Raw genomic sequence first — 216,896 nt, 5'->3', positions numbered from 1 at the left:
TCATTGCTGATGATATAAAGAAAATAATTTTGATTTGATATGTAGTTTGACTGTATTCATTCTGCTTTTAGTTGGATGTATCTCCATGCTATTAAGAACTCAAAACAACTTTAGTGCTGATTTCAGAAAAAAGTTTTATTTCCGTTTCACCGAAGTAAAGCATGAAACGAAGTTGCCTTGTGATACACATGTTATAAATAATATAAAACAAAAAACTGTCTACAGTTTCTGGAGATGTGGCAGATTCAGAATTCATCAAAAGCTGATAAGTTTTGTTTTTTAAGTAAAATAGAAAAATAGGCCTTATTTTGATGGGGTTGTAGCTGTTTCACAGGTATCATTTCTGTTACTTGCACATACATTTTTCCAATGCTTTTCAAAATTTAAGTGACAGATACTTGTTTTTACATTATCAAGTTGAAGCTTAGTTTATTTATTTTTATTTTTTTGACTGCGCTAGGTCTTCGTTGCAGCATGCAGACTTAGCCCCATGGTATGCGGGATCTTAGTTCCCCAACAAGGGATCAGACCTATGTGCCCTGCATTGGAACGCAGATTCTCAATCATTGAACCACCAGGGAAGTCCCAAGAATAGTTTATTTTTACACAGGCCCTCCACTGGGCAGTTCCACCATTTCTTGGTTTTTGTGATTAAACTAATACTTATAGTTCAGTAAGCTTATAAAGTCCTTGGAATATGTTTTCTGATGGGATGGGTAATAGGTTGTTTGGTTGTTGGGTGATTTTTTAAACAAAGTGGGTAACTCATGTGCTGGGATATCTTGTAATTAAGTATAGGTAAAAATAGTTACAAACTGCCTTTTTCTGCTTTCCTAGAGTACCCTTCCTTCCCTGGTAATTCAAAATCATCATTATGATTAATTAGATAAATTATTATGATATAGCTCTAAGTATATTTGAAGATATGTTGCATATCTTTCTTTTGCAAAAGCCCAAGGGAAAAATTAAGATATCTAGAAGGCACATCTTTAAAATACGTATAGTACACACACCATTCTGTTGTTTGTTTTTTTTTTTTAATGTTGACTAGAGTAATTGTAACTGCGCTTAGTAGTTTTTTGTTTTTTTTTTTTAATTGCAGGATTGTTTTCTTGGGGGGCAGGGGGAAGAGTAGTAAGGAGAAATAGTATTTCAGAAATGTCTCCCTTGTATGTACTACTGTATTTGAGTTGAATGATGCTATATTTAGAACAAATTTTATTGGCTGGTAATGCACCTTTGACTGCTGCTGCTGCTGCTAAGTCGCTTCAGTCGTGTCCGACTCTGTGTGACCCCATAGACGGCAGCCCATCAGGCTCCACCGTCCCTGGGATTCTCCAGGCAAGAACACTGGAGTGGGTTGCCATTTCCTTCTCCAACGCATGAAAGTGAAAGGTGAAAGTGAAGTCGTTCAGTCGTGTCCGACTCTTAGCGACCCCATGGACTGCAGCCTACCAGGCTCCTCCGTCCATGGGATTTTCCAGGCAAGAGTACTGGAGTGGGGTGCCATTACCTTTGACTGAGTTGCCCCTTAATCAACTTGGCAAACATACATTTCAAAAGGTTAAGGGTAGTAATTCTGAATATTTTGTTCTGTTAAACAGGAGATGTTTTTCATCATTAACCACAACATAATAACAGCAAACATTATGGAGCATGACAGTTCTCTCTCAGTGACTTTCATTTAGTCCTAACAGTGTGTGAAGTACTATTATTATTTTACCCATTTTACAGATCAGGAAAAGGACATTTAGAGAAATTAACTTGCCTTACGTCACACAGCTGATAAGTTACTAAGCCAGGAATTAGACTTCAGTACAGTCACCACACTTTTAACACTGGCCTCCTATCTTTAAGAAGGATGTACCCTTCAGAGGACTACTTACTGGACTTGTTAGTCCACTTATTGGCAGTATGTGTATAGCAGAGTTTTAAATTTCATCTAGAAAACAACCTCCTCCATTCTTACACCACCTGGCAATTAATGTTTGTGTTTTGCTTCCCAGACTGAGTCCATTAGATCCACCTGTGGCTTCTAGCCATCCATCAAGCAAACCCAGCCTATCAGTTTATACTCCTCTGTCTGCCAGACTTAGCCGGTAAGTGCAAAAGCTCTCAACCAGCACAAGGCTTTGGAAGCTGGGTCTGGGCCAGGACTTGGCTGAGTAGCCTTTTCTGAACCTTGCTTTCCCCATCTGTAAGATGAGCAATTTCCTAAAACTCTATAAAGGAGACCACACTGACAAGCTTGGTGCAAGTGTGCATGTGGCCAGCATGTCATTGGCTTCTCACCAAGGATGTGGGAGCTAAGGCCCAGCATGCCGTCAGTCTAGAGTTTAAGTCCTTATTGTCATCAATGACTAAAATATTGACAGTTGGATTACATCATATAATGCAACCTAGCTTGTGCAGAACTAAGAATTCTAACCAACTTCTTTGAGTACAAGTCTCAGAAGGGCACAAGAATTTTATTTTTGGAGGAGGCAAACTCGGGAAAACAGGACAGACTACACAGTGCAGTAGAATATCAGAATTTGTTGAGCTGGGCTTTAATCGTTCCTCTACCATTAATTGGCTTGTGATTTTATCATCTTTATCTTCATGTCTCTGAACTTGTTATCATAGGACACATGGGTGGAATTAGATGACCTCTGAAATCTCTGCCAGCTCTGATGCCATAGGAATCAAATTTCCCTCACCCCTCTTCCCTCCCTGGATGGCTCCCTTGCTTTCCATTCCATTGTCAGTGTCCGTAGGCTTACCAGCACCATTCAGAAGGGTCAATACCAAATCAGACCCTATGTGCCTTCCTACCATGTTTCTTCTGTTAATCTGAAAGGGGAATTGTTTCTTATTTCTGCTGTGGTGGTGGTTTAGTTGCTAAGTTGTGTCCAGCTCTTTGTGACCCCATAAACTCTTGACCACCAAGCTCCTATGTCCAGGAGATTTCCCAGGAGAGAATACTGGAGTTGGGTTGCCATTTCCTTCTGCAGGGGATCTTTCCAACCTGGAGATCAAACCTGTGTGTCCTGCATTACAGGTGGATTCTTTACCAACTGAGCCACTAAGGAAGCTAATACTGCAAAGCTTGACATTTTAACAGGGAAGAGGAAAGTAACACTGAGCCACATACATCTTTAGCAGTAATTTACCTGACATAGGATTTTAGGCATGGGCTGCCTCAAAATGGGATCTTGTATCAAGATTAAGAGTTCTGTGTGTAATTAAAGATGTGTTTTTATTCTCATGAAACTTCTCTGGTAATATCATATATTTGAGCAAAACTGCTTCTTCCCTGGCTGACTGAGTACAATAACATTGCAGGTCGAGATGATAAAATATCTCTGAACACTGACTCTGCTGTGGAGTGGACACCTGTTATCCTCAGGAAAGCCTAGAATTCTGAACTTACCTTCCACTGCTAGAACAAGAGAACTTGACTCCAATCACAAAAAAATTATTTCACCTGCAGTGTATCTGCAGCTCTGTTGATCTGATGAACAGCACGTTCTAAACCAATGACATTTGCCATTGTTGAAGACCTTTAACCATTCGCACATAGAAGAACACTGTGCTCTTCCTCTGCTCAGTCCCAGGGCCGCTGCTGGTCATGGGCACACACAGCTCCCAAGTCTCACTTTGTAAGTAAATCTTAGTGGCCAAGTAAGCCCACATTAGGAATAGCCAAGATACAAGGTTTCAGCTTTTAACATGAGATGTCTGTATTGTCTACTGCTGAGTGGTAAGTAATATGAACATCACACATGTCACATTGTGGGGTGGGAGTCCACAAAGCTGAAATCAAGGTGGCAGCTGCTCTTGTGTTCTCTGGAGGCTTAAATAGGGGAGGATCTACTTTGTCAGGTCCCTCAGGTTGTAGACAGAATTCACTTGCCTGTGGCTATAGCATGCTAATGATTTGCTTCTTCAAAGCTAGCTATGGAAGAGTTTCTGCTGCACGACAAGTCTTGCTTCAGGGAAGACCTAGGCTTTCGTGAAAGACGGGTCTATAATCAGATTCTTGCTGTCTGGTCTGCTTTGATTAGCTTAGTCAGCTGATTAAAGACCTTAGTCCCATCCATAAAATCCCATACTCTATATCTTAGAAGTAAGTCACATGCCTTGCCCATACTCAGTGGATGGGGATTGGACAAAGGCATAAGTTAAGTACTAGGGGATAGGAATTACAGGGCCACCCGAAGTGTGTATGTGCACATCTATATCATTGGTTGAATTGCATCCCACTGCTACTCATCACAGTGTCCCCATCTCAGTATACCTTGGATTAACATGAAGAAAACTACATATCTTTGTAGGTAAACAATTTAACACTAATGCAAACATTTTGTTATTTTGTAAGTAAGTCATAAATCCCACAGGCCTGGCTATTGGGCAGGGGATCAGATCCAGGCTGGAGATAAACTGGCCAGCATCAGTACGAAGGCCTTGTGGAAACTGGGTGGATGAAACCAGCTAGAGAAAGAGTAGTGGAATGAAGTGTGAATAGCAAAACTATGAGGCCGGTGGGAAAGTTGAGGTAGGAGGAGGCAGAGAAAGAGATTGGTAGCTATCTAGGAGGAAGATCTGGATCCAGGGGGCTCTAGTTTCCTTCAGAAGAACTGCAGAGATAGAGGGCAGGTCGGTAGGGATGGGTGGTTTGGGTTGGTAAAGAGGAGGTAAAGGTAATGAGCTATGGATCAGAAAGCCTAGGCTCAAGCCCTGTATAGTCCTTCTAGCCATCAGAAGCTCCCAGGAGAGCTTTTAAAAGCACAGATGTGTGGATCTTACCCAGACTGACAGAATTTCCAAGTGGTTTGGGATACCATATCTTGTTTGCTTGCTTATATGATTGGTTGGTCAGTGATTTTTTGTAAATTGACCAAATGGTGTTTGCTGATTGCAGCTAAGGTTGGGAATGACTACTCTAATCTTTCTGTTCATTAGTTGTGACCATGGATAAGTAACTTTATAGAAAAGCTCAAAATTTATTTCCTTAGCTGTTACAATAAGGGAGAGTTAAGTTATTTGCTCAGTCCCATTAGCTCCAAGAGCGTACAGAGAATGCCTCTCACTAAGTGAGCTCCATGGCTACTAGAAATATAGAAGCTTAAAACATGCTTCCTTTAAAATTTTGAGATCATATGCTTTAAAAAATAATTCTGCATTGCAGGTTATCACAGATGAAAATTGTGGCTGTTTAAATTCTCTGTAGCAATTCAGAAGTGTACCTCACATCATACTATCTCAAGCACTCTTAAGTTCTCAGATCACCCTCAGAACATCAGCATGCCCAGAGAGAGAATGGTATCCCCACATACCCACACACACACACTCCCCACTCCCCACCCCCCACCCCCCATGATGGTCTAATCAGCACTTTTCAAATGCTCAGTTGCCACCAGTGTTAGGTACTTTCAGGTTGTTTGGATCAGCAGTCCCCAACCTTTTTGGCACCGGAGACCAATTTTGTGGAAGACAATTTTTCCAGGTACTGGGGGGGTCGGGGCAAGGTTTCGGAATGATTCAAATGCATAATATTTATTCTGCACTTTATTTCTAATCTAATGCTGTCACTGATCTGACAAAGAGGTACTGGTCCTTGGCCCAAAAGTTGGGGATCCCTGGTTTAGACCATGGGTTGTCAGTCTGTGCTTTCTAGTTGTATATTACTGTGGTATTCGACCACATGGACAAAGCTACTGTTCTTAAGAAACCGTCTTAGGAGAATTTTGCTTGCCTAGTATTTGCACAGCATTTGGGACTTCTCTTTTTCTCTCTACTCTTTCCTACCATGGATTTGTATGCTGTCTTTATCCCAGAACTGTGCTCTGAATTCCATTCTTTTATATCCAGTGCTTTGTTGATGCCAACACCTGAAAGTCACAGACATGCCCAAACTTACCATGTGCTTTTGCCTGCATGTTCCCACCACCAGTCGCCCCAGTCTTTGCCATCTCAGTTACGACATCAAGGAGTCATCTCGATTCCTCCCTTCCTCACCCCTACCCCTAGTACATTCCATTCACAAGTCTTTGGACCTGAGCTCCAAAATGTATATTGAGTTCATCTGTTTCTTGCTGCACTGCAGCAGCACTTCTTCCCACATCTATTCTTGCCTATTTCCAGTCAATTCATTTAGTAGCCAGTGTTATCCTTCAGAAATCAGATTATCTTAGTTGTCTCCTAAAACCCTCCCATAGCCTCTCATTGCATTTAAAATTTAAGATCCTGCCATGACTGTAAGATCCCTCGTGTCTTGTGCTGCCTTCTTCAAACTCATCCATATTGCTTTCTCATCTCACAACACTTGAGCCCACTGAGGATCTGGTCCAGACTTTAACAAGTTATTTCCTGCCTCAGTGCCTTTGCACATGGGCATTCCTTCTGCCTAGAGTACTCCTCTCTGCATATTAGCCAGCTCCTTCTCATCTTTTAGCCCTCAAGGATCCCCTCTTCAGAGAGGTGCTCTCTGGCTGTCCTCTGTTATTTTCTATCCTAGTCCCTTATCTGTGAGTGATATAAAGAAATATTTTACATTATATTTGTCCTTTCATCTGCTCATGTGCCTCATGATGTCAAGCATCGGATATCTGTTGTATTTCCTGCACTCAGTATAGAGCCTGGCACATGGTAGTTGTTGAAATATTCGTTGAATAAATAAGTGAATGAGTAACAATTATTTTTCAGAATAAAAAAATTTACTTTTTACTTTTTATTCTTTTTATTGTTATTTTAAACCAAAATGTGACCACTAAACTTAGTTTTATTTCTCTTGGACTTATTAAACAAACATTTGCAGTCTAAAGTAGTTTAACTATGCTTAAAATGATTGACCCATAACTTCAGAAACTGCTTTTCCCCCTGAAACTTCCTTAGGATGTTGCTGTCATCTTTAATCCAGAGCCTGACAGATGGTTGTGGGTGGATAGTGGCATAAAATAGGCTTTGTTTTAAGGTTTCCAAAAGCTATTTTTCTGCTTATATTTATACAAAATTAGCAGTTGTGCTCAAGTATAAGAAAACCAGGGAGCAGATTGGGCAGCTGCTAGTTTTGTCATTGTGAGCTAGAAATATTTATTCATCAATAATCACTGTAAGTCTCATACCTGGGGTGTGTGACTAATCACTGTTTCTTTATACACTGTGTTTTCCAGGTGTATTTTTGTCCAAAAACAACAAAAAAAATCAGGTTTCAACACACCAGGAATGTTGTGCGTTATCAGAGCTTTTCATTTAAGCTATTTTGGAGAGAGAATTCTTGCTCAAACCAAAGCCACATCAGATGTTTGCCAAAAAATAGAAGTAACATTTGTACCCAGCTATTGATGTTTGACATTGTTTCTCTTCCAGATGTGGCTTGACTTGGGGCTAATTTTTCATCTGTAAATCATCCTCTCCTGGCTGCTTTAGAAAGCACTATTTTCTCCAACCTCCATCACTAGTGGGTGAGATTTGTTTTGGTGTTTATGAAAAGTAGCCCTTTAACAAAGACTTTTCACCTTTTTATACTCTGTTTTGGAGAACAGATTACATAGACTTTTTATATTAGTAACTAAAAAAAAAAATTAACAGCCTACTGATAATCTTGTCCAACCTTCTCTTTTAAAGAAAGGTTTAACTTCTTATTTAAAGAAACAAAGGCAGCCAGCTGAAGAAGCTTACCCAGAACTACATGGTGCCCAATCTGGGACTTACCCCAGAAGGCGGGACTAATCCTGTGTGCTTTCCGAACATTCATAACCTTGATCCAACAAATGCTTGTTTAAGTGATTTTCAGCTCTTAGTTATAAGTTCTGTTCAAAAATTTCAGATGGCCATGTTACTAATGAACATTCAGAACATTTCATAGATTAGAGACCCTTAAAACTGCGTGGCTTGAAATTAGTAATATTTTAGATGTCTAAATTCTACCCCACCTGATAGTAAGGCACAGACCCCTTCCTACTTTATGTTTGAATTCTACGATTTTTTTTTTCCTGAGATGACATTCACATCTTAAACTTAACCATTTTAAAGGAACAGTTCAGTGGTATTTAGTATACAATTCAGTATTGTGTCACTGCCATGTCCATCTAGTTCCAGACATTGCAGCACCCCAAAAGGAAACCCTGTAGCCATCAAGCAGTTACTCACAATTCCCTCTTTCTCTAGCCCCGGCAACCATCAATCTGTTTTCTGTCTCTATGGATATTCAAGATATTTTACATAATTGGAACCATATGTGACCTTTGTGTCTGGCTTCTTTCACTTAGCATAATGCTTTTAAGGTATATATACATCGTAGTATATACCAGTAGTTCATACCTTTCTATGGCTGCATAATATTGTGTAAGTATATACAACAATTTGTTTATACACTCCTTTGTTGATATATTCATTAAGTGCTTCATTTCAGTGCTTTTGAGTACATAACTAAGAATGGAATTGCTAGGTCATACGATAATTCTATGTTTAACTTTTTGAGGAAGCAACACACTGCTTTCCACAGCAGCTAAACCATTTTACATTCCCTCCAGCAATGTACAGCATTCCAATTTCTCCACACCCTCACAAACACTTAATATTTTCCTTTAAAGAAATAAACCTAGTGTTTGTGAAATTGTATCTCATTGTTTTGAGTTGCATTTTCCTAATGACTAGTGACATTGAGCATCTTTGTTTTTTATCTATTTGTCTATCTTCTCTGGACAAATGTATATTCATTCAAGTCCTTTACTCATTTTTAAATTGAGTTGTTTCCCTTTTCATGTTGAATTGTGAGACTTCTTTATGTATTCTGGATATGAGACCCTTACAACACATATGTTTGCAAAGATTTTCTCTCATTTTGTAGTTTACCTTTTTACTTTCTTAATGTCTTGTGATGCACAAAGAGTTTTTAATTTTGATAAAGTTCAGTTTATCTGTTTTTTCTTTTGTTACTTGTGCTTTTAGTATATTACCTAAAAATTCATTGCCAATCCAGGGTCATGAAGATTTACTCCAATGTATTTTGATAAGATTTTAATGACTGTGAATTCTTATATTTAGATCATTGATATATTTTGAGTTCATTTTTTAAAATAATTTTATTTATTTTTGGTTATGCTGGTTTTTATTGGGCTTCCTTTGTGGCTCAGCTGGGAAAGAATCTGCCTGCAGTGTGAAAGATCTGGGTTCGATCCCTGGGTTGGGAAGATCCTCTGTAGAAGGGAAAGGCTACCCACTCAAGTATTCTGGCCTGGAGAATTCCATGGACTGTATGTAATATGGGGTCGCAAAGAGTCAGACGTGACTGAGCAACTTTCACTTTCACTTGGTTTTCATTGCTTCTGCTTTTCTCTAGTTGTGCTGAGCAGGGGCTGCTCTCTAGTTGCTGTGCACAGGCTTCTCATTGAGGTAGCTTCTCTTCTTGCAGAGCACAGGCTCTAGGGCATGTGGGCTTCAGTAGTTGTGGCTCGTGGGCTCAGTAGTTGCAGTGTGTGGGCTTCAGAATGCTGGCTCAGTAGTTGTGGTACACTGGCTTAGTTACCCCGAGGCACGTGGGATATTCCCAGACCAGAGATTGAACCCACGTCTCCTGCATTGGCAGGTGGATTCTTTACCACTGAGCCACCAGGGAAGCCCCTATTTTGAGTTAATTTTTTAAGAGGTATGAGTTAGGGGAACAACTTTATTATTTTGCATGTGATACCCCAGTCCCAGCTGCGTTTGTTGAACTCTGCTTTCCCTGTTGAGTGGTCTTGAGACTTACAGAAAATCATCTGGCCATAGATGTATGGGTCAATCTCTGGACTCCTAATTCTATTAGATTGATCTGTATTTATGTCTATCCTTTACCAAACTGTTTACCATTGCTTTAACATAAGTTTTGTTTTATGGTTTTGGTTTTTGGGTTTTAGGGTCATTTATTTGTTTATTGTAATAAGTTTTGAATCAGGAAGTGTGAGTTGTCCACACTTTTTTTTTTTTTTTTTAATCTTTTTCAAGGTTGTTTTCACTATCTGAGGCCTTTACAATTCCACATGAATTTGACTGAGGATTGGCTTTTCCAAATCTGCACTGATGGAATTTTTAAAAATTTCTATTGGACTGTGATGGGATTTTATAGGAACTTCATTGAACCTGTATGTTTCTTGGGTGTATTGCAGTTGTAACAATGTTAAATTTTATAGTCCAGTGGGCATGGGTTGTCTTTCTATTTATTGCTCTTTAATTTCTCTCAGCAATGTTTTGTAGTTTTTCACATACAAGTCTTTCACTTCTTTGGTTAAATTTATTTTATTCTTTTGGGTACTGTTTTAAGTGGGATTTTCTTAACAGATTGTTCGTTTCTGGTATACGGAAATACAAGTAATTTTGCACATTGATTTTAGGCCCTGTAACTCTGTTGAATTTGTTTATTAGCTCTAGTACTTATTTTTGTGGAATCTTTGAGATTTTCTATATATATAGGAGCTTAACATCTGTGACTAGATACAATTTTACTTCTCTCTTTCCAATTGAGATGTCTTCTGTTTCTTTTCCTTGCCTAATTACTCTGGCTGCAACTCCTAGTACAATGTTAAATGTGTGTATGTGTACTCAGTTATGTCCAATTCATTGCCACCCCATGGACAGTAGCCCGCCACACTCCTCTGTTCATGGAATTTTCCAGGCAAGAATACTGAATTGGGTTTCCATTTTCCTCCTCCAGGGGATCTTCCGGACCCACGGTTCAAACACACCTGCATCTCCTATATCTCCTGAACTGGCAGGCAGATTCTTTACCACTGTGCCAACAGGGATGCCCCACAATATTGAACAGCAGTGGTAAAAGTGGTGAAAAATCATAGCTTCAACTAAATGGACCTTTGTTGGCAAAGTGCTGTCTCTACTTTTTAATATGCTGTCTAGGTTTGTCATACATTTCCTTCCAAGGAGCAAGCATCTTTGAATTTCATGGCTGCAATCACCATTTGCAGTGATTTTGAAGCCCAAGAAAATAAAATCTGTCACTGTGTCCAATTTTTCCCCTTCTGTTTTAAATGAAGTGATGGGACCCAATGCCATGATCTTCGTTTTTTGAATGATGAGTTTTAAGTCAGCTTTTTAAAAAATTAATTAATTTATTTTAATTGGAGGGTAATTACTTTACAATATTATAGTGGTTTTTGCCATACATTGACATGAATCAGCCATAGGTGTACATGTTTCCCCCATCCTGACGCCCATCCCATCCCCCAGGGCTTTCCCAGTGCACCGGCTTTGAGTCCCTGTTTCATGCATGGGACTTGGATTGTGATCTGTTTCACATCTCTTTCTCCCTCATTGAAAGGATTCTTTACTTCCTCTTCAGTTTCTGCCATTAGAATGGTGTCATCTGCATATCTGAGGTTGTTGATATTTCTCCTGGCAATCTTGATTGGAGCTTGTGATTCATCCAACCTGGCATTTCACACGATGTACTCTGCACATAAATTAAATAAGTAGGGTGACAAATAACAGCCTTGTTGTACTCATTTCCCAAATTTGAACCAGTCCATTGTTCCAAGTCCAGTTCTAACTGTTCCTTCTTGGTCCAAATATAGGTTTCTCAGGAGACAGGTAAGGTGGTCTGATACTCCTGTTTCTTTAAGAATTTTCCACAGTTTGTTGTGATCCACACAGTCAAAGGCTTTAATGTAGTCAGTGAAACAGAAGTAAATATTTTTCTGGAACTCCCTTACTTTCTCCATGATCCAATGAATGTTGGCAATTTGATCTCTGGTTCCTCTACCTCTTCAAAACCTGGCTTGTACATCTGGAAGTTCTTGGTACACGTACTGCTGAAACCTAGGTTGAAGGATTTTGAGCATAACCTTGCTAGCATGTGAAATGAGCACAATTGTACAGTAATTTGAACATTCTTTGGTATTGCCTTTCCTTAGGATTAGAATGAAAACTAACCTTTTCAGTCCTGTGGCCACTGCTTAGTTTTCCAAATTTGCTGACATATAGAGTGCAGCACTTTAACAGCATAATCTTTTAGGATTTTTAAACAGCTCATCTGGAATTCTGTTACCTTCACCAGCTTTGTTTGTAGCAATGCTTCCTAAGGCTCCTTTTTCACAGTCCAGGATGTAGTGAGTGAGCTCTTAGGTGAGTGAGCACACCATCATGGTTATCTAGGTCATTAAGACCTTTTTTTGTATAATTCTTCTGTGTATTCTTGCCTCTTCTTAATCTCTTCTGCTTCTGTTAGGTCCTTAACATTTCTGTCCTTTATCCTGCCATCTTTGCATGAAATGTTCCCTTGGTATCTCTAATTTTCTTAAAGAGATCTCTAATCTTTTCCATTCTGTTGTTTTCCTCTATTTCTTTGCATTGTTCATTTGAGAAGGCCTTCTTATCTCTCCTTGCTGTTCTTCGGAGCTCTTCGTTCAGTTGGGTATATCTTTCCCTTTCTCGCTTGACTTTCACTTTTCTTCTTTCCTTGGCTATTTGTAAAGCCTCCTTAGACAGCCACTTTGCCTTCTTGCATTTGTTTTTATTTGGAATGATTTTGGTCACAACCCCTGTACATTGTTACTAACTTCCGTCCATAGTTCTTCAGGCACTCAGTCTACCAGATCTAATCCCTTGAATCTATTTGTCATCCTTACCGTATAATCATAAGGGGTTTGATTTAGGTCATACCTGAATGGAAGGAAAGTTATGACCAACCTAGACAGCATATTAAAAAGCAGAGACATTACTTTGCCAGCAAAGGTCCGTCTAGTCAAGGCTGTGGTTTTTCCAGTGGTCATGTATGGATGTGAGAGTTGGACTGTAAAGAAAGCTGAGTGCCTAAGAATTGATGCTTTTGAACTATGGTGTTAGAGAAGACTGTTGAGAGCTCCTTGGCCTGCAAGGAGATCCAACCAGTCTATCCTAAAGGAGATCAGTCCTGAGTGTTCATTGAAAGGACTTATGTTGAAGCTGAAACTCCAATACTTTGGTCACCTGATGCAAAGAACTGACTCATCTGAAAAGACCCTGATGCTGGGAAAGATTGAAGACGGGAGGAGAAGGGGATGACAGAGGATGAGATGGTTGGATGGCATCACCAATTTGATGGACATGGGTTTGGGTGAACTCCGGGAGTTGGTGATGGACAGGGAGGCCTGGCGTGCTGTGGTTCATGGGGTCGCAAAGAGTCGGACACAACTGAGTGACTGAACTGCACTGAACTGAATGACCAAAAAGTAGTGGTTTTCCCTACTTTCTTCAATTTAAGCCTGAAATTTGCAATAAGGAGTTCATGATATGAGCCACAGTCAGCTCCTCATCTTGTTTTTGCTAATTATATGGAGCTTCTCCATCTTCAGCTGCAAAAAATATAATCAGTCATTTCAGTACTAACTATCTGGTGATATCCATGTGTAGAGTCATCTATTGTGTTGTTGGCAAAGGGTGTTTGCTATGACCAGCATGTTCTCTTGACAAACCTCTTTGTTAGCCTTTGCCCTGCTTCTTTGTCTAGTAAGTCCAGTGTCTGTGCCTCTTCGGGGGTAGTTTGTGTTAATTTCTTCTGGGAATGAATAATATTTTCTTGTCCCTTTACATGCTTCATCATTTTTGTTGCAGTCTGGACATTTTGAATATTATAATGTGGTAACTCTGGAAGTCAGAGTTTTCCCTCGCCTCAGGTTAATTTTTCTTGCTTGTTTGCAGCTGTACCTGTTTATTCAGTGACTTTTTAAACTATATTTATAAAGTCAGTATTCTTTGTCATGTATAGTCCCTGGTGTCTGTTTTTATATGAGTTCAGCTAGTATTTTAATAAAGATTTCCTTTAGTTATCCCCTTCCCTGGTGAAGGATGGGGAAAGTTTGAAAAAGAGTGAAGAGAGAAAAAAAAATTTTTAAACACAAATATTTCCCAATCTTTGCAAATTACTTTGTGTTGGAGCACTCCTTCAATGTCTAGGCTATTTATAACACTTCTTTAGCCGTCACTGCCTCTTTAGTCAGCCTGGAGATCAGCCAGAGGAGAAAGCTGAAGGTCTTCTTAGGTGTTTTTTGTGCATGTATTCTGCCTTGGGCATGCTTGTGGCATTCTAAATTTTCCCTGTATGGAGGGGCCTCTTTGAATTCCCTGATTTCCCAAAGCCCTCTCCCCAGCTTTTCCACCCAAGCTTTGGGCCCTTTATGCTTTCGTTGTAATCTTTTGCTCCAAGTAGCTGCAGACAATTTTCTGCAATATTTTCAGGAATGTCCACCACTTTTCTACCCTGAGCGAGGTCCAGATCAGGCAAAACAAAAACAGAACATCTGCGTCAGCCCTTAACCTAACTCCTAGACAGGCTAGGGTAGAGAAACGTAACTTCTGCGGATAAGGGTTGTTCTGCTCCTTTGGGAACCAGAGTCCTACCTTGGGAACATGGACCATGGTCTTCAAGACCATTGATGTGCCACAGGGGTTGGTGGGACAAGGGCACATAAAAATACCATAAAGCCTTTCTACCATGTTTAGGCTGCCTTTTCCTTGATATAGGGTTCACTCACCCGATGTTTTCCAGAGTTGACAAAGTTGGTTCTAAAAATTTTTGCTTAATTTTTTTTGCTGTTGCTGTGGTGAGATGGGTCCTTGGAGCTCTACCATTTTCACTGCTATCTGGCAGATATAGTGTTGCCAGTCACTTTATTTGTAATCTCTCATTAAAATTGTTTTTGGTTCATCCCTCAACACAGCATTTGGCTATGCAGTGCGACATGTGGTATCTTAGTTCCCTGACCAGGGATTGAGCCCACGCTCCCTGCAAAGGGAGTACATGACCATTGGATTACCACAAAAGTCCTGTATTGCTTTTAATAGATCATTTAAGCTCATTTACATGCTTTTATATAAAAGAGATGTTTTGTCTCAGTTCTTTCATATTTTATGTTCAATATTTGTGTGTGTGCATGCATTTCATCATGTGATTGGCTTTCTATGTTCATTTTTGTTGTTGCAGCCTTCTTTGTGTTAAGGAAGGCTTCTATTTTTTTGTTTTGTTTTAGTGGTTTGCGTCTACATGTTAATCTTTGTATAATTAATATTCTTAGTTCCTTCTTTCTTTAAACTACCTGTTGGTTGTTTAAACCGATTGGTTCCCTGCCATGAATAACAATTCCATTAGCTTGTATCTTCCTTTGCCTACTGCCCCTCTCTTCTGCGACATTCAATTTTAGTCAATAATAACTTTCTTTGTTTTCCCTTTGTATGCTAAAAGCACTTAAGCTAGCTTATATTACACCATAAATGATATCCTTTGATTGTCAGCTATTTCACAAGAGATTATCATTATTCCAGTTTTCTCTCCCAGTTTTGTTAGTTTTATTATTTCATCATTGTTAGAACACATACTATTAACCATCTGTCCCCACCTCTGTTTTAATTACTATAGTTTTAGTAATTCTTAATATGTAGTAATTTAAAGTTGCTACTTTCTAACTAACTTTGGTTATTCTTGCAACTTTTCTTTCATATGATTTTCAAAAAATTTTATTTTATATGGGAGTATAGTTCATTAACAATGTTGTGTTAGTTTCAGGAGTACAGCAAAGTGATTCAGTTATAGATGTACCTATTCTTTTTCAAATTCTTTTTCCACTTATTATAGAGTATTGAGCAGAGTTCCCTGTGCTATACAGTAGGTCCTTCATTGGTTATCGATTTTAAATATAGCAGTGTAAACATGTCAATCCCAAATTCCCTAACTATTCTTCTCCCCCATCCTTCCCCATGGTAAACATGTTTGTTTTCTAGGTCAGTGAGGCAGCGTTTTGTAAATAAGTTCATTTGTATCATTTTTTTTATATTCCACATATAAGAGATATCATCCATATGAATTGTAGAATTAATTTCCTAGATTCTAAGAAAAACTATATAGGCAGTTTGCTTGGATCAGTATTGAATGGAATTTACCCATAGTTTTGCATATTTGTTGTTAGCCTTACCCCAGGCATAGTTTTTGTTGCTCTTGTAAATTACCTGAAAAACCATGATTTCTTCATGAACCTATTGCTTGTCTTTTCCATAACACCAACGGATACCCTGACCTTTACTCCCTCTCTTTGCTCATGCATATACCTCCAAGGGGCTGCCTATTCCCTGCTCCTCCAGTGCACCTCAACATAGCTAATGGCCACAGACATCATCCGTCTCATCACACTGACCACCCGTCCTTCAATGCTGGCCAGTGAGCACAGTAACCAGTCTGTCGTCAGGGCCAAGGTTGTTATACTTCTCAGGCTTTTCCAATTCTTGTGTCTTAATAAACTCTACTCTTTTTAACAAGGAGGCTGTGGTTTTAATCTAGGAACCCTGAGCTGGCAGTGGGAGATGGAATCAAGACATGAGACCGTATGGAATTAGGACTTCCAGGACTTGTAAGTGGTGGTAAGTGGTGACATGTGGCAAACAAGGAAGAAAGAGGGTCTGTGACCTTCCTTCTCTTTCAGACTCTCAGGGTTGTGGGCCAGGGCCCTTTTACTTTCCACTCATACGCTCAAGGAAGGAGGACACAGACTCAGAAGTGAATACCCTCTCCCCCAATTCCTGTCCTTCCCACAGTTCTTTCTCTTCTTCATTCTGCATCTACCATCCTGACATCCCGTGGGCTTTCTGACTGTTGCTGCCTTCTAACAACGAAGTCCCGCGCTTGATACATTGCCGATGCCCCATGATTCTATGTGAATAAATGAGTGGGAGCTCTTGCCTAGGTTGTTATCTTTGTAACCTGTGGGGCCGGTCAGGATGGTAGGATCATGCCCTAAACATACTTGGCACTAGTGTAACTAACAAATCCACATATCAGAGATGAATGTGTTGAATCCATGGCAGGCCAGGCGCTTTCTTGCCTCTGGGACTTTGTGTACTCAAGTCCCTCAGCTAGAAATACTGTCTTCAACCCATACCTCCTCTCGGGTTGCTGACATTTGCATTTCCACCAGGAAGCCTTCTCTTCTGCGGAGGCAGACTTCTCTTTACTTCTCTTTTACAACGCTTGCGCTTGAATTCATTACATGGTGAGCTCATCTGTCTCTGAGCTATTTAAGGGCAGGGGGGACCTCAGGTGCCTTCTGCAGCAGCACTTGGCACCTATTAGGCACCAGAATATTACCCATTGGACTGAACCGAATTGGGTTGCTTGTACCATTGCGAACGAGAAGGTCGTTCCCTTTTTCAGGATAGTCCCTCTTGTGGAGTACATGGCATGTTCTCTTTCCCATCTTAAGAGAACTCACTCTTAAGGGGCCCCACCCCCAGTTCACCAGAGGATGTGACTCAGGATTTCAGGTGATGTTCACACGGAGGCTGGTGCTCCTCACTCCGCTGAGCAAAGTGTGTGTGTACACAGATGGCCGCCGCCTGGGGTACCTCAGCCCCTGGACCTCTGCCAGGTCCCCTTCCCTGCATGGCCCCCATCCCTGCCCTAGCCAGGCTGCCAGTGTTCCCGGTAGTGAGCCTCTGTCCTTGGCACAGGAGCCCTGGCCCCTTACCCCTCATCCCCATTAGCTGAGATGTGTTCCCGCAACTGACATAGGGCCAGGGCTCTTGGATCCCGTGCCAAGAAACCTTTTGTACTAATTTATAACCACAGTGCCCAAAAGTCTAACCTTGAGGGTATCTCTGAGTCACACACACTTCCTAGGGCTGGCAGCCTCACAGGAACATGCGGCCAGAGGGCTGCCCGGGAGTGGGCACTCGGCACTGAAATCCTTGTCTGTCCGCCACGTGCTTCTTTGTTGTCCCTTGTCTCTGCCACACCAGGCTGTCCAGGGAACAGTGTCTGGGGCGGGAAAGATGAGCCCAGGGTCTTGGGTGAGCATTGACCCTCATGGTCTACAGCTTCTGGGAAATGCAGATTGCTTCTGGGCCTCATGGCTGTTGCTGGGGTGCAGGAAATAAGGTAGATTTCTCTCTTGCTCACTCAAGAAATTGCTTGAGTGTAAGTTTTTTTCATCTATGTTAACATCTACCCACCTACCTCACCACTCTTTCCCAGATGCCGTGGAGCACATGCCGACCCGCAGTAGGATGCATGTCACCCTCCAAGAAGAGGAAGGCGAGTACTGTGTGTGTTTTCTTAGCACCGCCTCTCAGGGCATCCCGCTTTTGACGCAGGTTTTAAGATTTCACTTCCAACCACTGTTAAGTATATAGGCCATCCCTGTCCAGTAAAAATATGATGCAAGCCACGTCTGTAATTTTATTTATTTGGCTGCACCTGGTCTTAGTTGTGGCATACAGGATCTTCAGCCTTTGTTTAGGCATGCAGGATCTTTATTTGGGGCATGTAATTTTAAATTACACTAAAAATATGAAAGACAGGTGGAATGAATTTTAATAGTATATTTTATTCAAACCAATATATCCAAAATGTTAGAGTGTCAATATGTAATCAATATTTTTTTGACGCAATCTGTTTAATGAAGGATGTTGTTATACTTTTTGTTGTTGAATTGAGTCTTCCTTGCTGCCTGTGTCACTCATTCCTCTATGTTGTTCAGTTGCTAAGTCATGTCTGACTCTTTGCGACCCCACGGACTGCAGCATGCCAGACTTCCCTGTCCTTCAGTGTCTCCCAGACTTTGTTCAACCTTGTGTCCATTGAGTTGATACTGCCATCCAACAATCTCATCCTCTGTCTCCCTCTTCTCCTACTGCCTTCAGTCTCTCCCAGCATCAGGGTTTTTTCCAATGAGTTGGCTCTTCACATCAGGTAGCCAAAGTATTGGAACTTCAGCTTCAGCATCAGTCCTTCCAATGATTATTCAGGGTTGTTTTCCTTTAGGACTGAGTGCTTTAATCTCATTGCTCTCCAAGGGACTCACAGGAGTCTTCTCCAGCACCACAGTTTGAAAGCATCAATTCTTTGGCTCTCAGCCTTCTTTATGGTCCAACTCTCACATCCGTACATGACTACTGGAAAAACCATAGCTTTGACTGTATGGACTTTTGTCTGCAGAGTGATGTCTCTGCTCTCTAATATGCTGTCTAGGTTTGTCATAGCTTTTCTTCCAAGGGGCAAGCATCTTTTAAATTAAAATTCGGTGATTAAAAATCACCATCCACAGTGATTTTGGAGCCCAAGAAAATAAAATCTTCCACTGGTTCCATTTTTTCTCCCATCTATTTGCCATGAAGTAATGGGACTAGATGCCATGATCTTAGTTTTTTGAATGTTGAGTTTGAGAAACCACAATAAAGACTCTTGCCCATGTTTTCTCCCTGTTCCCTCTGCTTCCTGACTCAACCCAGTGCTTGTGAATGGCCTCCCTGCATGTTGTAGCCTGGCTCCTCTTTCTAGGAAACTGTGAGTTTAATAAACCTCTTCTTTCATGACTTGCAGCCCAGCTGTCTATGTGTCTTATCTCAAGTACCCTTACACCACCCTCTTCTCGGGCTTATCTTCCTTTTCATCCACCACCTCCTCCTCCCCGGTCCTGGCATCCTCCTCTTTATCTCTTTGTTCTGAGCATGATGCTCCTTTCTGGTGAAGCTCCTGTTTCCTGAGCGGGCCCACCGTGTACAGTTGTGCAGGTTGTGTACAGCAACCAGTGAGGGCTGACAACCCAGCCTGTGCTGGGTCGGCCTGAGCAGGCTCCTCTTTCTGTGGGCTGGTGAGTCTATTCCTGGAAACCTCCTTCTACGCTCCTACCTCCCTAAATCCAACCCATCGTGGAGCCCTTCCAGCTCTTTGCAGACCTTGTGCTCCTGAAATAGAAGACGGGATCCTTCTCATGTAGCTGCTCTGTTACCGCATGGGAATGTAGCTTCCTCCCACGGGAAGTTCTGCAGGAAGGTGACCGAGCTGCCTGTGAAGCCTCATTGCAAGGTCAGGAAAGATGCTCTTTTGCCTCCTCAGCGGCTCTGCTTTTGCTGCTTTGTGGACTTTTCCTCATCGCCCACCCCCTTCCCCCCCACTTACACCTGGGAGAAAATGCCTGAAAACAGTTTGAGACAGGGCTGTCACCCCTTGCCTCCTGCCTATAATTCAGTAGGGCTCGAGTTTTCCATGATTGGCTCTTGAGGGTCTAGACTAGATCAGTGCATCTCAAACTTTGAGGTGCATCAGACTCACTGGAGGGCTCCTTAAGACACAGATGACTGGTCCTCACCCCCAGAGTTTCAGACTCTAGGATAGACCCTGAATCTGCATCTCTACCATGACCCACATTAGGCTGGTGCCCTTGGCCCTGGGATCACACTTGGAAAACCACAGCTCCAGATGTGGTGTTCAGGCATCAGCCCTCATCTTCACTCCCCAAGCTCAGATCTCCTTGTTTTGTGAAACACGGTGCCTGAGCTTTCTGGGGAAAGAGTCTGTTCTAACATGGATCATTTGTTTCCCTTCAGCATGTCTTGCATATCCTCCCTGTGAAAGCTTATTGGCCAGAAACAAATATCTAATATTGTTCTGCAGACTCTGTGTTTGACACCCAAGTGATGATGGGAAAGCTCCACATAAGTATTACATGGAACTCATCCATTCCCTTATCCTCAACTGAGTGACATCAGAGATCTGATTCCAGAACAAGAAAGGATTTTCTGGACTCATTAGTATGGGCTGTGAACATAACAGGGAGAAAAATCAGAAAGGGTCTTATTCTCAAGAAACTTCTCCCTCCCTGCCTTGCTCTCTTTTGCTATTTCATAAAAATGTTGGCTTTTCAGGAACCCCAGCTCAGCCTCTGAAAGCCACAGGCAGCATCAAATCAGTGGAATACTAAAAAGAAGAGTCCTCCCACCCACTTGGTACCCACTTTCCTTGGAGAGCGAGTGAGGAAGCCTCACTAAATGACAGCAAATTGAAAACTGTCGGCAAGAGAGGCATTGTGCATGCAACACTGAAACCACTCTGCAGTCGTCACTTCAAGCTGTGATGGGCTGTCTGCAAGGACACCTTGGATGCATCCCCAGCCTGCTGCAGCCTCCAAAATTGGACCTGGTTTTATAAGCTGACATCTGGATATGCTGTCTCCTGGGGAGGTGGGGGTGGAAGAGAGAGCAGGTTTTAAAGAGCTCCTTAAATTAAAACCCAAATTATCTCCAGTCTGCACAGTGAGAACTGCCTCCACCAGGCACGCGCTGTCTTCGCATAGTTAGTAAATGACACACAGAGATGGCCCCTGGGAAGCCTGTCACTTAACTCTTTCTGCTATGGTGGGCAAGGCAATCTCTTTAGAGCCAAACTCAGCAGCAGTGAAAAGCACAGAGCTCATTTAAAATCAGATGGTCTGAATGTTAGCATCACTTGGAGAGTTTTTTTAAAAAATACCCATGCCCGAGCTCCTCCTCAGACCAATTAAATCAGAACTGCTGTGGTTGGAGCCTGGACATCAGTAGTTTTCACCCCATCTCCACCCAGGAAACTGGAATGTGCAGCTAGCATTGAACAGCATTGCTTTCGAGCCACTTCCTGGCTGGGTGATACTGGAAGGCTTTTCAACTTTGGTTTCCCCAGTGATTCAATATGGTGGATGTGATTTGCCTCCCAGAATTATAGTGAGGAGCAGGGGAGGTAAATGGGCTTGGTACAGTGGAGGGACCACAGTAAGTGCTCGATAAATGATATCTTCTATTTTAAGCTGAGCGATTGAAGGCTAGCAACTGTTGTAAGATCCTGGAGTGTGGAGATGGAACGAGAAATAAAATTCAAAACAAAATCCAAGGAAATGAAATGGCAAGCCATGAAATACTGTAAATATTTTATCCTGATTTTATTTGATGAAGGACTAGTGCCAGGATATAGAAAGAATCTCTGCAGAGTAGTGATTTAAAAAAAAAAAACAACCCACTAACAAAGGATCAAAAGACTTCAACAGACACCTCACAAAAAGAAGTGTAAGAATAGCCAATAAATGCATGAAAACGTGTTCAGTGTCATCAGTCATTATAGGGAAAATGCAGATTAAAATCACAAGAGATCACATCATACCCACTGCAACAGCTGGAATTCAAAAGATTAATAATACCAAGTGTTGGTAAGGATGTGAAGCAATTAGAATGCCCATACATTGTGGATAGAAGTGTACTACGATTTGATCACTTCACAAGTCTATTTAGTAGTTTCTCATAAAGTTAAGCATATATTTACAATACATCTCCAATCCTAACCAAAGAGAGTTAAAAATATATGTCTACAAGAACATTTACAGTTGCTTCATTTATAGGCAAATACTAGAAACAACCCAAAAGGCCATCAGTTGGTGAAAGGATTGACAAATTAATTGGAGCATGCTACTAAGCATTGAAAATTAAAAATAGCACATATGAATCTCAAAGCATTATGTTATTGTGAGAAAGAAATGAAACACTGAAGCGTTAGTTCTGTATGATTCCCTTCATGTGAAGTCTAAAACAAGCAAACCTAATTTTCATGACAGAGAACAAATCAGTAGGTATGTCTGAGTGGCTGGATGGGATTGCCTACAGAGAGGCATGAAAAACATTTTGGGGGATGGAAATGTTCAATTTCTTGTTGGAGGTGACAGATGCATGAAATTTCCATTGTCAAAACCCATCAACTTGCAAAAATTAAACCTGTGCATTTTATTTTATGTAAATTATATGTTAATTAGAGTTTGTGGCGACAATAAAATCTCATACCAGAGACTCTTAAGTGTTTGGGTGCAAAGGATGAAAACTGGAAGACAGATGAATGTGTGGCTGCCAAGTTCACCACCAACTGTTTTTGGCCAAATAAGAGGGAGTTCAGTTCAGTTCAGTTCAATCACTCAGTCATGTCCAACTCTGTGCGACCCCATGAATTGCAGCATGCCAGGCCTCCCTGTCCATCACCAACTCCTGGAGTTCACTCAGACTCACGTCCATCGAGTCAGTGATGCCATCCAGCCATCTCATCCTCTGTCATCCCCTTCTCCTCCTGCCCCCAATCCCTCCCAGCATCAGGATCTTTTCCAATGAGTCAACTCTTCACATGAGGTGGCCAAAGTACTGGAGTTTCAGCTTCAGCATCATTCCTTCCAAAGAACACCAAGGACTGATCTCCTTTAGAATGATCTGGTTGGATCTCCTTGCAGTCCAAGGGACTCTCAATAGTCTTCTCCAACACCACAGTTCAAAAGCATCAATTCTTTGGCGCTCAGCTTTCTTCACAGTCCAACTCTCACATCCATACATGACTACTGGAAAAACCATAGCCTTGAATAGACGGACCTTTGTTGGCAAAGAAATGTCTCTGCTTTTCAATATGCTATCTAGGTTGGTCATAACTTTCCTTCCAAGGAGTAAGTATCTTTTAATTTCATGGCTGCAATCACCATCTGCAGTTATTTTGGAGCCAAAAAAAAACAAAGTCTGACACTGTTTCCCCATCTACTTCCCATGAAGTGATGGGACCAGATGCCATGATCTTTGTTTTCTGAATGTTGAGCTTTAAGCCAACTTTTTCACTCTCCACTTTGACTTTCATCAAGAAGCTTTTTAGTTCCTCTTCACTTTCTGCCATAAGGGTGGTGTCATCTGCATATCTGAGGTTATTGATATTTCTCCCAGAAATCTGGATTCCAGCTTGTGCTTCTTCCAGCCCAGTGTTTCTCATGATGTACTCTGCATATAAGTTAAATAAGCAGGGTGACAATATACAGCCTTGATGTACTCCTTTTCCTAAGAGGGAGTACCTGTCCCTAAAAGGAGGTATAAATCCTATTTACATGTAATATTAATCAAGGACATATACCCTCCATGAAGAAGTATGATATGCTCTCTACTCACATAGTCCTCTTGTCCAGTTGAGAAGATTTCCATTCTCCAAGATTTGTACAAATGAAATCTTTTGACAGGGCAAAATCATACCATGTGGATTTTCAACTTCAGTATTTCAACAGACTGGTTCCAAATAGGAAAAGGAGTACTGTATATTGTCACCCTGCTTATTTAGCTTATATGCAGAGTACATCATGAGAAACGCTGGGCTGGAAGAAACACAAGCTGGAATCAAGATTTCTGGGAGAAATATCAATAACCTCAGATATGCAGATGACACCACCCTTATGGCAGAAAGTGAAGAGGAACTAAAAAGCCTCTTGATGAAAGTGAAAGAGGAGAGTGAAAAGTTGGCTTAAAGCTCAACATTCAGAAAACGAAGATCATGGCATCTGGTCCCATCACTTCATGGGAAATAGATGGGGAAACAGTGGAAACAGTGTCAGACTTTGTTTTTTGGGGCTCCAAAATAACTGCAGATGGTGATTGCAGCCATGAAATTAAAAGACACTTACTCCTTGGAAGAAAAGTTATGACCAACCTAGATAGCATATTGAAAAGCAGAGACATTTCTTTGCCAACAAATGTCCATCTAGTCAAGGCTATGGTTTTTCCAGTGGTCATGTATGGATGTGAGAGTTGGACTGTGAAGAAAGCTGAGCGCCGAAGAATTGATGCTTTTGAACTGTGGTGTTGGAGAAGACTCTTGAGAGTCCCTTGGACTGCAAGGAGATCCAACCAGATCATTCTAAAGGAGATCAGTCCTTGGTGTTCTTTGGAAGGAATGATGCTGAAGCTGAAACTCCAATACTTTGGCCACCTCATGTGAAGAGTTGACTCATTGGAAAAGACTCTGATGCTGGGAGGGATTGGGGGCAGGAGGAGAAGGGGATGACAGAGGATGAGATGGCTGGATGGCATCACTGACTCAATGGACATGAGTCTGAGTGAACTCCAGGAATTGGTGATGGACAGGGAGGCCTGGCATGCTGTGATTCATGGGGTTGCAAAGAGTTGGACATGACTGAGCGACCGAACTGAACTGAACCTCAAAATATTATGTTGTGATAGCTTGTCTTAACCCAGCCAATACTCTGGAGCAAATTTGAAGAGGTTCCAACTAGCCAAAGGTGGACAATGTGAACATCACTAAGGATGATGACTGCAGTGGATCAAAGAATATCACATGTGTGTAAATGCATGAGTGTATAATAGTATTAATATTAACAACCTGAGATATGCAGATGATACCACTCTAATGGCAGAAACTGGAGAGGAACTAAAGAGCCTTTTGATGAGGTGAAAGAGGAGAGTTAAAAGCTGGCTTGAAACTCAACATTCAAAAAAACTAAGTTCATGGCATCTGATCCCATCACTTCATGGCGGATAGAAGGGGATAAAGTGGAAGAGGAGACAGATTTGATTTTCTTGGTCTCCAGAATCACTGCAGATGGTGACTGTAGCCATGAAATTAAAAGATGCTTGCTCCTTGGAAGGAAAGCTATGACAAGCCTAGACTGTGTATTATTTTGCCAACAAAGGTACATTTAGTCAAAGCTATGGTTTTCCCAGTAGTCATGTGTGGATGTGAGAGTTGGACCAAAAAGAAGTCTAAGCACTGAAGAAGTGATGCTTTTGAATTGTGGTGCTGGAGAAGACTCTTGAGAGTCCCTTGGACTGCTAGGAGATCAAACCCATCAATCCTAAAGGAAATCAACCCTGAATATTCATCTGAAGGACTGATGCTGAAGCTGAAGTTCCAATACTTTGGCTACCTGCTGTGAAGAGCCAACTCACTGGAAAAGAACCTAATACTGGGAAAGATTGAAGACAGAAAGAGAAGGGGAAGACAGAGGATGAGATTGTTGGACAGCATCACTGACTGAAAGAACATGAATTTGAGCAAATTCCAGGAGATAGTGGAGGGCAGAGGAGCCTGGCATGCTGCAGTCCATGGGGTCGCAGAGTCAAACACGACTTAACGACTCAACGACAACATAATAGTATTAAACCAGCAAGGACAACAAAGGTAAACCTAATTGGTCACTATTGGAGGATGCTAGGGAACCAAGCCTTTATTGTGAAAACAGTAAATAAAAGGAAAGAACTAAGTATTTATTAATATCTTGACTTCCCTTTACTAACTGTGCAGGTGGAGCAATGGTACATAAGGTGGCGTTTATTTTAATGGAAGTATTCCAGCTAATAAACAGTAGATTTTGAATATCCTAATTTTGGATCTTGGAGTGTTATTAGCTGTTAACATCCCGCAAAACAGTGACACATTGTGTGAATCCTGACGGAAGCACACACCACCGTCCAGCAAGTATTCTTGTCAAAAGAATCCAGCATGAATCTGTTCAAGCCTGTATCTGACTACCCATGCAGAGAACAGAGGACTTGTTCAACGCCCCATGAGATGTAGTCAGCAAAATCCCAAGTCAGGAAACTGTAGGATAAACTATCCTTTTTCCCCCCATCAAATTAATTGGAAGAAAAGGGAAAAAAAAAAAAAAAAGGAAAGGAAACCTATTGAGTAAAGAAAATGCAGACACATTTCAACCAATTACCATGTGTGGACTTCATTTGGATTCCAGTTCAAACAATGTGTTAAAAAAAAAGAGAGAAAAGAAAGGAACAGTGAATGATGTTTATGAAACAGAATTCTGGATACTTACTAGATAATTGATATTATTGGTTGATTTTTAGGTGTGATACTGTTATTATAGTTATATATTAAAAAGGAGTCCTTATATTCTTTTGAGACATATTTAAAAATTTACAGGTGAAATAATATGATATCTGGGATATGCTTCAAAATCATATGGGAGGAGGAAGTGGATGAGATACAGATGAAATTCGCCCTGAATTAGAACATAGTCCTCATGTGGAAGCTGCTGAGAGGTATAGAGGAATTCACTGTATTCTTTGGTCTATTCTTGCCTGTATTTGAAATTATCCATAGTGGATACTTTTAAAAAGCAGAAATTTTGGTAATAGCATTACAGTGTTTGAGTATGGATATTATGGATGCTGATTAATTTTCAACAGTGACAGAAGATATATGCTTAAAAATCTTTTGTCAAAATGTAAATGTAATATCAGATAAATAGAAATAGAATAAATAATTTTCGAATAACTAAGGTAGGGAAAATAGATCCTTGAAAGTCCAGTGAAAGTCAGAGGGAAATAAACAACACAGTGCTTGGTTAATTCCCCAGTGATTCCATTTGTGTAAAGAAGGCCCTCTGTGTTTATAAATGCAAGAGGAATGGGAATAAAGGCAGACTTTCATCTTATTTACTTGATATTATTTGAATTTTTAATTTAAGTGTATGCATTTTGAGAACTTCACTGAAAGCTCAAAAGGTGATGACAAGTTTCTGCCACACACAGGACTGGCTGGCCTTGAATTTCTGACTCAGTTTTCTGGGGCAGGGCCCATACACCACCTGCTTGCCTCCACTCCAGGTGATTCTGTGGCACAGGCCACCCTCTGATGTTTTTCCATGGTGAAAAACACAATTACTGTTCAGAATTCCTGTTATGTATGGTGGGCCTGCCACGCTCACCCCAATAAAAGCAATTCAAACCTTAAAAAACAAAAAGGGATTTACTGTTATAGTGTATCAGACATGCAGTACCCAGTGTTTATCGGTTCATTTATTTCATTATAATGAACTATTTTACAATAATTTTAGATTTACAGAAAACATAAGACAATACAGAGAGTTCCTGGATCCCCTATCGTTAACACCTCAGGTTATATGGTATGTTCCTCACAATAAGGGAACCAATGTTGATACATGATTATTAACTAAAGTCAATACTTTATTCAGATTGTCTTGGTTTGTACCTAATGTTCTTTTTCTGTTTTCAGGATCCCACCCACGATACTGCTCTGTCATGGGTGGGATCCTTGTGTCCCCTCAGAGTCCTCTTGGCTATGACAATTCCTCAGAGTTGTTTTGTTTTTGTTGACCCTGACAGTTTTGAGAAATATTAATCAAGTACTTTGTGATATGTCCCTCAATTTGAGATTGTTTGATTTTTTTTTTTTTCATGATAAGTTTGGGCTGATGAGTCTTTGATGTTTTTGAACTGTGGTGTTGGAGAAGACTCTTGAGAGTCCCTTGGACTGCAAGGAGATCCAACCAGTCCATTCTAAAGGAGATCAGCCCTGGGATTTCTTTGGAAGGACTGATGCTAAAGCTGAAACTCCAGTACTTTGGCCACCTCATGCGAAGAGTTGACTCATTGGAAAAGACTCTGATGCTGGGAGGGATTGGGGGCAGGAGGAGAAGGGGACGACAGAGGATGAGATGGCTGGATGGCATCACCGACTCGATGGACATGAGTCTGAGTGAACTCCGGGAGTTGGTGATGGACAGGGAGGCCTGGCGTGCTGTGATTCATGGGGTCGCAAAGAGTCGGACACGACTGAGCGACTGATCTGATCTGATGAGTTTTTGAGAGGCAGACCCCAGAGGTGAAGTGCCATTCCTACCTGGTCTTATTAGGGCTGTAAACTACCACCATGACTTATCAATGATGATGTTAAACTTTGTCTTCAGAGCAGTCTCATACCATAGAAAATAATTGTCCAGGATAAAGTTCCAGAAGAGATTCTTCAATATGTTTACTAGTAGGGTATAATGTCTTTAAAAAAATAAAAAATAAAAAAAACAAGATAAAGTAAATAACAAATATTCCATTATGCCTGGTAGTTACAAAGATCTGTGGGAGGGAGCGAGGCATTGGGTGCTCTGTGGTTTGCACGGGGATAGTATTCTTTTCTCACTTCTTCACAACATCAGCACGCCAGTGTCTGATGGTGGTGTTCTCTGAGATCATTTATGTCCAGCAGGGGAGCACCTGGCCTGGCTGTGAGAATCAGAAGAGTTTATAAGAACACTGAGAACAGCCCTGAGCCTCAGACCAGATCTCAGGTATCAGGGGCCCCTCTCTTTCTAGATCACTCAGAGGCTGTTTTTTTTTTTTTTTTTTTTCTAAGAACTTTACATGAATTTTCTCTTTTAGTACTTACAGCCACCTCACAAGGAAGGCATTTGTCTTGGGGGTGCTCCCTGCATGCAGGGCCTGAGACCAGGATGTGACTGAGCTTGCCTAGGGAAAAGTGATCCCAGGAGGCAGGAGGGAGGGAGAAGAGAGAGAGGGGTGGAGACAGGGAGACTCACTCCAGAGGATGTGAAGGAAGTCACTGCTGTGGTTGGACTCCCCAGAATATCTAAGGAGCACACAGAATGCCCCCAGATCTTCTGTCTCAAGCAGGGGAGGTTAACTTGCCCCCTTGCTAGGCCACTGGCCCACTGGCTCCATTCTGCTTTTGGTTGAGAATCACGCTATGGGTGTGTGCTCTCAGTTGTGTCTGACCCTCTGTGATCTCAAGGATTATAGCCTGCCAGGCTCGTCTGTCCACAGAATTTTCCAGGCAAGAATACTAGAGTGGGTTGCCATTTCCTATTCCACTGAGAGTTTCTAATGGAGGCTTAAACTTCCCTGCATTTCCAAAGCAAGGCCAGCAGGCTGAGAATGACTAGGTGGACTCCTCAACAGCAAACCTCTGAGCTGGAGAGGGAATCCCACAGAACCGGCCCCCACCAGCCCCGCCCCAGCTACACCTGGACCCAGAGCTGCGGCTGGGACCAGACAGTGAGAGCCTGTATAGATTTCAGTATCATCCCGAATTTACCCGTGATGGAACTGAGACTGAGAGAGGTGAATTAACACATCCAAGGTCATGCAGCTAGTAAGTTACAGAGCCAAGATTGTCACTCAGGTTCTTGGGAATTCATCTCACATCTTTTAACCATTAAGCTTCTCTGTCCACTGTTTTGACTGCACTTAAAGCAGTGCTGTGTCGTGCTCATGGATCCCATTCAATATCCTCATCTTGATGCACTTTCTTCTGGCCCTGTGCCCTCACCCTCCGTTTCTTACCTGGCTAGGCCCTCTGGGTTCCTGGGTTTCCCGGGTTTCCCTTTCCTTCCTTCCTCTATGCCTCCTCATGGCAGGACCATGGGCCCAAGGCTCCTTATCCACCATTCTCCTCAGCCAGTCCTGTCTCCTATCTAGTCAGCAATTTCCAATAGTCTCACCTGAGCTGTGAGGTGTGCCTGGACTTGGGGAGGGGTGGTGGTGGGGGTTTATTGAGTAGGTGTTCAAGAGGAGCTCTCGACTTTCCTTCACCTGAGCCAGGCTGCACGCAGAGCTCACAGGGCCTGACTTGTCGATGGCCCAGAGACGGCTCACATGGTCCCTGCCCCCTCCCCCACACTTGCTGACCTGTCTGTGGTATCAGTCTTCCTCACTTGGCTTTAGTCTGATGGTTTTTATCCAACTCACCTTCATTCATCTTTCTGTGTTGGTGCTAAATTCCTGGAGGTCATGGACCATCTCTGTGAGTCTGTTCTGAGTCACGGGAAAGGACCTTGCTGACTGCTCCTGTCACCAAGTCAGGTTTCCCAGGTTGGGTCAGAACTGTATGGACAGAGGTGCAGGCGAGGGGGCTGCGGCATCAGTGTGCACCCTGGCTGTGCCTTGTTGGGGTTTCCAAGGTGTCCACTTCATCAGTTCCTCAAGCCGAATGACCAGGTATCTGTTCTTTCCTTTCTGTCCCCCGAGGTATGACTGCCACTAGGAGGTGAGTCCACGTGGATCCGGGACGTGCGGCAGCCTCCTGTGCCCCAGTCACTGGCCAGAAAGGTGAGCAGGGATGGGTTCTGCCCACCACTGGGCTTGGACTCAGGCAGGTAGTTGGTAACCTGAACAATAAGGAGCTGCTGTCAGAAAGACCAGAAGCTTAGAGAATGATGTAGAAGCTCTGTTAATCTCAGGACCTGAGTCCAGAATCTCAGATCAGGAAGGAGGCAACAGAAAATTACCAAGGGTTGGAGCCGAAAGCTGGATTCAGAATCCAGGAGTGGTCTAGGGACCGCCAGCGCAAGCAGCATAAAGGAATGGGGCTGGGTGCACAGACAAGGCCCTCACTAGGCTCCCTCCTCTGCAGGGGTGGGGTCAGGCTGGCCAGCATGGGTCTGTGACCGGGGGATGTTCCTGACTCAGGTAGAGTGGAGGGTGGGCTGGGTCTGAGGTTCTGTAGGCCTGTTTGTCCTCTTGGCTTCTTCATCTCCTTGGTCACTTGGTCTGACCTTCCCTCTGCAGTCGAAAGGAACTCCCTGGATGCTCACCTCACTGTTGTCCAGAGGAGGGTAGAGTCTGAAAGGAGGCAGTAGGTAAGTGCAAGTGGCCAGTGGAAGCAGAGCCTGGGGGTCAGGAGACGGAAAGAACTGGGCACAGATGCCTGGCTGTGGCCAAAAAGAGAGTTTTTGCTGATCCTTTAGGGCTCAGATGTGCAATGTCCATTAGCGCTCAAAGCCAAAAACTCTTTGGCAGTTTCAGCAGGAATAATGGTATTGAAGAGGAAATGGGGTCAATGCAAGAAAGTAAAGTGCTGGCACACTTACCAGCACTCCAGTTAAAGAATTTGGAAAAGCCCAGGAGTTGCTGAAGCAGCATAAGACTTTGTAATAAATATTAAAGGAGGTGAATGGGAGAGGGAAGCCTGGCACGGCTGCCCCAGGCAAATGTGCAGGTTTTGTCTGCAGCTTACCCATTCTCGTTGGGGCCTCATTCGCTGTGCAAATCTCCTATCCACTGTTGTCAGTGACGTCAGCAGCTGTGAACTGTGTGCCCACTGTGTGCACAGCATATAGGCAAGCCCTGAAGAGGCAAAGAAAGAAGTGAGAACGTCCAGGGGCTCACACCAAGGCTGGGGAAGCATCTCTGCGGCTCTTACAGGGGTGGTGGACCCTGGGAGACTGCTCTCTCTTGTTCTCCTGTGACAGATGGGATGGTGTTTTTTCCTGAATTTTAGTGTCATTCTTGACTGACAGCTCCCATGATGTGACTGCCTTTTCTGGCCTCAGCAGCACACGGGCCAGAGTCCACAGTATGGTCTCCATTGTTTTTAGAGACATCGAGTTAGGAATACTGGGCACTTTACTAGCCCTCTCTTACCCTCAGTTTCATCATCTGTAAAGTGAGGCAGTTGGACTTTGGAGCGGACACTTGTCAAAGTCTTTTAAAGACTAGATAGAGCAGTGCCTCTTATATTCTAAATGCATTTGACTTCCCAGTAGATCTTGTTAAAATGCAGGTTCTGCATTCAGCACATCTGAGTGAAGCCTGAGAGTCTGCTTTTGAGCAAACTCTGAGGTGATGCTGATGCTGCCGGTCCATGGACTACACCTTATGTATCAAGAAAAGAGATCACATCATATGATATGATCCAAGACCTTCCACCAAATAGCCCTGGGTTTGAAGTCCAGTGCTGCTATTGTGTGATCTTGAACAGGTTCCTTAGTTTCTCTGAGCCTCAGTTTCCTCATCTGTAAATTGGGACAATACCAGTAGTAATAACCGCCTCTTTCATTTATGATTTTAGTACTTTGAGCCTTCTCTTTGTTTTTCTTGGTCAGTCTAGGTAAAGGTTCGTTGATTTTATCTTTTTGAAGAATCAACTATTGGTTGATTACATTGATTCTGCTTTTCTGTTCTCAATTTTTAAAAAATCTCTATTCTAATCCTTATTACTTTTATCCTTCTGCCAAACTGAAGTTTAATTTCTCTATCTCTCTCTTTTTACCCACTGTTGGAATATTAGGTTATCAGTAGACTCCAGAACTTCAAAATTGCTTTATTGGGCAATTTCTGCTAGATAGTCATTGTCCAGGTGGGGAGACAGATTTTTGGAGCTTCCTATTCTGCCATGACACAGTTTTTTTATGCAAGACTAGTTTTTTAAGGCAATCTTTGAGGTTTGTTTAGACCCCCAGTTGGGCTATTTCTATCAGCGTCTTTCCATAGTTCTGTCTGGTGAACTAGTTAGCCTATGTTTAAGCTTATTGTTCTTAATTAAAAGGACCCATTATTTTCTATAGGGGGCTTCCCTGGTAGCTCAACTGGTTAAGAATCTGCCTGCAATGCAGGAGACCCCAGTTTGATTCCTGGGTTGGGAAGATCCTCTGAAGAAGAGATAGGCTACCCGTTCCAGTATTCTTGAGCTTCTCTGGTGGCTCAGCTGATAAAGAATCTGCCTGCAATGTGCGACACCTGGGTTTGATCCCTAGGTTGGGGAGATCTCTGGGGAAGGGAAAGGCTACCCACTCCAGTATTCTGGCCTGGAGAATTCCATGGACTGTATATGGTCGCAAAGAGTTGGACACGACTGAGCAACTTTCACTTTCAATGTTTTCTACAGCACTCTTAGGCTTGAACTACTGCACACTCTGTTTTAAATAAAGTTCTTTGGTGAGAGCTTTGAAAGAAAGAAAGTGAAGTCGCCGACTCTGCTACCCCCATGGACTGTAGCCCACCAGGCTCCTCCATCCATGCAATTTTCCAGGCGAGAGTACTGGAGTGGGTTGCCATTTCCTTCTCCAGGGGATCTTCCTGACCAAGGGATGGAACCTGGGTCTCCCGCATTGCAAGCAGACGCTTTACCATCTGAGCCACCACTAAAGCCCTGATGAGAGCTTTGAGCTCTCTTTTCTTATGGACTGCCTTTCCTTTGGGCAAACTTCTGAGCCACAACTCAGCAATGGCTGGTATGGTAGTCCCTAGTCTTCTTGGCTTGCTGCTACCCTACAAGTGAGCACTGGGATGGGGGTGACTGAGGCCCCTGTGTTTTTGGTTTGTCAAGCCTGAGATAGAACCTCCATACTAAGTGTTAAAGCTGGATAGTAGGAAAGCTTTCAATAGAATCTAGCACCTGTACCTGGAGTTGAATGGAATGAGAAATGTGGGAGAGTGGCTTGCCTCTCCCAGTGAAATGCAACAGCCGTTGATTGGGAGATGAGGGGAAAGAAGTCCTGTCTTCTTGATCACACCTCTTTTGAGAAGAGCTTCCATCAAGCTGAGATGGGATAAGGAGAGCGAGGACATAGGTCATGGCTCATATGCCTTGGACATATCTTATCAAGTTTAATATATTTTCTTGAATAAATATTTATCCTATTGTTCTTATCAAGGTTAATATATTTTCTTGAATAAATGTTTCTTCATTTGTTGTATGCCCTTAGGACAATTTCCAAAGATTTCAAATGATTGTTTTAGAAATGATTTTCATCAGCTTTGCTTGTTTTACTGGGGACTGGATCTGCTAGCTCCTCGTGATACCATCCTGGAAGTGAAATTCCCACCAACCCGTTTTATACCCCATTGATAAAGTATTTTCTTTCGGGCATTTTGATCGATATCATTACTTTGTTTAGATACGTTCAGAATTCCTGTGCCAGAGACCACGAGTTGGTCTCTGATTTAATAGCCATTTTCTCCTTCTTCCTCAAGCACATAATTTCAGTGTTATTTTAGGCAGCAATGTACCCAGATAAAAGACTATATAGCAGTTAGGTGTGGCCAAGTGAGTTCTGATCTATGAGTTGTAAGTAGATGTATTGCCTGTGTCTTGAAGAAAACTGCCTAAAGGGGGTTGTTCAGTCGGGCTGTGAGCCTTCATCTTTCTTATTGACTAGAATACGGTCTTGATGGCTGGAGTGCTAGCTGTCATCTTGGACAGTGAGGCAGTTCTAGGGGTGGAGGTCACACGGTGAGGATGGCAGAGTAGAAACATAGGGAACGTTTCACTCTCATTACTGAGTCCTTTGTCATTTCCCAGAGCCGCCATATCAGTCCTAGGTTGCTTTCTTACAGTGAGTATGAATCCTTGTGTGTTGAAGCCACTGTTTTCAAATATCTCTCAAATGTCACCTCCTCTAAGAAATTGTACTTGACCCCTCAACATCTAGAAATGGTCTCTCTTTCCTTTAAATTCTCATTAACACTTACCTCTAACTCCCTGAGCCCTGATACCTAATATAAATTCCTCCCTGGATCAATACTACTTAGTTTTAGACTGAAAGGAATTAGATGGCTAGCCTAATAAAATCTAGTCCAGATCATCTAAGGCCAACTATAGTGGATGAACCAACAAGTGAGGAGTGCTAACTGGACCTTGAAGCCCTCATCCCCTCTCTGAGATTCACTTCTCTCCTGCAGCTTTCTCACTATTACCTATGGGCTGACTTTGGGGACCACTGCTTTACTTTTGAGGGTTCAACCCAAGTATGAGGCCATACAGCGTTCAACTATTCCCTTAATTCCATCTGGCACAGCTGAGAAGAGGCTAGAAGATATTCTTTGAAGATAATTGAAAGCTCAGAGTAACAAAGGAGAAATAAACAAAGACAGTAAAACAACACAGCTGCTGCTGCTGCTAAGTCGCTTCAGTCGTGTCTGACTCTGTGCGACCCCATGGACGGCAGCCCACCAGGCTCCCCCGTCCCTGGGATTCTCCAGGCACTAGGTAATCTCTTTTACTCATCTTTAGCTTGGAGGCCCTGCTGCATACTTTGCGGCCTCCAGGTAGCAGATAACTTTGGTTCCTTGTCATCTTGATGTTCCAGTGGCCAAACTATCCAGATGCAGCCATTACAGTATCTTAAAACCTTTGGAATGTGAAGGTAATGGACGTCTGTATCTGGCATGCCCAAGCTGAGACCTGGATCCTAATAGTTTTTGGAACTTGATAATGAAAAGGATAAAAACAAACAACTTTTGTCATTCAAAATCTCCCTTGTAGAGGTAATTATTTTGGACCTAGAATTACATTCAAATGGAAATTTTATAAATGCAAATATACAGCAAAGATCCTCTTCTAAATGAAGGTGTTTGAGACTAGTTCCCAGGAGCTAAACTTAGAACGGAATACAGTAAAATGTCATCCTCGCTGGCTGCTGAGTGGCATCTATCACTGCAAATTTGGTCGCTTTGGGAGAAAATACCCTTAACTAAAAAGGGGCCAATAATGATAGGAGAGCTGGCATGGTGCCTGAGTCTTGGACTTGCACTGAGCCCCTGTTTTAATCAAGAGGTGGAGGTTAGGAGATCACAGGACTGTTTTCAAGGAAGGATTTGTGAGACTCAGGGCTTACGGCAAAATTTCAGGGCAGGTGACAGCTGGCTAAGAGCTAATAATAAAAAATTAAAATAACAGCAAACACTTCTATACAGCTTATTCTGCTACACATTGCTCTAACACATAATACTTGATGTGTATTATTTTATTAATCCTCATAGGTAGTATGATTATCATAGGTAGTATGAGGTAGTATGATTATCACCCCCATTTTATGGATGAGTAAATTGAGGCACAGGAGGTTCACTGACCTGTGATAAAGTGGAGTTGGAATTGAAACCCATGCAGTGCAGCTCCAGAGCTTGGGCCCTTCTCGATTGTTTTTTTTCTTTTTTTTTTTAATTTAATTTTATTTTTTAACTTTACAATATTGTATTTGTTTTGGCGTATATCAACATGAATCCGCCACAGGTATACATGTGTTCCCCATCCTGAACCCTCCTGCCTCCTCCCTCCCCATACCATCTCTCTGGGTCGTCCCAGTGCACCAGCCCCAAGCATCCAGTATCGTGCATCGAACCTGGACTGGTGACTTGTTTCATATATGATATTATACATGTTTCAATGCCATTCTCCTAAATCATCCCACCCTCTCCCTCTCCCACAGAACTCAAAAGACTGTTCTATACATCAGTGTCTCTTTTGCTGTCTCACATACAGGGTTATTGTTACCATCTTTCTAAATTCTATATATATGTGTTAGTATACTGTATTGGTGCTTTTCTTTCTGGCTTACTTCACTCTGTATAATAGGCTCCAGTTTCATCCACCTCATTAGAACTGATTCAAATGTATTCATTTTAATGGCTGAGTAATACTCCATTGTGTATATGTACCACAGCTTTCTTATCCAATCATCTGCTGATGGACATCTAGGTTGCTTCCATGTCCTGGCTATTATAAACAGTGCTGCGATGAACATTGGGGTACACGTGTCTCTTTCAATTCTGGTTTCCTCTGTGTGTATGCCCAGCAGTGGGATTGCTGGATCATAAGGCAGTTCTATTTCCAGTTTTTTAAGGAATCTCCACACTGTTCTCCATAGTGGCTGTACTAGTTTGCATTCCCACCAACAGTATAAGAGGGTTCCCTTTTCTCCACACCCTCTTCAGCATTTATTGCTTGTAGACTTTTGGATCGCAGCCCCTTCTCTATTGTTTACATAAGGCAAGTGTCTATTTCTTTCCACCTTTACATGAAACCCTGAGCTCTTGTTAATGACATTTCATCTTCCTTATGAAGCTGAATATTCCTGATGGGCAGAAAAAAATGAGTGATTTCATCTACTTATTCTTCATCTGACCACTTTATTGAACTTGCATATTTGGTCTATTAGCTTTGTAGCTAACTCATTATTTGAAGGTGGTGTTGGTAGTAATCATTTTTCCTGCAATTGTGTATAACTTTGCTTTCCCTTTCTCTATAGTTGTGCCTCTCATTTTTGTATGTTGCCTTATGTATGTGTAATTTATGGAATAGTGAAAATGGAATTAAGTTTCAGAGTGGCCATTGGACAGATAAATGTGAGATCAGAGTATATGGTGCAGAGTAAGCAGTTAAGCTCCTGCAGTAATTTAGGTGGGATGTCAAGAGAGCTTAGTCTAGGATAATTGCTAGGCATGTATAAGGAGGGACACACAGGAACAATATTTAATTATTTATTGCTTCTATACTTCATTTTATTTTTTTAGCTTTTTATTTTATATTGGGGTATAGCTGATTAACCATGCTGTGACAGTTTCAGGTGAACAGTGAAGGGACTTAGCCAGATATTTACATGTTCTCCCACAAATTCCCTTGCCATCCAGGCTGGCACATAACACTGAGCAGAGTTCTCTGTCCTATATAGTTGGACCTTTTTGGTTATCCATTTTAAATACAGCAATGTGTATATGTCCATCCCGAACTCCCTAACTATCCCTTCCTACCACCCTTTCCCCTGGCAACCATAAGATTGTCAGGAGCGATGTTTTGCACAAAAATGTGCTGGGCTTAGTGATGTGGGTGAACAATTAAAAACATCCTACCTGAAATCTGAAATCTAGTACTCTGCCTGATGGTGATGATTTGTAACAAATGTTAGTATCAACTGAAAACATATGTCTGGTCATCTAAAAGGGAGTAAGAGGAGAAAAATGAATCCCAATTTTCAGTTTATGACAGCATTAGCAGATATAATAAATTCTATTAGATAGATTACAGATCAATAATCAGATATATTTATATACAGATAGATTCTATCTATTCTATCTTTATCCATCCACCCATTTATCCATGGATCTATCCACTTAACAATCTATTTAGTCAAATCTTCATGGTTCAGTCTTTGATCCCTGAACTATCCAGCCCCATTGCTTATCTACCTGCTCCAAAACCACAAGCTTCTCTTTTTTTACTCAAAACCACTGGCATCCTTTCCCCTGTCACATCTACCTCAAACTCTATCCCCATCCTTCCTCCCATCTTAGTTTAAATGGCACTTGCTCCAGCCACCACCACCACACACTCTGCACTTTTCTTTCCAGAGTATTGATACTTGCCAGAGTTGCAGTTCAATAGGTATTTGTGGAACTGTGGTGTCCATTGCCCTCACTAGACCATAAGCTCCATGACAGCATATTTGTCTTTGCTGAATCCCTAATGCCCAGCACAGTGCTTGGAATGTACTTCCTAATCCACAGTCCTTCTCGCATGGATTTATGACTGTCAAAAACAAATCTTAAATTATTAGCCCCTGGGTATAGCTCTTCTAGTTTCTAGAGTAACATGTTTTCTCCTGCATCATCTCATTCCATGCTCACTTACAGCCTTATCGTTTACACACCAGCACTGTGCTCTGAACACAGCATACTCACAGGTCCCTCTCTCTGAGGAGCATGTGCCTCCGTTGTGGACGCCCCGATGCCCCACACATACCCCCTTACCAGCTTGTGCTCCCCTCCCCTGGTGCTGGGAGCTCTCTAGAGCTCCTCTGTAGAGAGCTGACCTGCTCTTAACCTGAGAGAGGACTCCACACATCCAGTGACTGACCAATACCGGGATACAAAAGACTACCCCCTTCCTCATGGGGGTGTAATTATATGTCAGAGTTTCCTCTTGGGACCATTCCAGAGCCAGTCTCCTGTGGCCTCACCACACCTCACTCATCTGTTCCCTTCACTCTTCAAGAAACCCCTGCCGTGGCAGTGCCCACCCTGGGCTCTGCTTCTGGGAAACTCTTCATCCTACTAAGCTTTTCCACCAGAGACAACCTTCTGCCTGGAGGTGGTAAGACTAGTGAGTACAGGCAGCCTGGTCCTCAGAGAAGTGGCACCCAAGGGTTGGGTGGTCTCTGCTGGCGGGTGTGGTGGGGTCTTTACAGAGTTGGCATTTCTAGATGATGACGAGTCAAAATGACAGAGGATGTTTCTTCTTATCTCTCAAATCTACCAGAGATAACACTAGTTACAGTTTTTTGTTAACCCTCATCATCCCCCACTTTTTAATTCTACCACTGCTGGAGACTCTTCTCAGTGTCTATTTCTGATGTTGATCCTTCCCCCATTTCAGTCTCCAATCCCCAATCATATTTCCATCTAGATGCATCATTTTTGCTCCCAATATGGTGTAGAGGTATTGGGATGAAGCAGCCAGGAGTGACCTTCCCTGGGTGACTGAGGCACCTCCCTCCCTTCCTTGGTGAGCTGACCCCCCTCCCCCAGAGGAAGAGAAGCAATACTCGCTCCTCAGCCTCCATTCTCTCACTCCTGACATGTGAACACAGACGGGGAGCTGTGGTTACACACAGGAGTTTGCCTTCATGCAGCCTGGCTGTCTCAGGTCCCAGCACTACTGGCTCCCCTTGAGGTCGAGGATTCCAAACAGGGAGCCCTGAGAGAAGCTGGCGCCTTCTCCTACCTGCCTGAGGCCTGCCACGCTCTTCCGGGGTCTGGCAGTGGAGACCCCCCCCTCTTCCACAAGGACATGGCCTTACTCTGTGACCATGACAGGTCAACTCCTCTGAAACCCCAGATTCAGTTATTTTCCAGGTCTCTGTTTCTCCCCTGGACGGTAAATTCTAGGAAGGCAGGCGCCATGCCTTGCTTATCTTAGTAGCTCCTGTGGTAGCAAGAATATACATATTATTTTTGAGTTGAAAATTCTTAAAGCTGTGCGGTACAGTTTCCTATGGTGGAGTCTTACAATCAGTATAAATATTTTCCTTTGATTTGGATCTTCCAATAACTCAACCAGAAGTATATTAAAGTAGAATTTCCCTGGTGGTCCAATAATTAAGACTCCTCGCTTACACTGCAGGGGCTGCAGGATTCCCTGGTAGGGAAAGTGCCACATGCATTGGTGGTGTGGCCAAAAAAAAAAATATATATATATATATATGTGTGTGTGTGTGTGTGTGTGTGTGTGTATGTAGATTTGCTCATTAGAGCCATTTTTTAATATTTATATTTTAGGGCAGGGAGGCCTGTAGGTATCCTCAAACTTTTTTTAAATAGGAAGACACCTTTTGCTTTTTAAGACTCCTCAGGCTTACCTGACATTTAGAAGATAGGCAAAGAGTGGGCCGTGATGAGAGGCCTCCAGGCAGAATAGGAACCTTTCACACAATTTATTTTGTCCCATGCATGGAAAATCCCCAAACCATTTCAGTGTCTTTTTGAAATAAATCGAGTCAGTCTCAAGACCCTTCTTGCTCCCTGATCCTGATCCTCTAACCTTCTGACCGCATCCTGCTCGCAGATGGAGACTGCAGATGGGCGCAGGGCACATGGCCCACTTTCAGATGAGAGAGGATGGAGTGTATTCATTTTTCCAACTTTACACATGCTTTTTAACTGGTGTACAGTTGCTTTACAATGTTGTGTTAGTTTCTGCTCTACAGCAAATGCATATATATAGCTCTACAGCTATGCATATGTATTTCCTCTTATTTTGGATTTCCTTCCCATTTAGGTCACCACAGAGAATTGAGTAGAGTTCCCTGTGCCATACAGTAGGTTCTCATTAGTTATCTGTTTTATGCATCGTAGTATGTATATGTCAGTCCCAAACACCTAATTCATACCACCCCTGCCTACACATATTTAAGAATAAGTATCCCTCCCTCCTCCCCTCCCTTCCTCCCTGCTTCCTGTTTCCTTCCGCCCTCCTCATGGTAGTAAACGGCCTCTGTGTGTCCACGCCGTAGTCGGCTTGGGCTGCCATAACCAAATGCCATAGACTGGGGGGTTTAAACAACCGAAAATTATTTCCTCACAGTTCTGGAGGTGGGGGGGTCTAAAATCAAGGTTCCGTCAGGGTCAGGTTGTGGTGAGCGCTCTCTGGCTACAGATGGTCACCTTCTCACTGTGCCTTCACATGGTAGAGAGACAGGAGGGTATTTCTGTCTTCCACTTCATTTTTTTGTTTTTGTTTTTGTTTTCACTTTCAGTTTTGTATTGGAGTATTTCTGATTAACAATGTTGTGATAGTTTCAGATGGACAGCAAAGGGACCCAGCCATACATACACATGTGCCCATTCTCCCCCAAACTCCTCTCCCATCCAGGCTGCCACATAACATTGAGCAGAGTTCCATATGCTATACAGTAGGTCCTTGTTGGTTATCCATTTTAAATAGACCAGTGTCTACATGTCCATCCCAAACTCCCTAACTGTCTCTTCCTCCCATCCCCTCTTCCAACAACTATAAGTTTGTTTTCCAAGTCTGTGAGTCTCTTTCTGCTTTGTAAATAAGTTCATTTGTATAATTTCTTTTTAGATTCCACATATAACGGATGTCATACAATATTTCTTCTTCTCTGTCTGACTTACTTCACTCAGTATGACAATCTCTAGGTCCATCCATGTTGCTACAAATGGCATTATTTCATTCTTTTTCATGGCTGAGTAATATTCTGTTGATATATGTACTATATCTTCTTTATCCGTTCCTCTGTCTATGGACATTTAGGTTGCTGGTAGAACTCATGAATGAATTTGATAAAGTTTCAGGTTACAAAATTAATACACAGAAATCTGTTGCATTTCTATATACTAACAATGAAAGATCAGAAAGAGAAATTCAAGAAACAATTCCATTTACAATTGCATCTTCCTCTTCTTCTAAGGCCACAATCTATCAGATTAAGACCTTACTCTTATGACCTCATTTAACCTTAATTTCCAAAGACCCCATCTCCAGAGATGGTCACATTAGGATTTCAACATATGAATTTGAGGGGGACAGTGTTCAATTCACATTTACAGCCTTGCCCTGGGATTTTGCCATTCTCTCTCACTCTGTCTTGGCCAATGTTAGCAAATATGAGGCTAGTAGAGGCTTGAAAAGTACATGCACATTTGTACCTAATCTTTTACATAGTTGGGCTTGCTCACTCTACCTCACTGTGAAAACGTGCCTAGGCTTGTTTCCTGGGGTGGTGGAGAGACGTGGAGAGGAGACCGGACCATTTTAGACTAACTGACAGCCAGCTGATCCTCTGAAATGTGAGAGAGTCCAGCCAGGTCAGCAGAAATGTGCAGTGAGTCATAGATTGGCAAGAAATAATACATAGTTGTTGTTTCAGGCCTCTGTGAGTGAGACCAAAAGGCTGAAGCTATCCATCTGATCCCCATTCAGTAAGAAGGGCTATCTCTTTGGCTCTGCTGTACAGTGAAGCCAAAGTGGATCCGTGGGATGAGAGAGTGATGAGTCTTTCCAGTTCTTTCCCTGGATTTGTATCTCATTGGTGTCGCTAACTGGACTTGGAACTCTTTTCTCACCTGGTCACTCCTCTCCTTAAAAACCTCCAGTGATTTCCCACTGTCAGCTGAATGCCACCCAGACATCACCACCTGTGGCCCAAGGCTCTCAGTAATTTGGCATAAATGCACTTTTCCAATTTTAGTTCTCAGATGTCTCCTTTCAAGTTTGTACTTCTTGTTCCCTGAAGGTACAAATGCTTGCTTGCCTGGTATTTCTGTCACTTTCAGTAGGAAGTCTGCATCTGTACACATTTCAGGGTTTGATTTATGTTGCCCTCCCAGAAGAATTGTACATATCTCCCCTCCTATCAATAGGGTAAGAGAAAGTTGCCTTCTTTGCGTTACAACATTGGGTGTTGTTACTCTTCATAATCTTTGCCGATTTAATAGGCATTCCTTTGGTTAGTACTGAATAGTTTTTCATGCATTTAATTCTTTTGTTTCTTGAGTGTTTATGCTCTTGGCTATTTTTTTTTCTGTTGTACATTACCACTGTCATATTGATTAGTAAGCATCCTTTATTAATGATATCGACTCTTTGTCATGTATGTTGCAACACCTTCCTTAGCTGATTATTTACTTGTTTGTTTGTTTATGGCTGTCCTGGGTCTTCATTGCCCTGAGTGTACTTTAGTTGTGGTGCGTGGACTTCTTATTGCAGTGGCCTCTCTTGTTACAGGGCAGGGGCTCTAGAGTGCAGGCTCAGTAGCTGTGGTGCAGTTGCCCCAAGGCATGTGGGATCTAGTTCCCTGACCAAGGATTGAACCTGTGTACCCTGTATTGGCAGGTGGATTCTTAACCACTGGACCACCAGGAAAGTCCCTGTGTATGATTTTTGATATATAGGATTTTATATTTTTATGAAGTTTAGTATATTTTTTCCTTTGATAGGAGCCATCTTAAGTTTTTTGTTGTTTAGAATGGCAGTTTCTCTTTTAATCTCTGTATATCTTGTCTCCCGATTAGACTGAAGCTCTTTGAGTAAAGGGTCTGTTTCCAAAGTGGTACTCCTTAGGTCTACTCTCTGCCCTATTTCAATGTAAATGACAGGTAAGTGACAGCTAATTCATTTATTGGTTGTTGTGATAGGCAGCCTTCTAAGATTGCCCTCAATGAGCCATGCCTCCTGATAATCACACCAAAGTGTAATCTCCTCCTTTTGGAAGTGAGCTAGACCTAGTGATTTACATCTAATCAGGGAAGTATGGAAACATCACTGGATGAGATTAAGCTATGAAAGACTGTGATTTTGGTCTTGTTTTCTCTCTCTCACTTGCTCTGATGATATCTACAGCTCTTGAGAGGCTCACTGGACAAAAAACAAAGGGTAGCCTCTGGCCAACAACCAGAAAGGAATGGAATCCTGCCCCAAACCACAAGACTGAGCAGGGAATGGATCCTTCCCCAGTTTGAGCCTAGAGATGGTTGCCACCATGGCTGCATGAAAGATGAAACCTGGGCCACAGGACTCAGCTAAGGGATGCCCAATTCCTGACCCACTGTGAATGTTGTTCGCTAGCTGTTGGGGTAATTTGTTATGCAGCAGTAGGTAACTAATATCAGTGTTGAAGAAAAGGCTTCTCATCTTTGGGTACTTTCTCTGACTTCTGTTGAAGAAAACTATCTCACTGTTTCAAAAGGTAAAGGAGAACCTCCATAGGAACCACATCCCTCTTGGAATTCTTGGTCTTTATTTAACATATTTACAACGAGTTGATTTGCTGAGGATGCTGCTATGTTTCTCCATTGTTGGTGATAGGAGATGTGTTTATATTTATTCCTCTTTCTGATGGTGTCTGAGGAGGATGGGGCTGCTGACTAGAGAAGCCCCATGTATTTGCTGAGCACACTGATGAGTTAGAGGCTGCAAGGCTGGAATGGAGCTGGGACACCACGGACTAGCTCTGCATCAGGGAAAAGCGATGCAGTAAAAGTTGGGACCTGGAGAGAGGAGTCGCATGGGTGCTGGGATGAAAAGAGACCCTCCCTGGTGCACGATGGAGATGGAACTTTGGAGACATGAGTCTGATTTTTAAATAGTTCTCTGTGGAGTGTGCAATAGAAATCCCTAATCTGTGATTCCTGTTACATTTTCAGTAAAGTTGAATTACTTCTAATGCTTTCCTGAGAGTGGATTTTTAGAGGAACTAGCAATGTTGAGGAGAAGGAAATGGCAACCCACTTCAGTGTTCTTGCCTGGAGAATCCCAGGGACGGGGGAGCCTGATGGGCTGCCGTCTATGGGGTCACACAGAGTTGGACACGACTGAAGCGACTTAGCAGCAGCAGCAGCAGCAGCAATGTTGAACTCTGTCTCCAAGTAGGGACTGAATGAAGTTAGATACAATTGCTAAAAAATGAGGGAATCGCTGACATTCAGGTCACACTAGGATTGTGCTGCCAGCCCGGAGAAGGGCAGGGGCCCCCATGCCCCTCACCTCCTGTATCTTGACTCCTAACTAGGCCTGGTGCCTGGTAGCCAGAGTCCTGCCCAGGTGGGTCCCTACCTCCACCCCTAGGACATAAAAGAGTTTGGCTTTTCTCTCTCCTCTCCCTCTTTAGAGTCAATAGTTATCCATCTTATTCATCCAGTGCCCTGGATTTTCTCTCTCTCTCTTTTTTTTTTTTTTTTTTCTGCAGGAATTAATAGTAAAGGTTTAATCTAGTAAAATAAATCTCAGTTGATATGTCAGCTCCTCTCCAAGGAAACAGGCAAGAAAACATGCTTTCTCTTTCAGATCAGCTAATGTCATGATAAAAGGAAGTGAGTCTTTGCTTCTTCCCCGCAGAGCTGGGTTATCTGGACATCTTGAGGTGCTATAGTGTAAAAGATATCCTGATTTTCCATTCCGTGGAAATAGACTTATTTTTTTGCAAGTTTTAAAGGGATTTTAAACACTAAAAAACATTTCCACCTGTTCATTTGTTTTTAATCTTCACTAGGGCCAGATATTTTTTGTACTTACAGGAATGGAGCTGGGTGCAGGCCATCAGAAATGATTAAACCCACATCAGAACCTGCAGACCCCAGGGTTTAAGTTAAATGACAATCCCAGTGACTGCCTAAGATGGGGAGCTGATGTGAAAATTGAAGCAATTACCTAAATCACTCAGGCAGAAGGATTTCTGAGGCTTTTTTTTCCTTGAACAATCCAGATAATTGCTTCAATTTGCACTTCTCACTGGCAGTGGAGACTGGGATAGAAACTGTAATCTAGGACTGAGCTGAAAGAGAAGCAGAGTGTTCAGAAAATGACTCTGATCACTCCAGAGACAAGGGGGATGGGGTGGGATTCACATGCCTTGCTTTCTATCAGGCTAAAGTCAGTCAAAGGGAGACTGTTCACTTTTTCCCGAATGATTCAGATAATTCCTTATTTATTTTCTGTCTCATCTCAACACTGAAGTTTTAGGGTCAAGCAGGTGTTACTTGTGGAGGTGTTGGAAGAAATAGTGGCTGGGGAACTTGGAATCTGTTTGAGGCCCTTTCCTTGTGCCTTTACCCGTAATTCCTCAGTTCATTAACGGCCCTCAAAGGGCCTTTACATTCCAGCTTCAAGAAGGCTTTGCTGGGTCAGGAAGGATAGCAGTGGAGTAGGTGCTGTCCTGAAAGCATATTGTACCTCTTAACTTTATTTTGGCTGTACTGGGTCTTAGTTGTGGCGCTCTAATCTTCAATCTTCAAATTGCAGCATGTGAACTCTTAATTGTGGCATGTGGGATCTAGTTCCCCGACTAGTGACTGAACCCGGGGCCCCCAGCACTGGGAAGGCAGACTCTTAGCTACTGGACCACCAGGAAAGTCCCCATACCTCTTCACATAACCATGAGCAAAATTCAGGACAGCAGGACTAGACCCAGCCCTGAAGCAGATGATGCCTTTACCAGGACCCTCAGGGATTCATTGCTGCAATGGGAAATTCACGTTTGTTGAATAAATGAGTAAATAATGCATGAATGCATGAAAGACATTTATTGAGTTGCCATTTTGAGCCTATTCTTATGCTGGGCCTTGGAATAATTCCCTTTGTACTAATACATACTTTTCTTTCTTCTTCTCATGTTTTCTTAGAAGCAGTGATTCTCTCAATCTCTTCACAACTTCTCCTGGACTTTATTTCCAAGCATTTGGGCACATACTTCTCTTTCAATTCTCACTTATCCAGAAGAGATGATATTTTCAGCACCATTTCAACAGATGGTATAAAAAATCATTCAGTGAAGCTGAATATCGTTCCCAAAGTCACAGAACTTGTTAGCAGCAGAATGAATGGAAATGCAGGTCCAAGAGCTTACCTGGTAGTCTAGTGGTAGGTCTCTGTGTGTTCAGTGCAGGGGACTTGGGTTCAATCTCTGGTTGGATAACAGATCCCACATGTTGTGGGGCCTGGCCAAAATAAGTACTTAAAAGAAAGAAAAGAAGAGAAAATGAGCTTCAAAATTCTATTTAAAAATTGTAGGTCCTAAGCCCAAAGCTCCACCTACAAGGCAAGATCATTATTTCCAGGTTCATGTATTCATTCATTTGTCCTTGCCATTATTGTGATCACGTTGGGCATGGACTGATGATCCAGAAAATGTTTTTATAAAGCACATAAATACTGCATGATCTCCACAACATAGATAAGGCAGCAAGACATATTTAGCAGAAAGAAAAATGCTATGTAGACAAAGGAACTAGAGGACAGAACCAGACCACAGTAGGAATGTCACTGAAAGATAGTAGAGCTCAGGTACAAAATCAAAGGGACTGACAGCCTGAAAGAGCAGAGACTTCTGTGGGCTAGAGTGGTTCAAGAAATTTTTCTAAAAATCAGTTTCTTTTTCCTTCACTGTTAAAATAGTTTTAAAAATTGAGATATAATTGACATATAGCATTGTATTCATATATGTATGTATTGTGAAACCATAAATTTATTTAACATCCATCCCCATACATAGTTACAAATTCTTTTCATGATGAGAATTTTTGAGATTTACTCTTAGCAACCTTCAAACATGCAATGCAGTATTGTTAACTATAGTCACCATGCTGTACATTATATCTCTAGGACTTATTTATCTTAAAAAGGTTTTTTTAATTGGAGTATAGTTGCTTTACAATGTTGTATTAGTTTCTGCTGCACAGCAAAGTGGATCAGGTATTCGTAAACATATATCCCCTGTGTTTTAGATACCCTTCCGACTTAGGTCACTGCTAGTGGTAAAGAACTTGCCTCCCAGTGCAGGAGACATAAGAAACACAGGTTTGATCCCTGGATTGAGAAGATTCCCTGGAGGAGGAAATGGCAACCCACTTCAGTATTCTTGCCTGGAAAATCTCATTGGCAGAGGAGCTTGGTGGGCCACGGTCCGAAGGGTTGCCGAGTCAGATACAACTGAAATGACTTAGCATGCGCATAGGCACAGAGCATTGAGTAGAGTTCCCTGTGCTGAACAGCAGGTTCTCATTAGTGATCTATTTCATACATAGTATCAGTAGTGTATATATATAGGTCAATCCCAGCCTCCCAATTCATCCCACCCTTCCCTCCCCCTTTGATATACCCATAAATTTTTTCCTAGGATTTATTTATCTCATAGCTAGAAGTTTGCACCTTTAAAAAAATACATTTATTTACTTATTTGACTGTACTGGGTCTTTGTTGTGTCATGTGGGATCTTTAGTTATCACAAGTGGGATCTAGTTCCCTGACCAGGGATCAAACCCCAGGCCCTCTGCATTGGGAGCTTGGAGTCTTAGCCACTGGACCACCAGGGAAGTCCCAGAAGTTTGTACCTTTTGACTTCCTGCACCCATTTCATCCCCCACTTTGGCAACCTACCAATCTGGTTTCGGTATCTATATGTTTGGTTTGTTTTTCTTAGATTCCGCATGTAAGTGAGATCATACAGTATTTCTTTCTCTGGCTTGTTTCACTTAGCCTCTGATGTAACTGCTCATGAATTTCACTCTGGTCACATGGGTTTTTTCACTGTCCTGGGCATGTAAATTTAATCTGGCCTTCAGACTGTCCCTTGCTCACCTCTTCCCTGCATATCTTCCAGTATCAGATAATACCCTTTTGCTGTGATTCACAGAAAGCTGACTTGAACAGGCAAATTTACTGGCTCAAGAAAGAAGTCTAGAGAAGGGTGTGCTTTGGGTTGTTCAGTCTCAGTAGCTTGATCATATAATCAAAGACCCAGGAGTTTTGGTCTATTAGCTCTGTTGTCCAGAGCTTGGCTTCATCCTAAGCTTTGTTCTCCACACAGTCACAAAATGTTTCAGCAGCAATTGAATGTGGAATGTTATCCTCCAGACAGGGAGAGAAATTTTAGGAAATAGAATGTCTTTCCAAAAATTTAGCAAACTTTTCCTCTATCTCCTTGGCTTCATCCTGCCCATCCCTGAGTATGGGATTTTGATGAGACTAACCAAAGCCATGCCCAGAGGTGGGGACATTTGTCCACAGTGTGTTCTAGCTTCTCAGTAGGGAGGGGTGGGATGGATGTCAGCGAATTAACCAGGGACCTCAATGCCTCCCCCTACCTTTTACTCCTTCCCCTGGGGAAATCTATTACTAATTTGTTTGTTTCTTTATTGCAACATAATTGACTTATAATGTTGTGTAAGTTTAAGGTATCTGCTGCTGTTGCTTAGCACTTCAGTCTTGTCCAACTCTGTGTGACCCTATGGACTGTAGCCCTCCAGGTTCCTCTGTCCATGGAATTCTCCAGGCAAGACTACTGGAGTGGGTTGCCATTCCCTCCTCACGGAGATCTTCCCAACCCAGGAATTGAACCCGGATCTCCTGCACTGTAGACAGATTCTTTACCACTGAGCCACCAGGGAAGCTCGAGTTTAAGGTATACAGCTTGTTAATTTGATACACTTATAATTTGCAAGAGGATTATCACTATAGTGATCTAAAGCCTACATTGTCTGTGTGTGCTCAGTTGCTAAGTCTCTCCCAACTCTTTTCTACTCCAAGGACATAGCCCGCCAGGCTTCTCTGTCCATGGTATTCTCCAGGCAAGAACATTAGAGTGGGTTGCTGTTCCCTTCTCCAGGGGATCTTCCTGACCCAGGGATCATGCCCTCTGCAGGGGAAGCACTGAATCTTAACCAATGGACCAGGGAAGTCCCAAGTTCTCCTTTAGACTCAGTGGCTCTGGGTGGATTTCTATCACCTTCCATGGTAAGAGCCCTAGTATACATACTTACTAATAGGCATGAATGCTTGACTTCAGGAGAGTAAATGCTTAAACAAAGTACAAGAAGCAAGCAGAGCAAGAGGTAAATTTAAATAGAAGAAGCCACAAGTAGTTTGGTGTTTGTCAGAGTGTAAATGTCAAGACAAGAAGCAGTAAGAGATGAGGCTAATTAAGTAGACAGAAATCTGATCGTGGGACCTGGATGTAGTTTGCAAAGAACTTTGGACTTGATAATGTATCTGTTCATTCTACAGGATTATAAATAGGTGTTAGGGAGAGGGTGTGTAAACTATACAACTGTTGCTTAGTTGTGTCCGACTCTTTGCGAGCCCATGAACTGGAGCCTGCCAAGCTCCTGTGTCCATGGGATTCTCCAGGCAAGAATACTGGAGTGGGTTGCCATTTCCTTCTCCAAAACTATACAATAAATACTAGTAATTAAGAGTTTCTTAACCTGGGTGTTAAAGGCAGGGTTCGATTGTCCCTGCTGCTGCTAAGTCGCTTCAGTTGTGTCCGACTCTGTGCCACCCCATAGACGGCCGCCCACCAGGCTCCCCCGTCCCTGAGATTCTCCAGGCAAAAACACTGGAGTGGGTTGCCATTTCCTTCTTCAATGCATTAAAGTGAAAAGTGAAAGTGAAGACGCTCAGTCGTATCCGACTCTTAGCGACCCCATGGACTGCAGCCTACCAGGCTCCTCCGTTCATGGGATTTTCCAGGCAAGGGTGACCCTCTAAAATAGCATGAAAAAAATCTGTGGGTGTGTACAGGTTTATTTGTCTTTGCTTCCGTTATGGGAAAGGTCCCTAACTTTCATCACATATTAACGGAGTTCCTGACCCCAAAAAAATGTATGAACAAGCTTTTTCAGGAATTACTGGCTTCAAATATCCATGCAAATCTCAATTCCCTTCTAATTTCCTCACAACGCTTAAAAACTGTTGAGCACAAAGAAAATGCTCCATAACTGTTTGGTTGGGCACGGTCTTAAGAGGGGACTTTCCTGTGGGATCATGAAAAGATGTAAGGAGATAATATAGACCTTGTTATAGAGATTTTGACCGGGACTATTGCATGTGACATCCATCGTTTTATCGACTTGGGCAGCCACCCAAGATCTGCAGGTTCTCGGAAGCGTCACCCTAGGCACCGCCGCTATCCCCTAAAGCCAACTCCAAACATCCAAGTCTTCTCACCCGCAGGTGAAGCGACTACAAGTCCCAGGATGCTTCGCTCTCGGAGCCTGAGCGAGGGCGGGGCGGATCCCCGCAGTGACGTAACCGACCAGGGCTGTGCCCAGGCAGGGCGGGGCGAAGGGGCGGGTCGGGGAGGCGACCGAGCGCGCTGGTGCTGATGCAGGATGGCTGAGCTCGCAGGAGCCCGGGAGGTCTGAGTAGGGAGAGGCTGGCTCCCTGCGCATCGCCTCGTCCGCCCGCCGCGTGGTCGTGGGCAGGTGGGCCTGGGGCGCAGCGCAGGGCCAGGAAAGGCAGGTCTGCAGCCGGCTGGGCCAAAGGTTAATAGGCTGCCCACTACAAGGTGTCGGAGCGGCCGGAGCTGCCCAGCCAGCCGAGTTCGCGATGACCTGCTGAGAAGCGTCGTCTAGGCTGCGGGAGGCGGCCTTGTTGCGGGCGGTGCGGTTCTCAACCACTTTCCCTCGTTGTGCCAAACCGCGGCCCCCCACCCATCCCTGCGCCCCCTCCCTGCCGCCGGCCGAGATGGCGGATCCAGCCGAATGCAGCATCAAAGTGATGTGCCGGTTCCGGCCACTAAACGAAGCAGAGATCCTCCGCGGGGACAAATTCATCCCCAAATTTAAAGGCGAGGAGACCGTGGTGATCGGGGTAAGTGGCTGTGAAGTCTGGCCTCCCTGATGCTTCGCGCCCCAGCCTGGTGCCCCGATGCCCCAGGCCGGGCAGAGATGCTCGGGCAGCCCCTTTGGACATCCCTTGGGAGCTGCCCTCTAGGGTGGACTTGAAGAGAATCCCCCACCCTGTAGTTCCCTCCTGGGCGAGTTGAGGGTCGACTGGAGGCCCCGGGGCGGCCCCAGGTGGCGGCGGTGGGGGTAGGGGGCGAGCAAGGGTTCGGCGCCGCCATTGTTATTGGGGTGGGGGCCCGAGTGGGTCTATTGTTCCCCGCCCTGGCCAAGTCGCGTAGGTAGTGTGTTCGCGTTACCTTCAAGCTCAGACTCCCCTTAAAGTATGAGCTCTGTAACCCACAAATGATTCCAGGTATCGTTTTGATTTATCGAGCACTTTGCCTCTTCTCACAGTTTTGGTAAAAGAAGGAAAAAAGCTACTGGAAAAATCCTAGCCTCTGCACCGAGCTCCCACAGCCCTGTCGAATTGGCTCCCCGCGGCGTTTCACCTTGCTCTGCACGCGGAAGGCGGGGGCTGGGGGAACACTGGTGGCCTCTCCCGGAGGCTTCGTATGTCTCCTCTTGCTTCCTCTCAACCCGGGCTGTCCTGACTTGGACCTCGAGTCTCACTCTTCCCCGGTGGGGCGACCCCCACCTGGTGTCCGCAGATCCTCGGGTGTGTTTCATGTTGGGCAGTGAGGAGGCTGTACGCCCGCCCGCATCTGTGGGACCGGGGTTCCAAAGGGAGCCAAATAGCCTCTGTACCCAAAGAACAAGTTACTTTGTGTGGCTGGGGCCCCCTCGCTTTTGATCTCCCTTCCCAAGTTTCCCTTCCCCAGACTTGGCTCCATTTCTGCAGCGCGGCTGCTGGTGCGGGGAGGGAATACCGTTGGGTTTTAGTTCTTAAAGGAATATGTCAAATGAAATAAGCCAGCTTTCCCTGCCCCCACCCCCACCCTTCCCCCTCCTCTGTTCCCAGCGTGTGTAGCTGACGGTACCCTCTTTGTATGCGAGTCCCGTGGGGAGGGACTGAGTTAATGGGAGCCTCCCGATCCCCGCTGACACGTTCCTGGCAGCCTGCTCGAGGCTGCTGATGCAGCCTTCCCGGCCTCAGCATTGATTAAATGATGTCATCCCGATTACTGAGCATGCTCAGACTATCCCCTCCCTCCTATTTTCCCCCAGTGGCTGGGGTATTTAGGTCAAGTGATTGACAGGTGACAATTTACTTAGGGTCTCTGCTGGAGTCAGGTCGACTCTTCTTAAGCACCAGAGGCAGACATTTGCCTGCCCAAACAGTCCCAGCATCTTTGCCAAGGTTGTGCCGCAGTCCTTGTGAAGGGCCCCAGGGACTAGCAGGTGCTGGTCGAAGCGGAAGGCAGGCTTTCTCTGCGGAAGGAGACCAGAGGCAAGGCTCCGGCATTGCCAAAGGGCTTCATCGTGTACCTGCCTTAGAAAGGCATCTCCTCTTGAAGACCTCCTCTCCTTCTCATTTTCACAGTCATCAGAAAACCGTGACCTCCAAATGCTATGGGGGTGGTCGTTCATTCTGAGAGCTGGCCTGAGGGGCCAGGAAGGAGGGGTTTTCTATCTGCTTTGTGTTAAATTGAAGGAAAGATGTATGCTACAATTATTGATGAGGAAGAAAATTCTATACTTGATGGCTGACATTGGATAGTGACATATCTATGGCCAGGACATGGGACGGATAGTAGCTTGTTGGTTACACATCTAAGCTGGGGTCAGCCTACAGGGCGATATGCAGTTTCCTGAGCCAGCTTGTGGTTTGGATAGAGTGGGAGTTACTGGGGACATCTAGCCCTGCCCCTTGTCTGGTAACGGTTTTTTAACCAATAATTGTTCAGTCCTAGAACATGTTCTGGTGACCCTATGTTTTCAGAGGTTTTAAAGAGAGGCTCAAGCTGTTTCTTTTCTTTCTCCTCCTTCTCTCCCTCCTACTCCACCTTCTTCCTTTCCATGCTCTTCTCTTTCTCCGTCTTCTAAGGGTTACATACCAGAACTAGTGAAGTGGAGTAATAAATCATCCCTTTGATCTGTGTGCAAGGCAGAGATCCTTAATTTTATGGTTATCCTTCCTTAATTTTATGACACTACTAAAGTATATTAAACAAATGGTTGTGGATGCGAATACACATGTAGCTCTTCAACTGTAAATCTGGGGTAAATTGAAAATTTTTTATCTTACTATAATCCTTTAGTACAACACTTTTCAGTTTTCTTTAAGATAAATTCTTCTTTGAAATAAAGCATTCATATAGAAAATAAGTGTATATAGCTTTTCTTTTTTTATATAAAGTAAACACTCCCGTAACCACCTCTTAGGCTAGGAACCAGACATTTTCAGGACCCCCGAAGTCCCTCCCAGTCACTAACTCCCTCTGCCTCAGAATAACTGCTATTTTGACTTTTAGTTTTTTTTTTTTTTAAGCTTTAGATCCATAAAACCACACAGTATGTTCACCTCTTTGTGTGAGTTCTTGTGTTCAACATGATGGTTGTCAAATTGGTCCACGTTGTGATGTGTGGCTGCAGTTGGTTCATCCTTATTGATCTGTAGTATCTTATTATATGAATATACCACAATTTATTTATCCAGTAACTGTTGGTAGTAACTGTTTGGGTAGTTTACACTTGGAGGCTAATATAGATGGAGTGGCTATGAACATTCTTTTATGCATCTTTCAGTGAGTTTGGTACAGAACTGAAGACTGCCAGAGGCTGAAGGGTGTTGGGACTTGAGTTGGCATGTGCTAGGACCCTTCCCATTCCTAATTAGAAATGTGTAACTAAAGGGAGTGACAGTTCTCGCAGCCTGTATCACCCTTTGTCGACTGAGTAGAAGGCTCCCAGGTCAATTCAGTTGGAACCCGCCCACCTGGCTCGGGTGCCGGTGGAGGCTCTCTTAGGTGGGCTCTCCACTCCTTCTTGCAGGGGCATAGATTGTGGGGATGACCAAAGAAGCCCAGAACCCAACAGAGATGAATGAAGAATGAATTTCTGTGCAGTTAACTGTGAGTCCAAATTCAGAATCTCAGAAGTTCTTTTTTTGTTTTTGAAACTGGGGTGATTGTTTTTCCTTTAAAGTCTTGTTCATTTCCTGTGGAGATGTATGCTGAGAGGAAGATTTTGCAGATGGGGTTCCTAGATTTCTCTTTTTTTAAGAAATGTCATCTTGAAGTACGTGCTTAGTCACTCAGTCGTGTCTGACTCTCTGTGACGCCATGGGTTGTAGCCCGCCAGGCTCCTCTGTCCATGGGATTCTCCAGGCAAGAGAACTGGAATGGGTTGCCATACCCTTCTCCAGGGGATCTTCCTGACTCAGAGCTCGAACCCAGGTCTCCTGCATTGCAGGCTGATGTTTTACCGCCTGAGCCACCAGGAGTAAAGCTTGAAGAGATTCTCTCATTCTTGCTTTTCTCCCCCAGCTCCTGTGCAGAACTTTCTTTCCCTCACTGCCCCAGCCACAGTTTCTTCCACTGCGAACTCTTGTAGCATTCATTTTGTATGTGATCTCATAATTTTTTGCCTTAGATTATCATTTTTTAATTTTTAAGAGATTCTTATTTATTTTACAAATTTTTGTTTATTTTTGGCTGTGCAGGGTCTTTGTAGCTGTGTGTGGGTTTTCTCTGGTTGCAGAGAGTGGTAGCTTCTCTTGTTGAGTACAAGCTCTAGCGCAGGTGCTCAGTAGTTGTGGTGCATGGGCTTAGTTGCTCTGAGGCATGTGGAGCCTTCCCTGACCAGGGATTGAACACTTGTCCCCTGCATTCGCAGGCAGATCCTTATCCACTACGCCACCAGAAGTCCCTTAGATTATTATTAATTTTGATCCTGTGTCTAATGACATTGTAAAGCAGGTGTAGAGCCAAGACCCATTCATGTTTTGCTTCTTGTACTTCTCAGGGTGTTACCCACAGAAGGCACTTAATAAATATTTATTGATCTCTTTGTTGAATCTAGAAATCTTTACCTTGGTGTATTTTAATGACTTTATGGACTTTTCATTGACTGTAGGCTATGGGGAGTAGTTAAAAATAATTTTAAAGAGATGTGCTATGTGCTATCTCTTAAATGTCTTGGTAAAGAACTGTATTCAACCTTGTTAAAAATTAGGTCTGCTAATGACACTTGTGATGAGCTAGAAGTGGAGGGTGGGGTGAGGGGCACCGCATTAATTCTTTCAGGGAAAAATATTGGATTTAGAGCATTTCTCAGAACACTTCTTCATTAACTGCTAAAAATCCTAGTGAGTCATCCATTACTTTGAGTTCTGCCTGTTGGTTTTGATGTATCTGCATTGATGGAACTCTGTCTTGAGAGAGTTCTCAGTAGGTTTCTTTGAAATGGACCTTCACATGTCAGTTTTGGGCTTTCCTCTTGTTTGCACTCCTGGGAAAGCAGGTCTTGTTAACCAAGGGTGCCTCCCCTGAGGCGGTGTAAGTTTTGACTTGTTTGAAAGCCAAAGCAAAATATTAGCCACAAACCCTGAGCTGGCCTTTGGCGTGGAAAGTGGCCTTAGGCTCCAGGAGATTCGATTAGTTCTGGTCAGTGGATGGGTAGGGAAGTCAGGGGTGGGGACAGAAACCAAATCCCAAGGCTGAGTTACTGTTGTGGAGATTATGGGCTGAAGATGTCAAGAAATATGGCCCGAACTTTTCTTTTTGTCTGTAGTCATGATTTTTAAAGGCAAGAATATTTTAAAATTTATACAGAGTAAAATGACTCTTTTGGGTTTATAGTTCTATTGTAGGGGATGTGAAAAATACATAGAATTGTGTAGCAATGCTGTATTAGTTTTCTGTTGCTGCTATAACAAATTATCACAAATTTGAAGGCTTAAAATGATACAAATGTATTATCACACAGTTTCCATACGTCATGTGGACAAAGAATGTCGCCTGCAGTTGGTGGTGCACCCTGAGGGAAATTCAGGACAGAGAAAAAAGGATACTGGTTCTGGATAGTTAAGATTCATATCAAAGGAATGTTTTCAATTAGTCCAGACTCTTTCATCTTCCCATACACAGAAAAGCACTAAAATCATTAACTTGAGATGTCTGTTTTTTGTGATTAGCAGTAATCTTTTGAAGTTCCACTACTTATTTTCTTTTTTCCTTTAAACCCCTTCAAAACCTCCTGTATATCCTGGCTCCTTTCTTACTCTTTAGAACAGTCCCTCAGAGCTATCTGACAGGCTGCCATCTCCTGCTCTAATCCTCAGTAAATGCCTTAAATAAAACATAATTCTCAACTTTTAGGTTGTGCTTTTTTTTTTTTTTTTTTTCAGTCGACCGAAGTCCATCGAGTCAGCTGGTTTCTCTGCTTAGAGTCTTACAAGGTCAAGACCAAGGTGTTGACAGGACCATGTTCTTTTCTGGAGGATCTGGAAGAAAATCCATTTCTTTGCTCATTCAGGTTTTGGCAGAATTTGGTCCTTGTGGTTGTAGGATTGAGGTCCCATCCCCTTGCTGGCTGTCAGCCTAGGGCTGTTCCTAGCTGCTAGAGGCCACTCTCAGGTCCTGGCCGTATGGCCCCCTTCCTGTACCTTAAGAGCCAAGGGTGGGTTGATCCCCTCTCATGCTTCAAATCTCTTCTGTCTCTTCTTCCATGGCATATCTTTCTCACTGACTCCTCTGCCTCCCTATTCCACTTTTCAGGGCCCATCTGGTTACAATGAGCCCAGCCAGATAATATGGGATGATGTCCCTATTATAAGGTCATCTGATTAGCGATCAGTTCAATTTGCAAATTTCCTTTCATCCTGTAACTTTCGTATATTCACAAGTTTAGTGTAGACATCTTTTGAACCATTATTCTACCTACCATATACCACCATACTCAAGATACACAACAGTTTCATCACTCAAAAAAACAAAACCAAACCCCAAAAATCTCTCATGTCATCCCTCTGTAATCAAACCTTCTCCCCTCTCTTAACCTCTGGCAACCACTTATCTCTTCTTCTTCTACATAATTTTGCCTTTTCCAGATTGTCATAAAAATGGAATCATAAATTTAAGTATCTTTCTGAGATGGAGTCCATTGAGGTTTAGGTTGTTGTTCTATGTATCAATAGTTTATTCCTTAAAAAAAAAAAGTTCATTACTTTTTATTGCTTAGTGGTATTCCTTTATACAAGTATATCACAATTTGTTTATCCATTCACCTGTTGAAGGACATTTGGGTTGTTTCCAGTCTGAGATAATTATGAATAAAGCTGCTATAAACCTTTACGTATGGGTTCTTATGTGAGTATACATTTTTATTTCTCTTGGGTAATCAGCCGGGAGTGGGATTACTAGATCATACCATAACTGTATGTTTAACTCTAAGAAATGGCCAGTTTTCCAATGTGGCTTAAACTAAAAAGTGGTAATATTTTATGCCAGACTTTTTAAAGAGGATATTCATCACTGTGTCTAAGTGAATATTAACAGTTGTGTTTAATAGTGTGGAGATATGTTCTTCCTAAATTCGGAAGTGTTTACATCACCTGAAAATGAATTCGTGGTTTCCTGTAAACCTGCCCTCTGAAATTCTGGAATGAGTGAACACAAGAGAGTAATTATAATCTGGCTTGTGTCACTGGAGGCTCCTCCTGTTTATGGTGAGCACGCAGTTGGTGCTACAATAAAGGATTGGGGTTGGTAGAGGCATTGGGGAGAGTCAGATGGAATTGCCTGTGAATTTACTAGCTCACTGTGGGGCTTTTTTCAGGTTGCTTAACTTTCCTGGGGCTCAGTTTGGTCATATTTCAAGTGGAGATAATTACTTAACTCACAGGATTGTTGGAATGAAATGAAATGAGGTGGTCAAAACAGGGTCTGGCACAGAGAAAATGCTCAGCATATGCTAATTATCTCTCACGTTCCTCTTCCTCTTGTAGGTCTCCTCATTTTCAGAATTAGCCTTGCCCCCCCCAAATTACCACCCTTAATTCTGGCTAGCCCCTGAAAACGCTTCTTGCATCCTTGTTCCCTAGTCACTAGTTCGCACCATTCTTATCTGTGGAATTCCTAACCTTCAGAAGGCAGAGCTCAGGTTCCATTACTTACTGTATCAGCTGTTCCTGTTGTCTGCAGTGATCACATATTGGTGTGTGCACTTGCATGTGCACTTGTGTGAATATCCTCCTCGTGTAAATTACAAGCTTCTTAGAAGCAGAAGCTGTTTTTTTTTTTTTTTTTTTAACATCTCTGTGCTTTTTACTGTCGTTGTCAAGTTGCTTAGTAAGTGTATCTTGATTGACAGTTCTGTCTTCCCCTGTTTCCTTGCCTAGAATCAAGTCTCGCTAAATGCCAATTTCCGCATTTCCTTAAATAACTTGGGCATCACTGGGGATTTCCCTCTGCCTCCACCTGTGCTTCCCTGGCCCGACTCCCTGGTTTAATGACAGGGTTTTGCCTCCATGACTTTTCTCCTCCCTTTAGAATAGGAAACTTCCCCCACCTTTGGGCTCCCTTTAGTGCCTGTCTCAGATTTCTCACCTGTGTCTCCTTATTAAACAAGCGAAAACAAAACTACCTACTCCCTAATGATTTCTCTTGAGTTAAAAAAGAATAGCTCCTTGACAGATCCAATTTCACCTGATTTCTCTCAGGTTTTCCATAAAGTCCTATCTTGGTGGCCGAGAAAGCTCCTCCCTTAACCTATTTACTGCATATCCACCAAGGTCCTTTTACAAGGAAGAAAGCTCTTGAGTGTGTGGTTATTTGAAAATACTGCAGAACTTGAGAGAAAATAGAGTTGTAAATTCATTCTACCATCCCCAACACCAAACTTGGACGCAAGGCAGACAGCTCAGGACCAACTCCCAGCTCTGTGACTTCTTCACTTTCTGTACTTAGACACATGGCCACACCACACTAAGTTCCAGTTTCCTGGCCTGTGAAGTATGGATGATAACACTCTCCACCTTGTAGGATCCTTGTGATGGTTACATGAGCTGATGCGTATAAATTGCTGAGGATGGTGCCAGGTTCAGAAAATGTATGCTGTGAGAAGACCCACAGTGGTTATTTCTCTGCACGTTTGTCAGATTAACTAGGCTTTAGAAAGCTTAAGACCCTTCATAGGTTCCCTGGTATCTTCAGGTTGTGTTAAAGAAAAAATTATTCTCACATTTGTAAATACAGTAAGGAAGACTATTATAGTACGGGTTGATACTGTTCCAATAGGGGAGAGAAATCAGGGTCAATTTCAAGTACAAGGGGAGCAGGTTGGTGGGCTGCATAGGTGGAAGGACAGTCACTAAGAGAGATATGAAAAGTATGGGGGATTCTTGGTACAGGCAGGCCAGATATAAAGCTTTTAAGGTACAAGCATTGAAGTATCTAGGGTGATGAGGTATTGATAGTGAATGGGGCGGATTCTCTCTAAACTGCTTTAGGAGGAGTCTTGCTCAAACTGGACTCTGCAAGGACAGACATGGAAGTCCAAGTTCAAGGCCCAGTTGAGAAGAAGGCTCAGAGGAGCCTGATTAATATATGGTCAAGGAGAGAGTCTTGGTTATTTGGAACCCAGATGAAGAATCTGGGCACATCCGTAGACCTTCCATACTTTGGGCCCAAGTACATTCCTAGCCTCACCCTTTATCTTGTGTTCATCTGTGCTTCTATTCCCCTAGGTTTCTCAATGCCCTTCTCTACCACAGCTGACCACACCCCACACACCTAGGATAACCATCCCTAAATTGTACCTGCACGGCATTAGACTAAACCCCTTGCAGGGCAGGAAGACTTACTGCCATTTCAGTTCCTGGACTAGCACTTGGCACAGAGTAGTTGCTCAGTATAAGATGTCTTTTGAACAAAGTGAAAGAATGCTGACCTTCCTAGACTGTCTGATGTCCAAGCCTAGGGTATTTTTCTTGGATTTTTATCTTTGACCTCTGTCCAGCTCTGGTGACTTTTTCCCTACTTTGACCATCTTCATCATTTTGTTGTTATTGTCTTGAAAGAATAGTTTTCTCTGGGGTCCTGATATATGCTCATTGAAAAAAGACTCAGACCATACAGAAAAATATGAAGGAGAAGGTAAAAAGCACTTTTAATTTTATGAACTAGAAAACATCATTGTTAACATCTTATTGTTTATTCCAGCTCTTTTCTACTTTATAGAAAACACACTTTGTTTTAAAATGAAGATACAGTTTTATAAAGTCTGCTTTAAAAGCCACCATTTTACACAATGGTATACCTCAGACATCACCATTTATAAAAGATTATATATAATTTCATTATGTGTCTAAAGTGAAAGTGAAAGTCTCTCAGTCGTGTCCGACTCTTTGCAATCCCATGGACTATAGCCTGCCAGGCTCTTCTGTCCATAAAATTCTCCAGGTAAGAATACTGGAGTGGGTTGCCATGCCTTCCTCCAGGAAATATTCCCAACCCAGAAATTGAACCCAGGTCTCCTAAGTAATACTTTATTTTCCACTGATAGTCATTTGATTTTATGTTTTCTTTTTCTATTATAAACAAAGGTGTGATAAACATCAGTTTATCAGTACATATCTCTTTGTATCCTTGCCCAGTTTTTTGTTAGAATACATTCCTAGGTTTGAGATTTCTGGCTAAAAGGATATAGCTGATTTTAAGGTATCCACAGGTTTTCAGAGGGAGCAACTTAGAGATGGTGAATTGTCTTCTATTTTATATCCTCACTTCTTTGCCCACCCCATGGAGTTGGTGCCAGTTTGTTTCATAAGGCATCCCTTCATACCGGAGCTAAATTAAATTCTCACCAAGAGCGTGTACTTTGTCATGCACTGTTAACCCACAAATCCAGGACATGACAATGCCTTCAGACTTCTAATGTAAACCATAGGTTTTTGTAGGCTGTCTCTTGTCAGGTTCAGTATCCTAAAGGATGTTGTTTCTTGGAGGTGATCAAAAGCTAACTCTTGAGACAGAGAGAGATAGAGGTCAAGATTGTAGTCTTAAAACTAGGATGGATGTGTGCTTTCTTCTTGGAGCTAACAGTGAATGGCCTGTCATACCTTCGGGCAACAGTAAGTTGAGAAGGGATATAATAGCCCTCCCAAAAAAGCCCCGGAAAGAGCTTTTTACCCCCTTCTCCTTTGATTACTAGGTACTCAGAAAAAATATAAAATTTCAAGCACACACCAAAGTGGAAAGAATATCAAAATGTACCCCCATGAGTCTATCAACCAGTTTCAGCTATCATCAACAAATGAGCTCATCTTATTTTGCTATACACCTCTAACCTTTTCTCCCCAAATCACTCAATTATTTTAAAGTGAAATCTCACATCACATTATTTTATCCCTGAACTTTAGTATTTGTGCTGCCTAAGCGAGTACTATTTTATCCCTAAACTTTTGATATCTCTAGAAGATCAGGACTCTTAAAACCACAATAACATTATCTCAACTAAAATGTGCACAATTCCGTAATGTCTGATACCCAGACAGATTCTCCCCATTGCCTCTTAAGTTTCTTCTACAGTTGTGTTTGCTCAAATCAGAGTACTAGGTACCATTGACTACAAGTGTGGAGAAAAAGAAAAGCTTGTCCATACCGACCCTGAAAGAAGAGGGAGGGAGGCTTCTGCTCTAGAATCACGTGTGGCCGTGGAGACACACACTGAGCAGTCAGGGCTAATCAAGATTTCCAGCCTGTCTTCCTTAACAGTGGTCACGCCCACTTATGCTTTTTAATAAAGCAACTCCAGCATTGTAGTGTCACCCAGAAAAGCTGTTTAAAGGGCTGCGTGCCTTATAGCTCTCCCTCACCCCGAGTCTCCCATTGCTTTAATTGACTTGTATAAATGTCAAGAAAGCAGGCAGATGTGTTACTCATTTGTCTTCCAAGCTCAGTACTCACCCTTATAAAATTGGTGTGTGTGTGTGTGTTCAGTCTCGACTGACTCTTTGCGACCCCGTGGACTGTAGCCTGCCAGGCTTCTCTGTCCATGGGATTTTCCAGGCAAGAATACTGGAGTGAGTTGCCATTTCCTCCTCCAGGGGATCTTCCTGACCCAGGCATCACACCTGAGTCTCTTCTATCTCTTGCACTGGCAGGCGGATTCCTTACCAGTTGGCCACCTGGGAAGCTCCATAGAATTGCTGCCAAGTACATTTAGAGCAGTTCTTTTAGGTGTGTCTTGGTATGTTACTATTTACTATCTTGTCAGTCAATGGACACTCATCCTTTATGTGAATTGGATACAGGAACATAAGTCGAGAGAGGTGAAGGGAACATGTGTAAGTGAGAAGAGAATTCAGCGCAACACAGTACTTTAAGGAAAAAGGTTTGAAGTTCTCTTTTTATATTTTTTTAAAAATTCCTTTTATTCCTATATCCCCCTTTTCTTATAAAAAAAGGGAGTTGGGTTGGAGAAAAAGTGCAAATAAAAACCAAATCCAATGATTGAGACTTTAACTTCTCTGACTGCAGAGTATGGTCTTGAGAGCTGCTGATCAATAATGTTATTTTAGAAGCATGTTGTTTAAACAGCTTGGTTACGCAATTCTCGGTTGGCAAATCTCAGGGACTCTCCCCAGGCTCTCTGACAAGAGCCGTCCCTCCCACTTCTAGGTCTCATTTTGCCTCAAGGGGAAATGAAGAACAGCCCACTTCAGTCCTCTGAGGAGGTTACATCATAGTTTTTTTACTGACGACCTGTCTGGTACCTCACTCCACTGAGATTATTGACTTTCATCTAGGAACCTGGGTAAATAACAACTCCATCTGACGTCAGAAACTTGGGGGAGTCTTGGGGAAAGGGACTTCTGTTCTTCTTTCATAGCACCCCCAGCTCCATAGAGAGGAACAAGTGCCCATTTGATTGGTCAGTGTCCAAAGCTCTGTTGGTCCTGGTTACTGGTGGCAAGATCTCGTGGGTAGCATTCAGCTCCTTCCTGTGTCTGCCTCTGGTAAGCTGACCCCTGCAGGGTCTGGCTTCCCGGGCTGGCTCCCAGGAACTGGCTGTTTTTCCATCTCAGCATCACCCACTGCTGAATGGATAAGTAGTCTGGACCCACAGATTCAGGCTCATGTGGGCTGGTCTCAAGGTTCAGAACAGGTTGGGCTGTGGGAGGGTTGGGTGGTGGGGTGAGGAAAGTAGGAAGACCACATAGGCCTTCTTGCTGGAGACTGGCCAGGTTTAACATTGGGTTGATGCATCCTACCACCCATCAGGTGGTACTTGGATACCTGCTCTGTTCCTGTCCTGTGTGGAGCAAACTTACCCACCCAGAAGGGGGAAGACTTTTAGGCAGAAGACTCTTAGGTGAGGCTTTTGGCATTCCAGGACCCCTGCTACGAATGTCATCATGATAGCATTGAAACTATCTTCTAACTACTAATGGTTTGTTGATATGATATTTGTGAAAGTAGACTTTAGAAGGGAAGTGCTTAGCTCTTTAGTAATAATTACTAAACAACACAACCTACTAATTATCTGCTCAGACAAGTGGGGAAAAAACACCGAAGTACTATATCCTAGAGTAATGCTTGCTCGTGTGCGTTGTTAAATTTTCCTTAATGAATATGGCTCTTGGAAAAGACTGGCTTGAGGATGTATTTTTTTTTTCCATTGGAGTATAGTTGATTTACAATGTTATGTTAATTTCTACAGTACAGCAAAGTTATGCATATATTCTGTATATGCTCACCCTCTGTGAGGGCCCACACTCTATCTGTGGAGTGTGCTTCTCTTTGAATCTGAATAAATCCACTTCTTACCTATCACTTTGTCTCTCACTGATGTCTTTCTCCGATGAGCATCAAGAACCTGAGCTTCATTAGGTCCTTAAACCAGATACCATGGGTTTTAGCTGGGTTTGAGTCCCACCCACGTGGGTTCAAGTCCCAAGCAGGGTTTTGGCTGGGTTCGAGTCCCAGCACATGGGTTCAAGTCCCAGTCTGAGCTAAATGGTTTCACTTTTAAAATATTCTCTTTGTCTTTGTTTTCTCTAGATTACTGTGATGAATTTAGATTTGGTGGAAGAGGGCTGTTTTATGGATATTCTTCAGTCTGTGGCTTCATTTTGAAATATTCTAAGGTTTAGAATACTTCTATGTGAAGTATTTCTTCAAATACTGAATCTGTCTTATTCTTCTCTCTCTTCTCTGGCACTACAATTACGTGCACGTTGAGATTTTAACTGTGTACTATATGTCTCACACATTTTCTGCCCTTTAGGGGGCATGTGAGGACTTCTCAGGTGGCGCTAGTGGTAAAGAATCTGCCTGTCAATGCAGGAGATGCTGGTTCAGTCCCTGCATTGGGAAGATCCCCTGGAGTAGGAAATGGCAACCTGCTCCAGGATCCTTCCCTGCAAAATTCCATACTCTGCACTGAGTTCACACTCACTGGAGAAGGAAATGGCAACGCTCTCCAATATTCTTGCCTGGAAAATTCCATGGACAGAGGAACCTGGCAGGCTACAGTCCATGGGGTTGCAAAGAGTCAGACATGACTGAGCACACAGGATATATATATATATATATACACACACACACACATTCTTTTTTATATTCTTTTCCATTATGGTTTATCACGGGATATTGAATATAGTTCCCTGTGGAGCATATATTTTAAACTATATTTTCTGATTTACACAATTATCCAAACAAATTTGTAAAGGGGAAAATGTACACCTATCTTGCTTCCTTAGTTCTATTAAAAACAAATATAAAGAGGTAACATACAGGTTAATGTAAAACTTTAAATGAGTTCTTTATTACCATACTTCTCTTTATAAAGAGGCATTTTTCTGTACTGTGGACTTTTTGGAGCTTCACTGCAATACTGTGCTGTCCAAAATGGTAGCCACCAAGCCCCTGAGTGTGGCTTGTCCAAATTAGGAGGTGCAAGAGATGTAAAACATTTGTAAACTGGCTTTCAAAGTCTCTGTACAAAAAATGTAAAATATTAATTTACTCTTTTTTTTTTTGGTATTCATTACATGTTGAAGTAGTAACATTTTGGATGTATTGGGTTAAATAACATTAATGAAATAAATGTCCCCTATTCTTTTTACTTTTTAAAATGTGACTACTAGAAAATTTAAAGGTACATGTGTGGCTTGCATTTTTGGCTGGCGTCATATTTCTATTGGTAATATATTTCTATATCAGAGGGCTGCGCTAACATTTAGATGCCAGCATTTTGATTGTCCGGAGAAGACAGTGGCACCCCACTCCAGTACTCTTGCCTGGAAAATCCCATGGAAGGAGGAGCCTGGTAGGCTGCAGTCCATGGGGTTGCTAAGAGTCGGACACGACTGAACGACTTCACTTTCACCTTTCACTTTCATGCGTTGGAGAAGGCAATGGCAACCCACTCCAGTGTTCTTGCCTGGAGAATCCCAGGGACGGGGGAGCTTCGTGGGCTGCAGTCTATGGGGTCGCATGGAGTCGGACACGACTGAAGTGACTTAGTAGCAGCAGCATCTTGATTGTCTTTTGTGTTTAGTAATTTTGGTTCCAGTCTGGCATATTGAGGGATTATTGTGTGCTAAGATCAGTTGTGCTAAGCATTGTGAACTTGCTGTGATAAGTGAGACGACATCCCTGCCCCCACCCCAGCCCCACCCCCGACCCGCCAAAAAATTAGTGTGCTGAGTGTCCGAAGAGGAAACAGCGTTGTTGGAGTTAGAAAAAGAAAGGACATTCCACCTCAAGCAGGGGGAACCGTTGATCCTTACCTTGACACTCGGTGGGAGTCTGCTCTGCAAATGTAATATTTGCTTCTTTATCTTCAGTTACTTTACAATTATGTGTAGACGCTTTACAGATTTCTGTTTTAAATATTATTGAGAAAAGACCTGAGTAGGGACCTGTGCTATAGCCGGGCCTCTCTCCTCTCTCCCCTCATCAGTACTGTGCCGCCGCTGCTCCCGGGACAACAGCCCACCCTGAATTCTGTAATTAAGTGCCAGCCATTTACAGCCTGTGTGTGATGTGGATTTGTGATGTGTATGCCGTGGGTGACACTGAGAACACCAAACGGTGAGAGGGTGCGGCGTCTTGGGAGAAAAAACGGCACCGTGCCCTCCTGCCGCCTGGCTCCCGCCGCAGGGCAGCCGCCCCGGGCGCGGGGAACCCAGCCTCCGGCCTCGCCCTGCCCCGTGTGTTTTTAATTTCCGGCATGATGAACAATCTGCCGCGTACCCTGTCTCCATTCTGCCGCTAATGCTGGGAATGATGAAACCTCTTGTCCTGGAAGTGCATTCCCCTTCAGCACAGGCACCCTCTGATGCGGTCCCTCCCCGCTGCTAAACAAAAGCGCCCGTGCCCATTAGGATGTCAGGGTGGGCAGCGCTGCGAGGGAAGAAGGCGAGGGAGCGCTGCCTTTGTCGCTCACAGGTGCGCCTCTTCTTTGTCCTGGTATCTGAGGGAGAGGTCGCCTTGCAGGTGAAGGCCACACAGCTCTTTGCAGAAGGAGCTGGAAACTCTTTTACACCCATTTATGTCCCTGTTTGTATGGGTTGGGACAGAATTGATTTTTCCTCCTTTGTCAGTGGCAGAACTGCTTTTTCACATGATGGTAACGTGAAAGCATAGCAACAGCAAAATCAGCCATGGTCTTACCACCCTACATCATCCATGTTAATTTTTAATATCCTTTTCCTGCTCTTGGTTAAACATTTTGGAAAATTAATGTATTTCCAACCATAGATATACAATTCTTCCTTTAAAAAAAAAAAACAAACAAAAAACCAGAGCCTACTCCGTAAGTGGTTTTCCATGTTTCATAGTATCTTTATGGTTATAATGTTCAGTGGTGATGTAAGTGATAGATCACTGCTTGATCATTCAGATCTCCTTTCCCCTTGCTCTGGGTGCTGGTGTAGTGATCGAATGAGTGCACAGAGCTGTTTTCTTTTGCCGAGTTATTTCTAGAGGATACCTTCTCCAGAAGTCAGTTTACTGGACCCGGTGCTGTGAACATGGGAATTGATGCTGTCCAGTATTAACCTGTTGCTTCTATAAAGGTCTACCATCCCTATGGCCTCTGGGGATTTATGAGCTTCCCATTTGGCAGGGAATTAATTTTTAAGGTAAAGGAGATACTCATTTGAGAGGGGGCTTACAACAGTACAGTGGTCTGGGATTCATGTGTCTTGGGTTTTGTTCTGGTGTTAGCTCTGATTTATATGAATTTTAAGCTAAAAGTGTAACTATTCAGTAATCTGTTTTAATTTGGAATATTGCTGTCAGTGGGCACTTCTGGGGTCAGGCTGGCAACTGAGGAGTCTCCTGGTCTTTATAGATGAAGGAAGGACTTGGAAGGGTAGCAATACTCTACCTGCCAACATTCATCAGAAGAATTGTTTGGAGGTGGTGATTTATACTTATGTTTAACTCAGGGTACTTCTCACGTGCTCACAGATATAATTATTCAAATATGCTATAGCAGTGAATGAACCACAGACCTTCTCTAACCTAACAGCAGCACATGTAGGGATACATTTTGCTGGATGACTCAGGACATCTTGTAGACATCCTTCCTTCCAGGAGGTGTGGTGACACCTCACAGAAAGCATGACTTTGTGCTTTGATAGTTCTGTATATCCAGGCACCAGCATGCTCTTCAGTCTGTGGTAGCCCTCTAACCAGGCTCACCATCCTGTGGGCATCATTGACAAACCCAGCACTGGGACGTGAGAACCTAGGTAGGGTAAACGAAAAAGACCTTGATTGCTTCTTATTGTAATACTCTTGGGAAACAATTTTGTTTGTTCTTCACTCTATGTAGTCTTTTTAATTTCCAGAAGTTCCATTCAGAGTATGTCAGTTCTCTGCTCAAAACATTTAAGGACTCTCCTTTGCTAAAATAAATATGAATTCATCAACTTGTTCCTGAAATTCACCAAAACTCTTCACAATACGTTCCCCCAGCCTTTCTCAAACCTAACTACACACTGTATCCTGACCTCAGCCTGGGCTTTCACTCTTTCAGCAGTTGTTGGTGAGGTTCGCATCTCGTGGAGTCCCATTCCGATTTTTTTGTTCTCCTGAACTGCTTTCTCACCCTAGAAATTCACCAGGAGGCATTTCCTCTTGTCTCTAATCTTGGAATTACCACATTTAGATGTGAGCTGCTTTCCAGGTTGAGGTCTATTTGGTTAATTTTCTTTCTTTTTTTTAAAAACAATTTTACTGAGGTATGGTTGCTATATGTTGCTTGATTTATTTTCATACTCGCAGCATGTGATTCATAATGGGTGCATAGTATATGATGGTGTGGATGAATGACACTGAAAGAATATTTCTTGTGGACTTATTGTTCACTTTTATGATTGTTTTTATTTCATTGTGCCCCTCTTCCTTTCTCTGTCAATCCTACCTGAGGACTAAACATGCCCACGTTTCTTTGTGAAATTTACCATAATTGGGCCAAACAGCCAACAGGCATTCCCTAGGGACACAGTCCATTTATCCAACCTCAACCAACTCACTGTCTAGTAAGAGAGATAAACAGAGACACACACATAATGGCGATGTGGCTAATAAGTGATGGAATAGTACTCAAGGTTTATTGAAGATGAAACACCTTTAAGGTTGGGGCAAATTTTGCAAAGTGTTTCCATTTTCCAAAGGAAAAGATTGTTTTGTGTTGAATATCCAAACTATTATGTTCTATTCAGCTATTCAACTGTCAGAAGCAAAAAGGAAAGAAATTAGAGACTCATTAAGTACAGAAAATGATTGCTTTCAAACAATTTTCTCTTCTTCTAAAATGTAGAACCCACATGTAAAACACTCTTCTCTTGATTTGCAACTTACTAGTCTTACAAAGTCATTTTAATATGAACTGAAACCTGGTATCATAAAGAAAGAAGGGTCCAAGAAATTATAAATTGAAGACATTAATATAAATGGGCCATACTAAGAATTCCATTCTGGAAGGAAAGTATCTGTAATTTACCTAAATTGCCTTGAAAGGAAAAGAAATAAGAGACTTCCTTCCTTGGATGCCTGTTTCCTGGTATTTTCCTAGTAACCAGGTTATGGAGTGATTGAATTATTATTATTATCCCATAACTGTTATTTTCATTTCAAAAGAGTAGGGTTAATTCCAGCTGAAGCTTACCTTTCAAGTAAGTTTATCCATAATACATTTAATAAATCAGTACTGAGCCATATGGTCTGGGCCCCCTACATTGGGAGTACAGAGTCTTAGCTACTGTATCACTAGGGAAGTCCCTAAAATTGCAATTTTTAACTTAGGGTAACTCTGTGATGTGAATGTCTGACTTTGGTGTCCCATAAGTCACTCTGGGGCTGCGTGCTTTAGGGAGAGGCGTGACTGGTGGGGAAAGCCTGGGGTTTGGGTCAGTAGAGATGAATTAGGCCTTGACTTTATTGCTCTGAGAGCATCATCTTGGGCGAATTGACCAATTTAACATGTCTGCAGTGAAATGGAGATGCTGAGAACCTGGTGGATGGGAGGGAAGGTGAAATGATACCATATGTGAGAGGATTTTGCACTCTGTACCCGCAGCCCCTACTCCTCACCCCCTCTGCATGTGGTCCATGGTGTGAAGTCCTTTTTCCTAGACCTCTCTTCTGCCAGACATCCTGTCCAGTCCACATAGGAACAGAGACCTTCAGGCATCTCAGCGGTGAAAAGTCCTAGACTGAGCAGCTTTTTCCACTCTGAAAAAGCCAGAGTTTGTTAATTCCCCTGCAGCTGAGTAGGCTTGTTCAGCTTATATGTCCCTGTGACTTCAGTTCATGTCATTAAGATCACCACCACACCATTTATTAGATACACAAGGTCCCGGAACCCTGTGAAATGAGTATCTCCTGAGACAATTCCCATCCTCTCTGTGGAAGGCAGAATAGTAACCCCCAAAGATGTCCATTTCCTAATCCCTGGAGCCTAAATGTTATGTTATATGACAAAGGAGAAGTAAGGTTGCAGATGGAACTGAGGGGGTTACTTAATCGACCTTAAAATAAGGAGATTGTTCTGGATTTTCCCTATGAGCCCAGTGTAAACAAAGGTCCTTAAATGGGGAAGAAAGATACAGAAGAGTCAGGACCAGACAGATCACATCTTGAGAGAGACTGGAGTGGACTCAGCTGGTCGTGGCTGCTTTGAAGGTGAAAGGAGAGCCTGAACCAAAGTATGCAGAAGGCCTCTAAGACCTGGAAAAGGCAAGAACACGGAGCCTTCAGGAAAGAAATGCAGCAGGAACCTTGCCATTTGCCCAGAGAGACCCACTGCAGACTTCTGACCCAGAGAGCTATAAGATGATAAAGCTATATTGTTTTAAGCCACTAACTTTGTGGTAATTTGGTACATCCCCAGTAGGAAATGAATATACTATCCCATTTTTAAGTTTTTTACAAACAAAATGCACATGTATTTGCCAGAAGTGAATGTAAGAAAAACAGTAATATTTGAAGGGCTTATTTTCATATTGACAGTAAAATATTCAACATTCAGAAGAAAATTTTACCTGAAATGGAGTTGTGTACAATCCTTCTAAAATAAAAGAATTATACTAGGTGCTTGCTGTATAGAATATTAATTAAATAGTATATTTTTCAGAATTCACAATTATTGACCTATATAATTTTTTTACAGAGAAACATTTTTAAAATTTTTTAAAAAAGATTCAGTGGCAAAGCATATTCAGCTATAGACTACCATTTCCCTTTATTTACGTTTCAAGACTTGTTGCTGCTTTTATTATTAAAAACTCTTTGCAGTTTCAGCTTTTGGATAATTAAAAATGGAAACCAGGTGAAGTAAAGTAAATTAAAAGGGATTTATTTTATTCTCTTGAATGAGAACATCGTGGACATGCATGTGCTTTGCACTGAAATGTTCGATAATTAATATCCACTTACCTACAGGCTCCTTAAAAACTAGTTCAGTGTATTTCCTCAGCCAGGTCATGGGAATCTCTTCCTCCTGAATTCTTTGAGGTTGGGTCTCCCTATCTCCCCTGCAGCCTCCTGTATAGCTTCTGCTTTCATGGCTCAGTGTAGGATGCCCCAGGGCACCGAGGCAGGAGGATGACTTCGGATCCCATCAAAGAACAAGTGAGCTTTACAGCCATTCATCCTGCCCTACTTCACGCTTGGCTCAAACCAACACAGAAACAATTAAGGTTGGTAGCTGCCCTAGAATCTGGCTGCACAGTCAGCTTTATTGAACCATTTTTCTACTCTTCAGGTACCTTGTTTGATTATTCCTTGGAAAGCTATTCTGCTGATTTTGTGGTTTTTCCCATTTGCCTTCTCTGCAGCTCAATTTTCAGTATTCCCCAAAGATCTCTCTATTTTGACAATACCTTCTACTTCTCAGACCTCAAAGCAGATGGTTTTCCTGATAATTTATCTCCCCTCATTCTTAAACCCACATCATTGTGGACACTCTTTGTCCAATACCCTGCCTAGATTCTCCGTTCTCCATTTAAAGTTTACAGTCCAGTGATCTAGTGATGCAGAGAGTGCCTTATCTGGAATGTTTCATGCTCATCCTGAGGAAAACCTCTGATTTGTTTTCAAAACCTTGGAAACCAATTTTGAAAATGTCCCCCATTTTTTCTTTCTTCAGCAAAGCAGGCAGCTGACACAGTGGCCCCTCCCTGTCTGCCAGCAGAATCCTGTGAGGGGCCCTTCCCCATCACAGGGCTGACCCACCTCTGCCTCTTTACAAGCGTCCTGCCTCCTCTCTGACAGTTACTTTAATTGTGAAGTTTGCATTCAGTCATTTCCATAGCAACAGTGATCAGGGAATTGATAGTTTTACTTTGTAATTACAACCTGCCTTGGGGAAAGGGTTTAACAGATATCTAGTTGGTGCTTTCTCAGTAGACACTGGCGAGACATTGGTGACAAAGAAGGGAGCTCATGCTTACAGACCAGGGGAGAAAGATCATTTCAGTGGCTATGATGGCGCAGGGTTGGAGGGCAGGTACAGGTGTGGGAGCACAGAGAAAGGCACTTAGCTCTTGAAATTCATCTCTTGTCTCTTAACAGAAGCACAATATCTTATGATTGTTATGACATGGATGCAAAAACATTGCATTGCAGTTACAGAAATCAAAACTGGTGGTTATGAGGTAGGCTTAACTAGAAAGGAACACAGTGCAGGTGACCTATTATTTTGTTTTAAGTGATGGTTACACGAGGGAACATGATTGTCAGAATCAATTGGTGGAATATTGGAATATTTCAGATCTATGCATTTATTATATGTAAATTTAAAGTTTGTTGTAAGGCAGTGCTCTGTGTACTAATATATGGAAAGATCTTCAAGATGTATGAGGTGAAAAAAGCAAGGTGGTCCCACTATATTTCATGACACCTGGAGGGTATAAACATGCCCCAAATTAAAAAAAAAAGTGAGGTGGATACAGGTGTAGATCACACACCACCTTTTAAGACATAAAGAGGGAAAACTAAGAATCCATGTTTGTCTGCTGCTTGGTGAACAAGAACTCAGGAAGCCAGGTGGGGAGCTGGTAGCAGTGGCTGACCTGAGAGGTGAGGAGGTGGAGAGCAGCTAGCATCTGGGGGGTGGAAGGCAGGGTTGTGAGGAAGATTTCTCACTGTACTATATGCCCTTTTGTGCTTTTTGGTGTTGGAACCATGTAAATATTTTTCTTATTCAAAAAAAAAAGAAAATGCATTGAAACAGAACTGAGAAGGTTTTAAACTGAGAAATAAATGGTTTCATTGTTCTTTATAGCAGGTTATTTACCAACTGAATGTTTTTAAGCAACTTTCAGTGCTACTTTGGCAGCTAGCCTGGGCATATGTCCCGCCTCCATGCCAGGCGCCCTGTAGCAGGCCCCTCTCTGCGTATTGCCCCATCCCAAGTCCGGTCCTGGGAACCTCTCCCCATCATTCTCTTTGGCTCCGAAGAGAAAACATTATTTACCATCTGGATAATGACTTATGTGAGATATGGCCTCAGTTAGTCTTTTTTTTTTTTTTAAAAAAAAACACATTTACAGAGCTAGTATCTTCTACCGTATTCTATCTCTACTTGGAACAATACAAGCTTTGCCATCCCATGGACTGTAAGCCCACCAGGCTCCTTTGCCTATGGAATTCTCCAGGCAAGAATACTGGAGTGGGTTGCCATGCCCTCCTCTAGGGGATCTTCCCAACCCAGGGATCAAACCCCGGTCTCCTGCATTGCAGGCAGATTCTTTACTGTCTGAGCCACCAGGGAAGCCCCTAATTATAAACAAGGAATTCTTTTTAAACAACATTTCTGGCTTGAATTAGGTAGGGTCTTCTTGCCTCTCCTGTGGGTGGGCTGTGCATGGAGGTGGCCTCTTACTGAGCTCATTCTTTCTAACAGTTAGAATTGGGCCCGGACAGACAGAAATCCTGGCCCTCTTTCCTTACATTTCAATGGCCCCTGTCTTATATGAGGAGCCTCAGCAATACCTTCTCTGGTTGATAGGCCAGTGGGAGCGCCATTCACAGGCCTGGATTCCGCCTCGGCTGGTTTGTTTCATTTCTTCTGGTTCTGAGTTCTCCTCCCACTGGTCCTACAGGGGGCAAGACCAAGATAACTGCTAACTGCCAGAGTATCTTAATCAGAACCTTGCAGTCTTTGTTCCTTTACATGTCTTATCTTTCAAATGAAGATGCTGCTGGTTTTTCTTCTGGAAGCCTGGGGAAAATGAAAATATTTTTGGAGTGCTTATGTATTCTGACCAAAGACCTTATGAGAAAGAACATCTCACATGGCTTCTATCTATCATTGTTTGGATGTTCTGAACCTTCACCCCGAAACACACACAAGATGAAATCTGTGTACTTAGCTGTTTAGATATAAGTGTCTTATCAAAAGAACCTAAGTAAAAGTAGTTGTTGGCCCCTGCTGAGTTTTAGTTCCATGCATCAGGCTTGGGTTTCCTGCTTATACTGTCATCCCCAAAAAGGCAACGCCTGTGGACTGGCAGTGGAGCACTGGTTTGAGAATTGTGCTTGAGCTGTATTGAGCTCTGAGGGCAAGCATGCTGTGATTGATTAGTGATGTCTGCCATGGGAAAGAGATGGGACGCAGTTCAAGGGACAGGCATAGCTTGTTATTTTGTGTTTTGCAATAAACCACTTCACATCGTTGCATTTTTTTGCAAATTGAAGGTGTGTGACAAAGACCTTCTTGTGTCAAGCAGGTCTGTCAGTGCCATTTTTCCAATTTTCTCTGTCATGTTTTGGTAATTCTCCCAACATTTCAACCTTTTTCATCGTATTGAAATGTTTATGGTGACCTGTGATCAGTGATCTTTGATGTTACTATTGCAAAGAGATTATGGTTTACTGAAGGCTCAGATGATGGTTAGCATATTTTAGCAATATTTTAAAATTAAGGTATATACATTGTTTTTTTTAGATCAATGTTAGTGCACAGTTGGAAGACTTCACTGTAGTTTAAGCATAACTTACAGGCATTGAGAAACCAAAAAATTTGTGTGAGTCAACTTAATTGTGATATCGCAGTTGCAGTAGCTGTGGCATTGCTTTTTTGCGGTGGTCTGGGAATCCTGTGGGTCCTGTGGAAGCCAACCCACAGTATCTCGGAGTATGCCTATATTTGCCAAGCTTGCCTTTGTTGGCCCTGCCCTAGTTTTTTTTGTATCTTATATGGTGCCTAGTGCTTTTTACTAAGTGTGTGTTTGTGTTAGCCACTCAGTCATGTCCTACTCTTTATGACTTCATGGACTATAGCCCGCCAGGCTCCTCTGTCCATGGGATTCTCCAGGTAAGAATACTGGAGTATTTATTCTGTTCTCCAAGGAGTCTTCCCAACCTAGGGATTGAACCCGGTCTCCTGCCTTGCAGGAAAATTCTTTACTGTCTGAGCCACTTAATGGGCCAGTTTACTAAGTATATATTTAATAAATATTTGCTCATGTTACTTTTTTTTTTTTGAGTTTGCTTTTCTAGAAATATGATTATCCAAATAAACAAGTGTATCTGTGAGATCAGGGCGACTGACAGTGATACTTAAAGTGTTTAAGTAGCGCGATACAAGGAGCGAAGGCCTGGCTCTGTGCCCGTCTCCCTCCTTAAATGAACCTTGGCTAAACTCCTTTGGTTCATAGTTTGAGCTCTGTGTGATAGATGTTGGCCATCTCCTCTAACAGCTCCTCAGCACATAATACATACTTATTACTGTTCATGACATCCCCAATGAGTGCTTTAAAATATTTCCAAGGCCTGTCAACCACATGTAGCTTACTATTTAAAGCAGTAGTATAAATGGCTAAATGTATTGACCAGATGTCATGTACCCAAGTAGCATTTCAAGTGTTTGCATGTATTAGCTCATTTAAAAAAAAAACACTTTTAATTTTATATCGGAGTATAGCAGATTAACAATGTTGTGATAATTTCAGGTGGACAGCAAATGGACTCAACCATATATATACGTGTATTCGTTCTCTCCCAAACTCCCTTCCCATCCGGTCTGCCATGTAACATTCAGCAGAATTCCCTGTGCTATACAGTAGTAGGTCCTTGTTGGTTATTCATTTTAAATATAGCAGTGTGTACACTGCGGATCCCAAACTCCCTAACTATCCTTTCCTCTCATCCTCCCCGCAACCCCCCCCCCCCCCCGGCAACTATAAGTTTATTCTGTAAGTCTGTGAGTTAGTTTCTGTTTGGTAAATAAGTTCATTTGTATCATTTGTTTTTAGAATCCATAGATAAGGGGTGGCATACAATATTTCTCCTTCTCTGACTTACTTCATTAAGTATGACAATCTCTAGGTCCATCATTGGTGCTGCAGATGGCATTTTTCCATATATTAGCTCACTTAATCCTCACAAAGTCCTATGAAATAGTTATTCTTATCTTTCCAACTTGAACTCAGAGAGGTTAAGTAGCTTGCCCAAGGTCACACAGCTACTGAGTGGTAAAGCCAGGTTTTCAGCTTTAGGCAGTCTGATATAAACCTGTCTAAACAGGGAGGTGTGCTGAGCACTTGAGCAGGAGGCAGAGACCTGCATGTTCTTGGGAAATTTCTTCTCTGGGCCCTGACTTCCCCATGTATAAAATGCAAGGTTGTATGGGATGGCTAAGATCCCTCCAAGCTCTACCTTATTTGATTCTGAGTTACATACCAAAGATATCGTTGAGCCATGCTGGTGCATGCATCTGTGCTCAGTCGTGTCCAACTCTTTGCAACCCCACGGACTGTAGCCCTGCAGGCCCCTCTGTTTATGGGATTTCCCAGGCAAGAATACTGGAGGGGGTTGCCATTTCCTTCTCCAGGGGATCTTCCCAGCCCAGGGATCAAACCCACATCTCCTGCATTGGCAGGTGGATTCTTTACTGCTGAGCCACCCAGGAAGCCTCAAGCCATCCTACTACTCATCCTGAAATCTGACCAGTGTTCCCTGCATGTGTTGGAGATTCACAGACCGAAGTGAAGACTCGAACATTCTCCCCCCACACACCAGAATTATAGCTTGTCAAGTGTGAGAAACTTATTTTCCCAAACAATTAGAGGACACCAGTAATTATGTTTAATTCTATATTGAACAGTTTTCCTGTTGTGTCAGCCCATTGTCTTAATTGTGCTTAAGAGCAGCAGGCTGTTATTTTGAGGTTTGTGAAGTTTAAAAATGGCCTTGTGTCTGAGCATCGGGGAAGCAGAAGAGTTAAGAGCTTGGGCTGTGGAGTCAGACACACTTGGTACAAAGCTGGATCTGCCGCATATTGGAAATCTTTAGCAAATTTCTTAACTTCTTTAAATGTTGGTTCCTCACATTGGGGATAATAATGGCATCAAACTCATAGGGGTGTTGTGAAGATCACAGAGCATATATATGAGGTGCGTGGTGTGGCATTTGGCATGTAAATTTTTCAGATGTTGGCTGTCGTGTGGTTTCTTCTTGATTGATTAGATGCTGATGACGGGCAGTCTCTGGACACATTCCAGCCTCCAGCCCTGATGGATGGCCCTGTCTGGGGTAGATCTGGGCTCCAGCCAGGATGGATTGCTGGTGTTCTGCACTAGTTCTGACCTTTGAGGTGTTTGTTGCCTATCTTGTGTCAATTTTATGTCTATAATTTCATTCTCTAAGGACAAGTAGAATGGAGCTAAGAAATATGGTCAACTATTGGAGAAGTCACAATTGTAAGTCCCCTGAAGAGAACCATGGGGGAGAGTAAGAGCTAATCCTAGCTTTGAGTAGGGGGTGTTATCTCGGTAGCTGATAATTTTAAGCTGTACGCAGACATGACCTTAGAAGATATTGAATTACATAGTGAGAAGTTATTTCCCTTTCATTCCTCTTTCAATCCGTCTGATTCTATCAAAGAGAAAGCCTCAGTGTTGTACTATCCTTTAATCTCGAATACTTTGGAGTTTCAAATTGTAGTGAAAGGAAAAAGCAGGTCTTAGGTTTGGAGCCCCTGATGGGCAGTGGTATCTGGCTAGAATTCATTAATATGGCTTTACTTTCATTGTATTTTTTTTTACTGCTTTTTACTTATAGCACTTAATACTACTGTTTCACTTATAATAGTAGTATGAAAGTTTCATTGAAAGTGTATTTAAGGAAAGATGAATTGATTTAAAGAAACATGGTAAATTAAAAGTGAATGGGAAATTCCCTGGCTGTCCAATGGTTAAGACTTCACATGTTGGTACAGGTTTGATCCCTGATCAGGGAGCTAAGATCCCATATGCCTCACAGCCAGAAAACGGAAACATAAAACAGAAGCAATATTGTAACAAATTCAATAAAGACTTTAAAAATGGTCCACATCAAAAAAAACCTTAAAAAAATTTGAATGGGTAGTACATCACAAAAATTGTGATGCGTGCGTGCTCAATCATTTTCAGCTCTTTGTGACCCCATGAACTGTAGCCCCACCAGGCTCCTCTGTCCATGGAATTTTCCAGGCAAGAATACTAGAGTGGATTACCATTTCCTCCTCCAAAAAATTATGATGGTGGCACTCAAAGCTCTGAGTCGGGGAATGATGCTTTAGAGAGGGAAGGGGACAAAAACTTTACCCTAGGGCAGGCCAGCGTTTTGAAAGAAGTGAGAGGAACACCTAGAGAATGCAGAGCTGCAGGAGAAATCCTGCTGGAAGCGGGAGGCGGACACATGGGCAGACATTGCAGAGGGGGCTCTACAGTAATGACAGAAGCAGTGTAGCTGGGTTTGCCTGTGGGACAACGCAGAGGCCTCTGCTGGTACCCGTTTAGCACAGGGACCAGCATTGCTCGAGGAATGAATCAGAGGCAGCAAACAGGCAGTGTTTTCAGCTTTTTTTCTAAGAAGCTTGATATGTTGAGGTAGAAATAAGGTGGATGGGAGTATTTGTTTTAGAATAGTAAAGACATGGACGTGTTCTTAATGAATGGAAGAGGAGCTGGCAGAGACACATGTGGGAGGGGATAGTTGGAGCCAGGGCCAGGGATGCAGGAGGATGGGTTTCCCTAGGATGGAGGGAGGAAGAGCAAGACTTCCCCTGGGTGGGAGGGAAGGGGAGAGACAGAGGAGAGAGGCGGGAAGTTGCTTCTCCTTTCAGTAAATTCTGCAAGTAAATGCTAGCCAAGTCTTGATGTTGAGACTATTCAGCAGGAGAGGAGGGAAGAGAGCAAACAAGAGTGCCTAGGGGGAAGCAGGTGACTGTGGAAATGAAGACTGAGGCGATCTAGGCAAATACCCGCTCATTGATCTTTTGGAAGCACAGGGAGGAAGGGACTTTTCCCGCAGGGAGTCTTGATGCTCAGGGCATGATGTTGTTAGAAAACCGAGGGCAAAGCAAGTAGCAGCTGCTTTCCAGACCCATCAAAGAGAGATTAATCCAAAAGCCAGCCCTTTGGGGCTCTCTGGTGCTTGGACACCATAGCTTGCCAGTGTCCATCGAGACTCCACTGGCTGGACATTCAGACTTCACCTGTCAGGCTGAGGGTGAAAGTCTTTTCTTCTCCCCTCAAGGGAGATGGAGAGCAGCTGTCTCAATTTATTTGAAAAATATCTTAAATATGCTATCACGAATCACTCTCTAGGATTTCTCTCCTCCAGACAAAATAAAGCTTGGTCCATCAATCCCCACTTTTATATTTCGAATCCCTTAGTCACAGGAGATGGGTTAAGAGTATGGTCCTGGTTCCATTCCACACTTACTCACTGGACAGCCTTGCACAGGTCATTTCCACTGTAAGCCTCGCTTTTTCTAACTGTGAATCAGGCATTCGAATATTCTCTACTCCCTGGGGCCATCCTGGGATTCACGGAGATGATTTCTGCCCTCCGTGGTGCTGTGGCTCCAACAGCTGAGAAGCGTCCTGTCTTTCTACCCTTCCCAGCAGCGCTCTTAGGATCAGTCCCAACTGTCTGGAGAGGTGCTGCTTGCCCTGCAACATTCTGAAGACTGATTAAAATAGAAAAGGACTACTTTGTCTGAGACTTCACATTTTTAAGCTGACAATTTTTTTTTTATTAGAACTCCTACAGAATAATAAAATGGAATGAATCTGTGAAGCTGTCTACCTAATGAGGCCAGTGTGACACCAAGTCCCTGAAAATATCAGCCAGATCTCCAGTATCAGTTTAACTTTAGCATTCATGGAGTTTAAAGGACCTCAGAGAGGAAAACCCCTTTCCTTGCAGGCTGTTTTGCCTCCCCAGTCAGAGCCTGGACTCTTGGTTCTTATGGACTGTGTCTTTGTCACTGTTGGCCTGCTAAGATTTGGCAGGTTGCCTGACACAAGAGAACATCAACAATTGTATGTTAAATAAATAAACAAAAGAATTTTTAAATTAGAAAATTTTGGAAAAAAGTGAAGGAAATGGAAGTCAAGGAGTAGAACCCAGAGTAGTTTCAGGAATGAGTGTTATTAACTTATGGTCACTCCAGATGCTTTGAAGTTCATTCTCCCCACAGTGAAGTCTCTGGATTCTGTATGCAGAGGAGCATGGGCAATGGGGTCAGGCAGACCTGGGCTTGATTATGGATCTGCCATGTCTCAGTTGAGTGGTGTTAGGGAATCTGCTGCCCCTGTCATGTGGGGCTATGTGTGATAGCGTTTCTTCCGTGGGATTGTTGTGGGCATGAGAGACGTTGACTTGAGGTACGTGGTACCTCAGGCTTTATTCTCACCTTGATTTCTGGACTGTTTGGATAATGACTTCAGTTAGCATGCTTGAACTTTGAGGCTGAAGGAGGAGAGGCAATCTCTGAGGAGTGTTCTGACAATAAGGATGAATAAGGCCTTCCTGGCCTGGGCAGCCTTGATGTTTGGTTGACTTTAAGTGACCTGAGGTCTCTGACTCTTGTATCGAGATCATTGTATCCGACTCTTGGACATTTGCAAGAATCCATCCAGTGGTTCTTTGTCATCAATGCTTGCAACATGCATTTCACCCTCGCCCCCAACCCACCTTCTTTCTTTCTCCATTGCCCACTCCACCCAAGCTGTCCTCTTTCTTCGTGGACTTCTAAAAGACCTCTTAAGTGGTCTTCATGTTTTCTTTACTTCTCATTGCCTCCACAAACACCAAGTCCCTACAGAGCATACAAAGTCATATTTTTAAAGGAAAACGAAAGTGTTCGTTGCTCAGTTGTGTCTGACTCTCTGTGACCCCATGGACTATAACCCTCCAGGCCCCTGTGTCCATAGAATTATCCAGGCAGGAATACTGGAGTGAGTTGTCATTCCCTTCTCCAGTGATTCTTCCCGACCCAGGGATTCAACCCGCGTCTCACACATTGCCAGCAGATTCTTCACCGTCTGCGCCATAAAAGCAAAAGTCAAATCAGGCCATTCCTTTGCTTAAGAGTGCGTTAAAAGGTATGATAATCCTTAGGTGCATCCATGTTACTACAAATGGCATGCTTTTGCTTTTTTGTGGCTAAGTAGTATTCCATTGTATATATGTGCCACATCTTTATCCATTTGTCTCTCAATAGACATTTATGTTGTTTCATATCTTAGCTGTTGTGAATAGTGCTGCTATGAACATAGAAATGCATGTACTTTTTTTGAATTAAACCGCAATGGAAAAGAATATAAGCAAAGAATGTATATAACTGAGTCACTTTGCTGTACAGCAGAAATTAGCACAACATTGCAAATCAACTATGTATATGTGCTCAGTCATGTGTGACTTTTTTAGGACCCCCTGGACTGTAGCCCCCAGGCTCCTCTACCCATGGAATTTTCCAGGCAAGAATACTGGAGTAGGTTGCCATTTCCTACTCCACGGGATCTTCCCAATCCAGGGATTGATCCCATGTTTCTTGCATCTCCTGCATTGGCAGGTGGATTCTTTACCACTGCACTACCTGAGAAGTCCTTAACTATATAGCAATTAAAAAAAAGAGTACATTACAAGGATGCATGACTGGCTTTCTAGCACCGACCCTCTTCATGGCTCTTTCCCATCATCTCATGCCACCCTGCTCTTTGCCCTGCAAATACATCAGCCCACTTTCCAATAAGCCCAGTGCTTCCTAACTCAAGGCTGCACTGTCTTGGTTGCCTCTGCCTGGAGTACCCTGCCTGTTGCCCTTCCTGTGGCTGGCAAGCCTTCAAGCCCCCATTCTCTGTCACATGCTCCATGCCATGGTCCTGACCCTCTGTATTTCTATCCCATCAGAACACCAGCAGAATTGATCTCTGTTATGATCTCACTGCTTATAGACTGTTTCTTCCCACTCTGTTTGAATAAAAGCTTCCCTGGTAGCTCACACGGTAAAGAATCTGCCAGTAGTGCAGGAGACCCGGGTTCAATCCCTGGGTCAGGAAGATCCCCTGGAGAAGGGAATGACTATCCACTCCAGTATTCTTGCCTGGAGAATTCCAGAGGAGCCTGGCAAGCAACAGTCCATGGGGTTGCAAGGAGCTGGACATGACTGAGTAACTAACACTTTCAAAGGCAGGGAACCCATATCTTATCACCACTGAATTCCCAGTGTCTAGAACAGTGCCTGGCACATGAAGGAGTCTATTAATATTTGTTGAATAACGTGGTAAGAAGAGGAACTCTAGGTTGGTAACACTATACAAAATATATCCAGCTGTGTGATGCTATTGAGGGGAATCTGAGAGGGGAGTCTCAGTGCTTGTGGGTATAAGAGAAAATAATGTTTCTGTCCTCATAAGGGACAGGAACCATCTCTGATGCAGAAACACTGTTGGACTATGATGGTATGTAGGTGAATTAGGTGGATCTTTGTGGTCCTGAATCTGGAATGGGGGAAAGTCATGAGCTCTGAAATCCCACCCCTCTCCTTCTGCTCCTTACTAGCTGTGTGATTGTTCCCGATTATCTCTGGACTCTGATTTTCCCATCTATAACATGGGACAGTAATACCAGCCTCCCTCCATTGCTATGGAGATTAGAAATAGTCTATGTCTGGCACATGCAGCTACTCAATAAATGGCAGCTTTTATTTTGGGGGAAAATTTAAAAATTTTAGTAATTCAAGACGTGACATCTGAAATCCAAATTAAACAGCTATTAAACACTTTTAATAATTATCATAAATACTACAGGGAATCCAAAGATGGGTAAGATAGAAAAATTGTCCTTTAATAACTAAAAAATATATGAAAGGGTAATATTAGTCATTATGCTGATAACAAATATGTGTACAATACTTTGCAATTCATAAAGTGGTTTCGTCTGCTTTTTATTAATTGCTTCTCACTGACACTGTGTGCAAATGGAATACAGGCTTTGTGACCCTGTGCAAGGCAGGGACTTCTCTGAATCTGACCTTGTCACTTACAAAATTCAAAGAGTGATAGTTATTTTAGAGAGTAATTGTGCAAAATCTGTGATGACCCAGGCAAAACATAGAGTCTGGCAGGTGAGAGTCACTCAAATAAATTTCTCACCCTAATCTCTGACCTGGATCCTGTTTTCTTATAACATAGCGCTTCCAGGTGACTGATATGAAGGAGCTTGTGATCAGAGATTAGAGTCTTCCTGGAAGCATATCAAAGTGTCATAGAAGTTCAAAGAAGCAATGAATGAGAGAGAGAGAGGGAGAGAGATGAAATAAGAGAGAGCAAGCATCTATTCGAGAGGCTCAAGAAAAGGCTTTATGTTGGGAGAGATAACATTGGTATGAGGTAGAGAGAACAGGTTGTGCTTTGACAGATATCAAGGTGAAGGGTATCAAGTTCCCAGTTGGAGGGAACAGTTACAGCAGTGAGGCGTATGCAGGAGGCGTATGCAGCAAGTTGCTGTGAGCGCATTGCTGGTATGGAGTAGGGACGGACCCACCGTGAGGTGGTTCTGCATTTTGCCTGGGTCATCACAGGAGGAGGGGTGTGGGCAGGGAGAATAAAGTGTTGGGAGACTGCTGTTTAAATCCTGCCTTGTTTGTGGCCAGCTAGCCCTTCCAGTACCTTCAGTTCAGTTCAGTTCAATTCAGTCACTCAGTCGTGTCCGACTCTTTGCGACCCCGTGAATCGCAGCACGCCAGGCCTCCCTGTCCGTTACCAACTCCCGGAGTTCACCCAGACCCACATCCATCGAGTCAGTGATGCCATCCATCCATCTCATCCTCTGTTGTTCCCTTCTCCTCCTGCCCCCAATCCCTCCCAGCATCAGAGTCTTTTCCAATGAGTCAACTCTTCGCATGAGGTGGCCAAAGTCCTGGAGTTTCAGCTTTAGCATCATTCCTTCCAAAGAAATCCCAGGGCTGATCTCCTTCAGATTGGACTGGTTGGATCTCCTTGCAGTCCAGGGACTCTCAAGAGTCTTCTCCAATACCACAGTTCAAAAGCATCAATTCTTTGGTGCTCAGCTTTCTTCACAGTCCAACTCTCACATCCATACATGACCACAGGAAAAACCATAGCCTTGACTAGACGAACCTTTGTTGGCAAGGTAATGTCTCTGCTTTTGAGTACTGACAAATATGATGTCCTATCCTCCAAGTAAAATTTTAAAATCGTTTGAAAGATGCAAGGCTTCTGTGTCCTTTGCACTTAAAACAACTTCTTTTAGATTTACTGATTACAAAATCGTGGCTGAATTCAGCAACACTAAATCTTTAAAACAAATACATTTTTGGGGCACGTCCCAAGAACCCCATGGGCTAACTGGGTAAGTCTGCCTCTTTGGGTCAGACTCCCCTTCTCCTGGATGAGGATATGGTCTCATTGGACTGAGACGCATGAGCCTCATGCAGCCTGAGTCGTAGCCCATCCGTTCTAGACTTTGCTGGCTGTGGAAGAGCTAGTAAAGTCTGCACAGAGCAGCTCACCTTTATAGTGGTAGTGCTGTCTACTCACACGGGGCTGGCACCCTAGACTCAAACCGTGACATAGTTACCCTGAACTTAACAACTATTGCTGGTTTGGATTAATGTAATTATTCTATTTTATGCCACATTTTTTTCTCCTGTAATGTATGGGAGTCATTTTTTCAGTACTATGTAAAAGAAGCCATTGCTTTTACATATTGGGTTATACTGTGTCATGTCCTAAACCCAACTGTGTGGAATTCTTAGAAAATCTATAGTTGAAGGTTAAATATGTTCTTGGAGGATCAGTGACAGGATGCAATATGGTGTTATGGGTGGAAGGCTTGGCTGGGAACCAGACATTCTGGATCCTAGTCTCGGCTCAAATTGTTGGTTTGCACATGATCTTGGGAAGTTATTCTCCAGAAAGGGAAGCTAATATTCCCGTTCAGCCTCCAAAATCACGAGGAACAAATAGAGACAAGGGACCCAAACATACCATAAAAGCAAAATTGCCATCTAATACATGAAGTGAAGTGAAGTGAAGTCGCTCAGTCGTGTCTGACTCTTTGCGACCCCATGGATTGTAGCCCACCAGGCTCCTAGTTCCATGGGATTTTCCAGGCATGAATACTGGAGTGGGTTGCCGTTTCTTTCTCCAGGGGATCTTCCTGACCCAGGGATCGAACCCGGGTCTCCCGCATTGTAGGCAGACGCTTTACCGTCTGAGCTACCAGAATCATAATTATATAAGCTGTTTCTGAAGAGTGAAAAATGAGTAGAATGCTAATTTCTAGTAAATATTTGCAGTGCCTATTTGTCAGAAGCCTCTGCATGTACTGTTAACCAGGGGAAGGTTTGGGGAAAAGTTTTGTTTCATTTTTTAGGTAAAGGGAACAGAACATACGTGTGTTACCATGTGGCTTCCATGTTGTTGGGGGTGTCACCTGGAGCCCTGGCTTCCCTGGGGGAGGTCTGCAGAGGGGCAGTTCCTGGATTGCCCAGTGCTTTGCCCAGTAGGCTGCTCCCAGGGCAACATGCCCCAGTAAGAAGGCTCCCAGTCATTTTTACTCTCTTCTATTTGGCAAAACAATACCTTCAGTGAAATAGCTTTTCACCTCTTCTCCAGTGAGAAAGGTTTGGTTTTTCTTTTTTTCTTCAGAATTGACTTGTCAGAAAACCACATCTCCTGAAATAACCATAGCAACAGTTTTATTCAAGAATGTTGAACTCAACTCCCAGTTTAAAGATTATGTTCTCTCATGCTGTATGTATCAAGACAGAAGCCACCCTTACGGGGAAAATTTCCAGAACCTCTGTGATCTTCAATATTATTACAGTGAGCCAGTTGGAATGGCTCTGGAGCTGGAATGAGCCAGTCTCTTACTTTGCAGAGAGGAGGAGACCCGGAAAATAGAGGTAAATTGTTTAAGGTGACAGAGTGTGTGGGTGTGAGGTCTGGGAGTAGAACAAGTTCCTCTGACTCTCTCCTAAACTGTCCATGTTGGTAGACGAGGGTACAGAACAGTGAGTGGAGACTGAGGGGAGTTCATTGTATTTCAATATGAAATAAAAATCACATACAAATAAGCATCTTACTTTTGAAACACAGACTTCATTAATTTTTCTAACAAAAGTAACACTTCTGTCTTCATGTTTTCCTTTAGCCAGACAATAATTCTGAATTTCTTCATTATCACGTGGGCAGTTTGCCTTCCCAGAGTGTTTTTTTTTGTTTGTTTTTTCATAGCTGTCTGCGATCTTGACAGGGCTTGTGTGTCCACCCAGCAGGACTTTGGGTTGAAAGGAAAGAACCGAGGCTGGTTTCCTGCAGGAGGAAGGCTTACAAGATCCACACTTGTGTGTTGCCTTTGTTCATTCTCAAGACTTGCAGAGGTTGGCATTGCCTTGGCAGCTCTGGTGGAAGCCGATTGCTGCTTGGTGGATGTCAGTTTTATGGCAGCCTCTCCTGGGAACAGCCCTGGCTTTGGCCAGAACTGGCACCAGTCACCTTCCTTGGGGCACAGAGCCAATGTGGGGCAGGAGATGAGAATGTCTGGGCCCAGCTCTGGTTTAGCATTTTATACTCAGTCACAGAATCATCCCAGCACAGATAGGGCAGGCGATGGAGTGGTGGGGAGAAGATGGAGCTGGAGGGTTCAGCTGATAGGAGAAGTCCAACTGATTGGCTTCAGGGTCTCCCTGTGAGGCTACATTTACAGGTTAGTGGATCCAACTAATGTAACGGTGGTTATGTAGGGTTTATCGGTGATGGGAGAGAGCTGGTCACTGCTGGGTATGGGATGCTTCTGTGCAGTGGGGTTTCTTTCTGCTTTGGGAATTTGCTAGTTCCAGAGACTTAGGAAGGTAGGGGATGGGGTAAAGAGGAGTAAAGGGATGCAGAAAGAGGGTAACTCCATGGCTGTTAAAACCTTGGAGGTCAGGGATGAGAATGGTTAGTAACAAGTGACATTTCTGATATGCTGGAGAGAGATTGGGTTGGCCAGGAAGTTTGAGTTTTGCTGTAAGATGGTGCAGGGAAAAACCCTGAACAAACTTTTTGGCCTACCCAACACAGTGAGTATAAATCGCCTCCCTCCCTTCAGCCCCCCAGCACCACAGGGCATTCCACGGTGTCCTAGGACCCTGGGTGCTCGCCTGCGGGTATTAGTCATCGTCATCAGCAGCAGACTGGTACTGAGTGCCTACTTTATACCATCATGTGCAAGGCGCTCTGCTAGGTCAGGGCCTTCGGGAGCTTGGAGCCCTCCTTCGTGTAAGTGAGAAATTGGGAATCCTCCGGGCACCCCATGGGCCCAAGGTTTGGCAAGTGACCAGCACCCTTTGATGAAGAAAAAGATTCTTTTTCTAGGATAGTGTCCCAAGCCCACGGCTTGTTAAATTTTGATAAGCATTTCAGTTTCCACTCACCCTCCTGTCTGGACATGAAGCAAACGTGATGGCTCCGTATTTAACAGTGACTCAACAAACCCACAATCTCTTAGGGACACACTTACTGAATGAAGGAGCAGAACGTCTGGGATTTCGCCTTACCTTGCGCCTTCCCAGAAGCAAACACAGAGAAGGGATTCCAGTGCACATTTCTATGGGAGGTGACTCCTGGACGCACCGAAGAATGGAGAACTAAGGCAAGGAAGAGAAGGAAACCAACAGAGAGCGTGTCATCACGCAGGTTACCACTATGGACGATGCGAGTTCCACCCCAGTGGGGGCTCTGGGAGCCAGTGTGGAATACTTGCCTCAGAGTCACCCCACCTCCACTGGTACCTCTGGGTGAGGGAGCTGAAGCCCCAACTCCTGTCAGTCAGTCATTGACTGAGGACTGCTGGGCTGCTGCTGGGGAGGCCTCTGGCCTGCCACAGGTGACAGAGAGGGCTCTGAGCCAGAAAAGTCCTCAGGCAGAGACACAGGTGCTGGAGGTTGGGCCAGCGTGCGTAGAGATGAAGAAGACTGTGAGGATGCCGTCAGGACCCTGGATGCATCTGCTTTAGGTTTGCAGTTGGTAAAATCACAGACGTTTCCTGGAGGCTCCAGAGCTGTGATCGCAAAGCTGGCATCTCCAAGTGCCTGCACCAGACTCAGCTCCTCCCCTTCCCTGAAAAGTCTCTGTGGCTGAACATGGAAATTCTATTTATTTTTAAAGAGTGTAGAGGGTGGCCTTAGAACAGAGTAATATTTTTGAGGGATATCCCCACCCTGGAAATTAAGGGGCCTCAGAGTTCTGCAGGTGCAGAGCTCACGAGTGGCAGACCTGGGGGATTGGGTGCCCAAGGTGTCATTTGGCACTTGGCTGTGGTAAGGGCACCAGCACGCCAAGCCTTGGAGTTACTACATTGTAATTGTCACATATTGCCATCCCTTCCTTCAAAGGGTCATTGCTCAGTAGTTTTGCAATACAAATGCCCAGTGTAAATGGACTCAGGCTTTTACAGGATAGCGCTGACCATGTCTTGAGCGTCTGCTGTAACAGCAGGCGTATCACCGGATCCTTTCCTGCACGAGCATCTGATCCTCACAGGAGGCCTGAATTGTGGATATTATTGGCTTCGTTTTACAGATGAGGAAACTGAGCTTCAGAGAAATGGGAGCTATATTGAAGAGTATTTGGCTTCATGTCCACCTTTTGGCAGTCTGCTTTCTTGGGCAACATTCAGCATAGGCTTCTGGAGTGAGAAGTAGAGAACCTCTATTCTAAATCTTTTTATAAATCCCTTCCTCCTGGTCCACTGTTCTCTTTCTTAAAGCATGTGGATGTGTACAACTTATAGGTTTCATAAAATGATTCTTTCATCCTGGGTCATTGTATAAATGCTAAGATACCAGCAAAACAATGTGTTATAATGCCTGGGAACACCTCTGTATCCATAATATATATTGAAATCATGTGTCAATTTAAAAACTTATCCTCATGTTACTAAGAAACACTGCTGCATGCCCACTAGAATGGCTATAATAAAGAAAACATAATTACAAGTGTTGGCATGGCTGTGGAGAAATTGGAACCCTGATATGCTGCTGGTATGAATGTAAAATGGCAAACAATTTGGAAAATAATTTGTCAGTTCTTCAAAAAGTTAAGCATAGAGTTATTGTATCACTTAGAAATTCTACTCCTAGTTATATACCCAGGAGAAATAAAAATAAATGTACACATAAAAACCTCCCATGAATGTTTATAGTGGGACTCATAATAACCAAAAACTAGAAACAACTCAATGTCCATCAGTAGGTGAATGCATTCATAAAATGCATACAATGGAATTTTATTCAGTCTTGAAAGTGAATGAAGTGATTCATGAGACAACATGGATGAACCTTGAAAACATTGTATTTGAAAGAAACTTGTCACAAAAAGCTACATATTATATATATATATATATATATATATATAATTCCAGAACAGGCAAATCTGTAAGGACAGAAATAGGTTAGTGGTTGCTTAGCTGCTGTTGTTCAGTCCCTCAGTGGTGTCCAGCTCTTTGCAGCACGCCAGGCCTCCCTGTCCATCACCATCTCTTGGACCTTGCTCAAACTCATGTCCATTGAGTCGGTGATGCCATACAAACGTGTCATCCTCTGTCATCTCCTTCTCCTCCCGCCTTCAATCTTTCCCAGCATCAGGGTCTTTTCAAATGAGTTGGTTAGTATCGGAGCTTCAGCTTCAGCATCAATCCTTTCAGTGAATATTCAGGACTGATTTCCTTTAGGATTGACTGGTTGGATCTCCTTGCAGTCCAAGGGACTCTCAAGAGTCTAACACCACAGTTCAAAAGCAGCAGTTCTTCAGTGCTCAGCCTTCTTTATGGTCCAACACTCACATCCATACATGACTAATGGAAAAACCATAGATTTGACTATACAGACCTTTGTCAGCAAAGTGATATCTCTGTGTTTTAATATGCTGCTAGGCTTGTCATAACTTTTCTTCCAAGGAGCAAGCATCTTTTAATTTCATGACTGCAGTCACCATTTGCAGTGATTTTGGAGTCCAAGAAAATAAAATCTGTCATCACTGTTTCCACTGTTTCCCCATCTATTTACCATGAAGTGATGAGACTGGGTGTCATGATCTTAGTGTTTTGAATGTTGAGTTTTAAGCCAGCTTTTCCACTCTTCTCTTTTCAACCCTCATCAAGAGGCTCTTTAGTTCCTCTTCGCTTTCTGCCATAAGGGTGGTGTCATCTGCATATCTGAGGTTATTGATATTTCTCCTGGCAATCTTGATTCCAGCTTGTGCTTCTTCCAGCCCAGCATTTCACATGATGTACTCTGCATATAAGTTAAATAAACAGAGTGACAATATACAGACTTGACGTACTCCTTTCCCAATTTTGAACCAGTCCATTTTTCCATGCCTGGTTCTAACTGTTGCTTTTTGACCTGCATACAGGTTTTGTCGGAGACAGGTAAGGTGGTCTGGTATTCCCATCTCTTTAAGAATTTTCCACAGTTTGTTGTGAGCCACAAAGTCAAAAGCTTTAGCACAGTCATGAAGCGGAAGTAGGTGTTTTTCTGAAATTCTCTTGCTTTTTCTATGATCCAGTGGATGTTGGCAATTTGATCTCTTGTTCCTCTGCCTTTTCTAAATCCAGCTTGAATATATGGAGGGTCTCGGTTCATGTACTGTTGAAGCCTAGCTTGGATAATTTTGGCATTACTTTGCTAGCATGTGAGATGAGTGCAGTTGTACTTAGTTTGAACATGCTTCGGCACTGCCTGTCTTTGGGATTGGAACGAAACCTTACCTTTTCCAGTCCTGTGGCCACTGCTGAGTTTTTCAAATTTGCTGGCATATTGAATGCAGCACTTTCACAGCATCATCTTTTAGGATTTGAAATAGCTCAGCTGGAATTCCATCACTTCCATAGGCTTTGTTTCTAGTGATGCTTCCTAAGGCCCACTTGACTTCACACTCCAATATGGTTGCTTAGGGTTGGGGAAATTGAGAGGCTGAGGAGTGACTGCTGATGGGTACAGAGCTCCCTTTTGGGATGATGAAATGCTCTGAAATTAGACAGTGGTGATGAGTGCACAACCTTGTGAATGTTCTGACAACCACTGACATGTACCTTCTTATTAAATGGTGCATTTCATGGGATATGAATTGTATTTCAATAAGCAACACAGAACTTCTTCTCCCAGAATACTTGTGTTGATTAAAAAAATAAATATCACTATTAACCTAAAGACTTCCTGCTTTTTAACTAATGTTTTGGAAACATTCTTTCAGATTGTTTGCCCAGTCCTGGACAGTTTGGAAGCTTATCTTATTTGATTTATTCTTGTGCAAGCTAATATAATGTTTTACTGATGTCTTAACTTTGGATATCTTTGGAGTCCTTCAAGCAAGACAAATCCATACCCCTTTCATGAAGGGGGCACATATGTCTTTCTCCAGAGAAAAGAGATTTGGACTTTGAACACTCAGCTCCCAAAGTGAAACAAAGCTATCGTGGTGTCGAGGGAGGCAGGTCTCTCAGCCTTGGTCTGTCTTGTTCTGACACTTGGAGGATAGTGTCAGATCTAATGCTTCAGAGAGGCAGATTTTAAATCAACACAAAGGACTTCTCTGGTGGCACAGTGGATAAGAATCCACCTGTCAATTCATGGGACATGGGTTTGATCCCTGGTCGGGAAAGATTCCCCATGCTGTAGAGCGATTAAGCCCATGCACCACAGCTACTGAGCCTGTATGCTGCAACTGCTGAAGCCTGCATGCCTCGATCCTGTGCTCCACAACAGGAGAAGCCTCCATAATGAGAAGGCCTCGCACCACAACAGAGTAACCCTGCTCCCTGCAACTAGAGAAAGCCTATGCAAAAAGCAGCAAAGAGCCAGCATAGAAAAAATAAATAAATAAAGGCATTTTAAATAAATCGATACAAGAACAAACTTTCTAACAGTTAGAGCTAGTTGAGTTTCAAGCGGGTTCCCTGTTGTCTCTTAGACTGTGGAGATGAGTTGTGCTTAAGAGGGGATTGGACAGACTGACTCTCAAGTTCATGTTAACTCTGAGAGGTGGTGATTCTGTTGATATTCCATTGCTGTACTGCTCCAGCTGTCATAGCAAGGACTTTTTATTTGTTGAACTAATTAGTTGTATATTTGGAAATAGTATAGAAATGATGGAAAGGAAAGCAGGGGGAAAAAAGTTCCAGAGTCTCATGCTTGTTGTTTCTTTGATGTTCAGAGAGAATAATTGATTCTAAAGCCAGAACTCAGAACACAAGACAGGGAGCCAGGAGGTCTGGATTCTAGACGGACCTGCCACCTACCCAATTAACTAGGTAACTTTCTGCAGATCATCTACCCTCTCCCAATCTTGTTTATTTGTAAAACACAATGTTGGGTTTGGATGACCTGGAAGGACTGTTTGGCTCTGAAAAATTCTAAAAATTTTCTGAGTAAGTCCTTCTTTTCATAACAAGTCTTAACATCTGCTTTTTCCTTGCCTCTGGTTGGCTTTTGTCTGTTTTTAATGTCTTCTTTTGCAAGGAAGGCTTGCTGAGTGCATGCCCACCACCTTCTTGCCAATCTTGACCTTCTTCCCTGATCTTAGGCCCTTCTTTATTCAGTGGATTCCTGTCAGTCCCGTCTTAATGCTGAACACTGTCTTGACTTCTGCTGTGGTTGGGCTGTCTTTTGTTACCTCATTAATCACTTTGCTTCAGTCTTTCATGTCTGAACAAACATCTTTTGTTTCGTGTGTCTCCTACTTTTCCAGTAATGCATTAGCAATTTAGGAGATCGGCATAATATAAAGGAAGAATTCTTGAAACCAGAGACTTAAAGTTATTTCACCAGACTGACAGAGCTGATGGTGGCCCTGGGCCTTAGTTTTCCAGTTTATAGAATGGAGCTAATAATATCTAAGAAAGCCTTCCTCAGTGAGCAGTGCAAAGAAATAGAGGAAAACAATAGAATGGGAAAGATTAGAGAGCTCTTCAAGAAAATTAGAGATACCAGGGAAACATTTTTGGGCTCCAAAATCACTGCAGATGCTGATTGCAGCCATGAAATTAAAAGACGCTTACTCCTTGGAGCCAAAGCAAAAACAATACCCAGTTGTGGATGTGACTGGTGATAGAAGCAAGGTCCGATGCTGTAAAGAGCAATATTGCATAGGAACCTGGAATGTCAGGTCCATGAATCAAGGCAAATTGGAAGTGGTCAAACAAGAGATGGCGAGAGTGAATGTCGACATTCTAGGAATCAGCTAACTAAAATGGACTGGAATGGGTGAATTTAACTCAGATGACCATTATATCTACTACTGCGGGCAGGAATCCCTCAGAGGAAATGGAGTAGCCATCATGGTCAACAAAAGAGTTCGAAATGCAGTACTTGGATGCGATCTCAAAAATGACAGAATGATCTCTGTTCATTTCCAAGGCAAACCATTCAATATCACAGTAATCCAAGCCTATGCCCCAACCACTAATGCTGAAGAAGATGAAGTTGAACGGTTCTATGAAGACCTACAAGACCTTTTAGAACTAAAACCCAAAAAAGATGTCCTTTTCATTATAGGGGACTGGAATGCAAAAGTAGGAAGTCAAGAAACACCTGGAGTAACAGGCAAATTTGGCCTTGGAATACGGAATGAAGCAGGGCAAAGACTAATAGAGTTTTGCCAAGAAAATGCACTGGTCATAACAAACACCCTCTTCCAACAACACAAGAGAAGACTCTACACATGGACATCACCAGATGGTCAACACCAAAATCAGATTGATTATATTCTTTGCATCCAAAGATGGAGAAGCTCTATACAGTCAACAAAAACAAGACCGGGAGCTGACTGTGGCTCGGATCATGAACTCCTTATTGCCAAAATCAGATTTAAATTGAAGAAAGTAGGGAAAACAACTAAACCATTCAGGTATGACCTAGATCAAATCCCTTATGATTATACAGTGGAAGTGAGAAATAGATTTAAGGGCCTAGATCTGATAGATAGAGTGCCTGATGAACTATGGATGGAGGTTCGTGACATTGTACAGGAGGCAGGGATCAAGACCATCCCCATGGAAAAGAAATGCAAAAAAGCAAAATGGCTGTCTGGGGAGGCCTTACAAATAGCTGTGAAAAGAAGAGAAGTGAAAAGCAAAGGAGAAAAGGAAAGATATAAGCATCTGAATGCAGAGTTCTAAAGAATAGCAAGAAGAGATAAGAAAGCCTTCCTCAGCGATCAATGCAAAGAAATCGAGGAAAACAACAGTATGGGAAAGGCCAGAGATCTCTTCAAGAAAATTAGAGATACCAAGGGAACATTTCATGCAAAGATGGGCTCGATAAAGGACAGAAATGGTATGGACCTAACAGAAGCAGAATATATTAAGAAGAGGTGGCAAGAATACATAGAAGAACTATACAGAAAAGATTTTCACAACCCAGATAATCATGATGGTGTGATCATTCACCTAGAGCCAGACATCCTGGAATGTGAAGTCAAGTGGGCCTTAGGAAGCATCACCACGAACAAAGCTAGTGGAGGTGATGGAATTCCAGTTGAGCTGTTTCAAATCCTGAAAGGTGATGCTGTGAAAGTGCTGCACTCAGTATGCCAGCAAATTTGGAAAACTCAGCAGTGGCCACAGGACTGGAAAATGTCAGTTTTCATTCCAATCCCAAAGTAAGGCAATGCCAAAGAATGCTCAAACTACTGCACAATTGCACTCATCTCACACGCTAGTAAAGTGATGCTCAAAATTCTCCAAGCCAGGCTTCAGTAATATGTGTACCATGAACTTCCTGATGTTCAAGCTGGTTTTAGAAAAGGCAGAGGAACCAGAGATCAAATTGCCAACATATGCTGGATCATGGAAAAGGCAAGAGAGTTCCAGAAAAACATCTATTTCTGCTTTATTGACTATGCCAAAGCCTTTGACTCTGTGGATCACAAGAAACTGTGGAAAATTCTGAAAGAGATCGGAATACCAGACAACCTGATCTGCCTCTTGAGAAATTTGTATGCAGGTCAGGAAGCAACAGTTAGAACTGGACATGGAACAACAGACTGGTTCCAAATAGGAAAAGGAGTACGTCAAGGCTGTATATTGTCACCCTGCTTATTTAACTTATATGCAGAGTACATCATGAGAAATGCTCGACTGGAAGAAGCACAAGCTGGACTCAAGATTGCCGGGAGAAATATCAATAACCTCAGATATGCAGATGACAACCACCCTTATGGCAGAAAGTGAAGAGGAACTAAAGAGCCTCTTGATGAAGGTGAAAGGGGAGAGTGAAAAAGTTGGCTTAAAACTCAACATTCAGAAAACGAAGATCATGGCATCTGGTCCCATCACTTCATGGGAAATAGATGGGGAAACAGTGGAAACAGAGACTTTATTTTTTGGGGCTCCAAAATCACTGCAGATGGTGACTGCAGCCATGAAATTAAAAGACGCTCACTCCTTGGAAGAAAAGTTATGACCAACCTAGATAGCATATTGAAAAGCAGAGACATTACTTTGCCAACAAAGGTCCGTCTAGTCAAGGCTATGGTTTTTCCTGTGGTCATGTATGGATGTGAGAGTTGGACTGTGAAAAAGGCTGAGTGCCGAAGAATTGATGCTTTTGAACGGTGGTGTTGGAGAAGACTCTTGAGAGTCCCTTGGACTGCAAGGAGATCCAATCAGTCCATTCTGAAGGAGATCAGCCCTGGGATTTCTTTGGAAGGAATGATGCTAAAGCTGAAACTCCAGTACTTTGGCCACCTCATGCGAAGAGTTGACTCATTGGAAAAGACTCTGATGCTGGGAGGGATTGTGGGCAGGAGGAGAAGGGGACGAAAGAGGATGAGATGGCTGGATGGCATCACTGACTCGATGGATGTGAGTCTGAGTGAACTCTGGGAATTGGTGATGGACAGGGAGGCCTGGCATGCTGTGATTCTTGGGGTTGCAAAGAGTTGGACATGACTAAGCGACTGAACTGAACTAAACTGAACTCCTTGGAAGAAAAGTTATGACCAACCTAGATAGCATATTAAAAAGCAGAGACATTACTTTGCCAATGAAGGTCCGTCTAGTCAAGGCTATGGTTTTTCCAGTGATCATGTATGCAGGTGAGAGTTGGACTGGGAAGAAAGCTGAGTGCCGAGAATTGATGCTTTTGAACTGTGGTGTTGAAGAAGACTCTTGAGAGTCCCTTGGACTGCAAGGAGATCCAACCAGTCCATCCTAAAGGAGATCAGTCCTGAGTGTTCATTGGAAGGACTGATGCTGAAGCTGAAACTCCAATACTTTGGTCACCTCATGCAAAAAGTTGACTCATTGGAAGGGACCCTGATGCTGGGAGGGATTGGGGGCAGAAGGAGAGGGGGATGACGGAGAATGAGATGACTGGATGGCATCACCAGCTTGATGGACAGGAGATTGGGTAGACTCTGGGAGTTGGTGATGGACAGGGAGGCCTGGCATGCTGCGATTCATGGGGTCACAAAAAGTCGGACACGACTGAGCGACTGAACTGAACTGACTGAAGGAAACATTTCATGCAAAGATGGGCACAATAAAGGACAGAAACGGTATTGACCTAACAAAAGCAGAAGATATTAAGAAGAGGTGGCAAGAATACACAGAAGAACTGTACAAAAAAGATCTTCACAACCCAAATAATCACAATGGTATGATCACTCACCTAGAACCAGACATCCTGGAATGTGAAGTCAAGTGGGCCTTAGGAAGCATCACTATGAACAAAGCTAGGGGAAGTGGTGGAATTCCAGTTGAGCTATTTCAAATCCTAAAAGATGATGCTGTTAAAGTGCTACACTCAATATGCCAGCAAATTTGGAAAACTCAGCCATGACCATAGGACTGGAAAAGGTCAGTTTTCATTCCAATCCCAAAGAAAGGCAATGCCAAAGAATGCTCAAACTACTGCACAATTGCACTCATCTCACACGCTAGCAAAGTAATGGTCAAAATTATCCAAGCCAGGCTTCAACAGTATGTGAACTGTGAACTTCAGATGTTCAAGCTGGATTTAGAGAAGGCAAAGGAACCAAAGATCAAATTGCTCACATCTGTTGGATCATCAAAAAAATCAAGAGAGTTCCCGAAAAACATCTATTTCTGCTTTATTGACTATGCCAAAGCCTTTGACTGTGTGGATCACCACAAACTATGGAGAATTCTGAAAGAGATGGGAATATCAGACCACCTGACCTGCCTCTTGAGAAATCTGTAGGCATGTCAGGAAGCAACGGTTAGAACTGGACATGGAACAACAGATTGGTTCCAAATCTGGAAAGGAATACGTTAAGGCTGTATATTGTCACCCTGCTTATTTAACTTATTTGCAGATTACATCATGAGAAATGCTGGGCTGGAGGAAGCACAAACTGGAATCACAAGCACAAGCTCGAAGCACAAGCTGGATATTGCTGAGAGAAATATCAATAACCTCAGATATGCAGATGACACCACCCTTATGGCAAAAAGTGAAGAACAACTAAAGAGCCTCTTGATGAAAGTGAAAAAGTTGGCTTAAAGCTCAACATTCAGAAAACTAAGATCATGGCATCCAGTCCCATCTCTTCATGGCAAATAGATGGGGAAACAGTGGAAACACTGAGAGACTATTTTTGGGGGGCTCTAAAATCACTGCATATGGTGACTGCAGCTATGAAATTAAAAGACACTCCTTGGAAGAAAAGCTATGACCAATCTAGACAGCATATTAAAAAGCAGAGACATTACTTTGCCAACAAAGATTCCTCTAGTCAAGGCTATGATTTTCCCAGTAGTCATGTATGGATGTGATAGTTGGACTATAAAGAAAGCTGAACGCCAAAGAACTGATGCTTTTGAACTGTGGTGTTGGAGAGGACTCTTGAGAGTCCCTTGGACTGCAAGAAGGTTCAACCAGTCCATCCTAAAGGAGATTAGTCCTGGATGTTCATTGGAGGGACTGATGTTGAAGCTGAAACTCCAATACTTTGGCCACCTGATGCAAAGAACTGACTCATTTGAAAAGACTCTGATGCTGGGAAAGATTGAAGGCAGGAGGAGAAGGGGATGACAGAGGATGACATTGCTGGATGACATCACTGACTTAATGGACATGAGTTTGAGTGAACTCCGGGAGTTAGTGATAGACAGGGAGGCCTGGCATGCTGGAGTGCATGGGGTTGCAAAGAGTTGGACACGACTTAGGCACTGAACTGAACTGAACTGAATAATATGTTTCTCATGGAGTTGTTGTGAGAATTAAATGAGATAAAATATAAAAGCATTTGGAAACAAAAGTGTTTGGTGGTGGTGTTGGTGGACATTAATGAGAAGGTGGTCAGTGCAGGGAGAACTTCTCATCTTCTGTTCCTTCAGGAGTGAAGTTACACAGACACCTGGGACACAGAGGGAGTGATTACTCTCTCTTTTTTAAAAAAATAGTTATTTGTTTGGCTGCATTGGGTCCTCATTGCATCATGTGGGATCTTTTATAGTGGTCCATGGATTCTCTAGTTGTGGCATGTGGGCTTTTAATTCCCTGACCAGGAAATGAACCCACGTCCCTGACACTTAAGGTAGATTCTGAACTGCTGGGCCAACAGGGAAGTCCCAGTGATTATTCTGAGTAATCACTTCCTCTACTCAGTGTCTGAAGATAATTCCACAGAATGAGTTTTAATCTTGCTGGGGAAATTTTTTGTTTTCTTTTTCTTTCTTTCTTAAAGATAGAATAAAAATCAAATAAGTCATTGCCACCGTCGCCCCCCCTCCCCAACTTTGGTCACTACTCTTGGTTGGTCTCAGAAAGACATAATCTTGTTATTAGATAATATGCTAATAAAAATGTTAATAATCTTGTTAGATTATTTCTTTTTAAAAAAATTAATTTTTTTGAAGTAAAGTCGAATTACAGTGTTTTGTCAATTACTGCTATACAGTAAAGTGACTCAGTTATATATATACTTTTTTTCATATTCTTTCCCATTATGGCTCATCACAGGATATTGGTTATAGTTCCCTGTGCTATATGGTAGGACCTTGTTGTTTAGCCATTCTGCATATACCAGTTTGCATCTGCTAATCCCAAACTCCCAGTGCTACACTCTCCCACCCTCCTCCCTGTTGGCAACCACCAATCTATTCGCTATGTCCTTGATTTTGTTTGTTTCATAGATAGGTTCACTTGTGTCATATTTTAGATTCTGCATATATCATATGGTATTTGTCTTTCTGACTTACTACACTTCGTATAATAATCTCTAATTGTATCCATGTCACTGCAAATGGCATTATTTCATTCTTTTTAAATGACTAGGGAGTATTCCACTGTATGTATATACTATGCATGCGTGCTCGCTAAGTCGCTTTGGTCGTGTCTTGACTCTTTGCGACACTATGAACTGTAGCTCTCCAGGCTCCTCTGTCCATGGGATTCTCTGGGCAAGAATACTGGAGTGGGTTGCCATATCCTTCTCCAGGGGATCTTCCTGACTCAGGGATTGAACTCATGTTTCTTAGATCTCCCGCACTGGTAGACGGGTTCTTCACCACTAGCGCTACCTGGAAAGCCCAATGTATGTACCGTATCCTCTTTATCCATTCTTTGTCCGTGGGCATTTAGGTTGTTTCGACATCGATGAATAGTGCTGCTATGAACACAGGAGTGCATGTCTCATTTTTAAAAAATACTTATTTATTTATTTAGGCTCTGCTGGGTCTCAGTTGCAGCATGCACGTCTTCGATCTTCGTTGCAGCATTCGAGATCTTTGGTTGTGGCATGTGGGATCTGACATGCTCCTCTGCAATGGAAGCTCAGTCTTAACCACTGGACCACCGGGAAGTCCCTCGTGTATCTTTTTGAATTATGATTTTGTCTGGATATATGCCCAGAAGTGAAATTGCTGGATTTATTTTTAGTTTTCTGAGGAGCCTCCAGACTGTTCTCCATAGTGGCTGTACCAGTTTACATTCCCACCAGTAGTACAGGAGGGTTCCCTTTCCTCCGCACCTTCTCCAGTATTGTTTATAGCCGTTTTGATGATGGCCATTCTGAACAGTGTGAGGTGGCACCTCATTGTAATTTTGATTTGCATTTCTCTAATAAGTAGCAACGCTGAACATCCTTTTATGTGCCTATTTGCCATCTGTATTTCTTCTTTGGAGGAATGTCTCTTAGGTCTTCTGCCTATTTTTTAATTGGGTTGTTTGTTGTTGTTGTCAAGGATTACCTCTTGATTATCTCTTCTTGGGGATAATTAATTTCAGTTTCCTTCACCTTCCTTCTGGTGCTGATTTTCTAAATCTTTAAGGGGGTCTTTGCTTTCCTCTGTCTCCAGTAGTAATATTCCTTCCAGGTTGGGGTATTAATAGGCCATATGGTTCATAGACACTTTGCTCCCAACAACTTGATAGGAATTCTGGTGGCTTGGTTTTTTGTTTTTGTTTTTTTTTTTATTTCAACTATAAAAATGTAAGAACCATCTGCTGTTATTTTTTTGTATGTGATCTTGGTAAGTTATTTAGCTACACTGCTCCCATGCAGTTAGCACTGCTCCGCTAAAGGCTTTCATGGCAAAACTGGGTTACTTCATTTTCAGTTGTAATGTATGTGGAGTCTGTGTCCCACCCAGATTCCTTTCATAAGTTGCAGCAGCTTTGCATATCCTGCACTTAGGTTTTGGCATTTATATGGCTTCTGTGTTAGCTGGTTAGATGCTTTAATAGTAGTGGTCCATTTGATTGTTTGAAAATGGGTCACATAGTAATTGCTATGGAGCAAACCAAATAGAGCAATGTGATAGAAAGTGATGTCGGGGTCGGGTGCAGTTGCTTTTGTTAGGGCCATGGAAGTCTTCAAAGGAGAATTTGGAGGTGACGTCTGGAAGGTGGTAAAGACAGTCAAATGAAGACCTATGGTGAGCCCAGTGAAGATCTGCAGTGAGAGAATTCCAGGAAAAAGGAAGAGTTAAGAGCAAAGGCTCTGAGCTGAGGAATAAACAAGGTACAGAAGGAAGTCCAGTGGGCTACACTGTAGTCAGACGGAGGAGAGTGCAGGGAGCTAAGGGTGGAGAGGGTCTAGTCTAATAGGAACCATTGGGGAGTTTTAAGGGAGATGGGGTCATTTGGTTTATCGATCTCAAAAGCTCACTCTGACTGCTAAGTGAACACTGGATTGTTTGGAGCAAGAATGGAGGCAGGGAGACCAGTCAGGAGACTAAAGCTGTGGTCTTGATGAGAAATGATAATGGCATGAACTGGGGTTGTGTGGTGCAGATGGTGAGAAGTGATAGAATTGGGGTTGTATTTTGGATATGGAATCTATGGGACATAATAAATGATTTTGACTTGAGTACTAGGTGATTAGTGGTGCATTTCTTATTCAGATACAGAGGGCTTGATGGTTCTTTTTGTGGCCAGTTAAGCTTGAGATGGCTAATGGACATCAAGTGGAAATGTCCAGCAGGCGATTGGGTGTATGAATCTGGAGCTTGGGCGAGATTTGAAGGCTGACATTTTCATTTGAAGTATAGAGAGAAGGCTGAGGTCTTGGGCCAGACACACTGTCGCTTGGAAGTCTGGAAGAGATGTCAGGAAAGGACATGGACAGAGTAGCCAGAGAAGTGTCAGAGGACCGTGCGCTAAATAGATGCCCGGAAAGGAAAGTGTCTCTGGAAGGAGTAAATGGCAACCTAGTCATTCAGGTTCAAATGTTAGCACTCAGCACCCATATTAAAATGTAAATCCAAAAATTTATTCTGCAGCTGCAAACAGTGACAGCTGAAGCAGGCTGGGCCCACTGCCTGCCCACTGAACCCCTCAGCTATAGTGGGAGACTCTGAAACAGGGAGACTCCCTCAGAAACAGGGAGACTCTGGTTTCCTAGGGGTCTTTGCTGCAGTCTCAACCAGGATTTGTGAGATTTTCATTCCTTTACTAAAACAGCAGTGATGAGTTAGTTGTTATTGTTGCTTAAATGTATACAGCTGTATACAGCTGGTACACTATGCCATAAATCAGTTCTTGAAAATAATCAGTAACTAAATTCTAATCCAGATTCTAGTTCCTTCACTTTAAGGTTCACCTAAAATAAAAGGCTATGACCAACTCAGTGCATGAAAAGACACATAGAAAAGCTTACAATTTTAACTAATTTATGCTCTGATCCTGACAAGATAAGTTTAATAACAAATCATTTTCTAAATTTTATCTTTTCTCAAAGGCAGTTTCTGTTTGGGAATTAACTTTTGCTTATGGAAAATCGTTGTATTATATGTTTGTCACTTGATAAATGTGATATTATTGAAATGAGGAGTTAGAGATTTCTTGCTTTCTACCTTTCTTAAAGTGAATGCATAACGTACCCAACCAACATTTTAAAGGGCAAGCTCGGGGAGTCCTAGCTTTGTACCATAAGCTATAATAGGTCTGTTTCCCTGCTGTGTCAAGTGCATTTTCTGTAAAACCTAAAACCGAATCATGCTGTAAACAAGCCAGTTTATTTTGGTGACTTTCATTAAGTTTGGAGGAATAATGGATTTGCTTTAAATTAAGCAGAGCTGCATTTTCTTTCCAGAAGGTTTAGTGGATGACACAAACTTAGGCAAACTCTGTAAATGTTTATTCAAACCTTTTACCCTACTGACATTCAGTTGGATTTAACAAATAGGTGAATCTAGGAAGAATGTGGTGGGCTGATCACTGGCTATCGATTATGGTGAGGAATATTCTCTTGATTATTAAGCCAAATACTGAGTTCACTGATTGAATGAGACTCGCTGGGAACAAAGCATCAGGAAATAATCCCTTTGCATAATTTTAACATGGCTCTGCTCTTTGTGAAATGCAAACTTTGATGGTACCTCCAAATTCTCCATTTTTTTCTCTAAGACACGGCTGGAAGCAGCTTGTCTACCTGGTTGGCACGGTCTCATTTTTTAAAGGCTGAAGCGCAAGCACTGCCGTAACACACAGGGCCTCACTGGTGTGTGGCTTTCCCAGTCATAAAGGAGTGAGAAAAACGTTAAGCCAGTCTGACACTTGCGTGCTTCCTTTTGTGTGAAGGTTATGGGATGTAACAAGCCGTGTCCTTGGATCCCCCATGAGCGGTTATCTTTTTGAGGGGTCAGACTGGCTGTGGGTGGTTCCTGGCATCCAGAGCCACGTGTGGAGGTGCGGGCTGAGAGTGCAGGAGGCTCTGGGCTCTCTCCTTCTCTCCCCTCGCTGTTCCTGTCCTTGCTGCCGCACGTACTTGGGGAAAATGAAGGTGAAGGGCTGCCTGGGTGGAGCAGGCTGTGGGAAGGGAGGTGTTGGTGGGTAAAGTGTTGTGATGGGGGTTCTCTGGGAAGAAGGCCCTGTCTGTCCTCCTCCTGCCTTCCCAGGGTGCAGTGCCTGGCACAGAAACTTCCAGTAGTTGCCTGCTGAATGCTGAGAGGCAGAGAATCGGGGCTTAGGGCTTACGTAGCAGCACTGCAGACCTCTTCCCTTCCCTCTGACCCTTCTCAGTTGCACACAGCCCAGCACCGTGGGGCCACATCCCAGACCCACACCTGGAGAACGCACGTGACTTTCTTTATAGTGTGTGTGTCAGTAGCACTCGGTCGTGTGCAACTCTGTGACCCCATGGACCGTGGCCCTCTAGGCTCCTCTGTCCATGGCGTTCTCCAGGCAAGAATACTGGAGTGGGGAGCCATTTCCTTCTCCGAGGGGAATCTTCCCAACCCAGGGATCGAACCTGTGTCTCCTGCATTGGCAGGTGGATTCTTTACCATCTGAGCCACTAGGGAAGCCCTTACTTTATAGATGCCCCCCTTTTCTCCAAAGCATCTACACAGTTAAGGTACCACCTGTGCATGTGAAGAAAACACTAGAATAATCTGGGACAGAGAACAATAATATCTGGCTATTAAGAGCAGCTTCTTAAATCTGATCGTGGCATCTTTCTAGTGAATAAAATCCAAGTGCATTACAACCCTGGCTAGCTACCCGGCATGCACTGGCTCCCCATTGTCTTTCCATCTCCTCTTGTCCACCCTCTAGGTCAGGGGACCCCAACCTCTGGGATTTAATGCCTGATGATCTGAAATTAAGCTGATGTAATAATAATAGAATGCACAATAAATGTGATACATTTGACTCATCCCCAAACCATCCCTCCTTGGTCCATGGAAAAACCGTCTTACACAAAACCAGTCCCTGGGGCCAAAAAAGGTGGAGACCACTGCGCTAGTTCCTTGAGCCCCCAGGCCCCTTGCTGTCTGCTCCACCCTTTGCCTCGATTAGTCTTCCGATGCCTCAACCTTCCTGATCCTTTAAAGATCCACTTAACCGGTACTGCTTCACAGAGGTCTTCTTTGGCCCTCATGTCCCTTCTGTCCCATTAATTTATACCCAGGCATTTTGCATTTTCCTGTGTGTTTGTTTTCTTGCTTATTAGCTATCTGTCATGCTTGATTGATGCTCTCCAGGAAGGACTGTTTTCTGATTTGGTTAGCATCTAGTCTGCCTGGCTCAGAAGAAGCTCTCCGTAACTAAATATTTATTTAAATAAATGAATGAATGTGTCAACCCATCTTTCATCAGAAAAAGTGCTTCAAGTAAAAAAAAAATGTTTTTCTTTCTCCTCTCCAATCTCAACATACAGTATACATACACACAATGAAGGTGTCGTTCATGCTGTAAAATTTCCCTCATCTTGGTAAGGAATTGCCTTGACAAGTAGCATTGGTGATTTAGTGCCTATGGTGCTAATATTAGTAGTGCTTTTTATTCATGAATGTCTAATGTGTTTTTTTCCACCTCTCTTTTTCTTTTGTCTTTCTTTTTTAGCAAGGAAAGCCGTATGTCTTCGACAGAGTGTTGCCTCCCAGCACGACTCAAGAGCAGGTTTACAATGCGTGTGCAAAGCAAATTGTCAAAGGTAAGTGCTATTTCTTTATTTTCTCCTGGGCCTTTCAGAATAATTGAAAATGTTAAGTGGTATTTGCAGCCTAGAAATCAATGTACCTTGACCGTAAGCAGAGGCCTGCTAATTGGAAACACTGAATTATAGCAAGCTCTGGCCCTGATTTGCTATGATGTCAGGATTTAACTCCTCGATACCTCCTTTCCAAAGATATTTCTTTTGCCACCTTTTGGGCAGAGTTATTCTGTCACTTAGAAGCTTAAAAGCAGGGTAAGATATAGTCACACTATTTTTGTAATGCTTTAAAATACTGCTGAAGCTATAGTACCTCCTCAGGAGAAAAACATCTATTCTGATGCTCCAGTTGTATATTTTTTGGTTGATCTATTTTGTGCATCTGTCTCTTCAGAAAGAAGATTTATTTTTTTTTACTTTTAATTTTATTGGAGTATAATTGATTTGTAATATTGTGTTAGTTTTAGGTGTACAGTAAAGTGATCTGTTATTTGTATGCATATTTTCATTCTTTTTAAGCTTCTTTTCCCATCTAGGCCATTACAGAGCTTGGAGTAGAGTTCCCTGTGCTATACAATAGATCTTTATTAGTTTTTTTCTATATAGTAGTGTGTATGAGTCAGTAGAAATGGTTTCTGAAAGTATAGTCTTCAGAAAGAAGCTTTAAATGTGGAAAATTCTTGGGCATCAAGGAATTTTCTGCAGCATCCTAAGATCACACATTACCTTGCTGGTTAGTGAGTTGTTCTTACTACTCAGCATTCCTTAATAATACTTTCATCTAACCCACTTTCTGTCTTCCCACCCAGACCCTGACATTTGTTCTTCCACGTAGGTAGCCTAAAGCGTGAATTTGTGTCTTAGAGATCAATTCTTTTTTTCTGGGACTGGCCTCGGCCCTGAAGGATTTGTGTCAAAATAACAGCAGGGAGCCGAGCAATTTACACGTTTCTCTGCCTTGCCCTTTCAAATCAGGGGCAGGACAGAGCTTGCCCTTGGGGAGCTCGCCATCTGGACAGAGCTGACAGAGCTGAAGGGGCATCTCCTGCTCCTTTGCTTTTCATCATTGAATCCTTCCTTTCAGATTTGAATGCTGCAGTAATTGTGTTTTCAAATGTCTTGATGCTGCCACTTTCATAGGTAGCGCTAGATTTAAAGAGTGAAAAGTGAAAAAACAAAACCCAAAACTCCTTGTCCTATTAGATCCACTTGTTTTTAGAAGCTGAGCTGACTAACCTAACTATTTGAAAGGCATGAAAATCAGCCCTGGTTACATCTGTTAGATTCATTCTGACCTTGGACACCTGCACGGGAGATGCCTGTTAGTGTGTACCATTTCTTGCTGGGGTGTATGGTTATTTATGTTCTTGTTGCAGACATCAATTCAATTAGAAAGTCTTTACAGTAAGATTATTACAGAAAATTGAAGAGAAAAAAGTATGCCAGAATGTGAGATTTTTTTGAATTAATAGTTTGGGCTTGTATCTGTGGTAATTTTTGTCTTCTTTCTACTTCTACTCTTTTGCTTCCCTGTCTAAACATATTTGCTCTTTCTGAAGTATATAGTTTTGCTCCTAGTCAGCCCCCCTTCCCCTCTATTATCAGTCTCTTTTATATTTTTATTAAAGTAATCACATACAAGCCAGAATCCCTTCTTTTTCTCTCCTCCTTCATTATCAGAACCAAATAGTATTTACTGCTTGCTGTGCTAAGCACGAGGGCTATTTAAATACACACCCACCCTCTCTAAGTTGACATCGTAATTAGAGATGGATGCACTCCATTTGTAAAAAATCCTGTGATTAACAAATAATACTAACAACCCTGGAGTTTTTATTTACTAGATAAGTTTGGGTCCCTTTCAGTGTTTGGGTTTTTTTATACTATGAAACATCAGAAATGGACAGTCCCTAAGTTGCGGGGGGTGGTTCTTGTGGACTTCCTAACTGTGGGTAACTTGAGTCCCCAGTAGACCGTGAGTCACAAAGAAAACCATCGAAAATAAAATCAGGCTCTGACATGATATAGTAAACAGGCATTTCTTGGGCACCATAAATATAGCATCAACATACGCATTTTGTAGCAATAAAGAGTGTCTTATTCTCTCTTGAAAAGGAAATTATTAGGGGCATAATGGAGACCAAATTTAACTTTTTTTTTGATATCCACTGAAGCTGCCATGAGGGGAAGTGGCTGTGTATTTCTGTGTCAGCAAGATAAAATGTAGGTATAAAAGAAAGAACTGCTTGGCATAGATTACTTAGGTACAGCTGAGGTTTCTCTGGCCATGATAAACCTTGTTTACATCAGGAATGGAAGGTGGTACAATGGGAATCTTTTTTTCTAGAGGCCAAGATTTGAATCAAATGACTTCTAAAAGTCCCTTAAGTCTCTGCAATTCATGGTGATATAGTAGATTGGAGAGCTTTCCTTTCAAGTCTATCTAAACCCATAAATGATTTTGAGATCAGAGAGACTCCTTTTAACTGGACAGCTTTATTCTCTCTTGGTCCTTGCATTCCCTTCAACTTCACTGGGTTTAAAAAAAAATATTTTGAACATTTGATTGTAGCGTCCTGGCATCTCCTACGCTCCCATCTTTGCCTGGTGTGTGTTTTTCAAAATGTCATCTGAAAGAGTGTAGAATTCTCTGCATTTTTCTAGAAGAGGTGATAGGGTTTGTGGGTACCAGCATGGTAAATAGGAAGGTTCCTATGGATGCCCTAGGATTTAAAAACTGGTCACTGGGCACTGTTACTGAAGTAATCAGAGAAACTGTTTCCCCATGTACAGAAGCTACCCCTGGCATTTGCCTTCCAGATTAACTGGATGTAGATCATCCAGTGCTGGAGAAGATGGTTTCTTGTTTTCCAGTTCTAATTTCTTTAAATTGCATCCATTTGATTGTTTCTTTCATTCGTGTTTTGATGTGAGTGTACTAGGTATTTGCCATATGGTTAAGTATTGCTAGGGACTGAAGTCACTAAGACACCTAAGACTGCAGAAATCTTTGAGTATAGAGAAGGAGCAGATGCTTGCGTAGTTATTATACATGTGGAGATTATGTGCTTTAAGATGGGTGTGTGCAAAATGCTATGGGAGCACAGAAGAAAGTCACTTGATACTGTTAATTTTGGTGAGTGGGGAGGAGGATTGGAGAATTAAGGAAAGCTTCTTGGAAAGGTTGGGATCTGAGGAGCATAGAATATGCAGGGCTGTACAAGCAGAAGGAACAGCAAAAAACCAAAGCCTAAAAGCTTAGGGTGCAGAGTGATAAGCCCTAAAAAGTTAGGCTGGGGACTTCCCTGGTGGTTCAGTGGCTGAGACTCCACTCTCCCAATGTAGGGGGTCCGGGTTTGGCCCTGGTCAGGGAACTAGGTCCCACATGCCACAACTAAGAGTTCACATGCTGTAAATAAAAATCCCAAGTGCTCCAATGAAGACCCAAATAAACAATTAATAAATAGAAATAAATATTAAACAGTTAGGCAGGACCAGAGTTGGATAGAAATCGATGGACTTTATCCTGTAGGCGATGTGGGCCCACTGAAGAGTTGTGGAATTTTTTCTTTTTTTGGCCTTGTTACACAGCATGTGGGATCAGAGTTCCTTGACCAGGGATTGAACCCGTAGCTTCTGCAGTGGAAGTGCAGAGTCTTAACCACTGGACCTTCAGGGAAGTCCCCAGTGGAGAATTTTAAGCTCAGGGATATTATCAGATCAATTTTATTATTCTATTATATATGACTTTTAAGAAGAATTACATTTATTTTGCTGCTGTTATCTGTCAGGTACCCTCTATGCATTCTACATATGTTACTGCATTTTAAATCTTGACGACTTTATAAGGTGTGTGAGTATTATTATTCCCATTGTACTAAAGAGGAAATTGAGGTGAAGTAACTTGACCAGGTAGTTTAGGGACTAGTGAGGCCATGCCTTGAACCTGAGTTTTTCTGACTTGAATTTTTCTGTACTATCCTGCCCCCACTTGTCTTGTGGGCCCGTAATGAGCATTTGGTAATTATTTTATGAGTTATTCCTTTTCCACCAGGCCATATGGACTACCTTGCAGAAAGGCAGGGGTAGGAACGGGAGTAGAGAAGGGAAAAAGGGAAAAAACAGAGACTGGGTTCCCAGGGCTGCTGCGTGACCCTGGCTGCTGCCAATGAGGAGGCACGCTTCCATTCTGAAGACGCAGCATGCCCTTGCCTGGGCAGTAGCGTGGGTGCCCCCAGGTTGGCAGGCCCAGCATCCTGGATGGCTGTTGGTGTTTGGTAGGATGGTCTCTGCAATCTCTGGGCACAGCCTGCTCGAGTAGTGTGGTTGGCTGGCGAAAGCCTTAGGAGTCCAAGCCAGGGGTGGCTTGTTAGCCACTCTTGCCAGAGGCTCTGGTGCTACTTGTGCTTCCCTGGTAGCTCAGACAGTAAAGAACCTGCTTGCCAGTGCAGGAGACTTAAGAGATGTGGGTTCAATCCCTGGGTCGGGAAGATCCCCTGGAGGGAGGGCATGGCAACCCACTCCAGTATTCTTGCCTGGAGAATTCCATGGACAGAGGAGCCTGGCGGGCTGCAGTCCATGGGGTTGCAAAAGAGCTGGATACAACTGGACAACTAAACAACAGCAACAACTGGAGCCACTGTTGGGCCACTGTTTCACAAGGAGAGATGACAGGAGGCCACGACAGCCTCCTCAGGCACCCCGATGTGTAGCTATGATTCTGTCCTCCCCAAATTCTTACCTGCCACTCAATGGAACTAACTCTTCTGCTTCAGCAAGACCTAGACTCAGAACTGGTAAAGCCTAGGGAGGGCAGCTTGACTCTGAGGCCACACCAGGAGGCACAGAGTATTTTCAAGGACCCCACTCCCCTCTGCTTTCCTCCCGGGAGATGACAGGACTCTTCCCGCATGCTATGGGCTCTCTTCTGGGTTTGCTTGGCTGCTGGATGGACGTGTGCTGTGTGGGGCCCCGCTGGCCCTGTGGTGTGAGCTGAGGTCACATCACGCCAGTCCCTGTCACAAAGAAAGGTTCTGTCCAGCTGGGCTGGTCTCTGGCTTTGTGGCTGGTGTATAGAAACAGTCATCCTGTTATGACAGAGACCCTGAAACAAATGCTTTCCTTGGGCCCAGGACCTGGCCTTCAGCATGATGAAAGTGCCTCTCTGTGGGCTCTTTCTGCAGAGGCGGGCAGGTGGTGATGTGGCTCAGTGGCGGCAAGCACAGGCCTGTTCCCCTCATCTTTCTGTCCTTGGCGGGTGTCCTCCGTCTCCCTGCATTTGTGGTCCAGCCTCACATGCATTTTGGTGCTGTGCCCCCCTCTCCATGTGTCTTTTCCCCTCATAAGCAAATGTGGATGCAACAACAAGCAAGCCCCCCAAACCCAGAGTTTGGAAGGAAATAGAGGACACCAGGTTAGAAGAGCTTCTTGTTTTCTTTTTAAATCACCTTCTGATTCAGAACCCAGTTGATAGAGGGTGACATCAGCCCTCTTCAACCTTGAACACCGAGATAGGTTCTCCAACAATGAATTAATTGTTACATGATTCTGAACACTTTAAAGGCTAAGTGGAGTTTGTCCTAATGGTGTTTTATGTGTTCTCCTTTTCTTAAAAATAAATAAATAAATAAAAAGCAATTGCCTACAGTGTTGCCATAGCAGCAACAAAGAATCAGGGATTCTCCAAGAGTCTCAGGTGCCCTTAGCTCCCTACCCTAAACAAGCGATGCTGTCCACAAGCGTTATGTGTTTGCATGTATGTGTCCCAGCCCTTAGCCTGAGGGAGTCTGTTGAGCAGTGTGGTTCCTAGGATTCAGTGAGGGTGGATTAGATGGGGGGGACTGGGGATGTTTGTGGGGCAGAATTCCAGAGCCCTTGTCCTGTCACTTCCTGGCAGAGGAAGAAGAAGTACTGGGTTTTCCGCTGTCAGCAGAGCTGGACTCTGAGCTGAGGTTTCTTCCGGTGGGCAGCTGCTCAGGGCCCCCTCTGTGCAGGTGGGCATGTGGGGTGGCCAGCGCCTCTGAGGAGGAGCAGAGGGACTGGACCTTGGCCTTGGCTCCCTTCCTCCTGTCCTAATGCCTGAGCTAATGGGTCCCAGGGTGCTTCCTCCACAGGGACTTAAAATAAGGAAGCCCTTTCGGGGTGGGGGGAGAGGTTTAATTTCTAATCAGTTAGGAGCTTAGGTGCTGTGATTGTGGCTGGCATTGAAATTGTCTGGAGGTGTTTGTGCCGTGAACATACTAAATTTTCAAACATCCAAGGATGGAGACCTCTTTCTTTGAGTCCCTGAAAGCATGTCATTTGTGGTTGTGTAGAAGCTCCCACTCCGACTACTGTTTTCGACCGGAGAAACCTTTTCTCTAAGCAGGTTGGCATTTTCAAGAAGACTGAAGCTTGAACCTCCAGCCCTTACATTGTAGTCTTCAAGCTTTTGCTTCCCTGTTACCAGGGAAACCATTACCAGAAGTCAGATATGTGTGAACATTTTTTCTCTCTCAATATAGCTTGACACAAACTCTTGAGAGCTGCTATGATTAAAAAAAAAAATACTGCCATTTAATTTTTCTTTTTTTTTAGCTTCTCGAGGGAAAATCCCACTTTCTTTTCTGATCCCAGTTTACACTCCAAAGCCTCTGATCAGTAAATGTGTATTAAAAAAAATTGTTTTTAGGAGACTCAACAAAACAGCAAAAACTAACCACCATCATAAAACTGAGAGAGACCAAAAAAGCAAACCAACCAACCTAATCAGGGCCTGAAATAGACGGAGCTGATTACCTGGCTTGATTTTTTTTTTCTTTGTACATGGCCTTGGAGACGACACCCTCTTATAGGGCTCCTCTCCCCACCCCTCTGTGCTTTTAGGAATGAGAACTTCCTCCCTTATGTAAAGGTAGGGGGTCAGGGATATTAATCATGCATCATCCCGCTTATCAGTGCTGTTTATGTGGGTGAAGCAGATCGAGGGAAATGAGCACTAAATATATTTTAATCACCTCTGCTGCTTTGAAAGAATTCCCACAGATAATCGCCAGCTCATAGCAACGTCTGTCTGCCTGTCCACACGCCCGCCTCCCAGTCATCTCTGTATGAGACGGAAGCAGCCTACAGCGTGTGGGGTCAGCACAGTCTGCTCCTCCTCCTGTTGTTGTTGTTTTAGTCACTAAGTCATGTCTGACTCTTTTGTGACCTTATGGACTGTAGCCCACCAGGCTCCTCTGTCCATGGGATTCTCCAGGCAAGAATACTGGAGTGGGTTGTCATTTCCTCCTCCAGGGGATCTTCCTGACCCAGGGATCAAACCCACGTCTTCTGCATTGGCAGATGGATTCTTTACAGAGGAGCCACCAGGGAAGCCCCTGCTCCTTGTGTAGTTAAAATAAATTCCCAATGCTCTTGGGCCAGGGCCATCTTCCTAGCACAGTCACTGGAAAAAGAGAGGCATTAAATTTGAGTCAGGACCCAGTTGGTTTCCGGGCTCATTGGATTGTCACCATGTGTCTCAGTATATGGAATGGGGCCCTGTGCCTCCCAACTCTGGACAAGCTCTGCTCTGAATGGGCTCTGGGTAGCTTCTCAAGAAACCTCCCCAAGGAACCTGCTGGGGCCAGGTTTAACCCAATCCAAATCAGATCTTCAGGAGAAGAATTCTACATGCACCTCACTGCAGAGACGCAGGGCATGATAATGTTTTCCCCCCTCGACAGATCTCAAGAGATGAACATGGAGAAGAAAATTCAAATCTCTTTCTACTAAAAATAAAGTACAGTGCTCGATATCTGTTTTGATTTTGATATAACCGGGAGAAAGTGTGTCCGCCTCTCCTTTTATTAATATATTCCATAGGCATGTGAGTCCATTTATTTTTATTTTGTGGAGCCGTGGAGGCCCTCATTCCTGCTTTTATCTCACAATTCTACTTAAAATGCAAATGGAATTGAATACATCATTTGTGTGAAAAATGAGATGGGCCATTTGGAAAATGTAATTTTAAAACAGGCAACCGGCACTGGCATGCAATCAAAGTAATGAGTTACTTTTAATTTTTTTCTTGCTTGCAGATGTCCTTGAGGGTTACAATGGGACGATTTTTGCGTATGGACAGACCTCATCAGGAAAAACACACACCATGGAGGTGAGGCTTCAGTGTGCTGTTGTCAGTCTCTGAGATGACTGAATGGAAGTGGCGCTTCCTGCAAAATGTTAGGTGCATGTGGCTTTTTGACTGAGCAATAGAGATGGTTAAGGGGATGTTATATTTGTGCCATAATTTTTGTGTATCTTTGAGGTGTTTTAAAAATAGTGGTGAGTAATAAAGTCTCAGGAGTTCAGTATTAAAAAAAATCCTCTTTTGATAGCTCTGTGAAAATATTAATAATAAATTCTGTTTACAACAAGCTAACCAGTGGTGTGGGTATCCCTGTGGGCTGTCAGCCCAATCTTGCTGAGAAAGTCTGTTGTGAAAATCATTTACTCTCTAAAGAGTCTCTGGGGAAGCGAGTCTCTTCTGAATAAATAAAAATTTGTAGGTCAGAGGTTGAAAGAAGCTGGCTTTTGGACCACATTCAGCCCACAGACACATTTCTGTATGACCTGCAGTGTTCTGTGGTTTTTTGGTTTTTATTTGTTTGCTTTTTTACAAATGGCAGGCAGTGTTTAAAATGGGAAAATTTCCAACAGTTCTAAGTTGAAAATTCTTAGATTCTTATACATTTTGGTTGAAAATTCTGATGATCCAGCAACTCTGGGTGCAATTTCACCATGATATGAGGTGTAAGTTTCACGGGAGCAAAGCTGTTCGTTGTCTCGTTCACCTCTTTACTCACATTGCTAGTGTGTGAGACCACGGCTGTCACATAGGAGGGCTTCGATAGAATATTTGTGAAAATGGTATCCTCGTGGTGGCCCTGGCTGACCCATGAGTGTCGGGCCAGCCCTTGTGGTCCCCTGGTCCCCTCCATGCACATCGTGAGTGAATGTTTAGCATCCTTCCCCAGAAACATTCACCCCTGGTCCCCTGTGCCCTTGAGGGTGTGTCCCCAGCTCTGACTGTTGGCCCTGGATTTCTGTGGCTCCAGGCAGTTTTCCAGACAGGGCATGCCTGCAGAAAAAAGTGGCCCCTTTTACCTCTTCTTTTCCTGCTTTTTGCCATGGATTTGACTCCTAAACAACCTTTGGGGCTGGATAATTGTTCTAAAGATTGGGCCTACTTGACAGGTGAGGAGAGGTGAAGAGTGGTTATTATAAGCAACTACACAAAGAAAGTTTGGGGAATTCATCTTACAAGCAGCAGGGTAAGATGAATCCTTAATCCTTCAAGCTTAGGTTTTTCATTTACGGTCCCCTCTTGGGACTGTCACTGAGTTGCCTACTGCAGACTCGGTTTAGCTTATGAATCATTCCTATTGAAGAAGAGATTTCAAAGGCACGAGGCTAATATCCTCAGGGCTCTGGTGTTCTGCTCACACCGACTTCCAAGTATGGGGCATGACTCTGGGGGACCTCGTTCCTGTTGTGTTGACTCACTTCCCCCTGTTTCACTGAGACAGAGGGGTTCAGAGACTGCACGGATTAAAGGAAGCCCCGGGTTTATTTGCCACCTTTTCCAGGTGGAGCAGGACTGTTCCTGGTCACCTGAGCCTTTTGGTCTCTCTTCCCTGCATCTCACATCCTTGGGAATGGGGTACAGGCATGGGTGTACCCCACGCTTCTGCTTTGGCCCCTCTCCTGCCTCTCTACTGGGCCCCAGACACTTAACCTGCTAGGCACTAGAAAAACTGCAGAAACTAGAAAACTCTAGAAACTAGAAAAACTGATCCATTGCCTGAGTTTCACCCACTCCAGTAGCCATGGGCAGAAACTCCTTCATAACACCTGAGAGAGAGAGTAGGAGACGGCTTCTTATGAGGGAATCATTCCTTAGTTATTTGGAAACTTGCCCTACCATATACAAAAAAATGCAATATTTAAACCCTCCCCCCCAAATCTTACAAAATGCTTACACTAGTGACCTTTTAAGCTTTGGGATTAATTCATCTTTGAGAAATAAATGCAATGTATTTGCTAAATGGCAAAAATTTAAATTGTAAACCACCAAACAAGAGACCTGTCCCCAGAGTAGAATCTTTGTTTGTGTTGCATATGGGTGGCCAAGGATATAGGTGGATGTGCTACTGCCGCCGCCAAGTCGTTTCTGACCCTGTGCGACCCCAGAGATGGCAGCCCACCAGGCTCCCCCGTCCCTGGGATTCTCCAGGCAAGAACACTGGAGTGGGTTGCCATTTCCTTCTCCAGTGCATGAAAGTGAAAAATGAAGCTGCTCAGTCGTATTCGACTCTTAGCCACCCCATGGACTACAGCCCACCAGGCTCCTCCGTCCATGGGATTTTCCAGGCAAGAGTACTGGAGTGGGGTGCCATTGCCTTCTCCAAGGTGGATGTGAGGAAATGGCAAAGAGGTATGCCAGCCCCTTCACACTAAAATTGGAGACGTTGCATTAAATGAGAGCCTCTCCAGCTGTCTGTGACTCACTGCGTAAACCCCGCACCCTGGGAGTGGTACCGTGGGTCTGGAGGGACTCATGGGACCTAAAAGGAACAGGATGCTGTGCGGGTGGCTCTCACAGTTGCCTGAATTCTGTTGCCTTTCTCCTTCCTTGTCTGTTTCAAAAGGTTGCTGGGAATGAGCTGCTTTCCTTTACTGTGACTCTGGGGGACCACATGCTTATGTCTGCAGAAGGAAGGGGTAGGATGGATGGGGGACCCTAGTGCCTACCCCCCCCCCCATACTCTGCATCTGGCTCATTCTGAAGGGGGATGGTAGTTGGAGAAAAGGTAGGAAATATTTTAGAGGAAAACAGAGGAAAGGGGAATCCCCACACTGAAGTCTGGACATTGTAGGAGACCAGGAAACCCAGGGCCCTGAAACACAAAAAACACACAAAAACCAACAAAGCCCTTCAGGGCTCTCACCTTCTACAAGGAGGATTTTATATATTCGGCATTACACATTGTGATCTTTTAAAAGCTCTGGGAAGGGACTGTTAATTCCATGAATGGACAGAGCTGTCACATTTAAAAGCTGTTTTTCATTTTAATCCCCCTCCCTGCCCCAGTTTGGGGTCTGGCATCCAGTGGTGATTCCATTACCTTCTATTGAGGGGAGAAAACAGATAAGCCCACACAAAATTGGAAAGATTAGCTTCTGAAGACGGTGCATTTCAGGCGGATTTTCAGCACAAATGGGAAACACTTGGCGGTGTTGGTGCTAAGCTGAGGGGACCCTCGGTGTGCTGGGCCCTGGCTGGGCTCTGGTGGGCAATGTTCAGGGGCTGGTTGGAAGAGGGGTCCTGGGGTGCTGGCTGCACGGAGAAGAGAGGGCCAGACCTTTGTTCGGAGCGGGAGGCTGGGAAGGGCTTCTCTCGCCCCGTGCCTTGCTTTTTGGCCTGCTTCTGCACACTGATTCAGATGGATGCAGACACGCTGTGTTTTTCCTTCTGCCCAAAGGGACACCTGGAGGCCCTGGGAGGGTGCAGGCTGTCCTGCTGCGAGGAGCTGCCAAGTGGATTTTCATGAACCTGTCTGCGTGCATTGGCGCTTGTGCACTGACGGGCCCCCACTCTCCCATCTTAAGTGTTTCAGGAAACTCTGTCCTGCTTGGGAGGCTGAGGAGGCCACTGGGGCTGGAACAAAGGGAGTCTTGTTCCATGGCCAATGGCCTGGGTCTGGTTTCTGCTTTCACATGTGCTCCAAGAAGGCCACCTTCAGAAGTGGGGAAATTATACAGAATTTGAGGAAGATTATACAGGATGCAAGTATTAAAATGTCTCTTTTGCTTTCTGGGAGAAACAAGATGATGGAGTGGTAATGTCCACTCGAGTTCATCCCTGATCCTCCAGCCGACTAAACCTGTCACGTTCTCCAAACAGCAGCATGCTCTCTCAGTCCCTCCCCCGTTCTCTTTCTCCTGTTTCCTCTGCCCACAGTCTCACGTCTCCTTAATCTTACTCATCCCTCCAGATCTGGTGTCTTTCAAGGAAGCCATCCTGTGTCACCCCAGCTGCAAGGGATGTTTCTGTTCTCTGAGTTTCTAGAGCTCATTGCCTCTTTATTACCTTTTTTGCCTGAGGTGACTATTTATTGTTTGTGTACATATGCCTTTCATTTGCAACAGAGACGCAGTGAAGAACTTTGTGGAACGCCTGTCTCCTACACACACCACACAAATCCATCATCACCTGCACCACACGTACACCACACACACCTCCACACCACACACACCTCCACACCACACACACCTCCACACCACACAAATCCATCATCACTGCACCACACGTACACCACACACGCCTCCACACCACACACACCTCCACACTACACACATCTCCACACCACACAAATCCATCATCACTGTACCACACACACACCACACACACCTATACCACACACGCCTCCACACCACACACACCTCCACACCACGCACACCACACACATCACACACACCTCCACACTACACACATCTCCACACCACACAAATCCATCATCACAGCACCACACGTACACCACACACACCTCTACACCACACCACACACGCCTCCACACCATACACGCCTCCATACCACACACGCCACACACGCCTCCACACCACACATGCCTCCACACCACACACGCCACACATGCCTCCATACCACACACGCCTCCACACCACACACACCACACACACCACACACGCCTCCACACCACACACGCCTCCACACGCCTCCACACCACACACGCCTCCACACGCCTCCACACCACACACGCCTCCACACGCCTCCACACCACACACGCCTCCACACCACACACACCACACACACCTCCACACCACACACGCCTCCACACCACACACGCCTCCACACCACACACGCCTCCACACCACACACCCCACACATACCACATGTAGCTTCACACCACACACAAACACGACCTGTCTCCACACCATACACACCACTCACATTCATCCTCATCACACCTCACATACCTCCACACTACACACACATCCCACACACCACATACACCACACACATTCATCCTCATCACACCTCACATTGATAGCCTTCCCCACACATCCTCATGCCTCTCACACCCACACACTGTGTACACCACACACAACACAAATACACACACTACACAAACACACATCATCTCTTATAAACACAAACACACACACTACATACCGTGTACATTGACACCATACACATGCACACACTACACACTGTGTACATTGACACCACACACACACACACACACACACAATCCTCCACACACAGATTATTTTGGCATCCTCAGTTTACTGAGCATAAAGGGCCTCACCGCTCTTGGGCTTATGAGCTAGAAGAAGGCATCCTAGCCCTTAAACCTCTGGTAGCTTTGGGTATCACTGCGTCACTATGGGAATGGGGGGTATTACTAGGCCTTTCCAAACGAGCATGTGCTCCTCCTTGTATGATTTTTGGGTTGAGTCTTCAGGGAAACAAAATAGGGAGTGTCCAGGCTCATCCTGATTCTGCCTGGTTCACACCCCGACGAAGGCAAAAAAGCAATGTCAAAACTTGTATGCACCCAGAATTAATTGGAAGGTCAGTCTGTTGAAAGCAAAGGCATCTAGGGAAAAAGATTTGAGTCAATTATAAATGATTTTTGGATTATCAATCATTCCCCTTTGGCTGTGGGCCACTGAGGAGAAGCTGGAGTGTTGTGATGGATTATTCAAGAGCTCCAGGTCGGGGGTGGTGGAGGAAGATACTCTTCGGACTTTCTGAGTCAGATTGGCCCATTGGTGTCACATTTGATAGAACAGAGATCTGTGTTTTCAGTGTAGGTACCATTTCTGCCAGCAGGGTCCACAGTCCTAAGCAGGTGGGGTCCAGTATTTTGATTTGTTACATGTTTATGACGGCCAATAAGAAGTGATGGCTCAGTAATTTGGCTTTGTTTTCATTAGATATATCTGGGGTAGTAACATGTTTTAAGACTCTTCAGGTCAAATAAACCCTAACAACTGCTTAATGAGAACATTATTATGAGCTGAATAATAACATTTATTGTCACTAAGCCCATTATATATACTTTTCAATTTAGATTCTATAGTAATTCTACGCAGTAGATATTGTACTGAGTCTCATAAGCCCTGGAAAGAAATATTTACTGGCCATCCTGCCTTTAGGGAGTATACAGTTAAACTAAAAAAAAACAAGAGAAATACATCAAATGATTTAGGATTCTTGGCAGATGAGGCATTCCAGGAGAGTACCTATTTTCCCCGTAAGAGAGCTTTGCCAGAGGCCAGAAGTGTCTGAATTCAGCTTTTCCCTTGCTTTGGACAGAGTGGACAGTCAGGAATCAGGTGCTGAAGGACGGCTCAAAATGAAAAGTGTTCTATGGCCTGTAGTTAGTGCCAGGGTTTGTGACTTCTTGCTTTTCATAACTCAGATATTGGCCTGAAAGTCATCTGAAAGAAAAAGAGGACTTGATTGAGGAAAACAAAACAGATCTTTCAGGTATTGGGCAGATTTGGAACAAAGATATGTGAGTCAAATTTATAAAGACTGTTGGGCATTCCTGGAAAACCAGAGAGCAAATTGGCTTTTCTGCCAGCTCCATTTCTTCCTAGAATTTTAGAACTTCTGAAAGGCAGAGTGATCTGGGTATGCAGTTATTGACAACTGCTTTGATATGCAAACCCTGTGTTTGTGAGCTGATAGGTTATTCAACGTGGAACTTAAATATTCCTTTGGTGTGTGTGTAGAGCAGGCCCTCTGGAAGTTGTATGCTGAGGTCCTTTGTAAGTCTGTTGCTTTAAACACTTCTAGAACTCCTCTTGAAGAATTAGTTTCAGGTACTATGCTGTATCTTTTTGAAAGTCTTTGAAACAGCAAATTCTGGATTTTGAAAATGGATTTAGTGATAATTGAGATAACAGAAACATTCATCTATCCATCCATATATTAGGTAAAATGAATACAAGTGGGAAAAAGGGGGAAAAAAGTTCATAAGCAGATTTACATATTAAAAACAGCCAAAATATTTGAAACAAAACCCGGGAAGTATAGATTTTAAAAGAAATTGATAAAATGGATTTTCTTGATTGGTTTTTAAAGTGCTACTGCAGGTATTTGCAGAATCAGGTTCTTGGAAATGTTTAAGCAGTGATGATGTGAATGAAACTATGTCTATCAGCTCTTGATGTGATTTCATTAAGGCAGATGAACTTGGATTTGTAGGTTCTGGTCAGTGTGTAAACATTCCAAACCAAAGCCCACATTTAGTATGTTACAGTCACACATAGAACCTCATTCCTTCTCTTTCTCTCCCTTCTACCCACAAGCTCACCTGCATACACACTGATCTGCTGCCCCCAGTGGCAGCAGGAGGGGATATTGTGGGCCTTCAGAGCCATGCGGGCTTGAGTTATCCTGCTAACTGTTGGTCTGTTGGCTCGTGGGGTGGATCTCCAGGGAAGCAGGCTGTCTCTGCGTTGTTTAAGCGTCTCCCTGCTCCTGTTTAAGAAGCCTGGGTATGGTCCTCTCTCTCCCCCACACGGTGCTCAGGTACCCAGCGCCCTTTAGATACCCGTGTTGTGTTTTCACTCACTAGGGGAAGCTACACGACCCTCAGCTCATGGGCATCATTCCAAGGATTGCGCACGACATCTTTGACCATATCTATTCCATGGATGAGAACCTGGAGTTCCACATCAAGGTAAGCGCAATTGATCGAGTCCTGAGAGAAGAAACTGACCCCCAGCTTGTGTTTCTTTGCTTTCCTCTTTTTTACATGCACGTAGAAGATGATTTTATTGATTTTAAGTGACATTTCTGTGGTCAGCAGAGCCATATTTATTATTTAATGGCTTAGGCCAATACCAAGGAAGTATTGAGATAAAGGAAAAGCCCTTTTTAGGATGGAATCATCATGACTGTGGTCTAAGTTCTCCCCTTTACCCTGTGGGTTTCTATAGATATGACTGGCGTGTGTCTGTAATTGGGCAAGGACAGCATTTCCCAAAGTGTGTCTGGGGAACCCAGTCCCTCGTATCTTTTCTCCGTGGGCTGCTGTGGAAAAGGCTTATGTGGCCGAAGTAGCTGGGAAAATGCTCCTGTTGAACAATTTAAATTTACCCCATGCTTAAGTATGCCTGTGTGTAATGCACTTGTGCACAGTGGACCTGTGGTGTATCACATTTTCCAGCCTCTTTGACTGTGGACCTACTTTTCCCTCCTTGGAGGGCAACAGACTAGCATTTGGAGGAGCGCGTTCTGAGAAGTGCTGAGAAAGGGAATTCTTTTCCTTCTTGTTTTTGTTTTTCATACCTATGTTCTGGCTTAAATTTGAATTGAAAATGGGAGATTTCTACTCTCTTAACTATAGCTGTTAATTCTTAACATTTGGTACGAGGGGTATATTCATTGGAACTCCTTTGTTTGCAAGTGACTGAAAGTCACTTGTTTAAGCAAATAGAGGAAGTTGTTGTAGATAAAGCATCTGGCAGCAGGTGTGGGGGCGGAGAGTTGTGGAGAAGAAAGCAATCCAGGCTCTGCTTTTCCTTAAGAAAATTGTGATATGGTTCACATACCATAAATTTAACCTTTTTACAGTGTACAATTTAATGGTTCTTAGTATGTTTTCCAAATTGTACAACCACGATCAGTGAATACTAAGCAGATTTATTAAGTAAGTGTATAGACAGTTACATGGAAAGTCTTACAACACATTTTAAATGAAAGGGGAATATATGATTTCCATAAAGAATATTAGTAGCATCACCTCTGAAAGGTGAGAATACAGATGATTAGTTAAATCAAAGTTTTGTACATGTTTATCCTAGAAGGTGGCAAGAAAACTAGGCACTAAGAAGGCAAAATGCAAAATTAAACATGAATTTTAAAAAGTACATTCTATAAGACTTACTGTAGTCTTTTACCAGCAAAAACAGATTCTGATACCTACTTTCCTTTCTACTTTTGGTAGTCCTATTATTCAAAAATCTTTTGTGAAAAATATACCAACAATAAAGTACAGACTTCTACTGGAAACATCAAATTAGCTCTGTATGATGCCTTCAGGATCACTGGTTAATTCCAGAACATTTTCATTACTGCCAAAAGAAACTCCATCCCTGTTAGGGTCCCTGTCCCTGCCCTCTTGCTTTATTTCTTTCCCTTGTTCCAGACCATCTTTCTCTTTTGTGTGTGTGGTAAAGAGGGTGACATCACAGCTTCTGCTCCACATCCCCTTATTTCCAATCCCTCATGCCCCTGGGAAGGAGCCCATTGGCCCAGCCTTGGTCTGATGAGCTGTGTCCAGGATGCACATGGCTGTGGGGTCCCTGCCATGGTGACTGTCACAGGGATAGGGTTGACAAGGGGATGGGGAGGAGAAGGGGGCATTTCTAAGATGACTTGGAGCTGAGCAGATCAACCAAGAGGCTGATAATCCTTGGAAACTGGGACCCAACTGCCTCAGTTCAGTTCAGTTCAGTTCAGTCGATCAGTCGTGTCCGACTCTTTACAACCCCTTGGACTGTAGCACGCCAGGCCTCCCTGTCCATCACCAACTCTCGGAGTTTACTCAAACTCATGTCCATTGAGTCAGTGATGCCATCCATCTCCTAGGCCCATCATTTTAGAAATAAGGAAACTGAAGTTCAAAGATATAGAGCCCAATGGCCCAAGTGACATCAAGTCCTCAGCACAGTTGAAATTAGACTGACCAACCCCACGTGTAGTACCTGTTCCATTATATTAAATTTCTACCATCACTTATTTCTGTGGTGTGTGCATGTTAAGTCGCTTCCATCATGTCCGACTCTTTGAAACCCTATGGACTGTAGCCCACCAGGCTCCTCTGTCCATGGGATTCTCCAGGAGAGGATACTGGAGTGGGTTGCCCTGCCCTCCTCCAGGGGATCTTTCCAACCCAGGGATCAAATCCTGCGTCTCTTCTATATCTTGCATTGGCAGGAAAGTTCTTTACCACTAGAGGCACCTGGGAAGCCCATTTCTGTGATACCTTCCTCAGATTATATAAAAACAAGGCAACAACTGTTTGCCCATTTATAAAGTACATCTGGCAGATCTTTTTCCTTACAGCTCCCTTTGTTGGCTGAAGCCAGCTTCTCCTCCTTGCCAGAGTTCTTTATATCTGAGGATGCAGAAGCTTGTTGCTTTGATGGGATCAAGATTTAGGAGCTTAATGCATCTTTAAGGCTGTTTGCATTTAAATACCTTGAACCACTGCAGGGTTCTTATGGGATAATCCTGGAGTAAGATGTTAAACCAATTATTGCCCTCAAAATAGGGTCTCACATTAGAATCTTATTAAGATAAAAATAGCCCCAGCAGGAAGGGAGGGAGGAAAGGAGGAATGACACTCATGTCAGGGCAGAATTTTACAATCTAGGGTCCTGTCCTGCATTTGTAGTTATGTTCTCTTATTTCACAGATTATAATTGTTAAGTAGGCAAGTTTGCTATTGATTACTCCATATTTTAAACTGAATAGTGACAGGCTGAATCAAGAAAAAGAGGCGTGATTAAGACAGTATTGAAAATCTGCTCCTTAAAGTGAGCCTCACAGAGGTTTTAGACATTATTTCTGAACATGTTTTTAAATGCTTATTTATTTTTCTTCCATCTGGTCTTACAAAGTATTTGGGTGACAGAAATAACAAAATTCACCCCCCTCCCAAGAAACCACTATTTGCTATGGTAAAAAATGAACAAATCAGAATTCTATGTATACTTATATTAAATATGAACAAGATTCTAAGTGCCAGATTTGCTAATATCTACTTCACGAGTGGTCTTCAGGTGTCATTAATTTTCTCTGTAACCTGTGGAAATAAGGACACATGCTTAAGATCTCAGAGTTAACAGAAAAGTCTTAATGAAAACCAGACAATTCTGAAATACAAGAGTGGGTTGGAGCTGGGGTTGAGTGGGCTGCAGAAGGACTGGGTTAGAGATGTCTAAGGTTTAGAGACCAAGCAGACCCTAGACTTGTGGCCTCAGGGAGAGGTTTCTGGAGCAGTGGGTAAGGAATGTGTGTCTGCGACAGAGAGAGCCAGTAACAGGGCCATTTGACCAGCATTCAAGCAGGCAGAGGTTGTTAGGGAGAGGATGCTCAGCTATAGATTCCAGGGTTTGAAGCCAGGACCCCAGATTTCAGAGAAACGAGGAGTCAAGAGGTTCCAGGCTGAAACAGATGAAAGATAATGAACCAGGACTGAGCTGGGTTGGGACTAGTGCTGGGTTAGGGAGTTTTTACTTCTCCTGGTCTAGAGCCAAGACTGGTGGTGCAGGGGTGAGGTTTCACCTGTAGAGTTGCATCTCAACTTTACAACTATTTTTTCAGCTTTTTAGAAAACATCTTTTTGATTCAGTCCTCTGTTTAGATTTCCGGGGAGGGGGAATTGGCGGGGCGGTGGGGGGTGGGACGGACCATGAACTTGAGGGAAGGAAAAGTTGATCTGGTTGGCAGAAGGCAAGTGTAGGTAGAGTACAGAATCCTAGAGGGAATTTTTGCTATCAATGGCTTCATATGACAGATGGGAGCATTGAAGTCTAGGTTCTTGATTACTTGTGAATTAAATCTCCAAGATCACATATCTAGTTAGAGTTATTCCCAGATGTCAGCCTGGGTCAGGGGTCACCTGGGGAGTTTAGAAGTGGATTCCCAAATCTTATTCTTGGAGATTCTGATAGAGGAGGATTACAGTAGGGTTCAGGGCAATTTAAACAAACGCTGAGTGAGATGCTGGTACAGGCAGTGCTGGGACTGAAGTTTGAGAATAATTCATTGGAAGGCTTCCTTTCCCTCTCACAGATTAATTGTCTTTTATTAAGTTACATTTTGTTCAAGTCCTTCCTGGACTCCCCAAAGCTGGCCACTGTCACCAGCTCTCTTCCTGTTACTGGGTCTGTAGTTCTAAGCAACTGCCCTTATTCCCCCTCCCCACTTCTTCATTTGAATGTTTGGAGCATGCTCCCTCCCTGGTCTGATGAGGCTGTCAGTGTCATGCCCAACGTGAGGCCTACTGGTTTTTTGACAGTTACTTGCAAAGGACATGTTCTGCTCTATGCTATGCTAAGTCACTTCAGTCGTGTCCGACTCTGTGCGACCCCATAGACGGCAGCCCACCAGGCTCCCCCGTCCCTAGGATTCTCCAGGCAAGAACACTGGAGTGGGTTGCCATTTCCTTCTCCAATGCATGAAAGTGAAAAGTGAAAGTGAAGTCTCTCAGTCGTGTCTGACTCTTAGCGACCCCATGGATTGCAGCCTAACAGGCTCCTCTGTCCATGGGATTTTCCAAGCAAGAGTACTGGAGTGGGGTGCCATTGCCTTCTCTGTGTTCTGCTCTAGCTGTTGTCATACCTAGAAGTTTGCTTGGTGGTCATCTGTGAATAGCACCTGGTTGGGAGCATGGGGACCTCTGATGCAGGGGTAGGGGTGGGGCCTGGGCCACTGAGCAGGGACCCTTAGAGCAAGCTGACAAGCAGGAAGCAGGAGGCCGGTGAGAGGCGGGGGGTTGGCCGGAGCGCTCCCCTCTAGACTCTGAATCTTCATTTTGTAGCCTCTTTCTTACTCTTCATAGCATGACAAAAAAGCTTTTGAAAATTCTAATAATGATGTTATTGAAATACAGGGTGGCATTTCTGTTTCAAAATCAATTTGTTTTTAATCAGGTTTCCTATTTTGAGATCTACCTGGACAAAATCAGGGACTTACTTGATGGTAAGTAACCCGAATTCTTGTCCTTTGTTCTGTAACTACAGTCCAGGGAGGTTGAAATGTTTTACAGCCCTTCTGCTTCAGGAATTTATAGAGACGTTCTGTTGCCTTCAGGCTGTCTGCTTATTCTCAGCCAAAGCTTTAACTTGAGTTATTGCAGATTAGATCTGCCTATCTTCTGTAACAATTTCTATTTTTCCTCCAATACAGGGCCTTTAACTTTTCTTTTCTTCTTTGCATGTCATCATTATCGTCTCTGTAGTATCCAAGACAAACTTGGCTGTTCATGAAGATAAAAATAGAGTCCCGTACGTAAAGGTATGAGGAAATCTTGACTGATGATGCAATTGATTTCCCTCCAATCACTGTCATAATAATTATTACCTAAGATGCCCAGAACATTACCTAAAAGGCACATATCCATATTTAATCATTTCTTATATTTAATATTCATCTGGTTAAAAAGTTGGCATTTAATTTCTTCAGTTGTATTTATGTAAGTGTATCCCAGATGTCAGATCACAGAAGGTAAGAACTAGAGAAATGAACAGACATTATTCACATTTAAAGAGGCTTTGGGATTGAGTACAGTTGTTCATACTTGGCACTTAGAAGAAGCCTATCGTAGCATTATGTCTACAGCTTCAGTATCTAATTAAAGTTGGTGGCTAGATTGAAAGGCAAAGCAAGACTTCCTCCGTTTCTTTCTCCATCATTGGTTTTCTTCTTTATTTTCTGTCTCCCCTGCTATTAAGTGTGACTGTGTACTTAAAATCTGGCATTTCTTTTATGGTTTACTTCTGGGTTTCCCAGTGTTTCTCAGACTTCTTTTGAATGTCGAATTCAAGCCCTTGGTGAGGAGGAAGAGTTTTTGGGTCGACACTGTATCCTTTCTCTGCATCTGCAGTTCCAGAAGTGGGAAAATGTTTAGCTGTTTTAAAGTCTTGTTGCTTGTCAGTTTTTCGGTGACCAGCTTGCTCTGGCTGTCTTGCAGGGGTGCACCGAGCGATTTGTGTCAAGCCCGGAGGAAGTCATGGATGTGATAGACGAAGGCAAAGCAAACCGCCACGTGGCTGTGACAAGTAAGCCTGGTGTGGGGTTTCCTCCCCTCTAACCTAGGGCACAGACATCTGCCTACCAGCAAGGGCGGCCGCGGGTAATGAGGTCCAAGTGGAATAATGCCCAAGAAAGCAGTTATAAAGCAGTGACTGGCACTCAGACACAGGGATGTGTGCAGTACCAGCAGGCCTGGGCAGGTCCTGGTACAGCGCCTGAAACAGTGCCTCCTGCTGTCCAGGGCTTGTTGGAAATGTTGGGTGACATTGGGCCTGGGTAACAGCCTGAGCCTGAACACTGGGGATAAGCAACCAGCTAGCCAACTAAAGGCAGAAGAAAGTAAGCTGCTAAGCTCATTTATTTTAACTCTATTATTGTTTAAAAAATCCAAACTGACAGGTTCTATATGCTAGTCATACACATCAAAAGAAACGATGTTAGACTTATATCCTCTGTAAACAAGGAAAAGAAAGACGCGGAGGAACTCAGAAAGTGGGGCCGGGTGCTTTCTTGTAAACTCTTTGCTTCCTTGTCCATTACAAACACAGTCAGGTCAGCTGGTTGACCTTGTGGGGCCTTCCTCAGGGAATCAGGTCATGTGGTGTGAGAGCTGCAGAGGTTCCATGAGAAGATGTCTGTCTTATTCAGAGGGGCAGGGACAAGTGAGAGTGACTTCTTGTGACGATCTCCTGCAAGAACAAAGAATTTCTAGCTTTGAAGAGAGAAGCTTATCTGGGCAGGGCATGTAGATATATCTTAACACAGTCTTGATGTCTTCAAGGTGCTGACCTTCAGAGGGGCAGCTTGCTTTGTTTGATCTGAACGAGTAGACCATCCAGGACAGTTGATACTACAGAGAGGCAGATTTTGACCTACTACAAGAAAAACCCTTGTCCTTACAGCTGCTGCACGTAAAGCCTGCTACCTAGAGAGGTAGTGAGTCCTCGGCATGGTGTAGAAGAGATTCAAGTACTGCTTGGTTGTTGACTGGTTCTATGATTTTTTGATCCAGAACTGTAATTCTCAACTGTTTCTCTACTGCAACGCATGTATCAGATGATATTCATCTATGTGGCAAGTTCCATACCTGAGCCTAGACTTGTATACAGTATGGGTTAAACTCTATTTCTTTCTCTTCTGCTTAGACACTTACAGAAAGAATGATACACTTAACACTAACAGCATCTCTTGTAAAGAAGTTTCCACTCTGTTTCCCTAGTTATGAATTATTTGTGATATACCTGATAGTCTGTCTTGGCCCTCTGCTTCAGAACTGTTGGTACAGAACATTATACTATTTTTTCTTATTCTGGTAAGATGTTTTCTTTTTAAATTTTGTTATATTATGCATAACATACAATTTACCATTTTAACCTCTTTTAAGTGTCCAGTTTAGTGGCATTAAGCACATTCACAATATTTGCAACCATCACCATTTCCTGTTTCCAGAATTTCTAATTATTCCAAAGTGAAACTCCATACCCATTGAATACGAATGGCCCGTACCATACTCCCTCCTCCCAACCCATGTTAACCATTGTCCTACTTCCTGTCTCAATGAATTTGACAGCTCTAGGCACTTCATATGTGGAATGATACAAGTCCTTTTGTGACATGCTTGTTTCACTTAGCACAGTGTCCTCAAGATTCATTCGTGTTGTGGCATGTATCACAGTTCCCTTTCTTTTTATCAGGCAGAGTAATGTTCCATTGTATGCATACACCACATTTTGTTTATCCATTCATCCATAGATAGACATTGTATTACTTCTACCTTTTGGCTGTTGTGAACATGGGTGTTTAAACATCTGTTCAAGTTCCTGCTTTTAGTTGTTTTTTGGGTATATACACCCAGAAGTAGAATTGCTGGATCACATGGTAATTCTACTTTTAATTTTTTACGGAACAGCTATATTGTTTTCCATTGCAAGTGTACCATTTTGCATTCCCACTAACAGTGTGCAAGAATTTCAGTTTCTCACATCCTTGCTGACACTTCTTATTCTCTACTTTTGTTTTCTTTTTAATAGTCATCTGTTGTGTAATGATGTAAAATGGTATCTATTGAGATTTTTGATTTGCATTTCCTGAATGATTAGTGATGTTGAGCATCTTTTCATATGCTTCTTGGCCATTATGCATCTTCTTTGGAGCAATGCTATTCAAGTCCTTTGGCCTGTTTTTAAAAATTAGGTTGTTCGGCTTTTGTTGTTGTTGATTTGTAGGAATTCTGTATATATTCTGGATCTCAACCCCTTATCAGATATATGATTTCAGGTATTTCCTGTCATTCTGTGGGTTGCTCACTCTTTTGACAGTGTCCTTTCATACACAATGTTTTACATTTGATGAAGTTACATTATTTTTTGTTGCTGTTGTGGTTTGTTTTTTGGTGTCATATCCAAATCATTGCCAAATCCAGTGTCATGAACCTTTTCCCCTATGCTTTCTTCTAAGGTTTTATAGTTTTAACTTTTATATTCAGATTTTTTATCCTTTTGGAGTTAACTTTTATATATGACTTAAGGAAAGAGTCCAACTTCATTCTTGCATGTGGATATCCAGTTTTCACTTTGGTGAAGAGACTGTCCTTTCCCCATTGAATGGTCTTGACACGCTTGTCAAAAATTACTTGACCATATCATGTGAGGTTTTATTTCTAGGCTTTCTATTCTGTCTTATTGGTCTATATGTCTGCCTTTATGACAATACCACACTATTTTGATTAGCATAGCTTTGTAGTAAGTTTTGAAATCATTAAGTGTGAGACCTTCAACTTTGTTCTTTTTAAGGATTGTTTTGGCTATCCAGGGTCCCTTGACATTCCATATGAATTTTAGAATGGACTTTTCTATTTCTGTAAACAATATCATTGGGATTTTGATAGAGATTGTATTAAATCTGTTGGTAGTATGGACATCTTAACAATATTAAGTCTTTTAATCCAAGAATAAGGTTAGCTTTCCATTTACTTGTGTATTATTTAATTTCTTTTGGCAGCATTTCATAGTTTTTATTATTTGCCTTTCATTTTCTTGGTTACATTTATTCCTAAGTATCTTATTCTTTTTTCCTATTTTAAATGGAATTGTTAATTTCCTTTTTGGATTGTTCATTATCATAATATATAATGCAACTGATTTTTATGTATTGCTTTTGTATCCTGCCAAATTCATTAGTTCTAACATTTTTCTGGAAACTTTTAGGGGTTTTTTCCCCCACATAATCTGGTTAGATGGTTTGGAGAACGGATTACCAATGTGGGTTGAATAAGACAGTCACTGGGGTCCTTGTCTGCCTGGTGAACAAAGACCAAGATCCAAGAAGATTTTGATTTTTGTTACTTGGTTCTAATGAAGCATATTTCATGTCTGAGACTTTCTATGTTCCTAGCATGGGTTATAAAAGAAATGTATGCCTTAATCCTTCTTTCATAATGTCATAATTCTTCCTTAAGAAAGGTTGTGATGTCACTGGTAAGTCAAGGCCTGCACACATGAAGAAGATGGAATACATCAGGTACTAATCCTGGTGATCAAGGCTGAGGGACTTAAAGTCAGGCAGAGGCGGAAGCCTTGAGCTCTTCAAAGAGAGAGTCAGACTGGACAGTCAGACTGGAATGTTGGAGGACGGACACTTCAGGCAGAGCTTGAGAATCTGTTGTCTTAAGCCACTGACCTCAATTTTTAGATTAATTTCTCTGCCACGTGAAGGTATTTTAAATCTTTCATTTCTAGAATGAGCATTGTTTTTTGGAAGAAGTGGTCTCAGATAATTTTTTAAAATTGAAAGGACTTAAAAAAAATGGAGGTATTAGGCATGATTTGTTGTATTTTTGATTGAGAGGCTTACTACTAAATTTATGTGTTCTCTGTAGAGCAGTAAACTCTTTTCCTTTTCAGACATGAATGAACACAGCTCTAGAAGTCACAGTATCTTCCTGATTAATATTAAGCAAGAAAATGTAGAGACTGAAAAAAAACTCAGTGGGAAGCTTTATCTAGTTGATTTGGCTGGGAGTGAAAAGGTAATTGGTTCTTTATTTGTATTATCCACAGTTTCCCCCTGCAATTTGCTTCAGTGTGCAGTGGTATAATTTTTATGTCTTTCTAGTCCCTGGTTTTAAAGAGCTTTTAAAGTTTCTGATGTTGTGCCAAGATGTTATTAAATTTAACCTTCATTTCCCTGCTCTTTCTTTTCTGGTCCTGAAGTTCCCTATTCACGTCACAGGAGGTGCTTTGAATGTAAACCCTGATTTATGCCTAATAGACTCTGATGATGACACGAGGCGAGTGTTTGGTGTGAACTTAGCTTGGTGAAGGCAGCTGTTCAAAGGTGGGAGGGACGTGAACTTCTGAGGGCAGGAAAAATCTGTATTGTGACAGATTCAAATAGGCCAGGAAGGGGCTTTGCCATTGGAATGTGGCAGGCTTGCCTCTGCAGGTTTGTTTGCTGATAAAAGATCTGGAACGTGGGGCTCTCCCTGCCTTCTTGGCTTCTCTCTCCAGCAGGTGTGAACTGCCCCAGTCCTGCATGGGCAGCCTCACTCCCTTCAGGCTACAGGGCCTGAAGCCCATGTTTAGCCACAAACCCTGCCCTTTCTGTGATTTTGTCAGGATTTTCTTTCGGCATCTGGACCCTGTCAGTTCTCTTCCAGGCACACTCGGCCACACTCCAGATCCAATAGGCTTCCCAGCACCTGCCCCCTGCCCTCCCACCTCACCTCCCCAGCCCCGCTGGAAGCTTCTGTGGCCACACCCGAGCTGGGGGCACTGCCCGCCTTGGGTGACATCATAGAGCAAGTCTCTGCACACAATACCCTGTGGCCTACCTCATCGCTGATGTCATGCAGACTGTGTCCCCATCAGGGCCAGCCCTGAAGCTCGGTCAGTCTCCCGAACTGTGTCACTGATCCCCACTTACTGCTCCCACCACTGAGTTGCTGAACACCAAGTTATGGCCACTGTCATCCGTGTAAGTAATGGCTACTTGGGTTGTTCTCCTGTCTGCATTTGTACAGCCTGGAGCAGAAGATCATCTGGATAGTCCTAACTGGGACTTGAAAATTGTTCTGGCCCAGCTTGAAACTGTAATTAAGTAGACGCCCACCAGCACAGCAGTAGAGAGTAGCATTGCTCACCTCTAGACTGGCCATCAGCAGCCAGCATCTACTTTGCTGCCCCACCTGTCATATGGGTCCAGACAAAGCTCTTAGGGATCCTTTGCCTCATCCCGAGCTTGCCCTATTTCCCTTTAGAGAACAGAGATAAGTACTCAGGGCCTAAATGCAGTGGGAAAGTGCTTCATGCAGGCAGCTGAGAGTGGAGGCCTATACAGCGTTGGTGGTTATTGCTTATGATATTTATGAGGTGTTTTAAAGTTGTGGACCTACAAGTTGTTTCCTCTGCTCATAGCTGTGTTCCTTGCCCTAGATGTATGCGCATGAATGTGTCAAAGTGATCTAGTGGAACAGAGCTCTGGGGCTTAGTCCCATCTCCCCGAAATGTGTTCTTCTCTTGGGTGAGCAATTTGACATGCCCGGAGCTCAAATTTTTCTTGTCCGTAAAAGGAAGGTGCTTGTACTTGTCTTGCATATTTCATGGAGCCGAGATGCTCAAATGTGACAGCACCTTAAACACCATGAATAGACCGTTACTATTTGTGAGCCAGCAGCTCCGTGGTTTCTCCATCTGTAAGCAGGGGACCCACACACAATTTCTGGAGAAATACTTGAATTTTTCTTTGAAAAAACCCTCCCCTGCCCCCCGGACATGCATTTATCTCTGTCATTGGGAGTTCCTCCTTTATATGTAATTGAAATTCATCTTCGCACAGTTTAAAATCTTTTCCCCACTGTTCTTTCTTCAGAGAGCAGCCGCTCCCCCTGTGTCTTTGGTCCAGTCAGCAGAGCTATGAATCATGTTGAGTTCCTTTTTGTTTTTTCCCTAGCATCAGTGAACTGCTTTGTACCTGGAGCAAATGCTGTACATATGAAATTACCAGTAATAACAGAGCCGAGGAGGAATGGTGCATGGTTCTTCTAACTATGGAGAAAAAAGACAGATTCACTTATATACATTTTTTTGACTTTTCATGCCTTGTCAAGTATTTTTTTCCTTTGGCTGATTACTCCTTTTTTTCTTACTATGGGAATAAGTAGGGAAGGAACACAGAGTCTGGATAACCATCCCCAGCACCTCTTGACCTTTGCTTGAAGTTGGAGCTTGTAATGTCCATTCATTGTGGCCAGGACATCGTTTTCTCTTTGCGCATCCCCAGTGTGGGGATGGTTCAGTCTCACAAGACCCCAGCCTTTCTGTAGTGACAGTGCTTTTGGAGCCTGGCATCCCCAGACAGACGTCCCCTGGGAAGTATCTGCAGCTCTACACGCGAGGTGTCCCAGCCATTCCCCTAAAACCTAATTGAGAGGAAAATGACAACAGGAGAGAACCAATCCCCTGCCTTGGGCACCACGCGTCTGACTTACTCGTATTTTCCCCAGCACTCCGGGAGGGTTCACCTCGGCTCCTCCTGCACACGTGCTCTCTTGTGAGTTGGAGTTTTCTCCTCTGCACCTGTGCAGCTCACTGTTTCCTCTTCTCTCTGGTAGGTCAGCAAAACTGGTGCCGAGGGAGCTGTTCTCGATGAAGCTAAAAATATCAATAAGTCTTTGTCTGCTCTTGGAAACGTGATCTCTGCTTTGGCAGAAGGGACGGTAAGTGATTGTGTCCCCATCTATTAAATGATATCATGAGAAATTGCCTCTTGGGTCCGTGTACTCTCTTTGCCACACACCCCGGTGATTCATTTGTTTTTGTTTAGAAAGGGACAGGGGGAATCCTGGCTATGGACACTCTGCTTGCAGGGAAATCTAGCTCATTAAAGTGTGTGAGTGGTGATGCTAATTTCATATGACCCAGGTCCCACAATGGGCATGCTAAACTTTGGCAAGATGCAAAACCAGGCCATAGATTTTTATTTCACATGTTTCTAAGCCCAGTTCCCATCACTAACTTGCTGGTCTCTGTATTTTCTCTTTGAATTGGCTGTAGCAGACAGTATTTTTTCTTTTCCTAAATAGAAAACACACGTGCCATACCGGGATAGCAAGATGACTCGGATTCTTCAGGACTCTCTGGGTGGGAACTGTAGAACCACCATCGTCATTTGCTGCTCTCCCTCAGTCTTCAATGAAGCTGAGACCAAGTCAACGCTCATGTTTGGACAAAGGTGGGCATGACCTTCTTAATCTGTGCTCTGAGCTGGGTCTTAGGTGTTAGGGGTGAGTGGTGAGGTTCTTGGGTCAGAGAGGAAGCAGAGGGAAGGGGCAAGCAGCCTGTTAGTAATTTGCATCTAGCAGGTGACCTGTAAAACTTGAGGCATCATGTACTGAGGCTGAAAGAAAAATTATGTTTTAAAATAATAGGTATGAATACGTCTATCAAAGGTATGATGTTAAAAAAAATCCAAGCTTATTATAGATGTGATTGTTGGTAATTCAGTGGAATTTTAGTTTTGTTTTCATGGAATTAATTCTAACTCTCAGGTTCTTCATGGAATTAAGTCTGACTCTCAGGTTCATGGAATTAAACCTTAACTCTGAAGTTCAAGCATATTCAACTCAAGACTGGCAACTACCAGTTACAAGTGGTAGTACTACTACTACCAGTAACTACTTCAATATTTGGAATCCATTGCAAATTTGCTGATAGACTAAATATTAGACTGAATATTAAAGAGCAGGGAGAAGAAGTCCCAATGCTCATCCTGGAGGTAAGAAATACAGCTGTATGCTGAGGAAAGGGAAGGATGGCCTCATCTTCTCATCTTCAGAAATGTCTGAAGGACATCTCCTAGATGTCTAGGGAGCGTTACTAGGTAGGCAGCAGGGACAGCCAGTAATCCTCCAACAACATTCCCTGGTATGCGTTAGTTCATCCCTTCCTTTTTTTTTTGGCTCTGCTGGGTCTTCACTGCGGTGTACAGGCTTCTCTGGTTGTGTGAGCAGGCTTAGTTGTCCTGCGGCATGTGAGATCTTAGTTCCCCACCAGCGGTCGAACCTGTGTCCCCTGCATAGGAAGGAGGATTCTTAACCACTGGACCCCCAGGGAAGTCCCATCCCTTCCTTTCTTGACCTTCAGTCATGGTCTATCAGTCAGTGGTGTTGAGCTCCATCCTCCCTGCATGGCTGCCTGAAGTGCTAGTCCCTAGAGTGCTTGCGTCCTGTGGATGGGGGCGATTCTGAGCATCTTTCGTGCTCAGTGGGCTGAGCCCAGAGCTGAGGTTGGGAGATGCAGACTTACTGACATCATCCCCTTCACGCAACTGTGTTATCTTTGGACAAGTAACCAGTTCTCTTCAGGCTCTGCCTTATGCCCGGAGCACTCCCTTCTTCCAGGAGTGTGTGGTTATGCCTCAGAAGTAGTTTAAGATGCCTAGAGAAAAGACAGATGGTGGTGGGCATTCTGGATGGGAGATTGTTATGGCTTGTTGAAACCACATTAAACCCCAGTCATTTCCTGAAACCTCACAGAACATAGAATTAACCAGTTATGGCACCTGTGGGATGTCTAAATAAATAATAATCATGCTGAACTGTTGTAGAACTCGTATATCTTTTAAATTTGATTTGGGTCCTTTATTTCCTCTGAAATCACTTCCTTAATTAGCCAAATGCTTAGGTCAGTGGGTTTCAGAAGGATAATACCTTCTTTTCTTAAGGGTCACGGGATACCTATAAACCAGCATCTGCTTGTGAGAAGCATAGAATACTGTGGTGATCATCCTGCCTTCCCCATCTCTCTTGGTTTCTTAAAAAATTTTTTTGGTCACGTCATGCGGCATGTGGGATATTCGTTCCCCAACCAGGGTTGAATCTGGGCCTCCTGCACTGGAAGCATGGAGTCTTAACCACTGGGCCGCCAGGGAAGCCCCTCTCCTGGTTTCTTAAACTTAAGCTTTGACAGTTTCCTCTGAAGACATTTTGGAGGAAACCAGCCCTGGATGCATTTATAAAGGGAACATCTCTTAAAAAAAATATTCCCACCCATAAAGCAAAGATACTTTACATCTTTGCAACCCAGAGTCTTCCTGGGGCACAGGCTCTGTCTCAAGGCTGTTGTTGGTGGTGGGCATGTCTAGAGGAAGAGTTTTAGGTGTCAGTGAAAATGATGATTTACTTTCTTCTAATCTCAGTGAGGCCACCATAGCATCATCATTATCACTAGCACTTGTTTTAAGGAACTAGCATGTGCCAGACATGTCAGAATCCTCATGGAAATTGTGTCAGGCAGGTGCCCCTCCCCTTTGTACAGAGGATGGGATCAAGACCTAGGCTCCAAGCCATTAGGTCCTGCCCCTGAGGCCACAAAGCTGGTAAATTGTGAGATGTTGCTGGACTGAGACTGTATCACCTGACCCGCAGCCTCTCCCATGCGGGCTGCTTGATCAGGAATCTAGATGAGCATAGGCCTCTGGGGCTGGTTACTTCAGCTTTGAACCTCAGCTCTGCTCCTGACTTTTTTCTCCCTTTTCCTTCTCTTGGAACCTCAGTCTCTTTGCCTGTAGGAAAAAAATATAATAATATAATAACGCCTACTTCTGAAAATCATTGGGAGGATTAGATGAGTTGCTTCAGTTTTTACTCAGCACAAGGGCTGGCACGGAATATGGTGTCCCGTAATTGCAAGTTCCTTCTTTCCTCCGTCTTTGAACAGGCTTGGGAAAGTCACAGTCATGCATGGGGCTGGACCAAACGTGACATAAGGTACAGGATACAGCTGTAATGTAAGGATCAGGACTGAATGAAGCAGTAGAATTAGATTTCTGCAATGAATGATGAACGAAATCTGATAATCTGATAATTAAATGCTGATAATTTGGGATGCCAGGAAATAAATAGTAGGTCAATTATATTTTCAAATGAAATAGGTTGGTTTGTAATCTTTTGTCAGAGTTATCCGAATACTGGGCTGCATGAGGATAAGAATTAATTTATTACCACATCAGTGAGTGGCACCAACAAGCTCCTAGGACAACTGGGACACAGTAGGTGGTCAGTAGACAAATGTCATCAAACGAATGAGCAGACGAATCTAGTGCTTATTATGTAGGAATAAGAACACTGGGGTGGTTGCTGTACTATGACACCACTATGTCCAAAAATTGGTTGAGGTTTAGATCTGATTTGTTTTCCTGCTTATAATTAGAAATGTGTTCTGTTTGTTCCCTTTCCTCCATCTTCAAGTTAGTTAATGGATTCTTCAAGGGCATCTAACTTCTCTACGGGGCCAATACTTGCTTTATTGTTAAATACACACACTGAACCCAGTTACACAGCAGACATGAGTCTGAACCTCAGATTTGACATGGTACTGATAGCTAATGAGATTAAGCACTTTGAACTCAAAAAGGACTGCTGGGCACTCCCCAAATTCAGTGTAATGAGCATTCATTATGTTCTTGCTGCAGGGGTGGCCACACTTACGGGCAGCACGAAGTTCCCTAGTTATCACCACATGGTTCTTTCAAGAACACGAAGAAAGTCCGTGTTTGTTGTTAAGCCATACTGTATGGATATTCTGAATAAAACAGTAGTAGGTCCTTTGAAGCAGCAGAAACATGACAGTGTACAGAGGCCTGAGGGCAGCTTCCGAGTCTGCACTCTGCAGGATTCTAGATGAAGTCCTAGAATTTAAAGGAAAAGATTTCACTGTGTCTGTTTCTTGGTTTCCGTGATAGTGGCTCTTCTCTTGGGTCAGGCCTGTTGCTTTTTGTCCCCTGAATGCCCTGCATTGTGCTAGGAAAGTGGTAGAGCCATTTCCTGAGTTATCATAGAGCTTTCAATCTGGTTGAGGAGGCAATATGAATTTCCAGGCGATGGAGAGTCAAAGAGCTGTCCTCTGTCAGGAAGCTGAACACTTGCAGCTTTAAGGGCTGGGGACTCAAATTAGAGCAGTTTCATTGATTCTTCTTTTTCATTTGGCTTCTAGCGTTTCATTTTCTAGTCTTTAATTATTCTTCCAAAGTACTTTATAGCACCATTTGAAAAGGATGTTTTGAAGTTTTAGAAGTATAAACTCAAATCCCCCAATTATCTCGCAAGCCTGTTTAGTGTACCTTGATTTGGGGCAGTAATGAGGAAAAGGGGAGCCCCTGGGGGCAGACCAGTTTAGAAACAGCCTGAATCAGCACATCATTGACACCAAGTGTTTTGATTGATCCAGCATGAATAATTCAGAGGCTTTGTTTTATATGTTAAATGTGGAAGAAGAATGGATAGTTCAGGAAAAGTAATATTCTTTTTTCTTTTTCCGATACGCACTTTTGGGGGAAAAAACACAAAACTGCCATTCCATGCTCAGTTTGATGGTAGGTGGATTAGGCAGAGCCTGAGTGGTATATGTGCAACACGCATGTGTGCAGAGCTTGACTAGTTTCCAGCAGGACCAGAGCGAGAGCTTTGGCCAAGGGAGATGCTAGGCTACAGTTTTGACATACAATGGATTAAGACTCAAATTGGTTCCTGTTGGAGAGTTGCCCAAACACCCATAGGTTAATTTTTGCTCTTTGGAGGATGAAATGTTGTGGATAAGAGTTAATTTACCTGGATGCCAAATCCTCATCCACATCGGTCATTTCTTAATATTTCTTGGGAGACTAGAGTTTTTCAAAAGACCAAATTTAAAGCTCTTGGTTTCTGCTTCCCTACATCCCCCACTCACGAGGAGGGAAATGGCCTTACCGGGGAATGGGAAGGTGCTCTGTGGCAGGCACGTTTCCAGAAGAACGTTAGGTGTCTTACATGGGAACTAGGACCTAGAATAAAGTAGAAGGTGTGATGGTTTCATGTGTGAGCTTGATTAGGCTGTAGCAGCCCATTATTTAATCTAACACTGACCTGGGTGTTGTTATGAAAGTGTTTTGTAGATGTGGTTACCATCTAGCAGCAGTCGACTTTAAGTAAACACATTATCCTCCGTAATAGAGGTGTGTCCCATCCAGTCAGATGGAGGCTGTAAGAGCAAAAAATGAGGTTTTTTGGAGAAGAGGAAATTCTTCCTCAAGAATGCAGCAACAATTTCTGCATGAGTTTCCAGTGAGCCAATTTCTTTAAATAGATAGCTATACAGATGGATGGAAGGTATATCTTATGTATATATCAGATAGGGTATCTACTCATCCATCTGTCTATATATCTCTTCTGTTGGTTCTGTTTCTCTGGAGAACCCTAACTGATAGAAAGGGATGCTAGACTACCCTCTCCCAACCCACAGTGGGAGGATCTGTCTCTGTCACGTACACCAGTCACAGTGTGGAATCATACATTACAGATTTATTCTATACAGTGGAGGTCTGGGTTTGTCTAGAGCTCCTTGTCCAACTGCGAGAGGGAAGGAAAATGCTGAAAAACAAGAGGTAAGAAGGTACCAAGAGTAAACATCTTCCTGGCCTTTCCAGGGGAGGCCAAGGTAATTTGAAGAAACTCCAATAGTTTGTAGTTTCTGTATCATTTAGAAGTGATCTTGGCCGGAAAGATGAGTATAGGCAATTATCGAGGCATAGAGGTTTACTGTCTCTTAGTAGCTCTTATTTATTTCACAATCTGGAAATTCTTATCTGACTTGATTTCTTTACACATCAGTTTATTTTTCTTAACTTACTTATATTGAGTATAACATGCATACAGTAAAGTAAATATAAGTATGCAACTCAGTAAAAATTTAACAAATGTATATACACATGTATCTATCACCCCAGCATCTTAGAAACCTCTGTTTTACACCCTCCCAGACAGTACCCAACTCTCAGGGGTAGATTGCATTCTGACTCTGTCAACATAGATAACTATTTGCTGTCTTTGAACTGTTTACAAATAAAGACATACAGTATTGTTTTGTATCTGGCTTCTTTTATGCAACATGGTTATCTTTGAAGTTCACTACATTGTTAGATTATGAGCAGTTTATTTTTCATAGGTATATAGTATTTTGTTTTATCAATACAGTATGTATGTATGCATTCTATTGTTGATGGATATTTGGATTGTGTTCATCTTGGGGCTATTATAAATGAAGTTGCTATGACATTGATTGCCATGTCATTAGGTGAACATATGTCTTCATTTCTGTTGGTTATATACCTATGAGTATTTAGTTTTAATAGATAGTACCAAAGAGTTTTCCAAAATGATTGGAGTCATTGCACATCCTCACCAGCACTTAGCATTATCAGTTTAAAAAATGTTAACTGTTCTATTAGGTGTGTGAATATATCTTTTTGTTATTTTATTTCCTGAAGGCTAATGACATTTGACACAATTTTCTGGGTACAATTTATTGGCACTTCTTCTGTGAAGTTCCTATTCAAATCTTTACCTGGAGTTTTCACCAATTGTGTGCTTTTTTCTGATTGATTTATAGGGATTATTCTGGATAAGTCCTTTGTGAGATACATGGATTGTTTGTATCTTTTCCCACTTTGTAGTTTATGTTTTAACTCCTTTAATGGTGATTTTAATGAAGAGAGGTTTTTAATTTTAATGAAGTCAAGTTTATCTTTTCTTTCTGCTCTATTTAATAAATAAATCTTTATCTACCCTAAGGTCTTAAAGATATTCCCGTTTTCTTCTAGCAGCTTTGTTGTTTTACCTTTCACATTTATGCATGTGATTCATCCGCATAGAATTTTTTATATGTTACTGGGGGAGTCTGTAAATCACCAGACATTGAAAGGACCGTCCTTTCCCTCTGTGCTGGATGCACACCTTTGTTGTATATCAGATGGCTACTTGGCCGAGTGTCTGTGGATAATCTATTTTGTTTCTTTTCTAAAGTTTCTGGACTATTTAATCAGTTTTAATTACTGTGGCTTTATAATGCATTGATATTCCATCCTCTTTGTCCTTCAAAATTGTCCTTGCTATTGTTGGCCTTCTTTATTTCTATTATAAATCTTAGAATCAGGTTGTCAATTTCAATACATACATGCAAATCCGGAGAAGGCAATGGCAACCCACTCCAGTCCTCTTGCCTGGAAAATCCCATGGACAGAGGAGCCTGGTAGGTTGCAGTCCTTGGGGTCGCTAAGGGTTGGACACGACTGAGTGACTTCACTTTCACTTTTCACTTTTCACTTTCATGCATTGGAGAAGGAAATGGCAACCCACTCCAGTGTTCTTGCCTAGAGAATCCCAGGGATGGGGGAGTCTGGTGGGCTGCCGTCTATGGGGTTGCACAGAGTCGGACATGACTAAAGCGATTTAGCAGCAGCAGCAGCATGCAAATCTCCTGAGATTTTATTTCAGATTATTTTAAATCTGTAGAACACATTTGGGGATAATTAATATCTTTCTAATCAGTGCTGGCTGGTTTCTTCATCTTCTCCATTTAGTAGATGGAGAGGCATGATGGTCTGCCTCATCAATGACTGAATGGAGTCTGTTGAGGGCAGCAGCAGAAGACATATTATTCTCGGTTCCGGATGGGAGTTGGGCTGTGTGTCTTCCGTCTGCTCCTCTGCATTGTTTCTGTGCCATCTCTGCTCTGCTCTGCTCTGCACCCTGGGTCAGTGACCAGCTTGGACAACTACAATGGGCTCCTTTGCCTCTGGCTTCCAGTTAGGTTCCACCAATGGGAGAGGAACAGGCAGGACTCAGAAGGAGAGAACAGAGTGATGTCAGGGTATTAATTTCATGGCTCCTTCCATGAAGGGTCACTTCAGGTTGGCTGTGTTCCTAGACTAAAGGCTGTTAACAGCTTCGACAGGGCAGCATTTTTCTTTTAAGAGTTTAACAGTTTTTTAAATTTATTTTTTTAAATTGAAGCATAGCTGATGTGTGATATTGTCAATATATAAGTTAGAGGTGTACAATACAGTGATTCACAATTTTAAAAGGTTATATTCTTTTTGTAGTTATTATAAAATATTTGTTATATTCCCTGTGCTACACAATGTATCCTTGTAGCTTATTTATTGTATGCATGGTGGTTTGTCCCTCTTAATCCCCTACCCCTGCCTTGCCCTTCCCCCCTTCCCTCTCCCCACTGGTAACCACTTGTTTGGTCTCTGTATCTGCAAGTGTATACAGCTTTCCTCTTATAGTTCCCTTCCTCTGGGCCCCCTTCAGCCTGAGAGTGGTAACGGATCCCCCCATCACTATTGTGTGTATGTGTGTGTGTGTTAGTCGCTCAGTCGTGTCTGACACTTTGTGACCTCATGGACTATAGCCTGCCAGGCTTCTCTGCCCATAAAATTCTCCAGGCAAGAATACTGGAGTGGGTTGCCATTTCCTTCTCCAGGGGATCTTCCCGACCCAGGGATTGAACCTGTGTCTCCTGCATTGCAGGCAGATGCTTTACCATCTGAGCTACATCTGTTATCCCTTGTAATTTCCCATCACCCTTACCATACTTTTGTTAAACTCTACCCAATTTGAGAAGACTATTCCCTGCCAGGACTCTGATTACTGCAGAAGTGGGAGAAAAAGAGTTTTCTCAACAACTTAAGAGAACTTTGAGAATGAGTATCAGTTATACCAGTGATAACCTTGTTGGGTCCGCTCACAAAATTGTACTTCTGGCTAAACCTGCCAGATTACAGCATAAAGGCTCTATGCTTCTCCTTCTGGTATCATTGGAAATCATCAAGAGACTCTGTGGTATGATAAGTAAGATTAGTAGCATCAAAGTACATCCTTAAACGTCCATAAGCATTTCAGCCATAGGTTATTTTTCACTTTCTGACTTAACTCAGTTAAAATGGATGCTTCAGTTTTGTGCTTGTATCTGAGAAACATCCATGACACTGCCTGAGGGTGTTGGGGTGAGAGTGTCAACTTGGCACAGACTTTAAAGTAGCAATAAAGTTGCTACTATTTGAAAACAGAGTCGAAACACTTCTGGAGACAGCAGCCATAAGCTACAGTGAGTGAGGGAGACTTATACTAATTCTTGAGTCTTGCATAGAGATCATTTTAACTCTTCTTTTGACAGTTGGGTTATTTAATTGTCTGCTTTAGAAATTAATTTACAGAGTGACATCTGCTGCATTGGTGAGGATTGCTGAATTTCTTTTACTGAAATAGAAATCGTGTCCAAAATGTCATTTCATGACAACAGTGATTAACCCGAATCACACATCAGATAGTGCTGGCAAATGTGGCAGGACAAGAACTGGTGGGAGTTAAAAATGAAAAAGTCAGTAGCAAATAAAACAGGATAGCACATAAATGAAGTTTTTACTTCTTAAAAAGTATGTAATAAGTAGCGTCCTGCCATCATGAATTTGCTTTTCAATTGGACAAACCTTATGTGTTTATTTCTGTGCATATGTTGGTGAATCATGTATTTCATTTTCATTACTGACTGGAGCTGACATGGCCTTGATTTACTGTCCAGAGTTCCACTGGGGCATCACAGCCCGCTCTGGGCCATCTGGCCTAGGTGGTCACTCTTTATACCACAAGTGGCAAAATTGTGGTCATTAGACTTGTTTGTGTATCCTACACATCAGTTTGAAAAATTATATTGAACTGGGATATACAAAGAAAAATCTCAATTTCTGACTTTTCTTGAAAAAAAATGGGATGATCTCAGGAAAGTGGGCCCTCCGCTCCTTCTTGCTGACTGGACGGTGGGAGAGGATGTGCTCAGCTCGGACCGTGGTTTCACCTGGCCACCCTGAGTTGGTAAAGTGACCATCTGTCCCTGGAGGCATGTGTTGACAGGTGTTCAATACCGTAGGGATGGTGCTAAGGTACCAAATGTGAGTAAGAGAAAGAATTGATTTGTCTGTATGTATATTATTATGAGAAACTGTAAACTCTAAGGCCAGAGACCTTGTCTCGTTTATCTTGGTAAATCCCCAGTGTTTCATAGACGTTAATTGAATTGAAAGGAAGCTCTTCTTGGGCAGATGAATCTGAAAGTGGCATGCAAGATGCTTAAAGAGGATGCTGAATGTCTGAAAAAGCTAGGCTATGACCACAGGTGGGTTCTAAGAACATAGGCCAAAGTGGTAGCAGCGGGAATAGAAATGGTGGCAGAGGGAATAGAGAAAGACTCGAGACAGTTTAGATGAAAATCCCATTGGGTCTAGAGACAAGCAGGAGGAAAAGGAGAAAAGAAAAGGAAAAAGGTGAGTTTGGAGCCTTAGAAATAGTGGGGCCACTAAAGCAGCTGAGGGTGGTAGTAAAAGCTCTAGCATCCTTCCTGCTCCCTAAGTCCTAATCTTCTGGTGTGAAAGGAATTTGAAGTTTAATTATATTCATGATTTAGCAAATGCTAGCAACTCTGCTCAGAATTTTTCCCTTATGTTTTTCACACCAGGGCTAAGACCATCAAGAATACTGTCTCTGTGAACCTGGAACTGACAGCGGAAGAATGGAAGAAGAAATATGAAAAAGAGAAAGAGAAAAATAAGACTTTGAAGAATGTTATCCAGCATCTGGAGATGGAGCTAAACAGATGGAGAAATGGTAAGGAAGAAGGAGAGGAAGGAGGAGGTATGAGTGCGTGCTTTTTTCCCCCATGACTATTGATGTCCTGGGACACTTGGGAAAGAGTGGGTGATGGTGGAGCTTGGTCCGGCCTTTCAGCAAGCTGTGTGAACGAGCAGATGTTTTCCCTAGCACTGATCCCTGCCCCCACCCTGTCACTTGACCGACATACATTCCTAGTGTGGCCAAGTGACTGTTTGCAAGGTTGCCTTAATCTGCTTCCATTGAGATGTGCCTCTATCCATTACTGTAATTCACTCTCCGGTAGCCACATTTGAGGTGTAGAGGGTAGTGTTTGAGATTTTGGGGTTTTGATTGCTTTTGATTAGATGAAAAATGTCATTCTCTCCTCTGTGAGTTTTATAATTGATTTGGAGTTAAAAGTCACCTCTGGCAAATGTTTGCTTTTTTTTGGCTCAACTCTTCTTCATGCTCTGCTTCTTCAGAGCTAGAAATAGAGGATTCCTGAAGAAGCTCAGTCCTAAAATGGAGTCTCAAAGGCTTGTTTCGTGACTCATTTTTCTTTTTCCCTAAAGCATTCTCTTTGGTGTGTTCTCCTCAAAGAAAATATCTCAGAGAGCTGACGTGCAGTGGTGGGTGGACTATGGGTGAGGCGTTGGAGAAGGGTTTCCACGTGCAGACAGATCATTTCAGTGATTTTTGCTTTGTGTTGGAGGTTAGCATGCGCAAGTCCTTTTTCAATCCACACCCCCCCTTTTTTCCCCATGGAAACAAGGCAGCTTGGTGTGTGTAGTGGGAGATAGTGGATGGTTGGTGTTGGTATTTATTTCAGATGTTGCATCAGGTCTCAATCTTGGGTGACTGTGGGAGCCTGGCGGCCACTGTGAAAAATCCAAAAGTAACCTGCCTGCTTGGAAGTGCACAGTTAGCAGCAGATGTCTTATGATTATATGTTTGCCTCTGTTTTTGCTAGGAGGGGTGCGTGTCAATGAGCTACTGTTCAATTGAAGAACAATTACGTGGCCAACCAGGATTCAAGAGAGGTTCAAGAAATGACCTAGTAGCCTAAATAACACGATTCTTTTCTTTGGGGGCGATTTTCTAGCTGCACGTGTTTTGAAAGCTGCTAGAATAATTGAATAATTCAGCATCCGCGGCTGGTGGATGCCTTCTTGCAATTTGGCAGGGGTAGGAGAGTGGGGAGGGGTGCTTGGAAAGGTGTGGAGCGTCCTATGAAATTTTGTTCTATTTCTGCGATCCACTTGGGTCATTTCTCTGCTGGACACCTGGAACATTCAATGAAACCTTTTGGCAAAAGAGGGGCACTGGCCTTAGAAACATCATGGTGTGGGCAACTAACCTTGTTCTTTTCTTTCCTGTCCTTCGCCAAGCACCAACCAGCCCTGCAGTTTTCCATCCCTCAGTCACTGTCTTCTTGGGTCTGCCCACTGCCCTTTTTGCCTGGCTGATGCTTATCTTTTTATCTCTTTTGGGTACTCTCTCCTGCTCTTGAACTAGTCACTTGGCCTCATTTTAACTGTTGCCTCATTTCATCCACTTTGCAAATCTACTCAGAAATCTACTGTTTTTCACATCCTGTGAGGTGAGATTCTACCTAAGCCCTTAACTTACATAATTCGGGAAAACTAACGTGGTTTCTGACACATGATAGATTTTCATAATTGTATGTTAAGTAAACCTGTGTTAAAGGCAGTGCCGGGGATTAAAGGGTGAGCAGTCAGCCATGGTCTCTGCCCTCACAGAGCTTACAGGCTGGTGAAGGAGATAGTCTCCAAGCACGATCAATACATGTATCAAGAAGGGAGAGGATAAGGTGCTGAGAGTTATTACAGAAGAAGGCCCTGAGCTTGACTCAAGTCAGCAAAGTTTTCCTTCAGTAAGTTCCAAGAGAAACAGAGCAGTTTGTTGAGCAAAATAGGAGGTGCAGGTGGAAATGGGGGTGGGGTAGGAGAGCCAGGCTTACATGCCCTGAGGGGCGGGAGCATGAAGGCCAGGGTGGAGAGCTGGGGTGGGCCAGCTCCGAACTGCGATGCGCAAGAGCAGCAGACTAGTCTGGGCAGTACTCATTCAGGATTCTGGTCATTATCTCAGAAGCAGTGAAAAGCCATTCAAGGATATCGGATGATGAGATTTGCCTTTTCGAAGACCCATTGGTTGTGTTGGAGGGTGGACTGGAGGGCCTGGGAAGAGCGCTGGGACCTGGGGTGGCCCTCCAGGCCTGAGACTTAGTTGTTGAATTGAGAGACAGGGTGGTGGAAAGGGAGAGAGATGGGCAGACCAGAAAGGTATTTAGGAGGTGAAACCAGCCAGGCTTGGTGAGGCTGGTGGCTGTAGGGAGAGACAGCGTCAAGGTTTCTGGCTTGCTGAGTTGGATGGAGGACAGAGCCACTCACTGAGACAAGAAATGAGGGAGGAGAATTGGAAATGAGACGTGGGAGATGACGAGGGGAGTTTGAGGGGAGTCTGTGGAATATCCAGGTGAAAATGCCAGATAAGAAGTTAGGTCTGAGTGTCTGGAGCCCTGGGGAGCTACTTGAGTGACAAAGAAAAATATGTGGGTTGTGGATTTTTTTAAATTTATGGCTAGCATAATTTTTATGTACATTAAATGTGAGGCATTTTTAAAGTCTTTATTGAATTTTCTACAGTATTGTTTCAGTTTTATGTTTTGATTTTTTGGCTGTAAGGCATGGGGGGAATCTTACCTCCCTGACCAGGGATCGAGCCCACAACCTCTGAGTTGCAAGGCAAAGTTTTAACCACTGGACTGCCAGGGAAGTCCCTGGGAGTCATGGATCTTTAGGACGTAATTGAAGGTATAGGTAGGGATGAGGTCCTCTCTGGACTCTGAAGAGAGGAGAGGGAAGAGGAGAGGGAGGGTCTTGAGAGACCCCTCCATTCATCCCCATGTTAACGTGTAATCACTGAGTGATTAAGAGAAGGGAGCTTTCTGGAGTTCTGTCCTGCAAGCTCACATTTTAAAGGATTTTTTTTTTTTTCTGGAAGCGAAAGTTTTCAAATATAGAGAGCCTACTGAAGTGGTATAAAACTTTCAGACAGGAAGTTAGGCAGGTGGAGGCATGGTGAGGTGGTCCTTTGACTGGGTGTGAGTGAAGGATTATTTTAAGGATTAACTGCTCATCCAACAAAAATCCAGAGGCTTTCTGTTCTGTTTGGAAACCATGTGTCTCTTTTAGGCAGGATATGAGACTTGCCCAAGCTGACTCCACAGGGTGCTTGACTCCCGAGTTCGTTCTCTTTCTGTTGTGGGTGTAGTCTGCACGCTGCCCTTGTAGTTTGTGTTTAGGCTGAGGAGATGAGTGTGAAAAGAAGGGACTGGAATTTCCTCCAATGTGTCCTGTGCATTCTGATTCCTCATGGTCACGAGGGCACGGCTGGGTGGTGGTAACTAGAGAGCTGGAATTTTGAAGGTTCGATCCCTAGATTTGGGCTTCCTTGGTGGCTCAGAGGTTAAAGTGTCTGCCTGGAATGTGGGAGACCAGGGTTCGATCCCTGGGTCGGGAAGATCCCCTGGAGAAGGAAAATGGCAACCCCCTCCAGTACTCTTGCCTGGAGAATCCCATGGAGGGAGGAGCCTGTAGGCTACAGTCCATGGGGCTGCAAAGAGTCGGACACAACTGAGCAACTTCACTTCACTCCCTAGATTAGGAAGATCCCCTGAAGAAGGAAATAGCAACCCACCCTGTATACCTGCCTGGAAAATCCCACAGACAGAGGAGCCTGGCAAGTACAGCCCATGGGGTCACAAAGAGTCAGACATGAATCAAGTGATTTAGCACACACATGGAGAGGGGTGGGAAAGGTAAAAGAATATGATGTCTCAGAGGCCAGTCTGGTCCAGGCAGACTGTAAATAAGTGAAGGGAGGTACATCTGATACAGTTGCTGCAGGAGAGAGCATTTCCTGCCCAAAGTCATTCAAAAGCTGTGAAATACTCTTTTAAATGCTGGTAGTCTGGTCCCTACCCTACCCCACCCCACCTATATGCTCCTAGCTTAATGGGCTACTTCAGATGCGAGCCTTGTCGTTTTCTCCTCTGGGTGTAATAGAATATTGATCCTCAGCATATTGACCTGTGACTCATAATGCATGTACTACACCAAGCCTTAATTCATTTCTGCCACTGCCATTCCAGCATGTGGCCCCAAGTGCCTGGGGGCTTAAGGTGGGAGGCACACCTTGTTTTTATAAATTAGGAGTGGGGAGAACCACCCACTCTGCTGGCTCCATTCCCCACTGGTCCAATGAGGGTTCTGAAGATAAAAACAAAAAGAGAAAGCGGAAACTGTATTCTGTATCTTGTAATAATCCATAATGGAAAAGAATCTGAAAGGAGTAGATATATATGTGTAACTGAATCACTTTGCTATATACCTGAAACTAACACAATGTTGTAAACTAACTATGCTCCAATTAAAAAAGAAAAAGCTATGAGAGACTCATAGAACTAAAAGAACAGCTGAGGACCCGGGCTTCTGAGGGGCCACACCTCGAGTGAATCCTCTCTGGATGTGTTTTTGTCTTTGTCATGTATATTGGAGACCCAGAGCCCCAGGAGAGAAGGAGGAGATTGTGCTGGGTGGTGTGCTTGGGCTGGGGAAGGACAGGGCACCGTAATGTGTTGTCTGACCACAGCTGCACTCTTTCAGGAATGGGGGGTAATTCTTCACAATGCAGTCAAGGTGCTGTTATGAGAATGGGTGTTGAGTGGCTAAAAAACAACGCATGTCCACCATAATGTACTAGTGACATCTTGTGGGCTGAAATCCACGGGCAGACTCTCTTCAAATCTGGAGGCTCTGTTGGCAACTTTTAGCCTCATGGAAATGCATTCAGCCTACATGCTTAAGGACAGATAGAGGGAGTGGGCAGCTGTCAGAAATAGGATCTTTCTTTTTTTCCCCTACTCTGTTGCTTGTTGATCATATGTATGGAAAAGACTCAAACCATCCTGTAAAGGAGTTGAATTCAGCTTCCAGTCCACTACTGCCTGCCCCCCACTCCCATCCCTGGTCCCTGCTCAATCCACCAAGAAGACTCTGGACAGGAGGATGGGGAAGGAAGGCCGAGGGCCCAGGGCCATGATGCTAGAGGAAAGTTGAGCCCATTGTTTCCTGTTGTTGCTAGGTCAGCCTTTACCCATGCCCTCTTCTCTGGTACGTCTTTGAATTTTGACCTTTAAAGAAATGACAGCTTAAGTCAGAGAAGGATTCCTGCAAATCTGAGTGTCAGAAGTGCAGGGAAATAATCTGATGATATGGTGCATCTACAGTGTCTCTTGCATAATTAAATATAATAATAATGAACAGAGTGGATATAGTCATGCAAAGAAATTATTTCATCACAGGCTGAGAAGGTGTGGAAAAATCAGCAATCTCTAAAGCAGATTGGCTCTCCAGATTTAAAACCTACCAGGACAGTGGCCTTGGTTCTCTAAGAAGCTAAATCTGTAACCTTGAGGCTGGTGGGTGCTTTGTGGAACTGTGCGGGCTCTGTAGTTGGAACACAGTTTGCTCTTGGGGCATTAAATATTTAGAAGATGTGCCCCTCCTTGGATTTCTGATTATTGTAGAAGCTCAGCAGTTAGTATTTCATTTGAGAGACCTAATTTGTTAGGCTCTCTTCCTTCTTTCGAGAGACAACCAAATACTTGTAGAAATGCTGACTGCTAGGAGAATCGTGTGGCCTGTGTAAGAAAAATGTAAAGCAGATGCTGACTCCTGGGTAACCCGTTTATTAGAAAATTACTGTAGAAGGGATGAGAGAATGTCTTAAGCTTCTTACAGTATTTTGAGCAGCTAGGGTAAGAGATGCTACGTGTGTGCAAAATAATCCCATCAAGAAATGAGTTGCTTTTTTTTTTAAACCTTCCATTTATATAATGACATCTTGTATCCTGCTGCTGTCACCCTTCTGGCAACTGAAAAGATTTCCTTTTTCGTTTCTTTGATATAGAAATTACCTGCCATTAGGTCTGCCACTGGGCCTGTTTAATTGGTATTAAAAGAAAGTACCTCCTTTGCCAGATCTGATCTGGTTTCTGGCGGAAGCTGTGAGTGACCAGCCAATCTATGCCCTGGAGTTGCAGAGAGAAGGCAATTACCTTACTATATTCTCCGGAGGCTTTAGGGGCTTGACTTATGAAAAGGATAACTAGCTTGTTGCTACTTCATGTGTGAAATTTTAATGAATTACTGGCAGTCTAATGGTTTTTATTCTTTTTTATTTTATTTTTTTTAACAAAAACCCAAAAAGCCTGTTTTAGAATTTTTTAACTAATAGTGCTAACAAGAATTTTTGATTAATCTGTCATTCTTACTTATTGCAATTGATGGATTTCTATTTTTTGTGGAAATGTTATTTATGCCCTCTGGGGGTTTTGATTTTATAATTAAAATGCTCTGTAAACCTTATAGGTGTGCTCCAACTGAACACTCCTGTGTACACGCAAATCTCTTTAGTCCTTAAAGGTAATTACATCTGACAATAGGAAATGCCAGAATGCTTATGTAAAGAAGGAAATCTTTTCTTGAGGTGGGGGTTGGGGGGAACCTTTCATTCTAAAAAATAAGATGCTTTACAATATTACATGCCCTTTCTCTATGGACAGCAAGTATAAATCCTCAAGGGATAAACTAAGAGAAATTTGCTTTTCACATAAAGGAGAGTAAAAATAAAAATAGATACTGATCTTCGTTTGTGGTCCTTTCCCCTTCTCCTACCGCCAGATTTCAGGGCATGATTTCTCCAGGATTTGTTTGCAGCTGTCTTCCACGTTATGATTGGTTGTTCTGTAATCACCTGGTGGGGGCTTCTCTGGACACCCGGTCCACTGCAGTGCAGGGAATATTCTCCATTAATGCTGTGAGATTGCCATGGAGACAGATTGCCTGGTGTCGGGTCCTGCCGAGGGTTGGGAATTTACAATCCCCAGACGTGTTTGTGAGCTGGACGGTGTAGTTACCAGGGACGCTTCTGGAAGTCATTTTCTGGGTCCTTTGAAGGGCAGCAGTGTTTGGGAAAACTGGCTCTTGATTCCTCCCTGGGCAGAAGCTGTACTCTCCCCAGCAGATACCTGCTGCTTTTGTTGCTGCGTGTTGCTGCTTTGTTCTTCTCAGCCTGAAAGACTGCTGCAAAAAATAATCTTGACTGCCTGACCTTTAGAATAAAAACTGGGATGGGCTCGCTGTTCAGATGTAGCTTTGTGGGGGACATGTTGACGCTTTGATTGAGAGAGTTGTTCAAGGGAAACCAGAAGGCCTGGTATAGGTTTCAAATATTGTTTTCATAATAAAAATAAACCCAAAAGTCACTCTCATTGTTATACTGTATTTTATTTTGGGAACTGAGCTCTAACCACTAAAGGTATTGTCAGGACCCCAGAGACACTAATCTCAGAATAAGTAAAAATAATTTTATGTACAAAACCTAAAATGTTGACACTTGGTCAGGGAGTGGAGGGGATAAGAAATGGATTTTTGTGTTTTTACACACACTGTTTTAATTAATCTTTAGAACAATACTGTATTCAAAGCACTGGCATTTCCTTGCCTTTACAAAAACAAAGCAAGAAGTTAAGTGGGAGATGGCTTGTGATTAGCTGAATCTGTGGAAGGTGCAGGTGGCTGAGTGTCCCACTATGGCCCTGACCATATTTATGTAGCATCTGTTGGTCACTTCAGGTGCCTCTCAGAGCAGTGTTGGCTGGCTCGTTGAACCTTTCTAATCTGGAACAACCGTGGTTATACTTTGTGATGCTACAATTTTTCAGCACAAGAAGAGGGCAGCTTTAGGGGTAGTCAAGCCTGTGGCTTTGGTTACAGCAGGTCACCCACTGCTAGGTTGTGGGGTTCATCCCTGACTCCTCCTTCCACCAAACAAATGGAAATATGCACTGGATAACTCCTTGGAAACAAAAAAAGTGAAAGTCATTCAGTTGTGTCTGACTCTTTGTGACTCTATGGACTGTAGCCCACCAGGATCCCTTGTTCATGAAATTCTCCAGCCAAGAATATTGGAGTGGGTAGCTATTCCCTTCTCTGGGGGATCTTCCTGACCCAGGGATGGAAGCTGAGTCCCCTGCATTGCAGGCAGATTCTTTACCATCTAAGCCACCTGGCAAGCCCCAGGCAACTCCTTAGCTGACCCCAGTCTCACAATATCACTGCCTCTCTGGGCATTTGGAACCAAAGAACACAGGGTTTCGGATGTCTCTTTCAGATGTTTTTATATCATTTCTCTGGACTTGGGCTGAACTGGCCTGTGGATAGTATGACTATATTTTGCCTGCTTTCTGGTCCAGTGCAATTAAGAATTTCCTCTTTATTAAGATTTAACTGGAAGATCAATTCATACTGCTCTGGATTGCCCTGTTCATAAATTTCAGAAGCTAGAACCGAAAAATTAGATGTACAGTCATGATCCAAGTGGGAGAAGGACATTTACAAAGTGTTAATGGTGAAATTCTCTAACAAGGAACAGAATTGGGAGGTAGAGGTGAAAGAGAGCTTTCAAATTTTAGTATATACTCTATGGTTAGAAAAAGACACATATATATTTTTATAATTTTATATTTATAATGTTTTAAACAAACAGAAAAACAAAACTTGGGAACTAAATAGAACACGGTACAGCTTTTATAGCCCATGGACTTAGCAGGCTGTAGAGAATATAGGTGCTTTAATTGGATGAAATCCAGTCTGCACACTAAGGTTGCTGATGGATGCTTTAAACCAAGAATTGGAACTGAATGAAATATTGATTTGGTTCAGGTTCAGTTCAAAGGCTACTCTGATATTCTGGTTTTGTTTCAGGTCAATAATTTTAGAAAAGGGCTTAGGTACAGTACAGTCTGATTGAGCTTTGGAAGAAAAAACAGTTGGCTCAGTTTTATATTCAGCAAAGTAATAATTATTCCAGGTTTTGCTTCAAGTTGCTGCTTCAGATGGAACTGTGATATCAAGGTGAAATCATTGAGTGTTGATTTTGGTTGACGTGGAGGCCTGTGGTACCATTTGGTGATTATCGAGTGAGATAATGGAGTCTTAAGCAATAAAGCTAACCCATCACAAAGTGCTTGGTTTGTATTGAGATAAATGTACACAGTCAGTGTTCAGGGGTGTTTCTCGAGAGGTGATGTATACTGTTCATGAAGCCATGGATTAGGAGTTAAGTTCTGTCGTTTGTCTTTGGGTGTCTTTTGTTGCTTTTTCTTTGAGAAATTCCCTCTGGCTCCGGACAGTTTTCCTGGGGAATTTCCACAGAATGCATTTTACAGGCTGAGAACCGGGTGAGGCCTGGAATGGTGCAGACGCTCACTGATTGTAGCAAATTGAGTGTGAAGCTGATGGTAAACATTGTGATGGAAAAGTATGTTTGGTTTTGGTTTGCTTTCCAAGTAGATATTTAAGAGAGACAGTTGAGCTGAATGGTTTCCATAGATCCTTTTTTTCAGTCTGTCTTTGCGAGTTGGTTTTCTTGTTGGGGATAGCCCTCGGCCAGTTTAAGAACTTCCCCTTTTCCCTCAATTTGCATGGTCACATTTGGTACTGTTTCCTTCGAAGGCGCCAACAATGCTCCTCTGCAGACTGAGAAGCAGGGAGGAGTCTGCATGATATTCTCGGTGGGCTGCTTTTTCTTTCCTGGGACTACCTGATATCACAGGAAATTATTCTATTTGAACTCTCCAGTCTGCCAATTAATTCTGACTTCCTGGGGGAGAAAGTGGTAGTGGAAGAGTGTGTGTGTGTGTGTGTGTGTGTGTGTGTAATGTCAGTCAGAGTTCCTGGGTCCTGGGGCCACCCCAACTTCCTCCTTCAGAGTCAGGGATTCTCAAAGCGTGAATATTTGGGCCCTACAGTGTTCTGTTAACAATGGTGAATTTGTTCCTTGATTTGGCTGTTGCTGTTAATGAAACAGTAACCTAATTAATTGTAATTAGAGTGCCTCAGAGGTCTGCTTCCCTTTGAATCCATCACCAAAGAGAACATGATTCTTGTAAAGCCCCAGCATATTCCTCAACAAAAGAAAAATGTTTGCAAAAAATTCTGGGTATCGCTGAAAGGTTGGATTAAGTTGAGAGCTTGTGTGGTTGATGGAGCCAGTTTACATCAGGAGCAAGGGGGTGTTACATAATCTTCCTCTTTATACTCGTTTTAGTCAATTAACTATGACCTTTCTCGTCAAACAGGAAGAGGACAGACTATTAACTTTAAACAGCTCCTCATTGTGTCCTTTGTGTCTTTTTCGTGGAGTGACTGTTTTTGTAACTTTTTCTGGAGGGCTGCACGCTAAATTTCTTCAATGCCTAACTCCTCTTGGCTGTGCTTTGCAGGAGAAGCTGTGCCTGAGGATGAACAGATCAGTGCTAAGGACCAGAAGAGTCTAGAGCCCTGTGATAACACCCCCATCATAGACAACATTGCTCCCGTGGTTGCCGGCATCTCTGCAGAGGAGAAGGAGAAGTACGATGAGGAGATCTCCAGTCTCTACCGACAACTGGATGACAAGGTCTGTGGTCAGAGTTTATAGACCTCACACTGGTACAAAAGCTAAAGGTAGCAGGTCCTAGACTTACTGGCTGGAAGCAGCTCGAGCCCCATGGAACCTGATGTAAGACTGAAGACTGGTGTTTATGCCAGTGTTCCTAATGCTTACCCTAGCTCTTTATTGGGCTGTGCTGTGTGCTAAGTCGCCTCAGTCCTGTCTGACTCTTTGCGACCCCATGGACTGTGTAGTCCACCAGGCTTCTCTGTCCCTGGGATTCTCCAGGCAAGAATACTAGAGTGGGAATGCCAGGCCCTCCTCCAGGGGATCTTCCTGACCCAAGGATTGAACCAGCGTCTCTTATGTCTCCTGCATTGGCCGACGGGTTCTTTACCGCTAGCACCACTGGGGGAACTGGATTCACGGGGAATGGAAACTTTCATGGAAATTTGATTGAAAGATTGGCCTCGGCAGACAGAATCTTCACATCTAGAAACTGGATGGGACCTTATCATAGCATGAGGGTGGAGGGTGAGTGAACTTTGTTTAATTCTCTCTTCTTTTCTTCTCTGGGCTTGTCTGTCACCTCTTGGAAATCCCAGCAATGTCCCAGCTCTAGGGGCAAAGGTGGTGGCTCCCAAAACTCAAGTGTGTACTTTGACCATGTAGCTCTAAGGTCCGGAATGAGGAGCCAGTAATAGCATCGGTAAGGGGCATCCTCTTGAATGAAGTCGTTTGGATATGCTGATTAGGGATGTCCAATTTCTTGGCAGACTTTTGGGACTCAGAGAATCCTGTCTGTGCACAAACTGGAATAAAGGAAGAGAGAACACTGTCTCACTCATCCCCAGTGAAGGTCAGATTAGGAATCCCAGAGGCAAAGGAAATTAAATTGATGTTTCACATGACCTTGGCATATTGCCCTTGGAATACTTAAATCCTTTCAGTTCATTTCATCCGGGTTGCTGATATTTTTAATCTGATTTCATCTTTCCTGCTGTGGTTCAGCTCAGAGTGCTTGGGGACACCTCTGGCTTGGGTAGAACAGCTTGTTATGTTAATGTTGTCATTAATCTTACAAGCCTCTTTCTTCTGAGTAAAGCTCAGAGTCTGGTCTCACCTTTACAAGGGAAATGGGACTGCTTGCCCTAAGGAAGCTGGTTCTCTTTGTGCTTGTGGTGCTGGGAGTTTGCATTATAACCACAGTGCTAAACTGGGGTCACCCTACCCTTTGGGTGACATATTTAATAAGATATTCATGCTGTGAGAGCTGGATTAATTACTTTTTAGGCACTATACATACTGTTACCCTTCTCTTTCTACCCAGGTATTTTATGTAAAACCTCAAACAAAGTGAGAGAAAAGGGAGATTAATAAGTAAGTGAGCAGTCTATGTGGATTTTTTTTGTTTCTCCAAAGACATGTTATTGTTGAAGCATATTGCAATTTTTTTTTCTCATTTAGAATTGAAGAGTTTGTTTTTAATGTCCCCAAAGAATCCTGGATGTGGGGTGATAACCTGATTCTGCTCTCTGTTCTCTATGAGTAGAAACCAAACATGGTTGGAACTGGGATCTTTTTACCCTTGTAGCATGAGGATTTTTCATGGATCTGAGAAAACTTTAGAGTCTTGAATTCAGCATCTGAAATGTAGGCAATGTCAGGCCTTGGCAGTTTTCAGTTGGTAGCTGGCAGAGCTGACCCTGGTGCTCTGCTTCCTAATTCTCAGCCTAGGACATTTTCTGTCATATTCCTTTCCTTTAGTATATGTTTTGAAAACTCTGGTAAGCATACATTTTGAGATTAGCATTTGTGGTCCATCACAGGGTGATGCTGAGAGATCTGGGAAAGGACTTGAGCCCCAAAGCCTCAGCCTGGCGGGGGGACACCAAAGCTTGTCATGCCATTTGTATCTCTACCCATGGATGGCCTGGGTATGTCTTACAGGTGTCATTTTTTTATTTGTCTGCCTTTTAAACGTTCTAGAAGCTATTTCATGCTTCTGATGGTGTTGATGGTTTGATACTTTTAAGAATACATGAGTTGGGACAGGGCACCTTCATAGATTATTAGTGGCAACACTGAAAGTATCTAGGTTTAGATAAGATGCTAGCCCAGGGCGCTTAGACGGCTTACGTTGCCTGGAGGTGGCAGAGCTACAACGAGCTTACACATCTTCTGACTCCCAGTCCAGTGCTCATCCTATTTTGGCTTCAGCCCTTGAAATGAGGAACTTGTCAGTCCTAATGAATTTGTCTAGAATGTGCTGGAAGGAAGATTCTATGTGCTCTCCTTCCCGCTGCCCACTCTGTCCCTCTGTGCTGCCCCTCCAGGGGTCGAAGGACGGGTGCTTTTCTAAGGCAGTGCTGTGTGATGGAAAAGCAGCCACTTTAGAGTCAGTCCCGTGGCTTAACAGTGCTGAGACCTGGGCTCATGACCCATCTGCTGAAGTTGTTTTTCTTATCTGCAGCATGGAGCTCACATCTGTTACTTCAGAAGGTTGCACCGGGGAGTAAACGATTCTAGGATATAGCAGATGCTCACTAAATATTAGTTTCTTTCTTTTCTATCTTCTCCCTTTGTTTGTTTAAGGGAGAAGCCACATGATGGGGGTATCCGAGGGTGGTGGTGCAGAGGTGGGCTGAGAGCAGAGTTGTTAAGACAGGCAGTTTGGCACTGGCACTGTCTCTTATTCCCCATCACCTCTCCAGTGCTTCTGTACTGATGGAGATGGCAGAGCAGAATTAAGTGTAAATAGAAGTTGAACTGATGGTATTCATTGAATCATTTCACTGAGCACCATTGCAACAAACACATCTTTGTCATTAAGGGTGACCAGCAACCTACTGACAACTCACTTATTTCAAATACCAGAATATTTTCTGAAAAGTGCCTGCTAATCCATTATCCAGACCAGATCTTAACAATTGTCATCAGAGTGAGCATGTATAAACATATTCTAAAAGATGCGCTTGAATGTATAGATATTGACTGCACAGCACATCAAAATGAAAATTTTGAAAATTAAAAAAAAAAAACCCACAACAGACTATGCTAATTCCTTAGAGAAGTTTCCTTAAGAAAGGGTAAGTGTAGGTTTGGAAATGTCTCTGACATAAGCGATTCATGTTGTTATAATGTAGTCCTTGGTCGTCATCCTTTCCAGACAGGCTAAGGGCCCTTGATTTCTCATGGTACCTCAAACATAGCCGCCTCTCAGCCCCTCACCCATCAGGAGCGAGCCCACGTCGTCAGGCTTTGAAATGAACACAGTATAAGAACAAAGCGCTTGAGCCACTGTTCTGTCTCTCGTGATTTATATCACTTGTAGCCATTGCTTATACGTCCCGGGGAAGAGGTGTCAGCTCTTCCACGTTAAACTTCTTGAGTCTTTCATGTTAAGTTGTTTAATATTTGTGTGCTGAGGAACATAAACACTAAAACTGTTCCTGGTAACTGACATTCAAAGTTTATATAGTAGAAGAGAAAATATGTCCAACATAATAGTCTTCCAGTTGGGGAAATAACTTTTTTTTTTGAGAGAGAGAGAGAGATTTCACTTACTCTGGTATAATTTCCCTAATTCTCCTGCCAGAAATCTGACTTCAAGAGGAAAGCCATGAGTATTTTTTAGAACCATTAAAGAATTTTTAACTTGTAAAAAAATTTTCAAAACTTCGGGGTAAGATGTGCTATGGAGTCCGTATCTATACATTCAAGTGCATCTCTTAGAACCTGTTAACACAGGCCTGATGCCAGCTGTTAGGATCTAGTCCATGGATATTAGATTTCTAAGCACTTTTCAGAAAACATTCTGGCATTTGAATTTTCCTATATATAAAATAGTTGAGTTGGTGTTAAAAAGTTCAGTAGAAACACGATCTCCCTGAACAGAGAAATAAGCCCAAAAGATGTTCTGTACAAAGGAAAAGGAGACACAGCTCTCATAATATTAAGGTTAGAATTTTCTTGCTCTGTGGAAAGCATCAGGCTGTGATACTGGTTAACCTGATTTAAGTGGATGAACTGACACAACCGAACAGGCAGGAGAGTATCCTGGGGAAAACTGAGGTCCTGCAACCCAGGCCCTTGAATTTACCCTCTAACCCCCACTCTGGAAAAGGAGGACAGGGCGGTACAGGTAGGTGTCTTAGGGGCTGCTGGTGGAGACACCTGGGCAGCTCCTGGCACAAAGAGGAGCACAGGACTACTGAATTGGACTGAACTCTGCTCGGGGTTTAGACCCCAGAAGCGGCGTCACACAGGATGTTCTCTTGCTCCTAAGGGAGAGGCACGTGGGAAGCCGCGCTGTCTTTCTGCACAGGCTGCGCTTCACAATTTCATTTGAATTCATGAACACCTTTGTAACCAAAACTGAATCTCACGCGGTTAGGCGCTGGCCGCCTGCCGCTTTGGACCACGTCTAGGGAGGGGAGAGGCGGAGATGCTTACCCTGGGCCGTGGGAGGCGGTAGCTCTGGCTTTTGTGGCAGCAGCACCTAGTGGCAGAAGCTGAGAGCAAGAAGAGCGGACTAGTCTGTGGGGAGATCCTTGCCCACTTCAGTGACACACCAGAAACGAAGCAGTCATGTTTCTGCATGCCAGCTTCCTTGAGGTTTTTTCAGACTGGTAAGAAATTTAGCTCCTAATCAAAGGCAGCTCTCTAATGCCAAAGATGAATTCTCTAGTAAATGTTTCCTAGTCTAAGTAAGAGGTTTGAAGTGGAAATACTGGTCTCTCTCACCCGTCACATGGCAGTGTTCCCACTCACGGACGTGTTTGACAAGGTTCGGGACACATACCTGTTACAGTACAAGTGTTTAGAGATTCACGCCTTAATTTTTTGAGCTAGGAATTCACTGTTAACATCTTTGAGTTGGAAGGGATAACTCCAGAGTCCCTTTCAGTTTCCAAGCCCTACATCGCTGATTTCTGGATGAGAAGGAATTGAGTTGAATGTGGAGGATATTGATTTCCCCAGAATATCTAAATGTTTCATCGGCTGAGAAAGGTGGGTGAAGTGGTATTTGAACCAATCTCTCATCTGCGAGGAGGCACCACACCATTTGCTTCATCTTATTAGCAAGCTTACAGCTGGCATCCTGGTATCCGACTGCCGTCCATCGAGAAACCAGACTATCAAAATTGACATAACCAACCAAAAAAAATTAAACATGATGTTTCGTTTCAGGATGATGAAATTAACCAACAGAGCCAGCTGGCTGAAAAGCTAAAGCAACAGATGTTGGATCAGGATGAGGTAAAGAATGCAATAAAATTTTTTTTTGCAAAGTTCTTTTATGACTGTCTGTTGTAGCTATTCCAGAAATTTAATTTGCAAAGAATTTTTTTAAAAAAGTCACTGAATCGTGGAAATTTCTTGGTAGATTTCCTTTCAGTGGCTGCTAAAAGCTGATTTTAGCTGAATTTAGGAAATAAATGTCTGACTTGGTAGAGCTCTAGGGTTTTGAGAGTAAGTAACTGGTTGCTACACAATCTATGAAGAGCAGAGACAGAGGAGCTTGGTAGTGGGGCAAGGAAGATCCTACTTCCTCATACCCAGGGCCCAGCACTCCTGGTTCATTCCATTTCAGCCTTTGCAAATCAGGTAACTCAGGTCTTTGATATATACCATATTCTTGTGCTGTCTTGTAGGGAAAAAAATACTCAAAGAACAAATGTAGAATGTAGAGAAGAGGAAAGCAACAGAAAATAGGTGTCCAAGCGCTGTGTCAGTATATATGTGATACACTTACAAGGAGGCAAATTTTTTTCAGTCTGTCCCTGGATGGCATTCAGTTCTCTAGTAGATGTCTTTATTATGTTGTATTTTTGCCAAGTATTTTACAAACAGTAACCTAAGCAAAGAACAGGTAGCCAATCTATCAAATATAGATGGTTAGTAATTCCCTTGCTGAGGGCCTAAGTATGTTTTCTCTTTTGTGCTTTAGGGTGTTTTCTGCTTTGTTGCTAAACTGCTATGGATTGGCTCATATGATACAATTGTAGCAAGTGGCTATGGTTCATGGCCCCAGTCCCACCCCTCTCATAGATGTAACACACTCTCTCACCATTTTCTTCTCTTCCTCTTTGTTGCCCTTCATCTCTTTAGGACAGTGATTATGCCCTCTGCGCAAACATTTCTCTTGGCAGGAACCATATTTAATTGATTTTCCTCTTAACTATAGTTGAGTCTTCCATTTGTTCAGCGTTTCCTGCCCTCTCCCTCCCATTCTGTTGCTGTGCATCTCCAGCTTGGTACAACTGCTGTGATAAGCTTTCCTTTTTGTTACAGTGAAGACTTTTACTATTTTTCTATACTGTCAAGACAGTATCTGTTCACTATAGGCAAATCAGAAAATACAGTAAGCACAAAAATAATGAAAGTATCTGTAAAGTCATTCACTTTACTAGTGTTAATGTGGGTGGCAAACTCTTCTGTAATCCATGATGAATATTAAGAAAAATTAGGGACTGCTCTTTTATACTGTTTTGATTGATTCTGAAATCGACCAGTTTACAATGTGAAAAAATGATAATAGTAAAAAGCCATGTAAGTGTTATTATAGTCCTTGGAAATTACTCCTCCTCCTTTGTTCAACATGTGGAATAGCCAGTCAGCTAAAAAGTGTGATTCTTGATCTGTAATCAGTTCTTGGAATTAAGCTTATGCAGCTTTAAATACGAAAGAAACAGAAAGAAAAACATATTTTCGAGACAACATGCTGTCTTTTCATTTAGCGTATGGTTTGTAGTTATCCTGAGCTGTTTCAACTTATTTTCTCTAATCTTTGGGTAGAGCACTGAACATAAACCTTTGAACATTAGTGTCACCAATTCCATGTCATCTAATTTCCCCAGCTTTTAGCTTCCACGAGAAGAGACTATGAGAAGATTCAGGAGGAGCTGACACGTCTCCAGATTGAAAATGAGGCAGCCAAAGATGAGGTGAAAGAAGTTCTCCAGGCTCTGGAGGAGCTGGCTGTCAATTACGACCAGAAGTCACAGGAAGTGGAGGACAAGACCAGGGCCAATGAGCAGCTGACAGACGAGCTGGCCCAGAAAACGGTTGGAGCATTTGTGTGTGGGGGCGGGACTTCCTCGGGTGCCATTCCTGTACTTCTATTGATATTTACTGACAAGACACGGCATAGCACGGCAGTTGGCTGAGTGGTTTTTCAGTGTTAGGCACAGATGCCTTCTGTGGAATCCTCCAATAATTGAAATAGTTTGCGTAAGTGACTTGTCCACTTGCCCCAGATCTTCATGTCAGGTCTGCTTTTTATCTAGGGGATTTGTAACACCAGAAGTGATGCTTTATAGGATACTCAAGAAAGTGCAGACTTTGGAGCCAGAAAAATCCTAGTTAGAAATCTGACTTTACAACTGTTAAGCCTTAGTCGAGACATTAACACTTTAGTGTTCATTTCCTTATCTGTAAAAATGGTGATAGTAACATATTCCTTTCAGGGTATGGGAGTTCGTGACAGTTTACATAAAACACTTAGCGTGGACCTGTTCATCATGCTACAGTGTAAGCAAATAAATCCCCAAACATTGTATTGACGGGGAGTGTGCAAGGCATGGAGTTCACTCTTCCTGTTTACACCTTCCTGATGCAGCCCGTTCCTTCCCCAGCGCTGCTTGTCCTCGCCTAGGACCTAGCTGTCCTGGTTTGTCTGTTGTCCTGTTTTTCAGCTAGTGCTTCGATCTGCACGTTTCCTAATTTTCAGAATCTCCCAGCGAGAGATACTGCTGGTTCTGCACAGGGAGCTAGTGGCAGAGGGCCAGTGAGCATTTGGTGAGGCGGCTGCTGGTGGAACATGTCCATTTTTGCTTTTTTTACTTGAAAGATGGGTGGTGGGCAGCCGAGTGGCTGTAACCAGCTGCCCTTGGCACCTCAGTCCAATGGCCTGGTATCATGGGATTGTGCCCATTCTGCTTGGTGGAAAACCACCATCCTCCCAGCAAGGGGAAGTAGCAGATGGTGCAGAAAAGCGCCGATCTGTTGACCGTAGATGCTGTGGATGGAAAACGCTGCTTATTCCATATATTCAGCTGCATGTAGGAAGGCTTTTTAATGTTTCCCAAGATAGGAACTACTGCTTCTGTGGATTTTGAAAACAAAATGAAATAAGCAGTGGCAATGCCTAAATAAAAACAAAAATGAAAAATAGAAAAACAAAGCAGAAGTTACATAGGAAAGAAGGAGACTTAGATTTCTCGGGGCTTACTGTTTTCTGCAAGATTTTTTAACTAGTCTGTGGTATATTTGCTTCCCAAAACAATGAAACATTTTCCATGATACAAGTTTTATTTTCTGTCAGACCAAAGTACTACTAGACTAGTTTAGAATACTATTTTTAGTTTGATTATCAAGAAATACTCGAGTAAAATAGTTGCATATGGAAGAATTACATAAATGTCTTTGCATTAACCTTTACAATTCCATAATTTATGCAGATTATTTTCTCTTTTGGCTACGTTAATACCAAGAAACCAAAAGATGGCAAATTTGTTGATGTTGAGAGTTTGTCAAGTTAGGTAGTTAAAAATATATGCATATTAGTAGCATACATGAAGAATGGGAAAGGGATGAATTTGTTAATGTTTGGTAGTAAAATGGGGTTTCTGATATGTATATTTAGAAGCCATCTCCTGTTGAACCAGACTAAATTTGAAATGTGATGAAGAGTGTCCAGTTCTGGTTCACTTGAAGATGGAAAGACTTTTTCTTGGTTGTTGTCTAAACTCATTAATGTCCCTTTGGGCCTTCCAGACCCATCTGTTATCAAGTCAGATGGGAATTTGGAAGTGGTCCCAGGGAGCAGGTTTGTTTAGAAGTGGAGGAGGAGACATTTGCAGGTATGTTTGTATCCTGAAGAATGTGGACTGAAACAGAACATCTGGTAGGTAGGATTAGATGTGATTACACATTATAAACATAAGGACTGGTTTTGAGCTTTATTTGTTTTTAATAACTTATTCCACTGACCTGGAAATTATCATCTGATATGCAGACAAATGACATATCAGGCCAAGACGACTTCCTCTTCTTATCAGAGAATGCAGAGCCATACCGTAGTTTGGCTTAAAAGGACTCCTGTCGAAATTACATGAAAGGACAAAAGAACTCCACCCTACGTGATGTTATTCTTGATGACACTGTGTGTATGAAATTGATGGGTGGCCCTTTAAATCTGTTGTTAAAATGTGTATTTCAGACTACACTGACAACCACGCAGAGAGAACTGAGCCAGCTGCAGGAGCTTAGCAATCATCAGAAGAAAAGGGCCACCGAGATCCTGAATCTGCTGTTGAAGGATTTGGGGGAGATAGGAGGAATCATTGGTACCAACGACGTGAAGACTGTAAGCCAGCCCTTCTTTTATCCTCTCTATCTTCTCTTGTAATGGCACGAATCTGAGCAAGCAGAGTCTGTGTTTATTCTCCTAAGTATCTAGTGCTTAGCACGGTGTCTTGCGTCTGCTGTGTGCTTGATCATATTTGAGTGAATGAATGAAAGGCTGGTTGAGTGACTAAGTGAATTATTATTTTGGTTAAGGAGGAGAAAAGAAAAATTACCTTTGAATTATAGGAAATGTCCTCAAGTCTTGGTTGGCCTTCTGTGAGTTGGTTTAGTCCTCAGAATTACGTGCCAGTGTCACAGAACTTTGGGATTGGATAGGTTAAACAAAAGTTCTACTCAGAAATGTTTCTCCTTTTTTTTTTTTTTTAAAGTTACCTATTTATTTTTGGCTGTCCTAGGTCTTTTTTGCTGTGCGTGGGTTTTCTCTAGTTGCGGTGAGCAGGGGTTACTTTCTGGTTGCAGTCCACAGGCTCCAGGTGCACGGGCTTCAGGGGTTGTGGCCCACAGGCTTAGCTGCCCTGCAGCATGTGGGATCCCCCCGGACCAGGATTGAACCCATGTTCCCTGAATTGCAAAGTGGTCTCAACCACTGGACCACCATGGAAGCCCTCTCCTTTTCTATGAAAATACAACAGAATGAAGGTCCCCAATCAATCAGTATGAATTAGGAAAGCTTTCAGCTGGAAATTAGAGGATTCTAACGGTGGCTTGTTAAAATAAAGCCACATTTATTATTCACAGTATAAGAAGTCTAGACTCTTGTTATTCAGGTTGTGATCTTCCTCACCCGGGAACTTGTTCTAACTAGAGTCTCTCAGGCCCACCTCAAACCTACTGAATTAGAAGCTGCATTTTAACAAGAGTCCCCAGGTCATTCCTATGCTTCTTGAAGTTTTAGAAGCAACTTTTGGTGCAGGATCTCAGCAATGTCAAGGATCCAGGTCTTTATTTTCTTTCTGTTTTCCTCAGCCTATGACCTTTTCACACCTGTAGATTTTTGTCTCTTGGTAGCAAGATAGCTTCTGTAGCACCAATCATCATGTCCGAGGCAGGACGGGCTGTAAAGCCGGACAGCTTTCATCCAGGAGAGAACTATAGCCCAGAAATCCCCAATAGGCATCCCCTTATACTTTATAAAGGCCAGAATTGGGTCACATGGTCACCCCAAGTTGCAAGGGAAGCTGGGAGAGCAAAGAGAAATAGTTTTACTACAATGGGCTTAAACCAACCATGATTAACCCCTGGGGTGGTGTACATTAGTGCCATTGATAGCAAGGTTATAAGGGACGTGGCATAAAGTTGTCTATGAGTTTAGGAATACAGGGAAACGAGAGTAAATACTGCTATCAATCAAGAACAATTTGCCACAAAATAGACAGGACATTGGAAAAATAAGAGTGACATCAAACAAAATAGCTCTCTTGAGGTATAATTGACATAAAATAAGCTGCATGTATTTATTTATTTGGCTGTGGTAGGTCTTAGCTGCCGCAGGCAGGATCTCAGTTTTGGCATGCAGGGTCTTGTTCCCAAGCCGGGCCCCCTGCATTGGGAGTGTGGAGTCTTAACCACTGGGCTACCAGGGAAGACCCAGCTGCACATAAAGTATACAGTTTGAGAAGTTTTGACATATGTGTACATTCATGAAACCATCATCCCCACAATAAGATAATGAGCATGTCTGCCACCTTCGAAAGTATGTGGGGCTATTTCTGGTCTCTCTGGTCTATTTCAGTGATCTGATCTTTATACCAGTACCATACTATTTTGATGATTGTTGTTGTTGTTCAGTTAATTACTGTAGGTTTATATGAACTCAAGACCTTCTGTGGAGTAGCCATTGATAAACATGTGTGGATTTTACCAAGCCAGGGAATAGTGTTATAGTATTAAACTTCTACCCCAAAGGTTAAAACCAAATTCTTGGAGTTTAGCCTGTTAGCCTTTAAAAGGCCGAATTATACTTCAGACTGCTTTGGAGGAACACTCAGGTTTTGAGTTGGGATTGTTAAATACTAGACAGGCCTCCCCAAATTACTTTTGTTTATGGACATTTCTGGGAACCACTGAAAGCTCTTCTTAGGTGGTATAACAGATCGAGGTTTAGAGCATATGACCTCTTGTATACCCAATCGTTCTTTCATAGAATCTCTATTGTAACTGAATATTTCATGAATCACTGCAAATGAATCTAATTTTAGCATAGAATCCTCCTATACTATAAGATTAACCCTATTAAGTTCCAGTTCGGTGATTTTATATTTGAGGATTTATTTTTAGACGCATATGTTGGTGTTGAGCTATAAACTTCTGAGTTTGGGGTGATTAAATGGTCCTTGCAATATGAAGGTGCAGTTGATTTATGGGAAGTTTGTGCCTGCCGCTGATAATGATAAAGGAAGATATTTTTATGCCAAGTTCTAAAATAGAGCTGATGAAAAATGCTAATGAAATCAAGGAGTGTCTGGGTGCTTTGGAATTAAAAAAAAAAAAGAGTCTTTACCTTTGGGAATATGAAGTATGATTGAGATTATTTTTAAGTACTTTGAATATTTTTAAGATAGCTTTGAATTCCAGACATTGGATGCCCTAGTTAATTTCATTGATAGCTAGTTAATTTCATTGATAACTTTTACTTAGATAGCATCATATTCTTAATTATTCTGTTTTTTCCTTACAATTATGATTTAATTCATAATTGTAAGGAAAAAATTCATCATGGCAATGAGCGTTAAAGGGGAGTAATTATGTGACTTTGGGCAAGTTACTTTATTTATCTGGGTTTTGTATTCCTAATTTGTAAAATGATAGAATGAGTCCAGATTATCTTGAAGATGGTCAGCTCAGGAATTGCATGAGTTATGCGTATATTTCTTAGATCTATCATTGTGGGTACAGATACTTTTCTTATTGGCGATGAGTATTCAGTTGATATAATTGTTTTGATCTAAAAAATGAGATCAAGGAAATCTTTTTTGGTGATCTTATGTTTTTATTCCTAAAAATCCTATTCAGTCCCCCTGGTGGTGTTCTGGGGCGAGAGGGAAAGATGGCTGCTGGAGTCTCTCTCAGCCCTCAGTTCTAGGATACAGCAGGCCTGAACAGCAAAAAAACAGAAGAACTCTTATTTCTCCAGCTCAGTCATGTCTGGGGGCATTTTCAGAGTCCAGGCAATACTTAAGTCAACAAAACAAGATGAGAGCAGCAAATGACAAGATGAGCCTAGTGTTGACTTCATCAAGGTTTATTAGTGAGCCTCTTCTTGTGAGCCTCTTCTTTTCATGTTCCAATGTCACCGGTTTTTCTTTAAGGCAGAGATTTCCAGATTTCTAGCCACAAGCAGAATAACAAGTTGAGGTTGAGTAAACGAAATGGATTGGATTAGCTGCCTAGTTTTCTTCCAACCTCAGGTCTAGCTGAGATGGAGATGAAGAAATTCAAGCAGGTGACAGAGACCCTGGGCCCCACCTCCATGAGGGACCTGGCTGTGGATGGACCAGAGATGCAGATAAAACCGTTCTGGATCCTGGGCCTGAAGTCAGCCTTCATCACTGATAGCTCCCTTCTCATCAACTTCTTCAGCACAGCCTCGGGTCTGCTGGGGCTAGGGTGTGAGTTCCAGTCCCCACAGAATGGTGGCTGGGGTCCTCACCTCCAAGAGGGCTTGCTTCTTCATTCCCCTCCTGCTCCTCAGCCTCTTGGAAGCAACTTTATCATTCCTTGGCTCTGTGCTGCACTTGTAAATAAAATTGACATTTCTAGACGCTTTTTCTAATAAGGATTTTTTAAGTCTCGTTATGACTTTGTAGGGCTTCACTGGTGGCTCAAGCAGTAAAGACTCTCCCTGCAATGCAGGAGACACAGGAGACGGGGGTTCGATCCCTGAATTGGGAAGATCCTCTGGAGAAGGAAATTGCAACCCACTTCTGTATTCTTGCCTGAAGAATCCCATGGACAGAGGAGCCGGGCAGGCTGTGGTCCATGAGGTCACAAAAGAGTTGGACACAATTGAGTGACTAAACAGCAACCACAAATGACTTTTTAGGTCTTAGGATGTGAACAGTCACTTCACTTGCCTTTTACTTGGCCCAGGAACGGCACCTTGGGTGACTGCAGTATGCTCCAGAGATGTGGGTGAGGGTGATTCCTATACAGGCAAGATGGAAGGGGAGGCAGTCTCTTCTGCTGAATTAGCCATCCACACTGGGCCTCATGGTCTAGTACATACATTTCAGTCACTGTCAGACCCAGAGGAGAGTTATTAAATAATCCTACAGCAGCAAACTCTGATTCTTCTTTTTAAAATAACAGTATACTGGAAGTACTAAAAACTCTGAACTTATATGACTACATATATGAGCTCGTAAGTGGTAAGAAACCTTTCAGTTAATATTTGCTTGGAGTGCTGTTTTGTTTTGTTTTTTCCATCAGCCGTAGATTCAAAATCTCGTTTTTGACCTCCTAGAATAAGTATAGGCTTCAGAAGTTATGGTTCTGGTTTGAGGGAAGAAATACCCAGTTCTCACTTTGGAGAATGCCCATTTTTGTAATTTTTTTTTTCTCTACTCATCTCCAATTCAGATGTCACCTGGGCACAGAACACAACGTGCCCTCAGCTGAAGAACATCTTAGAGGAGGAGGTGTTTGCTCCCTTCCCACGACACCCTAACTCGGTTCAGCAATGTTCTCACCCCCAGGAGCTGGTATAGGTTGTGAATTCCACACAAAAGAGCTGGATGTCCCCTTACCTTTATACAGAAAGATAATACACAGGGCACACTTGGTCAGGCTAAAGAATGAGTTTCTCATCTCTGTACCATGTCGGACCGATCACCAAGGCACGAGGATAAAACTGAACTTAAAGATTGTGGGCTTTTCTCATCTGTTATCTCATGATACTGGATTATGAAAGGAGTGTAATGAGTGGTATTGGTAGGCAAATCACTGGCAGTCAGAAATGTAACTGATTATTAAGAACCTCCATTAAAGTAAGGGGCTTCCCTGGTTGCTTAGCTGGTAAAGAATCCGCCTGCAATGCGGGAGACCTGGGTTTGATCCCTGGGTTTGGAAGATCCGCTGGAGAAGGGAATGGCTACCCACTCTAGTATTCTGGCCTGGAGAGTTCCATGGACTGTATTGTCTGTCCATGGGGTCGCAGAGGGTCAGATGTGACTGAGTGACTTTCACTTTGGCTTCTGTTCAAGTAAGATGGAGTCAGATGTTGATACTTGTGGATTTTCTTGCTGTGAACCTGGACTCTGCATTGTGTTGGTTGACCCTGAGACATTTAGAAACATTGTTGGGGAATTTTTAGGGGAAGGTTGACACCAGATTACAGGCACTCAGCCCTGTCCAGTGTACTTTTTACCTGCTGCCAATTTTCAGGGTTGATAGACCACTCCGTGTTCCTAGCTCTTAAATATTTACTGAAGAAAATAGTCATACGATGAGTTAATGACAGCAATAATGACAAAAGTGGGCAGATGGAGTGTATTATGAAACATCAGAAAAAGAGTTGGAATCACTGTCTTAGAATAACTGAAGCCTCTGTTCGTGGGATGGGTACTGGAGAGGGCTCTTGTTTTCTCCTGAGGTGCTAGGATGCCCTCTGGTGGTTAAACAAAATACTCGCAGTTACTTTGCTCCTCAAGGATATCTCCGCATCTCAGCAAATGGGTTCCTATCCCAAGTATCTTGATGCATTATTTGTATCCTGTAGAGCTCTGAAAATTAGACAACAAATATGAAATGGTGCAAGAATTCTGGTTGTCAGAATCTTTTCTTCTAAAGGTGAATTTAAACTGTTATTCTCAGGTGATCTTAACTAAGCGAGATTCCTGCGTGCTTGGAAGGGGCAGGCATGCAGGGGCAAGGAAACATTGGTCATAATGAGAAGTCATGCAGGAAGACTTTCATCCAGAGGTGTTTCTGGTGATAGCACGTTCCTGTTCATTAGATTCTTTAATTGAGAACTATATAGAGAATCCTCTGTACTTCAACCTTTGCTTATAGAAACATGTTCAAGCTCTTAGACTGCTGTTTCTCTGGATAACAGACTGTAGAGAACATAACTGAAGTTTTGAATGATTTCTTTTGGGACTCAGGATCACCTTTAGGAACACTGGGTTTTGCTGCCCTTCCAGAAATGTAAGGAACACCTCTTCAGAGTTATCTCTTTTTACAATTTCAATATCTTTTGCTACTGATACCATCTCTTTCATTCTAGAAAATCAATTGTAATGAAAAGCCTGGTTAATTGAAGATTATAATAATTGAAGTTTTATCCGAGGTTTCAGAGAATGTAGGATTGAACCTGTATTTCAACTTGTGGTTCTCAGCTTGTGGTCCTGTGATTAGGGATTCTTAACCCAGAAATCCACAGACATCCCCATGGACAGGTTTCAGGGCCCTGTGAACCTCTGCTAATCGTAGGCGTCATTGAGTGGTTCCCTCCTGTGCTCAGTTGGCAGATGTGAACGGAGTCATTGAAGAGGAATTCACCATGGCCCGGCTGTACATCAGCAAGATGAAGTCGGAGGTCAAATCTCTGGTGAACCGCAGCAAACAGCTAGAGAGCGCCCAGATGGACTCCAACAGGAAGATGAATGCCAGCGAGCGGGAGCTGGCAGCCTGCCAGCTGCTCATCTCCCAGGTAGGCCGCCCCTTTGTTCATCATGTCACACCCCTGTGCTCTGGAAATCTGTTTCCTCCATGCTCTTACTGAGGCTGATGGTACCTAATAGAGACAACTGATGGACTTATCCATGGCCTCCCAGGCAGTGACCGGCCAGGCTTATTCTTAAGGCTAGGTTTAGTTGTACAAATTACGTGAATTACCTTCAGTCTTTTTTTTTAAGGGATGTGTCTACATATCTTTATCTAGCTATTTATAAATAAGGTAGGTAGATAGGTAGGATAGATAGTGATGTATAATGAGTGGAAAAGATTCAGTCCAGTTCAGTGGTCAGTCATACCCGACTCTTTGCCACCCCATGGACTGCTGCATGCCAGGCTTCCCTGGAAAAGTGGGAAAGATTGGGTGGCATCTAAAGCACCTCTCTGCTAAGGCAGCGTTCTTTGGTCTTTTAGTCTCTGCCACAGATCCGGTTTAATATGGGACAGCAGAAAGTGCCGCCACTACCAGGATAGCCGTAGCAGGGAGCATTTTACCGAGTGCTTACAGTGCCCTGCATATCGTGTTAAGCGCTTTACCTGCATTCTCTCACTTGATCTTCAGAAGAATTCTGATAGGCGGGTGTTATGACTGTCCTTGCTTTTTAGATAAGGAGAATGAGACTTGAAAGAGTAAATATACTGTCCAGACTCAGATAGCCAGTGAAAGGCAGAGCTGGAACTCAAACCTTTGTGTGGAAACTCAAAGCCTTGAAGGGATTTTCAAGCCCCAGTGATAAGGTACTCTTCTGTCCGTTAGGAAGCATTTTCATTTTAGCATGGTGGTTTCAGAAAACTGCAGCCTTGTTTCTGGTCTGGCCCTGCACCTGAGGCTGGTGTTTGGGGTTGAGGCCTCTGTGAGTGGTCCAGTGTGTGCTGCGCGCTGCCTCGGTCCAGGCATTAAAATAGCTAAAGTCATTTGGGGAGAGCAGATACCAGCGTGCAATGGCACATCTGACAGTGCTGAGGAGCAGATGAAAGCATACTTCATCCTGTGTGCTTTTAAACATAGGAGTGTGTCATCATACAACCATCTCCAGCCTCGTCTCCTACTGTAATCATTTAAGAGATGCAAATTAAAGCATCAAGTTTCCATTTTATAAATAACATAGTAAGCAAAGAAGCGTTGAAGAGATTAGTCAATGCTAGTGTGTAATAGTGAAATTTATATACTTTGTTGAGAACAGTATAATTTGGTCAGTCCCTTTGGAAAGCACCTTGGGAATCAAAACCCATAAAAACGCAAGTATACTTTGGCCAGTAATTTCACTTATAGCATTTTTCATTGGTAATGAAAGTGAAAAATTTTCATTTCATATGGTATTATCATTCCCTGATTTAAAATATTAGCACTTACATGGAAGATATTGATTACAATATTACTTTCATTTTAATAAAATAAAATAGGCAACTATTTATTGAGAGACTAATAACATAAAGTTACATGGAAGGATATTATGCAGCTCTTACCAAAAATGTATGCAACCTAGTCATTTGGAAAGTATAATTATATAAAGTTAAATAAAAATGGAAATGCCAAGTGACAGATCTATGCTATACCTTGCAACTTGGTAAAATATGCATTTGTATAGATAAGACCAGGAATATAGGGGGAAAATAGTTGATAGAGTGGTTTATGGGTGAAATTTATACTACTTTTTTGGATTTGCTGGACTCTTTGACATTTTTATAATTTATGAAAATTGAGAAGAAGAACAATAAACATTAGGGCATAGTACACTTCAGGTCTGATTTCCAGGTCACCTGTTACTCTGAGAGCATGTGCTTCTGAAGCACTCTGTCCCTAACATTTGAAGGCCAACGCAAACGCACAGACAGAGGCCCTGCAGCCCAAAGCCCTCTGTCTTTCCTTCCATCTGGACACATCAGCCTCCACGTCCAAGTCAGGTCCCTTCAGCATGTTCTGTGAGCTGATGGAGCTGTGCAACTGTGTCATGTAACCTACGTACATGGATGATGGAAGCTGCACTGCTGCTCCTGGGGGTGACCTTAGGGTCATTAGAGTAACGAGTTTCTAGTTTTCCAGACTCACTGTGATCTAGAGGAGGATGTGGGTTCCAAGTGGGCATGCTCCCTTGGCATAAAACTTTGCTCGGTAGACTGGGGTACAGCCAGAGGACTGCCCAAGTCGGGTGCTCTGAAGTGTCAGGCCCAGGACTGGGGCCCCAGTTGCCCAGATCTTAAGGTGATACACACTCAGGGTGTATGAGGTTGGACTCAAAAACATTAGGATGGTTTGGGGTTAAAGAATAACCATGTTGGTTAGTCAGTGCCTTCTGCATTAGCAACAAATACAGTTTTCCCTTAGGTGCTGTTTTGTACTAGGCCACAATTTACGCAAAACCAAAGATTTAGTCATTGTTGCCTGGGGTTCAAAAGTAAGAAAAACCTTGTTTCTCTATTTTCTGACATGATCTAAGGAACCTGACAAAATATTTCCAGCTAAAATGCTATTATCTCCTTTGTTTATAATCATCCTTGTCACCAAAAGCTATGCTTATAAAATATCTGCTCCAACAAAGTCCCATTTCCCAGAGGTTATTTCATTACATTAGAGCTCCATCTCCAGGGTCCTCCTGCCTAAATATGATCCATGTAGATATGGGGGAGGAGGTGTCTGCATATTTCCATCTGCCTCGAGGTGACTACTGTTCCTGTTTAGTCACAAGCTCTCATTCATTCATTTATTCCTTCACTCCATTATTATATATTAACTCTATGCTTTCATGGAGCTAACAAGTAGAAAAAAAAATAGATGAATCAAATAGAAGTTAGGTGCTATAAGAAAATGTTGGGGCCCAAGTAAGAAGGATCCAGCCAGGCCCATGTCTGGCAGGGTGTTGGGGAGAGCTTCCTAGGGAGAGGAAAATGGAAACAAAGCCTCTGAAATAGGAATTGCTGTGCTTAAAAGGCAGAAAGTGTAAAGACATAATACTTGAGTTCCAAAGAAGAACTCCAAAGGTGCAGGTTCAAAGAATGAAGACCGCAGCCTTGACACTTTTCCAGCCCCTTTCTTTCCGGCAGACTCTGTTTTTTACAAAGCAGAAAACCAGCTTGGGCTTTGGTATTTCAGTTTAATAAATGGTAAGGAAGGACATGGTAAGGAAAGCCATGTGCAGGGGAATGAGGCAGAGAAGCACATGGGAAAAAGAAGACTGTCTTAGTCTGTGATCCCAGATCCCAAGCCAAGGGCAGAATAGGTACTTGGCTGTTGGGACTCGAACAGAGGAGTCAAGAACTCCTCTTCTGTTGCGTTTCCTGTTGAACAGTCCTGGGCAAGCCAGGATAATCACTCGCTAGTCATTCACAGCCCCCTTTCTGTTTGCTCATTTAAAGCACGAAGCCAAGATCAAATCCCTGACGGACTACATGCAGAACATGGAGCAGAAGAGGAGACAGCTTGAAGAGTCCCAGGACTCGCTCAGTGAAGAGCTGGCCAAGCTCCGAGCCCAGGGTGAGCAATCGACCACTTTGCAGGTGTCCAGCGGTTGGCCTGAATCAGACACACTGTAGTTGGCTGGACTCTTGATGTTTAATTTTGCTCAAAAAAACCATTTGTATGTCTACTGAAAACAGTGGCCTAATTGGAGTGGGGTAGGGGGTAGAGAACCATCTAGAAGACTGCCCCCACCCCTTATCTGCTTCTCTTTGCATTTTCCCTCAGTCCACCCTGCTGCCCAAGTCAGAATCCTCTCCCTTCTTCACCTCCTGCCTTCACTCTGTCACCAAGGCCTGTCCATTCAACCTGCCAGATGCTTCTCTGGTTCTGTGCATCTCCAGCTTCATTGTCACTGTCCTTAATCCTAATTAAGAATGTGGCTCCGTTCATTGACCGAGTGGCTAAACCCTAGCCTGTTCGAGGCTGACCACTGTGCTGTATCCCAAGGGAGGATTCCAGAATCAGGTTCTGCCTTATTCCAGCCCCAGTCCTCCAGCCTTTCCATGCTGTCTTGTTGCTCTAAATATCAATTCTGAACTTGCAGCCATGGTTCCCCTGCATCTTGAATCCTTTGAGCAAACTCTGCCTTTTCCAGGCAGTCTCCTGACCCCTTTGTGGAAGAATGTGCTCAGCACATAGGAAGCACTCAATAAATATGAATAAATAGAAGAGATTCGAGAGAAATGACTGGAAATGTAGAAACCAGGACAGGATTTATGATGTATGTGTTGTGGTGAAATGGGAATACACATCTTATGAGTTGCAAAGAAAGCTGGTAAAATCCCTTTGGGAAGCATTTTGAAAATACATATTAATTGTGCTAACACTTTTCATACCTTTTACTCCTCAAATCTCAAATATTCGTTGCAGAATTCTCGAGAATTCATTGTTTATATTAGTGAGAAAAAAGGAAATCACCTAAATGTCCAGCAGTTAAATGAACTATGGTATGTGGTTTAAAAGAATAGGTTTTTTTTTTTTTCATCTTGGAGATGAAATACATGAAGACCAAGCAACAGTATTTACAATGCATTAGATTAAACATCATAGTATGTAATTTTATCTTTACTGTGGTTATAACATTTAAAAATCACTGGGTACTTATGTTTGAAGGCCTATAAAATTAATATTTGAAGGGAACATGGTTTTAGTAGGGTAACAGGATTGGTGACAATGTTATCCTTTTTTATTTATTGTTGTATTGTCTATTTGCTCAGTAAATACATTTTGCTTCAAATGGCAATGTAAATTAACAAAAAAGGATAACACACCCACCCCAGCTATGCCCTTGTAAGGTTTTCTTTATGAGATGAGGGATGTTGGGAATAGAATGCTCTACCCAAAAGTTGACGTGGAAAAGAAGCTTTCCCTCCGGTCAGTGGCTTCTGCATTGGTGCCACTGAGTGGAAACAAAATCAGAGCAAGACTAGCTGATGTCCACTAAAAAAGATGCATAACGTGAAAGTTGCCAGTTAAGTTTTATTTGGGACAAGATGAGGACTGCAGCCCAGGAGATAGCACCTCAGATAGCTCTGAGAAAGTGCTCCAACAAGGTAGTGTGGGAAGGTCAATATATATGATTTTGGTGAAGGGGGAGTTCACATAATCAGGCACTTATCTTACATAAGGTTTTCTGCTGGCCACGAGGAGCTAAGTTTCACCATGAAGGTATTTAGTGCTTTTCTAGATATGAGGAGATGCAAGGATTGGGATCATGAAATCAGTTCCTGAAAATATCTATCTAAAACCCCATTCCACCGGTTTCCCTGGAGCACAAAATGCCTCATTTCTCCACCCTGAGCTCCCTTCAGGGCGTGTTGAAGGTCAACAGCTGCAGCAACACAGGGTTCAGTCTCTGCAGAGGCAGATGGCAAATGCCCTTGGCAAGTGCCAATTTGTAGTTGACACTGAAATAAAGTGAAACAATGGAGAGAATACTTAAGGACTTGAATGTCACTGTTGGAAACCCTTTTGGTTCCTCCACCTGAGGCTGCCCATGGTCCACTGGGCTTGGCGAGACCACTGACCAAGAGGAGGGTGGGGCTGATGCCCCCTCCCCAGAGGGGTATCACATAGCACCATGCCCCCAACACACAGCGTGGGCTTCCTGCTTAGTCTGGAGAGAGTTATTTTATGTTGCTATTTTCTTTGTGCTTGTCCCTAGATTATTTTCCTGCTCCAGATTCTTAGAGAATACCCATGGGAGGTAAATTAGCTCTTTCCGAAACTCTAATAGTGGCAGGAATCCAAATACCACTAATATTTGCAGAGAGCATTGTTGGTGACCATGCACGTTTATGCATACTGGCAGGAGCGGCTCACCAGGCCTGGTGGGGAGCAGTCCCCTGAGGGCATGGAGTGGCAGCCCCGTCAGGTACAGCATGACCGCTCCTGGATCACATGTCCCCTCCAATCGTCCTTCTCCCTGGAGGACTTCCACAGTCTCCCTGGAGAGATCAGCCTTGATTTAACAAGCTGGAAGTCCTGAGTTGTGGAGGGTATCTGAGAGAGACATTCAAGAAGTCCCCCTTCAGAGGCATGTTCCTTTATTCCATGGTGGTACCTTGGTGAGATAAGCTGATGTTTCACCATATTCCTTTCTGTTGTGGGTTTTTTTTTTTTAATTTTTACTTTTGGATGGGAATCCTGCCAGTTAAATCTTTTTCATTATCCTTTAAAATTCAAAACAGAAAAAATGCATGAAGTCAGCTTCCAGGATAAGGAAAAGGAGCATCTGACCCGGCTGCAGGATGCTGAGGAAATGAAGGTGTGTATGCAGCCCTTTCCAGGAGCCCCACATGCCTTGGGACTGGATTTCCTTCATCTGGGAAAATCCAGCTCCTTTCCAAGATGTGTAGGTGAGGTAGGAAGGAGGGGGGCGGGACTGGGGCTGGGCATCAGAGCTGCTCTCAGAGGGTGGCTGGACTTAGAGGTGAGATGGACGTGCCGGTGTCCAGGCCCGCTGAGATGTCTGCAGACAATAATTGCATTGCATCAGTACATTTCTCTTCCCACTCACGAGCAAGAGGGAGAGAGTGCACCTTCCAGTACTGTGCTGGCCAGCCGTCACAGCCTCCGCAGAAACAGTCACCCCTCTTTTGAATGGAAGGGAGCACCTCCCCTCTATCTTTTAAAGAAATACCCCCAATTTGAATTTTCATCTCAAGCACAGGGGTCTTTATTTTGGTCCCATTTTAAACAGAAATGGAAATGTGGGAAAGAAGATTGGGAAATAAGGGTTTTAGGTGGATAAAATGAGACAGGAGAAAATGTAGGACTTTTGATTGTGTGTGTGTGTGCGTGTGTGTGCACGCTTAGTTGCTCAGTCATGACCAACTTTTTGTGACCCCATGGACTATAGCCTGCCAGGCTCCTCTGCCCATGGAATTTTCCAGGCAAGGATACTGAAGTGGGTTGCCATTTCCTTCTCCAGGGGATCTTTCCGACCCAGGGATTGATCCCTCGTTTCTTGCGTCTCCTGCATTGGCAGGTGGGTTCTTTACCACTAGAGCCACCTGGAATAGTTTTTGACAAGCCGGTTCCAAGCTCCACTGGGTGTGAGTCCCATAGTTGAAGTGATGCCATGCTGTTCGGCCAACAACCCTGCCTCACCTGGCTGGGCCTCTCCTGGGTTCACATCACTTTGGTGGAAAGGTCTGCTTGGAGCATCATCATAGATCCATGCAGTGGACAGGGTCGGGAGATTATTAACATTTTACTGGTGGAGAAGTGCAGCTCAGAAAGGTGCCATGGCCTGAGGTCAACCAGGTGTAAGAGGTCAGTGACCTCAGGGTGACCTGGCGAGAGAAGCTGTGTGGCTCAGGCGAGCTATGGAAGGTGAGGCAAACCCTTTCCTCATGAAATATGGTCATTTGCCCATGGGAACTACTCAATTTTCTAACAGATCCTTGGATATTGTTGTCCCTATAAAGCAGGGTAGGTCCTGGGCCCTGGTGTGGGGATCTGACAGCTGAGGGAGGTGGGATAGGAGGTAGCGACCCAGTCTTGGCACAGCGTGGGCTGAGAACCAACAGCAGCTGACACATTTCCCTGGCCTGGGTTGCAGAAGGCTCTGGAGCAGCAGATGGAGAGTCACCGGGAAGCTCATCAGAAGCAGCTGTCCAGACTCCGGGATGAAATCGAGGAGAAGCAGAAAATCATCGATGAGATTCGGGAGTGAGTTGCCCCGGGGGACTCGCAGGGCATGGAGGCGGGCACAGGCCCTGTGCCAGCCCGGAGGGACATAGCGTCTAGCCCAGATCTCTGCTTTCCCTGCCCTGTGGGCGCTGGGCTCTGCCTTGGTGTCACAGGAAGCTGGGTTGTGATGCTTCTGAGGTCTGTTCCCCATCTGGAGTCCAACCTCTGGGGGCTCTGGTGGGCAGGTGGCAGGTTGGCCCAGCTGCCCTGCCTGGTGCCCTGCAGAGCAGGACACATTGGTGACTCACATGGACAGACATGTGCCCCTGTAGGTGGGGACGAGTTCCTATGAGAGTGTGAAAAAAACTGATTTGGTGCTGACTCGGGGGATCTGCTGGGTTAATAAATGCTCCAGAGGAGACCGTCAGCTCCTGCTGCCTCCTCGCCCAACACATACCTGTGTCTGTACAACCTGGAGCCACCAGGTCACACGTGGACTCTTAGGGACCCACGCTGTTGGGTGTCTGTCTGCGCTCGAGGACATCATTGCAGCTGGGCTCCAGTGACACCTTCTCAAGGCCATTGTGTTGCAGCTGCTGCTGAACAAACCCCCTGCTCAGTAACAACCCCTCCCCACTCCTCTCACCTTCCCACATCATCAACACAAGTCCCCAGGCTGGGAGGCACCTTTAGGATCCTCTCCTGAGGATTCTTATCATTTTTGCACAGTGAGTCCCTTTGCAGAACAATGTATTTTCATATCTCAAATAAAAGAGGAAAACAAAGAAAACCAGTTATATTGAAATATACTGAAATACAGTTCATTCCATGCCCCCATGTCCTCCGCCCCAGTCTAGACTAAAGGTTCCCTCCTTTCTGTTTTTATATAGATGAAGAAACAAGATTTCTATACAGAATCAAAGCTAAATGATTTCCTTAAGATCATACTGTTAAACAGGAATCAAACTGGAGTTGGAGTTATTCTCCAGACTACTGATCCAAATCTCTTTGCTTGTATCGCACATTTGCATTTTAAAAGCAAAAGTGTAAATGATGCCATGGGTAGACTCTGTGCACAGTCTACCTAGGAAAGCACTTAGCACCATCTCTCTCCTTTGGGACCACCCCATGCTCCCTCTCAGGTTGTGCCTTCGCCTGTAAGCATGGCTTTTATTTGTTATTCTGATGCTGCTGCTAAGTCACTTCAGTCATGTCCGACTCTGTGCGAGCCCATAGATGGCAGCCCACCAGGCTCCCCCGTCCCTGGGATTCTCCAGGCAAGAACACTGGAGTGGGTTGCCATACCCTCCTCCAGGGGATCTCCCCAACCCAGGGATCAAGCCTGCGCCTCTTATATCTCCTGCATTGGCAGGTGGATTCTTTACCACTAGCACCACCTGGCAAGGACTGAGGTACGTAAAATGGCCCAGTGTTCCCACCCAGGTGGTGAGTTTCTTTTTTGCAGCAGCCCAGACTTACTTTGTGTATCCTCTCTCTGACCACTGCCCCGCTTCCCCCTCCTCCCCCACCCAAAGACCTCACAGAGCAGAATGGTCCCTATGTCAGCCAGGGAGTTGGACTTGGGAGATGTTTTCAGAGCATCGGACCAGAGAGGAAGGGAAGGTCAGAGTGGCCAGATAAGGTTCTGGGAGTGCATGCGTACCATCTGTGGGGCAGAAAAAGAATTCTTACTGGGCTCTCTTTTCCTGTTTTAAAATATTGGCCCCTTTCCCATCTCATTTTTTTTTCCTTTCCAGAGCTCTTGCATAAGCCAGCTATAAATACATTCTTAAAGCCTTATGTTTCATGCCTCTTAGATGTTCCCAGAAATTAGTTTTCACTTGGGCAGGGAGGAAGCTGTGAGGTTGTTCTCTGATCTCTCAAAATCCTCCAGAATTGTCGCCTTTATTGCACAGAGCTAATGGGCTTGGAACAGAATTATGTCTTCAGTTGCATGACTCAGACTCTCAGGGTGATGTGGAATGCGTTGCTGTTTCCTCTCATTTCAGTTTGAATCAGAAACTGCAACTAGAACAGGAGAAGCTCAGTTCTGATTATAACAAGCTGAAAATAGAGGACCAAGAGAGAGAAATGAAACTGGAAAAGCTCTTGTGAGTACGCTTTAAATATTTCCTCTGTTTTTTCTCATCCCCATGAAATCTCCGCCAGTCCACACTGGTGATTCAGGTACCAAGATATTCAGGTTGCTGCTGCTGCTAAGTCGCTTCAGTCGTGTCCAACTCTGTGCGACCCCATAGACAGCAGCCCACCAGGTTCCCCCGTCCCTGGGATTCTCCAGGCAAGAATACTGGAGTAGATTGCCATTTCCTCCTTCAATGCATGAAAGTGAAAAGCGAAAGTGAAGTCGCTCAGTCGTGTCTGACTCGTAGCGACCCCATGGACTGCAGCCCACCAGGCTTCTCCGTCCATGGGATTTTCCAGGCAAGAGTACTGGAGTGGGGTGCCATTGCCTTCTCCAGATATTCAGGTTAGGTTGGGCCAATGTAAGAACAGACCCTGAGTTGGTGAGTTGGTTTGTTTTGTTGATTTATCTGCAGATGCATGGTGTCTGTGAATAACTCCGATGCCCCTTTGGTGGTTCATGGTTCCTTTCTGTTTTATAGATTGCTCAATGATAAAAGGGAGCAAGCCAGAGAGGACCTCAAAGGGCTGGAGGAGACAGTGGTATGTTGACATGTTTCCCAACTCATTTTAGTCTCAAAGACCAGATTAGTTTATGATCTTTTGAATTTGTTTCTTCTAAAATTTTATCTGTGCATGCCTTTCTTGAGTATCATTTTAAACATAAAACTTCCTACGGAAACATGAGAGCTGTAGAATTTATTCCCCAGGTCTTCGCACAGTGACTAACCATCCAGCCATCCTTAGGAGTGTAACCCTGGAGTCCTGATGAGATTTAAACTCAACTCAGTGTCTGCAATTTTGCCGCCTCTTGCACATTGTGCTTACTTCCATTCAACAATCAGTGGATATTTGTTGAGCACCTGCTAAGGACTGTTTTTTTTTAGGTGCTTGGGTTGCATCAATACACAACAGAGAAGAGGGTGGCCCTTGTGAAGCTGTCCTTCACTTGGGGAAGACAGACAGTGAACAATAAGGAAGTAGATTGTGGTCTCCATTAGATGGTTATAGAAGGGGCACAGGATACTGGCTGGGGGAGGCCCCACTGGGAAGTAACATTTGAGCAGGAACTTAAATAGGAAAATGAAGGAGCCGTGGGGATATCTGGAGGAGGAGCCTGTGCCAAGGCCCTGAGGTCAGCCCACGACCCACATTTGGGGAACAGCAGGGAGATCAGTCTGTCTGTGGCCAAGAGGAGAGGTGGGGTAGGAGGCAGGCACAGAGAGGTCAAGACAGAAGGGGAGCCAGGCCAGATTCGGCCTTGAGACCTGCAGGGTTTGTGGCGGAGGAGTGGCAGGTCCACTTCCCTGTGGAGGAAGGGCTCGCCATGTGAGACCCTGGTTGCTTTGCTCTGTCCTACATCTGAATTCATTGGGTTTGTCTCCTGGTCTGCTTCTGTTTTATTTGCCCTTGGGGCTGGCTGCCTGGTGCCAAGGGCTCTCAAGAGCCCTTCAGAGTGCCATACAGCCTGTGTTTAAAGACAGACATCCTGACATAGTTTCTAAGTCTGGTGAAAACACATCCAGTCATTGCACATGACATGTTGCTTAGATATAGGCAAGCATACTGGTTCCATCCATACGTCATGTGAACTATTGCAGGACTGAACCAGAATCCAGGAATTTGGTGACCCCAGACTGGAAGCAGGTGGTTGATCAGGGCTGGACCTGAGGCTGTGCTCGGGCCCCTGGGTGAGAGTTGGCTACTCCTCAAGGGTGGATGGGGGCTCAAAGGGCACAAGCTGTTCAGAACAGAAGTAGAATGACTGTTGAGAGAAGTTGGGCCTCTTGAGCCTGGTGGAGAAGACAGTGGACAGAGCGGCTGGAGGGGAAACGGAAATGAAGCCATGAAGTTGCTTTATCTGTGTCTGTTTTCCTGGAGAAGTGATACTTACAATCATAGATAGTTTATAACAATTCAGAAAAATATTGACCATTAAAATGTTCCTATATTCCCACCAGCCGGAGGTCAGTATTTCAGTATCTTCCTTTACACTCATGTGCTCTCTCTCACAGTCTGTCACCTAGCACATCTTTCCTGCTCACACCCAGAAACTCACTGTTAACCTCCCTCCCTCTCATGGTCTCACCCACACTTGGGCATAATCGCTTGTTCTCACTCAATCACATGTCTTCACATACACTCACACCCACAGGTCCCAATTATCACATGCTCATGCCTGTATTCATCCACTCACAAGCTTACACACTCAGCACATCCCCATCACATGCTGACACACACATGCACAGACACCCATGACCATCCGCACGCACACTCTCACTGGCATACTCTCACTTTTGCTCATTCACTCTCACAACCCCCCTCACGTCCACTCACAGACACTCACTCCATGTACTCTCTCTCCCAGACTCACAAGCTTTCTCTCTTTTATACTTACTTGTGAGCATGTTATTTTGCTCTGTTGAATACATTTCTTTTTTTTTTTTTTCTTTTTTTGGGGGACAGTGTGTGTGTGCTCAGCTTGTGGAATCTTAGTTCCCCAACCAAGAATTGAGCCTGTGCCCCCTGCAATGGAAGCGTGCTGTCCTAACCACTGGACCACCAGGGAATTTGCTTGAATATGTTTTTAACAACGCCTTTTCCTCACTAGCCTCCTCAGATACACTAGTTCTCCCTGCCACACCCACATTCCTACCCTTGCATCCATTCCCCACCCCCACCCCCACACCATACACACACTCAGACACTCAATCCCTCACACGTGGACAGACCCACCAATACAGCCTCCCACGAGCTCTCGCTCTCCGTCCCCGTACATGCACATGCATCACACACGAACATTTCAGTCCCCACACTGGAGCCCCGCAGTCTGTGCCAGTCTAGACGCGGGTGTTACTACTTATCCTTCTATCACATCCTCCCCACGCTGTCAGTGTTCCTCAGAGGTGGCTCACTGTCTTCGGCTGACCCTTCCTGATCCTCAGCTCAAGCTGCTCTGCCTCCTGGAGTGTCTGGGAAAGGTCAGGGTGGGACCTGCCACGAAGGACCAAGGTCTGTAAAGCCCACTCCAGGGGCGACATTTGGGAAGGCCAGCCGGCCAGTGGGGACGTCTCTGGGACCCCAGGCAGCCCTCTGGCTTTAACAGGACACTTTGTGTGGACTCTGGGGCTAGACCCCTCCTCCCTCTGCGTTGGTGAACCTTGTGTCTCCACCACTCTGGTCCCACCCTCGCCGTGACAGGAAGCTGAGCCCTGACTTTTACACGGAGGGCAGCACCTGTGCTGGGAGAGACCTGAAGGAAAGCAGTCAGGGTGGAGGAAGAAATAATGCACATGATGGAGGACAATTCACGGCCCCAGGAAGCCAAATGGGAGTTGCCTAGGCATACATGTGTGGCTTATCAACCATCTCCAAGGTCTGAACTGCCTATGTTAAACTGTTTATAGAAGTTACTCAAAACCGAACAAGAATGAGAGAAAGTCACCAAGCTCAGGACTCTGGACTGTGTGGTGTTTGCCCCTGAAGAATCGCCTGGCCCTTTGACAAGGCAGCTAGGTCTTCACTTCTCATTTCCCTGTGGAGTGGTGGTGTTTTTCATGGAAAGTATTTTCTGTGATTATAGTTCAGTCATTAATCAACTACCTGAAGCAGGAAGGAGAGCTCGCGGAGCAGAGGGCCAGGATTGAGCTCCCTGGGACAGAGGCGCAGACAGCGTGGCTGTGTCACTGACAGCGTGGAGCTGTCCCCCCCACCTGCCAGCTGGCGGCTCCGCCCCAGACATGCACTGTGCAGGGCGTTCCCAACAGCAGGCCCGCTGGGCCTCCTGCAGAAAGTAATTTGCCTCATCTGAGAAGGCAGTTGACTTTAGTTGCTTTTTATTTCAGCACTATTATGGAATTGGACCCAGTAATAAGACCTAAAATTAACATAGAACCTTTATTCCCAGAAGCTTATTGTTTCCATGGCTTTGGAGCCTGTTTTGTCCTTTTTTCTGTGAGCTTCTGTTGGTTCCATCCCTTGACATTCTGTGTGAGAGTAGGTCAATTTTAACAGATTGAAAAATACAAATGCGAGTGTATTTCTCTCCTCATAGGAAAATATTTTTCACAGAACTGGTTGTAGGTCTTGTGGTGAATACATGGGGACTTAAATGGAAGGAAACATTTAGGTTTTCTGACTCTGTTAACATAGGGCACCAGGTTTGACTCAGACCTTTGTCTTAGCAATCTAATTCCTAAGTGTTCATTAGTAGAAAATAATTCAAAATTAAGGGGGAAAAAATGCTCCCAAGAAGTTAACTATAGGAAAGTTATAGCAACAACAAAAGGAAACAGTAAAAGCCTAGTGAAGAAATAGCTGTCAACTATGATGCATCAATAAAGTAATACTAGCTAATATTTATTGAACACTTACTATGTGCCAGAAACTGTTGTAAGAGTTTTATAAGAATAATCTCATTTAATCTTGATAACAAAAACTATGAGGCAACTACTGTTTTTATCCTCATGTTATAAATAAGAAAGCACAGGAAAGTTAGATACTTTGCCCAGGGTCACCAGGTGGAATGTCCATTAGCTCAGTGATGTGAGGCAAAAAAAGCATATTATGGATCAGGGCCAGAGGGGTGTGGAAACATGAAAAATGTTGGTCAGCTCAGGTGGGAGAAATTGCGGCTAACTTTTCATTAAAATTTGTTGGCATTTTGTGTACACCAATAAATTAGAGTGAAAAAAGAGTCCATTCTGTTATAACATAGCTCACTAGGAATTTTTATGAGAAAGCTTGCAAGTTTTCGTGGTTAAAAGGGAGGAAAATGTTCTACTTAAAACAGAGCAAACGAGCAGGCTTTGGTGTAGTTTCCACATCTTTGTTTGCGTTCCCAGGCTCTGTACCTGGGGGTAGCCCTGGGAAGATGCCAGGTGGAGGGGGGGAGCACGAGGGTGGGCAGGTCACAGGAAGCGGAGGGCCCCATGGCCTTGACCGGCGGCTTGCAGAGCTTTGTGGAGGCATCTGGGGTTGATGGTCTGGTGCCAATGGTGTCATAAACTGTGGGCCTTCATTTAAGTGGTGTTTTAACGATCTTCTCTTCCAGTCTCGAGAACTGCAGACTCTGCACAACCTCCGTAAACTCTTTGTCCAGGATCTGACTGCACGGGTTAAAAAGGTGAGTTCTAATTCGTGTGAATGGGATTGAGGAGAAACGAAAAGTTAGCCAGAAAGAATCATTTTCAGTTGCTTAAATCATTATCACTTGCTTAAATCCTAGCTGGTGATGCTTAAAAATTACTTCATACCAGAGAATGTGATTAAAAGAATGTGCCAGAGGGGGAAAAAATACTTGGGAACATTTTTCCATCTGACTTTTCGTTCTTAGTGAAAGGAAGCTATCATCCTTTCCTTGGCCTTTATTTCAAAGGAACACATATTTATCTGGTTGCAGTGTGAAAACCCTCAGTGACGCAGGGAAAACCCAGAGGGCTCTCAGTAGACAGCCTGGCCCTTAGCCTGGTGAATGATGCCAGGAACCTGGAAATGCCAGGGGCTAGACCCTCCTGTTTCCCCGTTAGGAGGCTGTGAGGGGCCGGGCCAGAGTGTATGAAGCACTTTAACATTCCGTGTCTTGCCTCCTGTCCCCAGCAGCCACGTAATTGGTCCTTTGTGTTCTGTTTTATGGTTGTGGAAATGGGCTCCGCTGACCTGAGATCACAGAGCTGGGGAGAGCCAGAGATAGGACTGAAGTCCAGGTCGGTGTGACTTCTGAGTCTGAGCATTTTGTGCCACATGCAGTGGTGATCTTGGGGAATTGCCAAGTGGTGAGCCCCCAGAGCAGCTAGTAGAGGTCTCAGGAGGGAGGAGGGAGAAGCAGCAAGGAGGCTTTTGAAAAAGTGATGGATGAGGAGCAGTGAGCAAACCCAGAGGTAATAGGATGGACAGAGGTGTATTTAAGTGTGTGCATGGGGGTCTGTGTGCAGGAGCCAGGGAAAAGAGATGAAGTATATGATTTAAGGGAAAAAAAAGAGGAGGTGATTGATAGGGTCAGATCTGAGAAGATAGAATTGATAGCATGCTGCTGCTGCTGCTAAGTCACTTCAGTCGTGTCTGACTCTGTGCGACCCCATAGACGGCAGCCCACCAGGCTCCCCCGTCCCTGGGATTCTCCAGGCAAGAACACTGGAGTGGGTTGCCATTTCCTTCTCCAATGCGTGAAAGTGAAAAGTGAAAGTGAAGTCGCTCAGTCCTTCCCACCCTCAGCGACCCCATGGACTGCAGCCTACCAGGCTCCTCCATCCATGGGATTTTCCAGGCAAGAGTACTGGAGTGGGGTGCCACTGCCTTCTCCGAATTGATAGCATAGAAGAGTATATATGGCTTGGTAAATGGAAGGGACACACTTTCCCAGAGAGGAGAAGTGGAGAAACCAGACATTAGCAGGGAAATATATGAGAGGGGAAAAGATACATTCAACAACTCTGACTTTCTCAGTTAATGTGGAGAAGGAGGAAGAGAATGGGGAGGCCATGGAGGCTGGAGGAGGCTCAGGCAGCTGTGCGGGATTTGCTGGAGATAAGCAAAAGGATGCTGAGCAGTGGTGGGAGTGTCCAGATGAGGTTCAGAGCATGGATTTGCCTTGGCACTTGGCAGCATGATTCTAGTGAGTTTGGAGGGCTGGAAATCAAAATAAGGAAAGAGAGTGGAGAATGATGGGAGATTTCAAGGCCTGAGTGGCAGGGATCAGGAAGGTAGGTAGTGACCACAATCATCAACATAGAAATGATCAGAGGACCTGGATCGGGGAGTAAAGAGAGGCCAGAGCAGGGGTGATGAAGACAGAGACTAGGGAGATTATGATAAGAACTGAAAAGACTCAGCTAGGGGGAGGAAGTATTCCAAGGAGGATGCAGAGCTTGGGACCAGATTTCAGGATGTAAGACTCTCTAGGGAGGATCTGCTCTTAGACCAGTGGTTCTCAAAGTGTGGTCAGCTGGCCAGCAGCACTCGCATCACATAAGAACTTGCTGGATGTGCAGGTTCTCAGACCCACCCTGGATCCACTGACTCAGAGACTTGGGTCAGTGAAAGTCGCTCAGTCGGGTCCGACTCTTTGCAGCCCCATGGACTATACAGTCCATTGAATTCTCCAAGCCAGAATACAGAAGTGGGTAGCCTATCCCTTCTCCAGTGGATCTTCCTGACCCAGGAATTGAACCGGGGTCTCCTGCATTGCAGGCAGGTTCTTTACCAACTGAGCTATTAGGGAAAGCCCTAGAGCTTGGGACCAGACTAAAGACTTGGGTGGGGCCCATCAATCTGAGTTTTAACAAACCTTCTGAGTTTAAGAGCCCTGGATTTAGACCCAGGAGATAGGTTTGAGATGCTCGTATGGCCACCACTTCTCAGAAAGAGTGATGATATCTTTTGTAATCAGACAAAATAAGCATGCTTTGCCATTTTTAGACTCCAGGATGTGTTTGTACATGTATTTCCTAACTTATGTGGCCACTCAGCTTGGAAGTGTTGGGAGAACAGTGCTTCTGTTAATCTCAAGATCTGATAAATTTCGAGTGTCAATCCAGCACAGCACACAGATGCCCCGACTGGTCTGGGATGGATTCATTAAATAATTTCATGTAATTGAAAGCTGAAGGGACAAGCAGAGACCATGGAGACTGCCCAGTGGGACCACAGACACTTTCCCACAGCTTGATGACTCATTATCTCACTTGTGATGTTTTGAAGTCAAATTTAGGTCTTGGGCTTATGTTTTCCCATTAGTTCTTCTTAATGAGTTTTAAAACACTTCCTTTTGAAAAGAAAAGTGTCTGTTCACCTACCTGCAATGGAGAGGTATATTCACAAAGAGAACTGTATCTAATCTGTATCTTTCAAAAGTAGATTGCAGTATTTTTGGTCAGCTATCTAAAAAAAAGCATGTTTGATACCAATGAAGGGAATTAATTGGGAAGACTGTTGAGTCTCAACTTCTAGAACCTCTATTTTCATTTTCAGAATAAACCTTTAGTAGGATCGGGGATTTCTTCCCAAGGATATTTAGAATGGCTCTTCCACATGATGCTGGGGCTGCGGGTGGGCAGTTTGGAGGCTGATTCTCCTGACCCCTTGTGTTGATACAGAGTGTAGAGCTGGACAGTGACGATGGAGGAGGCAGTGCTGCCCAGAAGCAGAAAATTTCCTTCCTGGAGAATAACCTGGAGCAACTCACCAAGGTTCACAAACAGGTAGGAGGGCTGTGCAAGCCCGCCGTTGCTTCTCCTTCTCCCCTGGAAAGGAGACTCGCTGCATTTGGCTCCCCTGAGGAAGGAGCTCTGATATGGAAGGGAAAAGGACTACAGCGTCCCCAGAGAGCATCAGTGTCAGAAGGGACCTTGACCTTAGTCTTCAGTGACTTCCTTTGTCTATAAAATACTTTCTTTGAAGGAATCCAAATATAAAGAATTGCGTGTGAGCTCTCTGGGGTTTGGGGAGCAGGGTGTTCAGTCGTGTCTTTTCATTTCTTCCTCCCTTTCCAGCCTCTGAGCCCAGCTGGCCCCGGTGTGTCCCGTGAAGCTTTTGAGGACACTCGGTAGACCCAAAGACTCCACAGAACACAAAGCAGAGGACACTGAGCTGGTTCAGGCTTCCTGTTTCTAGAGACGAGAAACAGACTAGGAGGGGAAGCCACTGGCTCCATCCCACAAGTGGGAGAACTGGGGCTGGCACCAGCCCTGCTCTTTCTTGGGCATCCTCTCAGGTTCCCGTGACATCCTGGAGTTTGTTAAGAGTGACAGAGAGCAATAACCATGTCCAAACCCTCTGATGATTTAGGCAGGTTGTTTGTCTCCTTTCTGTTTATTTTTTAAAATTTGCTTTTAATTGAAAGATAATTGCTTTACAGCATTGTGCTGGTTTCTGTCATACATCAACATGAATGAGCCATAGGTGTACACATGTCCCCTTCCTCTTGGCCCTCTCCTTTCTGTTTAAATGCGGAAATATTCATGATGGTTTCCCCTAAATCCTCAAGAGTTGGGATCTGAAAAAAATGGTTCAGCTTTGCAATGGACCACATACTCTAGGGGATGTCATTTCTCTTTGACTTGTTACATGCTCTTCAATGTTACTGATGATGGCACTTTTGCCCACAGGGAGTATGACAGATTCAACGTGGTTCAAGTCATTCAAGCAAATTGTTGATGAGAAACAGAAAAGCAGAAACTGCTGGGCACTTGAAATGGAGCTCTGAAGTTCATTAATTATTTTATTCATGAATTCAGTGAATATTTATTAAAAACCTACTCTGTACCAGGCACTGGGGCTAGGACTGGGTGGGGAGATAGGGGTAAAGAAAACAGGTGTGGACCTAGCAATAGTTTAACCCATATAGAACTCCTGATTTTCAAAACTTTTCCTGATCCACTTGCATTCCCACAATGGTCCTTTTATGTAGTATGTGGACTTAATAGTGGTTGAATGACTCATACCTGGTCAGATGACCAGGAAATAACAGAACTGGCTTTTGGCCCATCCTTCACCTAGGGTGAGTCTGTTCCTTCTGAACTGAGAGTCTTAGATCATAAAGAATGAGCAGTATTCCTGAGTTACTTAGACCCTGGGTACATTCCAAACCTTGTGCTGGTGTGGACAATGTGTCCTCTCTGAAGGAGGCCTTCAGAGAGCTCTGGAACATGAATGCCTTTCATAGAGCATGTCTGAACTGGTTTCACGTTTCTTAGCTTTCACATCGGAGTAGTCAATTTTCTCCTGCAAGTTCCCCCTCACCCCTCAAACAAAAGAGGAAGCAAATCCCACCCAAACCTGAATGTTTCCCACAGTTGGCAATGGCTTCTAATTCTAGCCTACTCCCTTCTCCACTTTCTCCAAACTGTGAATACTGTGTTTGGCAAATCTGAGTCTCGGGATGTTGGATTTTTATTCCCCTCGGATGCTCCCAGAGTTTATGGTCTTACGCACTTTCCAGAACAACCTGGCAGGGGGTTGGTGGTTCTAACTGCTCCTCTGTGGCCTTCTCAGCCCCCAGTACGGGGTCTGCTGCTCCTGCCTCCCCTTCCGCTAACCCCCCACCTCTTCCTTCCCTGCAGCTGGTCCGGGACAATGCAGACCTGCGCTGTGAGCTGCCCAAGCTGGAGAAGCGCCTGCGTGCCACGGCCGAGCGCGTGAAGGCGCTGGAGAGCGCGCTGAAGGAGGCCAAGGAGAATGCCATGCGGGACCGCAAGCGCTACCAGCAGGAGGTGGACCGCATCAAGGAGGCCGTGCGGGCCAAGAACATGGCCAGGAGGGCTCACTCGGCCCAGATCGGTATGTGCGCCTGCACCCGGGCCCTTGATATAAGGTGAGGGCTCCGCGGGCCAGATGCCCTATGCAGGCCAGCTGGGGCCTCCCAGTACCCGGCGTCCATCCTGGGAAGATGGGATCGCCAGATGCGTGCTTCCTTGAGATTCCAGAGGACATGGTGATCTTCAAAATTACCGAGCTGACCAAAGAAGCCAGCCAGTCCTGGCTACAGGCAGAGGGGTTTGGCTGTAAACAGAGGTACACTCTCCCAGCAATACCAGAATATATGCAGAATATATGGCTTGCTCAGCAAAGCCTGCAGGCCCCTTGTGGTTTGCACCTGGCAGAACCATGAAGGAGCTGCATGTAGCTAGAAGCCTCAGAGAGAGCCTCTTGCAAGTACAGGTTTGGAAATACCCTGGAGAGAGCCAGGCCTGGCATCAGTGAGTGCATGGGGGGTTGGACATCCAGCCCCTTCCATGCCTGGATTTGGATGTCTACCTGCAAAGACTGAGAGCATAGCTGTTGAGTCATAGTTCCTGGGATAGAGCCATAGGAGGAAAAGAGATTTAGGGGTGTTCTCTAGAGAGCATTTTTTCTTCTTCTTACATGGAAATATCTCCAATAATATGTAATAATATTTCTTATCAGATACTGCTCTGCAGATGTTTGGGAAACCAGCAGCTCCTTGTTTCTAGTTTTAAGATCATAGATTAGTGCTTCACTGTGTTTATTGGATTTGTATACCCTTGGAAAATCTCCTGAAACCTGTGGACCTCTTCCCCTAAAAATGCATCATAGACAGAATTCTGCATCCAGTTTTAGGGAGATGCTGTTGGAACTCATCGGGACCTACGGATCTGCCTCAGATAAAACTGAAAGTCTGTTGTCTCTAATTTTCATTAATCAGAATTGAAGTAACTGATATATATTGGGTGGCTTGGATTAGCTAAGTGTGCTAATAGAAGGGCAGACCTCCTGTCTTCAGAAAAGTCTGGTGTCTGATAAGAATTGCAATGTTGATGAGAAGATTGTGCCTCTTGGTTTTCGCATGTGACCAGAAGGTATCTGGATGCAGCTGTGTAAGCCCTTTCTGAATGTCTCTTCTCTCTTTTCTGTCGGTTGGACACAGCCAAGCCCATCCGCCCTGGACACTACCCTGCATCATCTCCAACGGCAGTCCACACCATCCGAGGGGGAGGAGGCGGCTCTTCAAGCTCCACTCACCACCAGAAATAAATATGAAGTGAGTCCCTGGTGTTGGGTGGCTTCTGTCCGGGGCAACACCAGGGGCTCTCGCCTCTGCCAGGAGCTCGGCCCCACGTGTGTAGACAGCTCAGCTCTGCCCAGCACAAGCCCTGGGGCCTCAGGTTATTGGGGGCTTGTGTTTACTCCCAACTCAGTCTAGAGCCTTCGGGTCTTCCAGCTCAGGCCACCTGGTGCTGGGACCCTCTGGGGGTGGGGAGGGCGTGGTGAATGAGTCATACCAGCCTCCTTTTGTCTGTGGGACTCCCCTCTGTAGCTGGCATCCGCAATGGCATTACCTGTTTGTCAGGTGCTTTTGCCCAGAGCAGGCAGACATGGGTGGTTGCTCTAAGTCTCAGGAACCGAACCTAAGAAAGAGCCAGATGATCAAAAGTCATGTGTTTATAATTACTACCTGAACTCAACAAATGGGGTTTTAAAGAATTGTGCAAATTTTCATCTAGCTAAGTCTGGAGCACTTTTTTTCTTTGAGATGCTGGGCTGAAAACTGCTCTTCTCACAATCCACATGCCTGACTTGGCTGTACCATGTCAGCACAAAGGAAAAAGTGGTGTGCTTGAGAAAAGAGAGGGCAGTACAGGCCTGTCCTCTTGTGCTTGAGGGAAAGAGTTTACTGGTTGGGCAGGGCAGAGAGACAGCTTGGTGGCCAGAAAACTCTGTTTAGAGAAACTGACTTCATGCCAGTAACCTATAGATGGGAGGAGGTGGCTCCTAATGCTGACCGTGGACTCTGAGCCCTCACTAGGAGAGCTTGCAAAATGGGTGAGCTTGGCGACAAAACCATAATGATCGGGGAAAGTCAAGAAAGAGCGGGTCCACATCTAGCCTTCCCTGATAGCTCAGTTGGTACAGAATCCACCTGAAATGCAGGAGACCCTGGTTCGATCCCTGGGTTGGGAAGATCCCCTGGAGAAGGGAAAGGCTACCCACTCCAGTATTCTGACGTGGAGAATTCCATAGGATCGCAGAGTTGGAACAAGTGACTTTCACTTGCACTTCAAGGCAAGTGAAGATGAAGGCTGGAGCCCCCCTCACAGGCCACAACAGTATTGTTAAGGCTCAGACAAAACTTCCAAGGAGGAAGCTTTCGCATGGCCTGCCCCAGCATATGTCAAGGAGCAGGACACACCATGCCCATGGCGGGCAGTGTGCCCTCTATCTTCTGCCGTATCCTGGAAGGGTGGATGGGAAATTATCTTGGTGATGGGTCACCCTATTCAGATGTGATCTCTGCTTTTAATCAGAAGTGAAGGCAACCCATTCCAGTATTCCTGCCTGGAAAATCCCGTGGACAGAGGAGCCTGGAGGGCTACACTCCCTAGGTTGCAGAGTCGCACGTGACTGAGTGACTAAACAACAACAAAGTAAAACTGGATGTGAAAAAATTGTTTTTGACTCCATCTTATCGGTGTTGGGGTTGACTCTTGAAGGGAGCTGTAAGAGCAAATTGGGCAACTTAGTTCAGAAAGCCTCACGGGTTCTCGACCTTTGGTGAGTGTCAGCATCACCTAGCATCCGGAGACCCGGGCTCCTTGAAATAGTGTAGGGTTTGGACCTTCATGTTTTCACCACGTGCCCCAGGTGACTGCTGCCTGCATGCGGTCACTCAGTTGTGTCCGACTCTGGCGACCCCATGGACTATAGCCGGCCAGGCTTCTCTGTCCGTGGAATTCTCCAGGCAAGAATACTGGAGTAGGTTGCCATTTCCTCCTCCAGGGGGTCTTCCCGACCGAGGGATCAAACCCATGTCTCTTGTGTCTCCTGCATTGACAGGAGGGTTCATTACCACTCACACCACCTGGGAAGCCTTTGAGACCTGGTAGCCTAAAGTATCCGAAAGTGGCTTATACGGGATAGATGTTTTATTTCTCTGTCACATGAAGGACATTTAAGGGTGGTCTGTCAATGGCTGGAGGAACTGCACAGTGACAAAACTTAGGCTCCCTGATCTCAGCAAGTACCTCCCTTCCTCACGGTCACCTAATGACTTCTGCAGTCCTAACTGTAGTACCTGTGCTCCATGTTAATATATGATACTTGTTTTTCTCTTTCTGACTTACTTTGCTCTGCATGACAGACTCCAGGTTGATCCATGTCTCTACAAATGACCAAGTTTCGTCCCTTTTTATGGCTGAGTAATACTCCATTGTATACGCGTATCATCTCTTCTTTATCTGTTCCTCTGTGGATGGACATTTAGCCTATGTGCTGTGTTGAGCAAGCAGAGAGAGCAGCTGGGGAGAGGTGGAAGCAGCTCATGCAGTTGAATCAGCTTCTTTTAAGTTGCCCTTTCAGAGGTGCCAGCCAGCTCCAATGCCTGCACCCCTCTGACACAACTGAGACACACGTGACCACATCTGCTTCAGGGGAGGCTGGAGACCGTGGTCTTTGGCTGGGCTCATCACTGCCCCAGATAAGAGTCGTGTTCTCTTGCCTGGAATGATGAGATGGATGTTGGATAGGCAGCCAGCACTCTGGTGGTTCTTTTTTTAAAATTTTGTTTGGCTGTGCTGGGTCTTAGTTGCACTGTGTGGGATCTTAGTTCTCTGACCAGGGATCAATCCCTGGCCCCCTGAATTGGGAATGTGGGGTCTTAACGACAGGGCCACCAGCAAAGTCCCCCCAGCACTCTGTTTATTGAACACACACTCTGCAGCAGCTCTGTGCAAGACATAGTATCTCTATTATCCATTTGGTGGAAGCACAGTGTTCATGAGTGTGCTTGGCTCCAGCAAGCTCCTAAGGAATACACCAGCCCAGGGATTCTGGCTCCAGAGACTGCTCAGTGGAAGGTCCCCCTCCTTGGGCACTCCCAGAAAGGCCTGTGAGACCCACTTTTATGTAAGATACGTACAACCATACGGCGGCCAGCCATCACCCTAGCCTGAAAGTCTCAAAGTCTTGAGACTTTCAAGACCTTCAAAGTGTAGACGCACCCTCACCCAGCATGGTGATTCGTTTCTTTTGTTTCTAACTCAGAGTGCTAAGAGTGGCTTTGATGATTTTATCTGAAATTGGAACCTTCTCCACCCACCTTATTATCTATTCATATGACTGCCATGGCTGAGTGTTCTCACAATGTCACCAAATAGACCCCATGCAAGTGTCAGGGTGGCGGAGGGGTTAAGGGGCTTGACTTTGGATAGAGACCTGGGTCAGGTGTCAGGCCTTTCGCGTTCTTAATCTCAGAGTCAGTCTTCTCATCTGTGAGATGGGGAGAGTCCTTTCCCTGGGCACTGCAGTGATTTGAGGGCTAAATGAGGTCATGCTTCTGAGCGGCTTGGCACATAACGAGTGCTCAACAAAATGGCAGCTGTGGGAGAGGTGAGCAGTGCAAGCTTGGCACAAGGTGAGTGGTTAATGAATGCTGGTTTATGTTATCTTCTAATTCTCATAGTTGTTGCAAAACAGTTTTTAGTCTCTGTAGCAATAGATTATAAGCACTAAGTGGAGAAGGCTGATGTCTGAGTATCCTGTTTGGTGCTGTGACCAGATATAAGGGGTTTAAAATATACTAGCATGTATTTATCCCAATATTATAAACAACAACATTGACTATTTTTATGAAAATAATTGGGCATTGGTTAGTGGAGTTGACCAAAAAAAAAGGATGATAACCAATGGAGTAGGGAATTATAATTGGAACTGAGGAAATGCTGATTAAAAATAAGCTTATTTAAAAAAATAATTGGAGGAAATTCCCTGGCGATCCAGTGGGTAGGACTCTGCTCACTCTCTGCTGAGTGCCTGGGTTTAGTCTTTGGGGAACTGAGATCCCGCAAGCCTCACAGCATGGCTTAAAAAATAGACATATGGAATTAATTTATTAAGTGGATCAAAGCCTTTTTGAGATGATCTTTTTTGGGTTTTCCTGGTGGCATTGCAGGTAAAGAATCTGCCTGCAATGCAAGAGATGCGGGTTCTATCCGAAGGTCAGGAAGATCCCCTGGAGAAGGGAATGGCTACCCACTCTAGTATTCTTGCCTGGAGAATCCCATGGACAGAGGAGTCTGGTGGGCTACAGTCTATGGAGTCACAGAGAGTTGGACACAACTGAACGACTGACACTTTCTGCTCTTTGGATGCTTGAAGTGTGTCTGTCCTGTAGCAACGGTCTCAGCTGCTGATCTTCCCAGCCCTCCTGTTGGAGCCAGAATGGCACCTTCATATTCAGGCAGCATCTGGGTCCCTTTGGGATTTCTTTCCGCTTCATTTCAGGATGCAGAGAATATAGTCACAATGCATCTCTGGGTTTATGCTCAAAGTTTCAGAGCCACCGAAGAGGCCAACGTGTGGAAATCAAAAGAACCCAGGACAGTGCCAGCTTTGATCTCATATTAAAATCTGGGGGCCAGGGTGCCAGCTTTGATCTCATATTAAAATCTGGGGGCCAGGGCTGCTTCAGCAGGATGGGGACCATCTTTTTCAAGCACCAAAACGAGACATGGGACAGCATGGTGCAGCAGACTGAGGACATGGGGGATGGAATTGGCTACACGTGGGTTCCAGCCCTGGCCTTGGCTCTGTTCTTTTGTGACATTGGGCAAGTTGCTTGACTTCTTTTAGCCTCAATTTCTTTATCTGCCAAATGGGATCAGGCATTTTATACTTGCTCCATACTTGGTTTAACAGTAGAGAGACAAAGGCTCTGTTCTTGTGTACTGACATGCTTGTAGGGAAGAGATAGCAGTTAAAGAAGGTAACTGCAAATAGTAGTCAGTGTTTGAAGAAAATAAGAACAGCTTAATGAAATAAAGATTAGGGACACTTATTTAGGAGAGGGGGTGACTTTTGAGCTGAGAACTAAATGATGAGACATGCCAGCCCCATGGTGATATGTGCACAGACACTCGCTGGAGGGTGGGTCCAGATTGCAGCACGTTTGAGGAACCACAGGGAGGTTGATAAGGCTGGAGCACAGAACAGGGGAGAGTATTGTAATTTGGGGAGGGAGATGGAACCAGATAAATTGAGACTGAGATGAACAGTTTAGAGTGTAAGCTAAGCCTGGGGTTCACTGGGGCCTTTGGGCCTGGGAGTGATGGGACAGGTTCATGACTAGGACAGGTCTGCGAGAGCTGGACTTTCGAAAGAGGATACGGGTGGGGTGAGAGTAAGTGCAGATCCACTTGGGCGGGTGTGGGGGGAGTAGCCCTGAGCTAGGTGGCGGTAGCAAGTGGTCAGAGTTGGCCTGTGTTGGAGAGCTGAGGGTGGGAGGGTGAGGAGGAGGGGTAGGTGGGAATCAAAGGTGGTCCCTGGGCTGGGGCCCTAGCAACTGGGTAAATATTGGTACCTTTTAGCAATGACTGGGAAAATTGGGCAATGCAGGTTTTATGGAAAAGAGAGCTTGGTGGATCGTGAGATTCCTCTGAGACAACTCAGCCTAGCTCACCATCAGGCAGGTATGCTGAGTAGGCAGAAACCTGCAAGCTCAGGTGAGAGGTCAGGGCTGAGGTCTTAGAGAGTTATGGCCTGTGGATTGTGTTTAAGACCACATGTCCAGGAGGTCACCTGGAGAAAGGGTGGACAGAGGCAGAGTGAGGAGGGTTTGACCAGATCTGGGGACTGGCCAACAGAAAGAGCAGAAAAAGGAGGTAGCAGCAATAAAGGGGCCTGAGGAGGAGAATGTTAGGTTCAGGGAGGCAGAGTGAGGCCCGGGCTCCTAAGGGGAGGTGGTCAGCTGTGCTGAAGGCTGCTCAGAGCTCCAGGGAGATAACCACAGAGCCTGATGGTTGTTGAAGGCCTGAGGGCAGAAACCTCAGCTTCAGCACAAGGGGGCAGCATGGAGCAGAGAGAGTGTGTGTGTGGCGGGGTGGGGGTGGGGGGCGGAACCTAGTCAGTACCTGCTTGCGGCTTGGAGTTTTGTTTGAAGCAGCAGAGAAATGAAGGGATGTGAGATTAAGATGGGGTTTGTGTTTTTTGTTTTGTTTTGTTTTGTTTTCCAATTTTTTTTGGCCGAACTCCACAGCATGTGGGATCTTAGCTCCCTGACCAGGCATCGAACCTGTGTGCCCCCGGCAATGGATGTGCGGACTCTTAACCACTGGACCAGGGAAATCCCTGCTTTTCTTTTTTAAGATGGCAGCTCTTACAGCTTATTTATACAGTGATGGTAATAATCCAACTCAGAAGGGAAATTGATAACTTTGCAGCCGGGAGAATTACAGTAGAGAGTATTGGCTTCCTGTGAGGTGCTTTGATCTGAACATAAACGAAGGCAACGCTGTACCCAAGGCAGAATAGAAAGTTCTGGTAAATGGGGCATGCAGGGAGGTGAAAACGGAGCTCATCTTAGTGCTTGTTTTCCTGTGCAAGTAAGTCAAGTCATCTGCTGAGAGGGTTGGGGGACACGGGGTTGCAGGCTGAAGAGAGGTGTGAAATAGGCCTCTTGGGTAGTGCTGAGTGCTTATTCCAGGCCCTGCGTTTAATTAAGGTAGACACCGTTTCAGTAATTGTCCAGCTGCCTGGTACCCAGGGCCCTGGAGCTGGGATTGCTTCCTTTGCTGTGCGGTGGGCACTGGTTCCAGTATGTCCACCAGATGGCGCAAGTGGGGCATTACTGAAAGCTCGGCCTTTTTCTGAAAGGCTTTTTGAGGCAGAATCCATCGTTTTTTGGTTTTCCTCTCTTATTTCTCAAACTTGAGTAGTAAATAGAGTACTTTTAAGGAAATAAAATTCTCACAGATTCCTGTAGTTAATTTAAATTATTTTATTACAGTTTTAAATTTTATTTATTATTTATTTATTATAGTGCAAATTAAAAAAAAAAATGTTCACTCCTTAAACTGGTAGATGTTCCACAACTATCAAGTTGAAAAAGATTTACAAAGTAGATTTAAAAAGTCAAAAATCCAAATTACCAACCTTTACTAAGCTTTACTAACTTAACAATGACAGTCTTTTGCTGAAAATAAAGAGCAACGTGCAATGTGACTGTAGTAAGTACTGCATTCGGTGGACTTCGTCATGTGTGTCAAGACATGACAATTCTTTCACCCTCTTTTTCTGTTAAAAATCACTGCAGGATCACCCCTTGCTTTCAGGTCATTCTGTCTTTTCATTGCTGGAATGCCTCATCTTCCCATTGTCTGGATTTTACCTGAAGATGATAAAAGCTGTGACAAGAAGCACCAACTTGGTTTTGGCATAAAGCAGGTGTGGGGCTGAAGTTGGTTACAAGGTAGTCAGCTAGATAATCTAGAATATGCATATATTAATGCTTCAGATTTTCATGACAAGGAAAGCATACAGTTGAAAATACAGTGAAAATGAACCAAAGACCTCAGGTGCTTTTCAGTGTTGATGTAGCTGAACACTGTTATTTTGAGGACTGTACACATATTTCATACTGTTCATGGGGTTCTCAAGGCAAGAATACTGAAGTGGTTTGCCATTCCCTTCTCCAGTGGACCACATTCTGTCAGACCATGACCCGCCCATCTTGGGTGGCCCCACATGGCATGGCTTAGTTTCATTGAGTTAGACAAGGCTGTGGTCCTAGTGTGATTAGATTGACTAGTCTTCTGTGATTATGGTTTCAGTGTCTGCCCTCTGATGCCCTCTTGCAACACCTACCGTCTTACTTGGGTTTCTCTTACCTTGGACGTGGGGTATCTCTTCATGGCTGCTCCAGCAAAGCGCAGCCGCTGCTCCTTACCTTGGATGAGGGGTATCTCCTCACCGCCACCCCTCCTGACCTTGAACATGGAGTAGCTCCTCTCGGCCCTCCTGTGCCCGAAAAGCCACCACTCCTTGGACGTGGGGTACCTCCTTCCAGCCGCCATCCCTGACCTTGGGAGTGGGGTAGCTCCTCTAGGCTGCTCTGGTGCCGTCGCAGCCTAGCGCACTCTGTCACTATGATGCTGTGAAAGTGCTGCACTCAATATGTCAGCAAATTTGGAAGACTCAACAGTGGCCACAGGACTGGAAAAGGTCAGTTTTCATTCCAATCCCAAAGAAAGGCAATGCCGAAGAATGCTTAAACTACCACACAATTGCACTCATCTCACACGCTAGTAAAGTAATGCTCAAAATTCTCCAAGCCAGGCTTCAGCAATATGTGAACCGTGAACTTCCAGATGTTCAAGCTGGTTGTAGAAAAGGCAGAGGAACCAGAGATAAAATTGCCAACATCTGCTGGATCATCGAAAAAGGAAGAGAGTTCCAGAAAAACATCTATTTCTGCTTTATTGACTATACCAAAGCCTTTGACTGTGTAGATCATAATAAACTGTGGAAAATTCTGAAAGAGATGGGAATACTGGATCACCTGACATGCCTCTTGAGAAATCTGTATGCAGGTCAGGAATCAACAGTTAGAAGTGGACATGGAACAACAGACTGGTTCCAAATAGGAAAAGGAATATGTCAAGGCTGTATATTGTCACCCTGCTTATTTAACTTACACGCAGAGTACATCATGAGAAACGCTGGGCTGGAAGAAGCACAAGCTGGAATCAAGATTGCTGGGAGAGATAACAATAACCTCAGATATGCAGATGACACCACCCTTATGGCAGAAAGTGAGGAGGAACTAAAAAGCCTGTTGATGAAAGTGAAAGAGGAGAGTGAAAAAGTTGGCTTAAAGCTCAACATTCAGAAAACTAAGATCATGACATCTGGTCCCATCACTTCATGGGAAATAGATGGGGAAACAGTGGAAACAGTGTCAGACTTTATTTTTCTGGGCTCCCAAATCACTGCAGATGGTGATTGCAGCCATGAAATTAAAAGACGCTTACTCCTTGGAAGGAAATTTATGACCAACCTAGGTAGCATATTCAAAAGCAGAGACATTACTTTGCCAACAAAGGTCCGTCTAGTCAAGGCTATGGTTTTTCCAGTGGTCATGTATGGATGTGAGAGTTGGACTGTGAAGAAAGCTGAGTGCCGAAGAATTGATGCTTTTGAACTGTGGCGTTGGAGAAGACTCTTGAGAGAGTCCCTTGGATTGCAAAGAGATCCAACCAGTCCATTCTGAAGGAGATCAGTCCTGGGTGTTCATTGGAAGGACTGATGCTAAAGCTGAAACTCCAATACTTTGGCCACCTCGTGCAAAGAGTTGACTCATTGGAAAAGACTCTGATGCTGGGAGGGATTGGGGGCAAGAGGAGAAGGGGACGACAGAGGATGAGATGGCTGGATGGCATCACTCATCGATGGACATGAGTTTGAGTGAACTCTGGAAGTTGGTGATGGACAGCGAGGCCTGGCATGCTGCAATTCATGGGGTCGCAAAGAGTTGGACACGACTGAGCAACTGAATTGAACTGTACACATATTAAAAACTATATATATATATATATGAAGTCTAGAAATTATATCCTATTTAATAAAGTTTTGATACACTTTGATAAAATATTAGGCAAAATCGTGGTGGTAGAGCCAGAAGGCACTAACTGGGCTCTTGAAGTGCATTTAAGGATGCTTTTTTTTATTAACCACTGTGATTTCATGTTTTGAGGCATAAAGAAAACAGCTCTGGAAAAGCACTTCTGCAGTTTATAGCAGGGTCACCCAGGTGAATGTAACTACAGAAAGCCATTGAAGAGCTCAGGAGTCTGTCCTGACCCCTGGGTCTCTGATTTATGTGACATTCCCTGGATCACTGACAGTCGTTGCAGGGTAGTGCTACCTCTTCTGGTTTTACTACTTCAGGATCTTATTGTGAGTTTATTTGTTAATTGTTTTTCTTTCTCTTTCTTCTTTTTATAAAAGTTTGTAAGTTTTATTTATTTTTTAATTTAGTTTTTATTTTATATTGGAGTATATAGTTGCTTCCCTGGTAGCTCAGATGATTAAAGTATCTGATTATAATGCAGGAGACCTGGGTTCGATCCCTGGTCCTGGAATATCCCCTGGAGAAGAGAATGGCTGCCTACTCCAGTATTCTTGCCTGGAGAATCCCATGAACAGAGGAACCTGACGGGATATGGTCTATGGGGTCGCAAAGATTGGGCATGACCTAGTGGTTAGCACTTTTCATAGCTAATTTACAGCGTTGTGATAGTCCCCAGTGAACCCTGCACCCCGCTTCATTCGACATCCTGCAGAGAGGCAGAGTGACCCGTCAAGATCTTGACAACTTGTTAGTGGGGGATCCTGGTCTGAGAGCTCTGATCTGCTCTGCAGCAGTTCTCAAGGTTCCTGACCTTAGGACCTTTGACATTCCTAAAAAGCTTGGTGAACTCAAAGAGCTTTTATATTAATATTTCTGAGTTGTATCTACTGATTGGTAGTATATTAAAAATGGAAACATTTAAAATAGTACTTATATTAACAAATGCCATTTTTAATGAAAAGTAATAAATTTCCCAAACAAAAAACTTAGAATGGCACTGGGTTTTTTTTTGTTTGTTTTTTTTTTAGTTTTTTGCAGATCTCTTACTAAACATAAAAGACAACAGTTGGTTTCTCACATCTGCTGCAGGCCTTCTGTCTGCTGCAGTTAGATTGTTTCAGTTGAAATATATGAAGCAAATCCAGCCTTGTCCCTCCAGACAAGGTTCCTGTCCGTTTAACAGCTAAAAAATCCATGGCGTGAAGTTACGACCAGAGTACCTTTATCACGGGGCTTGTGCTGGGAATTAAATGAGATCATGTGAAAGTAGAGTGAAAAGTCAATAGAATATCTGGAAAAAATTAGACCCTGACAAATTAGACCATGAATGTTATGGCCGTGGGGACAGGCCTAAAAGGAGTAGGTGAAGCAGGACCTGGGGGAGAAAGGAAAGAAGTGACTGCAGACAGCACTGGTGTAACCTGGGACTTTGAAACTAGCATTGTGCCTTCCGAGGGGGGGATCATGGAGGAGCTGAGGGAAAGAATTCCTTCCTTCATCTCCAGCACAGTCACTGGACTTGACTCTCCTCAGTGGTACGCTTCTCAGAGTTACGAATTCAGAGCAAGTAAAACTCTCCCTCAACAGCAGGTTGCACGAGTGCCCCCATGGGACAAATTTGGTTCTGTTCAGCAGTGGTACATCTGATACAACTGGTAATTCTTACAATGTGGGGACTGAATTGTAGAAAGGCAAAAGGAAAGATAAAATTATGTATTTGGATTAAGCATAAATCCATTGCAAGCAATTGCAAAAGCCAAAGTTGGTGGGGGGGGGGGAGTCTCTAACTGCTTCTTGCAAAACCCATATATAATTAGTTTCTTTCTTCAACCTTCCCCACCTCTTCTAAAGGAAGGCGATTTTATTTCTTGCTCAATCTGGTCACACATTGCCACTCTGAGTTACTATCCCCAGTGATGCAGAGGCCCACGGACAGTCCAGTAGCGGAACGCTTGGTCCAGCATGCTTTTAGGTGAGTGAGTGGCTCCTCTGAACCATCTAAGGAGGGTCAACAGTGCTGGGTTCTCAAGATTCACCAAGCTATCTGGATGGCCAGTCTCTGTTCAGAAGTCAGAAATGGTTTTTTGGGGGGCTAACCCACTGGCCTCTAAATGTTATATCTGTCTTCTCCCCGGAGTTTGTCAGAGGAGGTGAACATCCAGATAGTTAGGGGATGGATGGGAGTATCCAGGTCCATCCTTGGACCTGGGGAAAAGACTACTTTGGCATACATGCCCATGAAGATCTTTAACTCAGGATGAAAAAGGTGTACCTCTAAGTAATAAAGGGCGTTTTCTTGGTAGAGTTGCTGTGTTTCCTTTCAGAACCCCTCACAATTTTAGTTCCCTTTCTATCTCCTAGAGGCAGTTAAACTAAGCAGGTTGGGCCTCCTTTGCAGCCCCCCGTTTCTTCCAGACTGTTAGCCAAAACGTGCAGCAGCTTGCACATTGAGGGGAGCTGGGGGATTTGAGTGAAAGGCTTTCTATGGAAATCGTGTCGCTTCATGGTCCGCTGGAGTTATTGGGGCCGCCCCGTAGAGTCTGTGTGTCTAACGCTCAGCTCTGTCAACACGGGTAGGCTGCAGTCATCACGTTAAGCCATAATCCTACATGTAAAGTATGTGCTCAGTCTCTCCTGCAGGCACGCAGGACAGCAGCCTCATCTGACCAGGGTGACCCATGAATGATTCTGAGATCACTTGGAAAAATGAACCTGTAAGGAAAGTGAAATGGGCATTTCAAAGGTACTATTTAGAAAGCATTCTTGAGCCTATTGGTTTTCAGCTCAAAATAGATTTAAATGACAACTCTGACTATGCTCTTAGGGTTTTCATTTCTGGTGCTAATAAAGCACACAGTCTCACCAGAGAGTCTCCTCTGGTAAAGATGCTCTTTCCAAAAACAGATCTCTCTCCATCTATCTGACTTCTAAAAATGACGGGAATATAAGATGGCTTTATATTTTTAATGCAGCAGCTTTGTAATTGTGAGCAATTGCACTATTGGGAACCAGAAATGGTAGTTATCGTATGATCTCCCTGACTATTTATTTTTTGAGTGGGGAAAGAGGTAATATTCTAAAAAGGAATGTGTTCTCTTTTTTTCTACTCAATTTTTATTCTTTGTTCCCTTTCCCTCACCACCTACTTTGCTCTTATCTACTTTTAAAATCCCTTTTCCACACTCTGATTTTTTCCCCATTTATTTATAGTTTATATCCTACTTATTTATACAAAATATGTGAGGTTGCTTACAATATTATAACTCATAAATCAGGAGAGTGAAGACAAAAAAATTTGGGAGAGAGCGTTGTAGTAGGAAGCTGAGATATTGATCACAGTTGAGCACCAAGTTTGAATGTAAGGCTCCTTGGGGCAAAAACAGATGTGTGTCCACTTTAAGTCCCCTCTTTTTTTTTTTAGGTATAATTGCTTTATGATCTTATATGAGTTTCAAGTGTTCAACATAGTGATTTAAAATTTTTATAGCTTATACTCCATTTATTGTTGTTATAAAATACTGGCTATTATATCCTATGCTTTGCAGTATATCCTTGTAGCTTACTTATTTTTTGCATGGTGATTTGTACCTCTTAATCCCCTCCTTCTGTCTTGCCCCTGCCCCTTCCCTCCCTCCACTGACAATTGCTAATTTGTTCTCTATATCTGTGCGTGTGTTTCTTTTCTGTTGTGTTCACTAGTTTCTGTTTTTTAGACTCCACGTATAAATGATAGCATTACAGTGTTTGTCTTTCTGTCCGACTTACTTGATTTAATAATGCTCTCCCAGTCCATCATCCATGTTGTTGCAAATGGCAAAACTTCATTCTTGTTGATGGCCAAGTAGCATTCCATTATATATCTACATGAAGTTTTTAGAATCAAAAGAGCAGTTGGGTTTTTCTTAGTGACTGTCACATTTCCTGTGCCTGGCACTTCCCGTGTATTCCTTAAGGATGAGGCTGTACTAAGCTCTCCTGTCACCCACTCCCCACCCCACAAGCACCATGATCTCTGCACAAAACCCACAGGCAGGACCCCAGACAGACCGGGGCTTCCAGCTGGTGTGAGGAGGTTGAGACTTTTGTTTCTTGCTGAAAGTAGAGTTCACTGGAGTTGGTCCGAAGGCTGACGAAGGCCTTCTGAGTCAGAACTGGTCACATTTCATCCTGGAGACTCGACAGTGATCAGATGAACATCTAGTGGGACGTGGAGTGACATCAGAGAGGGCCTACTGCGTAACTTCATCGCCCTGGGGAGACAAAACAGTGCCTTTCAGGACTGGGAGTCTCTTGCCTTGAGAGAGCTTGGCTTGAGGGGGTGTGTCTGACCTGCCTGGATGTCTTCAAGTGCTGGCAAGTGAGAATTGGTGTTTGAGTTCCCCCAAGGAATGAGAAAATGAATTCTCTTTCTCCAAATATCTGTCATTTCAATAGGCACTGACTTTTGGAAGACACTGTGAAAAGTGAAAGTGAAAGTGTTAGTCGCTCAATCATGTCCAACTCTTTGTGACCCGGCAGACTGTAGCCCACCAGGCTCCTCTGTCCATGAAATTCTCTAGGCAAGAATACTGGAGCGGGTAGCGCATTCCCTTCTCCAGACGATCTTCCCAACCCAGGGACTGAACCTGGGTCTTCCACACTGTAGGCAGATTCTTTAGCATCTGAGTCATTAGGGAAGAGACTATTGTCTTGGAGCAAAAGCACGAAGTAGGAGGCTGTGCTGTCCAGTAGGCTCACTGCTCAGCACACAGGTGGCTTCTGAGCACTTGACTTGTGGCCAAGCCCACCCTAAGATGTATGGAAAGTGCAAAAACACACCAGTTGACAAACACTGGCAAAAAAGACTGTGAACTATCTCAGTAGTAACATTTTAATGTAAAACATCTCAATCTCTAATAATTACTTACGTGGCCACCTGAACATGTATTCATAAAATTAAATGTGTGGCTCACATGGTATTTCTGTTGGGACAGCTCTGGTCTAAATATCTAAAATTAAAACTTTTTTTTCCCCCCTAAAGAGTGAATTTCTATTGTGTTCTCTAACTCCTATGTTCTTTCTCTCTCTGATTCTCTTTCAACAGATATGACTCTCCACGTAGCATGTCAAGGACTACATTAATCACCAGTTCCGTTATTTTTCTCCCTTCTACACTTTCCATTTTCTTTTACACTTGCTTACCCCAGCCATCTGCAGTACACCAGTTTCAGATATTTGAGCTGTATAGAGTTTCTGTGTACAGATGCGTGCTTGGACTTTTCTCAAGAAATCTGAAGGGAACGCTGACAGAAGACCCACTTAATCCTGGGACCCGTTTCTCTGGCCTTGGGCCTGGGGCACTGGGTGGTCCCTGGGTGGTTCTTGAAGACTCGTTTCTCGGCAGCCATGTCCCAGCAAACACCACTCCCTGAGGGGGAACAACCAAGTGCCGTGGAGGTGGGGACTCCCGCTCCACCACCACAACTGTCTGGTTTCCTGTAAAATAAACACATTACTTTATATTTTTAGGGAACACAAAAATGCTGCTATAGGGTTTAAATTTTTCATTCTGAACACTTTTCCAAAACAAGTCACCCCAAAGATGCATTTTGAATACCCTGGTCACATCTTTGGATCTGTAAAATACACCTTTTAGTATGGAACCCTTTAAAATGCAAAGCATATTTGTTCAAGGCAGAAAAACAATCTGACAGTAGCAATGTAGACAGGGTTCATTCAGACACATCTATGTAAATGGAAAAAGTCATAGCATTCACCTCTGAGCTGCTTGTTACTGAACCTGCAGTGACTAGTCTCAGCCAGCCCAGGTAAAACATCATTCCTTCAGACGTGTTGAAAATACTGCAAAGTTGGATGAGTGGAAATGGGGCTGCCTCCCTCCTCACTTCCTCCTCCCTGAACACAGGAGCTCGCTTAGGGGATGGCCTCTTCTCTAGGGAACCATTGTAAGCTTGGTGGGGATACTGCTGATGAAATCCAGGATCGTTCCAGCAGTTGAAAAAGAAGCCCTAGAGGGAAAGTGACATATTTTTGTGCCTATGAATGTTGTTGTATTAATCCATCCTTACTGACTGTTCAGGTGAGTTCTCTTTTTGGCAGCAAATAGATAGGTTTCTCTTAGGCAGAATTTGAAGAAATCAGTGTGGGTGGATTTTTCAGTTCAGCTGTTGTTTCATTCAAATACATGACTCTAAAGCTGATTCAACTTTTATTTCTAGTTGTGCATATTAAAATGATCAATGTCCAAGTAGTAAATTTTCCAGGGAAACTGACAAGGATTCACTTCAGTTAGTCTCATGTGCTGCTACTTGTTTGGGTAAATCTGAGGGTTAAGTCAACGATGACCAAACCCACCTCATTGAAAGAACTCATCCTATGCTTGTGCCGACCTGGGATGAGTGAGCTGGTTCTAGCCCTGCTGTTTTCCCCATTGGAATGAAATTATGCCGGGAGAGACATGGCGCTTTCTCATTGCTGGTGGGTGGGAGATAGTTCGTGTGTGTGTGCGCGCATGCATATGTATAAAAAGCACTAAAGAGCGAATTGATTTTCAAACTTCTTGTGTAAAATTTCTCTAACCAAGCAAAGCTTCTTTGACTTAATTTATTTGTTAAATGTTGCACTTTATGTGTGTTTTGTTTTGAGGGGCAGGTAGTAAGGCAAGAGAAGAGGATGAATTCCACTGAAGTATTTATTTCATAAGAATGACAGGTTTGCATTCATTTACATTTTTAAAGCTTCTTGTTTGATTTTTTTTTAACATTGTTGATAGTGCTTCAGTGCTATTTGCCGTCTGACAGAAAGATCCTTGTACAGCAGGTTAGACAAACCTTATCAGATAATAAATAACATATGCCATAGATTATAACCTTGCTGTTAATATGGTTGCCTCTGATTTTAGAAGCTAAAATTGGTCCTTAAGAGGATTGCCAGTTAATAAACTGTCATAATCACTGTTGTGGTTATGCTGTCTTACGCAACTGTATAACTCTGCGTTTGGAAATTGAGCAAAGGTGAGGAATTCTTCCTTTTGGATTTTCTTGGTAATAGATTATTTTAGATTCTTTACAAAGTCATTTTTCCCTGGTCACCCCCTTTCTAATTCTAAAGGTGTCTTTGACCTGTTGATGTTTCTAAAAGAAACATTCACTTGTAGTTCCATGTTTCTTGACCTCTGTCAGGGATTCACGAAATTCAGTTCACTTTTATTCATAGAGAAAGTTGGCTTTGATGTCTCTTAAAGATGATTCTGCTAGTTGCTGATCAGCCAGTCAGTTCACCTAGCTTCAGTCTTTCAGGACCTCTAAACTAACTTTCCTACCCTGTGACTAAAAGGCAGATCATTGGAATGGATTATGCAGTATAATCAAATGAATCCCTAAATGTTACTTTGCTTAATAAGGTAATATCAGGACGATATACTTTATAGAATCACTTTTGTTAAAAGCCACATTTATGCAATTTTCACTTTCTTAGACTACCATTCTTTACATTTGTACTCCAGATGTGAAAACTACGTTTGTGAATGGCTGAGCCTATGATGATATGTTTTGGTTGTATGCTGCTTTTTGCTAGAGTGTGTGTATGTGTGTGTGTGTGTTTCTCCTCTATGAATAATTTTATATTTCAAGCTAATTCTTGAAAGTTTACTCTTTGATGCTAAAAGGGAATAACCAGATGATTTCTACAGATAATCTCTCCCTGCAGGATGGTGGATTGTTGAATTAGAGGAATGCTGTTTGAGATATCAACATTTATGATTGGAGACAAAAATATATTAATGCCAAGTAGGTTTTTGTCAGTTACTGGAGAATTCTGTATAAATGCATCATCTCTTCCAATGCTGTACAATTTGCCTTGTGGAATGGCAGGTAGTAGGGAAAACAATAAGTGTGGATTAAGACTTTAAAGGAAATAGTATTATATGATTAAGAAAATTAGAATTTGTAGAAATATTGGGATAAATGAAGTAAAAAGGACTGTCTAGAATGTAGCATCCATCTAGAGAGTTTTTGAAGCCCTACTTTCACAGGGGGAAGTGATTTTCCTGTCCAAAGGCCAGACTAAGCCATCTCCAAGACTCACGGGGAGATTATCACTTCTATTTTCCTGGAGGAATAACTGAAAGCAAATAAAAATTCTCAACAGTCTCCTTTTGAAGTGTATTTTTTAAGCCGGGCAGAAAACATTTAGACTCTGCCTTTATGACCCAGTAGGGAAGTTGTTTGTTGGCAGGGGGTAGGAGGTGTAGGGGATTGGGGTAAGATTTCACTTCTAAGTTGTCTCACACTGCATATCTTAAGCAAGCTATGGGAACCGTCATAGTCTAAAATGCCTTCACTGAACATTAACAGCTTAGACTTTTTAAAAAATCCTGAATAAGGTCAAGGTAACAGCCGAAGGAAGCACCATTCCGTGAAGTCTGCTTACATATTTACAAATCTGTTCATCAGTTTAAATACTTTTCACTGTGTGTGGATATAAGGGGAATAGGGCAATTCTGTAGAATTATCCATGTCTAGTTTGTAAAGTATGTTGTGTGTACTGCAGATGTGTGTTCTCTGGGCTTTATGTATTTGTACAGTAGCTTTCATTAAAAAAAAAAAAAAACTTGTGGATGAATTTGTTTTGGTGGTGTGAGGGGGAGAATGGCAGTTTGTATCGAGTTATGATGCTGTAATATAGTACATGTAACAAAAGAGCTGGAAGTAACCCTCCCCTGGCCCATGGACAATTTTGGTTATCTTCTAGGTTCTAAAATGAAGATCTATGGATACTCTGGCAGACTGCATGTTGTATAATTTGAAAAATACTAAAAGTGGAAATAAAATTGAATTAAACTTTGGCTGGTCTGTTTTTTCTTATCTGAGTCATCTTAAAGGCACTCTCCTTGCAGTCCTCAATGCCAGTGTGAGGATGGGCCATTTTCTGGCCTCGAAGGAGTTCATTTCAGGGAGCAGGGCTCGAATTCAAAGCCTGAGCAAAGTCAACCTTTACCTCTTTGTCTTTTGCTTTGCTTGAATGTCTGTTTTTAAATTTTTCCTTCATTGAGGATCCAAGAAAACCTGACCTTTGTTTCTTCAGCACTGAAAAGACGGCCACTGATGTCAGTAAGTATCTTAACTTTTTAAAAAGTATGATGAGTTGGTGCGATAGACCAATGTATTAGCTGAATTTCTGAATTTTTTCTTGTCCAAGAAAGGATTTGTTCTAATAATATATTTTACTTCATGGGCATTCTTCAACTAATGCATTGGAGCTCTGCATACATTGAAAGGTTATTGGCATCTTCTGACAATTGTTGAGGTGTTTGAATTCCTGTTTTAACCTACTGATTATTACTGTTTTGTTTATTTGGCTATGCTGGGTCTTAGTTGTCACATGTGGGATCTAGTTCTCTCACTGGGAATCAAACTCAGGTCCCCTGCTTTGGGAGCGTGGAGTCTTAGCTGCTGGACCATAAGGGAAGTCCCAGGTGGAATCTTTAGTTGCAACATGTGAGGTATTTTAGTTACAGCATGAAGGTCTTTAATTGTGGTCTAAGGGATCTAGTTCCCTAACCAGGGATTGAACCTGGGCCCCCTGAATTGGGAACATGGAGTCTTAGCCACTGGACCACCAGGGACATCCCTAACTTACTGATTATTACTATTAATGTTACAGCTCTGAGATCTTGTGAGAGGATGCCAGAGTATGAAACCATTGGGGAATAACAACTGGCAGGACACAGGATTATTTCTATCTGCTTTCTTAGCACGGAGACTGCCCTACTTTGGGTCACTGACCTTCTGTGGCCGTGCGTGGCCTTGTGTATGTAAAAACCCTCATTCGTTCTTTGGTTAATGTTGCCTGAGAGCCAGCCAGTAAACTGCTTTTATCAATTGAAAGTGGAAAGGTGGATGTCAAATAAGGGCTTTATAGTAGAATTCAGGGCACTGCAAATGACATGCTTTTATGATGTCTTATCCATCTCCTTGAATTGGTCGTTCTCCAGAGAACTTGGAAGAGGCAGTTACAAGACTGTTAAAGGTAACTTAAATAGTAAAACTTCAAAAGTGGTAGATGAATATTTAGGCTGAAGCGCATTTATTTTAGATGGGAAAGCAGCCCCTCAAAAGGACCTGATTTATACAGCACATTTCAGTACCACTGGAGGCGACCTCTAGGTTCCAGGACCAGCGGCTCTGCAATACAGTAGGTCTGCATGAACCCCATCTGTTCCCTGGGCTCCTGCGAGCCATCCTCAAGGTTTCCTGTTCCATCGAGCTCTGAGCAGTGTTCAGGCTGTGCCTTGGAAATGCTACAGAGCTGAAGCGTCTGTGGGAGAATGTGGAGCGGAAGCTATCTGCCGAGGCAATTACTGGTGACGTGTGTATTGGCAGCTTTAATTCCAGCATTTGTGACAGGTTACATCTTGTGATTTGTCTTATGTACATAGTAAATTGAACAGGAGTGGGAGGCATCTCTCAGATGACACAACAGATGAAAAAAATGTGGGCTCACTTGACAAAAGGCATCCTGAGCCATGGGATTTTTACTTTCCCTTTGGTGTTTGGCGGTTCTTTAGCCAATCCCCAGAGCAAACACTGATTTCCGTGTGGTTAGTTGGGCTCAAAATCATAAAAGACTCGCAGGTAACCCCTGTGGGTCTTTCTACCTGACAATGCACCATGGATGCAAAGGTTGGAAACTCCCACCTGCTTCACTTCCCCAGTGCTGAAGGAGGTTCTGTTTGAAGCCCCCTCTATTTCTGTGTGTGCTCAGTCGTGTCTGCCTCTTTGCAACCCCATGGATTGTAGCCCGCCATGCTTTCCTGTCCATGGGATTTCCCAGGCAAGAATACTGGACTGGGTTGCCATTTCCTACTCCAGGGGTAGTAGGAAATTTCCTACTCTTCCCAACCCAGGGATTGAATCCACATCTCTTGCATCTCCTGCATTTGTCAGGTGGGTTCTTTACCAATTGCCAAGAACCTCTCTTTCCGGGACCCTCTAAACCTTCACCCCTACCCATGACCAGACTGCAAATCATTCTTGTAGGACAGCTTTTCAAAAAATTGTCCGATTCATTTTGATATTTGGCAAAACTAATACAGTTATGTAAACTTTAAAAATAAAATAAAATTAAAAAAAAAATGATACTTTACTCCTTCAGAATGTATACCTGAGATGAAGGAGATTGGCAAACTTGCCAATAACGTGTGCCAGTCCCAGAACCTCACTATGCTTGGAAAGCTGCAGTTGGTAGTGGATTAAGGTGAGAGACTCTCCTGGTGCTGTGCCAGATACTGTTTTAAGTGCTTTACATGTATTAATCCATCTAATCCCCCTAATAACCCCATGAGGTAGGCACCATTGTCTCCAGTGGGGAGGGCATGGGCACAGAGAGGTTAATTAACTTGCCCAAGGTCTCACAGCTGGGAGGAGAAGCAAGGATTGCAACCCAGGGGGACTGATCCTAAGAAGTGTACTCTCCACAGCTAAGTAATACTGTTAATTAAGTAATACTAAGTAATACGTTCTCAGAACAGTGCTCTGTGTGTGTGTGTGTGTGTGTAGTGAAAATCAGCAACCAGCCTCAGAAATCATTTTGTAAATAACTTATACAAAGTTTTCTTACTTGGCAACTTCCTGTGCTTTCTCCTTTCATGGGAATCTGAGATCTTACTGTTATTTGAATTACTTTAAGCAATCTAAAACATCTAGGAAAGGATTGTTGTTGTCTGGTCGCTAAGTTTGTGTCCGACTCTTTTCTAACCCATGAACTGTAGCCCGCCAGGCTCTTCTGTCCATGGGATTTCCCAGGCAGGAATCCTGGAGTGGGGTGCCGTTTCCTTCTCCAGGGAATCTTCCTGACACAGGGATTTAACCCCCATGTCCTACCTTGGCAGGTGGCTTCTTTATCACTGAGCCACTAAGCAATCGAAATAACGGAGATGCCTCTCTTGGAAGTGCAGCAGTCACTTGGGTCACGGTTTTCAAACTGTAGGTAGTAAGAATTTCACTTACCCATGTTGACTTTTCTCTTTAGGACGCTATCTCTGGTTGCATTTAAAAATATACGACCTATATCCCTTGACTTCTCAAGCTAAAAGAAGAGCAGGGTTCTCTTGTCCCAGCTGAGCCAGCTCAAGCAGAAGGCCTGAGGGGGCCCTGGGTAGGTTCCCTCATCCATAGATCTGTGTGAGGCCTCGAAGAAGGCTCTCAGGGACCCATGCTCATAATAGCTGCCCTGTACCTCACCTCCAGCCCTGTCATGATGATTAATAGGATCTCATTTTAGTGTTTTAAGTTTTAGAAAAGTAAACATGCCAATCATACCACACATGCAAATGCACATCCAACTACAGAAAGGAGCAGGAACAGAGGTAGTGGGGTCCCCCTGAAACCCTGTTTTATCACAGACTCCCTGTGCTTCTGTCTGAGGACGCCTCTCCTGGGTTCCTGCAGGGGTGGGAAGGGCCGGCCCAAGGCAGGTATGTCTAGGTCATGCGATGCTAATTCCTTCAGCCAGTGCCAACCTGGCTACCTGCTAACCAGACCCCAACCAGCAGCCCTGGTGTCCTCGCTAGCCTGCAATGCCCTCTTCTGAGCAAAATACCGCTGAAGCACGGGCCATCTGGCAGTGACGCTAGTCAGTCATGAAAGAAGGACGGACTTGGGACCTGGACCTGGCTCTACTTCCCAGGGAACCACTCTGGGATGTGGTCAGCCCATTTAACTGTGTAGCATCTCAACAACCTCATCTCCATACCTGAATTAGGGAGTTTTGTAGCCCACTGTCCTCCGTTCTTCAGTTTGTTGTGAGCATCAATGAGGAACTGTATGCAAGCATCTTACACAAATGCCACTCAAATATATGGGATTGTGACATTGAAATAAAATTCAAAAGGTAAATCTTTTTGGCTTTATTCAGTGATTCATGAATCAGGCAGCATCCAATCTAGCAGATAGAAGAAGCTCTAAGGAGATGTATGAAGTGAAAGACTTTTATAGGCAGAAGGTAACGGGAGCAGAGAGGCAAAAAGCAGGTTGGTTATTGCAAGGTCACTTTCCTTTAGGGGATGGCAGGGACATGTAAGGCAGATGACCTAATGAATGCTGGTCAGGTGATTCCCTATTGCCTGATTTAAGCTTCCATTTCTGGGAGAGCCAAAACTGAAATTAAGTCCCATTTTTGGTTTGGTGACATGGGACTTAAGAATAAGTGACTCCATCAGGGGCCTGTTGTCTTGTTTTTAATAGTTATTATCAAATACTTCCCAAGTGAAGGTATTTTTTCCTTGGACACCAGCTAAGCCTTCACCTAGCATCACAGATACTTTGAGCAGGAGAGAAGACTGTGAGATCCTGGGAATCATTGGATTCCACCAGTGAAATGGAATCTCACTGGAGCTGTCTGTTTAGGGTCCTTGCTTTTCCTACTGCTCCACCCTCTTTTTCTTTTGGGGAAAGTCTGCTCTTAGGCTATTTCATGGGGAGAGAACCTCCTGAGAACTGCAGTGAGTGGGGTTTGAGGCTAGTTTCTATCTCTGTGCCTGGTGGCTGTTCCGAGGACTCCTGTAAGTATGCCTCACTCAATGTCCTGACACTAGATCATGAGTCAAGTCTATTCAGACTCCCAGCAATTATAGCTAGTGCTAAGTGCCTACAACCCAGAAGCATCTTTGTAGGAGCAAAATACAGGAGCAGCTGCCACCTCCATGTGATGTACTCAGAGCCTGCTGCAAAAATGTGAGCATTCATTAAGTTTTCTGCTAAGATTTAAGTACCTACTTTGTACTCAGCATTGTTTTCAGAGCTGGAGAGGGGTGGTATATGACACAAAATCTTCATTTTCTTAGAGATACATTATAAACCAGTGAACAGCACTTTCTAAAATGATTTGGAACATTTAAATGCTATAAACAGAACAGGGTGCTGTGATACTACGTGGCTTGGGTGGTCGGGGACAGTTCCATGAATGAGGGAAGGAGCCAGCTTTGCAAAGATCTGGAGACAAATCCAAACAGAAGGAACAGTAAGTGCAAAGGTTCTGAAGCAGATTTTGCTTGGTGTGTTCATGGTACCAGAATTCTGATTTTACACTAAGAATTTTCTCCACATTGGTATTTTAGTTTCTCATTTAGCAAATTAAAAAGTATGTTTGTGTTGATTTCAGAAGTAAGAAGTAAATTTAGAATAATCAAGATCCTCTTGCTTGGTTTACAAATACAACAACAAAGGCATTTGGGCATTTTTGTAGCCAACGACTCTGTAAGCAGACCCATGCATTTGTGGTCCACGCTTCAGTGCTCTCTCTGAAACAAAGCCAAAGAGGGCAAGCTCATCCCCAGCTGATACGTTTTAGACAGCCAAGCAGATTCACACTGATCCACAGTCCTCCAGAGGTTACAAGACAATACTGAGGGACAAATATGAAAGAGCTGACTTGCTGCCCAGCCTCAGGGTCTAGCACAGGCCTGAGAGGCCAGCTGCGTCTTTGTACATTTCTCAGGGAAATGGCACAGCCACAGCCAGCCACGTGGGAAATTTTTCCTGCTTGCCTTGTATTTGAGAGGTGTGCTCAGCTCACTTTCGGAAGGTTATTTCAACTTTTTGCTACATCAGGACTTTGTGATTGGTGAACATCAAGACCCCAAAGACGTATGCATCCTTGGCTGCCCTTGGTAAGCACAGAGGGAAGCTCACCAGTCAGGATGAGAATATTCTGGGGTTTGTCTGATCCTTCTTGGGCTGACCTTTTTGGGCATTCCTGAAACATAGCCACTCTTGCTGCAGCTGCCGCCTGCCCTGTTCTTGCTTCAGACTCAGCACCTGCCAAGATTAGCCCCAAAAGAAGCATGTCCCCCGTGGGCCTCACACACCGAAATGGCACTAGACCTAAGTCCTCTGTTTCAGGGTCTGATTAGCCTGTGGCTTTAGAATATGGGACAAAACATCGACATTTTTGTAGGATGTCACTTGGGAGTGTTAGCTGAATAGCCTCAGCTGTTCAAATAGCAGTGCTAGATACGACTTGTGTGGAGGGGGTGTGCGGAGGGGGATGGCTGGACTGAGGGATGTGGGTGCTGGAGGGGGGTGTCCTGGCAAGACAGGTTTAGGCTCCTTTAAGATTTAACGAGCTAGCCCTCAGGTAGCTGCACATGTTATTTTCCTCGTGAAAGAAGAGGCTGTTTTGTTCGCTGAGTGCTCCTTGTGCAAAGCTGGGTTGTGCAGGGAGAAACATGTCTTTCCCTTGGTTTGGGTGGGGTGAGGGCTTGGCTGATTGGCAGATGCGGGCTGGAAGGTGATTCCAAGTGAGCTGATCCCTGGGGCTGCTTCTCACCTGAGAGATGAGAAGGTTGGA

The 216,896-nt window shown here is 43.5% G+C and overlaps 1 protein-coding gene across 2 annotated transcripts; it reads left to right on the top strand.

Annotated features, from left to right (window-relative positions):
- Positions 1–50,932: 50,932 nt before the first annotated feature.
- KIF5C (kinesin family member 5C) lies at positions 50,933–210,393 on the top strand. Of its 2 annotated transcripts, none has more exons than XM_006054098.4 (26): positions 50,933–51,475; positions 105,013–105,103; positions 113,164–113,237; positions 120,736–120,840; positions 125,825–125,873; positions 126,133–126,188; positions 126,865–126,952; positions 130,829–130,953; positions 133,537–133,641; positions 134,008–134,156; positions 144,254–144,402; positions 154,760–154,935; positions 160,102–160,170; positions 161,772–161,978; positions 164,135–164,281; positions 170,744–170,932; positions 174,310–174,427; positions 177,103–177,179; positions 178,479–178,588; positions 180,559–180,660; positions 181,174–181,234; positions 185,745–185,816; positions 188,785–188,889; positions 190,750–190,966; positions 192,075–192,188; positions 206,632–210,393. In XM_006054098.4, the coding sequence occupies exons 1-25, from the start codon at positions 51,350–51,352 to the stop codon at positions 192,179–192,181; spliced, it is 2,874 nt and encodes a 957-aa protein (XP_006054160.1). In that variant the 5' UTR covers positions 50,933–51,349; the 3' UTR covers positions 192,182–192,188; positions 206,632–210,393. The 2 variants fall into 2 exon arrangements, with proteins under 2 accessions (XP_006054160.1, XP_025132413.1); XM_025276628.2 differs by lacking the exon at positions 206,632–210,393 and adding an exon at positions 193,453–193,471.
- The last annotated feature ends 6,503 nt before the right edge of the window (positions 210,394–216,896 follow it).

Source organism: Bubalus bubalis, chromosome 2, assembly GCF_019923935.1.
Source record: "Bubalus bubalis isolate 160015118507 breed Murrah chromosome 2, NDDB_SH_1, whole genome shotgun sequence".
NCBI lineage: Eukaryota > Metazoa > Chordata > Mammalia > Artiodactyla > Bovidae > Bubalus > Bubalus bubalis.
This window is presented reverse-complemented; position numbering and strand designations above follow the sequence as displayed.

Bases quoted from the DNA above. Each gene is read 5' to 3' on its own strand.
- KIF5C (XM_006054098.4), top strand. From the start codon at position 51,350: ATGGCGGATCCAGCCGAATGCAGCATCAAAGTGATGTGCCGGTTCCGG. The intron at 177,180-178,478 runs GTGTGTATGCAG...CCTGGGTTGCAG, and splicing joins AGGATGCTGAGGAAATGAAG to AAGGCTCTGGAGCAGCAGAT. The intron at 180,661-181,173 runs GTGAGTACGCTT...TCTGTTTTATAG, and splicing joins ATGAAACTGGAAAAGCTCTT to ATTGCTCAATGATAAAAGGG.